Source organism: Ciconia boyciana, chromosome 7 (genome assembly GCF_034638445.1).
Source record: "Ciconia boyciana chromosome 7, ASM3463844v1, whole genome shotgun sequence".
Taxonomy (NCBI): domain Eukaryota; kingdom Metazoa; phylum Chordata; class Aves; order Ciconiiformes; family Ciconiidae; genus Ciconia; species Ciconia boyciana.
Genome location: NC_132940.1, coordinates 31 through 285,462, shown reverse-complemented (window position 1 = coordinate 285,462; position 285,432 = coordinate 31). Strand labels below are relative to the sequence as shown.

General features: G+C 43.2%; 7 protein-coding genes, 4 long non-coding RNA genes and 2 other non-coding genes across 40 annotated transcripts; 10 read left to right on the top strand and 3 right to left on the bottom strand.

The window, feature by feature from the left end:
- Positions 1-27,013: 27,013 nt before the first annotated feature.
- LHX8 (LIM homeobox 8) lies at positions 27,014-43,636 on the top strand. Of its 3 annotated transcripts, XR_012043359.1 has the most exons (9): positions 27,014-27,173; positions 27,489-27,647; positions 30,661-30,782; positions 32,240-32,460; positions 32,915-33,018; positions 36,017-36,112; positions 37,212-37,395; positions 39,405-39,492; positions 43,273-43,636. XR_012043359.1 is itself a non-coding variant. In XM_072867224.1 (8 exons), the coding sequence occupies exons 1-8, from the start codon at positions 27,093-27,095 to the stop codon at positions 39,407-39,409; spliced, it is 972 nt and encodes a 323-aa protein (XP_072723325.1). In that variant the 5' UTR covers positions 27,014-27,092; the 3' UTR covers positions 39,410-39,524. The 3 variants fall into 3 exon arrangements, 2 of the variants coding, with proteins under 2 accessions (XP_072723325.1, XP_072723324.1); XM_072867224.1 differs by lacking the exon at positions 43,273-43,636 and having other exon boundaries at positions 39,405-39,524; XM_072867223.1 differs by lacking the exons at positions 39,405-39,492; positions 43,273-43,636 and adding an exon at positions 38,155-38,669.
- LOC140654170 (uncharacterized) lies at positions 31,846-45,468 on the bottom strand. Its single transcript, XR_012043361.1, has 3 exons — positions 45,358-45,468; positions 44,613-44,737; positions 31,846-32,438 (listed from the first exon to the last, which is right to left on the bottom strand). It is a non-coding gene; the product is annotated as an uncharacterized lncRNA (long non-coding RNA).
- A 13,175-nt stretch (positions 45,469-58,643) lies between these two features.
- Positions 58,644-160,800, bottom strand: SLC44A5 (solute carrier family 44 member 5). Its single transcript, XM_072867403.1, has 22 exons — positions 160,688-160,800; positions 106,751-106,799; positions 97,893-97,966; positions 90,342-90,426; positions 86,683-86,767; positions 83,735-83,863; positions 82,879-82,939; positions 81,151-81,274; positions 79,861-79,944; positions 77,142-77,254; positions 76,582-76,713; positions 73,431-73,530; positions 70,611-70,703; positions 69,573-69,660; positions 68,076-68,338; positions 66,911-67,005; positions 66,415-66,518; positions 64,989-65,062; positions 63,067-63,137; positions 61,564-61,652; positions 60,832-60,916; positions 58,644-58,810 (listed from the first exon to the last, which is right to left on the bottom strand). The coding sequence occupies exons 1-22, from the start codon at positions 160,722-160,724 to the stop codon at positions 58,701-58,703; spliced, it is 2,145 nt and encodes a 714-aa protein (XP_072723504.1). The 5' UTR covers positions 160,725-160,800; the 3' UTR covers positions 58,644-58,700.
- Positions 160,801-172,593: 11,793 nt separating this feature from the next.
- ACADM (acyl-CoA dehydrogenase medium chain) lies at positions 172,594-188,160 on the top strand. Of its 7 annotated transcripts, none has more exons than XM_072866864.1 (13): positions 172,594-172,665; positions 174,666-174,859; positions 176,385-176,484; positions 177,280-177,377; positions 177,488-177,557; positions 179,917-180,017; positions 180,104-180,184; positions 181,030-181,160; positions 182,361-182,469; positions 183,331-183,471; positions 183,551-183,646; positions 184,348-184,596; positions 187,730-188,160. In XM_072866864.1, exons 2-13 carry the CDS (start codon positions 174,680-174,682, stop codon positions 187,799-187,801), a joined length of 1,428 nt encoding a protein of 475 aa, XP_072722965.1. In that variant the 5' UTR covers positions 172,594-172,665; positions 174,666-174,679; the 3' UTR covers positions 187,802-188,160. The 7 variants fall into 7 exon arrangements, with proteins under 7 accessions (XP_072722965.1, XP_072722966.1, XP_072722969.1 ...); XM_072866869.1 differs by lacking the exon at positions 172,594-172,665 and adding an exon at positions 172,871-173,106; XM_072866865.1 differs by lacking the exon at positions 174,666-174,859 and having other exon boundaries at positions 172,604-172,665; positions 187,730-188,159.
- A 1,876-nt stretch (positions 188,161-190,036) lies between these two features.
- Positions 190,037-205,869, top strand: RABGGTB (Rab geranylgeranyltransferase subunit beta). 3 transcript variants are annotated; one of them, XM_072866874.1, is made up of 10 exons: positions 190,037-190,175; positions 190,796-190,903; positions 192,057-192,254; positions 194,704-194,809; positions 196,293-196,345; positions 196,465-196,575; positions 198,581-198,706; positions 199,506-199,655; positions 202,455-202,613; positions 204,036-205,869. In XM_072866874.1, the coding sequence occupies exons 1-9, from the start codon at positions 190,173-190,175 to the stop codon at positions 202,593-202,595; spliced, it is 996 nt and encodes a 331-aa protein (XP_072722975.1). In that variant the 5' UTR covers positions 190,037-190,172; the 3' UTR covers positions 202,596-202,613; positions 204,036-205,869. The 3 variants fall into 3 exon arrangements, with proteins under 3 accessions (XP_072722975.1, XP_072722973.1, XP_072722972.1); XM_072866872.1 differs by having other exon boundaries at positions 190,121-190,175; positions 190,796-190,907; XM_072866871.1 differs by lacking the exon at positions 204,036-205,869 and having other exon boundaries at positions 190,121-190,175; positions 202,455-203,480.
- Positions 191,066-191,148, top strand: LOC140655042 (small nucleolar RNA SNORD45). Its single transcript, XR_012043618.1, has one exon. It is a non-coding gene; the product is annotated as a small nucleolar RNA SNORD45 (small nucleolar RNA).
- Positions 193,233-193,317, top strand: LOC140655043 (small nucleolar RNA SNORD45). Its single transcript, XR_012043619.1, has one exon. It is a non-coding gene; the product is annotated as a small nucleolar RNA SNORD45 (small nucleolar RNA).
- A 165-nt stretch (positions 205,870-206,034) lies between the features above and the next one.
- Positions 206,035-237,961, top strand: MSH4 (mutS homolog 4). The gene is made up of 20 exons (XM_072866863.1): positions 206,035-206,478; positions 208,719-208,883; positions 213,011-213,174; positions 215,869-215,979; positions 217,052-217,167; positions 217,810-217,983; positions 220,440-220,612; positions 221,413-221,480; positions 223,672-223,746; positions 224,170-224,234; positions 224,790-224,959; positions 227,644-227,780; positions 228,225-228,328; positions 229,165-229,289; positions 231,061-231,261; positions 232,498-232,616; positions 233,172-233,300; positions 234,817-234,991; positions 236,704-236,792; positions 237,131-237,961. The coding sequence occupies exons 1-20, from the start codon at positions 206,193-206,195 to the stop codon at positions 237,314-237,316; spliced, it is 2,832 nt and encodes a 943-aa protein (XP_072722964.1). The 5' UTR covers positions 206,035-206,192; the 3' UTR covers positions 237,317-237,961.
- Positions 237,962-244,088: 6,127 nt separating this feature from the next.
- LOC140654001 (N-alpha-acetyltransferase 20) lies at positions 244,089-251,139 on the top strand. 6 transcript variants are annotated; one of them, XR_012043317.1, is made up of 8 exons: positions 244,118-244,287; positions 244,522-244,546; positions 244,651-244,741; positions 245,962-246,097; positions 247,108-247,253; positions 247,915-247,982; positions 248,681-248,768; positions 250,905-251,139. XR_012043317.1 is itself a non-coding variant. In XM_072866884.1 (7 exons), the coding sequence occupies exons 1-6, from the start codon at positions 244,235-244,237 to the stop codon at positions 248,764-248,766; spliced, it is 537 nt and encodes a 178-aa protein (XP_072722985.1). In that variant the 5' UTR covers positions 244,122-244,234; the 3' UTR covers positions 248,767-248,768; positions 248,970-249,397. The 6 variants fall into 6 exon arrangements, 4 of the variants coding, with proteins under 4 accessions (XP_072722988.1, XP_072722986.1, XP_072722985.1 ...); XR_012043316.1 differs by lacking the exon at positions 250,905-251,139 and adding an exon at positions 248,970-249,397; XM_072866884.1 differs by lacking the exons at positions 247,915-247,982; positions 250,905-251,139 and adding an exon at positions 248,970-249,397 and having other exon boundaries at positions 244,122-244,287.
- LOC140654002 (uncharacterized) lies at positions 249,378-251,854 on the bottom strand. The gene is made up of 3 exons (XR_012043318.1): positions 251,551-251,854; positions 251,129-251,444; positions 249,378-249,504 (listed from the first exon to the last, which is right to left on the bottom strand). It is a non-coding gene; the product is annotated as an uncharacterized lncRNA (long non-coding RNA).
- LOC140653999 (uncharacterized) lies at positions 251,375-261,215 on the top strand. 9 transcript variants are annotated; one of them, XM_072866877.1, is made up of 8 exons: positions 254,989-255,372; positions 256,451-256,625; positions 257,279-257,352; positions 257,957-258,078; positions 259,270-259,368; positions 259,745-259,885; positions 259,983-260,245; positions 260,926-261,215. In XM_072866877.1, exons 4-8 carry the CDS (start codon positions 257,995-257,997, stop codon positions 261,002-261,004), a joined length of 666 nt encoding a protein of 221 aa, XP_072722978.1. In that variant the 5' UTR covers positions 254,989-255,372; positions 256,451-256,625; positions 257,279-257,352; positions 257,957-257,994; the 3' UTR covers positions 261,005-261,215. The 9 variants fall into 9 exon arrangements, 8 of the variants coding, with proteins under 8 accessions (XP_072722982.1, XP_072722978.1, XP_072722979.1 ...); XM_072866878.1 differs by lacking the exon at positions 256,451-256,625; XM_072866876.1 differs by lacking the exon at positions 254,989-255,372 and having other exon boundaries at positions 255,513-256,625.
- Positions 261,216-265,241: 4,026 nt separating this feature from the next.
- LOC140654337 (uncharacterized) lies at positions 265,242-270,443 on the top strand. Its single transcript, XR_012043393.1, has 6 exons — positions 265,242-265,288; positions 266,092-266,295; positions 266,573-266,695; positions 267,085-267,237; positions 267,675-267,806; positions 270,252-270,443. It is a non-coding gene; the product is annotated as an uncharacterized lncRNA (long non-coding RNA).
- A 7,009-nt stretch (positions 270,444-277,452) lies between these two features.
- Positions 277,453-284,130, top strand: LOC140654258 (uncharacterized). 5 transcript variants are annotated; one of them, XR_012043376.1, is made up of 7 exons: positions 277,453-277,592; positions 278,404-278,730; positions 280,110-280,200; positions 281,281-281,455; positions 282,087-282,160; positions 282,767-282,888; positions 284,078-284,130. It is a non-coding gene; the product is annotated as an uncharacterized lncRNA (long non-coding RNA). The 5 variants fall into 5 exon arrangements; XR_012043377.1 differs by lacking the exon at positions 282,087-282,160 and having other exon boundaries at positions 281,281-281,472; positions 284,078-284,128; XR_012043378.1 differs by lacking the exon at positions 281,281-281,455 and having other exon boundaries at positions 284,078-284,120.
- Positions 284,131-285,432: the final 1,302 nt, after the last annotated feature.

Genomic DNA, 285,432 nt, shown 5'->3' with positions numbered 1-285,432 from the left:
GTCTGAAGAAGATTTTGTAGTGAGAGATTCAGCAGAGCTCAAGCCTCAGCAGTCTAGTATTAACACTAAAAGTCTGTCTTCAAATACTGTTACTATCCTCAATTTCTTAAAACTTGTGGAATTTATTGTGTCCTTAAATGCAGTAATGGAAAGAACATTTTCCTGTGTAAATAGATTTGGACAGAGTGCAGAAAACTGCTGAATATAGATTTTTCTAGGACTGGGCTTAAGGTTAAAGCCGAAGTCAAAAAATATGTACAAAAACTTTCTTATTTGATTCAAAACAGCCAAGACATATGAAAACAGAATCCAATAGTCTGAACAATAACAATAATAATGAAATAGAGTTGTATATTTGAAGACAGTGGAAATATACACTGGAGGGAAAAATACATGTCACACTAGGGGACTGCTGTTTACCTAAAACGTTCCTTCAAACAGAGAATTTTCCTTTGTTTTTCATGTGGTCTATTACTTTCATCCAAGAAAGATAGATGAACTAACCAAGTGCCAGAGCTAGCAGTGCTGTTTCAGTTCTCCCGGACACACAGCACGGCCCAGGCAAGCCACCTCGAGAAGGGGGATGCGGAGCTGCAGGGAGCTGCAGGTAAGAAATACTGAAGGGCAGGGTGGTGGCTGGCGGCACGTGCTTTCCCTACACTTCTCAAACTCCTCCCCAGACTGCTACTTGCAACAATTTCCCTAAGAAGCCATTTTCTATACCAAGGAAACACCACTGCGATTACTCATTTAAGGAAAACAATCTGCCTTTTTGTTGAGGAACCATAAAAATAAGTACAATGAGAAGAAACAATAAGCAGTCATGGACCACGTCTGACGCAGAGCCCTAATCCGTCACAGCCACCTGATTTTTAGCTGTCTCCTACTTCCAGCCGTTCCTCACCATGGCCTCTCAGGCTCTCAGCCGGCAGCGCTGGGAGCTGGTGCCTTTACTAAGGGTGCAGCGATGCCAGGAGGTGCTCTGAGCGTGGCACCAGACTGAGCCCCAGCCAAAGCAGTGACCGCGCGGTTCCTCTGCCGGGCTCAGCGCACCAGCCTGGCCGTGGCACGGCCGCCGCAGGGCCCAGCTCTGCCCAGGAGGCACATGCAGACAAAGGGGTGCATGCACCGCCCCATCCTCGGGGAGAACCTCTGTGCGCAGCAGGGTCAGGATCCCTCCCCACCTGGACAGGCTGGCACCATACCATGACCGAGCCTGCTGTGGGCTCGGCCAGGCGAGGGGTGGGACGTGGCCATCGGGAAAGGGAAGGGATGCAGAAGTTTTAGTTTTGGATTAGGGGAGACCTTTGCCACCACCAGTTAGCCCCATGCTCCCAGTTACTCCTGCATTAGTTAGTATTTGGACTGCCTGGCTAATTGTGGCATGCGAACAGCAGGCTGCACAGATGTCAGATGTCACGCTCTATCTGATGAAGAGGTCTCTGCCTCCGGCTGTTTATATATGACCTACCAGAATTTCCTGCTGCATGATGAAATAATTAGGGGGCCCTCATGCAGGGAATAATGTTGTGAGTAGGTTGCAAAGGCATTACACATACAAAAAGAAAATCCTAAGCATTTTCCTTATCTGTGATATAATCTTCCAAGACTCCTTATATACATTCAACTTGCTTGTATTATTTCTTTTAAAGTTCTTCATGCAGATGCTAAATGAAGGCTTCAGAAAGTTTAGCAGTGTGCTTTCCTTTATGCTCAGATTACATAGTGGGAATAGTGGCATAAGAAAACAGGAAAAAAGGGAGATTTATTTGTTTGTTTTAAATCAAGATTGCTTTTTGCCTCTTAAGGTAGCAACCTCTAAACTGCGGATAGTTTAATAGAAGTTGATCCTGTCATCAGAAAGAGTCTCATTTTTGTGGGTCTTCTTTTGTCTAATCTGTTTTAATTTGCAACTGGTTTTATACATGAAGAGAATGTCCATATGCCCACGGACACTCCATGTACTGATTGGTCTCAGCCCTCTCCCCTCCCAGCTCACTACACTAGAAAACCAACTGGACCACATCCTTGGTTTCAGTCTGGAACAGCTTACCCATGACTATCAAACTTTCAGGTAAAACTTAGAAACCTGAGGTTTCTCTGATGTCGCATGTCCTGAATATATCCAAGGCAGGTGAACTGGGTAATTCTGCTGGCTGGCAGGGGTGGAGAAGCCAGCCCAGGCGGGAGCTTGGCAGGGAGCTCTGTTCAGAAACACCCTCAAAGTGGAGACCCACCCAGCCGCTCGCTCACACCAGGGCTATGCCCAGAGCCCCAGCCCCTGCTCTGCGCCCCTGAGGTCGGTTCGCCAGGAAAGCTGCAGGCAGTGAGCATGGCCTGCCGGGCATGCTGGGCCCTCTGAGAAACCCCCTGGTGTTTCACAAACCGAGTTTCAATGAGGCTGGCAAATCTGAGGCGAGAGTTGGAAGCCATCTTACAGGAAACAGTTCGTTGCATCTTCTGCATTGGGGAACTGGTTTCCTAGGCTGGAAAATGAGGAGAGTTTGAGACTGCTGGGACTCTTCAGTCTAGAGAAGAGAGGGCTCAGGGGGTCTTATCCATGTGTATAAATACCTGATGGGAGGGGAGGAAGAAGAGGCAGCCCACTGACAGGACAAGAGGCAATGGGCACAAGCTGAAACACAGGAAGCTCCATCTGAGCATAAGGAAACACTTTTTTACTGTGAGGGTGGTCAAACACTGGCAGACGTTGCCCAGAGAGGCTGTGGACTCTCCATCTGCAGAGATATTCAAAACTCAACTGGACACAGTCCTGGGCAGCCCAGTGCAGCTGAGCCTGCTTAAGCAGGGGGGCTGCTCTAGGGGATCTCCAGAGGCCGCTCCCAACCATAGCTATCCTATGATTCTGTGAAAATAGTAATGAGATTGTTTGCTAGCGTGAAAAAACTCTGATGTGCCTGGAAAGTCTTTCTGGAAGCCCATTTAATTTGCACTTATTCTATTACTTACAGTAATACTTACAGTGCAGTGAAAAACATTATGCTATATTCTTTCAGTTTGGAGACAGACACAGTTACAGTTGTTACCCTTCCCTGCCATTCTTACTGCTCACATGACTTCACGGGCTGCTGTCAGCCTCAGGACATTCCCTCTGTCTTTGTCAGAGTGATTACCTGCTTGGATAGATATTTTGTTTAGAAATGTAAATATTTTCTTTCTGTTTTTTCTGTTTCCAAAGCACATTACCATTACTCTACTAAGGGAGGCTTAGAAATGGCATTCTCGTTGTTTTTGAGAATACAACAATATTAGATAAATCCTGTAGTTCAGATTAAGAAAATAAATGAAAATAAATTTTCAGATTGGGTGTGTAACTCATAGCCAGCTAGCCTGGATTTTGACTCACTCATCTGGAGGGAGCATGGATTAGTCATAAACATATCATTAAATAATAAGAAAGCTTTCCAGGCAGTTAATCAAAATGGGGTATTCTCACAGAAATGCAGTAGTAAGCAAGGATAAGCTGAAGAAATACCTAGACAGGATGAATGAATAAGTCAAACGTTTTTCTAAATTTCTCTTCTCATGAATCATAAAATAATTTTGGTTGGAAGAAATCTTAGAAGGCAATCTGGCAACCTTTGCTCAAAGCAGGGACACTTTGGAAGTAGATCAGGTTTGAATGTCTCCAAGGATGGCAGCAGATGAAGCCCCCACATCATTTACCTTCACTTCTTAATCTCTCCAACAAAGCTACTGTGTGAACCTCTGTAGCCTACATTACGCAAAATGTCAGTAACAAACAAAAAAAGAGGTAAACGCACCTTCTCATTAGCAACTGTGTATTAGCTGCTAACCAGCCAGACCCTACTGGAGGAAACCAGTGGGTGCAAATCGAGAACGGTTTAGTCTCTCAGCAAGGTGCAACTGGTATTTTTGGATCAGATCACTACACATCTTTTTGCTTCTGGCATCCTGACTTCCCATTAACTCTTCTTCTCAACTTTGACCTTTGATGCATCATTGCACTGGTCTTGGATGGGCTGGAGCTAATTTTCTTCATGGTAGCTTGCATGGGGCTATGTTTTGGATTTGTGATGAAAACAGTGTTGATAACACACTGATGTTTTAGCTATTGCTGAGCACCATCAAGGCCTCTTCTGCTCCTCACCCTGCCCTGCCAGCGAGCAGGCTGGGGGTGCACAAGAAGCTGGGAGGGGACACAGCCGGGACAGCTGACCCCGACTGACCAAAGGGCTGTCCCACACCGTATGGTGTTGTGCTCAGCAATAACAGCTGGGGGAAGAAGAAGGAAGAGGGGGACGTTTGGAGTGATGGCGTTTGTCTTCCCAAGTCACCGTTACACGTGATGGAGCCCTGCTGTCCTGGAGACGGCTGAACACCGGCCTGCCCATGGGAAGGAGTGAAGGAATTCCTTGTTTTGTTTTGCTTTGCTTGCATACGCAGCTTTGCTTTCCCTATTAAACTGTCTTTATCTCAGCCCACGCGTTTTCACACTTTCACCCTTCCAATTCTCTCCCCCATCCCACTGTGGGGGAGTGAGCGAGCGGCTGGGGGGGGCTTGGCTGCCTGCTGGGTTAAATCACAACAATCATGATGGACCCCAGAGCAGAACAAACTGGGCTGAACCATATTAATTTCTTTGCTTCTTACACAGCCTCAGATAATGCACCCAGACATACTAAAATTCATTTCAAAGACTTACCTCCACAGATCTTCCAAATTGCTCAAAGAGCTGCCATAAGTGTATCACATTTCCAGACTTCACTTAATGCAAACGACCTCAACTGATTTGAAACAGGATAACAGGTGACCAGAGTATGAAGGTGACCAAAGAAGAGTTTTTAGTGTAGTGACCATCTATATTTTCATGGTTAGGAAAGCTGGATCCACACTTTTATTAGAGCGCAGCATGGAAAAGAAATTCACGTTTCCCAAAGATCAAGAAGTATGTATGTCACTGTTCCACAGATATGGAATACAAATCTATTTCTAAATTATCATTGCCTTCCTATGACTATTTAGCATCTCAGCCATCTTGCTTTCCTGGTCTCCATTTCTAAATGGATCCTGTCTTTCACTAACCAAAAGTTCAAGCACAATAAACAGACATTTCTTCGAGTGTATGCTGTCCCTACAGGTTTCAGTTCACATTAACACTTCCTAAGTTAGGTTTGTATATAGTGCTGTATACAGTACTACCAAGGAAGTCAATCTCAAAGGTTGGAATAAAACTTAACATTTCCTTGATCTTAGTCCTCCATTAGGCTCGCTATTTAATAGCTTCTTTAGTTATATCAAAAAGATACAGCCTCACTTGCTCACCACCATTAGAAGCATACAAGAATTCAACATCAGCTAAGGCTTTGGGTGGGGAGAACAGCTGGTGGAGTAGGGGTGCATCTCACATCAAGAGCAACAGAATTCTGCCCTCTGAATAAGAAAGAACTGTATTCCAGCGTGCTGATATCACAGAGCAGCCACTGCCAGCTCAATTTAAGTTCCTTATTCTCAGTGTACCAGTGCACCTTCAAGAAAGAATAAAGAGACCACAAGACAAGAAAATTTCTCTTGCTCATGTATTTGAAGACTACAACCATAACAGACATCAAGCCGCCTGTCATCAAGGCCAGGACCCCCTCGACAGCAGCCATTCCTTTCTGTAAGGGAAAATCAGCAATGATATGTGATGATGGAAGGCATTGCCTTCCTCAAGGACCAATTTAGCACAGCAGGGGAAAAGTAGCTAAGGCAATATGCATCTCAAAGCAGGAGAAAAATTAAAGGCAGGAAGAGGAAGAATGGATTTGGAAGGGAGAGTAAGGGATGAAAGTAGCAGTAGTAACCATGGGAAGGATAACCATGATAAGGACAGTGGATAAAGAAGAGTGAATGCAGTCCTTGCAGTTCATTAGTGGAGAGGATATCCGGACTGAGAAAAAACTGGGACACCATAAGCAGAGCTGCAGCCTGGAGAAGTGTGAGTTCACTGGAATAGCTGCTGCTTTGTTTAACTTCTTTCTACCGAAAGGTAAAAAGCCTGTCAGAAGCCCACAGCTGCACATCGGGTACCATGCAGTAGGATTACAGTGCTGCTGCTCTTGCCGCGGGCCCAGACTTCAGCACTCGCCTCTGACTACTGCACCAGGGTGAATAAGCAGGAGCTGCTTCTGCCCCAGCATGCCTGTTCCTCCCGACCCAACCCAGACGAGCAACTGAAAGGATGTCTCCCTGGCTGTCCCTCTGCCTTCCTGACCCGGTGCTTGGCATGGCCCCTTCCACACAGTGCCACCCCTTTCTTGCCTAGCCAGAGTTCAGCGTGATTGTCCTGAGCTAATGAGACAGCATCCTCACGCCACGCTACCTGTGTGCGCTACAGCAAGACGTGCTGCTGGGATAGCGCCGTGCTAGCAGACCCTGATCCTGTAGGACCTTAGGCAAGTCATTAATCTCCCTCCCTCTGTTTCTGCCTCTGTTAAATTTTACTGACTTACTTCACATAGCTGAGAAGAAAAATTGTTAAATTAGAAGCATATTAAAAGTTGTGGGAAATTCCCTTCACAGCTGGCTGCTGACAGAGCTGTAGAACTGTCTCCAAAACAATTTACAGGCCCTAGAAGTACCTGATAGTTGGATAAAGTATTTGTTGAATCACCCTTATCTTTTGACCTTTTATCTTTTCACGACATAAAGTCACAACTTCTGCCTAAATGTGCATGTTAAACCAAAACCCAGTAGTGGAAGTGTAAAGAAACAAGTCCTTACGCAAACTAAATATGATCATTGAAAGCTGATGTGTGGAATATAAATTTTTCACCTGCAGCGCTCAGTCCTTCAAACCAAAGATTCCATTAACGAAAACTCAGGGCTCTTTTTCAAGGTGGTTATGGATTTAAGCAGTGCATTTGAAAATATTCTTCCACCCATTCAGTAGGTGAGGGACGCCAGCCGATTCCCAGGCCCACTCAGACTGCTTCTGAAACCAGCAGGTGCCTCCCACACAGCACCAGCTTCATGAAAACAGACCGGTAACTGCTGACTGCGGAGAGTGGGCCAGGCGGCAGCAGTCCAGCCTTGCAGATCCACCGCCAGGAGAAGGCGTCCCGGGGCCCGGCTCGCAGCAGCGCTGACAGGCTGTCCCCCGGCTGCTGGGTCTCGTGACGGTGAACCCCCCGGCCGTTTCCAGACAGCCTGTTGTGATGCTGGAGCCCTGCGAAACAGCCCTTTCAGGGACAGCATCTCCTTCCAAATGGTACTGCAGTTGTGTCCTCTTTGGGTCAGAGACCGGCCGTTTTGCCTGTTTGCGTACCTCCTGACCTTTAGCTCCCACCACAGAGTAAATGTGTAATAATAACAGACTTTTTAACCACTAATAATAGATACCCCGTACAAAGATAGAGAAAATAGAGATAAATATGGTTTTACAGGTTCACAGGAAATTTTTTCTTGGTGGTCCACTTGATCACGTATATTTGAAGGATAACGCTGAAACGTTCTGAGTGTGAAAAGGACTGTAGTCTAGGGGAAACTTGAACTCCCTTGCTGCCTGCCCCCATGATTTCTGTGATTGATTATATATATCCTCATCTTAGTTTTAAGTTATTCTTCATCTATTTCATTTGCAACATTTCTTAGCCTTTTCCTGATAATCATTTTATTCCCTCGTCTTCCTTTCATTTGGCAACAGCTGAGCTGGCAGCAAGCCCAAAACACGGTAAATGACAAATCACTACCAGATGAAGCTGTGAGTTTTACATAGAGCATTTCCTCCAGCCACAGAATACTTTGAGGCCCAATAAAATTACCAAACTGACTGAGAATTACACCAAGATCAAGCTTTACATGAAGGGCTCCCAGTTACAGAAAACCATACTAATTCTCCAAGCTGTGAATCAAGTAAGTGGGTTAATGAAGCCCCAGAAAAGCTGTAGAATCAGAAGCAGCGATAGCAATGCAAATCCAGAGCAGATCCCCCAGTCACGGTTTAATACTTGCTGCCTCACCTAGAGAGACAGCAGCCATGGAGAGAAATGCTCCCCAAGCAGCAGCAATCCCTCTTCTATCCGCCCTCATCCACGTTAAAGCTAGGGAGCTGTGCCAGGTTACCTCCCTGCAGATGGGGCTCGGGGAGGGTGGTGCTTTTCCAACGCAGCCACGGAAAGCTTCCCAGCAGTCCAGCACTTTGGGACAGAGCAGAAAGCAATACCAGAACTTACTGCTGCCAACAACCGTGGTAAAGCCTCCTCTGCAGCGTGCGTCCCCCCAGAGGGTGAAAGGGAAGTGGGATGAAGGTATGATCGGGGAGAAAGACGTTTCTCCTGGGTACCCTCCAAGCAGGACAATGTTGCCTTTTTCCTGGGAGTCCTCCCTGCAGTCTCTGTGAACCCAGCATTGAAGCCACAAGGCAAGAAATGTGAATGTTTTCCTGAACCTTGTTTCACCCTCCCAGGGCTGGTGCCACAGGATGTCACCTTTTGTTACCCAAAATTATCAGACAAGACTTGAGACATTCTGTCTTGCAAAAAGGCTTCCCCAGTTTTTGCTAGGTAGACATTTTTAATCAAGGCTGTGGCATTTACAGTGCCCATTTACAGGAGCTCAAGCGTAGAGTTATATTTCTTTATCTAGTTGTACAAACAGAGGTCTGCGTGTCTCTGTGTAGCAATTCTACAGGAGATACAGAATGATAAAGTGGATGTAAGCTGAAACCGTTCTGTCACATAACGTAGGCTAAACAATGCCTGGCTGTGGACATAACCAAAAGATATAAAGTGAAGCCAGCAGAGGCCTAAACAGAGAAAACACTCCTGAGGTATACCCTTCTGGAATTTTCAAGATGAATGAATCAGCCGTGCAATGAATGCTTAAAAGTAAAGTCAGAGGGAAAGGAAAAGACTCAATAACAAAGTGGTGTTTGGCTATAGTTCTGTGTACCCAGATGCCACACAACTTGTTTTTCATAATCACTGGAAAACCACTCCCTTAGGAGGGGTGTTGTTTCATTTTGTGGGAAAGTTTGTAAGATATTGAACAGTTATGTATACAAACACAGAACACACAGGACATATCGGGCTTACTTAGCTGCTTCCAATTTCAACCCTCATTCACCAAAGACTTAATTCAGCTTTCACAGAGTATGGTTAGGACAATTCGTCGCCACCAAACAAGCTAGTACACATTTAGGCTTGTCTGACTCCAAGGTGCTATGGGACTGAGCACTGCTGGGGTTATCCAGGCTGCGCACGTGACGGACGAGTCTGGGGGTGGCAAATTCCCACACCTCCCCATCGCTGGTGCTGCTGGACCCCTCCACCTGGATGCCAAAGGACCCACAGCATGCTGCTGCACCCCAGAGCACCAAAGCCGAGTGTTTGACAGGCGGAGGAGCAGTGCTCTGCCTGCTGTAAAAACTACATGAACGAGGTCATGTGTAGTCATTCTTGGAAGAGTCAGATCTGAGTGTTTTATGAACAATCCCATATACCTTTTTTCTTTCAAAAAGGCCAAAAGCCTGGGTTAGTCTCACAAGCCTGCCACGAGGCAGCTCACCTCCATCGGACAGGATACCGAGGATGACGATGTTCAGGCACGGAGTCCACACGTGACTGGATCTCCGCAATCCACCAGCCCGCGGGGCAGGCCGCAGGGACGCAGCCCAGTCCCGGACCCAGCCCCGCCGCAGGGCAGCAGCCCTCGCCCAGCGCGCCGCCGAGCTGCGGTGCGCTCCCCAGGCACGCGCTGCACAGAGCGAGGGGGGACAGGGACGGCCTCGCACCCCGCGCCTCCTGTGCCCAGCTCTGCCTAGCGCCCGGGGGCCCGGCCAGGGCCATCAGGGGAGTCTGGCGGTGGAGGTCGGCAGCAGGACAAAGGCCAGGGCCAGCCGGGTTTGGGCGCTAGCTGGTGAGCGGGAAATCAAACCATAACAGCCTGAATCTGGCACTTTGCTAAGTTGTTGATTTACTACCACTGGAGTGACCGTTCTTTTCCAACATGTTTTTCTTTCTTTAAACATCTTTGAAGTTAAGCATCGCCTGAGAAATAATTGCACTGCATCCCTTCAGCCTTCTCAGTTTGCAGACCCACACCCCTCCTCAGTGGGCCACAGGCCAGCCCCGGCCACCCAGGGCTGGGCAGGAGGGATGCTGGGGACCCCCTGCAGGCTCCCTCCACAGGCTCCCACGGGGCGGCCCCCCACGTGCACCCATGGCACCCAGCTGTAATAACCACGGCAGCGTCCGCAGCCTCCAAGCGCACGGGACAGGGGACCGCAGCGCTGAAATTGCAGCGAGCTGGTAGGTGGAGGTGAGGGAAACTTCAAAGGGTCAAGTCCAGACAATACTTTCCTGTCTCGGGGAGCTGCACGCAGCCCGGGAGAGGAGAGCAGGGGGAGGCCTGTCAACCTTCATTGGCCACAGGTAATGGTACAGGGTAATTTCTTCTGATAATGTCACCGGAAGAGGAAATCCTGCAGACTAAACTCATTAAGGTCTGAGGGGAACATGGTGAGGGGCTCTTTCTGCAGGAAGGAGGACCGTAGGCTGAGTTTGTCTGAGTGGGGGGGCACCTCTCATGGCACACAGACTGAAAGCTCCCGGGGCTTCCCGCTGTGGTATATCTTAGTTCTTAAAGCCCAACTTCTCACTGTCAAGTCAAGACTCATCTCTCCTTTGAAAAAGTGCCCCCCCAAAAAAAACAACAAAACAAAAGAAGGTGGCAGATTGATGCTCAAGAGCCAGTAATTTGGAGGCATTTGAACAACTTTCCTTCATTGGCAGTCTTGTATCAAGCAAGCAAATAAATAAGACATTACATTGCCATCAGTGCTTGTTCCAGAGGTCGTTAAATGTAATGCAGATATTTCCATTGGCTTTGGATCAAGACCAGTAATGCCTTAAAGTTGAGGCTTTCCAAGCACTCTATGGGTGGAATAGTCCTCAACAGCTCTTCACCAAAGGGCGGCATCATTTGCCAAAAATTAACATTGTTATTCATGCAAGGCACCTGAGGCATATACAGATTTAGCACCCAGCTCTCCCCTCCATCATGCATCTGGAGATCTGGAGCAAGTCCCCTGTGGCATGGGCAGGAGGGGGCACCAGGACACGGGGCTGCCCATCGGATGAGCAGCCTGTGCCCCCCGGGCACCGGTGGCATTGCTGGCCCTGCGACCCCCAGCCGCTTCGACCCTGATAAACCGCACACGCCACAGTGCTCAATGATTTGTCCCACACCTGCTCTCTGCCTTCTAGGCTGCTGCTGCTGCAGTTGCTTTTCTGCACGTTGGTAACAGATTTGGAGAAAATGTGCAAGTTCCTCCTCTTCTGAGTCCATAGCACAGCAGCAAAGCTTAGCCCACTCTACTCGATAGAAAAATGCCCTTGATTTCAGAAACAACGCAGCCGGATCCCTGGTATTTTATAGGAAAATATTTTGATGGTACAACAGCTGAAATTAGATAAAGCTAGGATGACTGGCATTTAATCTGCCAATCCTTCCAGAAGTGGTTAACTTGAAAATATAAGACAAAATTTTCTAAGTGCCTGTCTCCACTTTGGCAGTGCGGGTGGTAGCCCAGCTGGCACCCAGCTCTGACTCGGCCTTCTGCCGAGGCGGCGATTTACTGGGGACAGCATCTTGGCCGCAGCTCCTCTCCTGCATCAGCAAAGCCATCCCACCCTTTCCTCCACAACACAGCTGGATCCCACCCGTGTTTAGAGAAAGACTCATGCGTGCAACTTGATACAGGCAAAATTCAGCTAACTGGTTAAAGAAATTGGGCCTCATCTCAAAACAGAAAACAATTATGACTTTACACCAGCACCAGTTGGAAAATCTCTGATGGACACACTTACCCCAGAAAACACCAGATTGTCAGAAGTGAAACAATTTGGGGAAAAATATGTCACTTTTGAGAAATGTTAGTTTTAAAATAAACATGAAGAGAAAGCATTTCCAGCAAAACAAAACATTACATTTCTACCTAATTTTTTTCATTTTTTGAAACAAATGTTGTCCAATAAACTGCAAAATATAAGATCAACATTTCAATAGTGTTTTGATTTTGTTAATCAGACTCTTCAGGTTGTTTTTTTTTTTCAGGATTTGAGATCACAGGAAATGTAGAAGAAAAAAAAATCTGTTCTAGAACAAAAGGCTGAAATCATATAAACTTCACTACAGAATTAAAAGTTCTGTACCTGCACTGTTGCACTTTGAAGCATTTACCCATATTAATGGATTATACTCTTTCAGTCAGCATATCTAAAATATCAGCATAACCATTCCTTTGCAGACAAATATATGTATTTCATCTGTGTACATGCATACTTCCACAAGAAACTTAAAATCTGCAGAGAGAAGACCAATCTTCTGGTTATTATTCAGACTGAAGGCCGTGGGCACTTTGACAGAGTAAGGATCACAGGATTGTTGCATGAACAGTGCTGCAATGTGATTTTTTAAACACAGAACTTCTACACTTCTCACCACTAAATACGCAAGTAGCTTTTGCATCCAAAAATGTAAGTAACACGTTATATGAACTAAACCATTTGTCTAAGGTGGCCTTTCTTAGAAATGAAAGGCAAAGTTAAGAGGAGTATGAACTATCTGAAAATGCAGTAAACTGAATCACTGTGACTCCAATCTGAGAGGGATAGTTTAACTCAAAACTGGTCTGCTGTGTACAGAGTAAGTCAAAAAGCTTCAAAATATCCCAGAGGCTAAGTTCCACCTAGCCAAGTAAAACAGGCATAATTTCTCTGCAAAACAGGTATATACACACACTGGAGAAGCAGCATATAGAGAGATCTATACTGCAGCGTTAGACACCCCATTTCTCTTTGTGAAAGGAGCCAGTCCATGGGCCACGCTCTGGCTCACTGCTGCCTTACACACACAAGTAGCCCAGGAAAAAGCAGCGTGCAAGCACATGGTGCTCGTGCCCCTCCACGAGAGCCGGCACCCTGAGCCCCAGCCGCCTCCAGATCCCCTCGCAGCCCGCCCCGGCACCGGCGGCGAGGAGCGGCCGCCCAGCACGGCTCCCCGCAGGCAGAGGCGCTGGGCTCGCCGGCACGCAGGCAGGACAGCGCGCAGCACCCTGACACCCCGACAGCAACACGTCTTGGGTATTAGAGCTCATTTTCCATTCAAAACTCTGGAACTGGATATCGTGCTAAACCTCCCATCACCAAATACCCACATATGAGGCAAGCGACTGAGACGGCAGAAACCACCATTGGAGGCACCGCAAGCTATTTACGCAGGGACCTGTTAGTTTAGATAACGTCCTGTGCCGATGGCAGTGGGCCCAGGCCTGTGCCTATCGAAGTCAATAGATTCATTGTCTTCACCCTGAGCAGGGTAAGCCTAATGTGAGGCCTGCCTGGGTCTAAATTACTTTTCTTCAGATGCGCATTGCAGATTGTTGAACTCTTACATGAGGCACAGAGACACTGCTGCTGGAATCCGCAGTTTCAGATTGCAGGGCAGAGCACTGAATAGGCAGTGAAAAACTATGAAACCTACTCTTAGATGCATGTGTGTTTACATAATCTGTCCCCCAGACTGTTTATTAGTATTGCGAACTGTGCGCATATAACCTTAAAATAACCCCTTCCTCCGGTATCCCATTTGCAGAGGAAGATATTACACCCCTTAACTGGATCCATTACTCTTCCAATGCTTCCCTAAAATAACTGTTTTGATTTGGGAATTTAAATGGAAGGAAGCATACGTATGTAGGCCAGACCATATTTAAAGCATCACTTCTGTTCACTCAGCTGGTCTAAGTCTGTCTCCTTCTTCGTTCCTGATCATGGTCTCTAAAGCACTTTGCATCAGATCCACAAGCTTGTGCTTTTGCCTGGATATTACCTCACATCTAAAACAACAGAAAGAGGGCCGTGAACAGGCAAATCCTGCACCACTATGGCCCATGGGCTCTCAGCATAGGAGGGCAGTGCTTCAGAGGATCCTGGAAAAGATGAGAGCTCTTCTTTCCGCTGGACCAAGACGAACAGAGCCTCCTTGTACATCTTAATGTGTACCTTGCTAAGACTAACACAAACCCTAATGAATACACTTTGTGGGAGCATCTGATCTCAACTGATCTTCAAAATAATGACTTTTCTGTTGCCAGTGTGTAACTGTTCTCTGAAAGTGAGGCAGAAGGAATTACCTGCCTCATCCCCTGTGACAAAATGAGAGATGTTGTGGTCAGTGAAACCATGAAGATGCACTTGCAGAGCAAGCTGCCCTACAGTAACTATTCTTATTATCAAGATGCAACTGGTGCTTACACACAGTGGATAAAAACAAGTCCATTTGCCAAATCAAACTGGTGAAAACATACCTGGTTCTAATTTTCACTTATAGTAAAAACAGTCTAATTACCATAGCATCTCTACAAACCCTGAAAGACAGCAGAGCTAGAAAGAAGGGATGCTCCTGTTGCACTGAGCAGAACTTCTTTAGTGATATGAACTGCAGAAAAAGCAGGATCCAGGAATATATGTAATGTTATTTCTTAAGACTGATCCTGGGAATAAATTCTATTTCTCTTACATACCTACTTTAAACCATATTTTTTCCACTCAAATAAAAATGTTATTGTATTTGAGGTCTTAATCATATCATTAGTAACAACAACAAATTAAAATTAATTAATCCCATTCTGATTATTTTGCTTGCAGTGTTAAGTAAGTACATAGAACACAATTAAGTCATTTTAAGTCCTCTCTTTAAATCCTAATCATGAATTGCTACATCCAGATAAAAACAAAACAAAATGAAGCTTTTTATTTGGTGTGAGCTGAGAGAGGTATAGAGCACACAGTCCCCACTGACCCCAAAGTAAATACTTTCACTGCTTGTTAGGATTTCTGGTTAGGAACTTGCTTAGCTATACCAGGACTGTGCACAGATGATTACATAGGACCTGCTGTTTGCAATACGTAGTGCAAGGAAACTATAACTACAACATACAATATACAGAAAGACATTAGCCTAAGGGTAAGAAAAGTCTGACACGTTAAAAAAAAAGAAAGATAGAAATGCTTTGTTTACCTGTGCTGACATCTCCCTCTTGTTCGGTACTTCTGCAGGAAGTACCTGCAGAACCTTGGACACTTCTGCAGGGCACCCCACTCCAAGGCAGCCTGCTTTGTTCGTTGTTAAGCACCCACGCAGAGCCCAGACTTACTCCTCTAGCGAAGGCATTGCACGTGCCCAGGTAACAATCAGACACCGGGCCCACAGACCCTATTTGAGGAGGGTCTCAAAACACTCGCTGAGGAGACACCAGCAAAAGACAAACGTGCGTACTGCTGTGTGCAGAGCAGTAGCAGTGCAGCGGGGCCAGGTTTGGGTTTCAGCTTTTCTGGTGTTGAGTATAGCACTGCAGTGAGGGGTGCCTACTTGTGAAGAGCTGGAGCTTGCTGCCGTACTGGAGGGCACTGCAGCAGCGCGGGAAGGACAGGGCTGCAGTGCGAGCAGCCATGCAAGAGAGATAAGCCCCCCCCAGCCGCTCGCTCACTCCCCCACAGTGGGACGGGGGAGAGAATCAGAAGGGTCAAAGTGAGAAAACTCGTGGGCTGAGATAAAGACAGTTTAATGGGGAAAGCAAAAGCCGCACACACAAGCAAAGCAAAACAAAACAAGGAATTCCTTCACTCCTTCCCATGGGCAGGCCGGTGTTCAGCCGTCTCCAGGACAGCAGGGCTCCATCACGCGTAACGGTGACTTGGGAAGACAAAACACCCTAACTCCAAACGCCCCCCCCTTCCTTCTTCTTCCCCCAGCTTTCTATGCTGAGCATGACGCCATATGGTGTGGAATAGCCCTTTGGTCAGTTGGGGGTCAGCTGTCCCAGCCGTGTCCTCTCCCAACTTCTTGTGCCCCCCCAGTCTCCTCGCTGGTGGGGTGGGGTGAGAGGCAGAAAAGGCCTCGACTCTGTGTCAGCACTGCTCAGCAGGAAGGAAAACATCCCTGTGTTACCAACACTGTTTCCAGCACAAATCCAAAACGCAGCCCCATACTAGCTGCTATGGAAAAAATTAACTCTACCCCAGCCAAAACCAGCACAAATGGTCACGCCTGAGCTGCAGGTGATGTGACAGTACCGGACGGCTGAGCCTTGCCATGTTTCTTCCCATCACACACCATATCACAGGCACGTGACAACTAGAGGTTGGAGGGTTATTAATCCTTGTTAGGTCTTCCAAATTAGCCCACCTCTGCACACACAGAGGACACTGTAGCTACCTGCCCACTGATGTACCCAAGTCCCACCTATGCCTGTTGCCATGGGGTAAGTCCTGGCCTAGAAGTCGTAAACCTGCCACAGAGCAGAAAAGAAATGTCGCATGAAGCAGAGGATTTGTTGGATGGTCCAGCTCCTCTCCCACCACCTTGTTGCAGTTCATGGGTCTCCTCTCAGCTCACTTTTCTCCAAGTGGTGCCCAGACTTCTCCTCCTGCGTGGATGGACAAGCCTCTCACCCTGAGCAGGCACACGTGAGCCCGCACTACAGGGCTGCTCCTGGGGCCTGACGAGAGCTGGAGCCTTCAGCTGCATGCAGTGCACATCAGAAGTCCAAGAAAGGGGATCTGCCACATAGCTGCTGATCTTCAGCCAGCCTGATACCTGAGCACAAATGTTGCTCCACTGGGATGCACCAGAGATGCAGCCAACGTTAACCTCAAGTTCTTCAGATGGCCAACGACAGCATAAATGAAGAAACTTTGCAGGGAGAGCTCTTAACTATACACAGGGCAGCAGGCAGTGAGGAAGCTACCTCGTCTGTCAGTTTGGCAAGTGTATCAGTGAACTCTGTGTCCACTCAAGAAGTGTTGTCATAGACCAGACCAGTCACCATCTTACTGCAGGGATGAGTCCTAGCTAGTGCCTCTGCCTGTTCCAGAAGACTTCTTTGTGGTTAGACAGGCACTGCACATTTGATCATTTCATGTATCTGCTGCACCAATCATCATTCTAAACCTACTTTCATTATTCATTCATTATCGGAAGGAGTCCTTCATTATAACAACTTCTTTGGTCTTTAGATGTAATAGCTGTCTGGTCAGACTCTATTCTTGTCTCTATCATCTAGTCATACGTATCATAGCTGAATAGTACATTCATAGCTTCTACCACTGAGTAGAATCCACATGTTCTCCTCTTGTCCCTCTGCAGAGATTTAGCTGCCTGAGGTACTTGCTATGGGATCCTGCATATCCCGTTTAACACCGACATTCAGACATAAAGCAGCATCGTATGTCCTGGCCTGTTCCTCCGTGAGAACTTGGGGCATGATCAGCCACCAGTATGAAAATCCCTCCAAAACACTGGCATGAACTGCAGACAGACCAGATGGAATGCAGCAAAGACAGGATAAATGTCATTTCCATTTCTGAACTCTCTCTGATTTTGTCTTACAAGAAAACGCAGTTTCCCAAAATAACAGTGCAAAGTAGATGTGGAAAGCATAGCAAAATTCACTGCAGAGTATAAACAGCAAAACAAGACAGAGAGGGGCCACGTCTCCCACTCTGCTTACAGCCTTGTAGGAGGCAAAACCAAACAGACCTTGACGACAGCACAGCTACTGCTGTGGCAGGCACAAGGCAGGCAGGCACAAGGTAGTCATCTTTCCGCTTGCCAAAATCATGGACTCCAGCCCGACTGGGCTCCATATACTGGGAGCCTTTCAGCGGTTAGGAGCCGGGCAATACGAAGGCTGCAGTTCTGTGGCCCTCTGGCATGGCGTGCTGAGCACGGGCCCACCGGGTTCTTCATTCTGTAAACCTGCCTCTCAATGCCATCAGGGGCAGGTTGCCGACGATCTAAATATTTGAGTGTTTGTAACACAGCAGTAGAATAGCGTCGATATTATAGCCTGTATAACCCTGATGGCAAGTCAGTGCTCCACTGAATTCTAAGTTTTCTTTCATCCCATTAGTCCCTCTCTCCCTGAGAGTCAGATAAATAATTTTTCTCCTGCTCAAGCACCAGCATTCAGATGGTTCTAAGGAACAGCAAAACATTAGATGGTGAAGTGCTGCTTTATGTAAAGCTTTTTCCAGGTAACCAGCCAGAGCTGACTCATTTTTGAATGTTTGCTTGCACAGATTAAAACAAACAGTTGCCTTTAAAATCTCCAGTGATTCCCTCTGTCACTCTCTTCTCCTTCTTGCAATCCCAAGCTGAAGCAATGAACAGAGGACTATCATTAGATCACCAGTAAAAAAATTCATCTTCCGCCAGACTTTTGTTGTGGACTACAGAGAGTATTGAGAGTTTCATACAGAGAGTATGGTGGCTCTTGGGCCCCGCAAAGGAGACAAGCAGCTTCGTGTACAGCGGCGAGGTGAACAAGACTACTCCTATATGTGCAACCAGTAAATTTTAGGTACTGTTTAATGTGCTGCTTAAGTAATCAATCTCTTCTGTTACTTTTTTCTTTTTTTTTTACGTATGTTCAGTGAAACGCTTCCTTGCTGCCCTTTAAAAGCAGCGACACAATAGCCGGGGGTGCTGCTGACCACAGTAGGAACAGGACTGGATCCAGATCCCCAACAGTTTTAGCCGAGGTACCACAGCACAATGCTTTGTCCTAAAGCCACAATGTGCTCACAGATCAAATCCTGACCAGTGTGTTTTCATGTGTGAACAGATTAGATAATCTCAGAAAACTGCTCGGAAGGAGCAGGTGGCCGAAGGGAGTTGTGTTACACTTACATGGCATTTCCTTTATCTTGTCCCCTGCCCAGAAGTACTGGACTGCTTTCAAGCACTAAACTCAACAAAAGCCAATGTCTGGGCAGAAACACACGCTGTTGAGGCACTTCAGTCTCCTCTAGAGCAACATCACTCTGGCACCAAGTGAAATTTCCCCACTTAGTTCTATGAGTGTCAGTCAAGAGTTAATGTAGCCGTATCAGTGTAAAAATGATAACACGAAGAGGAGTAAGATCCCTTATTTCTACTTAAAACACTACACTGAACACCTGCAGCCTCTGCGCTTTCAAAATAAATGTATTTTATTTCAGACAATTGCAGTAGCACTTTGTACACACCAGACACAAAATTGTAAGTCTTGATTCCCTACTTGTAGACACATGCAAACATTTTGGCAATCGTAACCTGTGGGTAGCAAACCGGGATCTTGTTTCTGGAGGTTCGCTGTGCTTTTCAGAGCTGGTAGGAATGAATCACCCTTTTCCATGAGCTCCCTTCCCAACTGGTCCACTTAGTAAACAAAACATCTCTAGCTAGGTAGTCCCAAATGTTTTTAACAGCCGTTTTCATTTTAATACACATGCTGAGCATTGTATCAACATGTGAAGTCATAAATCAGCTGAGGAAGGCTTTGAAAGCTTTCATCTTGAAATAGAGTGAATCTGCCCTTCAATTCACATCGCAAAGAACAGTCCTTCGTGCCGATACGCCAAAAGGACGTCCCACCACTGAGTGTGCAATGAGGTACTCGTTGTAACATGCTCTGAGAAGTGTCAGTACCTTAATCATCCAGCAACCAAAGTCACTCAAATCTCTGTTACAGCCAAAATTTTCAACAGTGACTAGTGGTTAGGGAGACAGAAGTATTAAGGTGTCAGAGGTAGTACACCTCCTCAATTCCTGATTTTCACCAAGCTAAGCACCACTTGAGAAGAAGTCCCCTGAACGTGTCTGCAGCTGAGCTCTGAAAAACTGAAATCCAGCCACTTGGAAATCCCTGAATAAATTTCAAGCAAAAGCAAGCACATTTCAGAGGCTACGGTGTGCTCAGTGCACGGTACCTGTGTGAGAAGACAGGACTGAGGACCGCATCGTGCACCCTGCTTTCCAGAGCGTGGCCTTGGACATCAGGAAGAGGCGGGATTCGATCCCAAGGTAGCGAATATGATTTTTCTCCGAAAAGCATTTGCTCTGCTGCGGGGAGGGGAGTTTTCACTCGTCAAAAGCGCTGACTCCCTATGCCTGCCCCAGGCTGCGTCGTGCTTGGCATCAGAGGCAGGGCTCCGTCACGGAGCGCGTCCCGTGGAAGCCGCAGGCCGCTGCCGCTCCGCAGCTCGGCTCCTGCAGGCGTGCGGCGCTGGCCCCGTCCGCCGCCCGTCCTCTGCCCTCGCCCCCGGACCAGCGCCGGCGCTAACGCCTGCCCTCGGGGTACGGCCAGCGCGGCGGCAGGCGAGCCGCCCGCCTCTCGAAAGGGGCGCGGGACGCTGCCGGGCGGCCCGGGCCGGAGCCGGCTGCAGCCCCGGCTCTGCCGCGCCGGGGCCCGTGCCTGCTCGGCCCGGCCCGGCCCGGCCCGGCCCCGGCGGGGGCGTCCCCCAGCGCAGCCCCCAGCGCCGGGGCCGCCTCTGCGGCGGGCGCAGCGGCGGCGGTCGCTGGGGCTCGCCTCGGCCGCCTCCCTCCCCGCGCCTCTCCGGGCCGCCTCCGTCCTTCCAGCGCCGCTTCCCCGGCGGCACTCGCGGCCACCGCGGCCGCACAGGGGCTGGCCTCTGTCCCTCGTCCCGCCCCGCTTCACGGGGCGGCCGGCAGCCCCAAGGTGTCCGGGGGGAGCGTTGCCGCGGCGCCCCGCGCTGCCCTCCCGGGGCGGGCAGCGGCGGGGGCTCCCGGGGGGGCGTGCGGGAACGGGGGGGGGGGACAGTGCGGGGAGCCGGGAGCGGGGGCAGTGCGGAGCGGGGGCGCAGTGCGGGGCCCGGCGGGGGCCGGGAGGGGCTCGGCGCGGGTCGGCTCACGGCGCCGGCGGACTGCGCGGCGCGGAGGGTGCGCGCAGCACCGCGGACACGCTGACCGCGCCCCCACCGGGGCCGGACTCCGGCCCTACGAGAAGTGTGACAGCAAGAAACGGGCTCCTCGGGGGGTGCCGGGAGGGTTTAGGGTTTCCGCAACACCTGCCCGGGGGCCCGGCGCAGACGCCCCTCCCGGGCCTCGCTGCGTCCTGCGGGGCGAGCTGCGAAGAGCCGTCGGCGGGCCTGGCCCCGGTGGGACGGGGAGCGGAGCAGCGGGGGAGCCCGCGGCGGGGCAGAGATCGCTGCCCCGGGCAAGCCCTCCTCCTGCCGCAGCCCCTCGGATGCTTCGCAAAAGTCCGTCCAGGGCGGGGTTCCCTGCGGTACCCACCCCCCCGCAGGGGTGCGCGGGGAAGGAAGGGCCCCTGTCCTCATCGGCGACGGCCGAAGGAGCTGCAAATCTTTCGAGCTACTGCGGCTCCGGCGGGCCCCCTCCTCCCCCGGCACACGCGTTTCCATTTGACGACCCAGGTCTCCTGCCAGAGTCGTGTTTATCCATCGCATAAACAAAAGTGAAAGGAATTAAGCGGGCAGATACGATAGCTCCGGGGAACCTCTCGGGCCCTCCAGCATGGAGTTACCATGCTCACAGAAAACAGGACATCCTTACAACTGAAAACACGCAGCGAGCTTTGTAGCTGTGTATTTATAAACAACCGCCGATGGTTTCCGTTTTGGTTTTGCCCTCCAGTACGTTAAGGGCAAACTGCTCTTTTCCCTAATTTGATCGCTGCTTTAATTTCCTCTGTCCCCAGCACTTTCCCTAACTGAATGACAGCGTGACACAATTAGCACAGACGCTTAAAAAGTCAACTTCTAGATAAAGCATTCGCCGCGGTTTCAGGAACGCATAGGTGCAATGCTTAATTCGAACACGCAGAGGTTTCATCCAGATAGTCTGTTCATCGTGCAGGGACCAAGAGGTGAAATAAGCAGATCTGAGTAAATGAAGCAAAATTATTGCAGTTACACACTGGGGTGCCGAAATGACTCCCTGCACTTCCTCCTGCAGTGCAAGGGCCAGTGCTCTAAAAAGATGCAGGGCTGCATCCACTAACTCCCTCTGTGCCCTCTGCCTCCCCACCCCTCCAGCCCCCAGGTTTTTTCCTGTGGAAAGGAAAAAAAAAAAAAAAAAATTGCATCAAGTTCTGGATGTTGGTGAGGGAACCACTGGCTCAGGAATCCAATTAGGAAACAGAAACTTTTCCTTTTGACTGATCTGGTCATTCACAATGAAGCAACGCAGAGCTCCACACTGGAACAGCCATGAGCAAAAGCCACACGTGTGCAGCGTTGGAGGATCCTGGACCCACAAAGCGGAGACAGACAGCCTGGCCCACGAAAAGTGCATTGCACTGGTTTGGCAAACAAGCAATTGGTAAGAGACTGGGTTCGTTTGCTTCTCATTAAACCAGCCCAGAACTAAGAATTCAGGGCTAGTCCAAACCCTGCAGCTTTTACCAGTGGCTGCAGCCAGTGGGGATGCAAACTCACAGAGAGCAAGCCCGAGAGCGCTGGCTCGATTTCCTTGCCTGTCTTCCACAGCCCACAGAGGCCCCCGCAGCCCAGGACGCTGTAGTCTACAGATGGAAAACCTCCGGATACTGGCAGGTGTGCAAATACCAAAGTACGTGTAAGAAGATGGCCGAGACAAGAGAGGGGAACTTGCATGGAAGTGAACTTCGTCCCACAATAGCTGTCAGGCTCTGCTCTCCCATCCGTCTCTCCTGCCAGACAGCTGCTGGCGAAGGAGGCGAGCACAAGGCCCCGCCGCTGCACAGGGAGCAAGCTGCGGGGAGTGGGGCAGCCGGCCCGCGGGCCCCCCTCCCGCCTCGCCCGAGCCCCCCTCGGGAGCACGGACAGGCGCGGAGGCCCATAAGCGAACGGGGAGGCGAGCCGGCGAGCCGAGGGCACGCAGCCGCTCACGGGACACAGAAGCGCGTTTCCACCCAGGCGGGGCCCGAACCCCGCGGGGCAGAGAGCGGGAAGGGCAGGCGGGGACCCGGCGGATCCCGCAGCGGGGCCGCCCGGGGTGGGCGCCCGGGAGAGCCGCGAGGCCGCCGGGGCGGGCGGGGCCGCGCGGGGCCGGGGCCGGGGCCGCGGCCGCGCGTCCCCGCTGCCCCGACAGCCGGGCGAAGCCAAGCGCCGCGGGCCGAACGCCCGTCCCGCCGGTCCCGCCGGCCTCCCCCGCCGAGGACGCGGCCTTGGCGGAGGCGCGGCCAGCGCGGAGGGGGCTCGCCGGCCGCCGTCGTCCTCGGGCGGAGCCGGGCAGGGCACGGCGCTGCGGGAGCCGCCGGTGCCGGGCGCAGGGCTGCGTCGCCTGCGCAGCGACCGCGGCCGTGCCCGACGGGGCTAGCCGGGGGTGGGCGGCCCGGCTGGCCGCGGCCCTGGCCTCAGTGCCCGTTTCTCATAAGCTGACCGCCATGCCTGTCTTCATTTCTCAGCAGACCGTGTTTTAACGGCAGAACCAGTTTCGCCAGAGCAGCCTCCAGAGAGAAACATCCAGCCGCACGCACTTGCGCTACGGTGCAGTCTTTGATTAAGCGGTCTATATGCCAACACCCTCCCGTTAAGACAACCCTAATTCTCCGCGTTCGGTATTTTCTTCGTGCTGTGCCTTACCGTCAAATATTTAACCATCTCTCCTATGTGCGACTGATTAGCGCTCCCACCCACGCACCTCCTCGCATTGCTTGTCAGAGAGAGGAATCGGACCCAGACGCAGTCCCCCCGCCGGAGCGTCCCGCGGGAGTCCCCCGCTCCGCTCCGCTCTCAGCCTCGACAGGACCAGGCCGCGGCCGCCCGGCCCGGCCCGGCTCGGCTCGGCCCGGCCCGGCCCGGCAGGTTCCCCCGCCCTCCCGCCTCCCCCTGCCGAGCGCCCGCCGGCGGACCCCCGCCGCGGGGCCCTTCCGCAGGGCCCGGCGCCCCCGGCGCGGAGCCCGCGGGGCGAGGAGCGGCGGGATTAAAGCAGCATCCGAGCCGTGCACCCCTCCGGCGTGCACGGAGACAGCGGCAGGGGGACGAGGGCGCGCAGAAATCGGAAATTCCCTGCGCGTCTGCGCGTTTCCATCTCATCAAAAAACGGTGCTGGGAATACGCACTGAAGTGCCGAGGGCGTGTGACTGAAACGATGACATGTAGCCTGGACTCTGGAGAGAGAGGCGATACAAGCGCACAGGCGACGCACGGGTGCAGCCCGGATACATGAGCCCGTGCACGTTCCGCGCCCACCCTGCACACCCTGTAGCGCTCCTGACCTCTCCTCGGAAATAACGCCTCTCCCATAGGCTCGGCCAAAACGCTCACCTCTCGCGAAGCGCCCCCGGCCCCCGCAATAACCAGGCTCTGCTACGCGGCTGGCTCCGCGCCGGGTCTCGGGCCGCCCCGTCCTCCCGCGCCTCCCGCGCCCCGGGGGCCGCCGACCCAGCCCACGGCTCCGCGCAGCCCTCGGGCAGGCCCGGGGCAAGCCCCGCCAAGCCCCGTCCCCCCGCGGCGTGCCCCCGCTCCGCCGCCGCAGACCCTCGCCCCGCGCGGGCGCTCCCCCGAGCCTCGGGCGGGCGGCCGCGGGGCCTCCGCCGCGGGGCCTCCGCCGCCGGGAGCGCACGGCCGCGGGGCGGGCGCGGCCGGACGCCCAGAGGCCACCCCGCTGCCGCGGTCCGCGCCCAGGCAGACAGCGGAGGGGCCCGCGGGGGGGCGCGGGGGGCGGTGGCGGGGCGCCAGCGACCGAGGGAGCGGGGCGGCGGGGGTCCGCCTGTCCCCGGCCATCAGCGCGCCCGCGGCGGCCCCCTGCGCCCGCTCGTCGCCTGGCGGAGCCGGGCGCCGAAACGAGGGAGGGGGGCGGCGAAGCCTCCCGGACGCTGCTTTTCCGCCAGCACCCGCTTTATGAATTACTGATGCACGCTCGCTATCGCCGTGGGGAGCAACGCGCGGATCGACCTTGTTGGCTCCCGCTGCGCTATTTTTCAGAGAGAAAAGGTGTATGCACGCAGAAAGGGAGTTATTTTATAGAAACCTAATACGCAGCCCTCCGTGAAGCGCGCACGAACACCCCGAACTAACTCGTTGACAGCGCAGGAAAGGGACCGACGAGCAACGAACTCGACGCTGCTCCCGGCCGTGCAACGGTCTCGGCGCACCCCGGGCTTACCCAAGGGCTCTGCTCACGGCGGGTCTGGCCCCGTTTCCCCCGCGGCACACCCCTCTGGAGGCCCGCACCAGGTGCTCGTTTTCCGTCGTGCCGCCCAGGACAGACGGTAGCTCTAACGTCGTACGCGCTGGTCACGGACGGGGAGCTCCGCGCGGAGAGCAGGAGAGGGAGTCCCGGCGGGCTCCGTGCTGGATGCGGCTCCGGGCTGCGCTCTCCGCGGGGCGCGGACGCGCGCCCCTCCCCGCCGCAGCCCACGGGGCCGCGCCCACGCGTGGCCCTGGGCACTCGCCGCCCGAGCGCTCGGCCGGTGCCGGCCCGTGCCACCCCACCGCGGACGGGGAGCAGAGACCCGAGGGGAAACGCCGCGGCGCGGTCCCCGGGCCGGGAGCGCGGGGCCCCGCGGCGAGGGGCGGCTGCCCCGGGGCGCAGCGCCGCGCTCTGCGGGGCGGCAGCCCGCCGCCTCCCGGGGCGGGTGGCCCCGCAGGAAGCGCGCAGCCGGGCCCGGGGTCTGCAGGACCTCGCCCCGCGGGGCCGCCTCGGCCGCGCTCCGCCGGCGCGGGCCGTCGAGGGAGAGGGGCCGGGCCGGGCCGAGGACGGCGCGGGCAGCCCCGGGGAGTCGCCCGAAAGCCGCCTCCAGGCCGGCGGGGGCGGGCCGGGGCGTTCGGGGGCCGGCGGTGTCCCGCGTCCGCCCGCCGCCGCGGGGCCGCCCGGGGCTCCGGCCGCCGCCCCGCTCTGCCCGCCGCGCCGCGGCTGGGCCGGCTGTCGGCCGCGCCGCCCTGAGCCTCGTCGCGGCCAGAAAAACAACGCAACCGCTACTTGCCCCGCTGTGGCAGCGGCTGTCAGGGACGCGGGGACTAGATTTAAGCGAGATTCTGCCCGGGGTGGGCCGGTTTTAGCGCTGGGCAAACGAGTGACTGGCGGGGGAGGTCCCGGATTTACCGGGGCTCGGCACCGCCGCTCCTTCGGTTACGGTCCGGCAGAATCGGTTCCTGGGATTTGAAAGAACGATCACAATTTTTAGAGAAGAGTAGGGGAGAGAATATGGGGGTTCTCCTTTAGAGAAGGGGAGAAGAATACGGGGCTCCTCCTTTCATACAGCTTCTCGAAAGCAGAATTCCCTGATACCAAACTTATCGTATTTCTAAGCGTAGGGGCAATTCTCTCAGTTCGCTTTACTGCGGCTCTGCAACATGTCTTGCATCTATCGTCAGGCGGAGCTGAAACAAAGAGAGGGGGGAAAGATGGAAACATAACGACACGTTTAATTAAAAACACCTGGCTAGTTACATACGTGCAGAGAAGCAGACACCCGTTATTCACCTCACCTGCGATGGACAAGCTGTTGCCTTATTCTCCCGAAATGTCCCGAGAACGCCAGCGGTATTTGCTTTGAGGGAACTCTGCGGGCAAGGTTTGTAATCGTGGAAAAAGCGTGCCAGCAACCTCCGGCCCCCCGCCGCTGCAAGAACGTTCTCGTTTGCCGGGGAGCTCCTAGCACCCTCTGTCCATGGCGCGACCGAAGACGCCGATGCTAATTAGCAACATCCGCGCTCTTTCAGGCTTCATTTCAGGACCGGAGTACCGCTACGGCCTTCGGGCAGCTCAGATGCTCCTGCTTTAGCCTAATGAGAAAGGTTTTATCATGGCACCTCGGAGGCGCGAGCAAGAGTAGAAGCGGCAAGGCAGGTTTAGGAGCTGTGAGTCTAAGCTACGGGAACGCGCCGGGGCTTGGGGTTTCCGCAGGACGGAAAGCCCTTTCCCGTTCACGCGTACTCTGGCTTTCCGTCGCGCTGGCCTTCTCGCCGCTACGGCGATGTAACTGGAATCTTTGTTTAGACTGGGGCGGCGGGGGGAAGCGGTGTCAAGCGATGAGGACGAACGGGGGGGGGTCCTCTGGGTTTTTTCGTTGCCGTTTTTTGTTGTCGTTGGTCCCCCCCCCGCACGAAGCCCGGCGCGGGCTCGCTGGCGGAGGCAGCGGCCCCGCCACGCTCGGAAGGCGGGTTTTGCGCAGGAGGTGAGGCCAGCGAGGCAGGTCCCCGCGCGGCGGGGCCCACCCCCTTGAAAACAAAACTTTTTTCCTGCAGGCGCTGAGCGCAGAGACCTGGCGCGGGGTCCCCGGAGCCGCCTCGCCGCGCCCCCGCCGCGGAGCTGGCATGCGGTAGGGCAGTGCCATGTATTGGAAGAGCGACCCGATGTTCGTCTGCAGGCTGGAGGACAAGGACCTTCCCGCGCTCGGCGGCCCCTCGGAGAAGGTGCGCGGGGCGGCGAGCGGGCGGCGGCCGGCGGGGAGGGGGCGAGCGCGGCGCCGGTGCCGCTGCCCGGCGCGGGCGGCGGCCGCTGCGGTGGCCGTGCGGCGCCGCCGCTGCCCGCCCGAGTCCGGCGGCCCCGGGCGCGGCCCTTCCGCTCGGCCCCGCGCAGGAACGCCGGCTCCCGCCGCGGCCGTGCCCGGCGGGGTCCCGCAGGTGCCGGCAGACCGCCGGGCCGGGCCGGCGCCGAGCTCCCCGCCGCTCCCGGGCGAGGCCGGCGGGGCCGGGCGCTGACCGCGCTCTCCGTGCGCTCCCCCGCAGGCGAGCCCCGCAGCGGGCGACGAGGACTCCTGCTCTTCCTCCGCCGCCCTGTCGCCCTCCTCCTCGCCGCGGTCCATGGCCTCGGGCTCCGGCTGCGCCCCCAGCAAGTGCGTGTGCAGCAGCTGCGGCCTGGAGATCGTGGACAAGTACCTGCTGAAGGTAAGAGCGCCCGGCCCGCCGCCTCGGGGGGCTCCCCGGCCTCGGGCGCGGGGCCGCCGGCGTCTCCCCACCGACGTGGCGGGGCGGTGTCGGCCGCGGGACCGGCTCCCTCCGCGCCGCGGCCGCGGGGCCCGGCCCGCTCGCACGGCGCCGGCCGCCCCGGCGCCGCCCGGCCCGCCGCCGCCCGGCGGAGAGCCCGGCGAGCCCCGCGGAGCCGGGCTCAGCGGGCTCCGAGGAAGCTCGCCCCCGCCCGACGCGCCTCCCCGGACCGCTCTCCCGCGCCGCGGCTGCCCGAGCTGTCGGCGGCGGTGCCGCCGCCGTGGCTGGCTCCCCGTCCGCCCCGAGCGGCGTGCCCGTCGGCTTGCGAGCGGCGTTGCTGCGGGAGCGGGAGCGTGTGAAGGCATGAAGTTAGCTGCGTGCCTGTCTGTGAGGCCCGGGCCTTGGAGGAAAACGGAGTCGCTGCTTACGGTTTGGGGAACGCTTTTCTGCGCTGGGATTGTCGGTCCTTGCCGTGCTGTAGGAGAGAGCGGGGGAGAAAACTAATGGTTCCGAACGTGGATAACTTCCCTGCCGTGCTTTACGCTCCTGGGTAAGCGGCAGCAGCGTGACCCGTTTGTTATTAGCCAAAATAAATCTTCTAGTGCGATGTCGTGCATCTCAAAGCAAAAAGTGCCTCTTGAGAAACGTGGAAAGGAGTTATTCCTGTAAAAGGTGGCCTGGTAACGTCTGTGAAGGAAACAAGCTGTGTGATTGCGGACTAGTTTTGCTAGCCTTAGCATTCAGGACTGAGTAAGATCATTTAAAAACAAACAAACCCATGTGACTAAACATAAAGTGTCGGTGTGGTTGGGAGGGGGGCTATTTTCCTTCTGTGTTACAGCCATTAAAATTATCCTGGATCGGACTTTTGCCCTCTCTCCTTTCAAAAGTGAGATTAGACAATCGTGCTAGAAGTCACTTGATGCCATTAGATGCAGCCTTAAATAAGGCCGTTGTATATCCTGCAAAGTGAAAGTCGGTAACACCGCTGAAAACATCTCAGTGTCGTTATTGGATCATTGGCTTGGATCTCGGTTGGGGTGAGGAGGTTGGCGGAATGTGTATGCTGGGTTGGCAGTCATTTAAAATCGGGTAGGTGCGGGTGTGGGGCAGCTGCTGTATACCTTTTGCTCTGGTAGATCCCAGCCACCTTTGCAACAGGCTGGGCTCGCACGTGAAGAGTGCAGTAGGACTGGGAGCAGGGCTAACTCGAAATTGGTTCCAGTCCCAGTAACTCTAGTGACGTTTTGGTATCTCGTTTACTGGTCACTGCCGTCTCCTGTCTGAACAACTGAAGTGGCTTGGAGCAGAAGACCTCTAAGTGATTTACCCTTAAGTTTAAATTAGCTGTTACTGCTTCCTGCACAGGCAGAGAGAGACAGGAATCCGTGCTGGTAACCTGGTACCTTGCTGATCATCAGCAGTATGTCTTCCAGCTTCAGCCCTGTAAATCGATAAGTAAGAACGTATCAAAGCTACTGATGTCCTGTTCCAAGGAAGAGCGCTAGCCGCCGAAGAACAGGCGGCGAGATGAGCTTTGCGTGGCTGGGATGTCAGCTCCCGCTTTGCGGAGCTGTGCGCCAGCAGCCTGGCTGCGCGCGGGCTCCGCTCGCCGGGGCTCCCGCGGTGGGCCCGCACGGGGGTCGCCTGGGGAGCCTTCGCGCGGGGGGCTGCTGGGCAGGCTGGGTCTGGCCCGAGCGCTGCTGCCTTGTGTCTGCCCGCAGTGCGGCTGTTTTCAGCAGTACTCGGGAGGATCCGTTTGGTGACAGCCGTTATCAACAGTTTCACATTATGTTGTGGTGCAAATTTGTCAGTGTATGGGAAGATGGCTGCCAACAAGGATGGAGTTGGGAGAGCGTTGGGCAACTGCAAACTGCGACGTTATAACCTGCAGAGTGACTGAAACGGGTGATTCCAGCGCGAGTGTTGGAGTCAGTACCGCGCTTTCTCTGTGGTTTGTCTGGCAGTGTTCTGATGAAAGGCACATCCTAGATTATCTCAAATCTGTTGCTTTGCCATAGGCGTGGGCTGTTTGGTATGAGATGAGAAATTGGCTCAGAAAATTTAAATAAATAAATAAATCTAAACTTAGTCATTGTTTGGTTTACAGAATTCCTCCTATGCAGCATGGGATTATCCAGAGGGTTATTACTTAATTTTTATGGTCACTGGGAGTCTTGGGTTTTCAAATTAAGTTATTTAGCTGATGTGCGATGCACAATGTCTGCACAACAAAGAATTCTCTTTATAGGAGAGAAGAAATTAAAATAGTTGCACTCAATTTATTTGCCCAAAAATTATATGTGAGTTTTCAAAACTGCTGATTTCTGCTGCTTTCCATGACTATGTCTAGTTTCACCATGGATATTACATGTTAAAGAATTGTTGAATTTGCTATTAGAGCAACTGCTGATATTTTGAAACTCGCACTCTGTTCACTAACTCTGCTTTAACAGAAACCTGGCAAATGGAAGATGTGATTCATGGTGTGGTTTTATTTGACAGACTTCCCCCCCCCCCCAATACTCGGCATTTTAAAATTTCAAATCACTTTGCGAAGTTTGTTCTTTGTTAGGCAGGACTTTTTGCAGACTGGGAAATAAAAGTACGTAAGTTAGCTGCCTTCCCGAGGTCATGTGAGGCCAAAACTTGCTCTGTTACTCTAATGCTATGAGAACAGAACTGGGCACAAAATACCTACGTGGAACTTGAATCTCTTGCTTCCTCTTCTGGTGCTTTTAATTACAAAACCATGAAAGCTTATCCTGAAGACTTCCATCAAATTAATTAACCCTTAATATGCATGCAGTTCTATAGGAAAAATGTTTTGCCTCGAAGATAAATTTTCCGTGAATCATGGTACATGGAATTTTTGGCCTTGTCTGTATGGATGTAAGAAATAGTTTTTGTAGATAGGAAATGTACTATTGGTAGCATAAACGTTGAGGGATATCTTTCTTTTATGTTGTTGCAGGTAAACGACCTCTGCTGGCATGTGCGCTGCCTCTCGTGCAGCGTCTGCAGGACGTCTCTAGGAAGGCACACCAGCTGTTACATCAAAGATAAAGATATCTTCTGCAAACTCGATTACTTCAGGTATATCATGCAGGAATATGGTTTCATTAGATAACATGTTACGCTTGCTTGTTACTTAAGCCGCAACTAAAATGCACATTTAGGCTCTTCAGTTTTTACTTGCTAGGTTTATTTTCAGTAGTTAAACTGACGTTTCTTGCAGAGGGACTTGGGAAACCCCAGCTCTGTCTAATGTAACTACCTACTAAGTCTCCCCCTCTGCCCCTCTGTTGTTATGCACAGCTACTGCATTTATACAATAGCTTACTTCTGTATGGGGGGGAAGTAAGCCAGAGTCCCTGCCACCATAAGGTTGTGCAAAGAACCATCCTTAGGTAATGCTGATTGAGATACAAGGTAGGGCTGAAATGATACTCTGTTGGGACTAGCACTCCACTGGTATGAGACTTAGGGTATCACATGGAACTGCAAAACCAACCCAGAATAAATCCTGCGATCTTTAAAAGAAGCTTTCAGCAGTGGTCAGTTGATTTAGAACGTGAAGCATTCTTCAACGTTAAAGTCTGATCCTGTAAGGAAGAATATTATTTATTTGTGCTGACATCGAAAGTACTCATGATACAAAATCTCTGGTCCAGAAAGTAGCAAAAAATTTTGCTGTTAATTTTGGAATGATTGCTAGTACTTCCCCAGACCAAACTATTTATGGGATTCTCACCTGTGTAGTGAATGGATTATGTCCAGCTAGTCACTTTTGGCACTGAAAGAGAGGGAGGGGGCAGGCTGAATGCTGTGAACTTCTGGAAAAACAAAGCTTTGTGGGACTTAAAAAAAAAAAAACAACTTACGACTCTGCAAAGATTTTTCAGGACAAATTCTTATCTACATAATCAACATATCTTGGTGGCTAGTTTTCTCTTCAAAGAGAAAAATTCTACCGTAGTAATGTGAATACTTGCAGATATTTGAATTTCTTTTAAAATCATAATGTGATGGCAATTAAGGAAATAACTATGAAGATACAGGTTTTCCCCCTTCTGCTGAAAGGAACTGAATGATTAGTGAAGGTTGGTGTAGCTAAGTATAATATTCAGACTACCACTAGAGTAATGTGAAATGTATTTGAATAATTGGGAGAATTTTGAACACAAAGTCTGCTGTTTCCAGCTCCCACTCACAGCTTTTTAAAGAGTAATTATCTTTATGAAAGGAAAGATGAAGAGTTGTGAATTCATGTAGGAGTTAAGATGTTTCAATTTCACTCTTTGCCTTATGAAAATGTTAACTTCTGTAGTTCAGTAGTGGTCTTGCCTTAAGCTAGCAGATGCAAACTTGCTGATTTTGTTGCAATAAAACCAGAGTTATGCTGTCCCCTCATCCCTTGTGGTCAGCCCGCTTGCTGCAGGTCTCTGCTGCGCTGCTGCATCCGGATCGCCTCTAACCCTCCCGGAGTTACCCTTTTGGCGGAGATGGTTAGTGTCCGTGCCTTCACCCTCCTCTTGCCTTTGTTTTTGCAGGCGGTACGGCACCCGCTGTTCCCGCTGCGGGAGGCACATTCATTCTACCGACTGGGTCCGAAGGGCTAAAGGAAATGTATACCACTTGGCATGCTTTGCATGCTTCTCCTGCAAAAGACAGCTTTCTACTGGAGAGGAGTTTGCTTTGGTTGAAGAGAAAGTCCTTTGTAGAGTACATTACGACTGCATGTTGGACAATCTGAAAAGAGAAGTTGAAAATGGTAACGTACTGCTTTTGTTAAGAACTATGTTTGTGGTTTAGTTTTAATTACATTGTTGGGTTTTACTTCGTCTTCCTTATTAAGAGTTAATTACCTAGCTTTACTAAGGCTGGAAGCACAGGTTCTTGAATTAAAATAATGTGCAAATTATTGGATGTTTTAATCTTTAAGTTTGTATAACTTGTTTTCTATCCTAAGGAAAAGAAAGCAAGAGCATATCTAGTTGATAAAATATCATGCTGGATCTATTCCTTCCCTCACTTGCAAGGGAGTCAGTTGGTGTGTAATGGGTAATGGTGCCAGATCAATTTAACTTTGAACAGAATATGGCTTTTCTAAAGTTGAAATTCAGCTGGCCAAGTACTGTTGGTGATTGTTGGAGGACAGTCTGACTTACAATTAATGTCGTTTTGAATGTTTAGCAGACAGTGTTGTTTTCTTTTTAATGCTTCAGGTAATGGGATTAGTGTGGAAGGAGCATTGCTAACAGAACAAGATGTTAATCATCCAAAACCAGCAAAAAGAGCTCGGACCAGCTTCACAGCAGATCAACTGCAGGTAGAGGCAGTGCTAGAAACTTGCATAGTTCAGGTTTATGCAGGACAGAGGTGCTGAACCGATAGGAAATCGGATGCATATGTGGGGGGAAAGAAGAAGCTTGCATGCTTTAAACTCTTTCATAAACTATCAAGACACAGCATGTTTCTGGAATTGTTTGTTAGCTTCAGCAGTTTTATATGAAATAGTTACTCTTCAAGCTTTTTATTTCCCTGGGGGCAGCCAGTAATTCTGCAGAGTGGAAACAAAAAGGTGGTTCTATTTTGATTGCTCGATGAAATCTATTTAATCAGGCATTTACATCGCTACACATAATAAAGACAAAATATTTTTAGCATTATGTAATGTGAAGAGTTGTACTAAGGATGGGTACTGTATATGACTTCAAGACATTAACAGGATGGAAGTTTGAATTCTGTTGTAGTGCACAATGAGGGCTGCAAAAGATTGTGTTCTCAAAGCGGGTAAGTATTGTGGGTTCCTGTTTATATTCACGTGAACACAGGTTGACTCCCGTCAATGACCGTGTTCTTGTTTTGCTTTGGTTTATAGAGAAGATGGGGAATAGATGCATATTTATTTCTTGATTGCCCTTTTTCCTCCTAGGACAGTTCTCCTCAATACTTGCTTCTTAGATCATATGTTACAGTCTTGGCTATACTTCTGTATGCCAGGAAGAAAGACTGTCAACAGGGACTCATCTTTACTTTCCTTCCTTCTCTTCTTCTCCCAGCCCTTCCAAAATGCTTCACATGCTGATTTCCTCAAAGTGTCTTTGAGCTTTGCCTGTTAAAAATATACTAAAGTTGTTACAGTCTTGGTGTCATATTTCAGGACCTAGCTTCAGTATTTAATGCTGCATGTTTTGGGGGGGGGGGGGAAACAACGCTTTTTTCATAGAGCTGGGTGGAGTGAAATACAGGGAATGTGCATTTGAAGTACTTGGCAGCAATTCTTGTACTGTCCAATTTGTTCTTGAACGTGTGTTATTGAAGTATGTTTTTTCCAATGTCCTTTTATACTAGCTCAGCCACTAGTTCTATTCCTTTCCACGGTCAGGGCTAAGGGAAGTGGGAGCTAGGAACTCTGGAAGTACCAAGTCAAAACCCCTCCCGTAGGGTCAAGCCTGCCCCGAAGAGGGAGGGAGGGGGATTGCCTGCATCTGCTCTGCTTTCAAGGCTTCTTCTCTTGTTGCTACCTTGGCAAGATTTAGCTCTGGACTGCCTCATATTTGAGTTGTTTCACCATCTGGATCACCATTTCGCTTAAATTAGCTTTCTAGGGAAAAATACCATGACTAGGGCCAGCTCCCCGTGAGAGAGGGGTAGTGGTGAGACCAGATTCAGAGGTTTCAACCTGTAGTGGGAAGGAAGCTGTGGCTTTCTACCTAATCCTGGCTACGCATCCCTAGTTTCAGTTTATAACATGTCTTTGAGTTTCTGGTCACGGATGGCCACTACACCGTTTGTTTTCTACTGTCTCAGACTGAGTTCTGTTTTGTTGGCCTGTCCTCTCGTTGTGGTGAAAGCAGTTGAAAAAACCTAAAGTTGAGGTGTAATAACGTGTGAGGCATTTAAGCAGTGCTGTATAATATGGCGTGTGGCTGGTCAAAGCTTGGTTTGCTATTTCAGCTGTGACTGGAGACAGAATGTGGTGTTAATACAAAACAAGTATGTTAGCAATAGTTTGACAAGGGCACAGGGCAAGGGCTCTGGACATCAAGCTTGAAATTCTGCAGAAGGGAACTTTCTTTTCCAGCAGTAGCTGAATGGGAGATAGGCCCAGCCATCAGAGCAGGAACTGTATTCAGGGCTTCTTCCTGTTTGCTATCAGTGAAACTTCCATGTTCCCCTCTTTTCCTGTTTTAAAGAAATTGTAACTTACTTCAGCAGGTGTCTGAGATCTTAGGGCCTCTCGTTGTTTAATGACACTTGCTATCTGCTCAGTGCATCTGTCTCTGTACCTGTCCTTGATGCTGGTATAAGACTTCCAGCAAGAGAAGCATCAGCGGGATAAGTGACTGTCAGTGGCAGTGTGTAGTAACACACCTCGTGAAGTACTTGTACAAAAGCATGTCCGTGCTTTTTGATGTCTTTGTATGAAACAGTAGGAAAGTAAATAATTTCAACGTTTCTGAATGTGGAGAGAAGTAGTCTGAATCTTCAAAGATGAAGCCAGGCAAAATTTGCAGACCATCAAGGGACAAAATCCAGAAATGAGAAACTGCAGTTTACTAAGTTGCTGAAGACACCCTGCAGAAATCCATGAAGCCTTACTTCCTTAAATAAGGTAAACTCTTACAGGCTCTAAAACTGTTCAGGATGCAGGCCAAGTTGACATCTACTTCCTCAAAAAAAAGTAATTCGTATCCTAATGACAAGTGTTCACTTCAGTTTTCTGTAAAAAGATGAGTGTAACCAAACAATTGCGTAGCGCAGGTCAGCCAAGGTGGAGTCTCTGTGTTCCTCGGGTCAGCTAAAGGTGAAGGAGGCACAAAGTGCTTCCCAGTTGCCTGCATCCTCCCTGCAGCTGAAGAGGGTTAAGCCGCATGTAATGCAAGATGCAGATAGTGATTGACAGGTTCAGAGGTGGATCAGCGTCCATTCCTTCCTTACGCTGTGCGCTGTGGTCTGCTGCTATAGGTGTTTTCTTTGTCTAGCACACTCGAATTGCTTTGCAGAGAATTTTTTCCCACAGTCCTTTTAATGCAATCATAACAGAGCACCTCCTCCATTTTTTACTACTGCCGAGCAGAATTCATTTCTTTCATTTCTGGTAAATGTCTCAGTTCAGTTAAGCATAATAAGGGGCTTGTATTTTGGCTTTGGGGGATTTTTTGTTTTTTTTCCTTAATGTATCGGGGACTGTCTGGGGACTAGTGATTACAACAGTTTCCTAAAACCAGGCAAGGAGTAGGACGGCGGTCTGAGAGGAGTCTCTAATGCTGCTCTCGGGACTGCATGCAAAAAACCTGCACCCTCTTCTCTTGCCTTTTCAGGTTATGCAAGCACAGTTTGCTCAGGACAACAATCCAGATGCACAAACGCTTCAGAAACTGGCAGAAAGAACAGGCTTGAGCAGGCGTGTTATACAGGTGGCTGTGCTAAGTTACTTGACTAACAAAGTCTGGTACTCATCCATTGGAAAAGCTTAACGACAATTTTCTCTATGTAGTTATTCTGAGGTGGAAAAAGATCTAATCTGGCAGTTTTAACATAACTTCAGACAACATCCTTAGTCAGGAATTGGTCTAGAACAAACATGTTAATTTGGAAAACTTGCTGTATTCCTCTTGCAGTTTGTGTGGAGGATTAATAATCTTCCAGGAAGAAACTTCTCAGCCTAAATAGCATAGAAATTGGCACTCTTCTAAATATAAATTTCTGACTTCAGTAGCCTGTTCTTAAGACCTGCACTTCTTTTTGAAAACGGCTTGTGGTATGACACATGAGGAGTAAGTGAGTATCTAGTGATCTGTTCTGGAGAGCAGAGTTAAAATACATACCTGTGCCATCCAAAAGTGAGAGAAACACAAACTTAGAATCTTTGCTTGAAGGTGCCTCTCAGCAAACGTTTATACCCATGCTCTTTTTATACATAAATGTGAATTTTTATATAATATAAATTATACATTTATATGTTCATATAAATAAAAATAAGTTTGCAGTTCCCTTGGCTCATTCTAGCCTGGAAGATTGCCAGAGCGTTTCTACAGAAATGAGGTATCTGGCAGCTGTGATCAAGCCTTAAAAAAGTGGAAGCTTGCACGCTTCTCAGTGTGAAAAGGAAAACAGGTATCCTGTGAAAACCCCGCTTTGCTGTCAGTAGCGTGCGGGCATGGAGACGGCCGTGTCCCGTCCGTGCCTGGGGCAGCGGTCTGCGCAGCGGTGCGGGGCTGGGGATGCTGTTGCTCGGCCTGGCGGGACGCCTGCCCTGGGAGCTGTGCAGCCCCTCGCTGTGCCGGTCCTTTGGGCTGCTGGTCACTGCAGAAGCTTTCTTGACTTGCCCACGCTTGTTTGAGGCACCGTGTAGGCTTAAAATGACTACTTTGTCATTTGGACTGTCAGGGTTATGTTAAAGGCTCAACTAACTAACTGAATTCAGCTGAAGTTAGAACTCTGAGGTTTTTATTATGCTAATGTTGAAACAGAATGCAATCTATCAACATGATGTAAATTTTCCCCCCTTTTCAGGTGTGGTTTCAAAATTGCAGAGCGCGCCATAAGAAACATGTTAGTCCTAATCATTCATCTACTGCTCCTGTCACCGCAGTTCAGCCCTCCAGGCTGTCTCCACCCATGTTAGAAGAAATGGCATATTCTGCGTACGTACCCCAGGATGGGACTATGCTAACTGCTCTACACAGCTATATGGATGGTAGGTATAACAACTTTGCATATCCAAGTAAAATCATTATTGACTGTAGCAAGAACAGTTTACCAAGTACGGATTAAAGAAACTTAATAGACTTTTAATTTGTAGTATTCTTTATAGACTATCTTAATACTGTACTTGCTATCTACGCCTCATTAAGAAGTGTGCTTCTTCAAGCAGTAGCCCCTCACTGTAAGAGCGTAGCTGAAGATCTGGGTATGAAGACCACTTTTTGTGCTTCCTCCAAACTACGAATACTAGTAATAAGAAATCAAACACTTTTTTAAATGCCCATGCCACGTTTTTAAGGATATGTAATTTTAATGAAAACCGTTTACCGCCCACTCCCTGACTCTTACCCCAAGGAATCTAGGTATGCCCAATGCAGCAACTTCCCTGAAACTTCAGCTTCCCTCACAGTAACACATGGTGGGGGAGCCTGGTGGTCAAAAGAATGTTTCAGTCATTGTGTGTCTTAAGACCCAGCAAGTCAACAGCTTTGGCTCATATTTGTGATTAGGAGAGACTGTGAAGGTTGGGGAGAACTAGGCTCTGAGCTGCACCCGTGGCCTGAGCTTGTTTTTCTCCAAAGCGGTGGTGTAAGGTGGGCTGTGGGTGGAGGAGTGTGAATGCTGGGCTAGGGAAAACCAGAGCATGCTGCAGTGGTTGGGGCCAGCAAACTGTTGTTACCCAGTGGGATTTACTAGCTTATCTCTTTCTACCTCCGATGAAGTTGACCAGTAAATATTTCTGTTTTTGTAGCTCATTCACCTACAGCTCTTGGACTCCAGCCTTTGCTACCCCATTCAATGACACAACTGCCAATAAGTCACACCTAATTCCTTTCTGTCAGGGATATAAACTATTAAGGATGTAACCTTAAGTCATTTATTGTGTATTGAAAATATCATTGGAAAGATATTAATGTTAACTTTTTATTTAACACCTAAAGCATTTTCAAGATCATTTTTGCTGCCCAGGTATGTAAGTATATTTAGCCTGCAAGACACTTTTATGGATTCTGCATAAATAACTATTACATTGTTTACAAGCCTTATTAAACACTTTTTTGTATTGTCTGGAAGTAGTCCACTCTAGTTGTGTGTGTTAATTTATTTGTCATCAAAAGAGCACTTTGCCTAAAAGAAAGGACTGACAATTGTGCAAAATGTTTACAATTCTTTGTGAAATTGTAGTTTATCATTAGTTTGTATCTGTAAGTTATTGCTGAAAGTATTACCTGTATTTGAGTTGTATACAGCCTATATGTTAAAGCTTATTTCTGTGAGTTTACAAAAATAAATTTTGGTTGCAAATATTTTCAAAATGAACTGAATAAAGTTTCTGCTGTAGCATGCTAAGCAAAAATGTTGCTGTGTTTATGGCTGAACTGTGATTGTTTGTGAAGCGCTTAACTTGAATCCTCAATTTTAAGAGAAGGTCCCTGGTATACTTATGTACACTCCACCAAGCTCAGGAGTGTTCCTATCTGTCTCAATTGACTTTAAAAATCCTTTAATGGTCTTGAAACACCCCAAATAGCTGGTACTTTAAGTATATGCAAAACAGCACTGCTCCTGAGGGTGAGGGTGCACACCTGCAGGGTGAGGGAAATGGTGGATATAAAGGATGGATTTTTAACTGTGATTTAAGCCAGCAAGTGGAGAGCCTAAACTCACATCTGCTTTAACATTTCAAATTTTTACTACTTCAGCTTCTCTTTTTTTTTCAGTGGTTTTATCTTGCAATTTTGTTAAGCAGGGTGGTAACTAACATGTAATACGTAAACAGAGTCTCCATTTTTTTTAAAGTAAAATCTAGTTCAGTATTTTAACTGACGTGTATCAAACTGCATATGAGCAGAGACTGGAATTCAGTCAAATGCACAAAAGTCTACTGTGTTTTAAACTGTTAATGTGCTAAGACTTAATTGCAAAGCATGTTTGATACACTGATTTGATGGACAAAGGCTAGTGCATGCTATCAATTCAACTGATTTTTTGTCTTCACAGACTAGTTTCCTTCAAGGACTTAAGACGGGTAGATCCCATCTGCACACCTAAACTTTACTTGCATCAGAAGGAAATCGTACTCTTGAAGGTGTGTGTGTTGGTCCATGTGCTTTTTTTCTCTCCCAACTATGAGTTAGTGTCTCTACTCTGAAATTTCTTGACTGTCCTGGTCAAACCATTTCAATGTGGAAAAGGTAGTATTCTCCCTGCCACCACGTAAATATGATGGCTTTTGAGAGCGTAACTTCAACAGCAAGCTCTGAATTATTCAAGTTCTGTAAATTAAATGTTGGCACTGTTTTAAGTGCTACTCACGGATGTCTGAGCTAACCTGAGTAGCAAAAGCAATCTGCCTGCACTGGCACAGTGGTTTGTCTGGGCTAATATTATCCTGCCACACTTTTTTCACAAACAACGCTAAAGATATGAGGTGGTGTGGAACCTGACTGACTTTACATTTTATTCTAGCATATGTAACTTCTTAGTGAAATACTCTGACTTTACGTTTTATTCTAACATAGATAACTTCTTAGCGAAATAGTCCGGGTGGCCAACTGAATTCAGTGTGGTGTTTTCAGTACCTAAGCTAGCTCCATGTGTCTGCGGGACAAAACTCCATGCGTAGCAGCAGGCAAACTGGTTTTTGTTCATTTGTTGGGTCTGGTATGCAAGTAGGACAACCTTACTGCTGAAGTTTTACCAGTTAAACACTAAATAATGATAATTTAGATCTTAACATAACTTGGCAATTTAAAATACTATTCAGTTGTCTTGTTTTAAAATGCAACTTGACTTGCATCAAGTCCCTTTAAAGAAAAGTAATTATTCACTCTAATTTGAAGGACTCTAAGCAGCTTCAGGTTGCCTGAAACAAAGTAAGTCTAAGCTTATTTATGAAACACCCCTTCTGTTTAGTTCCAAAGTCAGTGCAGGATTAAAGTAAATGGGGAGCAATTTTCCCATTTCCCTATGAAAATAGGAAGCAGGAGGATTAATCTTTACTACTGTGAATGCTTGAGCAGCTATTTGTAAGTGCAGCTGGGAAAACATAGAGTTGAAAATAGGACGCTCCAGCAGAGGCTCTGGACTTTTGAGTCTTCCCTTTGAGAATGTCAGATGGGTGCTGCTGGCCCCCTTCAGCTGTCTGCAGCTGGGGTTGGGCTGTGTGGGGCTGACGAAGCACAGGGAAAACTGAGGACAGTTCTAGTCTGCTGCTCTCAACTGAAATTGTTCCTGTAGCCTGACTTGCAAGTTTGAATGCTTCTCTTTTTCTACTGGTTGTGTGCTGGCTTGCACTTGTGTCTTTGCTGCTGAACAGTTCTGCCCCTGGAGCCATCCTTATTGCTTCTTGCTGTTTAAGAGAGTAACTTGGATTTTGCCATGCTGAGGAAATTCATGGGGTCTCTTTACAGGAAGAGAACGCAGCTATAGCTACAGCAGGAACATGTAGTATGCTGAGCCAGTGCCTCTTAGACTGCACAGGTTCAATTTAAAACTGAAATGTTGTACAAAATCAGCGTATGAAATAAACTGGTCTTCCCATCTTGCTTAGAAGTGACCTATCTGGAACAGAGAACAATACAGAGCTCTACCTAGTGCTCTGCTATGTGGATGCTTTTGCAGAGAACTGTATTTGTAATACATTCTCTCTGATCCTAAAGTCTTAGCCTGCAAGGTAGGATGATCATATGGCACTTGCTAATAGTTTCAATGCAATGTATCTTAAGAAATTAAAAATGGAGCTAATGATGCAAAACATATTTTGCATCAAGAGGTTCTCGGAGGAAGAAATACCACTAAAAAAGTTAGTTGCGTCTCAGAAGTACTGTGAGAAGACTGGCTAGTGACTTCCACTCCTTTTCCCCTTCCTTCCCTGACCTGTCTAACCAATGCAATGTGGGGCTGGTCACATATTACTGTGTGCTGGAACAAGTAACTACACTGCAAAATAAAACTTAAAATGTATTTATATTCAACCTGCTGTAGGAAGAGGGAGAAGTAAAGATGAAAAATATCCTCCTAGTGCAAACTTCATGGAATCTCTCAAGGATGTCTGTTTATTAGAAGTTGATAGTATTTCAGCTTGCAGAGTAAAGAAATGGTCTATTGCTACAGCATCTTCAAGATCTTTTAGAAATATTCCAAACTCTGCAATTAAACAAAATACTGGAATCTAGATGTTTTGAAGTTCTGGCTGCTCACTGGAAATACGGGTTTGTGTTCATATAAAGATAAATCTGAAAAGTACTCGGGCATTCTCTAGTCTGCTTTTCACCCCAAGGCACAATGAAATAGCTACTGCTAGTGGAGATGTTTGACTAATCTGTTCTTAAATGTCTCCAATAGTAGAAATCCTTACAGATTCCACAGGAAATCTGGCACTTTCTTAGGAAAAAAAAAAATTCCAACGAAAGAAAATCCATAGTATTTTCCTCCCTGCCAAACACATCGGATTCATTGAGTTTTTCATACCAAGTCAAGTTTTCTAATTGTTTCCGTGCTGTTTTCTTTGTCCATCATCTTGAAGGATGAAACTGAGTTTTAGCCAAGCCCTTACTGATGCTCAGCAGGAGGATTAGGGCACATAAGTTGCTCATTGCTGTGTGTCCCAGGATGATGACTGCTTTTCTTCTAATAACACTACCCTCCACATTCTGTTTGTGGTCTTGTCTCCTGTTTACCATTCTCCATTGATTATTGCAACCTAGGTAAGCAGCTTCTATTTTGCCATACTGAATTTCACGCCGCTTCTTTCTTACTATTTCTCAAAGTTTTCAAAATAATTTTGAATTCCAGTTCCGAGCTCCTCAGTACTGCCTCTTTTGTATTGTCAAAAATTCACTAAGAATCTCTTTATTCTGTCACCCAGGTAATTAACTAAAATACTGACTAGAACCTGATCCTTCAGTAATTCCATTTTTCAAACACGAGAATGTATTGTCTGAACTGCTTACAACTAATTTTCCAACTTTTCTATCCTGGGTTATTTCCCTATCGTGCTTATGTCAGACTGTGACACGTACAACTTCTTGACTGTGCGCACAGGTGTCACCCTTGCCAAAAGGAAGCTGAGCTGATTTGACAGTCTCACTGTTTGATTTCTTGTTATTGCTGGTGTGGTTAAGGTTTTAAAATTCTTGAATAAAATAGACTGAAATGAAACCGCATTATTGCATTCCCTGGCTTTCCTCTGCCCATTTCCTGGGCTCTAGGCACTGAATCAATTCTTCTTTCTCCTGGTATCTCTCAAAAATAAGAGTTAATGGTTTGGAGAGGTTGCTATCTGGCTCAGCTGTCCTGGGACAAAATGCAGCAGGCCCAAGCTACCCAAAACCATTTAGTTTGAAATAATCTAGAGAGCTTGCTTTTGTTGGCCTTGGTACTAACTATGCCAGTGACTTGTTCATACATCCTTTTATATTTGTTTGGTTGGGGTTTTTTGGTCAAAACTGATACAGGTGGAGGTCTAGTTTGGCCTTCTGGTATTCACTGCCTATAGTTTGGACTCTGAGTAACAGATCTGAGTAACAGCCATACTCTTGATTAGATTTATTAATAAATGTACACAATGCTGTTTTCTTTACCCTTGCTGACATTTGCTAATGCTGCCTGATTTTGTGAGTTGGCTTTTTGGCTCGAAGTTCATGTTTTTTATATTTGCATTATAGTAACCATAACTACTTTCTGCATCCTTTCTACAATTACATCTGAAGTTGAAGAGTTGCTTAAAGTTTAGGCAAATAGATCTTATTGCACTTCCGCCTTTCCTTTATTCATTCATTTTTTGTAAGTATAGATAACTGTTGTGAATAGTTTCCATTTCTGAAGAAACTGATGATTCTTGTCTTCTCTTCCTGACATTTTACAGCTCAGCTCTGGATTTGTGGTATGCCTTCTTGAACCCCTATGTTTTCATCTTGCAATGCACTACGCCTTAGGACGTGCAAAGTTAGTGATGATATAAGGATGGGTAGTCAAACAGATGTATGAGGAATAATGTCTTCATAAAAGACACTGTTTCCAGAAATATTTTGACACATGCATCTGTGCTTTTGTCTCCCTTTTCCTTGTCTTTTGTTAAATTACATTGCACTTAAAAATCATTACTGATTCAAAAGTCACAGTAGTCTCTGAAAATTGATTCTCTCCTTAATTCGGAATGACAGCTGGTTTATGATGGAAGTGTGTATTATTAAAGTAGAAGTTGTAAGCCTTCTGCTTTTTGTACAAACGCACGTGTGACCTGCTGTAACAGCTGAGGCGATCATGCCCGTTCTCTGCTGTGCTAGCAACATGAACACCAAGCCAGAAATTCCGGTGGCCCTGCGCAGGGCTAGGAGACGTGCTGCCCATAGCCCAAACCCTGGCTAAGGGTCTGCTCAGTTCTGTACTGCTGATTTCACCCGTGGCTTTCATCATTACAGTTAACATACATTTAAACTCCAAATATCCAGCTACTCCATACGTACTCCCTAGACAACTACTTGGGAAAAATGTGTGCACCTGCAGCAGAAAAGAATTTTGCAAGTTCAAAAATTTAACTTCTGTCAATTTAGTTCTGTGTATTACTGCTGTTGCTAGTTAACTTTTAACTCCTGCTCATTCTAGAATTAAAAATTAAGCAACTAGACTTGTCATACAAGTCACTAACAGCATGATAACCAAGCTTTTTCAAAAAATGAAAACAATTGATCATTAGTTTAAATGAAGAGCAGAAAAAAAACCCTGAACTGGTTTAGTTAATTTCTGAAAATCCACAGCTTAGTTACATGTGGATGAGTCTCCAGAATAGTGACATCTAGGGACAGAGAAAGATAGCACAAGATTAATAACGAAAGAAACACAAACTACCTCTAAGCTGTTAATGAACTGATTTACACTGAAGTATATGTTTGCACATTTTAACTGTCCTATTTCCTTTTAAAATAAAATGAACAGTTACTGAAAACAGACCAATCTATTAACTCTCTCTTTCATGGGGTGGGTAGAACATGCGAGAACAAGGTGCTGTAGTGGGTATCCGCTGCACTACTGTGTACTTTTAACTGGCTTTAATACACAGCAATGGAATGCAATTCTAGCAGTAATGTTAGGGAGTGACCTTCTGTTGTACTATGTAGCTATCCTGGTTTCAAGCAGAATAGTTTTTCCTTTAAGTTATAAGAGGATGCCTCTGCAGTTATAGGTAAGGTTGTAACTAAGGCTCACCCCATTAAGAAATGCTGAGTCCAGAACATGTTCTGAGCAGGGTACTGTTCACGCAGGCTCTCTGTTCCTGGAGGTTAAAAGCAACGGGACTGCTGCAGGTACTCCGTGTGTGCTTTCATCAACCACTTAAATTTGAAAAAGCAGGTATGTTTGGGATTATGTCACTTAAAACAATATAATCTCAAACTCTGGAGGTCTACATTTGTTATAAGACTACCACTTGAAAATTGTTTACAGATTTTTCCAGTAAGGCTGGTAGTAATAACTGCAATACAAGTGTAACAGCTATTTTTCTCTCCTGTGGGGAAAAGCATTATTGTAGGCTGATATGCTGTATAAACTGAAGTTAAAGGAAAAGACTTATTGAGTCATTCTGAGCTCTTCCATGCATGCTAAAACAACTCCCCATCAAATGGTTTCTGCATTCTATTTTAAAGAAATTACACATCATGAGTAGTCTCCAAGAGAAAAATAATTCTTATCTGCATTCATCCTCTATCCTGGCATCCATCGTTATCCCTAGCTGGCTCATCATCAACACTCAGCCTTTCTCATTCTCTTTAAGGATGGTGTTTTTATATTCTATACTTGATCCTGATTTAGACAAACTCTCAGAATCAAATGGCTTTAAATCTGATCTTCTATGAAATAGATGCCAGGGAAGAAGGAAAAAAAAAAAATCAAAACCTCTTAGCAGAGGAGCTTTTCCAGTGTGTGAAATCTTCCTGGGGTATACCAGACTTACCTGTTACAACTGCACCCTCTCCTATGGCACGCTCTCCTTCACGTTTCCCTTCGCCAGCAACCCTTGAGAAGAGCAAAATAAGTATTTGCAAGGAAGCAGCTGAAATAAATATATTTCTTCATCCCTGAAAATCAGCAGTTTCAGCCAACGTTTCTGTTAACAAAATATAACGTGGTTGATCATGGTAGCAATGGTCTGCAAAAGTTGCATATTTACAATTTGTTTTGACCTCCCCCCCCTTTCTATTTTCTTGGTACTGAGGGCAGCAACTTCTGCGTTGCTTGCATTTATCCCAAGTTATACAGAACTCTATTAAATGCAGTTCTGATATTTGACAGACTCCCCAAGATATTTGTGTCTTATGGAGTTGGATCAACAATAAAAAGACTAAACTGAAAAATCACTGCACATATGAAAAAGTATTTAAAACATTGAAGTACAAGTAGCACTTTTTTCTGTTTTGTTTATTTGAAAGCTATCCAAATCTTTGATGATTTAGACCATCTTCTGTTTTGACACAGTATGGCTCTAGTTGGTGAAACCTTGAATAGAATACAAGTTAAGCCATAAACAAAATACTTTACATGGCATGTGACAAAGTAAACTCCTTTGACTTCTGTTTTCTGATACAGGACTAGCAGAGTTTGATCCCTGCTTATTTGTAAGTGTAGAAAGTGGTACATTGCTTGCTCTCAGTTTCTGGAAGAGCGTTTTGACCCAAACATTTATTTGCAATTTCTATTTTCAATTAGTTTCAAAATCTGCACTTCAATAAGAAGAGATCCTTCTAAGGCAAGCAGAGCAACTGAACTTGTTTATCACTATGTCCTCTGACCAACTTGCAGCAGAGGAGACCGCTTTGATATTTTTAGATAACTGAAATTTCAAAGATAGATAGATAGATGCATGATGACGCATCTATCTATCTGCAATGATAGAGTCTGTTGATACAACCCGACATGGTTGTACTGTAAGCAACAGTCCAGCCCTAGTGACTCTTCTCTTGGTGTGGATGAATGCCAGCAGTAATGCAGAATGACACCCTTCAGCTTTAGCCTCTGGACAGGTCTCTTGCAAAAAGATTCTTCTGTAGTCGATTTGGCTTTTTCAGTATCTTTGTCTAAATGTAACTCTTACATTTTCACTACATTCGCTGGTTATGACAAACATGCCCTAAATACCTTGCTTCTGGACTGCCAAGAATTTGCTCTCATGTAGCAAGCCGAAACACCAAGGCTGCAGTCACGCAGAAGGACTTCTCAAGAGCTGATGGTTCCGTCTCCTCACTGAGCTGTTCTGCCACCAGCCAGCAGTTGTGGGACACTTACTACTCTGCTAGGACAGAACAGGCCGTCTTGGATAAAGCATGTAGCTTGCATTAGATTTTCCAAAGTAGAAGTAAAGCTAAAAGGCAGCTAATTTTGTATCGCATTGCATTGCTGTGCAGCATTCAGCCCTTTTACTGTTGGAAAAGTATTACGGTAACCTAGAATGAGGTGATTACAGAATATACAAATCCCAGCTTTTTCAGCACTAAAAATGCAAACTTTCCTGGATGAAGGTGTTATTTAATATTGTTGCTCCATAGCTAATGCCTTAGTGTACCTAAGAAGAAAAGAATTCATCTTCTCCTATGCAGATAGAATAAAGTGTAAGGCAACAAAGGCATGATCATGTTGATAGATACCACAGGTAGTTTCACATTGTTCGGTTGTTTCTTAGATCAGTTAGAATGCCTGTGCAGTCACCTTTCCTCTTCACCTGGACGTGGTTTTTTTTCTAGGGCTGTATTTTGCTAGTTCAGCAGGGAGATTAAGAAGATATGTGGCATCTTTGCTGTTTGAGAAAAGCGTTGAATATACCTCCTGGCACTTTGCTTAGTTCTCCCATGCTGCTTAAGGGCCTTGTTGCAAAACCACAGAACTCCAAGATACCAGACAGAGCACTCAGAAAAAGGAAGTAACTCTCTTTCTGAACTCAGGCTTAGAAGCTCAGGGCTTAATTCTTTGTTCTAAGCGGCAATAATGCCCATACAGTTTCTAAGCATTTTACAAATATGGCTCTGTATGTAAGGACATCATCCAGAAATGCAACACATCTCTTCCCCAAAGATGCATAAAGGAGATCACGTATTTGTTAAACTGCCTGGGAGTCCAGCCCGGCCACGCAGCTTCCGTGGAGTAATAAGGGTGGTAAAGGTCAGAGGTTTCAAATGTAAACTTGCCCTAGAACCAAAAATCCACTCTTTGTCTATTCAGAACATCTTGGATTTGAGGGATAAGTTGTCTGGCAGTTACGCTTTTCTTGTAGTAGTTTACGTCTGTGAGGTGTACCCTCTATTTTCCAAATATACTCCCCTGAGATGACAAACATGACAGTGGCTTTAGAATCAGCACTGACTCCTGACCTGCTGACTTGCTGTCATCAAATGAGGTTACGCAACGTAAGTCTTCTGAGGTCTGACATCTCTCTTCTCACCAGGCTGCTGGTGCAATACGATACCTTCACGCAGACTATTGATCCCTCCTTCGTTGTTAAAAACTGGGTAAATCAGTTTGATGAGGACACCTACAGTCAGTCTATTAATATTAAAGGTACTTCCAGCATGAGAGAATTGCAGCTTATTTCAGGAGTAGGATCAGGGCTAGGGGGGGAAAAAAAATCTCTAAGCTATGTCTGGCACTACTACAGCCTAGTCTTAAATCAGTTCACCTGGGCTTTTTCAGTAAGTATTCTGGTCTACCATTTTGAAAGGCTTGAACTCAGCAAAGAAAGCAGTGAAAAAACAAATCTGTACAGAGAAACGTTTGAGAGTAGATTTTGATAAAGTGGCTCAAAACAGAACAAAACCAGTAAGGAAACACTACTACTTCTGCAAGAGGGCCCCCCCCCCCAAATCACACAAAATCTAATTTAAAAACTGAGCTATAAAGAACATACCTCTTCCTCATCCCATTCGGTTTCTCTCTCATTTTATATTAAAGGAAATGTGCATAAGATTTTGGTGACTTCTGCCTGTGCAAAAAAGCAACTTCTGGGAACATGCTTTTGAAGCATCCAATAGAACAAGAACAAAGATTTTGCTTCTTTATGTCATGCTACCTGCTCCAGCACAGCTACACTCCCATGGTGACTGCTTTTATGTCGATATAGAATGTTCTTTTGTGGGGGCGGTTATTCATGCAAATATTAAGATGACAAAAAGCCGTCCAAACATGTCACTGTTATAAGAGGGCATTTACATCCTCAGAAGGGACTGTACCAGAATGTACTGGCACACAGGTATTGAACAGGGGAAAATCTGTCAGGGGAAAAAAAGTTAGGGCATAGCTCAGACCAGTTTATTCTTTAGACAAATGTTTTTAAAACATTGTGTGTGTGTGTGTGTGTGTCTGTGTGTGCATTTGGTTGGTCGGTTTGTTTTCATTTTGTTTGTGCTTAAAGTGTGCTCGCTTCATATGCTACCTATAGCTGTGAAGCCCTTAGGTTAAGAAAAAGAATAATGAAGTAAGCATTTACTCCTTTGGTTGAAACAGTTCACTGAAGTGTGATGTAAGACATGAGCTTTACAGTATTTAATCATTACCAGGATTAGCAGCACTGCGTTTTACAGGTGGAGTAACCAAAACCAAAGTCAGACGTTCGACTCTCCATCCATCACTTGTCTCCCTTCCAGTGCTCATCTTTTCTCTTCTACTCCCTCCGATTTCTTTTTTCCCCACACAAACAACCATACAGCAAATCAACAGTAGTCCTGGGAAAAGACCTCACAACTTCCTTTTCTGCCTGCAGATTGCACATTCCTCTCTTCACACAACTCTCCCTGGAGTTCTTCCCCACCCCTCTCATAAAGAGCTTTTCCCTGTTGGGCATGCACATGACTATGCATCAGCTCTCTTTTGGACATTGCTGTCTTGTGGTTTTTTGGGGGGGGTTATGTGTGGTTTTTTTTCTTAAAGCCCTCCCACATCTCAACAGGAACCAATCCCCCCCCAGAATGGTATCTTGTAACAGCTGCCATCACAAACTGCACCAATATTCTTTCCCAAGTTGACCTCATGGGAGAAAGCTGTCTCCTGCTCCAAACCTCCTACGAACAAAGTTTATTACTGAAATATGTGAAACCTAGAACAAGTAACAGTACACCAGTATATAAAAAAGTTACACATTTTCTTATTTTAAAATTAAGCCATTGCATTTGAAAGACAGCTACTCCATTAAAAAAAGTCACACAGGAAATGTTTGATTTTTTTTTCATGTGAGTTAGCAGGTCATCCAAGAAAGCTAACCATAAAAATATTATTTAAATAGGATGTAAACTGTAATTCAGGACATAAACTGAATGCAGGAACAACTAACAGCCACCTTTTTTACTATTTTCAGAAATAATCAGCAGAAATACTAGCATTCTATATTAATCCTATAACATGGATACACGCACTTACCCAAAATACAATTTTAAGACAAAAAAAAAATTGCTTATGTATGTTATGCATAGTTAAATTCATAGAAATGTCACCTTTCAATATAGATTTTGATCTTCAGTGTCTCTGCAGGAATTTGTACAGACATCCTGGTAGTGGACTGAAATGCTAAGCCATAATCCACAGGGTATGTTCAAACATGCTTGTCGTGACATCAGTTCAGAAAGAGCTGCCACTGCTGGACACCAAGAGACACTAATATTAAACTCACAAAGATAATGTCTACTTTTTTAAGCTCCAGTGACCCAGAACCGCTACAGCTGAGTATTGTACTATGATTTGTTAAACTGTTCTGGACCACTGTTAGTGTTCTCACAAAATAACCCACTTGTGAGCTTAATCATACCAATATGATGATATGCTATTTAAGTACTTAGTATTTCTGCAAGAAACTGGAACTGCATAAACTAAAAAAAAAAAGTAAAATAAAAACAAACTACAAACCCCCCCCCACTTTTGACATTATCATTTGGAGCAAATTAAGCACGCAACCTTCTCCTGAGACTACGTCGATTCTTTTCCAAACTTGGGCTCTTTCAGACTGCAAAATTAAAATAAATCGCCTGCAGAGCCCAGCCAAACCAACAGAAATGAGAACTTGGGACCTGATGAAATGAAAGTTGATTCAAGACAGGAAATTGAGTTGGTCAGATGTGTTGAAAATGATGGCAACCAGAAACTACATTATGAAGCTCTGTATAAAACAATCCCTTCCTTTCCCTCTCCAAGCCATCTGCAGATGTGTGGATTTGCAAAGTAGCATGCCAGTTCTGAGAAGAAAATGGACCACTGGCAACGTTCATCTGCAAAGCCAAACTGCAAGGATGTCACAGGTGGCACACATCAAACACTGGCCAAGACAAAAGCAGAAACGTCCTCATCCCGTATTTATGACCAGGATCTGTTTCATGACAACAGGTCATTACGTTACCATTTCCTTCTTCAGCAGGCATTTCAGGCCACACCGCTGCTGACTGCACCGCTCTTCTGTCCCAGCGCAGCTGCAGCACAGTTATCACTAACGGGGCCGGAGCAGACAGTCAGGAGCCTCCTCTCCCCTCTCCCTGTGCGGCAGGCCCTGATGCCAGGAGGGAGAGCTCCCCGAGTAAGGTGCACAAAAGCTAGGTGCTTCCCGCAACAAACCTATCGGCTAAAAACGAGTAGCCATGCTGCATCCTGTCAAGTGGCGACACAGGTGTCATTGATCCGCACCCCAGGCCTGCAGGGGAGACCTGCACGGTGTGACGTTCCCCTTGGGTAACGGGCAACCTGAAAGAGCAAACCCTGCAAAAGCAGGAGCCCTAGAAAAGGCTGGAGATCAGACTGCTGGTACACAAGAGAAAACTCAGGCTCAGTTTTGAATTCATCTGGATGTGGATTAAAGTTTCTATGGCATGCAGCCAGTGCTAGATTTAAATGTAGTACGAATGGCAAGAAAACCATGTGAGATATAAAACACATCGGCCTGAAAACACATTTAAAAGGAGGCAAGAAAGCAATTTTGTTAGTAAGCCTGAAATTTTCTGAAGGAGGACAATATAACTAATAGCTGCAGTCAGTTCCAACAGACCATGTGTGTTAACAGGAGATACTGATGTAGTTTAAAAAAAAATAAATCCAGATTTAATTAAAAGAACTATGTACATATGAGACACATAGTAAAGGTCCTCTGTGCTCCAAAATCCCCCTACAATAACTTTGATATTAAAAATGTATCTTCCAGCATCTGGGTACACTATGATAGATTCTGCAGGGCTATACATGATCACCTGAATTCAGACATTGATATTGTGCTTTAACATACACAGTGCCTTACTGATGTTGTTGTTTATTGCCATGGTCAGAACTGAGTTTTACAATGACGTGTTACAGAACAAAAAGAATGCAGTCTTTGCTTGTCAAATTTGGGCCTGATCAAATGTTAAAAAAAAAAAAAAAGAGGGGGGAGTATGCTTTCATGAAGATGTACTGTAAAACACCTGTGACTTCCAGCTCTTCCAAGCAGCTGTTCTCTGCCAGGCTTGCACCTCTTTCTGTGCTGCACGGCCTCGGTCAGCCTAGCTGCTAAACTGGGCTCAGGGAACACCAGTATCCCTCTGAAGATCACTTTTACAGTTCACCTCTCACTGTTTAGTTTGGACTGAAATTGCCCACATCTAAACCTTCTCGGCTGAGCCATTCTCCTCTCTGTACGCATTTGCCTTGCCACAGCTTCATGTTTCCAGCAGCTGCCGTCCACCCCAAGGCACAGCCAGCTCATGGCTCCCGCCCAGCAGAGCTGCGCTCTACAAGCACCGCTGCTCACGGGCACGAGGGCCGCTGACCGATGCCATGGCTGACTGGAGAACACAAACCCACCAACCTCCCCACCAAAACTGACAGCATTTAACACTCTCTAAGAAATAGTATCCTATGGTGTAAGCCTAATACACCGATCATTCTCCCTTAGATGCTATATGCTGCAACTCTGAATGTAAAGCTTCTGTGTACTGTGAGCGTGAATGCATCTATTTGCTATTCAGTCACCGAACCCCAAACCTACAGCCACAGTTTCTCCACTGAAGCATTTCTAGCTAACGTCTCCCACTGCAGTTGCCACTCTGCCAGAGACGACAGCGGTGCCCGGCCGGCCACGTCAGCAGCAGAGCTGTCTGGGCTAAACCGAAAGCCTTGTCTCGAGGTTTCATCGCAGGGATCGCCGAATGCCAGAAGCATCCTCAAACAAGGCTTCCCACATATGGAACGGCTTACAGCGCATACCTTAGATATTAACCTCGAGCCCAAATTCTCCCTGTCCTCCCTCCAAACAACTGCGCCAGTGCTGCCTCTGCTGAAATCCATCCTCAGCTCCGAACAGCTTCTGCATTGCTTTGAGTTGGTTTTGGTTTATCCCCCGCCATCCAGAAAGACGTGCAGCAGGCAGAGGGCCGGGCCGCGGCCCCGGCGGGACCCCGGCCCGCGGCAGCCCCGCAGCCGCGCAGGCTGAGCCCCCCGCGGCGGCCGCGAGGGGTTTGGTGGCCTCGCACGAAGACAGGAGAAAAACACGACTCGCAGCGAGCCTCCTAAGGGCAGAAAGCGGTTTCTGCTGAATTACCACGCACGAATTTGGCTGACTTGAAATACACCTTGTCTGCTATAAGAAGATCTCAAACCAAACAGGCTCAGCCAAAACCCGTGTTTTAGCGTTACGTGGTTCAAAACATTTAAATAAAGACGTAACCAACAGCCCTCAAGCCTTACAAATAAAACCGAGAATTTCCTGCCGTTACGCAGTGGTAGCACGTGGCCTCCCCACGCCGCAGGATCCCGTCTCGGGCCCCACCCGGAGCCGCCAAGCGCAGACCGGAGCCGCCGCTGCGCAGCGCGCCCGTCCCGCCGCCGCCTCTGCTCGGGCCTCCGCTCCGCTCGCGCGCCCCGCCCCGCCCCGCCCCGCCTGCACGGCCCCGCCCCACCGCCGCCACCGCCCCGCCCGCGGCACGCGCTCGCCCCGCCCCGCCCCGCCCGTACGGCCCGTCCCGCCCTCTACAGACCTGCCTGGCCCCGCCCTGCCCGCCCCTACAGACCCGCCCCCCGCCCGCGCGGCCCGCCCCCTACGGGCCCGCCCCGCCCCTTACACACCTGCCCCGCCGCACGGCCCGCCCCCTACAGACCCGCCCCGCCCCGCCCGCGCGGCCCGCCCCGCCCTTTACACGCCTACCCCGCCCCGCCCCGCGCCGCACGGCCCGCCCCCCACGGACCCGCCCCGCCCCGCCCGCGCGGCCCGCCCCGCCCCCTGCGGCCCTGCCCCGCCCCGCCGCCCCCGCCTCAACCCGCCCTCCCCAGCGCAGCCGCCCGCGCCCCTCCGCGCCGCGCTCCGCTCCTCTGCCGGCAGCGGCGGCGGGTCGAGCCCCGGGGCCGCGCGGAGGAGGCCGGGTGCGGGGGCTCCGTGCGGCGGCAGGCGGGGCGCGCTCGGCACGAAGAGGCGTACTCGCTTTGTATCCAAGTCTTTATTAGCGCCATCCCCAAGAGCTGTAAAACAGTGAAGTAACAACAAAATTAAATATTAACCACTTCAGTTATCAAAGATACCTAAACAACGCGTTCCTATTTCTGCATAGCAGAAGCAAACAGGTTTTAGAGCTCAAACTGTCATGCTCATGTTAATTTGGTTTTGGCAAGATAATAATATAACCGTAATAATCACATCATCGTCATGAAGCAGTAACTTCCCACTTCTTAAAGAGCCTTTTTGTGATGTCACAACCCATTATTTGGGACAAATACACGTGGACTTTCTGTAGCGTAGAGTAACAGACAATTTTAATATTGGTAGCACTAGTGTTACTTAAACATGAAGAAACAGTTATCTTTCGAATTTGATTACAGCGCAGTACAAATTACGTATTACCTCAAAAATCATCGCCTGTATCAAAAGTTAAAAAATTTAGAATAATTTATAAAACACTTCCAGAATAGCAAATTATCAGTCTTGAAATGGAGAATGAACTTTATGCTTATGAACACGCGGACAGACGAATGACAGTAACGTACTGTGTATGTGCTAGCTTTTCCCCTCCTGTTTTAAGTAGTGAGAGCCCAGCTCTCCCCGCAGTTACACAGGTACAAGACGTACGACCATTGCCACTGAAAGCAGAACAGGCCCTACTCAGAAGTTCACTACACCATAAATTAAAGCTATAAAAAAATCTACCGTGCCTTGCATTGTTTTTATTTGATTATTTGCAACACCACAACTGTCACGTGTTTCCTCCCAGACCACACAGTCTACTTTCATGATCTGACAACAGCAACAGGGAAATCGCATGTGCTGCATTACGCAGTTCAAATACGTCTGACAGCTTTTCTACAATCCTTTTTACATCAGTTAATTTGAAATAAAGAGAGTATTGTTTTTCCTGTCTCGCCTTTTCTGTTTTGTAGTCTACGTGGTGTGAATAAACTTCAAACTATAAGCCAGGTAAAATAATGGCCAGTAAGGCACTTGTCAGAGAGGACACGGCTGTCCAGGCTGAGCAATGGGCCAAAGGGAGACATTCCACGTTACCAAAACCAGTCAAGTCTATTCTTCATAACCACTTCTCTGACAACCCATTTTTAGAAGAATACTCACTGACTGTCCCAGAATCAGCTTGACATTGCGGCCACCAAAATCTCTTTCCTGTTCTACAGCAGAACATGCAACAGTAAAATATCTCATACTTTTCAGTACTAATGTTTAGAAGACTATTCAGCATCCTTGCAACACCCAAGAATCAGCTGCTGAATAATACTTGGAAAAAAAAAAACCCTCAGCACAAGAAACGATCCCATCTTTCTTGTTTCTTTGTTTTGTTCCTGGGGTCACTTTTTTTCTTTTTTCTTTTTTTTTTTTTTTTTTTACAAAATTTGAAGGCTTGACATGAAAACTTTGGTCTAAAACATGTAGATGAAAGCCATCTGTTAATATGTCATAGGGCGACACAATGAATCCAACCGGAACTAAACCAAACATGATTGCATGGATATGATCGCGTGTGTTTTCTATGTCTCTTGGCTTCTACATTCTGCTTGTTCGAGATCGTCAAGAGAGCTCTTCCTACTTGTCTAAAAGGTCTTTCTGCAGAGCCACCCTGCCTCTCCAGAGCTTCTCCCAGGAGAGGAGGCGCCCGGCCGAGGGCCGGGCAGGACCACCGCCTGCCGAGCCCTTCGCCCGCGGCAGCACGACGGCTCCCGCCGGGTTTTCAGTTCTAACCGCTCCTCCTCCACTGCACTGCAAGCACAGAACCACCACCGGCCTGCTGTCACTGACCCCGCGGGCTCAGGAGCAAAGCATGATGACGTATTTTACCATGTTATAGATAGCCACGTGTTCCACTCTCTAAAGTGAAGAATGGAGTTTTAAATTTTATACTAAATCAAGCAACAAAGTAAATGTCCAAATCCATAAACGTCGCTACTAGTACCTCCTCTGTGGTGTAAGTCTGAAGACTCTGGCCCACAGGATTAGTTAGGAACCACTACAATAAGTTAGTCTTAAAATATTTTAAGTGATTCTTTCCCAAGTAAATACTTGCATTTATTTCTACTTAATTCATTAATAGCAATTTATTTTTAAAAAGCCAATTTTAATATTAAATCATTATGATTTATTTATTCAATTTATTGATTACAAAATCTACATGGTATTGCTTTGTATTTTCACAGTTCTCGTAACTATATCATTAAGAAAATGGCTTTTAAATTTTCTTCTCAGAAATGATGATCACTTACATTCTAAATAATTTCACAAAATAGTGAGTGGAGCAAATTTATACATATATATATTTTTACTGTATATAAATAATAATACAATTTAAAACTTTCACTTTTAGAAATTCCTTTAGTAAATGCATAGGTTTGTTACAAAAGTCTTCTAATCAAATAACTGTATACTATTTCTATTATGTTTTATTCCTAGTAAACTCTATGGTTACATTCATATGATAAAAAAAGCACGCTGTATTCAGAAATACGCTTTTTCAGTTGAGCTCCCAGTAAGACACTCAAGTTCAGTAGAAATATAGATTACTTAATGCAGTTTCTTTAGCTGCAAACTAATCACACAGTAGTGTTAAAAAAAAAAAAAGAAAAGCTTTAGCACATGGACTGTAATCAGACCAGCAGCTTTTTTAATCACAGAATGGTGACACACACCCCAAAAAGTTACTGACTTAATTCTCAGGAGAGATTAGAATAATGGGGGGGTGTATATTCAATGCCACGCACGTAAGGAGAAAGGAATGATGACAACGATGAAAAACTTCATCAGTCAAGAGTCTGATTTTTTCTGAAGGTAGGTTTCTCAGCCCTTTCTGAAAGTCAGGGTTTACTCCAGGGTATCTCAAGAGGAGTTATCAAAAACTGAAGGTGCCCACAGTCAGTAGTTACGTTTGAAACTGTACGCCTTTCTTTTACATTATTTGAGTCCTAACCTGAACCACTCATTTCTGCTTCAGGGGAAAGGGCTACAGTGCCCACTGGACCACAGAGACTGCGTACGAGTATCCTGTCACCTGCACCGCAGTTCACAGCATTTCAAGATCCTACCACGCCCACGACTGCAAGTATGTTGGGTGGTAATCACTTGTGGGTCAACATGACCCCAGACCTGTTGCATGAAGGACAGTATTTCTGCCTAAAAGGGCAGAAGTCACAGATGACTGTGACTACAGTCATCACAAACTGGAGCCATAAGTTAGAGAGCAAAATCACTTTGGGATGTGGATCGTCAGCAGATTTTCCCCAGAAACTTGCATTCAAATCATCTGGAAAAGAATTTGCCTTTCTCTTTGTGACACCAACGGACTCCTGGGGCTAGAAAACTTTCCAGGCGTTGAACTCCTGTAACAGATCTGGCAGAGGTATGGCACATGCCACTCCTGGAAAGCGGATAGTAATGGAAAACCTTATTCAGTACGGTGGAATCCATGAAAACTAGTGGCAGACCTCAGTATGGTTGGGTCCTGGGGCATCCATGAGACTGATAAATTAAAACCTTGTCAGCTCAGCTCATGGCAGTAACAGACTCGAGAAGTACTCCAGTATAAGACCTTTCCCATGAGCAGAGCTGTTACTAACCTCAGTGACAGTTCTACTAACGGGAGGGTCATAAAACTGAACAGAATGTTAATGTGCTTTCTACCAACAGATTTTGTACTAATGACCGGGCAAGTTTAATAATCAAATAATTGAAAAGCAAACTAAATCTTTTGGAGCATCTTTCAGTAGCTAAATAATTCATCCTGTATCATGAGAAGACTCGAATTCAATGTCTTAATACCTTATTGTGTGAGCCACTGAGAGCACACCTGGCTCTCAGCACCCGCACAGTCATTGCAATGTCTCGTTAAGAAGCCCTTCGGAGCTAGGCAGAGGCAATGGAATTCCTTGTGCACATACATGGCCAAGACTTTCTTCCAAGGAAAAGATGACTGCATTTGGTTTTCCTTTCAGTGAAGCTCAACTTCCTCGTAATGTAGAACACAATCAGAGACTCGTTAGAGATAGGGGGATATTAACGTAAGTGCATCTCTCTTAGACATCAGCTAAAAATGATACATTCACCATCTTGTACCACATGAAACCTCATTTGTATGAACCTCAAATCACTTCAAGTGCAGTGGGACCTTCTCTCTGTTATATCATCTTTTAAGCACAGCTCACAGAAAACTTCACTTTAAGCAGTATCAACTATAGTCTTCTCTGACTACCTTCTTTGGGACCTGCAGGGTACCATCATTTCTTAAAAGACGCAGTTGTGGATGTGATTAAAATATCACTACATTTTTCAGTGTAGGGAATCATTAATGCATGTATAATCACAGTTTAAATAGCTGTGAACCAGCTTGTACAGAAAAATACAATCATAGCACCATATTTACAAATGTAGTACCATCTCCTGGTTAACTAGAGAGTCTCGAACTATCTTTTTATGGCTAATTAGGTTATATGGTAGTGCTTTCAAAAAATTGCCTGAATTTCTTTTACAAATATACACTTATAAAAAGAAACGTTATCAAAACTGCTGTCGTCTAAGGCAGCAACTTGTGTTACAAAAGTTATTAAAACATCATTATAGACTTAAAAAAGCTTCAAATTTACATTTTCCTTTTCATAGGCACTCTATAAACTAAAACGTGGCCTTGTTTTCACAGCTGTTAGTTTAAGCATTTAAACTAGTCAAATGTTACCAATGTTGCTCATTTTTTTTAGATATAAGCAAAAGGAAAAAAGAATCACCCATTAACCAGAAGCATCATTTACAGTTTTTACTTTTGCCTACTTTATACATGTTTTGCTTAAAAGTGACACTGTTTTGACGTTGAGGTTTAGTGTATGTTATCACACTGCCTTCTTAGGGCTTAGTTCCTTCTTCCCTAGAATTCGGTGAAGGCTAGCTGACATGAAGTAGGGTTTTGCTGTAGATCCATCATTTCTTTCCAGGTCTTCACCTGAAGTTACACAGCAAAAGCAGCCAAAAGAGAAAACAGCAGTACAACCAGAGAGAGAGAGAGAGAGAGAGAGAGATGAAGAAAGGAGAGAGCAAAAGACCCAACATGAAAAAAAATCTCAATAAAGGCAATTTCACTGTATTGTTAAGTTGATGAAGGACACTATAAAATTTCCATTTTTCTCAAACCAGAAGAGGTTTTACACAAAGCAGAGACACAAACATCTAGCCATTTTTAAATGACAGTAATATATCCTTTTTATTCTCTAGTTCTTTGGTTTGGCAGTATAGGTGGAAATTTTCAGAAACACTCATGCCTCCACCGAAGCCTGGCATTTTGACTACTCCTTGCTAGAAAATTTGTCCTAAAGAGAGCTGTGGATTTAAGCACTTTTTAAAACTGAACCCTTTTTCACAGCCTAAAATAAAGGTCTTTTGAAAACCTGATGCCACAAGTGCACAATATTTTATATGATCTCCTACTGTCCGTTACTGCATGGGAAGCAAAACAGAATATGAATTTAAAATAATGAGGCAGACATATTACTTTTCTTCCCACAGAAGGTCATGACTAAATCACTGGTGTGGGTTCAGCCCAGTGTTTATGCCATGCAGTAGTCACAGACCAGTGAACAATTTCACACTGATGGGCAATCTGGAGGGATTGTGCAGTGAAGCAGTCATTGCAACTGCAACCCTGCAGAGGCAGACAGCTGTATCTGCAAAGCCAGAAAGAGAGCACTAGTTGTAAGGGATGGCCAAGAGGTCAGAGGAAGCAAATCTTCATATATCGCCATGGCAGTATATACCATGTGTCTTTGGAATAAATTAAAAAGAAAATCTGTTAATTTTTTAGTGCACCAACAAACTTTCTAAATTTTATTAGTTTGATCAATTTCCATTTCATTATAAAGAATAGTAATCATTTATTCATTTATTTATTTATGGTTTAGCTTTTTTCTTGGAGTGTTATTAGTGCTATGTCTGCCTGTCATCCTGTTTGTTTAGAACCAAAGTCCATAACTCGAGATAAGTAGGACCTAGCTCTCAACTAGACATCAGTTTTCAGTTTTCTGACTGATTTTGTTCCTGTGATTTCCAGAATCGCTGCTAACCTTAGTTCCTAGGGAAGCAGGATTAAGAAGGTGAGTGTTTAAAGGAAAGAAAGAATTTATGCTATGGTAAGAGGAGAATCAGTATTACTATGTTTATCTTGCCTCAGTGATCCACTGTGCATATGATAGATCAAGCCTACGACTATTTCAATATTCCCTTAGTATTACCAAATAATTCACCAACTGCAAGAACAATCACTGCCATGTAACTTCTACTTGGACCTACCAGAATTATTTTCATTATAGAAAAATTGTGTCTTTATTTCTTTAATTCAGTAAATCTAGCAAATGGAATGTATTTTGTAATGTGTACATCCTCTTCTTATAATCATGTCCTAATTTGAGACCAACAGATTTCTTTTGTGATCTTAGTATTCTCTGACTGGACCCATTGAACAGTAGTCCCTTTGAGAGTGCCCATGATTGCTTGCCTTTGGTGGGGTCCAAGGGACAGATAGTTTTTTAAATGGTATTTCACACAAATTTGAAGGTAATTCAGCATAATACTTTGTTCGGGGCTATTAAGTTGAAAACAAAGGACCACCTATATACCAAAGAATAACTGTTATTAACAAGAGGTTTGAGTGAATCACGGCCGTACAGGGCTCTTTACAAAGCACCCAGAAGCAAACTGTTAATGAAAGTTAAGAAACATCTGAAAAACAAAAGCCAGATATCCCCATGAGCCATATAGCTACCTTCCATCACTTAAACTAATTACATTTGAATACTAAAACACTTCTGCACTGAAGAATGCATCAAGGAGCCAGTCTGAAAAGCAGAAGCAGTTCGTTTTTCACCCAGTCTGCTAGCATGTCACCAGAATTCTGTAAGGAACGGATAAGGTGGTTTTCTACTCCTCTTCCCGTGACCTGCAGGTATTAGTGAAAGAAAACGTAGTACTTACAAAAGCAGAGGAAAAGCGTGTCGACACACATTGCATAGACGCTGAAGAATCCGTGTGCAACTAGGTAGGAGCCAATAATGACCGTCTACAAAAAACAAACCACAATAAAACACAAATTTAGTTTGGCACCAATGTGGCAGTGTTAACATAAGTCAGAAGCGTAGTCTGCTAAGCAAATTTGGGAGGACTTAATGGCAGCTCTGTAATTCTACTGAAGGTTACTACTGCTGTGGAAAGGGATAATGGGATCAAGAGACTGTATCCTAACATGCAGAAGCCACTAGTTTTCCAGCTGCCAAACTGGAGCCATTTCAACCCCCAAAGAGAATATATGCCAAGAATATTCTGAACTCCTTCAAGATTTTTCTAAAGAACCACTCCACCTGGAGATGTTCCGGAGTCTAGGGGGGCTACAAAAGGAGAAAGAGATGCACCACAAGTCCCTTCCATTAGATGCCACACTGTCATCGGTGCCTCACCACCAGCCTTTGGTGTCTGGGAAGTCTGAGCAAAGCAGATGTGAAACCCAATTCTTCTGAAGGTGCAGAGTCACTGCAGTGCCACTTCTGCCTGAAGGATCCAGAGGACCTGAGTGTAGCAGATCAGTCCTCGCTTCAGTGGATAGTATTCCACTGAGAGGATGACAACAGGACCCGTTACCAGACCATGCCCTGAGTAGTCTGAGCACCTCAAACTGCCCTCAGTGTTCAGGAGGTTAGATGGTTGCCTTACCAACAATGGTACCCAGTAGTAATTTAACGTTGGTGCTTCCTGCGCAAAGACTGGTATTCTCTGTGTGAAGAAAAAGAACGCAAGAACACCTGCGAGAAGCAGAGAAGATTAGTGATTCCTATGCTAACTCTGGTTTCCTAACACCTAAAGAATGGATGAGACAAAACAAACAGACAACAGATCCAAGGTTGGTTTAAATAAGAGTTTGTAAACAGTAAATTCCTCAGTACTAGTTATCTGCTGGATCTGTATTCTGACAGGAGAGATATGTAAATGAATCAATTCCCATAAAAATATTCATGGGCCCAGAAAGACTGTAATGAATTGTTTTGTTTCATCATTCTACGGGATTTAATAGCAAAATTAATAAATAATGATAAACAAGACTGACACGGGATAACAAAGAGCAGTGGGTAGATCTTTTCTAAAATAAAAAAAGAGTGAGCAAAATTCTGCTGCTTTAAATTTTATTGCTTGAATAAATACTTAAGTATTTCAGATTAAAAGGAGAAATGGCAGTGCTAGTGATAAGCACGACAGTAAGTTTAGAACAGACCAATGCATCTACAACAGAAATTGCCCAAAGAATTTATTCTCGAAGAGGATAAAAACATGAATTAATTTCAGTATTTCATGGCTTATATTTCAGAGAATATGTTTCAAATCAAATTTGCTACCCCAGTTTGAAAGTCATTCTACAGTAATGACAAAATATTTTAGATCTGTTCTTGGTACTAATTTTCAACTTTTGATTAAAATATAATTTATTAGCAATCTTTTAAAGTATACAGAATACAAAATATGGTTATTAGTAAAATAATGTTTTGAAACTGCTGTGACAATTTAGAAAAACCATAAGGGAATACTGCCAACTTGAATTTCTGAAAGTGCTTAATTTAAAAATAAAATCACTTTTCTGTCACAGACAAACATGAATAATATATTTTGATATTTACTGATAACTAATAAAACCCCATAAGGAGGTTAGAAATATTCTATTTCTTTTACTATAGCTTATAGCTATAATGGGCTTGAATACAGCAGAGCTTCAGGCCCATCTCCGGCAGACCTGCACCCCCTCCTCTTGTATGCATGCTGTCTGCTACGAGCTGAATCTCATTTGCAATTTGTTCAGTTCTTCTGAAAGGAGAACCGATTGTGGCTGACTTATTGGATGTGAATTTGGTTTGATCCAGCTGTGATGCTTTGGCTGCAGAAGTCCTTGTGCCAGCAACACATGCAAGTATGGAAAAGATGCTGTCAATAAAACACTGGAGGGGGTGGGGGGAAGGGGGAAAATTTTTTTTAGTTCCTAAAACTAAACATTTTTTAGTTTATATTTTAGTTCCATCTTGCAAATCCTAGAAACACAGGGACAGCTTCCCAAATAGTCAGACCAATGAGAACCTCCAGCTGTTAACTAAGCATATACGAATACGGCAGGCATACTTGTAGGTATCAGAAAACAGAACACACCATTTGGAAAAAAATCGATTCGCTTACCTACACCACCAGCAACAAGAATTTTCCCCAGGAATAAAAGAAAGTCTGTAACTTTGTCCAGGACTGCAACTCTGTTCAGCAAAGGACAAATGATACATAATCATCACAAACCAGACATTTGTATACTTTCTCCTTAAATCTATGGATAATTGACAAAACATGACCAAGCAGCTGTCTTTTGCTGATTTCACAGGCTGACAACACAATGCAGAAACACAACACTGAGGTGGGCTCTGTTACAGCCTAACCCCATGAGGCAAAAAAGCACTGAGCCTCTTGTTGAGTTAGGCCTTAATGCAGCAATACTGCTACAGCACTTGAAGACTGTTTATTGCTCTTGCTGGTTAAAAAAAAACAAACCAAACCATCAAAATATTTTTATTTCAGCCTTTCTACTAGGGTCACAGCTAAGCCAGCCCAGAAGAGGCAAAGTACACACCAAAACAAAAAGCAATGTTTGTGCAGATTGCTGGTAGGTCTTCTTTTCACTTGGTCCTATCTGGCCACATTTCATGACCCCGTATCATGCCAAACCTACTATTTTAAGGTATCATGGTACAACACTGAAGGCGGGAGGCCTCAAAGCAGAGAGACAATCACAGATGAACGAATGCAGGTAGACAGAAAAATTGGCAGTAAATCTGCAGCCCTCATTGAAAGCAACAGCAGGGAGTTTCTGCTCGAAATCCTGTCAGCCTGTCTTATCAGAAACTGCAAGTAAATAATGGGATGGAAAATGAGCTTTGTATCATCAGCCTGTTGACAGCACTGAATGCTGTCATTATGGATATGGTAACATCCAGCACTGACTACCATGAAAGATAAACGTTAAGAAATATTAAAGAGAACAAATCATCATTAACCTGTCAGAATTCAGAATTAGCAAAATACACAAGATAAAAAAATCTCCGTTTCAAACAATAAAATTATATGCCTGGCTTTTAGTTATTGCTCTTACTGATAAAGAGCAAAAGCACAAAGGACAGTGAGGTGATGTTCTGAAAGGAAATGAAGGCAGCTTCTCTTTGCTATTGCACAGGCACTACACGGTGTGGACACCACTGTGCCGATGTTAACGCAGGGTAACAGTGAACGCACTCCATTCTCCCATCATCAATCCTTTTCTCTTCTTTCTTAAGCATCGTTTCCATTTTCCTGCCTTTCAGCCTCCCCCTCCACTCCTCTCTTCCTCCCAGTCCTTCACTTCACAATTTAAACCACCTAACCAGTTTTACTGTGTCTCTTGCTCTGTAATTAGATTGTCTACATGGCCTGCTCCTAAGTTATTCTCCCATTATTTTTTGATCTCGCAGTATTACAGGAAGAGCCAGGAGCAATGAAGAAAAGTCCTGATGAGAGCAGGGAGTTTGGCAGGAGGCTTGGTAGTGGGGAAAAGGGCCAGGGGAGTTCCCAGCACCAGGGGAGATCTGGTTATGGTAAAGATACTAGTTTTGAAAGCGAAGTACTCTCTCTTCTTTACTTCCACTCTCTGACACCCCATAAGCTTTCTGGATTAATCTGAAGACTTAGGTCTTTCTGCTTTCCTTTTCACAGACAGTGAGTGGACCACAGCTCAAGAAACACACACATGGCAGACGACGAGCACCCCATTCCTGTAGATCTATAGATCTCCTCTCAGGGGCTCTACTGTTCCCTTGGAGGCACTACTACAATCTACTGGGTGCTTATGAATTTAAAAGAGCAATCACAACAAAACTGTTAGATTATATCCACTCTGCATGGGTTACTGTGCTGGACAGCCTGCTGTTACACAGCGAGTGTTAGAAGTGAGGGCCATGTCTGAGGACAGAAGCAGCTTACAATAGTATTTGGAGGAGATGTGGGAGAGGAAAGAAGGGTGTCTTCAGAGCACAATAGCAGGAAATCCTGGCATTTCCAAGGACTGGGAGATAGCCCCTTACCTCACCACATTCCGCATGAGCAAAAAGAATGCTTCCTTTGCCGAGGTGCAGAAGTTTTTACCATATATGGCAATCTGCAAAATAACAGTAGCTGTTAAGTATTTTAAATAATTGGGATACCTCCTTGTATGCCAGAATCTTACCGCGTGTAATGCATAGTTCTCTCTAATATGTGGCCTTGAAAGTCAGATGAACATAAAGCACTTCCCCAGTCACCTGCTACCTCTCAATGCTTCCCACCGCGTTGGGACAGAATATTATCCATCTTTCCCCTTCAAATCACCTGGTGATGAGCATGCCACCCCTTGTGATCTTGCAGGCAGTAGACTCAGTACTTAGTTTGCCAAGTAGAGCAAATAAGGTACTTGCTGAGGGGTTCTTCTCACTTTGCTAGCTACCTACACTAGATTTATAGTCATTGGGAAGGAACAGGCACTTGTAGAGCAGAAATGAGTTGATCCCTGTAGGTATCTCCTTGGACCTGACGCTGCTCTCACTTAAGAAATCAGCAATACCAGTATCAAGGTCAGTGGGTTTACATCAGCATAAACTAAAGCAGCTGAAGTTATTCAGGAACAAACCCACTTCTTCCTGGAACAGTGTCCACAAGGGTAAGATATACTAGAACAGCTCTTAGTGCAGTCAGTTTACCAACTGTAAACAAGATAGTCAGAAAGAATACTTCCTCTTCAAGACGGCATTAATTTGAAACATCCATTGCATGAACATGTGTTATAATGGACCCATTACAGCCACCTCCTTTGAGATAACAAGTCTGTGACTGTACTATTCAATCACTGAAATTGCTTCACGTCAGAACATCCTAGGCTGAAATCTGTGTGTGTTTATTTAGGTGAAGATTTTTGGAATTTATTTTCCAAAAGGAAAATAAAGGAATTTATTTCCTTTTGGAAGCTAAGGAGGGTTATTTTAGAGTAATATCACCACTGCTGCTAGTAGAATTACTATTAAAATATACTTTTATTAAAACTACTATTAAAATATACTTTTAACTGCCAGCAGGAAATACAGATACCACATGCCTTCTGACCTCCTTATTCAAACACTGCCTCCAAACAGAAGTGTCATCAACACGCAACATGAAACAAGCTAATATTCCTGTTGAAATCAGGATTTAAATTGCTGAATCAGAGGGGGAATTAACCAGTTATGCCATCCCTTCCCACTTACTTTGGGGGGTGAGGGGGATGGACAAGGACAGGCATGAAAAGAGGCTGAGTTTAGAAGAAGAAAAAAAAAAGATCTTACTTTTTCATGGTAGCACCACATGCATTTCCTGAAAACTCCCATAAATCCCATTATTTATTCAGCAGATTCTAGTACTGCTGGCTGTTGACCAACTAGTAGTGGCTAGGGTATTTTAGTGTCCCAGATAGGGGAGACCACAAGCAGAGACAGCACATACCATGATGTAGGCATTTCTGTTTATAAATTTTAAGAATTTTTCCAAACACCAGAAACAGCATTTGAGGCAGCAGAGTAGAAATCTAGTGAAGGAGTTCTGTGTACCTGAAAAAAAGGAGGGAGTACATCATACATAGAACTCATGAACAGTCTTCAGAACATAGAAAGCTATTCAGAAGAAAATCTTAAATTGTGACAAAAGCAGAAACATTATTTCTTTTCTTCTAGGTACGGACTCTCTTTCTCAACCAAATTTAGCTCACTAGCTTTCAATTAGATCAGATCCACATCCTGCAGGAATTTTGCATTAAGTTCCCAAGGACATAGACTCAATTTGAGTAAATCAGCACAAATTCACTGGCTTCAAATGGAACTAAAATGGCTAAAAATAATGTGGAATGAATCTCTTTTCATTGCTGAAAAAACATCTTGGGAAAGTAAGGAAGTCATTTACCAAAGGAGATTTTAATAACCTAGAGCAGATCCATAAATCTCACCTTTCAGTTTGTGATCCAAGTACTCCAGTATTACTCTAATAAGCTGGACAATGGCAAGAATTAAGGCTCCAAATGCCAGCGAACCTGTATGGTATCTAAAACAAAATAAATGACTGTTATGTTGCACATATGTGTATATGTACAATTATATATGTATGTGCGTGTGTGTGTGTGTATATATCAATAAAATTCTAAGTCCGTAAAGAGGAAGGTCCCTTAGCAACCTTCATCCTGATCCGCCAGAGAGGGGAACAGGAGGAAGCCATTGGTGCTGTTGGTGTTTGTGTGAGTGCTGAGTCCGTCTGTCGATCTGTGCAGCCAGCTGTGTATATACGTGTTGTATACATGTGCGCCTACTGGGAATACCTGCTCAGCCTTGCAATTGGTTGGGCCTGGGGGCATGGAGCTGCAGCAGCCTTGCCACTATTGGACTACAGGATTCAGCCTTCCCCAACAACTATGTTTTCCTGATTGTACTGGGTTTGGATGGAGTAGAGTCAGTTTTCTTCATGGTAGCTTGCATGGGGCTATGTTTTGGATTTGTGATGAAAACAGTGTTGATAACACACTGATGTTTTAGCTATTGCTGAGCACCATCAAGGCCTCTTCTGCTCCTCACCCTGCCCTGCCAGCGAGCAGGCTGGGGGTGCACAAGAAGCTGGGAGGGGACACAGCCGGGACAGCTGACCCCGACTGACCAAAGGGCTGTCCCACACCGTATGGTGTTGTGCTCAGCAATAACAGCTGGGGGAAGAAGAAGGAAGAGGGGGACGTTTGGAGTGATGGCGTTTGTCTTCCCAAGTCACCGTTACACGTGATGGAGCCCTGCTGTCCTGGAGACGGCTGAACACCGGCCTGCCCATGGGAAGGAGTGAAGGAATTCCTTGTTTTGTTTTGCTTTGCTTGCATACGCAGCTTTGCTTTCCCTATTAAACTGTCTTTATCTCAGCCCACGCGTTTTTGCACTTTCACCCTTCCGATTCTCTCCCCCATCCCACTGTGGGGGAGTGAGCGAGCGGCTGGGGGGGGCTTGGCTGCCTGCTGGGATTAAGCCACAACGCTGAATAATCATTTTCATTTGATATTCTAAGTCTGGCTTCCTTAGATGTAAAAACAGCACTTGTTGGATACATGACAAGGCTCACATCCAGTTCCACAGTCTTACCGTATTGCTCGTCCAAATGAAGAGAAGAGCGGCCACAGTGGAATATCAGCTGGTTTTCGAGAGGCCCAGTAATAAGAGGCAAAGGCACCAGCAAGGGTACACTGACCCAGTGCAATTGCAAAGTTCACCAGCCAGAGAAAGACAAAGGCATTGGCTAACTGGAAGATGAAGATGTACCTATGGTACAGGCTTTCTCCTCCATAAAAAGCAAAAGTACACTGAGCACCTGGACACAATTTAGTCACATTGGTTGTGTTAAAAGTCTGTATAGGAAGAAAAATAAACAACACAATGATAAGCAATGATTCTGTGTACACAGGCTCTGAAGTTTAGCAGCTTAATACAAACAACACCATTCTGCTTGATGTTTCATTAGCTCATTCAACACTGCACTCCAATATTATGTAACCTGTTTACATATTTAAGGATTCATATTAATGTCTTATGCAGGTGCTTAACTTTAAACTACGCAGTTAGCAAACAGGGCTGTTCACCACATGCCTGAAACCTACATAAATGGAATCTGAATTTCAGAAATCTACTTTTAAGATACATAAATGCTTCAGTTTCATTAAAGAAAACCTGCTCACATTAAAAAAAATTATTTATTTGAAAACCAGAGGCCAAATCTGCAGGTTGGGTAAATCACCACAGTTGAATTGAAATCAACTGAGCTATGCCATTTTATAGAAGCTGTGGATGTGGTCAGAATACCTATCTCAGAGTATTAAAGCAGGAGTAGTCTTTAGATTGAATTACTTTTCCCTATTTCTATCATTCTTTTCATGTATTTGCTCAGTTTGGGCATGAAATAAAACCAGTCAATTTCTAATCCCTTTCTTTTTTAGTGTTCAGACATCAGCACGGTGGGGAATTGTTTGGGATATACATAACCACAGCAGTACATTGAAATTTAAACACCTGAAAATAACCCTGATATAACATTTGATAAATATTTCTAGTTTTAAAAAAAAATTTAAATTCAACCTCATAGTCAACTCAAAACATTTGGCTCAAGACAAAACAACAAAAAAAAGACAAATATTTTTGGAGCTTCATAAAGGTCATTGCTGTGCCAAAAGAACCCAAATATTTAGCTAAGCCTCTGCTTCAAAACATGGCTAGTCCTTGGGCAAGTTTGAGGCACAGCTTTCAAAGTCTTCCATTGCCTTTTGAGGACCATGAAATAGAATCCTCATGAATTCAAGAACACCTTTCCAAATAAACTTGTATTTCTGTGTCTTCCTTTCTCACCCTGTAAATTAGAACAGTTAATATTTACCTGCCTCACAGGACAGTTTAGCAGAAAAATCAGTTTATGTCTGTAAATTGCTTTGAACAAAGAAGCGTGACCTGAATACTAAGTACTATTTTCAGATTTAACATGAGGAATCATTACTTAAAATATGCACATTGTCTACTAGCATTGCATTTAATAGTGATTAAGAAATGCCATTAGGATAGCTCTCACTATAGGCAAATATTTGTTACACTTACCTCTGGGTCACAAGTCAGGTTTGCATACTTGCACAGTGTTTGATTAGCCATTACTTTATACACAGGCTCTCCTGATGTAGCCAGAAAACTGAATGAAATATTTTAAGGAGGAATCACAGAACTGTAGGCTTTGAGCAAGTTAGGATCCTGCAGTGGGTAACCACTAGCTCTAAAGAACTTGTGCAGATAACAGAAAAACTGCTCTTGCTATGCAGAGATGTATATGAAGGGTTGATAGACAAGACTGAGTACTCTCACTCATTAGAGAACTACGGCAAACTCCATCCCAGACCTGTAATAACCCCTGACCAGAATGGGCAAGGGGAATAACCTTGAAAGTTGACTCAGTCTCTCCTGCACATCTACCTTTGACAAGGCAGATTATGCAGTAGTTCTTTGACAGTTTGTATTTTGGTCGAAGTAGACTCAGAGCATAAGGATAAATCAACATTGTCCTGAACAGCAACAACTGACCCTCTTTGCATGTGAAAGAACAATTTGTTTTCAAAAACCAATTTCCCCCTTTCTGATACCTTGCCAAACCCTTGCTGTTCTGGGAACAAACAGACAGTGGTTGCTGTTATGCAATTTAGAGAGGACTCAGTGCACTGTATGTTCTCTCATTCCTTTCCTGTGCTTTGCTGAAGAAAACACACCTGGAGCCCACCCCACCCCAGCTAAGTAACCATTAACATCAGGCCTATAGAGCATGCAGCACATTAAAGGCCATATTCACTCTTTGCTGAGGGCCCTTTTTTACCCCTTAAAGTCAACCTTATGTAGTACACAACGCCTTGTATGATCCCCCTGCTTTGGCATGAATTTTAGTCCAGTTCTTTTTAATGCAAGTAAATTCACTGTCCGATTTGTACATCACATGCAAACGTGCAGTGAGGAAGAGTGCATCAATGCAGCAAATGCTAAGTGACCAAATAGCCCTCTTAATGTTGGTTTGGTTAAGGTGAAATAGCAGAGAATTATCTGGTCTCGCAGACCAGAAGACTGTTCCTCCAGAGAGGTGCACAGACAGAAGGATACACAGCTGTCACAGCCCAGTAGGAAATACAAATTGCAATGAGTATGAAGGTGACGATCGGGTAGAACAAAGTAGACATTATATAGCCAATAGCCCTATGAAAGAAACAAAACATATCAGTGAGCTACAACAATTTAAGAAACAAGCTTTTTATCAGTCCTCTTCTAGCATCATCCTTTTTACTTTGAGCTACTTGTTGATAGTGGTAGCGTAATCTAGTGCTGGGATCTCAGCATACTGCAGGTTCTTTCTTCCAATGTCTTCACATCTTCACCTTGTCATTTCTACCACTCCACTTTTATCAGCAGCACTACAGTCGACTTTATCAATTTGCCACGTTCAAGCCTGTCTTCTACTTTCTCCTTCTCCATTACTGCTTCACAGATCCAGCTCTTTGCAGGTCACAAACCCATTTCAATCACATCTCCTTGCTGACTGCTGCAGACATTACCCTTTATTTCCTTGTCCCACTCTGCTTCAGCTCCTACACACCTGAAATTACCTCTTGCTACTTTGTATTTGAGGACCCTGCTCCCAGCCCCTTTCCTGCCTTAAGTACTAACTATTTTGGGGCAGGGGCATTCAACTTCTCTTCATAATGCCAGGACTATGTGACTTTCCTTGCACCTGCCATAAATGAGCGGTGCTCGCCTTTGGCTGTTGACAGGCAGAAAGAATAATGGTCTTTCACCGCTGACGGCTTAGAGAGCTCCTTTTAACATCGACGCTGATGTTTTAGAGGCTGACATTCTACTGACACTTCTTGTGGCCAGAATGCAACTAGTGAGCAGGAACTTGAGCATGCCAGTTCCTCCTCTGCCAGGGACTGCTTCTCTGGAAGAGCGTGAGTTGATACAGCCCCTCTGGGTAAACTCGCTGCAGCTATCTCAGAGGCGAAGACCTCCAGCTGGGTATCTATCTCACTGGATGTGATTTCAGAGAGCATGTGTTTTGTTCACTGAAGCTTACAGGTTGGTTCTCTTTACACTCCTGTCATCTACCTCTTCCCATTACTCTAAATTTTCTTTCCAGTGACCCTGTAAGCTTATCACAAGCCTTTTTGTCTCTTATTATTTGCTATAGTATTTCTCCTATGACTTGTGGCACTTCTGATGCTATTTGTTTTACAGGAGGCGGTTTCCAGAATGTAAGAGACAAATTTACTCAGTTCCTGCTGCTAAACTAGTAAACGCTGGGGGGAACGCAAGGGAACTGTCATGTGCAATCCAGAGGCTGAGAGCAACACATCAATTTCTGTCTGTCTAGAGATGTACAAGTCCATTAAGAGCCGCACAGGAGGACACAGCCTTACGCTGTCTGAGAAATAATCACTACATATTAGCAGTGTTCAGCAGTTAATGGCAGGCCTCTTAGTTACCACTAAGACCATGGACAGTTACTCCAACAAACTGAGTAATAACTGTTAATTGTTCCTAACTATGGATTTCAAGTCCATTATTAGCATTATAATTGTAATGTTTTTGAAAGAGTAGTTAAAACGTATTGAAAAATGTAATTTGATTTCCAGTCATTAGCAGCTTATTTTTCATCTTCCCAAATACAGGGCATGGTCTGTTAGGTTTACAGTAATTACATACAGTGTTTCACCTCATGCATTATGCATGAGAGTAAAAACATCACCCTCAAGTGACCTTCCCATGCTGCTGAAAAACTACAGAATGTTATTAGTTCTCAGCAGGAAGTTTATGAACTTTCTGAAATCCTCCTGCCTGTCAAGGTTGTGAACAAAAGTGTTGCAGAGTATTAAAAGTGTTCCTGGATTTTAATGAACAGGAATTAAAGAGTATAATTTAGTGCTGCCAAAATTAATTGCTATGCTCTAATTGCACAGTAGTGTAAGACAGGAAAGAGGTACCTTGCTGAATGCAGAACTTCAATATTCTTTAATCCCATTACAAAAATCCCAATCCTGATTCCTGAGAACCACAATGTCAACAGAGACGGCAGAAAACTACAAGCAAGTGCACACAGATAAACTCAGAGCCAACTCTATGTGCTCTAACAACAGAGCTCTGCTTCCAAGGCCTAGGAGACCTTAGCCTATTTGCAATGAAATCCAAGGGCCTGATGTTTTAAGTCCATTTCTCCTTTGTTACATTCCCTTTTTTTAAAAAAAAATAACTAAGTGTTGGCACTGTGTAAAACAGGAACCACTGTGAACAAAGTCTATGCAGATTTCAGGAAACACAAAATGAAGAGGTCTCCTAGGCCTTCAACTCTCATATCCTGCTCTGCTTTCTTCTTTACTCAGAGCTGAAAATAAGTATCTCGGACTGCGCCATATTACAACATCTGGTCATGGAAGTCTCCTTTTCTCTCTGCAGATTTATGCATGTCCACACAACAGTTTCATTGGAGCCAGAATAATCCGGTCTTTCCTAAATAAAAGTCACAGCCAAAGCAACACCAATCCTCTACCACTAGTGTGTCGCTCCGGAGACAATCCAATGACAGAGCAAAGTTGGCAGCTATAGGTCCCAGGCTCCTATTAACAGTGAGCATTTCTGCTGATCCACCTTCCTGCTCTGAGGATACGTGGTACCACTAACAGTATATGTACTCTTAAGGCAAGGAGCTGAGAGATAAGAAATGTCTAACTGCAGAAGAGAAAGCTCTTATAAGCACAACCTCATTCACAGAGAACTGCCATTCCTTATACTACCTGTTCGGCTCAACAAATCCGGTGTCGTACTTTAACTCCCAGCTTTCTGCCCTTGGTAGTGCAAGATGAAGCTCAAGAAGACCGTACCCTAGAGATCATTTAATAAAATTCAAAATATATTAAAATCAGACAAACATACCTACTACCTTCCTTCAACAGTGCAATAGCAATCCGGATCCGATTCCTTAGGAAGATCAGCATCAGTATGATTATGACCTCAACAACACAAAGTATTATCACTGTGAACAAACAAACAAACAAAGTTAGATTTATCAAGAATCGAACCAATATGCTGCCTCTGTAAATTGGTTTTTTTCCTTGTATTTTACACTATTCTTCATGAACTCCCTAAAATTCTCTGCTAGAGCAGTTCTCTCTTTCTCTCACTGCACCTGCCAATCTTCAATCCCATTTCATAGCTTTGTAAGTTCCAGCGTAGGGAAATTCTACAAGCAGAGAGTTAGTCAGAATGCGTAGGACATTAGCACTTATAATTTTAGAAGAAAAATGGAACATATAATTCTCAAAGATAATAATTTACTTAAATGTGACTGTAGTATTTGGCCTTAGATACAGTTCACCCTTAACAAATTCTACTTTTCATAAACAAGCATTTTGCATGTTTATACTCTGCTAATTTGTAGTATTTAGTTAAATAAATAAAAAGGAGATGAAGAGTCAACTTTTTCATGAAGAGTGCATTTTTCTGATATATATTATTCTAACATTTAGATGTCCTTAAATCAATAGGTTTGTTTGAGTATTAACCTGGCATGAGCTCCTTTCACCTCATTTGAGTACAAAAAAAGAAGAGGCTCAGATAGGACAGTTTTGGACAAATTATTTTCACCTTCCAGTTGTGCTGCTGGAATCATACAAACTTGCTCTGAGGTCAGAGAGCTGAGAGCACCATGTCCCAGAACATCTCCTCTCTTAGTTATGAGCAGTGTTTGAATCATAACCCAGATCTGGTTTAAAGAGTCTGCTTCAGTCTGATTTCTCTTTGTGTCAGTTTAAAACCTACTTCTGCAGTAGAAAGTAAAAAATTCTCTGCACTTCATCTAGAGAATACAGAGTCTTTAATGCCTGAGCACATGTCCTCTGACTCTGAGACATATCCAGTAATTCTGGGTGCGTGAGACGGTTAGACAACATTTAAACTAGCCCAGCAGTTGTGGATGGTCACACACAGCAGGACCTGTCTCCTCCAGCTGAAACTAAGAAGTTTTGTGGAGGGAAAGGAAGACAGAAGGGATAATATCCCTAAGCCTTGGCTTGTCTGGAGGTTTGCAAAGGGACATGGGAATTGGCTTCAGGTCCCACAGCTTAGACATAGTCTCAGAATCCAGATCCAGACAGTCACAGATGATGTTAAATTGCGATCCCAAATATTATCAGTATCCCTAGCCATCAGAACTGCAGGTGGCAAGTGACCACTGTGGTGCTCAGAGCCACCAACTTTGTTCAGAACAAAGTTTTTGTTACGCACATTTCAGCACCTATTTTTGATATGGTTCCCCATGAAGGAATACATAATCAGGTTTCTTTAAAGTTGGTCTCATTCCAGTTCAGCTCTGTTAAGTTAATGTAGCTTATCCCAAACATTGTGAAAAAGGAAACCAATGTCAGTACATGAGTTCTAGACTAGGACTAAGAGGACCTATGTTTTCTTCAAGGATATTTAACTGCTTTGCTGGATGACTTTGGAAAAGTAATTTAATTCCTGAGTACCTCAATTTACTAATCTGAAAGTGACACTGACCTCTAGATAAACTATACATTGGCTGCTGAGAATCAGGAAAAGGAAGAGCTTGGAGAGTTAGAAGGGAAAACATAATAAAGTCCTAATATTCTCTAGGGATAGCATACTAAAAAGCTCTGCCTCAACAATATGTAGAAGATGCCTCATGAGCTCAATGATCCAACATAGAGTTAAATGAAGACACAAAGCAGAGAAAGGAGATTTAAGCAGTAAACTACTGCTCTATTAATTTGTGCTGGTTTCGGCTGGGATAGTTAATTTTCTTTATAGTAGCCAGTATGGGGCTATGTTTTGGATTTGTGCTGAAAACAATGTTGATAATACAGGGATGTCTTGGTTGCTAAGTAGTGCTTATACTAAATCAAGGACTTTTCAGCTTCCCATGCTCTGCCAGGTGCAGAAGAAGTTGGGAGGGGACACAGCCAGGACAGCTGACCCCAACTGCCCAAAGGGCTATTCCATACCATATGGCATCATGCCCAGTATATAAAGCCAGGGGGAGGAAGGAAGAGGGGGACGTTTGGAGTGATGGCGTTTGTCTTCCCAAGTCACCGTTACGCATGATGGAGCCCTGCTGTCCTGGAGACGGCTGAACACCGGCCTGCCCATGGGAAGGAGTGAAGGAATTCCTTGTTTTGCTTTGCTCGTGTCGGCTTTTGCTTTCCCTATTAAACTGTCTTTATCTCAACCCACGAGTTTTCTCACTTTTACCCTTCCGATTCTCTCCCCCCTCCCACTGGGGGGGAGTGAGCGAGCGGTTGTGTGGTTAAACCACTGGCTGGAGTTAAAGCACGACGAGCTACCAATAGGAAGAGGCAGTGTTGTAGGTTATGCCCCATTCATCATCAGTTAGTGTCTGTGTGCCTTCTAATAGGGCAGTAACAGCAGTGCAAGTAATACTTGACAGGTATTTGTTCTCTCTTCTGCCCCTCCTTCGCTGGGGAGGGATGTGTATGCTGCAGGCTACAGTTCCAGTAGGATTTTGTTTTAAATACACTGCCCTTGTAAGAGAAGGCAATGAAGCACTTTTGAAAGTAAAGGTGATGAAATTTGCGGTGGTTCATCCCACAGTCTTAGATCAGCCTCCAAGAAAATTCAGTGACCTGAATGCAAACAGTTCTACAAAGATGTGTAGAGTTATTAATCTCATTTCTGGGGCCCTCAAAGAGGGAGACTAAACAGATTGGGAGTGAAAAATGCTCCTCCTTATGCAACTTCATCAGGACTAACTTAGTTATTGCCTTCTACTTCCCCATGACGAAGACTGAACACACAGGAAGCAGAATGCTAATATCACAAGCATTTTTCACTCTCATCACTAGTGCAATTGCATTATCTCCCCTTACAAATATACTAGTCTCCTTGAAAAAAGAGTAGATTTTTGCACAATACAAAGAAAGAGAATTCTGCTTATTTCTCTGGGCGACATATATAGAGGAGGAGATTTAACAAGGCAGAAACTGTAGCAAGACAGTGATTGATTCTCCTGAACATCCATTAACAGATACCAAGTTTAAAGGGCACTTACTAAATGCTAACCATGTTTGCCTCAGTTGCAGGTACACTCTGAAGTCTGTCTGGAATCCAATATCGTAAACAGTGAGGTCAGATCCAGGTATTCCTTTAAGATGATCATACTCCCAGTAACAATGCCAGATGCCTTTTAAAAAACAATCAGTATAAAATGAGTCTTTCTGAAGAGTGCAAAGACAAGGTTTTTAAAAAAATCTTTTACAAGCCAAGTGTTTTGTCCTCAGCATGTCAGGTAAGCAAAAACTAAAAATGCATTATTGTGAGACTAGTCAATTATAACATCACATATATAGAAAAGAAATATCAGTACAAGTGAATACAGACTAAGCATACTGTGGGTAGATAATTCAGGTTACTACATCTGGTGCTAAGTATCAGCACAGCTGGATCCTTACTAAATTTCGCTGCCATTTAAGCCCTTCTCACTTAACTGCGTCTAAAACTAGGCATTAATTCTCCCAATTGTACCATTTAATTGATGTAATTACCGATTTTCCTTGCCCAAGCTTAAGCAAGAAGGAAAAATAGCCGCAGAGGCTAGAAGATTACACCTACCATAACCTATAATTCCAATCACACCAAAGATGAAAATCCAGAAGAGAACCCCAGCCGTGAACCTCAATAACACAAGGAAGAGCAGACTCACAATCATTGCAATGAACAGCCCACTACAAAGACAAGAAACAGAAACACAGGGAAAACAAGTGTGAGAATCTTCACTTTCTTGCATGCCTGTTACTCCAAATGAGGGTCACTTCATCTCACATAAGAGAATTATTTGTAAAAATGTATTTCAAAATCTTCCTTATGAAATACATCCTCATGGCTATTATCTGCTATTAGAAACAAATAGCTTATATATGATGATCTCACAGGGCAGAGCCAGAAATGTTTGTACACACTAGGTTCTCAGGTTGGCTGAATGGGACTCGTACAATGCCTTCTTGGTCATTTACACCAGCTGAACAACTCACTGCCTTTTTCAGGCCATGGTCTAGTCTACAGTACAGAAAGTTAAACTGGAGGAACACCTATGTGTGAGGAGGTTGCTGTTTTATGTCCTCCATTAAAAATCCCTACTTGCAAAGAAACGGTGTTAGTAAAGTAACATCCTAGGAGCTTTTCTAGAAAAAAAGAATTAAATTTAGGAGGAAAACCAGTGACTCTTTCTACCCATCAGAAGAGGACATGATCAGGGCATTGTGATGCATAAAAAGAAACTGTTAAGAGCTATCAAAGGGGCCCCTAGGAAAGACATCTAGAGAGTGTCTTCTCTTTATCAAGTCTGTGGTAAGGAAATACTTGTTTTCATTTCACTCTCAGAAAGCAAGTCAAAAAGGAAAAATGACTGCAAAAGGCCTTTTTACTCAGTGAGGCCTTCTAATGCAATGTGAATAAAGCAATGTGAATAATAATCCCATCCAACAAACATCCAGCTCAGATGCTTCACAGAACATTTCATTTCTCAGAAGTTTTAGCAGGTGTTACATCGGAATTTTGTATTAGTACAGACTCAAAAAAATTTAAAACCTCTTCTTGCCTGTGCTCAGTAACTTCTCTTCTGAATATTCCCAGCTTATTTAGCCAGTTACCAAATATAAAAAACGGGTCAGCCTGATCATAAACATTTAAAACCAGATGTCTTGGGCAGATTAAGCCAGATAGGCAGAGGGACAAGAAAAAGAACATCAGCTTATTTAGTTAAACTTTTGTAAGCTGGTCTTAAGTCCTAGCCCTTTAAAGGCTTCCTAGATGATGTATTTTCCCTTTTGGAATGGCTTGTTTGAAATCCAGAATGTATTCCTCAAAAATAGTTGTAGTTTTGGAGCTTATGACTCTCTTCTTGAAAGCAGTAAGTTACCTTTATCTAAAGTTATCTTTAGTTATACACGAGTCTTAGTAATGCCAAAACTGAGTACATGGTAACAACTGTCCTCAACAGACTGGTTCCCTTAAAGGCTTGAAAGGCCTTGAAGGCTCCCAACTGAGGCTTGAAAACAGCAGTTCTTTTTGGATATGCTAAAAAGACTAGAGCAATTCCATATTCAATTTTTAATCCAGACTCCTTTCACTATTAGGCCTTCATTGTCATCACCCAAACTCTGGCACTTAAATATGGTTGTCCAGAAATCGTTTGATGTATGCTATCATTTGGTGAAAAGTGTGAAGGAAATTCTATCCAACTACTTTAAAAGTCACAACAATTCCTTATAAAAATATATTTGAAATGTGGAAACTGGCTTCAGTATTTAGAATTTATGTTCAAAAAATGGTCAATTCTCTCTCCATATCTCTTCAGTGATTATCTCCTTTGAAAGAATCTGCACCATAAGCCTGATTTCAATAAGAGGTCTAGAGAGAACCGAGCTCGCTGACTACCAGGGAGTTTCTTGCCACTGACTATTGTGAGCACAGTATTAGACTATGAGAAAGCTGTCCTCCCACCAGTGACTGAACACCTTTAAAAGCTGACAACTTATGTTTCTGAACTGACTAATTCTCCATATTATTACGTAAAGTTTATGTATTTATTGTTGTGGATTTGCATTCAGGCTTGAATAATGTATGCTTAATATGTGCATGTCATAGGCTCTCACCTGGCAAAGACTTCTGCTCCTGTTTAAACTGAGCAACACCCTGGTCCATCAAAAACAATATTAATGGGCTAGGAACGCACATATACTTACATATTTGCTTCGGCAAATACTTTACTTCTTTTGTTTCAGTGCTGCATTTTTACTAATTGGTGATTAGTGAGTATTAATTGCAAGATAAAGTTAATACTGTTCAATGCTTTTTGTTCTTGATGTTGCTTTGCCTGCTGCATTGGATTTATGGATTTATATTGGATTTATGGATTATAATGGATTTAACTATATATTGCTAGTATGAATTCAGAAATTATGTGTTTTATATATATACTAATGACACTTAGCAACTGCAATTGGTTTGAAAGTCTCTTAAGATTTTTCAGTTTTGGAATTACCACGCAGGTGGGTCCTGCAACAGAAGACAGCACCTCCTGTTTTTCTGCCTGGCAGGATATTAAAAAGCTACTCCAGATCACCTGACTCTCTATGTATGTATGCTGTGCTATTCTTACCTCATGTACAGAACCATAACAACATTATTACCATGTGATGAAAGGAAATTACAGTTGTTCCTTGAGTTTAAAAGTAGGATTGGTAACAAACACATACATGATCTATTTTTTAATTCCTTGCGTGCTCCAAAGTGAGTTCGGAAAAATTAAAAATACCCATGAAAATCTTACATTAAAATCCAATACCAAGAAATGGCATAGTCTTCAAAAATTTTCATTCCAACTGATCTTGCATCCAGGACATTATTGATGCCGCTGAGAAAAGACAAACCAAAGAAAAGGTTGCTTTAGGTAGAAAAGCAGAATTTATTTAAACAACAAATAGGTTCAGTGAAAGAATTTGAAATATCTTTGCTAGCGATAAGAGTATATCACTATCCTTCAGCTCCAGTTCTGTAACCAAGCCAACATCAGTCACAGTTATGCCAAAGAAAAAACCTGTGTAAAAATGTGTATACAGCTCCTGAAAAAGCTTTATTAAAAAAGCTTTATAAGTACTATCGCCAGATATAATTGCTTATTATGTCACAAGAAAAGTGTATACTATTAAGACCTGTAATGTACCAAGAGCCAAACAGTTGTGACTCCAGAGCTGCTAATAGCAGAGAAGCAGAAAACAGCTCAGTGAAGGAAAAGGTTGACTTTATAGAACTGTTTTCCTATCCTGCAAAGTGCTTGCCTATATTAATGTTTTCCTAAGAAGAAATGAAGGATCTTCTTATCAAAGAACAGAGAATGTAGTTGTAGATGCCAGAAGAAGGGAACTTAATAAGGTGCAGGTGTTATCAGTGTTGGTAAGGTGCTAGAATGTGGTAGCCTTGGATCAAGAGGTAAGGAAAGGTATCCCTGTGCTCCAGACAGGCTGAGGACTGACAGCAGCTGGAAAAGTGAGGCTATTGCAGCCATTTTCTCTCATCGTGGTTGATGCCCGGGATTGGAGATGCTTGCTGTCCATCTGCAAGGGAGCTGTTGTCATGCATCAGAGCCCAGTACATTGCTTTTTGACCTTTAGGCATGTACTCAAAACAGGAGCACTCTGACGAGGTGAGATGCCCAAAGTACTAGGACAGTCCATGTTAGTGGAAAGGCCATCATAGGAAGGAATAGCTGAGGCCATTACTGGCTGGCCTGAGTCCTGCAGCACGAGGATTTCATTTTGAACCTCCTTTAGCTTTCTTTAATACTAATTTTTGCTAGGAAAAACAACAAGAATGATTTAAAAACTGACAGTCACTCTGAGACAATCAGACTAAAACTTTTGGCTCCTTGCTCATTTCTGCATACCACAGTGTTGGTTTTCCTTACTGGAACTTTGCAAGTGCCCAGGCACAGAGAGACCATTCACTAGCAAGTCTTCCCTCAGCCACTTGCTACAATGGATTCTGATTATTTTTTCAATTCCTAAATTATTTCACAATCTCAGAATCCAACAAACGAGCACTTAAGAAGGGTAAAACCTACTTTGCAGCTTCCCTGAGATCAGTTACATTTCTTGTTTTCCCTCTTCCATCTTTGAACGTAGTCTGATTTGCCACGGTTAGCACACCATTCTTCGTGGAGAAGTCTGGGAAGCATCTCTTAAGAACTATTCAAAATATCAAAACAAAGCATGCATATTACATTTCATGTCAAGCTCGCTTTTATTGCTTGTCTTTTGTAACATATTTAAATCATTTCAAATTCACAGTCAATTGTTTTTCAACTGATTATCTAACAATATGTTGACTTTGACAAATCTTGGGAGAGCCATTATATTAAAGATTATGATTTTTATGCTCTGGGGCTTTTTGTCCAAGCTCAGGCATGGTGTGCTCATAGCTTTCAACTGGAGATTCTAGGTGCTACCAAATAAGATCAGCAGTATCTGGAGCAGCTTAAGAATTTGTAATAAATGCGGAACTTACTCTCTGTCAGTATCTGGGCAGCTTCTCAAATGTGTCATTTCATGGTAATAATCAAACCAGCCCCCAGGGACAGCCCCCAGGGACATGACTGGTCACAAATGGTTCTAGCACCCAAAACAATACATAACAGCAAGTGTCAGTTCCTCATATGCCAGATGCGCTGCAGCACCAGCCACTATCACTAGATATTCTTGGAGAGGAAGCAATGGAAAAAAGACAGAAACTATTGGTTAGGCAGAGGGAGGAGGAGATTATAAAACAGAAAGAAAAGGAGAGATGTTTACATACTCATTTATGTTGCCCTGCTCTTTGCTGCAAAAAGTCCTGGTTTTCATTCCAAAGGGAAGAGCAGGTCAGTCCTCCTACACAGCTGTACTTTAACTTTGCTTTCCTTATCAGGTTCCAACAAATACTGATGCCAGGGTTCGATATTCAGTCTAGAATATCTATCCTACCAATTATTCTGAGGAAACAATTAAGTAACATGTCTCTTTTCCTCCCTCTGAAAGCTTTGCGCCTTGTTGTAATCTAAAAGAAGATAATAGCTTCTTTGCAAATTATTTTCTGTCTTTTGGGTCAGTACATCAGTTTTCATACAAATTCTTAATATTTTTTTTTTAATTTAATCCATATTTTCTCTTTTGGATAACTTGTCCCTGGTTTACATGATGTCTATTTTAAAGCATGGAAAAATAAACAGCAATTTCTTATTTGCATGAGCTTCTGGGTCAGTGACAGATATTCTTGGTATTACACTTCCGCAGGTGAGATGAGCTCTGAGACCTGTGGTTATCTACTCAGAGATACCTGCTGGCCGTAGTGACAAAAACATTTTTGGCCCCTTAATTCCTCTGTATGCCCTGCATAGCCAGCACTGAAACTGAAAAGCGAGCTGCATTGTAACTGGGCTCAAGTATCATCTGAACTTCAACAGCTGACCATATGATCCTTCCTATATTTGTGGCATTTTCTTGATGCCAATGGGGTTGCTTGCTCACATGTTGTGGAAGGCAAAATTTGAGCTGTAAAGTTTTTGTTATCAGTGATGATTCAAGAGCAAGAAAGAGCTCAGCTTGACCCGATCACACACTGAATGTTCATGGATGGCAGTTAGAAAATAGTAAGTCTTTGTACTTTCAAACTGTTTAAAATTTAATGGAAGTCACTGTCAGATAACAGACAGCTCCTAGTGACCTTGCCACAAAACACTTTTCAGACTGGAGTTGTGCTTTAGTGTGAACGCTTATAATCTGCTAAGATGTACATAAGAAGTAGAATCACTCACAAGGCCTGCTTGGAATGATCATCGAAGGACAATCTTCATCACGTAGGACTTGAGCAACAGACTAAAAAGGGGAAAAATAAGAATGCTGAATACATAGCAGAATAGCTACGTGGTTTTCGTTTCTCACCCGGTCTGAGAAAATGCCCCAAACTGGGCTTTGTAGCCTCCTCCCCGAACTTGACTGGTGGAGCTGCAAGGTACATTCATGATGTAAGTGGGAATCCAAACTGTCATTGTGATTTAGGAAAAGACTATTCTTCTTTCCTTTTCTAGTGACAAAAAAGAAAAGACCTGTTCACTTTGGATCAGCATCTAAGCCAGAAGTGACCGGGCAATTGTTCCTTGCCTCCCCTTTGCCTTTTCTCCTAGAGTAAGAATTTAACACAATTCATATAGCTGAATTGCAAGGTATCTTGGGAGAAACAACAGAGGGGAGAAACAACACAGTACATTTGAGTGCAAAATCAGTAACATGAAGGATAGATTAATTTTCCTAGCTAAATTACTAAATAGCTATAATTTACTCAGGAGCCTTAAGAATTTGTTTGAGATACTCTGCTCTACTGCTGTAGAGTACCTAAGTACTAAAGGATACTGCTTGCCACAGTACTGCAACTACATGGGTAGCTGCAGATATTCTTTTAAGCAAACAGTAATCATTTAAAGGGTGGGCGATTTGGTGTGCATACAAGACCTTCACCCCTGATTAAATCACTGTCAAACCATATATATGGGACAACTCCTTATATGGTGAAATCAGAATAATTCAAAGCTTTGATGTAGCTCAGTAAAATCATGCATATTACATATTGCTTAAAGAAAAAATGTATTCCATCACCTACTGATACATACGTACCTTGCGAGGATTGTTAAAACCGGGTTTGCAGAACTGCCTGAAGTAATTCCACTGATCTGGTTTATATCTGTAGGAAGCCTGAACATCAATGTAGGTTGCAAACCTGTCTGGGCACTTTGAGACACAAAGCTGCAAAAAAAGAAAAAAATGAGTAAAAATACACTGGGGGTAGAGAAGGGTAAGGAAAGTCAGTGCAATTAAAAAGCAAGAAAAAGGCCACCTATAAAAGTGCACTGTTTTATCGAATTGCCTTCAGTAACGTTTACTGCAGTATTTAGAAAGGGACATGTCTTCCTTTTGATTCCCTAGATGAATACTTCTAAAATTCTTTGATAGAATACACTTTCAAAGTCTCTCCTCATATCTGGCATATCAAGCCACTCTCTGTATCTTCTTAGGTTCTACACATTCTGGTAGATATGCAGAGCTTTTAGTCTGTTGAAAAAAAATTGGTTTTTTTTGAACACCAGGAAAAAATCTGTTGGGTCCTCCTCTACTTCCATCAGCAACAGTGTATATGAGCAAGGTGGTGCAGTATCTACTTTCACAGGATACACGTAATTTCTATTACATTTATAAGGAGAACTTTATTAAAAAAAAAGTCTCATTGCAGCTAAAATTGTTCCACCCTTCTACACAGTCTCTTCAGTCAAATACATCTCCACAGATACCATTCAAGTCAAGTTAGGTGTAAATCACTCAAAGGTGACTTTTTACTACAGACTAATGATGAATCTCCCCTAGTTACAAAGCAAGAGGGGTGCACACACCAGGAATGAAATTCACACCACTCAAGGTACAGCCGTTATAAACCAGATTTATGTCAGAAATCAAGTGAGGACTCGGGTTTTATGAATGCATCCACTCAGAAGTTATGATTCAGATTTACGTAATGGAGAAGCAGACGCCCCAAAACACAGACTCTGAAGGCTCTGCTGGTCACTGTAATCATGCAAGTGTGTAGTCGTTCTGACTCCTCAGTGTTCCTAAATATTGTGAGGTAGTTTGAAGTCCATCTTTTTAGCAAGTTTCAGCCTTTTCTAGAAGGCTGTTCTCTGTTTCCAAAGCTGTGCTATCCAAACACCCCTTGCAAAGCTCTGCTATCCAAGTACCAGAGAGACATCATGCACAAAACTGTATTTCATCTCAAGGGCATTCTGCCATACATGACTCACCTAAAGGAATTTTGGGAAAAGATCTTGTATTAATCCTTAGAACAGGGCAGATGCTGCAAGAGGGTCTTTCTAGATGAGTACTACAGTCCTATGGACTACCCACAGGCCAAGGAACAAAGAAAGAAGAGTTTTGTCCTTGCTGGGACAGCAGGTGACTAGCAAGTATGCACTTTACTGTAACCTCAGTTTCCCATCTATGAAACAGGCAATGAAATATGCTGTCTATGGATCCAGTGAACTGTAACAACAGTTTGCAAATCCACAGTCTTACTCAAGAACTGAAGCTCTTCCCATGCCAGTTCTTGGGTTTTTTTTCTCCTGCTATTTCATATGAATGGGCCAGGAATGAAAGACCCTGTCTGCAGTTCAAAAGAGGAATTATCAAACAAATGTTGCTTCAGCATTTTCACAAAAGACCAGAGAATTAACCATCTGCAGTAGCAAACAGCATTCAAAAACATTCTCAGTTTTGGAGATGTTATATGTTTGAAAATAAACAGAATAACTACTCTGCTCCCCCAAACTCTCCTTCAACAAGTATTTCACCTTACTTGATTCATGACCACTGCCAACTTGACCACAGCACCAGTCAAATCCCACACAATGACCTCAGTATTTCTGAACAGGCTGAATTGTTCCAGTAACAGAGTCTAAAGACTGCAGGGTAACAGTGTCGGTGTCTGCATGTGGACAGATGGGGATTCCTGAAGCAAATCTGCTGCTGATAGAGAAAGTTTCCATTCTGACAGCAACTGGTCAGTGTTAAGAGGGTTCTTGCTCTTCCTTGCTGGAGATTTCCATCTCTTCAGCTGTGTCAAATAGTCCATACGGTCACACTAACTGATAGGCCAGAAACATCTATCAAGGATAGGGATCAGGAGTAAGGGCAAGCTGGAATGGGAAACATTTTAAAATGATAGTCAAATAAATAGACAATTAACATTTGTAATCAGTAAATTGGTTACCACATAACAACCCTCATCCAAATTAATACTGGACTTCACTGAATGTTGTCAAGGTGGCTGAGACCATACTGTCACCTGCAGTTTAATTACACAGTACAATTTCTTTGGCAGCAAAGTTGCATCAGAGCAGTCCTGCACCTAACTCCTCTGACCTACCCCATGCCATAAGTTGTTGCCTCATAAGATGAACTGACATAACTGGTTGTGCAATTGTTCAACAAACCAGGTCAGTAAAATGGTCTCAAGTAAAAAAGATCAGGAGGATAATTTTAACCCACACAAGTTCAGTGACTGGATTTATTTCACAGCTTCAAAAGAAGTTGCAGCACAGCTAAGGGAGTACAAATTGTGGCATAAGGCAAGAACAAGCTTTCACGCTCTTCACTTTTGAAAGTGCCACAGGCTCTAACCACACTCAGATACTCCTGTCACTGGGGATATGCACATTTTCTTGAACACGTCTAGTTTGGAAAACCCTAGATGTCAATCAAAATTATTTTCTGCATGCACTGATTACTAGTGGATAGCCGCCTGTGATGAATTCATAAGGAACAAATTGCTGTATTCAACTAAACAGACTTTTTTTTGTCAACTCTTATCCAAAATACACAATCTTGTGCATTTCTATTTATTTTTTTTGATCACCACAGGCTACAGAGACCATGTGCTACAGGTCACCTATAAAACAATCATATTATATTTTGAAGGATATGAACTGCAATTTTTAAATCCAAACAAATGTATGTCTAGTTCTTAAGCACCATGACTAAGAGGCAGGGAAAATATTTAATCTCTGTATTTCACTCACCTGTGTTGTAGGGCACTGTAGGTTTATTAACACAACGGGGCTGGCACATTTCAGAATGTTAAAGTAAAACAAAATGGTCTTGTTCCTACAGAAGTGGATATAAGATAATTAATGCTATAAATATGGGTGCTTATACATCCTACCATTCAAAAATTTACAGCATACATCGATATTTAAATTCTATTATTGTGAATGGTCATATTGCAAACACAAGACAAAAAAACAAATCCCAAGCAGACTCTGAATGCTCTGTACCAAGACATCTCTGAAACCAGAAGTATTTGCTCTAAAGAATGCTAATTTTGACAAGTTTTTTCCACAGCAAGGTTTTAAGCTGAAACAACCCTAGGTGCTGTTACAGGTATCTGTAGTCCTGCCTCTAAGAAGTGAGGTCTGTAAAGGACTCCTGCAAGAACACTGTGGTCCCTTTGCTTACACTGAACATATTGTGTATGTACGGCATGCAAAATTACCATCAGCAAATAGTACACTGTAAAAGCTGCCTAGTTTTTGTTGATCAGAAGGTGGCACTAAAATCAATCAAAAGCTTTTTATGGTTGGAAACTGAAAGCAGCTGGCCAGGAAACAGAATGATAATAGCATCTGCTAATAACACTGATAAACCTCCTTTGATATAAATAAGGGACAGTCTGAGGGGTTTGCACCCCAGAATCCACACACTTGACAGCTTCTGGAACTTGGGACCTTGAGGTAGCTGTCACCTCAGTTTGGATTTGTTGAAAACTGACTACCCCGAGATCTCTGGATTTAAACACCTGGGTTTTGAAGACAGCAAAATATGCTGTTAATCCTTGCTATGTCAGAAAATTGTCAGACAGCTCTAGTGAAGATGGTATGGCAGTAGTTCTGCCCTTTCTACATGAGACTTCAAAGTCAGCTAGCCATGCCAGGACTATACAGTGTCCCTATAAGAAATAATGGTGCATATGTCCCGCTATGGCCTATGATGTGCAAGAGAACACAGTAAGCGGTGTTTGAGCCACCACTGACCCCCAGTGTGGCAATGCAGCACAGAAGGAGCTCTGCCTTGGAGCAGGATGGCAGTATTAACAGCCAAGTGTGCTTGGGCTAACAAGGCTGCCCCTCTTCTATCTGCGGACTTGGCACAAGTCCTGCTCCCGCATCTCTCCATTGTATCCCCCAGTCCAAGACATATCCTCTGATCTTCCACCAGCATGTGGCTCCCACCAATTGCTGAAGATGGCTATGCCTTCAAAGCCATTATATAGCATCACTGCACATTCAAGCTCCCTTTAAAACTGGGATTAGCTCAGCTGCCTGACATTTTACAAGGTTCAATTGTTTTCACTGAGGTTATGTTCTGCTATGCACTGTTTAACAAAACATGCATCCTGGCAAAAACAATTCACTATCATTAGTTGTTATTTCTTCAAATCAATAGAATAAAATTTTGGACTGAAATGTCACCGTTCTTCAATAGTTTCTTGACAGTATTTATAATCTGTGAGCTGCTCAAAGCCATTAATGAAATCTTTTTTCTTTTTTTTATGTCTTAGCCCACTTGATATTGACAGCAGAAAAGAAAGTTTAAACATATACGTAACAGAAGAAAACAGCCACCGAGAACTAGGTCTGTATTCTTCATAATGAAATTCTGTTGTATTCTGTGATTATGCTGTGCTCTTTAGAAGGCAAAACAAGCTTAGAGATTACATGGAGATTAATGGATGGATTACAGGGAGACACAAAGAGGCCTAAGAGAGACTCGCATGACAACACAAGGTAGAATTAATTTGACTGCATGGATTTCACTGGAGTTCAAATGGGTTTTTGCATGAGGTGTGAGTGTTGGCTTGGTTTTTAGCTTGTCTTTTCTACTTCCTCAGTGAGATTGCTGGGAATGCTTGTTCCAAGCACAAGATTCAAAACACAGAGACTGTGATCACTGTCCAAGGAAAAAGTCTCAGACTAAGCCCTTGGGGACTTTGGAAAACCATAGTCCTCAGTTAGCCTTTCATACTGCTTACTTTCAGGGCATCTGAAAAATCTGACAATGGTGTCAATGAAGGCCCGACCAGCACTTCCCACACCTCCGCTTTTAGGGACTAGAGGGACTTGTTCAGAGGGGCCTCCTGGCCTACTGCCATAAACACTCTTGCTTTTCCAGTAGGTTGTATTATGTCTCTTTTGGCTTATATTTTTATAAGAAACTCCTCAATGTAGCAAATAAGTGCCAAAATGCAGTCTCAGTAGCTGTATTATTCTCCACCAATCATACATATGGAAGGACATTTGTGAATACAAACTGGAAATCACATTGTAAGAAATAACTAAAGGGAAGACTTCAGTAACAAAGAGAAAGAGGGAATGGGAGTGGATGATAAGAATCAGAGAGAAGCATCTGGCTACACGCCACGTAGTGCATAGATGCTGTGTGTCTGGGACTCCCAAATCCATTTGCCCACTGCTTCCTACAGACCAGAGAGGGAACAAGGACAAATTGGGGGCAAGGTGGGGGGGGAGCAGAAAAGGGGTGCAGTGAGGGGAACACACACAACACTACAACTTTTTCTCCTAGTTTTTAATCTTCAGGAGTTAGACTCTCCAACAACTTCTGTGAAGAATCTTAGTCAGAGGGTAGAAAAGGTCTTCTTACACTATCTAGTCTGTTTCCTCTGTAAAAAAAACGAGAGGATATAAAGTCCTAGCTCTACCTCTGTTCCACTCCTTATCTCCTGCTCCTCCTCTTCTGAACTGCCCTTTGGACAGTGGCTTCCTCAGTTTTTTCCCCGAAAACTGAATGGGAAAAGAAAGAAGCAGCAAAGAGCTGTTATCAAACACTAGCTTCTGTTTTGCTTCCTGCATAGCATCCAGCTTCTTGACAGTGACAAGGGCATAAAGAGTGCCGAATACTTTTTTAAAGGGAGAAGGTGAGGGAAAAAGCAAACTATTTTTTTAAATTCTGTTTCATAAAACACTTAGGTTTTCAGAGAAAACATTGCTGCGATGTCTTTCTTTCCTGAGCAGCTATTTTCATGTAGAAGTACTCTGTTGATATCAACTAATTAATTTAACTCTCACAATTCAAAATTTAAAAAGACTGGGAAACTGAGACAAGTAAATAGAGCTGTTTGGCTGATATCCCCAAGGAAGGTATGGTTACAGCTGCCTGTCTCCCAGACCACTCAGCCTCCTCCCTGCTGGCACTGGATAAGCACCAGAAAAAGCCAAGAGCTTTTTCTTATGGTCTTTTCTGTTATTTGGTACATGTTGAGAAAAACTGAGAACCAGGCTACAATGCTTTAGGACTACTCTTATCTCAAGGTGGGCAGAAGAATTACTCAATGGGTTATTAACTATCCAAACTTTGGCAGTTAGAAGCTGTGCCAGCTAGTCACTTTCTATGCAATTAGTGATGCAATCTTTAAGTTATATTGATACTTTACCAAAAATATTCTCTGAATGATGAAAACAACTGCATTATAGTAATAATTTGGGTCTAGATTTGCACTGAGCAACTAATCTGTTTCTGAACTTTATTTGGAATAAATACAGTAACGGTGTCGCTGTCTCTTCAGCTTCCCACAAGAACCCCTAGCAGACAGAGCGATTTGAAACCTCACATCTTATTCATAGTGCATGAGTAATAAAGGTATGTGAATGGACTTAGTACTCACTCATTGAGGGTATCTTTCTGACCACAGAACTGCCCATAGCTGTCAGTTGGATAAATCACTTTCCTGGGGTCACCGTGCACCCAAGCTGCAAATATACACATACGTTTTTAACATTTTAGTCAAGTGTACACAGTTAATAGTTGAAACTGACTGGTATGAAAATGTATCACCTCTAATCTTTGTTGATCACCACTGAAGAGTATTGATTTGTAGATTTCCTAATGAAAAACTAAAATATAAAACAAACTAAACGGAACTAAGATATGGATGAGCCAGTAAGAAAGCAAACCAGTTCACTTTTTACCTTCAGGGCACATATATCTGGGTTGTATCCAAAATATGATGTATCCAAAAATAATGGTTATTAAAAGGGGAAAGAAGAGGAGCTAACTATGTAGACAAATGTGAGTGTTCACAGACAACCACAATGGCATTGAAATTAATGGGATTACCTGTGTGTGTGACAGAAATACACAGCGTGTGACTGAATCTAATGGACTCCATTTGCGCTAAGAATGGAAACAAACTTCCACTTTGTAAATGAAAACCTTTCCTGACCTCTCACTTGGCAATTGTCTCATTTTTCAGTTATTAGGTCTGCACCTGGCAACTTATATATTATATGCTAGCATGAACCATAGTACTGAATGGGAAGAGAGGTTTATACTGAACTTTTAAACTTCTTTTCTCCACTTTGAAGCAGGATTTCTTCTCCAAGCCATTTCCACCTGCACCATTATTTCCCTTTGAGGATCAAGTACACACCAGCTACCACTGTTAGTATCATTATTTCTAAGCTGCAGTGTGCAGACCTAAGCTTCCTTCATGACTAGCCAATGACTAGCCTTTGAACTGCTCTGACTACTAACTGCTGATTTGACCCTAAAAAATTGAAATTTCATTTATTTTTAAGTATCATCTGAAAGTAAGATATAATGCCAGAATATAATTCCATATCGCTACCCTGAGCTGACACCCTAAAATCAGGTTGATAGAGAACTGTTAGAAAAGACCACTGATCTCCTCCCAAACATTTCCTTGTGCTTGTATATGTGGAAAAGATTACAGGTATTACAAAGATTTTACTTCCAACCTTCCCCCTCTTGCACTATATACTGAATGTCAGGAGCCCACTTAGCATACATTTTAGGCTTTGATCTATGCAAACCACCTTGAACTTGCTTCTCTGTAATTACCCCATTTTCTCTCAACTTTGTGACATTATATTTAGTCATTTGTGAAACTGCCATTTTCCTCAAGGTCACTTTGGTAAGAATAACAGCGCTTAACAATAATCATATGTGCAGTAGAGACAGAACCTATTTAAGATCTCAGAGCAGCAGAATGCAAATTTATTGAAATGTTCGGGACAGATGCACAACATATCTTCAATGACTTGCAAAGAGTTAGAGAGAATCTGTAAAGCTACCTTTCACCTGGAATGCTTTTAGGTTACCAAAGTGAATCTGCTAGTTCTTTTTAACCTATGTTAGTTTTCCTGTGTTTTGGAGCTTGTAAATTAACCTGCTGCTTGGTATCAAACACTTTCTGAACTCAGATTCTGAATTCAGATTAACTGCATTTCAGAATAACTGTGGTGTTCTGATGCTCAGAGAAAGCTAAAGTGCTTCACCAGTGTTAAACCCCACTTACTTTTTCATTTGTTAGCCCCTACTCACTTATTTCAGTAGCACTACTTAATAGGAACATTTAGGAGATATCAACTCTCTCTTAGGAATTCCTGTAGTCAGTTGATAACTCATATGCGTACAGAAAGCAGACACCTCTCTGGTGATTGCAATGAGTCTGTAGGTTATGCCACGTACACTTTCTTCCATCATGACTCTGACAAAAGGGAGTTTTTCTTTCTACTTTAATATGACCTTGCTGTTCATACACGTGAAAGCCTGGTCCCAAATGGATCAAGCTCCTATACAGACCTGAAAGACCTTTCAGGCCTTACTTGTATGATGTTAGGTGACTCTCATACATCGGTGTTTTCCCAGCCCCAAAATTAGTTTTTTTAAATTAGTTTGGCATATTATTAAAGGGACTCATTTTTTGCATTTGACTGTATTTTTTCTTTAACACCAGCAAAACAGGAAGCAGTAGAGATGAGCCTCACCATGCCAGATTCAAAGCACTGATGAGAATTTTGTAGCAAGACTTATCTCTGCTTCATATAGATAATTTGGAAGTAGTCACTACTGCCAACAATATCCCTTTCCTAAGTAGCATATTAAACCTGGAATTATTTTTCACTCCTCAGACAAACTTGGGAGAAAGGAGATAAACACTGCAACATAATGTTGGTTGGGGTTTTTTTGCTATCTCAGTCTTATTAAGGATCTTTCCATAAGAAGGGCCCATGTGACCCAGACATACCTCCTTCAGCCTGTTCAGGTGGACTAACACAGCCAACAAGAATAAAGCTCAGCTCATCAAATGGACAGAGCAGTGTATTCTCCTCACATTCTTTTTAGTTCTAATACAAAGTCTGCTGAACTATTTCAAAAGGCTCCCTTGGTTTCACTGGGTTTCTATCAATCCCTGGTCTCAAATTTAATCACTCATCTTTTCCAGTGTGCTTCTCAATTATTAGTAGGGATTAGCAGAGTATAAACAATGGAACACACTGCTCACTTCTGAATAGAATTTCTGTTTGGACTATACCTGTTTTGCCATTATCAAATTGTCTAAAACTACTCCTGCTTGGCAGTAGTTGTCCTGTGTGCCTAAGGCTTCAGTCACGTTTTTAATAAAGCAGTATTAAAAAGAATCTGCTTTTAAAAAATAGTTTTAGCACACTTTGTGAAATTCCACCACTGGGATCAGCTGCTGGGTGGATGGAGCAAGATGCCTCTCAGCTAAATTCCAAAGTGAAACAAACAATAATTGGGTCTGATTTACAACATATACATTTAGCATTTAATTAACTCTGCAGCAGAAAGAGAAGGGAAATGACCAACAGAAGAGAAAATACACAGCTTCTTTCATTGCCTGTGCCAGGGCTAACCATCAAGATTAATGAACTTAATCCTCTGTCACCTTCTTTGCAATCTTAGAGCAACGACAGTGAAAGAAGCCATGTGACAAATACACAATTTTTCTGGCCTAGTCAGTGAAGAATAAGTACCTAATTCAACAGTTCTCACTGAGTGAAGAAGGTTACTGTAAAAACTAGCCTGACAGAGCAGCACCATGTTTTGCATGTTGTGCTGCACTATTGGTGACTCGCTATCAAGCACTAAATGGAAAGGAATCCAGTCACATAAAATTTTTATTCCAGCATGTTCTGATGCTCATAAGGCTGCGGTCTGAGTGCTGGCACAAACATCTGGGCTAAAAAGGAAACTAAAGAACAGCTGAACCATATTACACAGTTGACTCGGCCCTCAGAGCAGCAATGTGACATCCTATGACACCAGTATAGCATTTTCGGGAGGCCTGCAGTTATGTCAGTCCTTTTATTGATGTGGAGCCAACGCACATGGACAGTATCAAAAATAGCTAATGTCTGTCACTAAATGTCTATCAGATGCATTTTTTCTGTGCTCTGTGGGCTATGTCAGTGGTTGTAAAGGCTGGAAAGCACCCTGTCAAGGAGAAAATGTGATGAGAACAACAGCATCCTGCGATACTGAAAAATGAACTGCAAATCTGTTTATACTGCCTGTTTCATTCCCTCTACTGTGCATTTTTGAAAGGGCAGTCTTTTGTATCATTATTTTGCTTCCCTTAAAGGTATATTTTTAATGTTTTAATGTATGGAGAAACTGACCTGCCAAATTGTTCTTGTAGCTTTTTAACACAAGCAATTTACTAATGTATTGAAACAGGTAATAGAACACATGATACAGAATTTGTAAATCCATGTTGACAACACTGGTATTGTATAAGCATCCCTTGGAGCGATACAACAAGAGTTATTACTTTGAATTAACCTGTCCTTTGGAATGTGAGGCTCTTTTCCAAGATAACTTATTTGTTGCCTTTTATGTGTCTTTTCTGAATTAAAATAATCTTAAATTAAGAGGCTAAACATTTGTAAAGTATCACCCGGATAAGCCCAGTGTCTCTGAAATAAACATGAAGAGTTAAGTTGGTTTGATAGGCAGGAAAAGCACACGGAATGTTAAATTAGCACTATTAGTTCATCTGTAAAGTTAAAAGAATTATAAGAAAGTAAATCATAGAATAACTATTTCTATTCAGTACAGTTACTCAACAGCAGCCATCACTGAAGCAGAACTAAGAAAGGCTAGCATCAAAATCATTTGGTTTCATCTTTCAAGGAGAATTATTACCTTTTACTCAGACTACATTTCAGCCCCCCTGAAACATAAAAAATTCTACCCCACTGTTACACCGGCACACATATAGCTGAAGCCTATGTGAGCTATACATACAATACTGAGGGCAAAATTTGACTCAAATTTTCAGTCATAGCATTTGTGTGATGAACCTGCATTTATTGCTTACTTCTCAAGCCAAATTAAACAGGGATCCAGAGCAGTATTCACACACATTCAAGAAATTGAGGAAATCTACTTTTTTTTTTTCCCCCTACGATAAAGCATAATTCGTGACTAAGGATTGATTTATAATCTATTTTCTCTTAATGTGAACTTCTTTGACTCTCATGTATTTTGTACAGGGCTGGCCCCTGGAACTGTGCCACAGCTGATCTCATCTTTTACTTAGAAATAAATCAGAGTGAAAAGAATAGCTGAAGCACAGTACAAGGAAAGATGAAAAGCAGGGACCACGTGGATCTGGAGCTGGAGCTGAACTAAATGTTTCTAGATTGAAAATTCAAATCTTCTCTGTAAGAAAGGTAGAAAACGTCACCAGTTACAAATTTGGTATCTGGTTCCAGGAATAGGTCCTAGTTCTAACCAATATTTCATAAGGTTTGCAAGAGAAGGCTGTTCAGACGCCTTGTGTCCAGTAGGAAACCGCTGCACGTGCAGAGCAGGGAACACGACCAATTCATTGTCTCACATCACAGTAGCTACATCTTCTGAGATTACAGACATGAAGAAGCGAGGAACTGGCCGGTCCTCTTCTGCTGCTATCTACTTCTGCAACATCTAGCATAGGGGGTTCTTTGGAAACCGCACGTACAAAGCGGACATAAAGTTCTAGCCAAAAAATTAAGGAGATTTATATAATGTTGGAAAGAGAGTGAAGATCTGGCAGCACAAGAATTCTGTACAGCTAGAAACTGCCAATGCTCTCCTTTCCCTTTGTCCAGGTAGCAGCACTTCAGAATACTGCCTGCCTGCATAGGGGCAGGTCACCAGTCACCAGAGCATTTGTACGCTCAAGAAAACAACAAATGTTCCTCTGATCTGAGTCCAGCTTCTTCAGTTCTGACTTTGCATTTGAGCAGTGTCAGAAGGAGAGAGCAGAACATCAGTGAAGAATCAGTCAATCAGGTAGGAAGAGGACAACAGCACAGGCATTAGGGGGATGTCCTTCAGACACAGCATACTCCCAGCACCAAGTGGGAGGCATGGCAGGTCTGCAACAGCTGTCCACAGTCCAGCAGCTACTGTTGCTTCTTAGGACTAATAATTTACCTCCTTTTCTTCAGTCTATTCCAGAACAGGCTTAGTAAGCAGAGGTATATATTGCATGTATATTGTGGTAAGTCCCTCTCCAATCTTCTGTAACTGGGAGTCGCATACTATTTCTGCTCCAAATACTTTCACAAGTCAAATCAACATTAGTGTTGATTTGGATTTAAGCAAAGTGGGAACAATTCAATTAGGCCATGAGGGCAAGAAGATGCTTCATTCCACAGCAAAGGAAAGGGCCCACAGGATCCAAACAGTAGCCAGAACTGTGATGAGAGAGTACATGCACGATTTTGCCTATGCAGAATCCAGTAGTGGCTACAAAACAGAGATCCTGGCCTTGTCTCCACACAGATGCCACTGATGTTAACTTAAGCATCACAGTCACAGACACTGACCTTGTGAAAAAATTGTCAAAGGACTGCATTTTACGTCAGTCTGAAGCTGACTGTACAACCATGCCATGCAGTACAGTTAGGGAGTCTCTTCCCAGATCCAGTCCCAAAGAGAATCCTATAGCTGCTGTCATCTCTAGAAGTATGGCATAAAATCAAGTGCAGCTTGAACAGCTTCTGAATTCACTTTTTGTTCTGCCCACTTTTCTTACATTCACAGATCTCAAGTTATCATTCATTTTTGGGAAACAGAGGGTCAAAGAGATTAGATAAGAAAAAACAAAGAGTTTTGAAAAGAAATAATTTCTTCCACCTGCAAGCATCATCAGCCATCTGTTACCCTGGTGTTTGCTTCCTAGTGTGGGCTTCGCACTTCCTTGCAAAGGTCCTCCATGCCTCTCTCACTTGCTGGTATATACCATCTGCTTCCTCACTTCTCAGTCTTCCTGAGGACGTAAACGTTCATGACGGGGCATGAAGCGCAGGTGAATAAGGGAAAGAAAAAATACACACAGAGAATTCCCAGTGCTTGAGAGAGAGAACGGACTTTTCAGAATGTGTTCAGTGCTCAGCTGCTACAGGCAAGGTGAGAGGAGACAGCTCAGCACTGTGGCTTGGAGGACATTATGCTCCCATACAATTTAGTGGGAGAATAGAGCATTCTCTCAGACAGTTATTGGAATCACCTAGGCTAAAGCAGTCTTGCTTACAGTCATCTTTCCATGCTACGGACAGCAGCTTTTCACAGAATGGTTGGGGTTCAAAGGGGCCTCTGGAGGTCAGCTTGTTCAAAACCCCCGCTCAGGCAGGGTCACCTAGAACAGGTTGCCCAGGACCACATCCAGAAAGCTTTTGAATATCCCAAGGACGGAGCCTGCACAACCTTTTCTCTCTACAGAACAGAAAATGGTATTGCAGAATTATGAAGAAAAATAATGGCTTTTCTTCTATGTAAGGCAGGGCCACAACAATCTTTTACAAGCAAATTGAAAGAGCTCAGACAGACATGCAGACACACAGTAAGTACACTTGTACACCACCATTTGTCCTTTCACACACAGGCATTCATACAATTCTCTCACACAAACAAAATAAAATGGTTATTATTAATGAATATCCTGATGTGCAAACAACTCTGGGTCCCACAATAAATGAAGTAATTTCTCTTAACTTCTGCTTTTACTGCTCACATAGGTTCTTTCAGTAACATTTTACAGAACAAAAAGCCTCTTAAAACCAAAGTGTTTAACTTTTGCTGTGAGATTAATGACAAATGAAAGTGATTTTTTCCACCAGTTACTGCACGGTAGCAAAATTATCAAACCATGTCATTTTTACTTGAACACACTTAATTTAGAGTTTTTCATCAGTAAACACATGGTTTTGAACTTCTCCCTAATTACAATAGACACTGAATGTTAATTTATTATTTGCTTCGAGGCAAGGCATTCCTTATTGATTGGAAAGCTTTACATAGATATAAGCAAAAGGGACATCTCAGTTAAGAATTCTAACATTCACAAAGTTGCTTCCCTTGTGTATGAGAAAGCACTACTATACCTGCATTTACTTACCCACAATTCCTAATGCAATGTAACCCAGAATGACAACTATGAAGATCACACAGCAAATAATGTCTGTACAGTGCCTAGGGACAGAAAGAAACACTTTTTAAAAACAAGGTGTCTAATATGACCCTGTGAAAACACTGAGTGCCACAGGGTACTTTAACATCTGAATAATAAGATGTCTGCATCTACACTTTGTACAAGTCTTACTCACAAAATCACGTTTGAGGTGTAAGGCCCTGCTTTCGCAGCAAGACCAGCAAATAAAAGTGTATGCCTTTTGCATTGTAGACAGCAATAAAAACATATTGAGGAGGAGGTTTAAATATTCTTAAAACAAATAATACCTCACAACATTGAATCCATGAGATCACTTATGGTATAAGCTACTACAGGTATCAAAAGCTGGTATCAAATATTGCAAATAATGTGATGGAAGAAAGATTCAGCACAACTTATCTGTATTATAAATAGCTTACGAATGGAAAAATAACAGCACAAAATGAAAAAAAAGCCTATATGCAACTACCCCTGATCTCTGCACAGCTGCTTCTGACTCAGCTGCTTGACCTCATTTAATGCAACCAAAATATGCTCTACGGAGAGGACAAAAAAACCCCAACATACTGTGGAGAGCCATCCCTTCTTTGACAGACAAGCAATCAAAGAACAGCACTCTCCAGTCTGAAAAGTGAGCCAGTGAGTAAACTGTGAGTATTCCATTAAATCACCGTCTTCTACTTATTAGTCCGCATATTAAGTTCATGCAGGCAGAGGAGTGGAGATGTGGACCACTAGACTAATTTTTCTCCAGTGTCTGACCTTGACCAGAGCAGTTCCAGGAGTGTAATTAACATGAAGTGCAACACTCCCAAGCGAGCAGGAGAAGGTCAGTGCGCACTCGTGGAGACCATCGCCTCCGAGGGCTCCGGCTGGGGTCAGCAGTTCTTTCCTTCACAAGCCAACCTCACAAGCCCTTGTTTCTAAAGATGCATGGAAGCAAAATAGTTACCGTCTCACAGGCCTTTGCGGGCCTTGCTGCTTAAGAAACATTTGCAACTAATGGTCTCGCCAGGACTTAATTAACAAAGGAGTGAATTACTCGTAGAAGCGTGTGCTGCTTAGAGCCTCCTTATCTGAAGGATTTCAATCACTGTTGTTATTTACCATGTCTGGCTTACCTGACACAGTTTTGGTGAAGAACAGGTTGTATAACCTAAAGGTGTATGAACTGTAACCGCCCCATTTGGGCAGGGTTCACGTCCGCAGAGCCTGTCCGTGCTGCTCCGGGCTGTCCCCACAGCTGCAGTAACAAACTGCTGCTGTTCTGACCTGATCCAAATCCTGTTCCGCTCTTCTGTGACAGATGGGTGAGCAGCAATCACCCGGGAAAGCTAATGGGTGCTTCAAGTTAAAGTAAAGGACTACCTTCATAAAATGAGCGATGTTCATCTCTGCTTGCGAGTCCATGCAAGGAGCCAAGTTGGATGCAAGCTGAATCGTGCCAATAAAAGAAAACTTCGAATCCAAACTCCAACTGACACACAGTCGTTTTTAGCATCTACCATTCTTTCCGTTTTCCAATCTATGTTTTCCCTTACAGACAGACGTTACTCTTTAGCATAAAGGAGATAAAGACGGAAGATCTTTTAAACAGTTGGAGAACTTGAAAAGTGTTTCCAGGTGTGGAAAAGGAATTAAAAATCCTGTACATTTCTTTAGAGAGAGACACAGTTTTAACATCGCACTGAAATAAATTTTTAGTGAGGCCAAGGTGGTACAGGATTCAAGGTCAATTTGACATTAATCTAAGAAAGGACAGCTGCTTAAAGTAGAAGAAGCGATGCTAAAACAATGCTGCTCATTTCCCCAGCCTCTGTTCAGAAGCAGTTCTGACGCTGCTCAAGCTTGGCTCTCACTCCATCAGAGCTGTTTTTAAGAGTTACAATATTTAATTCAAGATGTCTCAGGAGAAATATGGCACCATAATAAATACTTTAATTACAACTCCTATAGTCTCAAAAAACTCTTCCAGTCCAATTCTCACAGGTCTCATTTTACGATACCTAAATGCAATTAAAGGTTACACCCATTTGTGCTAAAGTTTCCTTTTAAAGTTTTGCAGAGCCACCATGAACGAGTACCATAAACACTTTACCAGAATGCAGGATTTTCTGTTCTCTGTAATACACAAACTTCTGTACAGTACCCAGTAAAACTAACTGTTGCCAAGTATTGCTGTATTGCTATTTTAAAAATATGTAAGTAGTACATAAATCCTCTTTTGGGTGGCATCAGAAAATTTTGAAACAGTTCCTGCAGACTAATTGTTGTTCATAGAAAATAATTGCTTATTTTACTAGATACTACGGAGAAACCCTGGCTCCATTTAACAACATTGGCAGCGCAAGTAGCTCATTTTCAGTGAGATCACAATATTGCCTCATAAATACAAGGCTCCATAGGAGAGGAAAAAAAATATAACACATCTTAAATGAATAAATTAAAATAACTCTGTAAAGATACAAGGTTATACTGTGGAGATTCTGGGAGTTTTCAAAGTCGCAGGAACTGGAACGATAGGAATTGCCTCTTCCTAAACAGGAGATATTGGAAGCCCATGCTTATTACTGAAACCTAATCAGAAATTATCCAACCATCCTTTGACTGAAAACAGATTTGATACAATTTTTTTCAAACTAAGAAGGCAATCTGTTATGGCAAATCTGCTTTTTCAGTTTGTTTCAGGCTAATGAGGCAGAGCAAAATCACTCAAGAGACTGAACTGTTAAACTGAACCCTAAGGAAGATGGATTAATGGAAATATGATTACAAGAATAGGAACTGAGAACACTGCTTATCATACGGGCTCTATAATTTTTCTTACAGATAGCACTATCATACTTTTATGTAATAATTATGTGCAAACATTCAAAGATTAATGAGAAAAAGCACTTTACATTTCTTATGGTATAGATGACGGAAACATTAAAAATGCTTTTGCTAATAGCCAGTATTGGAAATTTTGATGGGTTTTGGTACTTTTTAGATAACCAAGTTCCATAACCTGAACCAAAACCACAGTGAGTCTATGCATTTGAACACAGGAGTTTCCATAGAGATAAATTTCTGATAAAACCATCAGATTCATAATTTTCAGGTGACGTAATAAAAGACCTTCATTTGGTTAAGTGCACAGTTCAGGCTCCCACATCACATTTTACTGCTTACTGCTGTCATTTAGCTTAATTTATGGAGCCTGATTTGCTTTCCACTGTCTCTCAGAAACATACTGGCTTCTTGGCTTCTCTGGGTGCGTTACATGTGGCAGCGCATGCAAACAATACCTCGTGTATGTGTAATGGCATCCTAGCAAATAAATGAATGCAAAGATCAAATCATCCGCACAGAGTATTAGTGCATAAAAGCCATTTATTCACTGACAGTTCATGCACTTAATCATTAATGACTGAGTAGAATCTCCCTCTGTTTGGCAGTTTCATGCCCAATCTGTCACAAGTGCAATTTCACTCAAGATGCTGCACTAGCAAGAAACTATGACGTTTATTAGTTAAACAGCACTAGCAGTATATTAGCACCTATGAATAGTCTTGAGCCCGGCACTGTGCAACCACAGAGCAAAACGAGGCTCAGGATGCTCACAGTGTGAGTTTCAGGTTACCCCTCTCAACTCTGCTGACACGTTAAGGTTACCACTAATGTCCTCACTTCTGAGTTCCTCCTCCCTGCTTGACTAACAGCTTGTGTTTTGAGACTTCCCTAAATCACGTTGTGTCAAGGTGATGTTATACCATGCCGTACAATGCCATGAATAGCTCTGAAGACCCCTTTCTTCACTGGGGCTGAACTGAGAAGCAAGATCTGCTGTACAAATGGGTATTTCTGTCAGCACAGTGACACTGAGAGCATCATCCTGCACAGCTGAATAAATGTGCAAGGCACCCATAAACTAAATTTTTGCAGAGAAAGTTCCTTTCAAAATCCCCCATGAATTGCCACTTCTACTGTGGAGGCCAAAACTGCACAGAAAAAAGATATTTGTACAAGTTTTCACCACAAGCTGTTTTCCATCGACTTAAATTCTGCATTTTCTTAAAGAGTATGACTGATCTGCACTGACCTGCATGGATTTACTAAGTTGATATGTAATGTTGATAAGTCTTAGTTACAGGCATCATGCTTAAGGAAGTATTGTTTCGTTCTGGAAAAATCTGCAAATGAGCAACATCTGTAGACACCGTATGCCCTAAACCAGAAACATGAAACAAGAACACAAAGAAAAAAGTAGGCTTCCCCACTCATATTAGCCAGTGCACGGTATGTTCTGTTGATATACACAACAACAACATATAATAAAACATATATGGACCAATAAAATACCAGTAGCAAGAAAAAGAATTTTATATTCTACCAACATTTACCTATGGTAGACTCTTAGTGTAGTCTAAATAACAACTTTAGCAGGCTATTTAGTTTAAAAAGCACAAAGGATAATTTAAATGTCAAAATCGTTTATTATTTCAATATTGACCACAGTATCAAGTGATGTGCCATGTAGATATCTATGAGTGACACATTTATATTTGTGAGAAGGTGAACTTTGTATTGCTAGTTAAGGTTAGGAGTTTTTATTAGTTTTTTTCAAACTCTTAAAGAAGATAGCTAAATGGTTATGGAAATTTACTGATACTCTATTTGCGTGAGAACCCATTAACTACATTTTCTAATCGCAGAGGAAAAGGTGATCTTTGTCTTAACAAGAACACTGAATTTCTAGAAAGATGTTGAACAATTAAAGATAGTCCAGGAGGTGTCAGGAGTTTTTAAAACACACCAAGAAAAAAAATCTACAATGTGTCTAACCAGCAAGAGGAATATGAGAAAAACCCAAGAAACTACACAGAGGAGGGAGAAAAATAACAAAGGGCAAGTTAAGGCAAACTCCGTGAAACTGGAGATAAGTCAGAAGTGTGATTTACTAATTTGATTTTGCCAAAGCAGTTTAGAAAAATATGCTATGATTGTATTGACTGTATAAATTCCCTTACTGGGATTTAGAGAAAATCTAAATGGAGGAAGACAGTTCACTTATACCCAAAGTAGTATAATTGCATTAAGACAAAGGAGAAGCTTGTTTTCCCACCTGTATGATGGTACCTGACTGATTTATCCACAAACATGTTTAAGATATCTTATGATGATGTTGGTGGAAGAAATGCTTTTTTATTCTTAAAGAAGCATAACACGTTCTATCTAAATTCCTTATGAGTCCTTAACGTCACAAGCCTTCCCCACAACATTCCCCTTCATTTGGCATTGGCATGAAATACTGAGACCATTCAACAGAGCCCCCCTCTCACGTGACAAATCTGCCTGAAGTCCAGTATGAGACACCATTTCAATGCCAATGAAATGGCACGGAGATAGAGAGAGAGGCAGACAGCTCTAGGGCTGTGACACTAGACAAGTGTTCGTACATTCGGAAACTGAGAGGTGCCCAGCTTACTCCATTCCTAGCAGTGAAGCTCTGGGGGCAGGGAAGGATGGCTTGGAGGAAATTTCTGCCTTTGAGGAATCAGCGATAGCTTAGACTTAAAATATGATGTGCTAGATTTTGTCTCATTAATTCAGTTAAACTGATCATCAGATCTGGTGTGAGGAAGGTATACATCTCCAGCTCAGACTGACAGGGAACACCAGGAGTTTCTATTTTCCTCTAGAAAGTTGTCTACCAAAACTCCTGCTACACCATTTTGAGCTGAGAAATTGCAGAGCTACTGCTTCAACCTGTAAGCTTACTCACTCGGTGGATACAATACATAAAACCTTACAAGTATTTTCTGGTAGTAATACACATAGATGAACACTTAATAACATCCCTAAACTATCACTTAAATTCATTCCTATACACAGTGCACACAAAGTCTCACCGGCAGTATTATAAAGATACTTCTCAAATTAGGATCTACTCCCTAAACAAACATTTCCATTTATTTCTAAAATTATTAGCTTTCAGAAAGGAAAAGAAGAAATGCATCTTGTGTAGACAAGAACAGTGTGTGTGTTCGAGTGAGAGTACCACAAGACTGCAGTGTTCCTCTCTGTCATGAATTTTCTGCTGAGCAAGATAAAATTGATAAATAACTTGTGGTTCTCTAATTTATTCTTCTCACTAAGGATAGTAAATGCTAGTTTAGAACTTACTCTCTGTGTTACACTTCATCTGGAAAAACACGAATTGGCCGTGACTTCTTAGATGCTTTCTGAGCAATTTCACTCTACTTGTAAACTACTGAACCTTCTAAGAGGTAACAGACATGCTTTCACCTGCAGCACTGACTATTAAGTGAAGTGAAGTCAAACCAGATTGTTCTGGCAGGAGGCTTTATAACAAAGAAGTATGTTTCAGAACTACTTTTAGGTTAGATACAATCCACTTTTTCAATGCGTATTTCCACTGTACACTACCGCTTCTATGGAGAACAGAGGCAGACAGTCTTGAACGGCGCAGAATAAGAATGGAAAAAACTGAAAGGACTGCAGTATGTAGTCATACCAATGAAAGACATCATCTTTATAACATCATTTTGGATTTTCATGAGTTGGTTGGCTCAGAGTCAATCAACACAGCCATTGCATTTTAATCCTTTTAAATAAAAAGATGTTTGCATGAAATATACCAAACTCCACACACAACCCCCTTGAGAATGATGGTACTAGCAAAGCACTATACACACTGCCTGGTTGAACACTCCCTTTACCCACCATTGTTCAACACTTTAACCACTGGCAACAGCTCTGTTCTGTTAAAAAAAAAAGTTCAGACAACTGAATCTCCTTGCAAAGGATCCATCTGACAAAAATTGTGGGCGTAATCCATTCTTTAATGACATTAATATATCATTATTAAGACGTGGCATTCTGTTTCTCAGTTTTTCAGCCTTTTAGTGGTTTGGGGGATAGCTTAGCTCTCAACAACTTCAAAACATCATTTCTATTCTACAGCACCTCCAAAAATGCATAAGCTTCAGCAGTCACGATGATGGGATGTGACCTTTTCCAGCTGTCTCTGCACCTTTCAATGCAGACATGTACAATTTGCAGCCTATCTCCCTAGAAACCCATCCTCTCCATTTTTCAAAAATGGAGACAAACTTCTTCCCTGACCAATGAAAACTGACAATGAAATCAAAAGCAGGACAAATTACTTTATCAGCAGAAAGCAAAGATAGGTGTTTCCCCACCCACACTGTGCACAGAGTTATGCCAGTTATGGCAAGGCGTACAAAGAGCTCTGTCCCCACCCACATATTCATTACTAGCACTCATTTGTCTGGATAAAATGTATGCTTTCAGCTTCCTAGCATCTCTTCTCCTACAGAAAAGTGGGAAGCCCCAAAGTCAGAAACAAATTCAGGGAAGATGCCCATTTTCCTCCTGTTGAACTCTTTGGAATATCTTCTGAGAAGGCATTTTGTTCATAGGAACTAGATAGTCTTTATTTGCTTGAAAGACTGTGGTTTCTTAATCATTTAATCTTAGTAACTGGAAAAATGAATTTTAAAAACCCAGTTCATTCATTGTCTTTAAAAAAATTTAATAATAAACTATTTCAAGGGCATGTCTATAGAGTACTGCAGAGTGCTGCACTGATGACCCCAAAAGGTCAGGCAAGTCATCTGGGTATCTTGCAGAAATGGTAGGTTGAATCTAAATCCAAGTGCACCTCACTGCAAAGTATGCTCAATAAGCATCACTGCAGCTATCACTGCCTTATGGTCTACCATACAATGAAGCCATACCCTTAATGTTTAGAGAACTGATCTTTTTTATATTGTTTCCAACAGTACGATCTGACCAAGCATTATAAAATGCACTGAACATATGTGGTATAGTAGTGTTGCATTGTATTCATCTGGTCATGTTTTTAAGAAGCTGCTGTGGAATGTACAATTAGAATAGCACATATATATACCTGGAATAGCAGAAGCTGTCACAGCAACTACACAGATGTAACGGCAAGCCACAGTGCAAAAACAGTTTTTACTAACTGCACCACGCAGTAACAGTAAAAACAAGAGAAGTCCTCCTGGCATACCATCACCAGAGTTTCACCACTCCTCATGCACATGAGGGAAAGGCAACAGTAATGGACTGCTCAAAAATACCATTAAATTGCAATATTCTGGGATCCAACTCTGCAGTCCACAGCGCCATAAGTAGTCTCATTCACTTCAGAGACACCCTTCACGCATGTAAAAACTGTTCACTCAAGTAAGGGTTTCGGGGCTGAGTCACTCCGGCAGCCAGCCACATCACTGACGGGACTTTACTGCTGTCACTGTTCAAGCACTGCCTATTTTCTGCCAGGGATTTACCCTGCTGGCCAGCCACAGTACAAATGTAATGGTGTACACCCTGGCCACACTCTGGAGAGAACTAAATAAATCCCTTGATGAGGTGACTGTGGGAGCAGGAAAACCAGCTGCAAACTGAAGAATAGCATGTGCCAGGGTTCCAGTCCTGTGCTGTATGGAAACAAGACAGACTGCATCACATGGCCGTGGCACCCCAGAACATAACACCACCTGAAATGGTCCTACTTATATCAGCACAAGGTAAGACAGCAGGTACTAGACAATTTGAGGCATACAGAATTGGCATTCAAATTGAAAGAATTTAAGAGCACACAGTTAAATATTCCCCAGTAACCATACATCCTCAAGGGTGGTAAGGAATGTCTTCTGAATTTAAAAGAATTGCAGAATCAAATTCACAAGTTTTGTTATCCCCTGTTCACTGCAAAACCAAAATAATTAAATAGAATGAGTTAAGATATTTACCTGTTATGAATAGGTCCTCTGAACTTTGGGTCAAATTTCCTTGGTTCACCTGCATTTAAAATGAAACAGTATAAAAATATGTCCTTATTTAAAATAAAATCTGCAGAGAGGGGGGTGTTAACAGCAGTCTTTGAAGAACATCTTCCATATATTCCTATTTAATCAGTTCTGTTAAAATCATTTCATGCAGGCAATATCAGTAATTCACCAATACAATTACCTAGTTTTTGTAGATGACATCAAAGCTTTTTTATTCTAGCTTAAAAACTTTGAGGGCCTCACATTTACCACACGATAAATTACCTTTCATGTACATCCTATCACCACACCTATGTACAGTGTTCACAGTAGGAAGTTGCCGATATTTGAGAGCCAAGGATTACGTCTCACAGTCACATGCTAAGTGTGTTTCACAGCAAGTGAGTGAACCTACCTCTCTGGAGCTACAGGCTAAGCCCTTCCGATTTTTCTCTAAAAGAACAGTTTGGAGTCATGTCTGTACTTAATGTTATACTTACGGTCTTGCAGAGTTATTCCTACTTCCCACTGCTTTGGTTACAGGACTTTACAGACACAGAGTTACAGGTTTGCCCTTTCTGCATTGGGCTTATCAGATGACAAAGCATGGCTGGAGACTGCAGAAATTCCCTGCTGACCTTGCTCTGCACTACCCTGCACAGACAGTGTAACTGCACTAGAAAGTCAGAGATGAGGAAGAGCACTGCAAAGCAGGCAGAAGAGCACGTGTTTCAAATATCTTCTCTAACTCTCAAGTGGATGCACCCACCACATACCCCAGTGAAGGAAGCAGAGCAGGTTTTAAAGTTAAAGTTGGTTATGCATACATCCCAGAACATCGTTGTTGTTTTATGTGAATCTCAGAACGACTAGAAGGTCAAGTCAGGTCCCTCCTAGAAACAGGCAATAATATCTGGCCAGAGTTTATAGATGGAAGGAGTCAAACGTGATACATTTGTTTCACATGGCTATCCTGGTTAGCATAGTTCCAATTGATTCACTCTACACATAAGCAAACTGTATTAAGAAACTGCCAAATACTAACCCACCCATCTGTGCTTCAGATGTGGACTTGAGGAAGATGAATTGCAGTATCATTTCACTTGGGAAAGAGTAACAAAAATTTATGGCAGAATTTCAATTTTCAAGTTTCAAGCTACTGTATGAAGAGAAAGAAGCAGTCCTTCATTCAACAGACCAGGATTTGGATTTTTCCTTTTGAAGCTAGCTATTCAGCTTTATGTGATTTTTTTTAAGCTCAGTAATTACGGAGATTTACTAAACCAAACTTTGTGCAACGAAAAATTACTTCTTCATTCAAATGTCAATGCTACAATACAAATTACTGTTTCAGAGTGCTTTCTCACTGCCTTAAGGATCTTCTCTTCTGAATATACCTGGTATTAGAGTGTTACCAGCCTAAGCTTTCCTTGCCCACAGAAAAAATACTTATTTTCTTCAATTAGAGAAGAAATCAGCAACTTCTCAAAAGCAGAATTTACTTATTAACTAAATGCCAGACTTTGTTCTTGGTTTATATCAGAAAAACCTTATCAAAATACACACAGATCAGTACAATAAACACAGCAGATAATAAAATTCTATTTGTCCTTCACCTGAGGCGTTCAGGTCCACCTTACCAAGCTCCTAAAACACACATATTTTAACACATAAGAGACTAGGAAAGCTAAAACTTTGGAGGAGTGATGTGTGACAGCAATGCTGGGGAGCAGATGATGTAAGTTATGCTGTTACACAGGTATACAGGAACCCACCATGGTCCAGAAAGCAAGTGTACCATACACAATACCTAATGCTGGGCCAAAACCTGTATTTTTAAGAACCTTTTTGTACAGCAGTTTCTAGAAAATGAGTATTTCTACAAAATAATTTATCTCCAGAACAATTCAGAATCTGTAACATTACTCCCCATTGACAAGTTCTGGCCATAAGGCATACTGAAGTGAGCCTTTGTACATTGCTCATACAGGACCCAAGTTTAGCATGTAAGAACAGCCACACCAGATCACAAGAAAGATCTAACAAGGGGCCATAGTGAATACCTGAAGAGAAATGCAAAATCAAGGCAAACATAGTGGTATTTCCCTAAAATTGAGATGACAGAGATTTGCAACTGCACTTTTCTGAACCAAAGGTAGTGACTTTATATTTAATAGTTGTGGGTGGATTTCCTTCTCATTCATTTCATAAACCTCTATTTAACTTGCATACATTTTAACAATCTGCAATGCCCTACATCACGGAGTACTACAGGTTAATGAAACATTGAACCACTACCTCCTTTTGTCTGTTTTAAGCTTGCCATCAGTCAGCTCATACCTGTATGGCAGCGTGGCATGCTACTAATAACTTTACAGGTTATTATATTCCTCTTTACTTGTCTATCTTCAAGAGTCCTGGTCTGTTCAATTGTTTCTCGTACATAAGCCATTCCATACTTCTGGTCATGCTTATATTCCTTTTCTGTACCTTTTTCAGTGCTACTATCTATCTCTGGAAAGGCAAGGGCCAGAACTGCACAGGATATTCACCACAAATATTTATACAATCATATAATGACTTTTTCTATTTCATCTCAGTCCATTCCTAATAATTCTTTCTTACAGTCTACTTGCTTTTGGGGGCAAACACTTTCACTGAATCATCCATTAAGACCCCAAGTTCTCACTCTTGAATATCAGTAGTTAGCTCCATCCCACTACTGCAGGCAACTATTCTCCAAAGCTATTCAATATTTTCCTTAACAATTTGAACAATGAAGTAGAATGAACACTTTGAAACTGTGCAGGTGGCAAGTGTTAAAATACTTCTGGAGACAGAATCAAAGGGATTTTGATAAACAATTTAACAATTCAAAGTGATTTTCGTAAACTGACGAAAGTTACAAAGACAAACTTCATTCACAAATCCATACAGAATAATTGCTTTCAACAACACTGACAAGAAGAACCCTAAAGGATTACGGCAGACTACAAACAGAGAATGAGTCAGTAAAGCGGTGTCTTTGCAAAAAAAAGGCACAACTTATTCAAGAAGTGTAAGCATGACTGGTGAAGTCACTGTTCCTTGTGCTTGGGAGGCCTCAGCTGAAAAACTGTTTCTAGATCATGGCACTAGAATTTCAGAAGATACAGACAAACTGGAGAGAATAGAAGGACTGATTAAAAAGAAGACACTAAGAGGTCTACAAAAAGCAGTAGATGAATGCAAACTTCAATGACTGTGATTAAGGGAAGGAGCACAAAACAACAGTCTTCAAATACCATATAAAAATGACAGTGATAAGTTCTCTCTATCAGAGAGAAGCTAACTTCATTTACAGCAAAGATGGCTTAGATTAGGTATTAGGAAACCTTTCAGAACACATGGGCAGTTATACACTGGATACTTCTGAATTTCCCTCACCCTAAGCTTTTAAGAATGGATTAGACAAATACCTGTTGGGAAGAGAATAGGAAAATGTACCATGTCTCAGCACAGAGACAGCCAAATGGATCTCCTGACGTCCATCTAGCCCCACATTGCTGTAATTGTCTGGTTACAGCCAGCTAAGACCTAGCATGCCCTAAATGTATTTTAACGTGCTTGTTCATTTTTTTCTCACACGTTATGCATTGTTTACTTTCCAGATAGAAAGGACTGATTTCTGATCTCCTTGGTATGGCAACAAACTAGACTTTCAAAAACACAATAGACTTCCAGCAGGGCAGCTACACACTTATATTTTGCTCATAGATGTTTCTCCAGTCAATCTATGTTGTACTGAGAAAGCTTGTTGAGAGGGGCAATCTCCTGAGCTTCCAGAATGTCTCCATTAAGCAGAATGGTTTTAGAATGTAACCAGTTGGGGAAGATGTAATGTGTTTCCGCAAGTGTGCTCCTTTCCATAATAAGATCGTTATTAACAGTGTCCATCATTGTAAATAGCTCAAGTTTTGTTATTTATGTCATACCTGTGTGCTTCTGAAATGGAACAAACAAAATGCGTATCAAAAGATACATGTATTTATGGAGCATATTCAAGTGTAGTAGGTGAACTCCACAATACTGCTACAATGAAAACTAATATCCACTAATTAACAGGCAAGAAAATAAAAACAGACAAAGCACTCCAGAAAACGAGCTCTGATTCAAATGGAGACTTTCATGTCCATCAGGCAAGCAGGATGCTGTGAGACAGTAACAGTCATTAACAGCAGTAAAATCACTGCAGTACTGCAAACTTCTTCCAAGAACGGTTCCTCGCCGCCAGCAGTCAGTATGCTTATCATGGCACGGTGCAGTGCAACACTGCTCAAACTGTCTGCCTCTGTCACTTAGCTCTTGATATAAATCCATTACAGAATATGGCAGTTCACGTAAGAAAAGGCAACTATATTCTAAGTTAAAAATACACTAAAATGCACTGACAGAAGTAGTCTGCAGCATCACTGGAATATTCCTTACCAAAACATATGGCGCAGCAACTGTGATCATAGTTTCATGGAACAATAGAAAAAAGAAAAATGCTGTTTGTTTCATTCTCATTTTTCCAAATCACATATCAAATGCCCTACTTCGTTACTAACCATTCTTCAAAAATTGAGAAGACTCTTTGGGGGTGAGGTGGGAATTATTTATGTTATTAGTATTTACATAGCTCCTGGTAAAAGCAAACTAATTCCTTAGCTATAAAAGCCCAAACATATTTAGAAAGCAAATTCCAAGCTTTAGGAGTTTGGTAGGCATAAGGAAAAAAGCAGTGGTGTGGGATAATGACTGTCATTTTTTTGCTAGGATTAAAAACTGAGACGATATTCACTCTTTGCAGGTGAAACAGATCTATTTCACAGGCTGCTTTATAATAGGAAACTTTTGTACATTGAATTACAATATCATTACAAGAAATATTTCACAAGATATTTCATTTATCAATTCTGACTCCAAACAGCATATGAATTTAATTGTTGCACTTTATTACTGCAATAATTTAAAAAGAACAAATCTAAATTACTTATCTAAAATAAAAATCGACAATATATATGTAAAATTTACCTTTGATCTGCAATTTAAATAAACTTGCAAATGTCATGCTGGAAAAAAATTAGGATATTGCTAATAATTTAGGAAGTTATGGAAAACCATCTGGGGCTGGATCCAAGCCTGTAAAAGTCAACTGAAATAACCCAGCTGAAATAAATGAGATTTAGATCAGGTGTTGATGAATTACCATAAGAAAGCAGGTAAATTACCGTGTTTTCCATAGTAGTTTTCGTCATCTCTATCCATGTTACTGTACCTGGATCACTTTAGCAAGCTGTGTGAGACATTAACTGTGGACTCCTGTGTTGCTAGCACACTTTCCCCAGCAAGCACAGATACACAAAAATACCATTTAAATAGATTTTAAAATAAAGCTGAGTGTCACGGACTTCTCCAATCAGAATGGAAACTCACAAAGTAGGCAGGCCTTTCTGTGAATAGAAAGATATCACTCAGTGCCTTGCCCACCTACTCCAAGCCAGTCTGATAGTATGAATGAAGAGGAATGACTCTTATCAGCTTGTATTAACCTACAATGTATAAGCAGAAAGGGAAATGTCTGCACCTGAACACCATTTATAAAATAATCTTATGGAAGTGAGTCCAACCAAAAAAATTACTGATTATTTGCTAACTGAGGATAAGGTATCACACTGTCAGTAATTATTGTGCTTTTGTAGCCTTTTTGTGCTACTGTGAGAGAAAATAGTCTTTACATGTCACAGCTGGCCAGTCTTTCTTCCTCTATACATGTGACTAGCTCCCCCAAAGTACAAGTCATGCAAGTAGGAAAAACAAGATTTACTCTGACACGTTCAAGTCTAAAATGTAAACTGCCTGCTGTGTATCAAATTTTCATTCTTGTCAAGTGGAACATTTATCTGTAGCAGTAGTCATAATTTACGACATTATTTTCTAATAAAATGTCATTTCGTATTTCTGCATAGCACGAAAGTGCAGAACAGAAGAGTTAGCACTAGAAAGTCTTAGCATTGTTAGTTTGATACTGGAATGCCTATATAGTGAAAGGAAGTACAGGGCATTGTATTTAGTGTGTGAATCTGAAAGACTGAAGCCATTTAAAAAAAAAACAAAACAAGCTAGCAACCTCTCCTTTTAGCCACAAAGGAACAGAATCCCTGTGTGGTGATCCTGACCAGTATGAAATTTCCATTCTCTGTGCAATACGATTAAAACACCAATTGTAGAATTCTGTATGAGAAACACATACACTTGTATATGCTTTCCTACAATAATTTTACAGACAGGACTGAACTACATGCAGGAACAAGAAAAATAATGTTTTTAAGTCAATCCTGTCACTGTGTAGTACACAACGACAAAGCAGAATGATCTCATATTATAGTTCACAAATGATGCCTGTGATACGAAGTCACAGCCCATTTTGTTGTTACACAACTTAACAGCAATGTTCTAATGTTTACCGAGTGAGATATTTACTATAACCAGTATCAGTAAACAAAGGTAAAAATAATATGATGAGGATGTAGGTTGATCTTTTGTCAAATATTAACCATTGACTGAACACTCATACTTAACTACCTCCCAAGACTTCCTGCTATCCTTAGACAAATACCAAAAAAAAGCAAAGCAAGTGACCGTGCTTCTGCTGTGCTCCTACTCAAGTTTGCACCTTTGTCAAAGGCTGCTTCAATAAATCTCATTACAGTACAGTAGCAGAAGGTCCTGAACAGACAGTGCTGAACGCAGATGTACACTAACTAACATGGCATTTGGCCAGCACCGTCTTACCCAACTCTAATAAAATGCTATTTCTACTTTAATAACTGTTGGTTTCTTCAGGTTTCTTCCTTGGTGTTTGGTCAACAATTACATGTGCCTGTGGCTAGAATAGGTGTGGCTTTTTAAGAGAATAATATTTTTATTAGAAAGGCATTGGAGCAGTACGTGTATGTGCTGCTTCCCTCTACTGGCGTAAATAGGTATGTTCAAGTAATTAAAAGTATTCCTATAATATGCCTCTGCAGCAGTAATGCCTCCTTCAGGGCAAGTGTACACAATCTGCTAATTCAATGCTCAAAGATACAAGTCCACAAGCCAACAAATGAGGCTGCTAATAAATGCTCGGGATGTATTAGGACTGAATGAGATTCATCCCAGTTGATGTTTCTCTAAAAAACCATATGAAGATTTTGATGCTTCTGCCCTTCTATTCTGGGTAGGAGTAGGAAAAAACTAAGTAACACAAGTTCTTGCACAATTAGTCTATCCCTTTCAGAAGCAGAAACTTCTTGAACATATATGAAAGCCTAACCTTCGCAAAGTTTACCGTCTAATTTTGCAAAGAATCCAAATAAATGTTTGAGACGTACTACTGTTTAGTAGCAGTCAATTTAATTTTACTTAATTTTTTTTAGGCAATCTTAAGCTACGTTGTAAGCCACATGTAATGTTCCTTATGCAGAAACAGCCTAATGATCCTAGTAATATAAAATAATACATTATTACTGTAGGACACAAATGTGTAAAAGCAGAATATTAAGTCAAAAGGTTGACATTAGTATAAAAACAGGTCTTCCAATAAGTCTTGTAGCTGGTTTAAGGGATACAGGGTTTTTTTTCCACTTTGAAAGATTCAGGTATAACTTGTTTGTTATGAGATCATACACTGGTACACACATAAATTTCAATTATAATAAAAGCACACTTATGATTCCTCTCTTGTGTAATAAATCATACTAAATGGTAGCCACCTTTGAAATATCTTTTATCGTGACAGTATGAGTCTTTCTGTTTGTTGCTCCTTCAGCCAGAAAGGCTAATTAGGGGATGAATACAACTCACCCTGAATTCCATTTTTAAATCCCAAAGACGACAAACTTTTCTGACTTTGGGCTGTGGGATTTTTTTTTAATTTCCTATTAGTCCTTCATGCAGGCAGATGTTTTTTTCCAGAAGAACAATTATATGTGTTCATCTTTTAAAAGCTGAGAATTCAGCATAAAAGTCTCAGTGAATGGATGCCACACATTGAAATTTAGTTAGCGATATCACTGCATTACATAATTGTACTAGAGTTTTAATGTCTTGATCCTGTATTAAATCACAGGCTAGATTATGTATGCCATGCTTGTTGGAAACCTTGCATGGCAGGAGAGATCCCCTTGGTTGTTTCTTCATGTGCCCACACATGCATATGAGCTCTGTACCTTCAGCATTACAAATTAATAAAGTAAATATCCAAAAACAAAGTAAAATATTTGCCTTTGCATTTGAAACATTAATTTAGATTGAACAAAATGGTACAAGTAGAAGCTATTGGGGACAATAAAATAACTTAAGAAATGGCAACATTAGGTGATTAAAGTCAGGGCTAAAGAGGGACTCTGGGTTCTTACAGTGGAATCCACAGCTTTATGTCTCTTAGGCCATCTAACAACAGCAAAATAGAAGTTATCAAAACAAGATAGTAGCATCCAGCATGCTGAGGCAGGGATGATTAACTTGACAGCAGAAAAACACTGAATAAATAAGTGCATCTTCAGCTCAGTTCTCTTCAGGTACTTGGGTACGTAATTCCGGGCCAAATTCACAGTCCAGCATCCTTCCCTGGAGTTTCTATCAAAAATCCAAACAAGGCATTCGTTCCTTAAAAACACAGATGCCAGAAGAGATGATGGTGCCTGTCTCCCACTAAACAAATAGACTGCTCCAACCCAAGATGCAAGAGATCTAAATTCAGACCCACACTGCAGAGCAGTAGGCTGAAAGACATTCCCTTATGCGTGAACAGAAAGGTACTGCATGCAGCTCTAAGAGTTACTGTCAGAAAGAACACAATTATGTATACATTCGGGTAGCTCACAGTGGATCAACCAAGAATCCTGTCCCTACTCCAGTAGTTAATATGTAACATACAGCCAGACCAGTAAGTTTTTTCTTTCGAATATGGAAAAGTAATTTCTCCTTCCTTTAAATGTTTTAACCAAAAATTTCTTATTATGCTACTACACAGAAGTTAGCTTTTTTCTGCCAGATGCCAAAAGTACTCTCATCAGTCATCTGATTAGAAATTCCCAGCATGCAAAGCTTCAAAAAGATCTAACTGGTGGCTTGGATTGCATTGGTAATAGTAATACAAGAGGAAAGTTATTAACAGTAATGAAAAATCATTTGCTCTATCATATGACAATCATCCAGATTTCAAAGCAAAACATTTTGAAACAGGTTTTTGATCAACTCACAAAACAGGAACTGCAGTAACAAATAGCAACCAGAACAGGCAAATTTTTATTAATGTACGGTGCAATAAATTCTCCAATAAGCTACACACGCAAGGGAACAATTCTTCATGGTGCTATATACTTGCTACTGCATTACACTAGTGTGAATTCATTCCCTCTCTGAAATTTTCAGAAAGATTAACACATGGGAAAAAACGTTGTGGTTCAACAGCAGAACAAATGACACTAACTGAAATGCTCTTCTACATTCTCTAACCACTCCCACACAATTCTTCCAATTCATTTCCACATCCACACATTCCTTTCCTCCTGTAGTTCTCCATCAGCTTTCCACTACATTCCCTGTTTTTCTGGAAAGGCAAAAGCATATGCAGTGGGTGTTTTGGAATGACATTGTGAACACTGGCTGAGCACTATCTCAGGTTATTTGTCCGTGGACAGAGCCACCACTCAGAATGTTCAAGGGGCTAACTAGGGAGGCAATGGTCACGCAGGGCACACTCATGAACTAGGCAAAGTGTTGAAACCCAAATGATTTTTGAATCCAGTACTGCCTTTACACCACTGATACTGGCTCATGACTTGCAAAAAATTGGGGGGTGAAGAGGGAAGAGGAGGTGGCAGATGAGACAAACAGGTCATCTCATCACCTAAGTGTCCTTTTCTTTACACAGTTGCAGGGACACAAATCTTCACATGCAAGTCACAGTCTTCCATCCACATTCAGTCTGAGTTTCAAAAACAACTGCCACTGACTACAGTGGTACAGTGCATTCAGCACTGCTCACAAACCACGTATCACCTCCACAAGTCTTACTGAAGGACATGATAAAAGAAGAGGGGAAAAAAAACCAACACAGTGAAAGACAAGGGTTTAAGGAGGTTTCAAGAAGACCAAAGTACTACGTACTTCTGCGCCATTTTTACCCATCACACAGACTCCTTTGCGTCCCAAGCAGTCCAGGCCATAAGCACTACATATGTACATACCACAAAGAGAATTGCCTGGGAATCCTGAGGTCAGTGACAGTCCAATGGAGAAGGGTGACCATTTTTTCCACCACAGTAAGAAAATGAAGCACTAAATTAGGCTCTAAGAATCCAAAACTTTAAAATTAATGTTATTGCACTGTCCTAATTAGTCATGTATCTGAAGAAGCATGATGTTCTCCATGTCATAGCCACAAGACAAAGTGAATGACAACACATCATACACCCAGCTGACTATCAGTTTGCCCAAGAATTGTGCAATGTTTTTTCCTGAGGTGGTGCCTGAACACGTTGTCCATGTTCACTTAAGATCAGACAAAACATCAAAATCTGTTTGACCAGCATGATATGATCAAATTTCAAAGGTCAACACCTAACATTCTTCTGACACTAGTGATAACATAGGCTATTAGGCAGATTTTGAAAGATACCAGTTGTCAAACAACTACCCACAGAAAGGGGACTGAAAATGTATACAGTTAATATCCTACAACTTAATTGATTGCTAAACTGCAATTCTGCCATGCGATCAAGAATACTTATAGCTAATGGAGGTTTTACATTTCTCTAAACATCAAACAGTAAGTTTGCCAGCAGTTTGGATCACCTACACAGCTTCATTAAGGCTTCCATTTCAATGTTCTTATTAGCTGTTCCCCCAAATTCTTCTTTAGAGATGAAATAATGTCTGTTCTTTTGTCTCCCAGCTTCCATTTCTTATTCTTGGTCTGGGACTACTGCAGCCACAAGTTCCATGGAAGTTCCAAGCAAAGACACAGCTACCAAAATGCTTCCGAAATGGAGCAAAGTGTGTGGGAAGAGTACTTCTCTGCAACCCCCACTATTCTGTGATGCTGTGACACATTTTGTCAAAGTGAGATTGGGCCCAGAAGACTGGGTGAACTCTAGAGAAAAGCAAGCTGTTATCATACAGTTATGTTTGATGTAACCATTTTGTTAAATATCTGCCTTTCTCAACATTTTTACTTATTAATCCAGCTAGGAAGGGTGCTTGGTCTTGAAACATACTCTCATGCTTTAGGAAAAAAAGCATCTAAAATATAGTCTTTGATAATGCTTTAACTGGAAAAAGTGATGTTTTGAAATAAGAATCAGATGCTTCTTACCAAGGATCAGAAAATGCCAGAAGTTTCCATTTCTAGGCTGCTTTACTCCAGTTGATCTAGGATTGCAGATGCTAGCCAATGATTTTTTCTCCTAGCTGAGTCTCTAGCCTCAAATGCTTTATACCATTACATATCATTGCAACCTTTTCTAGTTTATCTATGCTGTAAAATGCTGCATGCAGATACCATACCATCTGAGTCCTTTTCTAGAAATCATTAAAATAACGCTTTCATAACCTCAGAAGGAGGGTATTATCTATCAGCATTTACCATTAAAAATTAAACCACTGCACTGTTTCTACTGGGAAAGGAAGTACAATTATGCACATTTTTCATATACAAAAATGTCAGGTGGAGGAAACAAAAGCTGGATTATTCTGGACTTTTGTGTACCTCATCTATTTGTCACTATTTTATTTGTATAAATGCATTCAATAACTTTGCAAGCAAGGGGACAGTCAGACCCACAACCTTCTGAATAAACCAGTGTCTAATTCACAAAAGCCATCTTGAAATTGCAGTAATCAGAGCCTTAACAGCAATGCATAGTTTTGAAGATCTGTCCTCCTCTGTATACCAGGCCTTTTCTAATGGCTGCTGATTTAAACTAAGAATGGCCAATGGTTGCCTGGTTTTGGTTAGCTGAATTTGTCTAGTGAGCTAACATTCTCTGTGAAAATTAGACATCAAAAATCCTAACGTAACACATTGTTAAAATGTCCAACATAAAATGTACATAGGTATGATGTGTCTCATGTTGTTCCATAATTCCAAATGTAACTAATATTTAATTTTTCAGTCATGATTACTTATCCAGTTCTCAGAGGGCAAAACAGTAAGATAAGGTTCTATCCTTTCTTTTTTCTCCTTTTTTTTAACATTTTAAAATGCAGCTTGTGTCTTGAAAACAACATTTCAGACATCCAAATTTTGTAGACAGTTAACTCCATTTTATCTCCCTTTTTTGGCTCTTTGTGTCTTGGAGACTCCATTCCTGGTGCGTACTGCCCTGTTCCTGGTGTAATACACGTGTACTACTCTTCCATTTCAGCAGCCCTCTGGCAACGTGCCTGTTGAGCACGTTCAGCAACTGGTGAGTTCACCTTTACAACTAGGACTCCACTTTTAGGAGGAACTGTATTCCTGCAGGTGAACACAGGAATTTTAAAATAATCTTCTGGTTTTTTGGACAACAACAACAAAAACCCCATCACTGTTACTACAAACTAAATGAGCCTGATACTGAAATCAAAGGGAAGGCATAAAATAAGCAAGATAACCTTCAGCTCTAGAACAAGTTGTAATTTACTGTTAAGGGGAAATTAGACTATTAATACTCCTCTACAATACAATTTTAGGACTAACAAATTTATTCCGCTAAATATTTAGCACTCTAGTGGACTCTGACCTTTAATAATTACTATAATTTTCTGTGAGACGGAAGCTTGGTCCTATGCAATTAATTACTTCAAAATGGAGACAATTCATAGATTTTCACAGACATTCCTTTAATAACTAAGATCAAATAGTGATTTAAAATTGGCTCTTATTGCCTTTTTTTTTTTTATACTAACAAGTATCCACTAGAAAACAACTATTACAGTCTATACAGTACCTTCAAGTTACAACTTATTTAGCAAAGTCAAAATTTCTTTTAGATGTCAATGGAGTACTGGAAGTAGCATTACAAATTATGTTTTCCCTTCTATTCGAGTAGAATTATTTGAATAAGAACTTTGTAGTGTCCATCAGTTCAAAACGACAGAAATGACATGAGGGTACTCCTTGGTGTAATCTACTGACAGAAGTATACACATGAAGTTCCGCTTCTTTGAACAACATTAAGAAATTACAATAATTTCTAAAAATTGCAAGCCAGACATCCTGATTCACTCAACAAACTACTGTCTCTCAACCTTTGCTTTTCAATAGAATATACAAATATTCACTCTCACAGTCCTTTATTCTGGGGGAAAAGGGGACACAAATCTATAAAGCACATTCTTACAAAGTAGCACAAAGTCTCTGGAAAAATTGTCTCCAGTAATTTAATGCATGGCTTTTGGAAACTCCAGCCTCAGCCCTCCAGGCGGTGAGAATCTGGCCTGGAAGCTGCACCCACCCACGATTAGCTGCTTACGTGAGAAAACAGAAGAACATCCAGAAAATCTCCCTGCATAGCATGGGCAATTAGTAAAATTTTACTCAGTCTCCTTAACAAGTCTTCGGATGTCATTATCGTATTGATTACCTTTCTTGGTAAACTTTTGCAACACATTTTCTGGGGTTCCCCCCACCCCACCCCCGCATTCTGTATCTGAAATAAAACCATTCTTTTTCTTAAAAGGGGGCTGAAACACTGGAAACAGAGCAATGCGTTTTCTGCCCTCCTTCAGGCCTATGCCTTAGGCGTGCCATTTTGGACCACATGACTAAGAGCGGTGCAAGTGCCACGGCCCTGCAAGCACTCTGCCTCGCCCGCAGGCTTGGCGGCCTGGCCTCAGCATGGCGCGGCTGAGGGCTGCCCTCCCTTCGCTGCCTCTGGACGAGGCTCCGGGGCAGCACTGCAGCGAGGCCTCAGCCGGGGCCGGTCCCCCTTCCCGCGGGAGCCCGGCCCGAGCCACAGCTCCCGCTGCCTCGCAGCCATGCCTGCACGGGCACCCAGCCCAGGCGGAGAGGCACCCAGCCCAGGCGGAGAGCCGCCCGGCCCAGGCGGAGAGCCGCCCGGCCAGTGAGCCATGCGCCGGCCGCCTGGCTGGCCGCGCACCCTGTGCTCACCGCCGGCCTGCCCCGAGATCATGGAGCTGTTTTACCCTGCTCGCCCTACCAGACCTGGCCCTCGCCCTGGCCCGCCGAGCCCTGTCACCGGCCTGGCGCTAGCCCTGCCTCCTCGCCACAGACTTGCCGACGGCCGGGGCTCGCTCCCGGTCCCCTGGCCGGCCCGGCCGGCCCTGCCTGGGCGCCACGGGACAGGCCCCGGCCCGCCAGGCCCTGCCCTGCTAGCCGAGCCAGGGGGCTGGCTGCCCGGCCCCCCCAGGCAAACCCTGCCCTGACAGCAGGATGATTACATAAAGAATGACTAACTAACCTTGCTGAAAGAACAACATATCAGAACTTCAAGCGCATTTAACATTAGTAAAACATTTTCTCTTAAAAGAATACTCTCGACAATGATTTGAAGGGTTGTTTTACCCAAACATTGCTGAAATACCAATAGATCGTGTATGCAGAGCAATATCTGGTAAATTACACTACATTAGTCTGGCCAATTTAACGTATCACAAGTATGTTGATAGTTGAAAGCATTTCCAAAAGCTAGAAAATGTTTTATTTTCCCTTTACAAAGGGCGTTTTTTGAACTATGCACACACAGTTTCGTGTGAAAGTCTAACTGCCCAATTGCATGACTAGTTTTTGCACTTGGCTACTAGTACCTGGTATGCTATTTGAATGCAAAAATAATTGGTTATGCTTTAGACTGATTACAGTGTTAGGCAAACAATAGATTTGTCCAGAAATGAGTGACTCACAGATAAGATTAAAAAGCCTTATCATTAGACACTTGCTAATTCACTGGCTATTCTCTGTATAGATACACACACCTTGCAGAGATATTCTTTTTAAAAAAAAAAAAAAGGAATGATATAAAGAAAACTATTCAGATGGAGATCTGGTGACTCATGACTATTGCTGCTTTAACAGAGGTTAAAATTTATGTCTCTATGACACTGTACAAAAGATGCATTATTATGAATGCCTGCCTTTCTGAAAGCAGTCTATGTACAGCACACTGTCTGGTATAATGAACAAAGCACCAGCTCTCCATGGTTGTTTTTGCACCATTAGATATGCAGTTACAAGGGGAGTTTGTAAGATTATGTTAATTAGATCCAGTATTTTAATAGGCAGCCACATTTTCATTTATTTTGCCTTCATTTCTGAGACTACTGCCATTTACTGTAGGATGTGCTCTGCAGCCTTACCGGTGTTAACAATGGCTCTGTGTATCTGGAACAGTGAATATATTCACGAAATGGTAACACAGGAAGATTTAATTTAAGAATTTATTTGAGCAAATAAATCCCTTACAGTTGCTTAGAAATGGTCCGAAGTGACCCTTTGTTCCAAGTTTTTTCTGCTTATTAATAAAAAACAGGCTTCCACTATATTCTCTATTTTGTCTTTATAAAAAATCCTCTGGAATCAAAAGCTGGAGTTTAAACAAAGCCAAATGTGTTCTTAGACAAAAGAAGGGGACTGTGACTACTGATGTTTTCTGTCTCTGTAGACCCCTAAAGGCACAACATGTTATGCCAAGTTGGTCTGCATCCATTGCGCCAGGTTCTATTCCTAGGTAATAAGACTGTTAATAATTAAGTAATCCAACATTAGTCAAAGGTTTTAGCTCCTAAAAGGAACTTGTCAGCGTTTCCAACATACACAATTAATGAGATATTGTCATACTGACGCAGAAAATAATGTCTCCATACATCTAATTATTAGGTGCTACACTAAAAAAAAACCTATTTGAATGGTGATCTGCAAATTGAATGATTTTGAATGTAAGAGGATTAAGTCTGAAAACCTTCACATTAGCTAGATATCTGAAAAAACTGACTCTTTAACCTGTACACAGGCTAACTGGCAATGCTATTCTGCAGACACACATCCCCAGTCCTCTATACAGAGCATTATGAGAACAGTCCTTCTATGAAACGACCTGTTCCTGCAGAAGCACGTGTCAAGTTACTCTCTAAAGCACACAGAGCTGGCTCAGATTCCCCCCTCCATTTCAGTAGCGAAATATGTGATGTGATCAAGGTATAAGACTCAGTTTATTATGACAGGTTTGCAGACTTCCCAGTTTGTGATGCAATTAGGAACACGTTTGCTATTGCTGTTGGTATACCAATTTAGAACCAAAACAGCTGAAGAATATAATCCTGGATGTAAATTCACGGAGACAATGGCATGAATAGCAGTCCTGAATGCTCGGTCTAGACTGAAATGATTATAGGAGTAAAACCCATATATAAGAATCATTAGATGTGGATCAGCCATAAGGTATGTAGAATTAGTGAAGAGGTGATTACAAAAGATAAAACCTGTAGAAACATGTCTACAATGCTTTCTACAGTGTAAACAACATGCTGTTCAAAAGAAAGGCTACCCAATGCTAACCCAGCGCAATGTCTACTTCCATTACAGGAATGCTAGCATGGGCCTTAATAGCATCTTAAGAAGAGAACGTTCAGGATCCAAAAGCCGGGCAGTTTGTCAAATGTAAATACTGGTTCAGACCCTCACTGTTATCTAAGAGGGAAGAGGTACTCTTACAGGCTTTGTAGCAACTTCAGACTACTACTCACACTTTATTCCAGCTCCTGCAGGGGGGGGAAGAAAATCACAGCCCACTGTGGATGTGAATATTTAACATGAATGTTTAACACATGAATAATATTTAACAGACTGACAAGTAACTTGTGTAGAAGAAACATCTCAAAGACAAATCAAAACCAGACCAAAGTAGGAGGTAAAATATGATTTGGGGAGATTCTCAGAATACATATTAATCTTAGCAACACAGAGAAAGTTTTTCAAGAGAGCTGCAAAAACAGAAGAGAAGATGGAAGCCATAAAAATAAGGATTTGTTTTACTCTGCTGAAAGATCAGAAAAGTCTTTCCCAGCCTCAGAAGTGAAACATGCCTCACCTCCTTACAAAAAGTCACAGAGAAAAGAGCATTTTACAGTCCCAGGCTCAGCTTTATGCACTGCAGATGTCCCTTAACATTTTAAGAACAACAGTAAGCAATAAAATCATAATGTATATAAGAACTTGCTGACTGGAACTTCTGGTACTATTTTCTCAGCTTAAAATGCTTAATATTAGGCCCAAATGCCTAAAAGCTAGTGTCTAGTTTAATCTCCAACGTAGTCCTATAAACCGATATCTTATATTTGGTAAACATTTATAATTGCGTAGATTATAACTGGAAACTAGAGTTCCTGCTCTTATAAAACACTATCAGGACAAAGTTCTAACATCCTGTGAAAACTCTGAAATCCTAGGAATTAGAAGCAAAGTAAATCCTGAAAATTGAGCCTTTAGCGTTACATTTTTGTTGCTGAATCCACTGCAAGGTTTTTTTCTATTAGGGGTATCTGGCTCTGAAAAGTATAGTCAAGAAATATTATAATAATAAATAATAACTAATAAATTATTACTGTTGTTGCTGTTATATGTCCCAATAAAAACTGTATTGAAAGTGGCACACGTTAACACCCAGGTTACTTACACTTTTCTCAGCCATGTATGAAGTCAGTTGCTATTACACAGATACCAAAAAGATGTACTGAAGTACAGTCTGTCTTTGATTCTTGCCAAATGCTGCAAAGCACATAAGCCTAACATTCAGCCATGAAGGTGCTGCTAACATGCTTTGCTACATTGAAGTTTATAGCAGTAAGACAGGTTGCTGTGGTTAGTAACTCTGTTACTGGTGCCATGAAGAATTCTACCCTGTCTTTCCCAGCCATACACTGATAGAATGCACTCAGGACACATTTACTTGCAGACAGGGCAGGTCCCAGCACTCTTTTCATGGCTGTTAGGTACCATGCTTAAATTAGAATTGAGCTTACAGAATGCATTACCCTAGTACATTAATCTAACCTCTTGAGACCTTGAGGGAATTGCACACCAACATAAATTTCATGGTCTGCAGTCTGAATTTGCCTTCTACAGTGAACCACCACACTGTAGTATTCATTCTGATGAGCCTCTGGTTGATACGAACAAAAGGTATTGCAAAACTAAACTGTCAGTGTGGGAAGGGAAGATTTCACAGTGCATGCTTATACCCTACTTTTTCCTTAGGATTCTGTTAATCCACTAATCTCTTTAAAAAAGGAAAGTGAGGAGAAAGACACTGTATCCGTACTATACTACATATAAATGTGAAATACATGAACTTATTATCAGCACTCACCAAATATTCCAAATCTCTGGAGAAGCTAAAAAAAAATACTATTAACTAGTAATTTTGCAATGATTGTATTTTACCTACAATTTGTTTCAATGTGTGTCTGTGAGCATACACATATATAGATTTAAAATGGTAATTGGAAGGATTTTCTTCACTGTGACTCTGAAATGCAAGACTTTAACACTCCAGGGTGACATGTACCCATGTGTTACTGCATGATAACACTTGCATCACCTATACTTAGCTAGCATACCACACACTTCCTTTCTAGTTCAGCAGAAATGACTGTTCTGTTAAGACAGCAATCCCTTAGTCATAGGCAGATCTCCATGGAATTCCTCTGGCTAAAGTATAAGCAGAACATGTGCAAGGATTCATAATTTATATTCCAGTAATCTGTGACCTCCAATGTTCCAGGGCCTGTAATCCTTTTCCTTCTGTACCGTATGTCCTTCAATCCTCACCTTCCTAGTTCACATGCCCTTAAATAATCCTCCATCCTGAGTCCCAAATTCTTCTCCCTTCTCTTCCTAATCACATTTTTGTTGCCATTCTACTGTGCCGTATGTGCAACAGGGCTGCTCATGGACGACAGGTTTTCATTCTGCTCAACCTTAGACATAAAAATGTTTTATACATCTAGTATTCACAGACCTCACAGTAAGCAGGCTGTAATTTAGTCTTAGTTATGGTGGTGTTCTCAAACCATTCAAATCACACTCTTTTGCTTTAGGATGCCACTTGACTGAATTACTGTTTGAATTTGTTTTGTTATCATTTTACTCCCAATTAATATCAACCATTTTTCCACTCATTCTAGATGACGTGGATCAAGCTAGAAAAAAAAATGCTGTCTTGAAGAAAACACTCAGAATCAAAGCATTAGAAAAATTCATTATTTGCCAGAATATCGAAACTTAAAACCTTAAAAAAACCTGTATCATTTTCCAAGGGATGCAGCTCCATCATCCCAACTCTAACTAGCCAGTTGTTCCGCTTTGGCTAATTACCAGAAATCTGTAAAGTACAGATAGCTTATTCAAACTGTTCTGCTAGTCCAGTTCCAGATTATATTCCCCCAAAAATATTCTAGTCTTTATGTGTCTGATCCGTGTCTGCTTTTAAAACCCTTGAGTTTCATTTTCATTCAATCTTGTCTCTCCTGAAAATCCATAATAGTTGTGGTATAATAGCCCAGAGAGCTAAAGATTTAAAAGATGTGTAACTTTTCGGATAACTATTCCTTTAATTAAACTGGTTGAGAGAGATGGAAAAACAGAAAAGGTACCCGGGCATTTCATCAGGCCACTAGTGAAAGTAACTACAAGTCTACAACATTAACTGGTTTAATTTCACCAAAAATATCATGTGGAGATCTTGGTTCTTTCAACAGTTAACACAGCTTCCACTCACAGATTTCTTTTGAACCTTTAGATTTTACTCCTGAAACTTTCACTACTTAAAGTTAAAAATTTAATTGCTAGTTGTACTGATCTTTACAAACTACCTGTACGTTATAAATTAAACAACCATTATATCAGTTGAATCAGGAGTATGAATTTCAAAAACGGCCATCAGTAATATACAGGGAAGGATATGGGAGCAAGAACAAGAGATTATATAGATTGTTAAAGAATACATTTCTTTCAGGATATTTTGTTTCAATTTACATCAAATCTGCAAAATGTCAGTGGGATAGTGTCATACAAAAGTATTTTTAAAAATCATCCTGTAACAGTCCATTGCACATCATGAAACGAAGAAAAACATTGCAGTATAATAAACAATGTTATTAAGGACAGCATTTCAGAAGGTCCAATTGGTTAAGTAAAAAACCCCCAAAACCAAAAAACTCATACAAAATTTTATATGGCTTAAACAAAAAACGTAGATCAAAAAATCTGGACACGCTCCTCTTCTCAACAAAAGTAACACGAGTTTGTAACTGATTTCAGCTGGATTAGGACATTTTGTAATCAAGCATATATGTAAAACTTGGGCAAATCCTAACAGAATTGCTGTAAATTCTATTACTGCTTTAAAATGCAAACATATGAAAGAACTGAAAATTACAATGTCTTTGGGCATTTTAATAACAGCTTGTTTAATGAAGAGAGGTGGTCTGAAATCAAAAGGCTACCTAAAAAGGTACATGTAGACCAATCAAATAAAGGGACCACCAAATACTAAATTTGCTTGCTATATCTTAGAATGCATAGTACTAATTAAATATCTCAGTGAGCAGTAGCATGAGCCTAATCTCCTCTGAAGTGGTGTCCTTTACACTGTACCACCCTCCATTAAAACAAAAGCAGCTCTTCATGTCCCCTAAGATATTTTTCCAGTCAAGAGACATTCTGTTTGGCAGCCTAGCAGAGAAAATAACTGGAAAGAGTGAAATCAACATCCAAACAATACTGTAAATTAGGTAAGGTAACCTTAACTAACAGAGAGCTATTCTGTAGAAATAACCCTATGCTGGCAGAGCGATTAATAAAAGGACATGTCAGAAAAGGACTGTTTATGTTATAAGAAGGAAAAAAATTACTCATTTTGGTATACATTCCTTTCCTGCGTATAATTCAGCATTATGAATTTGAAAGTTGCAATTAGAAAGCCAATGGTTTATTCTATACTTTCATTTTCAAAAGCTTTTGGGATCACCCTAATTCTAGCAGGGAAATTCTTGTTGAGTTCCATGGACGTTAGGCCAAAGGCGAGCTCCTTAAGAAAGCGCAAAGACTTTAACAAATATTCAACACCACACCTCAGTGAAATAAAGGTGGAAATTATCAATTAAACTTAATCAGTTCTGTTTACATTTCTGTCTAAAGGTTGAGGAGAACATTTCCAATAATCTTCTGAACCTCTACTTTCTTTCCTCCCTCTGTTGTCATAAACACGTATGACATTTTAAGAATCTTGGTGTTCAGCAAGACCTGTTATAACGAAAGGGAATTCTGAGAGTAGTCGGACCAGCACAGAGACTTAATTCTGTTTTAGAAACAAGACTTCTGAAGACACAATGGAGAGATAAAGCAAAAACTTCACTAAAGCTGAGTGGCACCTGAAAGAACAGCACCAAAGTCTCAGCACACGTACGCCCACTATGCCTGCTGCTGAAATCTACACGCGAGGCAGACCTCTCATGGAGGAAGAGGAAAGCAGATTTTCGCTGGTAAAAGGCAGGGGGTTACGACGACTGAAACAGTCAAAGACTGGTCTAAGCCTTTAACGAGTTTTCAAGATTTAATTAACTTTTCATTAGATTAAACTCTGTTGTTTTTGCACTAAACCAGTTTTTTGTGGGTAGAACAAATCTAAGGACCCCTAATATTTAATTTTGACAGAAACTTCCAATCAGATGTGAAGGTGACAGAAATGAAACGTCTATTGCAAAACAACGTAAATGCCATGCTGCAGGCCCTGTAACATAAACATTGCTTATTCGAATCTGAAACCATGATCTTTTGGTGTCTACTACAGTCTGAGGCTACTGAAAAAAAATCGCCTCAGAGCAACTCCAGAATCAGTATCCCAATAAAAATGCAGTTATGTAAGCTTCCGAATTCCTCTTCATGTTCCAACCCTTTGCCACTCTTTCTATCAACTTTATTTCCATTATTAGGCATGTTAACACTTTTGTTTCAACTAGCACATAACCAAGTTTTGAGATTATATCAAAAGTTTGAGAGGACCTTCATACTCAGCGATTTGCTTCCATTTCTAATTTTACAGTGGTATCAGCAATATTCTAGTCTAAATAAAATGGTATAAATCCAGAATATCTCACTAACTTCACTTGACTTTAGGCTACAGTTTTTAATTTATTTAGCTCAGATCAGATTTGTGTCCTGACTTGCTTAATTTGTTCCATGCAGCTCCCACAGGCTTCATTAGGCTTGCGTGATATCACACCAACAGACTGTAAATTCTTTTCTCAGGAGAAACACTAATCACAGACTTGCTCAGTTTTTGTGTTTAAAAAGTGTATTGTCTAAAATGGAAGTGGGCTTACTGCCCCTTTGTGTGATTAACACCAAACTCTATTTTTATTGGTATTATACAGACTGTTTACCAGCTCAAAGAAGGGTACAAAGCAAAAACCAGATGTTACAAAAACACAGTAACGCATGTTTTAAAAACTAATGTAAAATCACTGACAGTTATAACTAGTGCTTCAGTAAAATGAGAATGTTACAACAGCTACTGCCCTCTTTGGACAACATTTCTGTTGCCTACTAAGCTACGACACATTATTATAGAACGGTCTCAAAACTGAAATTAAGTTGGAGGTCCTAATGCATGAAGCATTGCATAAACCTGGAATTAAAACACTTCTTGTCTCTAGGAACCTGGTACAATATTTTGAAACACTGTGTTTCATTTCCACTAAGACCTTTTTTTTTAATATGCAACATTGAAGAACTGGTTCCAGCTAAGCCCTTTTAAGTTACAGAAGATAGAAAAGAATGTTTATAGTCCATCAAGACACTAACACTATAGGTTTCTTTGAAAACAGCAAAGAAAGTCCTTGGTATTCCAAATAGCTGATAAGCCATTTTGTATTATTAACAAGTACAATCTTGTTCATAATAAACAAACAAGAAAATTATAATGCTGCTGGTATTGATTAAAATACCATTTATTGGTGCTAACACTACAAGGAAAAGGAGGATAGTATGATAATCTGACGTCCCTTCAGATGCTGGGAACCCCAAGTTTCACAGCATTGGACATAGACCTCAAACCAGAGCACGGCATGCTGTCATCTCTGGAGAAGCTCATCAGCATTTTCGTCTGCAGAGGTCTTACGGGATTTTCTTGAAAGAAGACAACTCTATTCATCATTTGTATCGTCAAACAAAAGGATGTTCACATGAGAACATGCTGCCTCCCTTTAAGATAAAGCCAAGGCCATGCAGGTGGTGTCAAGGTGGCCACGGCTGGTGCCGAGTGGGAGCTGCCTACAGGCTCCCTCATTACGATTAGCCGAGGGCACCCTGCAGCCGAAGGACACAGGGAGCACGTCCGGAAGGCTGAGGCCTGAAGACTAAGCTGTTCCTGCAGCATAGCACTGTGCAGCACAGCACAGTGCCTTTTCAGGTTAACTTTTGTGGATTACTAACTCCTTGATGTACAGTAGTCCTCCAGCTAGGATCACTACAGCTGCAAAGACTAAATAATATAAACAAATGAATTTTTATACTCATATATTTACATCATTCCTGTAGTTTCATAGCCAGCACTTTTTAAAAGAAAAGTCGTGGTGGAACTTAAGGATCAAAAACTTAGGGTTATCCATTTAACAGGAGCAATAGAAACAGCTGTAACAAAGACACTCTCTGCCATTGAGACCCGGTGTTGCAACCACAACTTGAGTGCCAAGGACGGGGTTACAGTTTCAAGCTTTAGCCTCTCTGAAGCACTAGCTGGAATTAGCATAGCTCTAAACTTCCCACAATGAATACCAGCATACATCACCAGAGCATTTGGACTTTAAAGGTATAGATATTAGTCTTCTCATGACTATGGATATATTTACTAACACATTTTATTAATGTCAACACTGTTTATATGTGCATTTACTACGTAGTCTACAATAACATTTGCAGATCTTTTATAACTTGCTCAGTTAAAAGGACAGATTTCTCTATCGGTTCCACAGGAAAGGGCCCATGTCAGTCTTTCCTGTAAGTTGAATGAGACTTGAACTCATCTGAAATAATGCTTCAGAAACTTCATCTCTCTCTACTGCTTCTAAATTCTATCTTCTGTTTTTTAAAAAAAGATGGACTTCTTAAAGAGTAACTTAAATTTGTGTTGCAATCGCTACACACAGCAGCAATTCCAAGAAAAGCTACAAACATTTGCACTGAAAATAGCAAAAGTCTTGAGTTTATCTAATGTTTTAAGCAGCAGACCTTATGCTAGAGAAAAAGGTGCCAAAGATAAGAATCAGAAGCTTTCTGACCGGCCTTTTACTATTTTCTGAAAGATTTTCTCCACTGTAGTAATCCAGTATAGGCTGACCTAAGGTGAAGGGACAGGTCTATAAACTGAATTAGGGGCCTAAAAAAAGAAACTAGGTAGACTTGAGGGATCCTGCTACAAGCAGACCACTACACGGACAGGAATGTCAAACTTGTGAGATCATGGTCAGTCAAGGGGAAAACAGGACTGGTAGACAGGTACACTTGCTTGCTGGGGGAGGCTTGGTTTTCAGGCTGTGAGAGTACCGACTTTATATTGAACACCTCTCAGCCAAAAAAAAAAAAAATTCTACTGCTGAGACTTCAACCCAGGCCTCTCCTCACTCCAATAACTTTCCTACTTGGGTTTTTTCATGCTCCTGTGAGTCTTTATTGCCATGAATCCTGCCTTGCATTCTGCTCCATGCACTGCCCCCAGAATGGAGAAACAATTACTATCCAGCCTAGACTACAATCTAATAATTCGGGCTCTTGTCTAGACTGTGCAGATTGCACCGTGACTCAAGGTGAGAGCACTTTATTCAGGACTTTCCTTGGTCTTCTAGCCAGAACATCCTCACATGGGAACAGCCTGTTGACATTTTACAGCAGTAAGCTCTTCTGAGATCTTTGCAAAACAGCTCCAAGTGGTGTAAGCTCACAATTAAATCTCATAAATTCCAAATCATGAAAACACTGCAGACATATCCTAGCTCTACTATTTCCTATCCAGCTCTAAAGTATCCCAAGCTCAGCCAAGTTGTCTTCTTTTGTTTTCCCTTCTCAGGGAAGTTTCTTGCTTCCCATTGTTTTACACCCCTCCAATTCCATTTCCCTACAGGAATATTTACTCATGCATTAGTGATAACAGCAAGACATTCAGTCTCTAAATAAGATTTAATATTCAATTTACCTAATTTTATTAGCAAGTGAGATGCTGGCAAATAGTTTTGACCATAGTAAAACAGTCATTAATTGGGCAAGTATATGCTCCTAGTTCAGGACTGTTAAAAGTTATGCTAACATCAGTCTTTCATCACTAGAGGTGTTCACAGAAAGCCGTTTCCATAAGCTGTCAGACACTAAACAGCAACAGACAGAAGGAACACGAGGAATCTGAAGGTCAGACTGATCCTATCTTCTCTAGGGTACCAACTTAACAACTTACAATTGTTACAAGCATTTGCAGCTTGTCTGGCTGGGTTCAGATAACTTGTTTGATGCCTCCCCACACTCCCAAGACAATGGACACTTTTATTAGTCTGACCTCATAGTTCAGAGAAATTGCCTCAGTTTAAACGTGTTAGAACTGTGACAGTACAACACATCTATCCTACGATGTTCTTACTTCTTTCAGAGGACAGACTACTTGTGGCTGCAGCACGCTAATTATACTTGCATTCAAAGTGTGTATCCATGGAAATGAGGGGTGACAGGACAGTCACTGGGACGTTTAACTTTACGTCTGAAATGAGGGGTTAAGAGAGTCAATGTGAGCTGCAAGTCTTACCACAAATCTTAGTTTTAAAAAAATGCATTTGCTCCTGAAGTATTAAAATAATAAATCACAGCAGACACACGCAAGGCAAATTCTAACTTGAATGAAGATCACCTTTACCTTTAAAGACTGTATTAGTTTATGGATAAGCTAAATTGTACAATCAAAAAAAAAAACCTTTTAACCTTTAGAAAACAAACAAGATCAAAAGCTGTAGCTCAATTTTTCCTCACAAGAGGAAGAGTTGAGCAGGTCAAAATTTTGTAGATTATACACAATTGATAGTTTCCAATTTCTTGTACTCCTCAGTATATCTCTTCTCTTTCAAGATTAATTAAAGCACCTGTCTGGTCAGCTTAAGAAGAGGTTGAAACTCAAGAGGTTGGTCCTATCCGCTAGCCACCCGCTCCTGTCCTCTCCCTTGTGCCAACAGTAGCATTCTTGCAGGTTCATGGTAAATAACAGCCAGGTTCTGATGAGACGGAAAACTACCTCCAAGCAAAAACATTTGGCTCACTTTCACTGCGAGCCCTCACAAACCTGTGCTAGGGCATGAGAGGAGACAGCAGCACGCAAGCATGAATAACAGCACCACAGCTGAAGCATAGCAGCCATGTAAGCAAGTCTGGAGATCAATGGATGAATTTTATGGGCTGATTATGGTAGAAACTATAGACATATTGCTACATCCATTGTGTTGCACTGAACAGATGTGCTTTAGAAACCAGTATGATTCCAACTTCTCATCGACATTGTCTTAAGGGAAAGAGACAAGTATCTTGGGCCCAGTTCTGAAACCATTTGGTCATGAAAGGAACTCTCTGAAGATAATGGTAACACCGTATTCTTTTATGCTTCCCTAGACTCTTTTGTTGTCACTGAGGCTACACATTTGCTGCCAGAGTTTTAGTAGGGCAGTGAATGTTGGTTTATACTTTCATTCAGTTTCCAGATGAATTACTGCCCCAAAAATATATTTGTGAGTTTTCCTGGTTTGTTTTGAAGACAATCAATACATACTCCCCTAAAACATTCTTCTTTTTTACTGAGACTCTGATATGCCAGAATTTGATTTCTATTTCCAAAATGCGCATGGGTTCAAACTCTAGTCAAGCACTATTTCAGTTAGAACTACAACATACAAACACAGAGAAACAAAGAGAAAACATCTGCTGTATCTGTTACTCTTATTAATACTGTCAAGTAGCTAAGAGAGGGCACTTTTTCTATGATAACTATAACTCATTGCTCTTATTTGTACTATTTTCTTCTCTGTTCATTTATTTTTTTCCTTATACACTTTTACATTCATTCACATTCAACTAATAACCACACATAACATAACATTGAGATTACAGTAAATATTGAGATCATACATTTATTTGAATATATCTTAGTTCTTTTTTACAGGTATTAAACATATGCTTTAGCAAAGTCCCCGATACCTGAGTTTATACTGCCAGTGCTCTCTACATGTCATGAAGTCCCTGGGCACATTCCTGACAGTAACTTTACTGTAAAACACAACTCTCCTAGCAGAAGACCAGTCACTGGAGAACTTATCAAGTTAAGAGTCCTGTTAAACAGCAGTCACTTCCCCAGTCACTCGTTGCTTTAGTCAGATGCCTCAGGTTATAAGAAATGGCAGATTCCAATAAAGCCATCTGTTTGTATCTGGAGTGACACTTAATAAAATAAGAATTGCTAATCAAAAAAACCCAACAATTTTTTTGTTAATATTTATATGTTACATGGGTATACATGCATCCAGGGCACAAATCAAGGAAGCCAAAGGCTGCAACAGCCCCTGCAAATATACACAGGTAATACTAAAACAACAGGATCACAAAAGTTAATAAATGGTAGCATTAATGTTACATATTCAAACTTGATCCAACCTCTTCTTTGTGTAAATGAAAGTGAGGCTCTTAGTAGTTACACCATGATATTCATATTCCGTCTATTGTAGTATTTCTTCTATCCTCTTAAGTATGGTCCAATTCAGGAAAGCATTTAAAAGTGGCCTTAATTTTAAGTATATATTTTTCTTTTAGCATACAATTAATTGCGATTACGAATTCAGGGCTTTGCACACAAACCTTGTTTGCCACATGGTGTCTTAAATCCACACTGACTTTTTAATTTCCGATTTTAATTTCCAAATTTACTTTGAAAATTGAGAAATACTGGAGAGCGCCCAGCGAGGGGCCACCAAGGTGCTGAAGGGACTGGAGCATCTCTGCTGTGAGGAGAGGCTGGGAGAGCTGGGACGGCTCAGCCTGGAGCAGAGCAGGCTCAGGGATCTCGCCCCTGTGCACAAACACCTGCAGGGAGGGTGCAGAGAGGACGGAGCCAGGCTCTTCCCAGCGGTGCCCAGGGACAGGAGCAGAGGCCCTGGGCACACACTGACCCGCAGGAGGGTCCCTCTGGACATCAGGAAACGCTTTGTCACTGTGAGGGTGACCGAGTCCCGCCAGGGAGGTGGTGGAGTCTCCATCCTTGGAGATATTCAGAACCTGTCTGGGCATGGCTCTGGGTGTCCCTGCCTGAGCAGGGCGGTCGGACCAGATGATGTCCAGAGGTCCCCTCCAACCTCAACCGGTCTGTGATTCTATGAATATTTAATTTCTCTTTTCCTTTGCTCTTTCCCCCAGCTTTTCTTGCCTCCTCTCCTTTTTTTTCTCCTTACCCGAAGTCCCTTAAACTTTTCCGTACCTTTGGTTATTTCTTTTTTTATTATTACTTTTTCATGGTTTGATTCATCATATTGCACTTTAAGATCTTGATTACTGCAACTGATTGTTCTCTTTAGCAACAATACATTATCTTTGAACAATTTCTTTTTACTTTTTAATGTTCTTTCTCTGTTCCATATCATTTGAATTTTCCCTTTTCTTTCCACACAGTCCTCAGGTGTTCACAATATTTTGACAATGTAAGACTCCTGGTAAAACTGTGCCTGTTGTCAAAGTGGTCCCTTCATTTGTGGAAACAGGACAGGCAGTCCTGAAAGGAGGGTGAGGGGAGAGACAGGTTATGCTTACCCTATGCTTAATCCATGTCTGTGTTACCAGCCTTTGAGGACACATTTACCAATTCACTTAAATGTTTCTTTTAAGCTTTCCTTTCTTTGACCTCCCTTTTCACATTACAGTGCCTTATTAAAGCACTTGGATCACTAAAACATAACCCCAAAATATTTTGCCACACTTCTAGGGACCAGATGAGACGAAACATTTCTTCAGTGGTAGCAAAATTTATCAGAAATATCCATTTGCTGAGGTGGAACATAGAAAAAAATGCAAAGAACAGGATAAAACCAGCTTGTCCAGAGGACCTTTCCAAGAAAGAGGAATCACACACACCCCCTTTGGAAGCAGTCCTGAAGATGCAGCGAATTGGTTACCAGCTAGTTCCTCTGACCCTCCAGCCAACAGCATGTTTTTCTGTCTCACCTATCATTTACCTATCACTCTGACCTTATATTCACAGCAGAAGGAAAAATTTTGAAGTATCAGCAATTTGTAGTGTTTGTCTAGAAATGCAATTTGCCTGAATCACTTTGAGGGAGGAAGTAAGTTTATACAAAGCTCAGTTTTTTATTTTAATCTCATGCAATGATTACTCTTACAGTGAATAAATATTAAATTGCAGTTAACATTATCAAAAAGCTAATAAAATTCTGCTGAATTAGCATCAAGACCAGGATAAGACTTTAGAGGAAGGCACAGTATAGTTCTTCGCTAAATAGCCCATAAAGCAGGTAATGCTATTGGAAGTAGGAAATGCAATTTAATCTGAGGAAACTACAATTATTTTAATTGCAGAAAGGTTACAGTATTTAAGCAAGTTTCTTGCAAAGTCATTATGACGTAGAATACGCTACCTTAGAGAAGGAAGTAATCAGGGTATTACTGGGTTGCGTCACTATGTTTTCTGGCTACCTGCAATTTCCCTTTCCCCCCCCCAGGAAAAGCAACACTGATCTTTTTGACTTTGTAGAACAACTAACAATATTTCCAGAACATTACCAGTTATTGCAATGAGGGTGTCTTCACCACTTGAAGAAAAAAGGCATAATTCAGAAAATAATGGAAATCCAAATAAATGCAGAGAGTTCTTGCTTTGAGTTATTTTTTTACCTCCCACTATATCCAGGTTAGCTCTTGCTGGATCTTTGTTCTTTATCTTCATGCTGGTTAAGAGGATCACTAACTGACTGTTTCCAGAATGCCCTTCCACTCTTGTATAAAAATCCCATGTTCCAAATGTCCAGAAGAAGACAAAGGGAGATGCATTAAGAGAATCCCTTCGTGGATTATAGATACTGGACAGGGATCTTCGCATCCCTCATTCCCTCTAGGTAAAAGGCATTCCAAAGCACACAGACACCAGATCCAGGACGAGGGTTTATCGGTTCCAAAGCCCATCCACCTGAGTAATGCACTCAGCCAGGTTTCAGAAAAGACACCACAATGGCTCTGAAATACCACTGTCTATCACGACCTGTGTAGCATCTGAGTAAAACTCCTTTATCCAGAGGATCACCTTTACAGCACAAAATAGTTGACACAAACTGATGAAGAGCAAGAGAGGAGGTTTTGAGCTATCTATCTCACCAGATACATTGAGTACAAAGAAAATTCATTTTTAAGGAATTTGGTGAGTGCGGACAACAGAAAGATGAGGTGGAGAAATTACCAGGGTCTAAACTGTAGTGATTTCTTGTGTAGCCTCAGAGACAGATATACCCCTTGGAAAGTTAACCAGGCTCAGCAATAACTTTAGATGGAATTATCTGATCATTCCTAGACTTACTTGAGTCTGGTTCACTAGAACTCTGTTTTTACTGAAAGTGTAAGTTAAACTAAACAGTTAGATAGTGATGCCATTAAATTTAGCCCTCTCGCTCTAACAAACACTCTCTCAGTCAAGTGAAGAGCTGACAGAAGCAATTCTCTGACTATACAGCTGTCCATGTTTTGAGAATTAACTAAAGGAACTTATCTGAGTAATTTATTAATTAACTGGTTAGGAAAGAAAAATTAAAGAATGCTTAATATCTTAGTGTCATATTAAAAATTATTTAGGATATTAAAAAATTCTTCAGCCATCAATCCTAAAGTATCCAATGAAGTAAAATTTCTACATACTGGGACAGACATCCACAGATTCTTTTTTTTAAATACTTTAAAGATCACACTTCTATTTAAAAATCATTGTGTTATCTGCTGCTACTTCAACACGAGCAAGATCTTTAACTGAGAAAGAAGCAGATGAATAGTACCTAGCTCTCATACAGTGCTTTCATCTACAAAATGTTATAATTTTCTGTGATTTATAATTGGTGAAACTAATGGACTCAAGAAGAGCAACTTGCCAAAGGTCATCCAGAAGACCAGTGGCAATAGCAAGGTTAGAATAAAGATTCCCCAAGTCACAGTCAAGCTTTATATCAGGCTACATAGCTGAGGAGATACCAGAGCTCCGAGCAGAAACAAGAGTGTGTCCAGTCTGGTTCAATATGCATCATTTCCTAATACTACTTCACCCTCTATAAGATGACTGGAGTTGTCACAGCGTTGTTACTCAGTCATTGCTAGAAGAGGACCAAATGTCAGATTAAACACAAGGTAGTTCATTAGGTAATGAGGTAGTTGGTGAGACAAGTCCACCACTACTCCAGTACTTCCACATGCTTCTACACTGGCTTTTAGAAAATCACATTAAGCCTACCAGCAGCCATCACAAGTTTAACAGGTCTGACAGTCTGTGATGTGGGGTCAAATACACATCCACCCTCCTATGCTCTGTACTAGTATAGTTGTATTTATACAGACCATGTCTACACAGCAGCTTCCATCATGGGTTATTAAAGTGCTCTCAAACTTTCACAATAGAAACAAGAGCTACAGGTTTTTGTTTAAAAACACTGAGTTGTAAACACCTGTAAACAAGAAACTTGAAGCTATTTAACCCAATTCTACAGCAGTCCAAGGCAACTCATGTCAGAGTTGCCAAAGTTGCCAAGCTGGCCAAAAACTAAACTCTTTTTTATTTTGTCCTTGGGATAGTTAGTTTTCAGCAGTCTGAGCCCAAGCTCCCACAGAAGAGAGAGGAAAGGAGTACACACAATGGGTCCAAATGGAACTGCAAGAAGGCCTAGACTTGACTTAGGATACTATTATACTGCATCCAAAGGGAAGTGTTACCCCATCAGATATGATAGAATCACAGAATCATAGAATCATTTAGGTTCGAAAAGACCTTTGAGATCATCGAGTCCAACCATACTAGCTATTTCACTCAGACTTACTGCCAAGTCACTGTATGAAAGCATAACGATCAAGAAAAACGCGATTCCCACTGTTACTTTAAAAGAAAGTTAAGTTGCATAAATAAAACATGATATCACAGCTATTTCAGAGGAAAAGGTTATTGTTTTAATATCCAGTTCAGGTCAATGCTCAATAGTACATATACTGTTTTACAACAATACAAAACAAAACTGGTAAGAACCTTTAAAAATCTATAGAATTACAGATGCAAGAAAATTATTGTTATTTTTGAATGCGGTTATGAAAGTTAACTAGGTTTTAAAGCTTCAGATATTTTTTTTTTTTTAATAGCAGACAAACTGAGGAAGACGCTTATCATTTATAGTCACCATAGACTTACTTCAGGTTAATAGTAGCCTTTAATAATGCGTATTTTGAATTTACTTGCAAGAAAACCTGATGTCTGTAACTCAAGTAAGACTGCAAATTTTCACAAGCGTATGTAACTCACAGCAAATAAAATTGGTTTAAACTCAGCCATCGAAAATAAGGTATTTTCTTCCCTTGTGGGATGTCACGAGTCCATTAGTGTCAGAGTTCAATACTCTCTGACCAGGTTACTTTAGATATTCCACACTAGGAGGGTTTAATGTTTAATATCAGGTTTACTTATTTGAAGACATTTGGCATTCCATGGGTTTAGCAGAGTGATACAGCCATGTATGGAAATCACAACACAGGCACAATATAGCAAGTGCAATATACAGTTGGATCACAATACAAACATGATTCCCATTACCTGTCTCTATTATGCTCCATCATCACGATGCTGGGAAGAAATGTGTGAGTCAAAGCTAGCTCAAGCCCATGGCCCTCTTCAAAGGTCCTTTTGTTGGTTGTTCTGTTTTTATACTTTATGATGGTCTGAACCACATATATGCTTTCCCTGCCCCATGCTGGTCTGGTTAGCTCAGGAAGACATTACTATCTACTATTTATCTCAGGAAAGGCAGCTTACACAACTGTGTTACCTACTGTATATCTAAAACAAAGGCTACCCTGTAGTCCTTCTTGTGTTGAGGTGAAGTTCAGCTTTCTTTACAATAACTGCTGGTCATTCCCTTCATTATTCCCAGAGCTCATCATTCTTGCACCTCTCCTCTGAGCCTTCTCCAGTTGTGGGGGTGTGTTGATTGGTCACATGGGATTCTACACAGTCTGAATCAGAACAGCATCATCCACACAAAAGTTTAAAGTTTGATCAAGAAAGAAACACTCTAACTGTTGTTAGACACTGGAAGGTTGGTAGATTCACCAGCCTCTTCAACACCTAGAGTCTTTTCCATTAATAGATGACAACACTCACAAATTTTAACCTCTGAAAGATCTGATTTCACAAGCATTAATGGTAATGTGAATGTGTTTCTCTTGAACAATGAACATTTCGGGTCCCATTTATAGATGGTCAGACTCAACAATCAGTTGATATATGATATGTATCTTAGTAGTGAGAACATAACACCCCCACACTGCCTCCTGGGAACTGATCCCTGGATGATCCACAGCAACAACTTGGCTGAAACACACCATAGCTTTCCAAGTTAGACAAACAGGCTTTTCCATGGAAGATGGAGAACTGTGAGAAAGGAGAAATGGATTAAGTCCAGTACCTCCAGGTTGTGTAACAGCTGCTAAGTGAATACACAGTAGGTCTGACATTTCCTGGAAACACAGATTTACAACACATGCACCAAACGGAATGGGTAGAACGTGCAAAGTAAGCCTGCGCCTCCAAGAGCGTCAGCCCTCCTACACCCACATACGCACAGCATAGCACTTATGTGATTGTTCTGACAGCTGTCAATGCGGGCCTTACGTTCAGGATTTCTGAAGTGGAGCACGGAGGGCAGAAGTATCCAACTATAAGGAATCCAGAAATTTTGGACAATATCTGTAGCCCTCAAAGTCCACCTGAGTAGAACTTCTAAGTGCAAAAAGAGGCTAAGCCTGAGGAAACTAGATTTGCAGCAGCCTTCAGGAAAGGTATAATTCATGCTACCAGTAGTGAAATTTTACGTTGTGAAACAATTACAAGTGTTTATCCATTCAGATTCCCCAATCACCCTAACAAGCTCAATGTTATTGCTAAAAAACCAATCTGTGGTCTGTGCAACAGCAATGTTTCTGTTTTTGCGAGTGCTGCTCCCAGGATGGCAGGGGTTTTTTTGGTTGGTTGGTTGGTTGGTTGGAGTTTTTTTGTTTGTTTTTAAAATCTTATTGCACTTAAAATAGGACTGATCAAATGTTTTAGAATTATAATATTTTCAGCTTTCCAGACTTCCTCCCCTGCCAATGCAGCAATGGCAATATTTGCCCTCTGGCTTAGAAGATACAATACCAGATCTCTGTCTAAATTGCAATTAATGGAGCTTGATTAATTGGAACAAAAATTATTCTGGAGGGGGAAAAAAAGAAAAGAAAAGAAAGGAAAGGAAAAGAAAAGAAAAAAAAATGGGTGAACTTCAAAGCAAGTAGAAATGGAAACACCTCATCAGGTAGGCAAGGAAGACAGGAATGAGGATGATGCAGTAGGATACGTGGAAGAACCAACTGTAATGTTAAGTGTAGGAGAGTTTACAAGACCGATCAGGTGTCCAAGAACAACAGCAGGCTTATCCATATGTCCTTCACTAAAGACAAGACTACCACAAGTTATATTTAGTAGGCAACCTAAGGGCATTAAGTTAAAATTGGACTTTAGTTATCTTGATAGCTGAGAAATGGAATAAACTCCTCCAAAAATCAATTTCTGAATTAAAATTTTTAGTCTAAAGCATAGCAATTTTGTAACTAAGAATGGTATGAATTGAAAGGAAGAAAGATCAAATCCAAGCATGTTTTCAAGATACGATTCTTTGCAAGCCATAGTATGACTTGATCATAACCATCAGCAATAATTTCATCAGCATTTTCCAACTGAACAGTACATTCCCATCAACTGAATCCAAATAAGTCAAATTATAACCCTAGTAATCTGTGTATAAGTGAGAATTTGACAGCTCTAATATGTTACTACTTGGTTTTGACTTCTGGATAATACACTAAGGAAATAATTCCTGAATGCTTACAAAGAAACACAGCAAACTCCATATGATTTCTTGACAGAACCACATAGATAATGAGCATGTACTGGCAAAATGCAGTTTAAGATGATAATACATGTATATCATCTTGAATGTTTTAGGAAATGCAATAATGAACTTGCTTGAAGAAAAAAAAATATTACCTGAACCACAACCATGTATTTTCCTATTATTAATGGACAAAATGAAGGATAACAAACAGTTTTCCTCTTTGAGCACCTTCCACGTGAGATCTCAATCACTAAACCTAATCAAAGCTTCTATAAAAATTGAGAAGATTAGTAGAGATTAAACGTGACAAGTTGGGAATACTAGGACACAGAAGACTGACTTTCTAAGATCACATGCCAGAAGGCTGCTACAAGTTACTATTCTATTCTGTTCTAAGGATGGAAGTCAATGCTTTTCAATCCCAGGCTTTTTTAGACATACCAATAATTATCCTCCGTCCCTCTTCCTGCTTCACTATAGACTAAAAAAAAAGTAAAAAACTGTTAGAGTTGTGGATTACTGCACTCAGAAATCTGGAAATATTAAAGTGAAGTCAGTTTGCCAGTGACCTCTATAGTCTTGTGACACATTTTTAGCTATGTGTTTGCCGATTATTTTATGTCAAGACATGGTCCCCATCTTCCTTACTATGATTTTGATACCTACCCTGATAAGCCCTACTTTAGTTGTTATCCAGCTTGCGCTGGAACACTGAAGCAATTATGTGTTTTCACAATACGCATAAAGGCCATCATTCAGACTTAAAGAAGAAAAAAGATGGCATTTTCTTTACCTCCATGCTTGGATCCCCCCCCCCTTTGAATACTTCCCACTCAGTAGAGAATTCAAGCAAAAATCTGTCCCACAGTTCACATTCCATCCTACTCGTACTACCAGTGTTAGAAGTGTTTCAGTTGTTTTGCACAGTGCATCACCAGAAATAAGTACATCAAGCCAAACAGAGTTCTGATCATTAGGTATTAAGACCTATTATTTCTGGGATACTCTGATACTTCGTCAGAGTTGTATCCATACAATTACATTTACAATTGCTTTGAGTGTATTACTTGTTCAAGAAAAGTGACTGGAAAAATGGTCCTGAAGTGTAAGCTTCTTTTCACATATTCTACAAGTTTCCTGTCTTGAGCAACACACGAGTCATTAAAGGCTAACTGATGAAAACAAGAGGTTCCTTTATCAGCCATTAAATATTTCTTGATCTTTTTCTAATGTGATAGTCCATGACAACATTCATCACACTCAGTGCTTTCAGAGGATGATTTTCTCATAGCCAAAATGTTCATTTTATTACAGATACAGCATTTTAACTCACCAGAAGATTTGGAAAAGATTTACAAATAACTTTCAGCTGTATAGAAAATCTGCTGCAATGTGCTTTCTACCTAGTCCTATGAAAGCCGCAAAACAAACAAAATCACCTCCAACAACTTGCTGATCAATGTTTATCACTACTGAGGTTTTGCCAAAAGAAAATGGCAGTTTTCCCTGCAGGGAAAAATCATACATTACAGAGAACTCACAGCTGGAAGTCAAGTTCATCCTGATAGAAATCTTGTATTCTAAATATGATTATATTTTGGCCACCTGCAATTACTTTCAAAAAAAAAAAGTTCTGATGGTGACATACAATGCAAATGCAACACAGAAGAAAATATCAAATTCCTTGCCTTTCACTCACTTTTACTTTGCTGTAGGTCACATCTGTAGTGTCGAAACCAGTAGTGAGGGTGGGGAGGAAAATTCACAAAATTCCTCTAAAACAGAGGAAAACAATGAAGGAGCAGGCGATAAACTAAAACTGTAGTTTCAAGCAAAAGTGTTATTTTGTAACAAAAAGACAAATAGTTAGACCATAGAGAGACAAACAGACAATGATGAAAGACAAAGCAGACACTCCAGATGCAAGGTGCGCAGGAGTCACAGATGATGTCAAAATAGATGCCTGTAATGACAACAGCTATAGTACAAGAATTTGTCATCTATGCTAATAATTTGCACAAACTTTCTTTAACCTTGCAGGAATGCAACCTCACAATTACTTAGAAGCATCTGCACTAGTAACATTAGCAGCATTTGGTTGAGACATTGTCTCTCAAATGGTCAGGAGGAAGCTGAAAGTAACCCCAATGGAACTTGCCACTGCTTTGGTAATGCAAGTAAAGCAGCAAAGACAACTTAACATGTAGTTGTCATTAAATGTAAATGTAGCACAAAAAAGTGTAAGTACATAATTGAATCTTCTAATCAAATATTTAGCTTTCATCCATCTTTGAAAAAGGAAAGGTGAGGACACAGGTGAAAAGCAAACCAATCCCGATTGTAAGAGGACATCATGTACACCACAGTATCCTGCAGTGACAGAGCGAGGGAAAGCAGAGACACATATGGCTTTGCCCTTTATTACACTAATCACGACTGATATCTAAGTTAAACTGCACTAGCATCAGGAAGACGTGTTTTAAGATATTGCCCAGCTCTCCTAAGGGTCTGCAAGTGCTCATCAGGTTTGTATGCGAGGATGAGCAGACAGGGCAGGACAGTGCAAACATGCTTGAAAAGGCCAAAAAAGTACAGCTACCACAGACTACAGTCCTACCCTTTCCTCCAGCGCTCTAGAAACGCTCAAGGGCTCGCACAGTAGGAACAGAAACCACCTCCTCTTTCAGTTTCCCTTATTATGCAGGCTAGAAGCAGAATTTTAGCCGTAAACAAGAGAAAAACTGAATCTTTTAAAATACATAGCAGCCTATATTAAGGACCACTGCCATTAGGTTGCCTTTATTTAGCTGGACAACTATGACTTACTCATTATTTTACAGGTAAATTCAATACTTAATAGCAAATTCACTGCCGGATGCCTTCTAAAGATGGTAATTACAAAGCTTTGGTACTGGCATATAACTATGATACTTTGCCCTTAAATATGAGAGAAAATGGTTAAAGACAACATAGTTTAGTGCAAGGTACAGACTGTTAGGACTAGTCAAATCTAATGGGTTTTCATTCCCACACTGAGTGTAATACTATCATTAACTGATCCTGCTAACTGAACTGACCCAACAGCTTAAAACAAGCCAAAAAACAGGTGACAAAAAACACATTAACTGACCCTCCGCATTCCCATCTTCCACACCCCTATAAACTAGGGCAGCATGATAAAGTTTGACAGTTACACATCTTTGAGATATTTTGGTTTCATTTGAAAATTCTGTCCACAAAGTCAAATTCATCACTAGCTTCACTTTCTGTTAAGAGAACATCACCACCAGGTTCTTGTGGATTTTGGAGGATTCCTCCTCCCTGTTCCTCCCTTCTTTCCATACTATGGGCCTTGGCCCAGACCCTGCAAATACTCAAGCACTTGACTACTGTGAGCAGTCTTAATGATCATAGAATCACAGAATATCTCAAGTTGGAAGGGACCCATAAGGACCATCGAGTCCAACTCCCGGCTCCTCGCAGGACTACCTAAAACTAAACCGTACGACTAACAGCATCATCCAAACACTCCTTGAACTCTGACAGGCACTAGTGCCGTGACCACTTCCCTGGGGAGCCTGTTCTGGGGACCGACCACCCTCTCAGTGAAGAACCTTTTCCTAATGTCCAATTCTGAACTTTCCCCGACGCAGCTTCATTCCATTCCCTCGTGTCCTATCGCTGGTCCCCAGAGAGAGGAGATCAGCACCTCCCCTTCTGCTGCCCCCCTTGAGGAAGCTGGAGACTGCAATGAGGCCACCCCTCAGTGATGAGGCCACCTCTCAGCCTTCTCTTCTCCAAGCTGAACAAGCCAAGTGATCTCAGCCGCTCCTCATCAGTCTTGCCCTCAAGACCCTTCGCCATCTTGGTCACCCTCCTCTGGACACACTCTAATAGCCTGATGTCCTTCTTGTATTGCGGCGCCCAAAACTGCACACAGTACTCGAGGTGGGGCCGCACCACTGCGGTGTGGAGTGGGACAATCGCCTCCCTCAGCCGGCTCACTATGCTGTGCTTCATGCACCCCAGGACACGGTTGGCCCTTTGGGCTGCCAGGGCACACTGTTGGCTCATATTCAACTCGCCATCAACCCAAACCCCCAGATCTCTTTCTGCGGGGCTGCTCTCCAGCCTCTCGTCCCCCAGTTTGTATGTATAACCAGGATTACCCCGTCCCAGGTGGAGAACCCAGCACTTGCTCTTGTTAAATGTCATACGGTTGGGGATTGCCCAGCTCTCTAGCCTATCCAGATCTCTCCACTTGCTTGACTTCCCACACTTTGGAATTGCCTGCTCCTGCACTCTTAAGAGACGGCTCTTAAAAAAGTAACCAGCACCCATGGACCCCAACGCATTCCAAGGCAGATTCCCAGGGGACCTTACTAACTAGCTCCTTCAGCAGCCCCAGCTCTGCTCTTCCCATGGCCAGGGCCAGTTTTGCTGGCAGTTTTTCTCCTGTTGCCAACTATTTGAGACTCAACTGCTTCATGGTCACTGTGACCAAGACAGCCACCAATCGCCACTTGGCCCACGAGTCCCTCTCTGTTTACAAGCAACAGACCTAGGAGGGCACCTTTCCTAGTCGGCTCCCTTAGTACTTGCACCAAGAAGTTATCTGCAACGTGCTTCAGGAATTTCCTGGACTTGTTTGCATCCGCTATATGATGTTCCCAGTTGACATCTGGGAAGTTAAAATCACCCATAAGGACAAGGGCAGCTGATCCAGAGATATCCCTTAATTCCTTGTAGAATAATTCATCAGTGAATGATAGAATCATAGAACTTTGCTACTGAAGGTGCTAACAGCTAAATGGTACAGACAATTGCATGCCAGCACTTGAGCCTGCACCCTTGCATATTTACTTTACTAGTATAGAGTCAGCCACAGAGGCTTTATTCATAAAGCTTGATTATTTTGGGGGGGTTTGTTGGGTGTTGGTTTTTTTTTTTTAGTTTTTACTAAAATCTCCAAACATGAAGGATTTTTACACAGACCAGGTGTGGCCACTCAAAAGTTGTTTTGCTTTGAATTGGGTGCATGCTGTTAACCTCCCAGATAGCTGCCAGGTCCAGCTCAGTGTGCCAGAAGCAGAAAAATTCTACTGTTACCAGAGATCTCCTGCGTTACTGATGTGCAAAACAGTGTATTTCTGATTATTCTCAACCCATGCGCTTACACGCGTTGCGAGATAGACAAGAAAGGCAGGAGAGACCACGAACTAGCTCCAGCGTGTCTGCTAGCCCTTATCCTAGCTCAACTCCAGCATCACCCTAGATTGTTCAGTGAGTCCGCTGAGGTTTCCTAACACTCATGTTTACACCTTGACATTGTACGAAGTACTAGGATGTTCTAACACTGTCAGAGAGAAAGTATTAACTCCACTTTGATACTTGCATGGATCTAAGTTCCCATCTTGACTTGCAAATACAGCTATGTTATGAGCGGTTGCTAGCATCAACAAACGGAAGTCATTCTGCGGGGAGAAAAGAAACACTTCCCCAAATTGCTCCTTGACTGTGTCGTCCTTTCTTACTATATTTTCCCTACACCTTTGAGTGAGACAGAGGATAAATAAACAACATTCATAGGTTTTCTCATACACCTTTTTCTGGCGGTGGTTACAGTGCACATAGCAGGGAAAAGTCTTGGAAAACAGCTCTTGGCAGCTGGGGGGTTTATTTCCTTCTGCTTGCAAAGCCACATTTTCAGGTGTACTATACAACTTCATTGATAGTTTATGGCTCAGAATTCTAGGGGCTTTGTTTGTTTATTTGTTTACTATCCCCAGCTACAGATTCACTTGTTTTGGGGTTGGTTTTGTTTTGTTAAGAAACCTTCATTGATTTCTCTTCCTGTTTTGTTTTTCAGTATCCCAAACCACTCATTCACTACCTATAGATTTTGTGATTCCCTTAGTTGAACGAGAAACCTTTCATTACAAAGGGATCAGAAGAAAAAGCCAGCAGCTTCCAGTAGCTGAGCTCTTTTTATTATTTTCTCTACAATTGCAAAATAAGCTTCAAGACAGTTGCTGAGATGGATGTTCTCCCTCAGACTGGAGGACTGGAGTCCCAAAATGGTGGCCAGCCTCAAGCTTGTGGCAAGACGCTGGACTAGTGTTACATTCCTCTTGCCACAACACTCAGTCATTTGTGAAGAGCCCATCAGCATAAATTAGCAAGGGTCTACTCAGCATGAACTCCATAAATAGAAATACCATGTATGCACATATTATGTTACTTGCTTTCCAAATGAAATTATGTATTCATGGCTATAATAATTCTGTTATTGATGTTCTGTCTAGGTGTAGTAGGGACCTGGACAGATGCCAGAAAAATGCTAACAAGGAAATATGTATGTATGTACATATTATATATATTTTTTCCTAAATACATATATATATATATATATAAGCACTTCATTATCTCACAAATCCCACGCAAACCTTTAAATTACTTATGGGGGTAAATATTACACAAGTTCAAGAGCATTGGTCACATGCATATAGCACTTATTATCATTTCCCTGTTTATAGCAGTTGTCTAGATGCTAGCACAGATATTGCATTGTACTGAAACCAACAAAAAGGAGTATTCACAGATACAGCTCATTGCCTTTTGTCAGACAGAGCAAAGCAACAGCATAGGAGCTATTTATCATTCTGCTGGGGGGAAAAAAATCTAAAAATAAATACTGTATTTTGCTACACTGTTAGTCAGCTGTTTTTTAGCAACCTGATCACGTCCAAGAAATTATAACCCTTGTAGAAAAACCTAAGTGATGAAAAAACCAATTAGTTTTACTGTAACATCCAGTAAAAATAATCTTAAATAATAAGTACCAGAGCTATAATTCATCGTATTCATTTATTTCAAAGTACACTGATTATGAAGGACACTAATTCAGCTACCAGATTTCATGGCACAGCAGCTTGTACAAGTCTAGATGCTCCGCATGCAATTGGCCCACCAGGATTCTGTTAACCTGAAAAATATACTTATTTTCTTCTATATATTATCAGCTGTGCAGAAGAGATAATTAAGCAGAATCCTGGCACACTCGTATTAGAGCTCCTCTTTCTGGTGACACATGCTCCTAGGGCAGAAACAGGTTCCCACCCTTATCAAATCAGAAGCACACGCTACACCGTGTATTTTAACGGATTATCTCCTGGTTAAGAAACAGGTACCAGCATGGGACTTCCTGCTGGAGAAGTAACCCACCAAACATCTTTTGAGAACCTTAGTCATTGGCCCTCTTTAGGAAGAGGATCTCTTTAGGCCAAACTTCCTTGTCTCAGCAGCTGTCAGAGGTCAATCAAAGGCACGGTTTCAGGTTTTAGTACAATAAAGAGCTTTGACTTCAAAGCGACTGCTCAACAGAGTACACTCAAGGAGTATGGTCACTTGCTGCAGCTGTCTTCAGCACAATCTAGGAGGGAAGGATTGATTTCACTTATGTGGATCGAGGTTGGAAATGTGCAAATACTGCTGTGTGGCCTTTTCTTAGTTAGAAGGAACAGTCAGGAGCATCCCATTCCTGCCCGTAAAAATTCCCCATAATTTGTATGGGCATGTGGACAGCACTGCATTTCTACATCAGCAGTAGGCTGCATGGGATTATTCCACAAGCTAGAGAGATTTCCTCCTGGCTACTTTTATTTATGGGTGCTTATAGCAGCCCAGCTGCTGTGAAATGCCAGAGCAGATTAATGCGATATGAAAAAAAAAAACCCAAACCCTGGTGTTTCATATGGATTGCAGCTCTATTATTCAGAAGGACAGGTATAAAGGTATTTATATCTATACCTGGATAGAGGTAAATTCCAGAGACTGGAATTCCAGGATCATAAAAGCTTGGTACCAGCAAATTCAGACTGAACAATATGGAGGGGGAAAAAAGGCAAAAACATTAAGACAAAGTTTAAGTTGCATAGGTCTTTTGTTGAAAATTATACTCAGTTACTGTTGGGACCTGTTGCCTAAGAAAACTTAGATATCTAAGGCATCCATCTAACTCGAAAGGCTGCCAGGCATTTATTTCCTGTTATCCTAGCAAAAGTAAAACACGGGTTTACAATAAACCTATTTTTTCCCAGTAATTACTTATTAGGCTTGTCACTGCTTTCCCACCCCCCTCATGGAGTTTACGCCCTCTGTATCACACCACCTGAATGAGATTCCATTAGTTCACCTAAGTCAGCATAGACCAATGAGTACTATGAACTAGATGTCCTGTCTTGGCTACTGTTTTCTCTGTCCAGGAGGAAAGAAGGAATGAATTTTTAAGCAATGAATATTGACTCAGGGCCAAATGCTGTCTACTGTGTCTGAACTTGACCAGCAGCTGCTACAAACAATGCAAAAGGTAACAGGGATAGAGGCATCCCACACAGACACTGCTTTTTATTGGGGCTTCTGGATCTCAAACTTGCTGAGACTCGACCACCTCCCAAATAGGTGATCAGAGAAAATAAAGTTGGAAGGAACTTTGAAAGGTTATTCTGTGTGTCTTCTTCCAGGATTTTCTTGGGTACTTCTTCAGTGCTTCCTCAAGCTATGACTGAAACACCTTCTTCAAAGTCCCAAAGGAATCAGTACGACTTCAGCAGAAAAAGAGTACATGCAAAAACCTAAATGTCCAGGCTTGGGTATATGTTGTACAATGTGCAGCCATTATGTTTTGCCTAGCCTTCACTGTAACAAAACAAGGTTGTTAACAAGTTTGGGGATGTGTTTATCGTCATTCTATTAAACAAAGCAGAGTCATATTTCATCAAACACACCTTGTTCCTAACCTCACAGGAAAGCTCTTATGTTTATGTACTTTAATAGTTCTAAGTCAACTTAATTTATGTTATCCTGCTAGATGTTTCTATACTATTGTATTAGGCTAATAGCCATTAAGGAGACACCATCTCCTTGACACAGTACCCAGATGCTAGGGAAAATTATATACTCACACTAGCAGATTTTGTAAATCTGACTGTCTCTGAGCCAGGTACTAGCAATAGGAAAAACCAATAGTAAACACAGTTAAGCAACTGTGAATGTTATGTGTTCTTGCACTTCAGGAGCGAATGCACAACAAGCAAGTTTTTTCACATCCAAGTGAAGACCCATTACTGAATTTAATAAATCACCTCCAGGTTTGTTTTTGTTTGGTTTAACTGTAACAGCAATTTTTCTTCTGACCAGGTGATTATGGCTAATTTGTTTTATTTTTGCTTATCATGGTATGGTATGACCATGTTTTTACAGATAATAGTAACAACTAATTAGTCTGTGCAGAATGAGATATTTATGACTCTAACATATGGATGCAGTGTGGAGACATACAGGCCTGGTATGACAGGAGAGACCTTGAGAAGTGGAGACACAAGATTGGATAGTAATATAGTGTACAGGCATGGGATGACAAAAAGATGGGGCATAGGCTTAGCACTGGAGACCTCATGACTACAAATAGCTCACAATGGACTGTTAAGAAATACAGTGCTGGAGCTGGAAAATGATGGTTTTCAAGGATAACAAAAGAGAACAAAGAGTAAGTATTTAATATAAGTAAAACACACCACATATAGTAAGTTCGGACATAGTTTGAAGTTGTAGGCCAATGAAGAGCAAGGTATAAAAGTATGTTAGCAAACATATAAAAAGGTCCCCAAGTGGATCCTAGAGTGAGGAAGAAAAAACCATCAATATCGACGTGACGTTCCTCCTGGCAAGGGACTCCAGACACTGGCAACTCACAGTAACACACCCACACACACCCACCCAGCACCAGACTGAAGCCAGCGACCTTCGGACCTGGAGGAGCAGCTGAAGGACGGAAGGATGAACCTTCCATCGCTACTCCACGTCCTAAGGTCGGTGGCTGCAGCCTGGTGCAGGGGGGGAGGGTGTTACTGTAACACATGGAAGGATGAACCTTCCATCACTAGGAAAAAGGAAAAGGGGATAGAAACTAAGAAGTATTAATATAACAATTTTAACTCTATTTAACTGTAACTATTATTGAGACTTTTTTCTGTACAGTAGTACTCTTTCTGTAATAGCTAGATTTGAACTAATAAAAAATCATTGGATTAGACTGTTAAGATTTTAATTATTCCAATAGAATTCTTGGCTTTATATATAAGGTGTGTTTCCCCTTTGCCCACAAACAAGATTTTTAGCTTAGCACAGATGCTAAATTCTCTTATTACAGCCCAACTGCAGTATAAGACACCAAACTTTTCTTGATTTCCTGTCCCTTCCCTCACCTCTAATGAACCAAATAATTACGAAAACTGTCTCAGCTTCACTGGTGTAGATTCTGAGAAACTCTGACAAATTTGCTACAACAGAGTTGAGATTACACTCTAGCTCAGGAATTTTAAGCATGAAAATAGCTATGTTGATACTGTATTTTATTATTTCAATGACAGATTATGAAAAACAACATGTCAAAGAGAAGCTACACAGAAAAACCAAACAGCACTATAAATGCATCTACCACTTTGGAGGGGCATCTTTAAGATTGTCTCCTAAATGCCAAAGGTCTGCGGAGGTTGGTGAAAAAAACCTTATTTTTAATCAGACTGATGCTGGTAAGAAATAACTCCATGTGTCTGTAAATACCTACCTTCTTTCCCAAGTATAGAACTGCACTCTTCCAGTCCAAACCTACAAGGTGGCCAGGGATTCCATGTAGAAACAGGACTTGGGACAGACAGCCCTAGGACACAGCTCAGGCAGGAACCAAAGGCACCAGCCTGAGCTTAAATGAAACCCTTGGTCAGAGGATGTGGGTGGAAGCCCCAGGTGAGACTGGTCAGGGCAACGATGACCTATTCATGCTCTCAGCGCCCTGATGCAGAGAAATATCAATGGATTCCTAAACAGAAGGATTCACTAACTCTGACAAAACTACCAAGTTATGGTAAGTGTACTAATTCTAACTGCAACAGTGATGCTTCATGTTTCTGGGCAATGTCTCCTTTTCCAGAGCACATAGCCCAGGGAAATAAGAACACTAAAGGCTTTAAAAATTCCATACACATATGTAAAGCTTTGTTTTGATAACACAGGGAGTTCCACTAAAAGCAGTGGGTTTGAGCTTTATCTCCTCCTGCATGACAACTCCATTACACACTCACAATTTCCTGGAGTTTGTATCATGTAGAAACTGCTCCAATCCATCTCACAGAGGACTGTGCAAAGGTTAGATTTAATTTTATTACATCATTGTTAAATTGTATGGTAGCAGAGAGAATTTCCCCTCAACTCTGTATTAATATCCTGCTTGTTAAAAGACATAACAAAGTTTATTTAGTCATAAAGAAGCCTAGCTTGTTAAACTATTTCTTTCTGGGTAATGTTCAGTGACAGTCATACCACTCAGCAATAAATAATCAACTGAATAGTGTATAACTATGCATAACAGTTAAGTTAATCTCCTTACTTAAAGATGTTCTGATTGCATCATTCTTGTTCATGGCTGAGCAATACCTTACTCCCAAGAATGGCTCAGCTTAAGTCACTAAGCTGAAAGAAGTACAATACTCACTCTCAAAAGGATGCTAAATTGGAGCCTGGATGCTTTCATATGCTCTAGAATCTTAATTGGACCAGAAACTGTAGTAATTAATTTGGCTCAAGAAATACTAAGAAGTACTAGACCACTAGATGAGCAATTTGTATTGACTAAATCCTACTGGTTTTATTGCCTGTTCACTTACTGACCTAACCATTTCTGGTATGCAGTACTTTTCATATTTTAAGAAGATACATTGAATTCAACTCAGCTACTTATATTAATAAAGTAAGCACTTATTGTTGTATCAAAGGAGATGTTTGTAAATTTAACTGAGCTATTGTTTGCATCGTCAATAATCTGTTGAAGACCTCTTGCAAAAACTTAGAATACACCTAGCTTTGTAAATCCAAGTCTTCCCATAAAAGTCTCCATGATAATCCAAATGAGGAAAAGATGTTTAAACGGTTTCCAAGATCAGCATAATGTAGGAATCCCATGAAGGTTTCAGTATCACCGAAGTACCAAAGTACAGATGCTTCTGAAATACCACAATTGCACAAAAAACTAAGAACGTCCAGTTATCTTTGTAATCAGGGTTTTACCATAATACACTGTTCAGAAAGTCTCTATTCTACTGGGTAAATACTCTAGTTTTTTTTTTTTAAATACCCATTAATAGAGATAGTCACCATAGTCCAATAAAAATAGTATCTGTCTTTAACACTGTCTAGATAGATATTTATATCATATCCTATTGCAGTCAATAATGTGCATTTAAAGTCTTCAAACTATGGATTATGAAAAAGTGTATTTAAACAGTTCTGAAATGCATATTTACATAATCGACTGTAATTTTTCTAGAAAGCTATTGCAAACCTTTGTGTTCACTCTCACACAGTTCTATAGGGATCTTTATTTTTTCTCTAATATTGTAACTTAATATGCATAAGAAAAAGTTAGGATTATCAGTTGTGTGCTTCCTGAAGTTTTGGGGCACAACTTTCTGTTGATTTCTTTAGACATAAATTTGACTTAAAATCTTGTAATGACAAAAAAGGTAAAATGAAACAAATTTGTACTGCATTTCTAATTGTTTTTTGATACCATACTGATTGTTCAGTGAATTATGATTATACTTTATGTCTTATCTATTCCAAGAAAACAAACTCATTATAAGAACATTCAACATGATCATGAACTTTGTGACTACAAGTAATAAATATGTCATACAGCTCAGAGTATGCAGACACATCTCCACATTAGACACCTGATTTAGAGCCCAATTCTGCTGGGAAGAAACGTTCCTCATACTTTGAGATATCAGAAAGGTAGCTCACATACACAAAGTGTGATGGTCTTGTATGTGTCCCCTACTGCATTCACTTTATGTTTATGAAGTCAAGAGAGAAACAGCAGCCACATAAATGGCCTAAAATTGCTTTGTCACTTCACCTCAACCAAAGTACATACCTTCATTTTTTTCAACGAGTCACCCTTTTGCAAGTATTGTAAGTATTGTGTTTATTAAACCTACTTTTCAATAAATCTACAATGTGATTGCATAAACCTTCTCTGTGTGTTATGTTTATACTTTCCAACAACTTATGATTCCATCATCAACTTCCATTTAATCTGCTAGAAGAGTGGATATGTGTTGACAATTTTACATTTTGTGAAAATCAGCAGGAGGCAGAGAAAGACTACCCTGTACATACCTTGAGGCATGAAAAGTTAAGCAAACACCGTATTAGACTGCAGAGAATCAAAGATGGGGGGAGGGCAAGTTACAGTTTAAATGTCCCCAAAACTTGATTGACTTTAACAACAAAGTCAGTCACAAGACACGAGCATAGGAAACCTGGCTTCCTCAGTTCTGGCACTCATGGAATTTACTTATTTAATGGAAAAATTTGGAACAGATAAACAAATTCAATTTAATAATCTACTGTTCAGAATCTCATCACAATTTAAAATCAACACACCACCTTCTCCTTCATGTAATTACTACCCAGGCAAACTAGAGGGTTGGTATAAGAATTTTAGTCATCTAAACAACTTGGGACAATAGGTGCTTGCTACGAATACAAAAGCCGTGTACAGATCATAGAATGGTTTGGGTTGGAAGGGATCTTTGAAGATCATCTAGTCCAACACCTCTGCCACAGGCAGGGACATCTTTCACTAGATCAGGTTGCTCAAAGCCACATCCAACCTGACCTTGAACACTTCCAGTGATGGGGCATCCACAACTTCTCCGGGAAACCTGTTCCAGCATCTCATCACCCTCATCGTAAAAACTTTCTTCCTTATGTCCAACCTAAATCTACCCTCTTTCAGTTTAAAACCATTGCCCCTTGTCCTGTCACTACAAGCCCTGGTAAAAAGAAGTCTTTCTCCATCTTTCTTATAAACAAACACTCTTTATATATTGAAAGGCCACAATAATGTCTCCCGGGAGCCTTCTCTTCTGCAGGCTGAACAACCCCAATTCTCTCAGCCTTTCTTCACAGGAGAGGTGTTCCAGACCTCTGACAAGTTCTGTGGCCGTCCTCTGGACCCGCTCCAACAGGTCCATGTCTTTCTTGTGCTGAGGGCTCCAGAGCTGAACGCAGTACTGCAGGTGGGGTCTGACCACAGCAGAGTAGAGGGGGAGAATCACCTCTCTCGACCTGCTGGCCACGTTTCTTTTGATGCAGCCCAGGATACGGTCAGCTTTCTGGGCTGAGAGCACACATTGCTGGGTCATGTCCAATTTTTCACCCACCGGTACCCCCAAGTCCTTCTCTGCAGGGCTGCTCTCAAACCATTCATCTACCAGCCTGTACTGATACTGGGGATTACCCTGACCTAGGTGCAGGGCCTTGCACTTGGCCTTGTTGGACTTCAAGAGGTTCACACAGGTCCACTCCTCAAGCCTGTCATGGTCCCTCTGGATGGCATCCCTTCCCTCTAGCGAATCAACTGCACTCCTCAGCCTGTTGTTGTCTGCAAACCTGGTGAGGGTGCACTCGATCCCACTATCTATTGTTGTTGATGAAGATATTAAATAGCATTGGTCCCAAAACAGACACCACTCGTTACTGATTTCTACTTGGATATGGAGCCATTGACTGTAACTCTTGGGACAAGGATGTTGTGGAGGACATTGCCACAGGACCAGGCAAAAGATGAAGCAGCATGCTAAGAGAGAAAGTTCTCACTCAAAGAGACCTATCTGCAGTAATAAACAATAGGAAACATATTACAAAGTGCTGCTTTTAAAATTCTCACTCTGTTTTTCTCCCCAGCCCCCTAAATTTATTCCAAGTGAATTGTTTTATCTAAACTAGAATGATAGCAAAACCAGACATTGCTGAAGCTCTGTACCTAGGTTCAGCAGATCTGCTCAAAGAGTAAATTATTTATCCCACCTAAAATATGCAAAGCCTAGATAAAGTGGACCAAATTTATGTCAGAGGAATACAGGTTTAAACCATGTGAATCTGAGTTTCACCTACTTCTAACGCTTCTGAGTATATTCAAATGTGAATAAAGTGTTAAATCAAGTTTCAGCTTTAACATGAATGTCAGCCACTGGTAAGAAAGTTGAACCTCAGGAGGTGAAATGAATTACATAACACGATACACAAGGATTTACCAGCAGGAGCTAAGGCAGCTTTATCTGCAGCAGTGTCACAGCCAATAGCTTCCACATCGTATGATGCTGCTACGGCTAAATAGCCCATTTTACTTAGATTGAGGGTGTCCTTCCTGCATGGTACGTATGTGTAACTGGATGAAATTAAGAAAGGGAAATGCAGGCCAAGCTACAAGAAATAACATATCTTGATAGAAAGTTTCATAGTTCATCAAAAGGTCTTCCAAGGGAAACAGAAGAACCTCCCCCACTTAGGAAAATAAACAAATAGAATTCTTTTTAGTAAAAAACTGACATGATCACTTCACAACAGTTACTAGGAATCCCAATTACAGACTCAAGTTTTGGTTGCACCCACTACTGGCAAAAGAAATCATAGGAAAGTAGTTCTTCCTAGAGAGGATCTAAATATGCAGATATAAAAAAGTAAGCTAGCTAAATTTGAGTTGAAAGTAATTAAATTTGGCACTTCATTTACTTCCTCTCAGTGATGTTTCTTAAAATAGTGATAAAAGCTTTCTTTAAAGACAACCTCATCATCCATTTGGACTTCAGTGATTTGCAAGCTAACAACTGAACTACAGTTCACCACTATAGGAAATTACTTACGGTACAGTCACTGCTAAGAGCCTGATTCTGCAATGAAGTCAAAAAGAATTTTACCATTGATTTCCACAGTCACATGACAGCCCTTAATAGTGCAGTTACATGAAAGAAAATACTACTTTGGTTAAAAAACAAAGATCGCACAACCTCAAAAATCAGCTGTAATGAGAAAAGGAAATAATTAGTAATTTGCCTCCTTAGCTTCAGTGGCAACCTTCCTGTTGGGAAAGAACTTTGTTTTTTCTCATTTGGAAGTCCTCTGCTAGAGAGAGGCCTCAATAAAGTCAATGTCATTGTTCTTGACAAATCCTTTGTATTTAACCCATTTTAAGGAAAAACTGGATGCAATTCCTGGAGCCAGCTTACACAATGAAGCTTCACAATGAAGACTAAACTTAAGGAACCACTACGAAGCTTGTTTTCAAAGATGAACTTACCATCCTTCTCACACATGCATGCAGACAGACAATGCAGCTGAAAGTGAGAGAGCTTAAGACGAACAGGCCTCAAAATGCCTATGGGCTTATCAAAACCTTTTACAGAGCCATATTCACACTACCAGTCAACCATTCTGTCTGGAACCTTGGGCTTCCAGCAGTTAGTCTAACTCTAATAACCAGCCATCTGATACCTATTACCTCAAAGAGAAATCTGAGATAGTTAAAAAACTGTTCACAGAGCCTAATGTCAGCTGTCAACCATGGGCTTGACTCATCTCTTCTAAGGAATCGGATTGATGACACAAGTCAAAAGACCAAAAATTTTGAGAAGAATTTGCCTTTGTCATTTATAAATGCTGAAACTCTGAGGAATCCTTGAGATTCCAAGGGGAGAGGTTTAGGACGCCTATACCTCTGAAAAATAAACCTGTGGGCTAATAAATAAACAGTTACTGGCAGAGACAACACAGTCAGGAGAATAACTATTACAGCAACCTAATTTAAAAGGAAAACCATAGCCTATATGCTGAATTTGGAAATGCTGCACTTTCCTTTTGTAAGTCTTTAACATTATGTGATCTAACAGGGAAAACAAATCTAAATTCAAACCTTGCTTCCCAATACAAGACTAGAGCAATTACTCAAGATTTCTGCAAATGTGGTAACACAATACACACTATCACTAACCAAATCCACATATGCAAATGAGATAAAAGGAAGTAAACACACTGATGACAGGAAACAGCTAAAATAGCAACAATTCTAGTCAGAATAATTCTTCAGAACTACAAGTTGATCACACATACATTGCCCTCCTCCCTCAAGTTGAATAACTAAAGGATCACCCTTTCTTACCCGAGTAACATGCTTTGAAAAATGAAGTTAAAAAATGATTGTATTATGACAACACCACAGGCAGTTCTTCCTGTCGTGAGTCTCTTACCAGAGTGTTCTTGCTTACAAACGGCAAGTGAGGAAGCATACATAGCACTTATTGAACTCTATTCAAAAGGTATTTTCCCTTCCTGAATACTGTATTCCTGCTCTTCTTTCAGAAGAATATTTCCATGCCCACCTTTCTGCCATCAGTGCTGAATATCTATGGTCCTAGACCTACTCCCTCTGCAGTAACCTGCAAAACCATTTGAATTCCAGAGGAGTAGGAACAGGTTCTCTCAGAAGTTAAATAACTACAGACTCACCTATTCAGATGTCACCTTTGAAAGACTCTAATTTCTTTCTGGCTTGTTTTCCCTCCCTAAAGGCTTTTTTTCCTTTTCCTTTCTGGGAGGAAGCCAAGCTGTGAATTTTCCTTTAGCCACATCAAGGTTCAGACCATAGAGGCTAATTATAAAATACAGTTTTCCGAGTTGTAAACATGTCACACAGCATGCCTGTGATATCAAGGCAAAGGCTGCTTTACCAAGCCATTTTTGCCCATTTGTATAACTCAGCCAATTACAGGCAGCCTTTAGGACTCACAGAAAAGAAGCCTTGTTTCTAAGGGGGTTTGCTCATTCTGCAGGTTTGTTTTGCCATGGAAATCTCGCGCACATTGGAAGAGGAAATCGGTTTTGCAGCGACACCTTCAAACAGGCTAAGAAGCTTTGCAAACCCCGTGCTCCCTGTCGCAAATATATTAGCTTCCAAGGAGCAATTACAGCAGAGCTCGAGCACCGAGATGAAGTTCTGCCCCCAGTGACCTTCCCGGCGCGCGGGCTGGCAGGATCCAGTCAGGGAGCGGAGCTCGCGTAGTCCGGGTACCCCGGCTACGGCTGTGGAGCTCCCGGTCCCTACGCCCAAAACACCAGCACCCCGCAGGTACCGCCAGCACAGCGGGCTCCCGCCTCCCGGCCCCGGTACCACGGCCCCACCGCGGCCCGCGGGTAAGCAGCCCCCAGCCCCACACACCGGTCCCGCGCGCCCAACGGCCGGCGCGGCCTGGCCCGGCCCGGCCCGGCCCGGCCCGACGCGCCCAACGGCCGGCCCTCCCCGCCGCCGCGCACCTGCTGCCCGGCGGCCTTCCTTCCCGCCCGCCCGCGCCGGCCCCCGGGCCCGGGCCCCGGGCACGCACCGCAGCCCTCTCCTCCCCAGAGCGCGGACAAAGCGGCCACAACGCACCTGCTCCCGGGGAGGCGGAGGTGGAGGAGGTTCTCACCGCCCCCATCTCTGCGCCCACCGGCTCCCCCCCCGCACCCGACCGTCCCGCCTTCTTCGGGCCGGGCGAGCCGCAGCACAAGCAGAGAGGTGCCCCAGCGTCTTTGGGGGCTCCCTCCTGCACGGGGGGGCCCTACGCCCACCCCGCCCCCAGCATCGGCCCAGGGAAACAAACTCTGGCTGCTGCTGCACGCAGGCTGGATCCGCAATGTAAACAGGCCGGAGTCGGGCACGGGCGCCGGCTGCCTCCGCCCGCTAGCACCGGCGCCCGCCCTGCCTTGCTCCCGCGCCCGGGCGCTCACCGTAGAGAGGCGTGGAGGCTTCTCCCTTCCTCGCCATCGTCGCCCGGTGCCCTCCGCGCCGGCACAGCCAGGGGCCCGGCGCCTCCGCCCGCCGCTCAGCGCGCTCTTTGTTGCCGTGAAGGCATGAGAGGCGGCAGCGGCCGGGCAGCGTCCCGCTCCGCTCCGCCGCGGCCGCCCGGAGCACCGCCCGAGCCCCGCGCTGACCCTCCCGTCCCGTCGGCTCCGCGGCCGACGCCTGCGCCGAGCCCGCGGGGGCGGTGCCCGAGCCGCGCGGGGGGGCCGCGGGCAGAGGGGCGCGCCGGGGGCAGGCGCAGGGGCGGCAGGACGGCCCGCAGCCGGCAGCCGGTCCGCACGGCCCCGCCGCGGCGCCGCTGCCCCCCCCCTCGGGACGCGCCTCGCTAACTTCTCCGGGGCCCGGCTCCCGGCGACAACTTCGGCAGCCGGTGGCAGCGGGCGCCGTACCTGGTGGGGTCCGCGGCGGCGAGGGCTCCATCCTCTGCCCCCGCCGCCAGGCGCTGCCTGGGAGCAGCGCCCTGCCGCGGAGCGCCGGTCGTTCCCCCGCGAAACGCGACTGCCACAGCCGGATCGGCTCCGGCTCCGGCTCCGGCTCCGGCTCCGGCTCCGGCTCCGGGGCGGCGGGCGCCCGTGCCGCTGTCAGGGTGGGAAGGCTCCCCCTTTCCGTGCCCGTGCCCTGAGCCTAGAGGTTTCGCCGCGGGTGGGAAGCAGGCAGCCGGTGCTGGAGCCGCTTACTGCCCGCCCGGGACCCGCCGGCCCCGGGAGCGACCTTGGAAAGCGCCTCCCGCCGCGGCCCCCGGCGGAGCTGTCCGGGCCGCCCGTGCTGAGCTCTCCGGGCAGGGCCGGGCCGGGCCGGGCCGGGCCGCCCCACGGGGAGCAGCCTCTACCCAGGCGAGGAAAGGGGACGAGCTCAGTGGGGCTGCTGAGAAGTCGAAGCGCTCTGGTATGCGCCCGGAGAGCTGGGCTCCTGTCTCCTTCTGAGCGGGAGGAATTTTAACACCGCAGTTTCGGGTCTGGGTGGGGGCATTTTCATGATTCAGTCAAGCAGCAGGCTCAGTCCTGACAAATATAGATTGCTGGTCATAAACTTGCCTTTAGTTGCCATCCACCTCCCTTTGTTTTATCTGAATGGGGCAAGGGCCACTTAAAGAGCAATTAGTCTGATTGCTGAGATTCTTTTTCAGTCAGCCCAAATCATCACTACAGCAAAAGGACGCTATATTCAGATGTCACATTGCTATTTATCTGTTAGTCTGTTGTTAGGGAAACAACACTAAGTCCAACACACAGAACATTTTGTATTGAAAAAATTTGGAAATAACCCTATGTAATTCTTGACAGAAGTGCACCTGTAGGCCATCATTTACATTTTTACACGAGCAATTTGAGGAAAAGGTACTTTCCAAGGCTTGCAAATAAAGGTACCCTTTCAAAAACGGGCTTAAGACCCTCAAAAGCACACGATTATTTTATTTATGAGTAAATTAATATGCATAGATCACGGAAGTTGTTACTATGCTTGTCTTGAAACATAAACCAATCATATATGCGTTAGAGGCAGTGAGGGCACATCAGGTCTTGTAGAGCTAGCTGCCTTGGCTAGTTTTAAGAAAACTAAATCAGGCATATGTAGCACCTTATCCATCCTCCCAGAGGTCTCAGTTTAGGCCAATTGCTCTAATAATTACTGAATTTCACATATGCAGTTTTGTCTGCTAGTAGTGGAAGTACTGGGGGAAGTTATTTCCCCCTCTGCATTAAAATGTGAGGATTTATCTGTCCTTCTAACTTTTAAAATTAGTAGCTACTTCCTCCAGTTACCCTATTTTATCAGGATACTACCTAGGTGGAGGTTTATGCATTCTGTGCACCACTGGTGGTCTGCAAAGTTAATGAGAGTTCTTTCTTAAACCTAGTCCACCTATCCTTTTAAGCCACTTACCTGGTCTAGCTACCCAAGATGCCTGTCTGTGTTCCAGGAAATGGATCCCAAGGGTTAAACACCCGATGTGGAAAAGGGATGACACACTTTGCTGCCTAAGAAGAAATCCTTATTTCATCTCAGTGTTGATGACTGGGATAACAATTCAGACAATATCACCTACAGAAAGAAGAGCTTCTTGTGTCAGAGATTGAGTCAAACGTGAGAAAAGCTGCGTAGGACAGCTTTGTAAGAAGCAAGGTGGTGGGGTAACATCTTCTGGCTCATTCTGATAAGGCACGGCAACCTGAAGGGAGCAGGGCATGACAGGATTTGCTAGTCAGAGCTGAAGTAGCATTCTCAGAGAAGCTTCAGTATTATTCTACAGCTCAGTGTTATTCTGTTCCCTCTGTGCAGAGGGGTGTATCTACATATAGCCTACTTTCAAGAATGGACACTGGCATCTCAACAAACTACACAATGAGAAACATAGGTAATGGAGTTTGTATAGCCAGTCCTACAAAAAAATGCATAAAATATATTCTATATGTACCATATATTACATATAGTATATATAATATACAGCATGCACAATATATTATATATTGTGTGTATATATATAATTGTGCGTATATAATATTATACACACTATATAATATTTATATTATGTATTATGTATTGTATTTAACATATGTTATATTTAACATAGATGCTATATATAGCATGTTACATATGTTATATATAACAGAACATATATATATATATATATGTTGGGCTATGGCTAACAACCAGACATAAGCTTTTACTTACACAGCACTTCCAAGCTCTGGCAAAAAAAAAAACTCACATGCATGCTAGCAAAGTTTTTTCTTTCTTTTCATTAGGGTTTATAGACCAATATAAAATTAGGGTTCTTATGATTTTTTTAAACAATAAAATCATATATAATATTAAGAAGTTAGTGTAGAATCCTGCAGGAGAAGAAGTAACTTTTTACTGGGTTCTGACTATCAGAACCAAGGAATAACTTAAAAATACACTTAAAAAAGAGAAAACCTGCTAAAAATAATTAAAAAGGTTAGAATAGTGCTAAAAACTACATGAGTTAGAGTTTTTCAGGTAAATAGAAGGCTATGTAAAGACATCACTTTGAGACATAGCAGATCATCTCTATATATTCCTGTTTCTCAGAAGGGCCTGAGAAATGGCAAAAGGAAGCCAGCGTGTCTAGACAGAATGAAAAAGGCAGTTGCTACAAACAAGGAGGAATCTTTTGATAAAGTTGTGTTCAAATGAGTAAATTATAAAGGATCACAAAATTTGGCAGGTTAAATGTGAAAGCACAATAAGGCAGGCCAAAAAAGAGTTGGAGCATTGATTTGCAAAAAGTGTAGACACTAAAAATAATCCAGTTTTTAAAGACCAAGAGCAGAAAGAGAATATGCAGGGCCAATACAATATTTTTCTTAAGCCTCCTATGCATATATAGACTTGAAGGTGATAAACATTTTGGAAATTTTTGAAAATACTTCTGATGAAAATCCAGAAAACTGCAGACTGATAAACCTCGCTACTGCAGATTGCAAATAGTGGAAACTACAATAATGCAGACAGATTTGGAATATACGACATATTGGGAAGTATGATTTTTGTAAAGAGCAGTCAGGGCTCACAGAACTACTGGAGACCTCCTAAGGAGTCAGCAGGCATGAAGATGAGGGAATACAGCTGATCTTCAGGTTACTTGGATTTCTGAAAACATTTCACAAGGTACCTCATCAAAAAGTCTTAAATAAATTAAGCCACCACAGAGGGAAAAGGAGAAGTCTTTTTATGGCTAAAAAACGTTGAGGGATGCTAGGAGTGGCTGTCACCTCTTGCAGCTCCAGCCCAGGACCCCTCTTGCCCAGCCACTGGAGCCCAGGCTGGCGCTGGGGGACCTGGGGTCTCTGCCCAGGCAGTGGGACGTGGCTACCACCTTCCCATTGGCAGGTTCAGCCAGTCGTGAAGCTGAGCACGTGTCCTAGAGACACACACACAGACACACGCAGGACACTGACTCGGCCGGTCACACGCACTGCCACAGATGAGGCACTGCCTTCAACAGCACCGACACACAGGACCCCCATTTAACACAACCACAGGCTGCCACATCCCCTCCTCCTCTTGGGCTGACACAGACAAAAGGTCACTAGTGCAGGCACACACACGAGACTCTCTGGATGCATAAGCACACGCACATCCGCGGCCCCTCTGTCCACCCAGTACCTCTGCCCGCATCCCAGCCCTCTTACCTGCCTCAGGGGCCGCCTACTTGCTGGCTGGTGCACCTTGATGCTTTCTGCAAACACATAGCACTCACACTCATCCCACAGGCACTCCACACTCACAGGTCACCCTGGATAACAGTACAGATCCTTCCCTGCCTGGACCCAGCACCTCCTACTCACCGGCGAGTCCAGCTTGAAGTTTGGCAGCAAATGAGACATGCACGCGCACTTTGGGGAAGATACCGGCACTTGCCACCTGCAGCAGCCAGCATCAGGCAGATGAGCTGTGACCTGCAGTCCTGCTCCAGCTGCTGGCGCTGAGCTCCTCACTCACCTCACCCACACTGGTCCCTCCCAGTAGCAGGTTTTCAGAACAGACGCTGTTCCCGCCTCAGCAGCCGGCAGCCGAGACCTCCACCCGCTCCAGTAGCTGACACGGAGACCTCAGTGGCTCCAGGAGCTGGCATCACAGGGTGGGGGCACCCACATTCCCAGTCTGACTCCATTTGCTGGTAACAAATCCACCCACACAGGACCCTCAGTAGCTGGCACTTCATCCTTACAACACACATACGCATGGGATAGATAGATTACAAAGAGAGATAGTTAAGAAAAGATTTAATAAGAAGATAGGATTTAATAAGAAGACTGTGGTGATCAGGTGTGGGGCTCAGTCGGACAAGTGTACGACTGCCCTCCTTTACATGTGACTGGTCCGTTGTATACCCCGTTCTGTCTATTCCTCCTTTGTTCCTCCAGATGCCCTTGCCCTGCGCATTCCTTCATCAGTTTGCATAGCTCCACAGATCCCTTTCCAACATTCTGGACCCTCAGGTTTGCATCCTTATCAGCTGCAAAGTCCCAGTTTGCCTGCAGTTTATTGAGAGCCAGTTTGTTTCTTGTCTTTGTTGCTGTTACGTTTGCCTGTCAAGTTTGCCCCCGTATTTTCTTTATGGCTTCCCACTTTTTCTTGGCACTCCATTTGACAAGCCCTTTGATCAGATAATCTTACCGAAAGAAACATTCCCTCATCAATTAGCGTGACTGACTGGGTTAGTGTCTTATCGCTGCCTCCCTTACCATTTGTCAGTCAGGTCTGTGTCTCTTTATGTTCTTGTTTATGGCTTCCTCCTTTTCTTGTTCTCCCTTTTTGCACTGAAAAGGTTCTTGACTGGATACCCTTAAAGGAGCAGGCACTTTCCTTCCACATACCCTTACAAAAAATATTTTTAAAAATTTTAAGACTAAACAAAAACTTGTTACAGTGGTGGGGTCACCCATGGAATCTCAAAGACTTATGCGTTGGGGCCTTTGCCGTTCCAGGTACTCATCAATGATTTGAAAAAGGAGAGGAACACTGAAGTGGAAAATTTTGCTGCCGATAGTAAGTTATTTATGGGACTGAAAGAATTTCAGATAGAAATGCTCAGGGTAGATAAATGTTAAATGATACAGACAAGGGGTGCAGAGAAATAATTATATACAAAGATGAGCTTTGAGTTTTCCATTACATCCCAGGAATCATATTTTTTTATCATAGATAACATATGAAAAATTTCATTTCAGTGTGCAGAGGTAGTCAAAAGAGAGTACCAGAAAATAACAGAAAAAGAGAACAGAGCAGAACTTATCTTCTCATCTTTATACAAGAACATGAGCCACTTTACGATTCTGACTATTTCGCCACAAAACCAAGACATTGTAGAAAGTACCCAAAGAAGATTATTCAGCTTGGAAAAGAAATAGCTAAGGGGACATCAAGACATTTTTCTCTTAAATCATTGACACAAAGAGGATGACCAGGGACTGCCAGTTCACTGCCTCTTCCAATTCAAGCAGTAGGGACAACAAATGAAGTGAGCAGATGTCAGGTTGAAAACAAGCAAACCAAAGTGGTTCTTCATAGTGTAAGAAACTAAGCTGTGGTTCCCACACATTCAAAAAGCAACTGGTCAAGTTAATGGAAGAGACATCCCTGAAGCGTTATTAAATACAAAGGCGTCACCTCCAGCTCAGGAAACTTCTAAATTGGAAAATTTTTGGAGGGTAGAAAAAAAATTTGAAAAAAAATCAGTACATTATTGGTAAATGCTCTGTTCTTGAACCCTTCCCTAAGCATTCTTTGTTGCAACTGCCATAAACAGGATACTATACTAGATGGACCTTTGATCTGGCCTAGTGCAAGACTTATTACTTTTGTGGCAAAATGAATTTGAGCTATCAGTGTTGCAGAGGGCCTCGTCGTTTGTCACATGAATGTTAGATGAAAATCTCAACCTTCACCTTCTAGTGCCCATATTCTCACTCCCATTATTCTTCTTCCAGGATCTCCAACACAAGAGTTCTCTTTCTTTACTTTTCCACTGCACATGCCTCAATAGGGCTATAATCTCAGCTAGTCTTTCCGAACTCTACCTTATGCAATTCAACAACAGCAACAGCTGTGATCATTATTGAATTCTGTCTTGCGGGCCCAAGTTCTGTCAGCTGTTATGGAAATTGAACCCTTGTGAATTTACTTTGTGTTTTGTCATTTGCTGCACTTGCTAAAAATAATTATACAGGTTTTACTATAATACTAATGTCTACATTGTATCTTACATCAATACCCATTTACATGGTTAAGTTCTTGTACACTATTAAATGTTACCATTGGTATGGTCTTGCACAGCCACAGCTGATATTTTAATAATACAAATATTTATTAAAATCCAGCTTACAAAGGTCTGTCTGCAGCGTCCCTACTGTCACTGTGCCATTAAAACTCTGCTTATGTGGAACTTCCCGTTAAATTAGCGGGGTTTTGCCAGAGCCACACACACCTGACAAAACACTTTTTCTACGACTTTACTGTTCTGCTATCTAACCTACAAGTGTTAAATACGTTTGAGAGATGTGTTAATTGCAACTGGGCATTTATTAATATATGATTCTGGAAGGAGAAATGTACCAAACAACACAGCTTGAAGATTTTTTTAGCTGCTAAAGTGCCTGCTGCAGCATATTTCAATATGATGATTAAAATTGATTTTGTGCTAAAATGTCCTAGATGCTTCCTGTACACATAGATAGGCCTTACCTCACTCTATTTGTTTTAATGATTAACTTGTTTATATTTCACACAAGTGAAAGCCATGGTTGTCTAAGTAAGTACTTGTTTCTTAAAGTAGTTAGTCCTGAGAAATTCTAAAGTGAATTTCATCATACTTCGAAAAAAATCAGGACAGGTGATCTTTACTCTAAGGCATGGTTCAGATGTTATCTTCTGAGCTTTCCACTGACCTTCTGTGTCTTCAAAAAGTCATACAGGCCAAAATTATTACAAGATGCAACTGAATGTTTTTTATTTGTTCTCAAGCTCTGTATATCTATCCCTTCTTTTTCTTTATAGTTCATGTTAGATAGTCACATAAATGTAACTCAGTATGGTTTTATGACATGAAGGAAAAAAATATTTTAAATGTTTACCTACAGTAGTCTAATTAAAAGCCTCCAAGACTTTGAGCAGATATGGCTTTGTAATTAAAAAAGACTGAAAATTTGAAACCAAGTAATGTTTGTGATACCCAGGAATCAAACAAGCTAAAAATATACTTGAAAATATTTTAATTCAAGCATCACATTATCTTCATTTTTAGATAATTCAAAGGTTCCCATATAGGTTTTTTCCTTTCTTTCCCCCAAAATAAATTTATTGCTTTAAAGACCATGAAAAAGCTACCAAAAAACCCCAAGACAAACGACAAAAATTACATAATCTTGCAACAGAAGTTTAGGGAAAAAATGTTTGGTTTAAGACGCTTTAAGTTACTATTGTAGCAGGGATCAAAGAAAAACAAAAAATATTTAATCATTTTTCTAAGAAGAAGTTGCTATGCTTGTTGCATTGCACTACATTGAAAATTTGTAGATTCTGAATTCAGGACCTACGCTCTAAATTTTACATGTTCGTTGACTGCAGTAGCTTCAGTAACTTGCATTACATAAATCACTGTGGAAAATTAAAGTTGCTCTCCATTTCTAAAATGAAGTTCATTAGCAAATGCTAAAATACAGTTTGTTGTTAACAATTAAAAAAGTAAACTGCAAAACATTTATAACTACTACTAAAAAAATAACACTTCAGCCTAGAATACAGATGCTAACTTTAAGGAATGAGCTGTATTGTGTAATGTAATATTCTTATTGTGTTTACTTACTTATTTATACATTTCAGCAATAAGCATCATGTATTACTGTGGTCAGTATAAAAGAGAGTATTCTAGGTTAATAATGCAGTAAACTGTGCATTGTACAATTTTTACTGTAGTAAAAGTGATTAGAAGAATAATAAGTAAGAAATATGACAGAGTAGTAAGGGTTTGAGAAGACAAAAAGGAAAGACAGATGCCGTATTTCTTGCTTCTGTGAGAACACTAAAAATGCTAGGTACACCTAACAGAAAGTTCTACCTATCGTCACTCCTTATAAGGTGTGACAATAATTTTGAACCTCAAAGTTCAAGTGGTTCAGGCTTTGACAGATAACCTTGCCATCTTTCATGTCCCTCTCTTCCCAAATACTTAGTAGACACGGACCACTGGGTGGAGGTCACTTGTGCTTTGAATTTTCCCCTCCAGACTGGCTTGGTAAAAACTCTGTTGACAAGACATTGTCAAAAAATTTCTCATTCATCTACCCAAGAAGGAGATGTGAAGAGCGGTAGTGAGAAAATGATTCGAGGGAGTGGAGAAAGGCGAGCAAGGGTATAGCTGCATAACCGCAAGCTGCATTAACTAGTGACCTTAATCAAGAGTTGGTTCTAGTACCTTACCCCAGTTGCTCCTGTCATTTAGCAGAAATCTCCTTGAATACCTTTGTCTTGGCTCCATGCACTCTTTCCTTCCTTTTTCTGGAACTACTTCTGTTCTTTAACCTCTACAACACTGCAGGAGATCACATATATTTAGCAGCTTTATAATACAGAAGCTTGCTTCCAGAAAGTACATAGACACCCGTCTTCAGAGGCAAGTAGCAAATTTCACATGCAAAGGTGCTGCTAGTGTAAGGCAAACCTGGAGAAGAGCAAATGTTAAGGTGTGTTCCTGACTCAATTTCCTCAACTGGACAGTTTCAGACAACTGCCTTCTCAGGCTGTGTCTACATGAACTGTTTAGTTCAGGTACGGAGTGTAGTTTTCAGGTGAATCTCCCAATTGTCCCCACTTACTGTGCCTTATTTGATTCATAGAGGCAATTTCAAAGCACATGAACTGAATTTTGGATGAAACTAACCGGAAGACATGATCTAGCAGTGCATCTAATGTGCTCCAAGCACTTACTATGGGGTATTCCGCCTAGCCGAAAGCAAAAACCCTCCAAAATGCTTATCAGGTCTTGAATCCAACCATTTCATTCTATAAACCCAACAGTACTGGTCCACATTACTTCCTAATGTCAACATTCCCTCAGTGCACTGATTTATTCAGTCTCTCAGCCTTACGGATGTCCTCAACCCCATTCCAAGCTGTCTCTTCACCTCAGTGCAAAAAAGAGCTTATTTACTTGCTGAAGGGTTATGGATCCTAACCTCGAAGGCACCTAGAAATAATGTCTCAACTCTGAGCACCATTGTATAGAAAGCCCTTCCTCCAGCTAGTAAATATGCTTAGTGTATAACATCCTTACAGGTGTCCAGGCACCTGACTCAGTCAGCTGCAGTTCTTGTTACCTATGAGAGTGTACATTACCTATGACATCAGCTTTTGGTACAGATTCTGAACCCATCTGAACCCATCTACCCATCTTTACAGTTTTGTTGTATGTGTAATCCTAGCTAGAATACGCATAGTAAAATCCATGCTGCATATCTAAAATTAAAGTTTTAAAACATTAAAATTAGATTAATATATTTCCTCATATATCATCACAACAAGGGCTGTTGTGATGGAATACAGAGATACCATATCTACACAAACCATACAAATAATAGATAAGTAATATATGGATAGAAAATGGACTGCTCGGTAATTAAACTTCCACACCATATTCCGAAACATGACCTATGGAACAGAACCCTATATAAAATGGAACACAAGATGCAGACTTGAGTGCTGATATTTAAAAGCCCTACGGCCACACAATCCAGTGGTATGGTGTACTTGAAACTAGATTTAGAACAGGAAGAACATACAAAAATCTTAATTAAATACTTAAGTAACATAAAGTTATAAATTATGCTTATGCCTGTTACTCATCTACTCTTAAAGTACAGGAAAAAAAATCCACTGATATTGGAGTGAAAAAGCACTAAGTCAAAGGTGCTTACATTCAGTAAACACCTGCAGTCATGCCAGTAAAAAGCCTATACAACATTACCATCAGCTTCTTTTTAATCAGTTGATATATATGCCAAAAAATAACTCTTACATGGCTAGCTTCCTATTGAAGTGTTTCCTTGCTATTAAGTACAAAATCAGTACTCTCAACTGTCAGAAACAAAACGAGCAATTAAGAACGAAACATACCCAGGCAATAATGGTGCTGAAAATATTTGGGACACCTTACTTTGAATTGTTATGCAAAATAAAATGTTATCCAAAATCCAGCTTCCAGAACAGTGCTTTAAGTTTTGGTAATTCTGTTAAAATTGCATATCAAAAGAAGTCATTCATAGATAAATCGAAGTAGCTGTTTGTCTTGAAAGAGTTATTTGAATAAAACCCTAAATAACACTGCTTTATGACACTGGAGAAATAATATTCAAGAGTGTATTTTATGCACTGCAGACACTTCACAAAATCAATGCTTTTGCTTTAACCTACAGCCAGAATTGAGAGCATTTATAAGCACATTTTACATAACTATCAACACAGCACACATCGCTATGGTATCTCAAATTAAGAATGATACTAAAGTTCACATTTGTACGAAAATCAAATGTTAAAAGCCTAGCTATGCCAATAGATTGTGTTCTTTTGTAGCTGTGAGTCTGGAAGTTCTTGGAAAGAGAGCAAGCCCAGGCACGGGCTGTGCGCTGCGCACAGAGCGGAGCATGGTGGCCGGCGAGAGCCCCCACAGCTGGGGTCGAGCAAGGCCCAGACGCCCGTCCCCGTCGCGGCCCCGGGCCTGGTACACTTCCGAAACACGAGTCTGGGATTCCCTGAGGAGCAACAACACACTAGAAGAGGTCACAGGGACTTTTCTGCTAACAGGGAAAAGACGCAGGAGGTTGGAAACAGCCCAGGAGGCTCGCTATGCGAAAAGCAAATCGGCTAAGCCTTAGGCAAACTGCCTTTTCCGCAGTGCACGGTCCGCTGTGCGGGCTGCCCGGCAGGGGAAGGGCCGAAGACCGCAGCCTGCCCCGAGCGGCCCCGAGCTTTCCCTCGCTTTGGTGCAGCAAGCGCTGAACGACATAACCCAACCCCCCTTCAGCCGGACGGGGGGGGCGACGACCACGCCCGGAGCCCGCCTGGCCAGCCCGACCCCACAGCGCGGCGGGCCGCTCGCCCCGGCCTCGCCGCACGCCCCCGCAGACCTCCGCCTGAGCCCGGACAGCCGCAGGACCAGGCTGCCCGCACAGCAGCAGCGCGGCCTTCGCCGAAGGCGCCGGCCACGCCGGGCCCCGGGCCCCGGGCCCGGGCCCACCCCCGTCCCCTCGGCGCCCGGCGGGGCGGGCGGCCCGCGCGGCCCCGCCCCCCGCTGCCCCCGTGCCCCGCCCCACCCCCGCCCCGCCGGGAGCCGGCGCGGCCGCCCGGTAGCCACGCCAAGATGGCTGCCTTGAGGGCCACTCGGGTGAGCGGCCGGGCCGGGCCGGGCCGGGCGGCGGCAGCGGCAGGGCAGGGCGCGGCGCGGCGCGACGCGACGCGACGCGACGCGAGCGCTCGGGAGACATGAGGGACGGGACGGGACGGGACGGGACGGACGGGACGGGACGGGACGGGACAGGACGGACGGGGCGAGGCGCGGCGCGGCCGGCGAGCGGAGGCTAGGCGGGCGGCAGGCGCTCTGCTGGCGGGGAAGGGCCGCAGGGCGAGGCAGCGCTGCAGGGCGAAGGGCCGGAAGCTGCGGCGGCCGCGGGGCCGCGGAGCGCGGGCGGCTGCCGCGGGGCAAGCCCGGCTCCCGCCGCTGTGACCGCCCGCTCCTGGCCGGGACAGCTGGAAGGCCAGAGGGCAAGGCCGTGCGGGGCTGAAATCCACTCGCTGTTCTGTGCTTCCTGTCTCCGCGTTATTATCCGTGAGTTTATGGCCTTAGTCTTAATGGTCTGACTGGTGTTGCTGTCTGTTATTCTTCAGCTCAGTCGTTGCACAGCCTTGGGGCTCTTCATGTGCCAAGGGCTGTGCTGCAAAGTCTTTGGAAAAATCCTGTGTAGGTCTGGCAGCTCCTGCTTCCTACTTAACCAAACAGTGGAGGCGGCTTCAGAACATCAGGGCTTATAGTTCAGGGTACTTTATACAATGCATTTCTATAAGCATGCCTCGCTGTGCTACTTATGCTAATGTTTTTAAATATGTATGTATATATTTTAATATATGTATGTATTTAATGATGTATAATAGTTGTTTTTCTTAAGTATTAACGTTCTGCTATATTGAACCACCAATACCCTCCTAGCTTCAACCTAGAAAGTAAAAATTATTCAAAACTCAGTTAGTACCTTGTTTAGCATTTACACAGGCCTTTTTCTGGCTTCCCCATTTCCAGAGTCATTCACAAGTCTGAATTAGTCAAAGGGCCCTTCGTCAGAGCTTCCTGGCAGCAGTGTTATTTTGCCCCAAAGTGATGCAGCTTGGCCACGTGTCCAAAGTGTTGCTGTGACAGTGTCAGTGAGGGAAGAAGTCTCCATCTGAAGCCAGTTGGTGTTCTATAGATCAAAAGTAATGCTTTAGGCAAGGGAAGCCGCCTGTTAGTTAATGCCTACCATAGGGCATTGGTGTTTCAAGTTCAGCCTCCTGACGTGTTACCCCAGCTACAAACTGCTCTTAACTCTTTCCTTTTTTGTCCTGAGTTATGCGAGGGAGAATCAAGGTTAGTGACTTCAGCTCATTGTTGTCCTATCTTTTTCTGTAACGTGCAGCTTTTCGAACAGTTCTGTGGTTCTTTTGACATTAAGGTAATAAAGATTGCATTGCTCACATGTGTATCCTTGTCATACCCTTTTCCTGACAGCATATTATTCCAGCGTTAGTCTTGCCACTTTAAGGATCGTATTTCTGATTGCAGTGGAGCTTATGCAGTAGTGCAAGGCAATGCAGTAGGAGTTGCATCTGCACATCACTTAGCAGTAGCTTGTCGCTGGATCTAATTGTTCCTCTGAGTCAAGCAATAGGAAAGTTGACAGGGTATAGGCAGACAGTCATCCAGATTCTTACATGTAGCAAACCATGATCCTTTGTCACTTGATCGCTCATGCAGCTCCCAGGTATGAATCCCATGTATCCATTCATATTTCTGTTTGTGAGGGGAATGTTGAGTTTTTACAGAGCAACCTTCAGTGTTGACCTTGCATACTACTCTGGTACAAAAACCACAGTAGACATAAGTTCTCTAGTATAAATTTGACAGCTTCTTTCATATAAGGTATGACTTTTAGCATTAGTTTGAATTCAGTACTTTTTCTAGCATAGACAAAACTTCTTGGTGGCAAAGCTATGTATGACTTATCAAGGGCTGTTCCTTAAAAAAAAAAAAAAAAAAAAAGGAAAATAATTATTACAATCATCTGGCTCTCTTTCAACCTCATCTTGTCTTTTTCCAGATAAAATAAGGTAAAATTAGGTCTTTCTTGATCACAGAATCACAGAATCGTATGGGTTGGAAAAGACCTTTAAGATCATCGAGTCCAACCGTAAACCTAACACTACCAAGCCCACCACTACACCACGTCCCTCAGCACCTCATCCAAACGGCTTTTCAATACCTCCAGGGATGGGGACTCAACCCCTTCCCGGGGCAGCCTGTTCCAGTGCTGGACAACCCTTTCAGTGAAGTAAAATTTCCTAATATCCAGGGTGTTTGTTGGTATTGTTTGTTTGTTTTGTTTTTCTACATAACAGTGGTAGCAGTAACACAAAACTTAGCAAGATACCATTTTGCAATGTCTATGGCTTGTGAAAACTTGAAATGAGTGGTACATTGCCTACCGGCAAATGCAATCCTGAGCTATTAATAAACTGACTTAACAGTTCAGTGTTCAATTATGTCACAGCCTCCGCCTCTTCTGTGCCTAGCAGTGGTCTTTCTGCATTTTTTCACCTTTCAACTTTATAGATGTTTTCAGTATCCTCTGGAAATAGTTTTTTCACGGTGTTGACACCTATTATTGCCTGTGTTCATGCTTCTTGTGGTGTGACTTTGTAACCATCTCTGCATAGCATTTTAAGAGCAGTTATCTACCGCAACTTTATTTTGAAGCTACTTGTTGCCTCCCCAGCTGTGCAACTTTCTGTAATGTCCTTGTCTTTTAGAGTTTCCAGTAAAATTTCTGTGATATTTTTGCACTATTATGATTAATTCAGTTTTTTTAACGTTACAAAATAAGTGACTGGTCTGATCACGCTTTTCTTTTTTCTTTCTACATTTTCACATAAGAAAATCAAGAACAAGCCTTTTCTTAGTGTTTAGGCTAATTTGTTTTCTCACAGTATTGATTTGGGTCTTTCTAGAAATTTACCCAATTAAATATATTTCACTTTTTTTCCAAACATTTCAGAGATTCATAACTATTGAAGGATGAAAGAGAGTAAAACAACCTTTTAAAATCGAATTCAGACATGTTTTTGCACAGTATTAAGGCATTCTGAAAATAGCTGCAACAATAATATTTGTGGGCACTACACCTAAAAAAGCAAAGAAAGCACTTACAATGAAAAAGAATAAATTTGTGATAAGTATTAGGAAGAAAAATAAACTTCAGATAGTCTGCTGAGTTCTATCCTATTTGGAGTGTAATAATAATAATTACTAAGTGTCCACGGCAGCAGCTTATTAAAAGAAAGCAGACGTGAGTCTGGGACATTATCAAAATATTTTGATAGGTATTGGTTAATAGGTAGACTGTTTTTAAAGTGTTGCTAAATCTGCCTGTACGTAGACATTGGATAGACAGAATATTCACTAGCGGGCAAGAAAGTCAGGTTTGGGGTGTGTGCGTATAAATGAAAGAAATATATATTGCTATGTCTCTGTGAACATAAATTTTAATTATGCCTAATTATTTTAAAATACTCAATTGCGCAATACTTAAAAGTGGATATGGCGGTTCACTCATGCTCCGTGCTGTTAAAGCCTGGGATTCCTGGTATAGCTGTCAGTTCATGTGAGCGCTGCTTGCCACAGGAACAAAATGTAAGGCAGCCAAGAATTCTTTTATCGCTGTAGTGATTGTATTATACTTGATGTGATATTGTTTCTAAAGAGGGATTCTACATTTAAAGTTGTGCTGCAGTCAGGCTATTGGCTTTAGGAGACTTGAGCTGTAGAGATCTTACACCTCATGTTCTTTTTCTCTTTAGCAAATGCTTCAAACCATTGCAGGGCATGGATGGAGGTCGCATTCTAGTAAGCCTGCTCAAAACTTACATATAGGCAAACCTGGAGCTGGCTTTAGCTTTGGTAAGTATTACAGTTTTTGAAAGAAATATAGCAATTAAGGGCAAATTTCAGAGTTTAAAAAAAAAAATTCCATATTGCAGTTCAACATGAATTTAAAATGAAGGTGTTTATTCTAAATAGATTTATCTTCTTATTAAAAAAAAGTTTGAAAACCAATATTACTTTCTTCCTCAGCTCGGGCAAGTCAGGTATGTGTGTAGTGTTTATAAGATTTTCTTCTTTTTTTAACTCATGTCTATCTTAAGCTTTTTTTTTATTGCCAAAGTGTCTTAGCTTTGAATAATTATCTCACATTGCTGTTAAAGTAACTAAATGTAGTCATAGTTGAACTTGGTTTTAAGGAAATGTTATAAAGAAACTCATCCTCATCTTGCAAATAAAGCAAATTTAGTGGGTCAGCAGCTAGATGTTTGAAACTGAATAGCCAGGATCTTCGGACGACATCTGCCTCTTTCTCTTCTACCATTTAATTAGCACAGCATTCTTCTTGTTTCTTTTTATACGTTTAATACATTTTATGTTACACAGTCCCCTCTACGCCTTTTTTAATATTTTGTGGATAATTTTGTCAGAAGTAAGTAAGTGCATTGTAGGTGTTGATGAGAGAACAGTGGAGGTGTTTTCCCAGGAGGAGGAGAAAGCTGAGCTTTTTTGCTTCCTGGAGAGGCCCAGGAAGTGGTGGTTTGGGTTGCCCTGGAAGGACACTCTTGATTTCCCTTTTCTCATAGTCTAACAAATGACAAAATTAAAGATAGTAGAGAATTTGTGACCTTTTTTTTTTTTTTTTTTTAATAGAACTTACTGATGAACAGAAAGAGTTTCAAGCTACTGCTCGTAAATTTGCTGTGGAGGAAATTATTCCTGTTGCTGCACAATATGACAAAACTGGAGAGGTAAATCTACCATAGTGTAAGGGAAAAAATAGACTTTTATCTTAACCTGCATAAAATTTTAAATGTTGATTGTGATGAATCAGAAGGTGATTTTTCCCTGTCTATTTCAGTATCCTCTTCCACTTATAAAACGAGCTTGGGAACTTGGTCTTATGAATTCACACATACCAGAGAGCTGTGGTAAGTAAACATTCTTTTTAGTCTGTAAAATGAAACAAAAAAAAGGCATTAGATGAGATTTATATGTGTAATTATGGATTCTGTATAAAATAAACAGTTGCATACTTGAATAATCTAAATTTAATCAGTAGGCAGGTTGACACATACAAGTGTCACTAGGTGTGGATGTAATCAGGAGACAAATTAGACAGATTATGGTTTAGTAATTTATGACCAGACTTTCCTACTGTGATTACAACTGCCTTATATTCCCCTGGTGCACTGTGTCAGCTGATTAGGCAGAGAAATTAGAAGGTCATATTTTGTTCTAGTCTCTGACACAGGCTGGAGCAATTTAAGCGTTTATTCCAGAAGGACAGTTTTTCAGTTTAGATTAGCTATAGTACAGCAGTGCTTTGGCAGTGTTTAGGTATATGAGTAACCGTAGAAAAAAAATGTTAAATTACTTTATTTTTTGCATTTATATTACCTGAAAAAGAAGTTAGGGAAGTGTCCATAGCAGACCCTTTTTTTGGAAGACTAATCAGAGGGTATGTCTTGTATTGAAAATTTAATAAACGAGGTTAAAGAACAAAGAGACGAAAGGAGGTATTGTGAGGACCAGATTTATTCATCCACAAATTCTAGAGAAACTAAAGGCTGAAATAGCTGGACTACTGCAGTGTATAATCACTTGGTTATTAAATGAAAAATTACAAGTGGCAAATTGGACACCATTGCTTTAAAAGGTCTCCAAGGGAGAAGTGAGAAAATACATACTAGTAAGCCTGATACGCCATGTAAATTAAGAGCAAGTAAGATGAAGTACAGAAATAGTGGGCACAGAAAAACATGATATGCTAGAGAAGGGTTTTTGTGAAAGGAAGTCACACCTCATAAAATAATTGGGGTTCTCTGAAGTAGGGAATAAGTGTGTGAAGAAGGGATGCCTGGTTGATGCAGAATGCTTGAACTTCCAAAATGACTTTTAAAAATAATCAGGTTTCATAGTGGAAAAATTAGCAGCATAGCCTTGCTGGGTCTTGTGCTATTTGGAATATCTATAAATAAACTGGAAAAGGAGGTCAATACTGAGGTGAGAGAGTTTCCTGGTAATACTAAGTTATTCAGTGTAGAAAAGATGAAGCTGGTGCAAAGAGCTGCAGGAGAAGGTCATGACACTGAGTGACTGTTAAAATGGCAAACGCAATTCAAAAAAGGAAGTGTGATACACGTGAAGGGAAAGAAGCAATCCGAACTTCACAGAGAAACGGTATCTTCTGAACTAGTTACTGCCTCTCAAAAAAGAGGTTTTTGGGTTTATAATATATAGTTCTGTGAACGTCAGCATAATGCTCAGAAGTGGTCAAAACCATAAAATTTAAGGTCAGAAGGGACATTTCAGGGAAAAAAGCAGAAGACGTAATTATGCTGCTGCCTAAATCCGAATTGCACTTGCCTCTAATTCATTATGTAGTCAGATCCTTCTGTCTCAAAAGAGTATTGTGGAAATGGAAAAGGTTCCTAAAAGGATGACAGAGATTATAAAAGATGTATCTTCTGTGTGAGAGGTAGCTTCTGTATGAGAAATGACTAAAATGTCTGTGTCATGGAGAGTGTGAAAAGGGATTGATAGTTCACTGTCCCTTTCAATATAACTAGAAGGCATCAGATTAAGTCAGCGGATGGCAGGTTCAAAATAAATGAAAGGAGATGGTTCCACATGCAGTGTGTAGTTAATTTGTGAAACTTATTGCCCCTGGATGATATTGATGTTAAAATTTTACACGGATTCAAAAAGAGACTGGGCAAATTCACGTAAGAAATGTCTGTCAAGGGTTAGCATAACAAAGATACCAAAGAGAGGTATCTCTGCGGCTGAGGAAGTCACCTGAAGGCTCGGGAAAGTATTTTTGAGGAAGTATAGTTGTATTGTTACTGTATTTGTATGTACTTCCCAAAGTGTTGGCTACTGTCAGAGACAGGTTACTGAGTTGGTTGTCTGGCTAATATGGATACTTTCTCCCCCCCCCAAGTGCTGTGGTAGCTCAGGAGACCTTTCTCTGCTTCCTAAGAACTCTTAATTCTCAAATGTAAAGTAGTCAAAAAATTCAAGTGGTACATTCTTGCCACTCTGTGCAACTTGTCCCACATTAATCACACAATAACCCTGGAACTGTGATGTGTAATTTTCAAATAACCTGTTACTGACAAAGTTCTGACAAAACTTGATTTAAAAAGCTTGCATGAGAATGTCTAATCAAACATGGTACACGATCAAATGTATGTGGGGGAATATGTTTTTGTTAATTAATTTGTGTAAATCACTAATTTGTTACAATTGAACCCCATTTTAGTCAATGAAATATTTCAACTGTAGGTGGTCTTGGTCTTGGCAGTTTTGAAGCATGCCTTATTACAGAAGAGTTAGCTTATGGATGTACAGGGGTTCAAACTGCCATTGAAGCAAATTCCCTAGGGGTAAGTTCTGTGTTTTCGTACGTTCCTTAAACTAGAATCTGTGCACTTTAAAAAGATGGATTAATGGTCTAAATGTTTTCTTTCAGCAAATGCCAGTAATCATTGCAGGAAACGAGCAGCAGCAGAAAAAATACTTGGGAAGAATGACAGAGGAACCAATGATGTGTGTAAGTATAACTGCTACACTGTAGAATGTTCCTAAACCATATTAATCAGTATTACACCATGTCTTTTTTGGTGTCTTTCTCCTTTTTTCCCTCCTGCTTCTTTTTTTCTTTTTCCAGAAAACACCGACATGTACTCACAACTTGGCCCATTTTGGTTTGTAGATAAACATTTTCTGAAAGTCAGGGAATAGCTAATGAGATACATTCAGTAAGCAAATAGAAGACATTACTTGGAAAATTGTCCCCATCCTAAGTCGCTTTCCAAAAATGAATACCTTTTATTTCCCTTTCAAGAGAGGGTGTAGGCGTTTTAAGAAAAATACGAGGTTTGTATAAGGAGAAACTCAACTTGAATGGGAATTAAACTCTATTTGTGATCTTGAATATTGTATAAGCAGTACTTGTTACATAGAAAGAAGTAAAGATTCATGTGCAATGCATTAAAATCCAAACAACTAAGCCTCATAAAATGAAGGACGCAGTAAACATAAAATGTTATTTTCAGATTTCAAAGATCCTCAGCTTTCACATCAGAGTTTGTGAAGCCTGAGGAAGTAATGACTTAAGAGCTACAGAATGGTTCTGTTTGATTAAAAGACAATTTTATGCATTATTATGGGTTTATAAAGAAAATTAACCCATATATGTTTGGATTCTTGCTCAGACAGCTGTTATGGGTTTTTTTGGGTTGTTGTTTGGTTTGGTGTTTTTTTTTTTTATTTAATGTTTTGCAGTTCACGTAAACCTTTTACAGATCAGTTTGATGCACGTAGCCTGCAATAATTTATGGTTGCCTAAAAATAGAACTTTTATTCCTCAAGATTTTGCATTTTATTTTCTTTTAGGCTTACTGTGTAACAGAGCCTGGAGCAGGCTCTGATGTGGCTGGTATAAAAACAAAGGCTGAGAAGAAAGGAGATGAATATGTTATTAACGGTCAGAAGATGTGGATCACGAACGGTGGGAAAGCAAACTGGTGTGTTAACTGTTAAGTCATGTTATATTTTCTGTTATTATATATTTTCTACTGTTATGTTACGTAGTGGCTTCCCCCCGCCCCCAAAGTTAAATTCTTTAAAGATCTGTTATAAATTGGAATGTTCATTGTGTTTCAACACACTACACTTTAATCTCTGACCAGTTTATCAGGATAGGATACAAGAATGCCATCTGTGCAAAGCCTAAAAAGGAAAATGAGCGATGACATGACAACTCCTCACTCAAGAAGGCCTCTTGAATCTTGCTGCTATCAAACAAAATTAATTCTGCTTTTTCTTCAGGGCAGGAGAGCAACAGTATCATTTAACTTGCGAAGTACGCAAGAGGCTCGTATTACTAGCTACCTTGCTTTGTAGTTGTGGTGACTGAGACCAGTTGCTTTTGATTCTGCTAGAAACGCCTCTCACTTCTAGCGAAGCTAGAAACTCTCTGGGATTGTGGTGTTACATTTTATTTTCTAAAGGGAAGACATTTTCCAGCTGTCAAAGAATCCAGATATTGCCGTGCTGTCTATGGAGCGTGCTTTAGAATATAAACCTCTTTCATCATGTCTCACACTGATTCGCAACACACAAATTCTCCTTAATTAAAGTGGAAGATCTTTACACATTTATCCAAAAGCTGAATTGTCTAGTTATTTATTTCCTTGATCAAGGCAGGTCCATCAAAGACAATCTACCAGATATCTTTTGACATTACTGAATACCATAGATGTGATTTACAACTGTTTAATTTCTAAGAGAAACACTTATTTACAACTTACACTTAGAAAAATAAAATTAAGATCTTTGAAATCAGGTGATAACATAACATTTTGCATGCAAGAATGTATTTCCTAAGCATTAATTTTTATGTTTGTGCTGTGAATAGGTTTCTTTTGTACTATTCATGAAGCCGATAATATTATAAAGACTTGCACTACATGGAAAAGGTGGAGAACCTTTGCATGTTGACCTGAAGTAATTTTATTAAATGTTATAAAATCTTGAATCTTTGAAACTTCATCTCTCTTGCTCCCTTTCAGTTTATTTTTGGGAGGGGTGAGAAAAAAGGGTTGTTAACTTACAGATAGAATTTATTATGTGGTAGAAATGTACATTAAAAGATCTAAGATGTTAGCTAAAAAAGTTGTTAACTGTGAGGATCAACTGCAACCCCCTTCTTTGTTTTACACTAGGTATTTTTTGCTAGCTCGTACTGATCCAGATCCAAAAGCTCCTGCAAGCAAAGCCTTTACTGGATTCATTGTGGAAGCAGATAGCCCTGGAATCCAAATTGGAAGAAAGGTGAAGACTGTATCTCATATTTGACAAGCCAGGAATTATTGTTCAATTCTGAACCAATAATGCAACAAATTACCATTAAAGAAAAAAGATTGTTACGCAACTGAACATTTTCGTATGCTCATGTACAATGATCTTTTCATTTTCACAACAAACAGAAACTATTCATAAGACATACTTAATTATAATTCTATTAATTCAGGTAACCAATTATTTAGAATGGCCTAAAGTAAGATGACTTTGAACAGCTGCAAAAGAATATTTGAGAACTATTTTATTGACCAGTGCCAATAAATGAGAAGTAGTATGCCTTGAAAGGATAAGAAGCAAGTTGGACAATTTTATCCATAAATATGCACACAGTGAGCTTTAATTTTGGCTACTGCTGGTCGAGGAAGAGGCCTTGGAGACACTGGTGCTAGTTCTCTCTTTAAAAAAAAAAAAAGGTACTGTTTTTAGTAGTAGCCAAAACTGGATGTTGAACATTAGGAAAGGAATCCGAAAACTTGAAAAGCTCATTTATTTATTTACTTGTAGTACACCTGTACTGCTTGCATATTAGATTCTTTACTTTTTCCACTCCCATCTCAAAGGATATGGTTGAACTAGAGAAAGACAACAAGACTGATTACAGCTACAGAACTGATTTCATATAAGGGAAAGTAAACTGCCCAGCTTAAACAAATTAAGGGCATGCTGGTCTGCAAGTGCAAAACTAGTATTTGTCGTGTATATGGTAATTTTTAGATGAAGTGTTTTGGGGAAAAAAGCATACTTTATGCTTTGAGTAAACTAAAGAATGAAAACATATTGTACCTTCGAATAATCCAATTCAGTGGCACCTCTGTAAATTTCCCTTTTCAGGAAATGAATATGGGTCAACGTTGCTCAGATACAAGAGGTATTGTCTTTGAAGATGTGAGAGTCCCAAAAGAAAATGTATTAATAGCTGAGGGAGCTGGATTTAAAATCGCAATGGGAGCTTTTGATAAGACCAGACCCCCTGTAAGTATCAGAAATAACTTATTTATAAGATATAGTAGGATTTTCTGATTTTTTTTATTCTGTGCTGTATTCAATTCAGGTAGCCGCTGGTGCTGTTGGATTAGCAAAAAGAGCACTTGATGAAGCTACTAGATACGCTTTGGAGAGAAAAACCTTTGGGAAAGCAATTGTTGAAGTAAGTGGGGGGGTGGGGGTTAGGGAGAATATAAATAAAAGCTATGTTTTCACACCAGATGTACTACTACTGATTTTTCAAGGTGATTCCTTGATTTCTTTGATTCCTTAATTTTTATATTATATGTCTGCCATTTTTGGGTTTCCAAGTATATAGGTCAGCACCATTTAAGCAAACTTAGCTATGTGGTAACTTCAAGAATTTTTCTATAATTTATCAATGATAATAGTAAAAGCAGAAAGAAAACTCTGCCCAAAAAACCTGAAACTTCTGTACTATCAGGACATAATTAAGTTCTTCAGTGCTCATAAACATGGATTGTCATGAAAGGAAAAAACCTGAAGTATGTGAAACAAGATGCACAGTATTAATATGAATAGAATACATTGCCAATCACACCGCTTACCAGTTTTAAAGAAATATGAATAAAGAGCAAGGTAAATACCAATCTCATAAATAGTAAAGAAGAACTTCATAATTCAGTATTTCATCTCTATGACTAAATGGATTTGAGAATTAAAAACTTAAAAGTCTAATTCAACATACAGTTATGAGAGCCTGATCCATATTCTGTAGAACTCCTCTAGTACAATTTGCTGAGTTTGTTGAAGAGATCACTGTATTAAGAAGATTATCTTTTTCTCGGATGTCATAGATTTTTAAGCGGGCAATGTTAACCTAGTTTATTTCATCATTCATAGCACCAAGCAGTGTCTTTCTTGCTTGCTGAAATGGCAATGAAGGTGGAACTCGCTAGGATGGCTTACCAGAGAGCTGCATGGGAAGTTGATGCTGGTCGCAGGAATACCTACTATGCTTCCATTGCAAAGGCATTTGCTGGTGACATCGCAAACCAAGTAGCTACAGATGCAGTACAGATATTTGGAGGAAATGGATTTAATACTGAATATCCTGTAGAAAAACTAATGAGGGATGCTAAAATCTACCAGGTAAGTAAAAGAGAGAATGTGATCTTTATAGTAATGCATAGATTTTATGTAAAATAAACTAATTCTTATATACTTATTTCAAATCATGATGTACACATAAAAAAATATTTTTTTTAGAATGAAAGCAATAATCCTTCGATTTTAAAAAAAGAGTCATTCAAATCAGGCAAATTCTTGCATACAAAAGTCATTGCACTGGACCAAGAACTCAACCCACATAAGAGAAATAAATTATGTTCCCCCCCCCCAGTGTGGTAACTCTCTGAAATTCTTGGACTCTTAATTTTGAAGCTTTTGATCTCTTAGAAAAAAACACTGTAGAAAAAAATGATCAAAATACCGATGCTTGCTTTGGTATTCTGTAAGTAGAGATGGTTTATGTATAATGCTGTTCTTGAAAACTTTCAGTGATGGAAATCCTCTGACCTTCCATATGTATCCTAGACTGGTGCCTGCCTATAGTTTAGCTTTCCTCTCAGCCTGAACACTAAAGCAGCTTCTTCACCTTTTTCCTCATAAGTTGTGGGGTTGTTTGGTTGGTTGTGGTTTTTTTTTTTTTCTTTCTTTCTGTTTCCAGCCTCTTCATCGTTTGTTGCTGTGCTCTAAACCTTCTGTTTGAAACTTTGGTATCATAAGCTGGGTAGAATACTATGGTTGAGATATCACCAGTATTGAGTATCATGGAATGATTATCTGGCATGTGTCGTATTAACAGAAGTGTAACACAACCTGGAGCGATTAGCCTTTTTTTTTTTTTTTTTTAACAACAAAACCTGCTCATATTTACTCACGTTTAGCCCTTAGTCACCTGTAATCCCACTTTTTTTTTCCTGCAGTGTTACTGCCAAGAAATTATTCCATGTCATGTCATAATTCTTCTATTAGCATATACTATGCTACAGTTTTTTATTCACCGAGAATATTTTAATTGTGTTCAGCAAAACTAGTAATCTTTATCTTTTCATCTCTTTATGACATTAATAGTGACTAGGTAAAACATATCAAAATAGATGATATCAAGAAATGCATGTGGACCATGACCTGTAATGTTAGCTAGCTATAACAGCTGTCATTCTTAAGATTCTAGGTAGTTAATATTTCTCTTACAGCTGACTTGAAAATGAAAAGTATTATTCTCACTAGCCAAGAATTTATTTTTCTCACCACTATTTTGGAATGTAAAGGTTCTTAGAACTAATTGCACTCCTGTGAGTGAGGAAATGAATGATTAATGCAGCTTTATTATGATTGGGCTTTTTTCCTGTCAGGTTGCATGCTTTTGTAGAGAAAGATTGTGTGAAGGTTAGAACTTTATTTGAAAGCTGAGATTGATTTTACAGGATCCCAGTTATTTAGATTTTCCATTACACTGATCTATAACAAATGCATGGCTAAGTAGACTTTTTTAGATTGTTCAGATTAATCAGATTTAGTATTACATTTTTGGTGTTTTTCTGTTCCACTTCATCCCCAAAAGAATTCAGGAAAGGCTTTTGTCTTTACAATTATTTTGTCCATGTCTCTTGATTATACCTTGCACTTCACTGTGCTTTACTGTATTGCTGCCCAATTCCAGATGGTTTTGGCCATATGTTTCATGTACAAAAACTTTGTTTTCCAACTTTTCTTCCATATACTTGATCTTTTTCAGTATCACACAATTCTAATACTGTGTTTACTGGTAACATTTTCACATGTCCTTACTCTGCTCTAGGTTTGTCTGGCTACAAATCTAGGCTACTCTGGTAGAAACTCTTACAGTTTCCTTCCTCAAATTTGGAAAAGTTCCCTTCTTTAATTGCCAATGATTCTTGAAACTATTTCCATCAGCTTATAAACCAACACCTTTCTTGTAATTACTTAAGAAGATTGTAAGTTTTGATGTCTTTACACTCGAGTTCCATGGCTGTCTTCATCAGCAAGTAATTTAGTGCAATAGGAGCAGATGGCAGGAATAGCTGCTGAGGCCCCTACAACTACACTATAAGCAGTTTGGGAAGGCTGAGTTCATGGCAAGCCTGCTTGGTCCCTTGGGCTGTATGTCCCCGATATGCATGTAATTGTAAGGGTCCAGTTGTAGGCTTGGACCATTATGTCTTCATTAGGGACTGGTGGGTATTTGGTATATAGGGAAAGCAGAGCTTCCATTTCAGTTTGCTCCTGAAGGCACGTAGTATTCACAAAACACAATCTGCTCTGTCAACTGGATCAACATGGGGTAAGCAGCAGCAGTCAGATAATTCACTTTGGGAATAAACAGTTTCTTCTGAACCAAAAAAACTAATGTGAACGCAGGTTATAGCATCTTTATTTTCAAAAAGCTTTGTGAGGTTCTTGGGAAGATTATTCCTATAAGTGAATGAGAAAGTGACTTCGTATGAATTTGAGCAATTTGCCAAAGCAAGTTCTGGCAGAACTGGGAGCTGAAACACTTAAAACCCCTAAACTACGTTGCTTCAGCCCTCATGTTACACTGCAGTATACCTGCAGAGCATATGGCCTCCTTCGGCATTAGAGCTTCATATATGCTTTGTTGTCTATCTTTGACTTTGCTGCCAGCAAACAAATGGAACAGAGGGATGATGCAGACTGTTTGTAGAAGAAAATGCAAGAATACATTATTAAAAAAACAAAACAAAAAACCAAACAAAACTGTACAGGAGACAGTACTAGTTAACAAGAAGCAATGGAAATAAATGGATCAAAGAGAATATTTGGTATGACCTTGAAAGGCTAGTCAAAGAAAATACAACACTTTCAGCACAAGTCACCTCCTCCTCTCCACCTATTGTTTTAAATCCTACTTTGTAAAACCTAAATTATGTATTTTCTTCCTCAGACAAGAAATTTTCCTCGTCCTTCTTCACCCACCGTGTCTGTTTATTTTCATGAGAACCTTACTGAGTTTAGATAAGAGCACCTGAGAGAACAAGACTGTCTCTCAATATCCTGTATGTGATTTATTCCATTTAGCCCACTGTAGTTACAGTGCCACACTGGAATTTTCTGTTTTCTCTGTCTTTCTGCACATCCTCATCCACACTGGATTAGTGTTGTGAAGGTTTAAAAGTGTAGATCTGTTAAAACCTTTTAAAAAATCATCAGCTAACTTTATTGCAATTTTTCTTTTCAGATTTATGAGGGAACTGCTCAGATTCAAAGGATGATCATAGCTCGTGAACATGTTGGCAAATTTAAGGCTTAAAGAAATGTATACAGTGTGTCTGGTGCTGCTGTAGTGTTCTGTGTTCTCATGGAAGAGGATTTTAGTCCATTTCTCAATAGAATCAAAAAGGCACGGAGAAAAAAAAAACACCTTTCCTTCAAAATATTTTTCTTCTTTACATTATTAAGGACTAATTCTGTTCTCCCTGGCCAGTCCCTCACTTCATTCCTGACTAAAAAAGCTGGTGTTTTCTAAACATTCTGAATGCCAGAGTGATTGGTTGTTCAAATACAAAATGGGCAAGAAATGAGAACCTTACAACGCAATGTTTTCTCACTATAAAATTAGATGATCAGAATGTTATTTCTGACAGTCATTGCTGCATTCTAATAAATTTTTTTAAGAGAAGTGTGGTTAGTTTTTATTCATTTTGCTTGTCACATCACTTAAATTGTATTTTGGGTAAGTTGTCCAGTGTCTGCAATACGTTAATAGCTGTACTCCAGTTCCTACTACAGTACTGCCCCCAGCAGCTGAATAGCCTTTCCCGTTCGGCAGTATGAAGGCCTGCATTGCTATTGTCTGCCTGTGTGTCTGTTCTGAGGATGTAGATACTTTCCACTAGTTAACAATATTGGCTTGAGAGAATGTGGCCTTTTGCACTGTTACACTCACTTGAGCAAGTAAATGTTCATTTAGGATGATTCACTTCAAGTGAAAGTGTAGCTTTTCCTTAAGAATGACTTATGAGATCGTGTTTATTTCAAATCCAGTATATTTAAACCTATTATTCCTTTCCATCAGTGTATATACTTATGTGTGCAGCAAGAGCAGCTGAGAAGAAGGAATTGTTGCAAGATTTTTTTTTTTTTTTTTTTTAACCTTGAGTAGACCCTTGTTGGCATTGCTGGCAGAATGACATTCCCTAGACTTCTTGAACAATTTCCTCAGCACTGGTGAGGCCATACCTGCAGTACTGCATCCAGTTGTAGGCTCCCCAGTGCAAGAAAGGTACGGACTTAACTGGAGGGAGTCCAGCACAGGGCCACAAAGATAATTAAGCATCTGTCATGTGAGGAGAGGCTGGGACTCTTTAGCCTGGACAAGAGAAGGCTCAGGGATAATCTTATGTATGTGCGTAAATACCTGATGGGATGTAATGAAGAGGAGGGAGCCAGCCTCTCAGTACTGCCCACTGACAGGGCAAGAGGCAATGGGCACAAATGAAAACACATGAAATTGCACTGGAACACTAGAGAACACTTTTTTTTATTGTGAGGGGTGTCGTACACTGGTTGTGGAGTCTCCATCTGTGGAGATATTCAAAACTCAACTAGACACGGTCCTGGACAACCTGCTCTAGCTGACCCTGCTTGGGCAGGTGGGTTGCACTCGATGATCTCAAGAGGTCCTTTCAAACCTCAACAATTCTGTGAATTCATTTGCAATTTCTCACCAAAATGTCCTTGCCTCACTGTGGTCTTTCATCCATCATCTGAATTTAGTACTGGATGGTACAACTACTGTCATTGGGTATCAGTTTTGCAATGCTTATTTCTCAGGTAGGCCACCTGGGACATTAGTTCTTTAAGTGTTTAATCACTATAACTCACCAACTTACCTGCAGAAGACCAATAATGCAACATCCTTGGTAAGTATTTGACATGTAAAAAATAGACCTTATTTTTTAACTGTTCTACGCCAGCCAGCATGATACATAATATTTCTTGTATCAAATCAATGGTGTTCCTGCCTGGTATGGTTCTGTGGGGGACATGTGCCAGCATCAGGTGTTGGTAATCAATAGCACGATCATCCTAGACAGTTTTAATTAGGAAGCAAAAGGGGGTTTTTTTAACTAAAGGACAGTTATCCTTACTTGCTCTGTGACTGAATTCTTGGATTTGCTTTTCCATACAACTGCGGTAACAGAAACTGAAGCTGTTTCTAAATGTTGTCCTGTTCCGTGTGATGCAAGAAAGCGCACAGTTGGAGTTAGTATACTTTAAATTTACTCCCTCACCTGTTTTAAGATAACCTTTAGTTGTGGCAAGCCTGAACGTCTTCGTATATGCACAAGGCTCGAGGGGGGCCCACCCAGGGTTCCCGGGCGCCGTGCAGCACGGCCTCGGGGACGGCCGCCGCCCCGCCGCGCCCAGCCTGGGGAGAGGCGCGGAACTGAACGACCCTCCCCGCCCCGGAGGGCCGCGGCTCCTCGTGGGCACGGCACGGCACGGCAGGGCCCACAGGCGGTACCGGTCTGGGCCGCTCGGCGGGCTCCTACCTCGCACCCACCGCGGTCTCGGGCCGGGCCGGCAGATGCCGGCGGGCAGCGGTAGCGGGGCCCCGCTGGGCGGCACTTCCTGCTCCGCCCCGCAGCACAGCGCTCCTTCCGGTGCAGGCGGCGAACATGGTGGGTATCGGTCGCCGCGCCGGGGAAAGGGCCCGGTCCGGCGGGCCGACAGAGCCCGCGCCTTCGCGGCAACGCGCAGGTCTCGCAGCCGCGCAGCTCTGCTCAACGGGCCGGGAGGCCGGTGCGGGCTAGTGGCTGGGGCGGCCGTAGTGGCCGGGGCGGCCCTTGTGGTGACGCCGGTGGCGCTCGCCACTCCGGTGCCGGAGTGGACCCGGGAGCGCGCCCGCCGCCCGGGCCGGGCCTGGCCATGGCGGGACGGCGAGGTGAGGCCGGGCGGCAGCCCGGGGCTGTGGGGCCTCGGGGTCTGCGTCCGGCCGGGGCCTGTGCGGTGAGGGGCGCGGCGGCGTCCTTCTTCCGGTGTTTCCGTTTGTTTCTGGCGAACGGGTGCTTTTTCTCAGCTTTATTGAAAGATTTTGTTCTCGGCCTTTCCCTGGGAAGGACTTAGCCAGGCTGAAAAGTGAATATGTGAGATACGAAATCTGTCCCGTGTTCAAAACAGGCCCAGCGATGCCCGTTTCCAGACAATCGGTTCCTGCTGGTAGTGTGGACTGAGTTATACCTAAGTACTAAAACTTGTTGAACCGACGATGCAACTGACGTTTTGTCGGTACTTTTTACAGGGGACACCGCAAAAGGATGTTATAATAAAACCTGATGCCCCAAGCACATTACTTTCGGAGAAACATGCGGACTATATAGCTTCGTATGGAACAAAGAAAGATGATTATGTATGTATGTATTTATTTTAGTACAGCTGTGGTTTTATTAACAGTAATAATAACCCTTATTTACTTGCTCAGAGTTAAGGGTTAGAAGCGTGCTCACAAGGTAATTGTTTCTTGCCCTGCAACTCAAAGTATAAAAGAAAGATGTCCCCGTAAATTTCCCTAGGTCTGTGATGAGTTTTGGCATGTATTATCTGAGTATAAATTTGAAGATTATCAGTTTAGCTCTATAATTGCTCTGAGACCTGGGAAATGAACTACTTGTTGCTCCTTCATCTACAAGAATGCACAAGGAGTACAGCTGCGTTTACACGTTGCTCTTTTGATGGGATGACACACTGAATCCCACCACAGCACTGCTTCGTGCTTGCTAGGTGTGATAAACACCTTAACTAGCATCAGTTTTGTAGTCATAGGTTATCATCAGTTTTGTAGTCATAGGTTATCATCAGTTTTGTAGTCATAGGTTATCAGGTGTAGCCCACTACAATAGGATTGCAGTTCCAGCAGGTGAAAAATGTCAATAACTGCTTATGTCTGAAGGAGAGAAAACTTGCAGTTATCTTTACTGTCCACGAAAGAACTCTAAGCACTATTGCTTATGGTTGTTGTTCTTGTGCTTAAAAAGTACTGCATGTAGAAAATAACGTTTATGGGTAGTGTAGGTGATGTAAGCGATGTAAGAGAATTCAATATGAGATTTCACTTCCTAGTGCAGCTTTAGATTGTGGCAGTTTTGGCACTTGGAAGTAAGTTTCATTAAATGTTAGACTTGTTATTTTTGAGACTAGTTGGGGTGCTAATTTGGTAGTTTGGATGCAAGATAATAACTGGTGGTCTGAAGTGAATTGGTGCCTAACTACTTGTATGTGTTTAATTTGACATTGAGCTTGATACTTCTGAACTAGAAAATACAGGGGAGGACGGGAATGTAGTGTGTATATATATACCTGCATGTGTCTATATGTATGCATGTGTATATACACACATGCATGATGTACAGAATATTTGGGAGGGGCTGATACTAGTAAGTTGTTAATGGGATGGAGGATGGTTGACATATTACAAACTTTGTAAATGTTAACTAATGTGTTTTCATTGCTATATGTTGATGATGTGCTTATCTGATTAAGAACTAAAATAATGCACTACTTAGGAATACTGTATGTCGGAGTATTTGAGGATGAGTGGTGTTTACTGGGGGCTGACAGCAATGGATCTCATGGGGCAGCTGCACCGAATGAACAAAGAAGAAATTCTGTCATTCATCAAATCATGTCAGCATGAATGTGGTGGAATAAGTGCCAGCATAGGTCATGATCCTCATCTTCTGTATACCCTCAGTGCTGTCCAGGTAAATGTAACAGGGTAATTTTAGAAAAAAACATTTGTATTTAATGGTTTTCATGATTGCACATTTATAAACCAGGTACTGTTGGATGCCAATGGCAAAAACTATTTCAGTACCTTATTAAAAAAAAATCTAGTGGACAAAACTTGTGGATTTAGCTGTATCATTTCCTAAAAAATTATCAGATTGGGGAACATTGTGCTTTTAATGATCATTTAATGGTGACTGCATTATTGATAAATTTTGTAACAGTCTTCTTGAAATACTTCATAGCTACAGGTTTTACTGGAGTTTTTTGTAGATAACTTTGGATTTTATAAATTCTTCTTAGTGTACATTGAAGTGAGAGAGATGTATACCCAGAATAAGAGTAAAGTTTTGGATTTTATTTTTTAATGTATGTATTACTATATATTATGATTGCCATATACTGTAACATTAATAAATAATTATGTAATATTTGTATAAACTATATATTTATGTAATATGTATAATTGTGTAGCGTGTTTACACTTTAGTACTGTACAAAAGAAACATTGTAGTAGCCAGTTCTTGTTGTGTTCCTCAAATGTGCTTTTTTTGTGTATAACCTAAAAGTGACACCAGTCTGTTGAGCATTTTATTTATTTATTTGGTATGTATTCTTCCCCGAGAAAAAGTAATTCTCAATCTTATTTTTTCACCATAACTATCTCCGTGTTAGATTGAATTTCTCACTCTCTTGTGCCTTTTGTTTGTTTGTTTGTTTTTGTTCTCCTCATGCAAACTGTTGTGAAAAAAAAAATACTGAAAAGGCTCAAATGCTTCTGAACAATTGCTTGACTACTTGCATAATGTATCTCTAGTCCAATCTTATGGAAGAAATATTTAAATGGTGTTAGAAATAAATAAGATAGCATCCTGTTTTAGGAAGAAAGTGTGTTGGTTTTCAGGTGTTGGACTTGAAACCCTTCGGTAGGACAGAAGAATGCTGTTTTCTTGGGTCAGTGATGAGCGTTGGCATGTATTATCTGCTCTAAAGTTGATACTTATCACCACTTTATCTGTAGAATTACTCTGAGAACCAGGAAACTAAAGTTTCTTTAGGCTATGATGTTTGAGCTTTTCCCAACTGTCCAGTCAAACTCCTTTCACAAATTCTAATCCAGTATAAGGAGAAGGGATACAATTTGAGGTTGTTTACCTTTATATATTAGAGATACTAGTTCTTAAATACATGATGTTACTAGGAGATATTTTCATGTTAACTGAATGCAGCTCTAGATGTGCGAAGCTGAAAAGTGTTAGCAAGTGCTGATGTAAAATTTTTTGAGTAAACTTAACCAGCATCTTAATGATCATGCATGTTCTTAGTGAATAAACACCATTTAGTCCTGTCTACGTATCCAGAATGTTTAAAGGGTCATGTCACATCTTCCTTTGATCACGATTAATAGTAATGTGTTCAGATTTGCTTTTTAAAGAGCATGCTATGATTACATATTTTCTGTTGGAGTTATATGTTCTTTTTTGCATTTCCGTAAGACTTAAATTTTGTCCAACAATTGAAAGATTCCAGCTAACTCTATGTGTTCAAAGTCATAGTTGTTGGTATTTTTCAGGATTGGCACTATAATATTGCTTCGTTTCCACTGTTCTTTCTGTTATGCTATTTATAATAAATTCTTAATTACTCTCTTTACAGATTATGCAAGTTATGAGTAAAAACATGAAGCCAGCTGGGGCTCAGAAACAGTATTGTTTCATGTGAAAACAGAAACAGTTTTCACATGACATTGTGTCATACGGATTTACTGGCTCAAATCAGTGCTAGCTCAGAAAACTTTGTATTCCTTACTATGACCTTTATTTTTCTTCCAGAATATATTGACTCTACAGTTTGTGTCTAATCGTATTGTTCATACTTTTTCATAAATTATTGCAGTTTGGTTCTACTCGTTATATTTAAAAATTGAATGTAAACAAAAATCTTACAATTCGAAACTAATCATTGTTGACAGGCTTGGACTGTAAGCGGTATTAGTAACTAGCTGCTTAACTTACGCTTGCACATATCCAAGTAGCAGCAGTGCACAAACTACAAATTCGTAAGTCTAGGATGTCATTATCCCATTGCAAAATTAACCATAATCAAATCTCTGTTCTCTATCGTGCTAACATAAAAACAAATAAACCTGTTTATGCTTTTGAAAGGAGAGCTGGAAGTTGGAAAGTAACAAAGCATGAAAGAGTGCAGCTTGAATTACCTATATTTTCATTTCAGAATTTCTTAAAGATTTTAGACAGGGATAGATGAACTTCAGTGAATGAAATTTTATTTTAATAAACCTTACCAAATAGTATTCACAGTCAGTTAATTAGTCTTTTATAAATCTAGGAATTTTTTTTTAAGAAATAAATTTTTAAATTTTTTGCCTCTCTTTGATTGTTACTGTATCTTTTTTTTTTCCAGATTCTTATCTTATATGATAGTCTTCATGTTGTTGACGTAAATAAAATTGTTGAATATATACAGAACTTGCAAAAAGAAGATGGGTCATTTGCTGGAGACAAATGGGGTAATTTTTAGATCTTTAAAATTTAGTGACTAGGTTGACATGTGTAAGTCTGTGAACTTAAGTTTCCTTGGGTGGTCTTTTTGCTTATGTATTTTATGTGAACACTTATATTTTCTGAGTTATGAAAAGGAGGTTTTGTGAAGGACAGAGTTGTGTTTCATTCCTTTCATAAATATTCTAAACTTCAGTTCCATTCTTATATTAAAAATAAATTGTCCAGCTGCTAAAGGAGAAAAGCTTTGGGCATTTGTAACTTGACAGTACTTAGATACTAGATATACTTTTCCATAAGGAATGTCTTATGCTTGCTATTTAATGGCAGTCGGTTATGACCTTTATCCATGTTGGCTGTGAAAGGATCTTTCACTATATGGGAATGAGAAAAACTGGTTTTGTACTCATGAACTTCTGTTAATACTTATTTTGTTTCTGCTCATAAATTCTTTATGAACAAAGATGGTATTTTTAAGCTGTAGCATATTTAGTCACTCTAAAAATACTTCTCCTCATGGAACGCTTAAATTTTAATAAAATTATTGCATATCACTCATTGTTCTGGTAAAATTCAGCAATCAAGCTCATGGCAGTATATGTACGCTACTGTAAAGGTAGCTGTTATGCTGTGTGTTAAAATGGTTCATAGTTTGCTGCATCCTTTTTGTTAAAGTATTGAAACAAACGTACTGAATGCACAATGGATTTGTGTTATTTCTGAAAGGCAGTTACAGCGCAACTGAAGGAGTGTGATACCTGATGTAGTACAGAGCAGCACGTGTTTGTTTTATATGTTTCAGCTTGTGGATTTCTTAAGAAGAAAAGTGTTGCACCAGTTTGACCAAAAAAAATGAATGTTTGCGGCTGGGTTCAATTTTAAATTTTGACTTCAAGTGTTAATTGCTCAGAGTTTGTGCTAGGAGAGTTATATCGGTATGGACTTGCCAAGCAGTCATTCTGCTGTAGGTGTCGCATTTTTGGTTTAGCTTCCAGGTATAAGTATGCAAAAGAAAACTTGCAACTTTCATCAGTCTTCCTCTAAAACCAAAAATGGCTTCTACTTCTGCCTGGATTTAAGGCAGATGAAGAGTTGTGTCTTGAGTATTTTTGAGTCCACGTGCTCTACTAGATAATTGCAGAGCATACAGATAAACTCTAAAATTTTATAGTTATTTGTAAATTACCGCTAGGTGAATTGATTTGGATATATATCTGACTGTACACCAGCTCAAAATTAGTTGTTCGCTTTTATGTGCAGTAAACATACAGATGAGTTGCGTTGTAATGTACGCTTTCTAAATTACTGAGGAAGTAATCCATGGGCTGGAAAACGAAACAGTACGGGACCAGTTTTTGGCTGATTTTTGTTGTTCAATGTAAAACCTAGTATTTTAACATTTTGTTCTGTATTTTGAGTGGTGATTTAAAAGTATTTTTGTTGTTGTTAATAAAAATACTCTTATTTCATTCCCTACCCCCCACATTCTAGGAGAAATAGATACAAGGTTCTCCTTCTGTGCTGCAGCAACTCTTGCACTTCTGGTAAGTCCTAAGTCATTACTTGCACAAGTACAGAATCTTCTTTTTGGTACTGCTGAAGTTTCTGTAGTTAATGAGCTTGATGGAATATAAAGTGCATTAGTTCCTTTTCTGACTTGCAGGGAAAGCTGGATGCTATTGATGTGGGGAAGGCAGTAGAATTCGTTTTATCCTGTATGAACTTTGATGGAGGATTTGGTTGTAGACCAGGTTCTGAATCACATGCAGGACAGGTGAGTTTTTCTTTGTATGGGAAAGTTTTAAATTAGCAAGCATCACATACTGCCTATAAATGTTTCTTTACATCTATCAGTGATGTCAATTGATGTGCCTTTCTGGTTTCCCAAATGCCTGATTCTAGTACCTTAGTTAAAATAAATGTACAAATAGGTAGATAAATCTGAGAAGATGAGTAGAGACTCTGGAGGTTATAGTCTGGGCAGAAAAAAAAAATCACAAGGGAACAACTTTTAGGACTGTATTTCACATAGTGATGTTGGAATAGTTAGCATGAGGATTTTTAGAGAATTTGAAATGGGTATTAATGGAGACATTGGACAAGATCTATCACTGTGTCTGCCACAAATCGTGATGAAACATAGAGGTCATTTGTATAATATGTTTGATATTTATCAGCTGATGAACTCAAAAATGAGACGTGAACCTTCTCAAGGGGAGGCTTGCTTAATTTTTTGAGGAAAGTCAGTTTTAAGATGAGAGGCCTACCTCAGGCATGGGAATATTTATAACGTTTTGTTGTAGGCGCTAAAGAGTGTTTTACTAGTGACAGTGAATTCTGAAAAATGCTTAGTAAAATCTAGTTGAGAAGAGAATGCAGTAGTATAATTGGAACAAATTAAGGGATCTCTCAAGGAAGAGAACCTCAATGACTTCTTCCAGCAGAAAGCTTACATAAAAACTACCTTTCCTATTTTTATTTTTTTCATGGACCCTTCCATGAAATTGTACTTACCCCAAATTTATGACTAGAAATCAATTTTTAATAAAATATTTTAATGCTGTTGCAATCACCTGTTTATTTTGCATAATTATGGTGAGCAATGCCATAGCCAGGATTAACCTCAGCACATGAAAATACTAGAGGTATTTTGTTGAGGAAAAAGCGTTGGGTTTTTTTCTCCTCCCCCCCGCCCCCCCTTCTTTTTTTATATTAGGAAAAAAGAATTTAACCTGGTGCATGTTCCTTATCTTACGAATTTTATCTACAGTAGCATTGCCCATACAGTCTAAATGGCTGGACCATGTTCTCCTGTTCAAGGAATTCAGATTAAGTAGCTGAACCCACTCTGTTTGCAGCTGGCGTTTCCTGGGAGGGTTAGATCTGTTGTGCATATTCACATACTCCTTAAAGGGCAACTCCTTTGCCTGCACAGTAGTTCAAAAGTTTTCTGGGAATATCACATTTATTTTGCTGTGTACTTGGATAGGCACATCCCTGTTGATGTGTGCTTTTTTTGGCTTTTTGTTGTCTTTTTGGGGGTGCGTTTTATTAGGAAAAGGCCATTATGAGCAGGCTTCAGTTGATATTGTGGTTTCTTGCAGTTTGTGCTTGGCTCCTTTCTTAGTGACCGCATGAAATGTGACCGGAGTATGCTCTTGCACTGTAAAAGTTATTTCCTAGGAAAAAATAAACAGGGATTAATCAATGCACATATATTAGATGGCACATTGAAAGTAAGCCTGATGTGACTAGATGTATGTGGGATTGCCAGAATAGTTAAACGATCAGGTTTAACTTATTTCTGCTAGAGAATTCATTTGGTCTTTAGTTTGCTCTCCACAAGCGTTAGGGTAAGAGGCACATACAGGAACAAACCATTGGCTGGATGCAAAATTTTCATAAAGGCCGTATCCAGCCTGCAGAAGTCAGTTTGAGTGCTCTGGCTTGAGAGACTGTGTTTTTGAAATAAAATTGTATGGCTCTGCCTCATCTTTTAGGATCTTTTTCCAAACCTTGCATTAGTGTCTTATATTAGTAAAATCTTACTGTTGTATAATTACATTGTGTAACTGGTACTTTTATGCAAAAGCAACTCTAACGATAACATACTTTTCTAATGGAAAAGTAAAACTCATTTGAAACTAAAAGTTGAAATGTGTGCTTATTTTGTATTGTGTTTGCATGAGTGTATTCCTACTTTGAGATCTTCCTGCATTTAGTCTGCTAAACTATACTTAGTTTTTAAATACACAAAAAATTTATGTCTGTAATTTTAGATCTATTGTTGCACAGGATTTCTGGCTATAACAGACCAGTTGCATCAAATAAATGTTGACTTGCTGGGTTGGTGGCTTTGTGAACGTCAGTTGCCTTCTGGAGGTCTCAACGGACGACCAGAGAAGGTATTAGGTGTCTTATTTTGTTTGTTCAAACCTCAATAGAGATTACTTTTTCTAAAGCTGAAGTACTTCTGGAAAATGTCATGACTTCTATGAAATATTTAGTAAACTTTTCAAAGAAGTCAGGCCTTCATTTTGATTCTTCATTTTGTCACTAACACTTGTCATGCAGTCCTTAGCTATGCTTAGTTTGAGTCCTCAGTTTAGGAAAGTACACATACTGAAGTGTGTCTTGCTGACCACCTGAACCGGTATCCTGTTAAATCAGGGCTTGAATATTTTCTGACGTTGGGAATGATCTCTTCTGTAGGATTTGTACAAAAATTACTGTTTTACTGGATGTAAATCCTGGGTGTAATAGTGTTCCACATCACCCTAGGAAATTGTGTAACCTAGAATAATCTCCACTGGAAAATAGATAACCAACCAACAGAATTTCTTTCAAAAAAATGAAACTAGTTGATAGGAAGTTCTTTGTACTTCTGAAAAAGGTGCTATGTTTTTTTTAGCCTCTCCCACAGAAGGTGAAGGCTGTTTCAAAATCACGTTCTTGTGGTTTTGTCTCTTGAAGAAGGGAAGAGGTTTGAAAAAGAGACTTTCCCTTCCTGAAAAAGGGGAGTCCTCTGAAAAGAGACTGCATCCAGGAACTTTCTTCTCTTTTACCCCAAAGAAACTCTTTATGTGTTGTTTCTCTGCAAAAGTATTATGACAGCATACCTAGTAATTTGCAGAATCACCAATAAAATTTGCAATGTCATGTTTAAAACAAAATCAAATAATAATCTGCTTCTCTGTTTGGCAGTTACCTGATGTATGTTACTCATGGTGGGTGCTAGCATCTTTGAAGATGATTGGAAGGTTACATTGGATTGACAGAGAGAAACTGCGCTGCTTTATTTTGGCTTGCCAGGATGAGGAGACTGGAGGATTTGCTGACAGACCAGGAGATATGGTAAATAATCCTTTACTAAATAAAATATACTTAACTTACTTTTTCAGTTGAAATTTTCAATTTTCTCATTTGAGTGTACCTCAACTCGTGATCCAGGTGTAAGCGTTTTGCAGAGCCTGCAGTTTACTTTGAAGGAAAGAATAGGGTAGAGTTGCTTTTGAAGGCTTACTGGGAGACCACGTATTTTATATTGCACTTGCACTGTAGTATCCCCCATTGAAGTCAGTTGCCATTCCTTACAAATTCTGGTTTGGTTCCCGTAACACGGACCATACAAATCGTTTCTCACGAGACCACTTGGAAGATCTCTGTAAAAATACTGTGTTTGGTGGAGGGTTTTTTGGGATATGTGGGTTTTCTGGGGGTTAGTTTTGTTTTGTAAAATAATATGCAAGCTAGAGTCCAGCACAGGCTAAGTAGTCTTCAACTCTCTTGGTGGCTTTGTCTGATCTAAATGCGTCATAAGTTTTTATTAAGAATCCTTATACGCTAACTTTCATTCTATGCCAGCCCAGACACTGAATAAATCCTGTCACTGGCATTTGTCTAGATTAGGGAGGAAGAAACTTTTGTGATACCGTTATGAAGAGGCTGATGGTATGGATTTTCTGCTTGGTTGAGAGTGCAATTATGGTTTAGCTGGTCTGTTCTCTCTGGTTTCAAGCAGAAATAATTGAGATTGTCCAGGTAAAATGGCAAATAAAGTTTGTGTCTTTGAAGGGTGCTGGACAGATAAAATTAAAAGTATTACGAGACCTCAGTGCAATTCCTGTAGAACACTTGGCTACTTATTTGTCAACGGTCGGGGGAAGTCTTAGCTGTTTTTATTGTAGCTGACCATGTCTTCTCCTTTCTCCACAAATGCATGAAAAACTGAAGTAGCTTTCTATTTCTTTCCAAGCCGATACATTATTCCCATGTGGGGGAGGGGGAGAAATCTCTTTACTCTGGTCTGTCATTTGGAACGTATTTTGGTGTTCTTAAAATGGGAAGGTTTTTGTTTTTCTAAGGAGCTCACAGAAAGACTTTTTCCCTTTTCAGAATTCTCCAAGAAAAGCCTAACACTTAAAGTCTTAATGCTTTTCTGGCTTCGAGGTTAAACTTGAGTTATTTCTGTCTTGCTAGAAGAGCAACTTTGCAGAGCCTTTCCTCTGTATCTAATGCAGGCACCTTCGGGAGAGTTTTTGCATATTATGTTAGAGGTCATTTCATATTATTTTTACCTGTCATCTGTGATTAAGGTGGGCACTGCCATAGAAATGTTGATGCCTACAGTTTTTGTTTCGTTCCTGCAGAAACTCATTCCTCACAGACCCTGTTGGGTTTTGGGGGGGGGGTTGTTTGTTGGTTTGGTTGGTTTGTTTTGGGGTTTTGGGGTTTTTTTTTGGTGATTGGGGGGGGTGGGGAGGGGGGTTTGGTTGTGGCTTGTTTTTTTTTAATTCCTTTTAGTCTTTTGATTTGACACTGTGATTGAATTTCAGGTTTTGAACCACTTGACAATAAGACAGCTCTGTCATCTTTTTTTAAGTTCCAATTGCTAGTTCTTGATAACTTAACTTAGTAGCTGTGCTTATTAGCTCTTAGTTGTAATTCAGCAGATTTTTCCCTTTCTATCTGCTTTAAAGAAAATTGCAGAAAGGAGCAGATAACATAGCAGTAGATACATCTTCTGGGAATCTGGGTTTCCTTGAACATACATACTGTTCATCAAGAGGTTGAATCTGTAACTTCATTTGCACGCTTCCCATTGGGGACTGTCTCCCCTTCTGGACCTGTCCATCTGTACAAGGAAAGTCTGTCTTGCCATTCGTAAAGTGTACTGTTTATCATTATTTTGCTACGTACTTATTTATTTTACCCCTCCTCTAATGGCCACATACTCATTCTGGGAAGGAGCAAGTAAACATATGTCTGAGCTTTGACCACACCTGTAATGTGGTTGCCAAACCACTGGGGAGCAAGACTTGCTATGCTAGTGTAGTTTGAACCTTCTAGGCTGTCATCAATGGTTGGAGATCCTCTATATGGCTATAACATGGTAATTCAGCTTGGTTTACTGCAGTATAGAACCTTTGCGATAAGATCAGAAGTTCCACTAATGCAAACAGGATGTATGCTGCACTAGACAGCCCAGGTACTTTTAGATAGGATTTTGCAGAATGGCTAATTAGCTCCACTGACAGGATGCTTATGTCATGAGACTTTATTGCAGATATGTGGTGATACATGCTTGTAGGGAAGGTTCATACAGTGAAGGAATACTTGGATACCAAATGACTGCTCCTGTCTCTTCTGGGTTTTTTTTCTTCCTTGTATTTTTTCCTTGACTTTTCTAGCACAGTAGGTTGCTGCTCCCCTCTCAAGATTTTACAGCCCAGCTCTGTATTCAGAGTCCGTTAAAGAGCATTATAATGTTGCTGAAGAGCAAACGGGGAATTTATGGAAGTGGTACTTGTAGATGATCAAATTTACTTTTAAAATTTTTATTATCTTTTTTCTGCTACCCTATGACATTGTGTGCTAATGGAGACACGTGAGTGCTTCCTGCCAGATTCGGAGTTGAAAATCATCTTAGCAGCAGACAATCGACAAGCATCTCTGAGTAAATCATAGTATTGTAAATGCATGCTGTGGAAATTGTCTTGCCTGTCAGCACAAATGAAAATTTGTTCAGTTGCGTTGTCTTCTCCAGCCATGGAGATTTGCAGTTCTCTTGCTAGCAAACAAAAGCTTTATTCCATACAAATGAAAAGCTGATTGTCTTTTGGAAATGGACATAAACTTTCTTTCTTCTCCCAGGTGGATCCATTTCACACCTTATTTGGAATTGCTGGACTATCTTTATTAGGAGAAGAACAAATTAAGGCTGTCAATCCTGTCTTTTGTATGCCAGAAGATGTCCTTCGAAGAATAAATGTACAGCCTGAGCTTGTGAGCTAAACCTCGTAGAGACAAAAGGTTGATATGCCCAGTTGCTTTGGTTTTACTAAGTAATCTCATCTCTGAAACTGTTAGCATATTCTTCTTTGAGATGTGTTTACATTACGAACAGTAAAGCAATAGCTTTACTGTGGGCTTTGTCACTTTGTAAACTGTATCAGAACAGGCTGGTTCTAATAATCTGAGTGTAACATGTTCTTTGGTTGTATGTAAGAGATGTGGAAACATTTCTAATCTGTATCTAAATATGTGGGCCTTTGCAATTTTTTTTTAAATATTCAAGCCTTTGCAATTTTTTTTTTAAATATTCAAGTCAAAGCAATAGTGTGAATGCTTGATTTTTGTATTCCTGTGGTGTCAACCATGCTAGCATCTGTCTTTACACAAGCATGTTTTGATGGTGGATCACACAAAGCACTTTAAAAGAATACAAAAAAACCCACCAAACCCAACAAAACCCTACTTAAGCCATGCACTTAATGCCACACACTTGTGTATTTAATTCTTCCTGTTCAAGTTTGCCATCATTTTTATATACTGAGAAACAAGCTTTTTCTTCTGATAGTAACTGATACCAGTAAAAACAAAAATTATGGTTCCATTAAGTATATAAATGTCTTCATTTATTGATGAGTCCCTTAGATAAAATTTTGCTGATGTTTGAAATAGAGCATACCTTGAGTATGTACAGTGAAGCTTGCTAACATTAAGCATTCTAGAGAAGGTCTCTATAGGACAGTGACTTGTAACTGAATATAGACTTGATCCTAAATTTGTTGCTGGGTTGAAATCCTGCTTTTGTAGCTTTTAAGACAATAATTGCCAACACTTGATTATGGTGTAATTGAAAATAAAACTAGCTGTGGAAAATACTTGTTCTCTGAAGGATGAAGCCCTAAAATTGCCTCTTAATTTACTTTCCACACACCCTGGCTGAGAGTGAATGGTATTCCAGTTGAAATACACAGTAAAATGTAATCGTGAAGGGGAGGAAGCCTTTGATAATCTCTGTACTTACGCTTAAGGGACGTCTAAAGTTGTTTCAAACACAGTTTTAAAAGCCAGCTGGTTAGTTTTATCCAGCCTATTTGTGTTAGTAGAGAGTAAGATAGAACTGGACAAAGCAACTTTTTGGTAGACCTTTACTTGTAGAGAATTCCAAAGAGAGAATGTGGATTTGAATGCTCTAATATTTCTAATGAATTTTTTAAGCCTTCTCTACAGCCTTATCTAAAGATAAGGTAAAAACCCTACTCTTTTTAGCTGTCCAGTTGCCTGATGAATTATTTGGTCAAAGCCTGGAATTAATTTATTTTTCAAGGTTTGGAAAAAAGTTACAGTAGGCTTTGTGTTGAGTATGAGGGAATGAGAGCTCTAATCAGGTTTTATCTAACTGTAAAATTTAACAGAAAATTATAAAATAAATTTTTCTCTTTCCAGGTTACCTTTGCAAGTGCCGCTTCTTTTCATCTAAGGAAACACTGTTTGGTACATAGGAATTTGCCATTTTTTCCATGTTGTGTAGACAAAATAGAATCCTCTTCAGAATTTCTGGTCTAGTATAGACTGAGACACCCTGGGAATTAATATGTGGGTAATACTGCATAACAGTGTAGGACATTTCACTGTAGGTTGACGTCCTATTAATATTATTGGAGTTTTTCTCTGAAAAAGGTCTGGTCAACTTCATTTCCTAAGTCTGCTGTGATTTGTAAAGATCTTATAAGATTATAGGTTAAAAAAGGGGTGCGTGTGTGCAGAAATGAAAAACTTCTTAAGAATATGCTTCCATTCTTTACATCAGTTTTAAAAAATATTGTATTTGTAGAAAGAGAGTCATCACAATTTTCACAAAATCACATTTTCCGTTCAATGTACTGTGAAAAAAATCAGTTGCCTAGTGTCTCTTATGTCAAGACTTATGTCATTTTGGTGCAGAATACATTGTTACTGTCTACCTCTACTTTGTTAAAAGTACTGATAAGATTTTTTTCTGAGCTTATTTAGTTAGAAACTTTGCAGTAATTAATCTCCCGTTCTCAGTCTTCCGTGACAGATCCTTTATTAAAGGCTTTCAGAAATCTGTACTTTCATAACTTTTTTTTCCCATGGAAATCTCTATATGGAAAGATCCTGACATTATCTTAGTACTTGATCTTAAGTGCTGTAGTGTAGCTAACATTCCCAGCAATAAACTTTGCAAGATGCTGTATGAGAGTTTGCAAAAGAATAATGAATAATTCAGGTACATAAAATTGTGTCTGTAGATATGTTTATTAAAAGAAAATCTGTGTGTGCGTGTGTAAATCAACAGCCATTCTGTTACCTTCTAAGAACGTGGTCAAGTCCAGAGGTACGTGCTTTATTCCAAAGATGCTTCCTTTCAGTTTTGTTGAGACAGCTTGGTTAGGTGAATTCAGCCTTATGGTTTGTGACCATAAGGAAGGAAGGTGGAAGATGGACATTCCTTTTGTTTCTGCTTTTCTTGCCATACACTTGGATTGCTGTCAGAGAAGAGAAGGTCTAACACCAGCTTCAGGAGTCTGAATGCGTACGGAAAGTTCAATGTAGGACTTGAAATTCAGGACAGTGGCAATAACTGGAGTCGGCACCTGCTGTCTTCCATCCTTTGCTCTGCAGTGAAACTGAAGTTTCTGACGCTCAAATTTTTAAAGCTGTCTGATGCTCAGTGCTGAGGGCGCACGTGCCTGTTGTGAAGGAGCAGGCGGGGGCAATGCCTTTCAGGGGTCAGCTGAGGAGCTGCACCTGATAGAATTTCTACTGGGAAGCTGAGCAGCCATCAAACTACACCTGTCCGCAACCAGTTATGGCCTAGTAAAGGCTGGCTTCTGTTTGGAGGGGTTTTTTAATGCAGGTGTATCAAGTTCCAGAGACAAAATGTTGTCTAGTCAAAATATTAATTGAAATGGTTTTAATGGCGTGTATTACATGCTAATATACAAAGCAGTGTTATAGTGTTCTAAAGCATGCACAGAAGCACATATATCTAAGACAATTCTAGATGTAAACAAGCTTTATGGTTTTTATTGTGATCTTTTGGTATCTTAACTCTTGAGCAGGGGGAAAACATCTGTGAAGCTCCTGCTAAAACAGTCTCTGAATGTTGAAGCATGAATGTGGGACAAATAATGTTTTTACTCCTGTTTTAAAGAGCATAGCAGACCATTTCTTTGCGTTCCTGCGTCACCCTTTCATTGTCTGTAATTGCATATTTATAATGAAACTTGTCGCATGCCCCGCAACTATATTTACTGTTGTGTCATTTATAGCTGTATTAGTAACTGCAGCTTTACAGTTTTTTTTCTTTAACAACAGAACCCCATTTCGGCACGGGGGGGGTGGGGATGCGGCCCTCTGGCGCCGTCTCGGCGCCGGGCGGGGGGAGCAGAGCAGGGCCGCTCGCCGCCATCTCGTCGCGGGGCAAGCAGGCTGCCGGGCGTAGGTCTTGAGCAGTCGCGGTGTGGGACTTGTGCGCATGCGCGGGAGGGCCGCCGTTGCCGCCATTTTGCGAGGAGGCGGTGCTGGCGGCTTGGCTGTTGTGGAGCCTCAGGCGGTGCCCGTCTGGCCGAGTTGGCGATGTTAAAAGAAAGGAGTAAGGCGAACACGTGTGGGCGGGCGGCCGCCTCAGCCGCCTCGGAGTCCTATACGGGCCGCGGCTCTTCCACGTCGGGGTTGGGCCGGCGAGTGGACCAGACGCCCCGCTATACCTTTGGGCTGCTGCAGACGCCGCGCAGCACGACGGACAGCACCGGCGACTTCTCCAGCGGCGGGGTGAGGCCGGGTAGCTCTAGCGGGGAAGGCCTCGCTCCCAGCCGGGCTGGCAGCGGCAGCAGGGTGAAGCCGCCGGTTCCCGGAAGAGGAGGTGCGGTGCGGTGCGGTGTTGCTGTGATCTCTGTGCGGGTCTTTATTCCTTTCTGTTATCCTCCTGCCCTCTTTGCTTGCGTCGGGTAGCGAAAGAGCCGTTACAAGCGGTACTTACACCGTGAAGGGGGCAGCGGCATCTCTTGGTCTTAGTGACCTCTTTTTTTCGTTCAGCCCGTCAGAACAATGGTAGTCGTTCCTCACATTTCTTTAAACAAGTCTTTATTATTTTCTTTACATAAATTTTTTAGATAGCAATATCAGAGTTCCGTGCTGGGGTCAATAAACTGGTTTGAATTGCAACACAATATTTCCTTTACTAGAAACCTGAACCACGTTCAGTTGGTTATGGGTTTTGGGTTTGGGTTTGTTTTTTTCGTTTGTTTGGTTGAGTTTGGGGTTTTTTTGTTGGTTTGGTTTGGTTTTTTGGCCTGGCCTTTGAGATAGTTTTAAGTGTTGTTATCCTTGATGCGTTGGAAGAATGTTGTGGTCCTACAATGCAACACTAGCATTTGCCATCCTTTACGTAAAGCTACTGTTAACACCAGTCTCCTGGCTCCCCCTGAGGACGAGACCCCTCAACAGCTCCTGCATACTGAACGTGTGTGCATCAACCAGTTCGTAAGACTTGCTCCTACTATCGAAGTCTGTATCTTGGCAGGTAGAAAAAAATGGTTCAATTTGTATTTTTTTCGGTGGAAAAACTAAAAAAAGAATTTGAAATTCTTTTAACAGTTGCTGAAATGCATTCTGAAGTACATACATCTCCATTGCACATAAATTGGGAAGAAAGTAAGATGATTTTGGGTAATGTACGTGATCAGTCATGAATCCCCAAAAAACCCCAAACAACAAACAAACAAAACTTAGAATGCTAATTTGAGGGGGGCATAACTTAATTGTTAAGTGTTGGTTTTAAAAAATATCTGTAGATGGTTTGGTTCATCTGGTCTTTAAAATGACTTTTTTCCCCATGTTATGCCAGATTCAGTACATGCTAAGATAATTGCAAAGTCTCTTCTGCCAAACTTCTGAGTGAACTTATGCCAAAATCTAAGTGAATGCGATTTTAAAAAATCATCTATACATGTTTCAATGCTGATTTGTCCACTCTTTAAAAAAAAATTACAGTCTGAACTAATAATGTTTTTTTTTCCAGCTGTCACAGTTTTGTAAGATTTAAAAAAACCAAACAAACAAACCCGAAAAACCTGGTACTGTAAATATTTTTGTACCAACGAGGAGAAAATGTCATGCAGTTAATGGGTCATCTGAGAACAATACTGAAGTATTTTGTCTTGTAGATCAATTTTCAGTGTAATAGAAGGAACAGAAACGTTTGGGTTTGCATGTCTCTCAATACTGGGAATTTTGTACGTTTTAAGTGGAAAAACTCCGTTTATATTTTAATTCATTTTTTATCTTAAGAAGCAGTTATCCAAGTTAGATTAAGGATGTGATGTTGTTTTTAGTCATCTCTAGAGTACTGAAAATAAGTAAAATACTTTGAATAATTTCTTGAAACTAAAGAATGGTCTGAGAAAAAGAGATTTTGCAGGACTTAAAAATGTAGATAAATCTTAAGATACATGTGTAAAAGAAACTGCAGATAACAATCATGTCCTAGATTATTGTATGATTTCTGAGAGTTGAACCCCATAAATTCAAAGGGAGATCATTCTCAAGTGGAGGAGTTTTTGAGCATGGTTCTTTGTTTTTTTTTTTATTGTGCTTTTTTTTTAAAAGAATGCTCCGCTTAAAAAAAAAATCATAAATATGTGTGCAGTTTCAGATACGGATTTTAAAAATGATGGGCAAATGCAAGGTAGAGCTGACTTATAGCATTCTTTCATAAATCTAGAATTCACTAGAATATGAAATTATGCATTGTAAAGTGACTTCTGTTGTATTATTTCAGTCCAACAATGTAAACAAAGGTTCTTATTGGTGCTGCAAGCAATGTCATTATGGAAAATAACCATATCGATACAAGCTTGTTTTCAAAACAGACTGATTTTTATTTTGTTTATACTTGTACTACTTTGGAGAGCTTTTATAGAATGACTTTAAAGGTTATTGCTTGGATATCTCTCTTTTTAGTAAGGAAAATACAAGTTTTCTAAGCTGTATATTTATATATTGCTTTCTGAATAAAAACTGATTCAATTTTTTTTTTTTTTCAGTTAAATGATACACAATTAAATGTGTCTGTTTTCAAAAGTTAATTTCCCTCCCCCTCAGAATCATATTTTGGGGACAAAAGTTCTTGCGTAGAAAATTCTAGCACGTTGAATCTCACGAGGAGTTCTTCTGTGCGAGGCCTGAATAGCACATGTATAGGAAAAACACCCCTCTCTTCTAGTAGATCTGTTTGCAGAAGCCATACCCCTCTTATGGGATATTCAGGTAAGAGTAACGGCTCTTAAAGGAAATAGTCCTACTTACATTTCTAACATTATTTTATTAAACATACTTTATTTTTTAATGTGGTACAGTAAGATACTGAAATAAAAATGCACCCATAGGGAAAAATACTACTTTAGATACTGAGTAGATGTTTTGGTGTTGCAACCTCTTGTCACTTACTTTGCATTCATGTGTAAATTATCAATATAGTTAGAATTCAGACTTTTTTTAAATTGTCCAAAATTGAATTATTTTTGTGGACATGTTGGTTTATGTGGTGACTGAACTGAAGAAGCCAAATTTATGCATATTTCTAACCAGGGTTTCTGTTTAGGCTTGTAATGCATTGTACATCACATATCATGATGTCATTCTCAAGTTTCTTGATGCAAGTTATGCATTTTGTGTTGGCATCTTCAGAGGCGTAGAACACTAGTTCTTCAGAAGAACACTTACACAGTAGGTCATTGGGTGTATGTTTTGCAGTGCTTCTTATGAACGAAGTTGTGTTACAGGATAATGATGCCTTGTGCCATGTTATGTGTATCTGTGCTCTGGTAGTGCAGAAGTAATGGGATTCAAAGTTAGTTCTTTCATAGTCTGACTAATCATTATCAGTTCAGTCTTTAGTGTTCTTAAAGTTATTTAATGGTAATTCTCTGAAGCAATTAAATTATTTAAAAATTGATTAAAAAAAAAATAAATCTATTCCTGGTAAGAAGACAAATAGGCTCTCCACTTGCTACTGAATTGAACTATTGTTTTGCAAAATGTAAATAACATGAAGTTTGTAATTTCCTACAGCTGTTGTCATTCACAGTTTTCTTTGTGACTACCCCAGGAATGGGGGAATGAGAGTAGCTATGATGTTGAAACCCACAGAGCAGATTTCTCTAGACTCTATGCAACTTAACAATTAAACAAACCCATATTTTCAGTTTCCTTGATTTTACTTGTGTGTTGTTTAGCCTGGAGAAAAGGAGGCTGGGGGAGACCTTATCGTTCTCTACAACTACCTGAAAGGAGGTCTTGGTCTCTTCTCCCAAGTAACAAGTGATAGGATGAGAGGAAATGGCCTCAAGTTGTGCCATGGGAGGTTTAGGTTGGCTATTAGGAAAAATTTCTTCACCAAAAGGGTGGTCAAGCACTGGAACTAGCTGCCCAGGGAAGTGGTGGAGTCCCCATCCCTGGAGGTATTGAAAAGCCATGTGGATGTGGTGCTTAGGGACATGGTTTAGTGGTGGACTTGGCAGTGCTAGGTTAATGGTTGGACTCGATGATCTTAAAGGTCTTTTTCAACCTAAATGATTTTATGATTCTATGTTTGTGTTTGTACATCTATGTATTTGTTTATGCTTGCTGTATTGTATGTGACATTCCTTGATCAGTCTTTCATTGATCTGTATTGAAGACAGCATATCCAGAATATCACATTCTGAAGAACATTGGTTGGTCACTGTATATTTTTTAGTGTGACAAACTGAAAAACTAATCATCTTCCAAATAAAATTTGTGCAGTTACCATACCTGATCTAAAATACTTATTATCTTCCCCTTTAAGTTGCTTTTAAAAGAAGAGTTAATATTGTGATCAGCTGCTGCTGATGGGCCGGGGTTGTTCTGAGTAGAAGATTCAGACTAACAATTACATTTTCAGCAGGCCTCAGGTGAAACTTCATGTGAATGCTGACATCTTGTGGCCTGCAGAACATAGGTAGAATAAATGAAGGTTCAGACTCGGTTGTGTGCAGCATTGAAGATTTTGCTCAGGTGGTAGCCAGTTGCAGTTCAAACAGCCTTTTAATCTTAAGTTCTTCGATAAACTCTTATTCTGATCTTGCCCTTCCAGATTCCTGGTAGGATTAGTTTTGATTCTTGGGGTGCAAATTGAGCTTACTCAGAAGAAAATGGCAGGTTTGGTGTATTATGCCTTCTCAGCAGGATCGTTCTGTTTTGAGAATACTCTTACTCCATTCCTATTTGAGAGCAAATTCTGTGAAGAACAAGGGAAGGTAGTGGTGGAAAAGAATGTAAATAATTGCTACAAAGCAGGTAGAGTTTATTGGTGTTTCAGATCAGTAAATATGTCTGTGCCAGCAAAATCCAATACTGTTTAGATGTTTTTGAAAGTGTAAATGGGGCATGCCTTGTATATGCAAGTATTTTTCTTATTTTGAATACTTTAGACTTAATGGTTATTTAATAATGACGTCTCTTCTGAACATTTAAGTGAATTCAAGAAGGATTAAGTGAAGAATCTGCTCAATTCAGCTGTTGTAAGGTTTAGTTTGGCTTTCAGCTGAAAGTTGAGAAGATGGAGATCATGAAGGGTTTTTCCAGTTTGTCTGAAGTTATACCAAAGTGTATGTAGCAGCTGCTTTTCATAGGGTGGTAATTACTTCAGTATTGCTCAGTAAGTTACACATTTGCTCACTTGAATAGCACAGTCTCACAATCTTTGGTCGCAGATTTCCAAACAAAAAGTCATTAGTAGCTTCCCCAGTAGAATTTGGAAGAATGTAACACCATTTTGCAAACATGAAACAAAAATTAGCTGAGATACTAAAAGAAGCGCTGTAGACATATTTTTGGTCTTTCATAGATTAAAAGTTCAGTACACCGAATTAAAATGGCATCACCCCGTTAGTTAAATGTCATATTTAGGAAGTACTGTAACTTAGCACTTATGAGCAGTGTTGCTTAAATAGTGGAGCATAATTTGGTGTGTGGGGACTCTATTACTCTTGGTTAAGACATACTGTTGCACAGATCTGTGATGGCAGGCACCCAGAGGGAAGCTGGGGAGAAGTGGGAGGGTCAGCTCATTTTGTCCAACTTCTTATCCCCCCAGTTCTGACGGCAGATGATACCTCATCTCTGAGACTATCCTTCTTATTGGCTCAGCTTACGTTTTAGGCACCAAAACAGTAGTGCTAGAAGAGAGTTGGTTTTTAACTCTCTGCTATTTAAAGTTCAGTACTGTATGAAGTGGTGTGGGAGGAATGAGATGAAGGAATGTGTCGAAATTTGTCTCTGGTCAACTATACTGCAGCAAACCATAGGAACACAAAATAGCGGCAATTTTGAAATTAGCTATTTGGATCGGAATGACATGAGATTAGGAATTATACCTAAAGGTATAAAACATCAGGTTTATTGTAGGCCTGTAGTACAATCCCGAAGTAGATTTGCTATGTTATGTTGGGCAAATTGCTAGAGCAGCTGGGTTGGTGGGTTTATCTACATGGGAAAAGAAAGAGACTAGATAAGAAAATGAGGTTTAGGGTCTTCAGAAAGGAAGACATTAGGTGCTAAGGAGCTGTAATCTTAATTTTCACACTTAATCTTTGTAAGGGGTGTCTCAGAGAGGTAGCTGGATATTTGAAGAAGGAGATGAGATTAGTTGAGTTTGTGATGGTATTTGGGAAAACTTAAGCCAAACCAATTTTAAGATACTAAAAATGTGTTTTAAAAAAACCCACCAAAATGAAAATCAAGTTATTGGGTCTGAAGCATACAGTAGATGTATATATTTTAGAATAGTTTAATATTAAAGTTTAGCGTAAAATCAGATGAAACATATATGTCTCTATATATCAAAGACATTTGTTTCCCCTAACTTGACGAGATCTGAGCCACCTCAATCAGAGTTGTGCTTTTAGCGGAATATTAACTTACAGTATCTCTCTGCAATTAACACGTGATTTTAACTAGCGGTAATAGCTATGCATTGTTTTGCATTTAAAATGGCAAATGTTTAATAATAGCCATGCCTTTTGGCATGTACTAAATATCTTGTTTGTTTAGTACAGAGACAGTGACTCAGAAACTGTGTTTTCACTTGCTACAGAAATGCGATTAGTTCTGACAATCTTAAATGAATGTATTCAATTAGTCTTTTAATGTAAGAGTATGATGTTCATACTTCGGAACGTGTGCCTTGTCTGTGTGGTATGGCAAGTAAGGAGTTCAACAACCAGGATTTTGAATTTTTAACTAAGTTTGGTAGATTGAAAGGGCTTTCGTGGATATGGAATGTAAACACATATTTCACTTGGAATGTCAAAGTATGATTCTGTGAATGTAAAGTAGTGGCTCGTAACTGAATATATGCAACTGTTTTACAGTTACATCCTCATCTGCAGTCTCTGCTCATACTGTTGCATCGGTTATTGTAGCTGTAGTAGAAGGAAGAGGCCTCGCCAGAGGTGAAGTAGGAATGGCCAGTATTGACTTAAAAAATCCTGAGGTGATACTATCACAATTTGCAGACAATACAACTTACGCCAAGGTATTGTTGCATACTTAACTGCTGTGTGCCTTACAGGCTAATTATTGTGACTTTCTTTCTTAAAAAAGCTTACGACTAATGGGAACTTAAATTTTTAGTTTGTAGAAGAAATTTCTCAAAAGTGAAAGTAAGAAGTTCTAGAAAATGTGCAATATTGAAAGGACTGCAATTTTCTTTACTGTGTCTCAGATTTTAGATAAAGAGGAAAGAATGTTTTGCAAAAGAAAAATAGCCTTTCTGCAAAAAATAGTGTGTTTGAACTGTGTGGGAGAGAGATGCTTTGTTTTGAAGAGCACTGGGCAATACATGGTAGTAGAACTTGTCAATATTTTTCGTCAGGCAAAACAACTTTGAGAGCAGAACTGCATAAATGTGTGTGTGGGCGGGGGGGGTAGGGTAGCTGTAGGGCTGGCTTTGTATGGTTGCATAAATATTCCTTCTCAGTTAGGTCGAAATGAAATTCACTCAATTTACGGCCAAGTGTTCTGCCTACCAGCACTGCATGCTCTACATTAATTTGGAGAGTAATCTCTCTGGTTTATGCAACACCAGCATTAATGAAACATCTTATTTAATCGTTTTGTTGTAGTTAAGCGTGCTAGAAAATAACGTGGCTTGTAGCATCTTTACAATATTCAAAGAAATAAAAACTAAATTTAATTAGGAGAATAAGTAGATAGGACTCAGAATATAAACAGCTATCAAATCTATTTACTAAAATATATGTTGTATAATGTCTTTTTTTAAAAATTATTAGTGCTTTTAAAGCTTATCCTGGTCTTAACACACATAAGTACTTATTGAACCTGGCAGCTACAGAAATACTTCTGTAATACACGGTAATAAAAATCAAAATGAGATGTGCACCTTGAAAATGTGGGTGCATGAGAAAATGTAGACATTCACGTGATGATGTGGCAACTTAAATAACAATTCACTTAAAGGTTTGAAAGTGAAAAATTGATTTGCTTGTACCTGGAAAAAAAAAGTCCCGCATAATCAAAAGAATGATAAGACTAGAATTCTGCAAGGAAACTTCAGTAAACAATTTCCATAAAAAGAATCTAATTTTAATGGTTTCATAAAGAGTACATTTACTTCTAAGAGTCAAAGGCTTTCTTTTTAGCAAGCAGTAGCTGTGTTTATAGTCTAGAGTCTCCCCTGTTTTACTGTGACAGGGCTAAGAACTGTACTACTGTCCCATGAAATTTATCTTTCACAAATTGAGAAGTATTTTAGCTGCCCAAATTCCTACCCCACCCCTTTACTTCTGGTTTTGTTTTGAATTTAATGATAAAATACAGTTACTTCTCTTAAGCCTTTCATACTTTGTCTTTACATTCTGATAACATGAGAGACTTCTGTTACTCAGGCTTGTAACTTGATAACTTTACGTCTTCTGTAACCGCCTGTCAAGTCATGGCCAGATTGCTCAGTATTTCCCTCCCTTACCATTCTAAAAGATGGCATTTTTATCTGTACGCGTATCTTCGTAATTTCCCGTTTAGATTACCGAGTTCTCTATTCTGTGGGCATACCCGATACTGTATTGACCATCCACTCAAAAAAAAAAAGAGAGAGCTGCTAGTATACAACTACTTTTTCCCAAATGCACTAAATGGCCTAGTTTCTTCTCTTGATGTCTTACTGTCTATCTGCTGATCAGCTGTTTTCTTACAGTGTCACTATCTGTGTTTTGCTAGTGATTGATATCAAGCTTATTGTATTTTCTTGTGCACCCTTTTATTTTTTAATATTCTGTAAATTAATTCAGTAAAGTTTTCTTGTATTCTTTAAGTTCCCCAAGTTTTCTTTTACTGTGATGCCTCTGAAAAAAACTTCCTAATAATTATCAGATATGACAGGCAGCGACAGCTCTCCCTCCCACCCCCCAATACCCTTAGATGATTTGTGTATTTTTTTATGCTTGTTCACCTTTCCATTGTTATTTATCCCTTCTTTCATGTCATAACTTCTAAGTGCTTAAAATATAGTATGTTTTTTCATGTTTCTCCCTTGAGAATTTGTGGATGATGATATAAACGGAATAGAAATGCATAATGATGTTTGTCCTTTCTTATACAATAAACAAATAGAAAAGCATATAGTGTACTTTACATCCCTACAGCAGGTGTGTATAACATAATCAAAGCAAATCTGGTTTAAATATGCGCATTTTGAGACATACTGAAAAAGGTAAGACTGAGATAAATGTTATAAGAGGAGGTTAGAACAAAGTCTAAAACAAGTCTCAATCAAAAGATTATTAATATTCAGACCTGTTGCATTTCTTCATCTTTCAGAGCACCATTAACTTTTCAGCTGCAAGCCCAGAAAGCTGCCATCTGTTGAGAATAAGTCTTTCTCCCATCATAGCCATGAAATACAGTTTTGGATATTTATCTCTTGCTTTGATGATAAGCATGTGTGTTTAAATATTAGGGGATAGATACCTCTTTTTTTTTTTAATTTAAATTTAGTTTCATGTATATTTATATATCTGTATCTATAGATACAGATAAATTTGACTTGGTGTAGAAGTTAGCAGAAAGTTTGATCTTTATTTACAAGACTGGAACTGTCATTTTAAAATATAAGGATTCTGTAATTCTTTATTGCTGGTTCATTATCATGTAGAAATATTTTTGATTATATATGGATTTTTATTGAATTATTTTGAATTTTTTTGTTCAGGTTATTACTAAACTGAAGATTTTAACACCACTAGAAATAATAATGTCAAACACTGCTTGTGATGCAGGGAACACAACAAAATTGTTCAGTCTGATAACAGAACATTTCAAGGTGAGCTCTTAAATTTCATTCCATATTTTAGAGTTCTTGTTGATCACTTTTATATGATTGTTGATTTGAGAGTTTTCCACTACTTCTAAAACCTTAAATGCAGTCAGATTTTGTGTTTTCTATGATTTTTGGGCCTACTTTTACCATGGTAAAGAATAATCTAACTGCAGCTCCAATGCTGCAAGTTCTGATCCTGACAATTATAGAGATAGGTATATTACTGATTAAAGCCGAAAGTTTTGAATTTGTGGCATTGAGGTAATTTGAGCAATACTGAACCTGGGGAAGATTCAGAGATGAAAAAAAATCAAGCATTTTCCTTTGCTCCTTCTTTGTTCTCTCAACCTGATAAATAGATGGGCCTAATGTATCACAGAATAGGAAAAAGCACTGGCAGGGCAAAAGAGGGTGAGATGAACGAGTGTATGTAATTTATGAGTATTAAAGCCTCAGAACTTTTAAAAAACTGTATTAATTACTACTTGAATTGCTTCCATGTCTACACTGCTGATGGCTGCTTCATGAGTCTTCTACTTTCTGACTTCTCTCCTCTTTTTCTTGCATAAATCACTCGCACATTGCACACTTTCAGTTATGTTGACCTGCGTATTTTTATTTGCTCTTTACCATTGAAGGTTTGACAATGATCCCTTGGGCTTAAACGTTGGCAAGGGAAAACTACAGTTTGAATGTGAGCATCAATGCTAGCATGAAAATAACTCTTCCCGAAAAGTTGTTAATTTTAACCAAATCCAGGTTAAATTCAAAATTTGCAGTAGCTAGTTCTTGAGAGGAAAAGCAATATCCATGAAGGAGGCTATGTTAATTTGCTCAAAACAGTAGTATGAGCCTTTTTATATGTACTCGCTACCAGAGAGAAGGAAAGATGAGTGATAGTAGTGTGGCTTGCTTGTGCTGATAAGCTAGAATGAATACTTCTACAAAGACAGATTGCTGAATCAGTTGATAGATTTTATTGGAAACACATATCACTAGAAAAATAGAAAAGTCTGTTTGATGAAAAATTCTCTGTAACTTTTTAAACTATTTGCTTTTCCCCCCATCTTCACAGAATGTGACTTTTACAACTGTCCAAAGAAAATACTTCAATGAAACAAAGGGTTTGGAATACATAGAACAATTGTGTGCATCTGAATTCAGCACCATTTTCATGGAGGTTCAATCAAAGTATGTTTGAATAAGGAAAAAGCATACTGTGTCCATATAAGTTTTTAACAGCTTTTTACATACTTAGTACACAAGTGTGTTGCTTGTTGCAAAAGTTAGAAAATCATAACAGAGCTGTTCTTTTATTTTGCCCTCCAGTGTTTCTGATATATCTAGAAACTTAAATAGAAAGCCCATTACAGATTTTTTTTCTTGTTGTTTTCACAGATTTCCACTTTCTCCTTTTCATTCTTTCCTTAAAGATACAACTGAATAGCTATGATTGCCTTTCTTTCTGGCCTCAGCAAATGTTTCCCTTGTACCAACAATTTTAAGTAGTGATACTTGGTGACCTGGGTCTTAATTTCAGGTCACTTGTAACTACTGAAATACGTATGTTCACAATACCGGCTATATAGTGTGGGGTGTCAAGCATACAGAGACTCAAACATTCATGAATGTTTAATTTACATGCATATATGTGCACTATTACATGGGTTAGTGCATACTTAAAACATACTGCTTTTTCAGTGCTACTACAACGCTACCAATCCCAGTAGCTGTCAGGCAGAAGTGTGAATGTGATTTCTGTAGTGCACTGCTTGGTTTTGTGGTATTTAAGTAGCACTATTCAACATTCATTAAAGATTGTTTCTTTCCAAGGTACTACTGTCTTGCAGCTGCTGCAGCTTTGCTAAAATATGTTGAATTTATTCAAAATTCAGTTTATGCTCCTAAATCACTCAAAGTGCGTTTCCAGGGGAGTGAGAAAACAGCTATGATAGATTCCTCATCGGCGCAAAATCTTGAACTAGTAATTAATAACAGAGATTCTCGGTAAGAATATTTGAGTTTACAAATTACACTTTTATAAAGTTGTATTTCACCAAGTTTCCTTGACGTTTGTGTCAAAGAGCTGACCGTTATTTTTATTTCTGTATGACAGAACTTATATACCATTCAGAGCTTTTAAAAAATATTTGGACAGTGAAATGCATTACAATTCAGCACGAAATTTCTAGCATAGGAAATCCTACAAGTGACTTGCGGGAAGAGATGATACATAGTCATCTTTACATTGATGTCTATATTTTATTAAAACTTATAAATTATGTTGATGCAAAATTTCACAGATTGTGAAATGAAAGAGGCAACATTTCCACAAGAAGTTGCTTATGTTGGATTAAAATGCCTAGGTTTTATTGATTTTACACAAGATAAACACTCCAGGCTTGAAAAGTTGTTTTGTTTTCCTTTAGCTCTAAGGAATAGTGGCAAAGAAAGTAATTTCTATAACGATGATCACGTGCAATGTGGTACTTGATTGCATGGTAGTTCTCCACGATGAGAACAATGCTTGGAGCACTTCCTTCATCAGGAGTTACTTGTCTTCTAGGTAGAAGCAGCTGCAAGGCTTACTTTCTCAACTGTTATGCTTCTGGTTAGAAAGAGAAAGAGTTGGAACTTGCACTTTGCTGCCTGCCAAGTTCTGAGATTCACCTCTGTTTAGAAGTCCACTCATCACCCTGATAGAAAAAGGGGAGCCTGGAGATTCCTCACTCTCCCAGTATTACTCGTAAAAGCTTTCCACTTGGAGAGGTGTCATAGAATGGCTTGGATTGGAATGGACGTTTAAAGATCAGCTAGTTCCAATTTCCCTGCTGTGGGCAGGGACATCTTTGACTAGATCAGTCATCCTTACCCTTCTGCTGCTGCTCTTTTTTCTTTTCTCTTTTTATACATTTTTGTGGGGATCGCAGAGTACACAGATCTGTTTTTCAGAAGCGGGAGGTAACTACAGTTTCTTTCTGTTCATCTGTCATGCTCTGCCCCCAGTTCCTTCTTGTTTGCTCCGTTGCTTCATATGTAACTGCAGGAGCCGGCCACTCTAAGATTGGTACCCTTGGAGCGATATTTCTCTGAAAGCTGCTCCTAATTCCACAGATGGTTTTGAGAGGAAGGAGGTCGTAGGAGGAACTGAGCAACAGTAAACTGCTTTAAGGCTCTCGCTCTCTCTCTCTCTCTCGCGCTCGCTCTCTCTCTCTCTCACTCTCTCACACACTCATATTATTGCTGCAGAATTTTGGCTGACCCAGTGGCAAGTTTGAATCAAGCCACACATAGCTATTTCCATTACATAGCTCTTACTCCTAAAGGCTGGTTAGATGTCTTTGTATCAGATGTTAACAGGTGAAAGTTAATAGTACAGGCACACACCAGAAACACCTAAATCAAGTTCTTGTGCCGGTATTAATTCTGGAGGGGCTTGTCTCTCTTCATTTACTGTATAGGGAGCCCTCAGTTGCTTAAAGGTAGGCAGTGTGGGTACTATCCCAAATGTAGAGTTCCCCTTAAGTGTTGTCATGAGTTGCATCTTATGGTAAATACGTCCTTACTAAAACTGGTTTTGAATTTCCCTCTTTTTTAATTCTCTTGACTATTGCTTTGTTCTTTTATACCACGGTATCTCAGGAGTTTCTGTACTATGTATCTATCTTTATGCTGTTTGTTTTGTATACTTGTATGAGATTTCTTCCTACTCAAGTTCTGTTTTCAATCAATATGTTGATATGGCCCCAGTGTTTTCATTGGCCTTCTTTCAAGCCAACAGCATTGAAGGTTTCAGGTTTCTAAAACTGGTTAGGTATGTACTAGATGTAAATACTATAGGCTGTTTATTTTAAATAGGTACAATCAGCCCTTAAGTGTGAGACCCTGGGATGTGTAACATGTAAAAGCCATGAATGTGAAAATGATATTTATAAATAATAAGCATGTTATTCAGCTCCTGTATTGACTGTAAGTCAGTTCTTTAAAAAAATTAAATCAAAGCTTATTTCTCTGTTAGACTCCTAAGTATTTTAAATCATTTTCAGAAATGTATTTTAATGAAAATGTTCTGATTAGTATTTGACCTCAGATTATAATTTGTCTCCTTTTGTAGGGTTAGTTAGTTTGTTTTTAATTAGTTCAATTGAGAAGAAAAATGTGAACTACATCACTGCAGTAGGAATGGAATACCACTACAAAAAATGAGGAAAATACTGAGTACAAATGTATTTCTATACTTTGGAAAATGATATAATGAAGGCTCATATTATATTAAATTACATTAAATTACCTGACTTCCTAAACTGCTGTAGTTCATATAATATACATGGCAAATAGGGAGGTGCTAAGCATCCCAAAAGCATGCCTCAAATTTGTAGGATACTCTTACCTGAAAACGTCACTTGACATTTACCGTCTTTATTTTTGTGAGCATATTCTTCCCATGTATTTTGTTTTCAAAGGAATGGTCACACGCTTTTTGGTGTCCTAAATTACACTAAAACTCCAGGTGGAAGTCGAAGGCTTAGATCCAATATCCTGGAGCCACTAGTTGATGCTGAAACGATTAACATGAGACTGGACTGTGTTCAGGAATTACTCCAGGATGAGGAGCTCTTTTTTGGTCTTCAAGCAGGTAGTAGTTTATTTTTTAATACATAGTATTATATTTCTTTTTAGACATTTTTTCTAATCTATGAAAGTATGCAGTGTGACTCAATATGTTTGAAAAGTTGTTTTTTTTAATTATTTGTCAGGTGACACATATAGTGGACACAATTTTTTGAAGTAATCTTTATTATGATAGTCATATTTTTCTCAAGTATTTTGCTAAGACAAGTGAGTTTCTCTGATAAAGTGGATAGAAGTCAGTGAGACAATAGCTTTTTTGAAGACTTTGAGTTTGTCTCTCTACCTCTATGGCTAGATATGCACTATGTTGGAAGTGTACAAGTATATGTAGTGTATACATTAAAAACAAATAAAGACATTGCTGATGTAATACTTGTTGTGTATGCATATTTTTTTCCGTTGCTTCATAAAACATAGTGGTCCACACAAATTAAAAAAAAATACAATACCAGAGTATGAGTTAGTCCACCTGAAGTTGGATCATGTAATCTTAACCTTTACCGCAAGAGAAATATGATTCAATCTAACAAAGAATATTGCTGAATTGGTATATGTCCACCTATACAATAATCGCTGCATGCTTAGGTATAGTAAGTATAGTTATGACACAATAATTTAGATGGCAGTTTTTTTAACCTGGTTTATTTTTCCCTGGTAAATAATTTGTGAAGATGGAATGAAAGAAAAAGATTAGCATAAGTATCGCTAAGCAATCGTGTCACTAAGCAATCGTGTGCATTTTTAAAAAATAGATTTTATTACAATTTCAGTTCAATTTCTGATCTGTTTACTTTTGTTTTACAGTTATCTCAAAATTCCTGGATACAGAACAACTACTTTCAGTTTTGGTACAAATTCCAAAGCAGGATACAGTAGGTTTCAAAACATGCCTTAGATGATCAGTTATCTGGCTATAACATGCAATTTATAAATGTGATATCTATAAATATGCATGATACGATAAGAAAAAAACTGCACCTTAAAAAGACATGAAATAATGTTATTGGAGATTGAGAGTATATCTTATTTTACAGCAGATTCTCATAGGAGAATGTTAGAAAAATTTGGGTTTGCTTCAATATCACATTCATCTTAATTTATGCAAATTGACTTCCAAAAATGTTTACTTTTTCATCACTCTCCACCTTTATTCTTCATAAGTGTACATCGTATTTGACAGTACTAGGATGAGAGAGGAATTTTCTTCACATCAGCATAAAAGAAAAAAGCATATAACAGAAATTTACTCTCTTATTTTTGGAGGTTAATACAATTTTTGATAGTCTAAAGAAAATTAAGCATCTTTCCTACTAGAAATCAAATAATTTCTTAGTTTTCATGTAATACAAATCAGTAGAAATTAGTCTTTATTGCCTGAAAAAATATTTTGAAAAAAGTTCTTAGGAAGCACTCTGACTTTGCTCAGCTGTGCTTAAATACAGATAAACTGTATTTTATATTGTATTGATAAGGAAATACAGATTTCCTTAAAAGACCCTCTTGTGTCAATCATGAAGGATCCTTAGAAGTTGGATCAACATCCAACTTTTGGTGGAAATGAGGACCACCTGCTCTGGATTACTTGGTCACCTGTCTGAAGTACAAATTCAGTAGATTCTGTGCCAGATGAAGTTCCAGGTGTGACAGACTGATTCCTTGTCTCACAGGGAGAAGGTACCAGTATTTGTGGTGTAAATGAATTTCCAGGAAATAAAAAAGTTAAACTAGGGCTGATCCACTGACATAGCACTTAAATCTGTAGGACTTTAAGTCTCTAGCACAAAACCAAAGTCAACCGCTTCTGTGAATTGTCATGCTTTACATATCAGAGGGACTGTGGACACATTCATTTCAGATGCAGTAAAGGATAGGCTTGCATTTTAGTCATTAATGAATCGTGAAGAAGTAACATTATATAGGAGGGCTATCAACTATGGTTGTAGTCGTTCATTTTCTCCCTTTGACCCTAAAGTGCAGCATGTACAAAGATCCACTTTTAACACCAGTTAAGTTAAAGTTCCTATAGAACTATTTTCGCAAGGGCACGTTCTATTATGAAATACCAACTCTTCACATATGACCATATCTCTCCTTTTGATGTCCAATTCCGTCATGGGACTTAGACCTCATATTTATTTGCAGATTATGATTCTTCCGTTCATACATGTAGCATTGTTTAGTCATATCTTTTACAGAAAACAACTATATAGAAGGTAAGATAAGGCAAGAGATGCCCTCTACACAAGAGTAAAGAGTTGTTATATATGAATGAGAAGATTTCACATGGGGTCATACTTCTGTGTTCATGTTGAAAACTGACACTAGATTTTCTTCAGAACCAAACAATGTGCTTATCTGTGGTGGTTTCTTAAAATCTTCTCACACAGTGCATATGTATTGCGTATGCTATGCAGTACATATGCTATGCCCTAATATCAGCAGCAAAATTCTTTATCATAAATGTTAATGGGGCATACAGAACAAGCTAGAATGTGGATGTGGACAAAACGTTTTTAAGAGCAGTCATTATTGTAAACAAAATTTTTAAACATTTATTGGATTTTTTTTTTTATTACATGGACAGGTGTTTAAGGATATAAATATATTAACCAAAGATAAGTCAACCAAGTTGGGTTATGTTATGTTTAACAGCATTTATGAAAAGGGCTATGCTTCTTAATTACGATGCATAGTGTATTTGCTTTGAAAGAGTCTACAAGCTATGTAGAGCTTGTATAGAGCTATGTATACGTAGAAGACTAAAAGAAGTTTTCACGGCTTGGGTTAGCAGAGTGTTCTCAGAGTCAATCATCAGTGCAGACATATGAAAATATGAGCTACTGATGGGCAAACTATCACAGTAGGCAATGTAAAATTTAGGTAAACCTTTTTTTATGCAGTTATGCATCAAGTTGACAGAGTGAGCTTATAAAGTATTTTAGCAATTTTCATTGAAAGTATAAACCTGTTACAGTTAACAGCATGAGTTCTGCTAGTTCTTAAGTACTTTTTTAAACAGGCAGACATACAAACACTTCCAATATTTGTAAACTTTTTCAACAGGTTAAAACCGCTGAATCGAAAATAACTAATTTAATCTATCTGAAGCATACTCTAGAACTCGTGGAGCCGCTAAAAGTAAGCTGTCTCTGTCTTTTTTTTTTAATAAAGTACAGACCGTTTTGTCCTTATTTTTATACAGTGCAGTTTGTTAAATTTCATAGAATATAGAATAGAATATCTGAAGTTGGCAGGGACTGATAAGGATCATTGAGTCAAAAAATATATATATATTTTGCAGAACACAATACTGACAACATAGTCTGTTGATTTTAAGCCAATTGAAAATATGCATTTGAGTCTAATACTCTTAAGAACTGGATTTCTACCATTACCTGAATAATTGATTTTATAACAAACATTTAACTGAAACTCCTGTTCAGATTCCGTAAGCTGCTTATGCAACTGCTAATAAGCCTCAGTGGATCTAAGAACTTTCAGTCCTTTAAAAGGGCTACAAAAAGAAGTAACTGTTCATGTCCGTATTTTAATCTTCAACAGGCTGCTTTAAGAAGCTGTAACACACCACTCCTAAAGGCTTACTACAATTCTCTTGACGATACAAGGTATTTATCGTAATACTTTAGCTAGTATGTTAGAAACTCATCTTTCTTAAGAATGTCTGTAAGATTAAAGATCTTGCATCTTTGCTTATTTGTAGTTACAGGTATAGCTCAATTCTTTTGCCTAAAGGCTGATCTTAATTGTCAAAAATTCTAATTTTCAACTAACTAGCAAACAAGTACAGGGGGAAGAAAGCAAACCAGAAAGCTAGCTATGACACTGCAATTGCTGATGAACTGCACTCCATTAGAAATAATTCTGAAAAGGCAGCAATAGTGGTTTCCTACAGTCCCCATAATAATGCAAAAATCAACTGTTGCCTCTATATTTGAGAAATAATTTGTGTCTCCAAAAGATCTGAGTGATATCTTTGGTCAGACTTGGGTATAGTCATATTTCATTCTGAGGCGAAAATAGACATGAAATTTAGCATTTGGATTTAACAGTAGATAACTTGCTTCAGTTATGTGTAATACTCTTATTTGTAGTTTTGGAACAATATTGCAAAGAATTGTAAAGTATTATGTAACTAATTAGCAATACAACTAATATTGCAGATTTGGAATTATACTTGAAAAGATTACAACTGTAATTAATGACGATACAAGGTACACAAAAGGATGTCTGAGTATGAGGACCCAGAAATGCTATGCTGTTAAGCCTAACATCAATGAATTCCTTGACATAGCTCGTAGAACATACACAGAAATTGTTGATGACATAGCAGGTATTTCTAAACCAGGATATTTATTTATTTGGAGTTCAAAGTACATTGCACCTGGCATGTAGAAGCCATGTAATCATATGTATTATAACCTTCTCATATGTAAAAAGTATTTAGTATTAGTATAAACTGATTGTCATTGATAAGTAACTGAAGCACTTTTGAGATACATATTGAGATTCTCCTTTTGTAGATAAAAACTCAGTTTTATTTTAATGAAGTTGAACAATTATATTGATTCCTATATTTAAAACTCTTCCTTATCCTCTAAAAGTACAAAAAAGTTAAAGTAACAGAATTATTCCAATTAAAACATTCTGCATAAAACATGTAAGTCTTTGTTTTAGCTTCTTGAATTAAAATGTCAGAGTTCTTTGTTCTTTATATTTTAAGCAGTCTTGATCTATCTGTGGGCTGCTTTTTAGCCAAGATATTAAGAGTTGGAAAATACGAACAAAAGGATTTTTAGCATAATGTCTGTTACTGTGCTTTAGTAACCTTCCTATTTATCATTAAGTCAAAATAGAAGAAAAAAAATTACTTTCTGGAATGAATTTCCTTTTTTTAGTATAAAATGTTGATTTCTAGCTAAAGGACCATCTTCTTAATTTACTATATAATTGGAAACTTAAAAGAGCATCAGAAACTTTAGTATCTGTCATATCTTGTGAGCTTCCTGTTTCCTTCTAGTCTTACATTCTACGTCATACACAGTGAAAAGTACAGATGCTATTGTTTTTTATTTCCTAAACCTTCCAAAATTTGGTAGCTGCTAGGATTCTAGAATGTGTGAACAGGTGTGTTCCCCTCGCCTGTTTTCCCTGTAGCCCACATGCTTGCAGAAGGGAATTTTTTTCTCTTTTCCTCTTTACTGGATTAAACTCATAAGTGACTCCAAGGCTGAAATACTGTTGTCGTGTACCTGGACTTCTCTAAGGCCCTTGATACGGTCCTCCGTAATATCCTTGTTGCTCAGTTGGAGACAGATGGGTTTGACAGATGGACTAAGGAATGAGAGGTGGATATGAGATGGATGGCCACATCCAAAGAGTTGCAGTCAATGGCTCAATGTCCAAGTGGAAACCAGTAATGAGTGGTGTCCCTCAAGGGTCCATACTAGGACCAGTACTATTTAATATCCTCATCAATCACAGAGATAGTGGGATCGAGTGCACCCTCACCAGGTTTGCAGACAACAACAGGCTGAGGAGTGCAGTTGATTCGCTAGAGGGAAGGGATGCCATCCAGAGGGACCATGACAGGCTTGAGGAACGGGCCTGTGCGAACCCCCTGAAGTCCAACAAGGCCAAGTGCAAGGCCCTGCATCTAGGTCAGGGCAGCACCCAGTATCAATATAGGCTGGGGGATGAATGGATTGCAGAGAAGGTCTTGGGGATACTGGTGGACAAAAAATTGGACATGAGCCAGCAATGTGCGCTCATAGCCCAGAAAGCCAGTTGTATCCTGGCATACATAAAAAGAAGCGTGGCCAGCAGGTCGAAGGAATTGATTCTTCCCCTCTCTTCTGCTCTGGTGAGACCCCACCTGGAGTACTGCATCCAGCTCTGGGGTCCCCAGCACAAGAAAGACATGGACCTGTTGGAGCGGGTCCAGAGGACGGCCACAGAACTTGTCAGAGGTCTGGAACACCTCTCCTGTGAAGAAAGGCTGAGAAAGTTGGGGTTGTTCAGCCTGCAGAAGAGAAGGCTCCAGGGGAGCCTTTCAATATGTAAAGGGGGCTTGTAAGAAGGAGGGAGAAAGACTTTTTTTTTACCAGGGCCTGTAGTTACAGGACAAGAGGCAATGGTTTTAAACTGAAAGAGGGTACGTTTAGGTTGGATATAAGGAAGAAAGTTTTTATGATGAGGGTGATGAGATGCTGGAACGGGTTTCCCAGGGAAGTTGTGGATGCCCCATCACTGGAAGTGTTCAAGGTCAGGTTGGACCCTTCCAACCCAAAAGTTGCCTTCCAACCCAAACCATTCTATGATTCTATACCCAGAATGTCCTAAGTTGCTAGTCTACATTGTGAATGGTTGAAACATGAGAGTGGGCAAGCTTAGAGCAATGAGCAGCGGGGAAACACCACTAAGTAGCTCCATCCTTTCTTCTGGCAGGAGTACCACACTATTACCCTCTTTGCAGTATTCAGAATTCCCATGATTTAACAGTGTGTATTCTTCTATCATCTAACAGTTTCCCACATACAGTATCTTTTCAGCTAGGAACGAGATGGATTTAAGGGGGGGATTACAAATGTAAAACATTACCCTCAGTCTGGGGAAAGCAGATGGCTTAGAATCATGAACTGGTTAAAAACTGAGAGTGCCTAGTCTACAGTTCATACTCTGTCTACTGATTAGACACTGACGCTAAGTGCTTGAGCAAACTTTCCTTTCTATGGTTAGGCGCACCTGGGAGTTGATCAAATGCACGAATTTATCTGATTTTCCACTAGAATTTTTTGCCAATAGCTTTATGCAGCTAGATTTGTTACATAAATATGTTACTTAAATAACTCCCTGGAGACCCACCTCTAAGGCCTTTTGTCATGTCACTTACCTGACACATTCAGTGCCTATAAATCCCATTAACAGTGTGCATCTTTGTACCAACACAAACATGTATGTGTGTGTATGCACATGAATGTATGTAATTTGGATCACATCTTTATTTGTGGTATGTAGGTATGATAACACAACTTGCAGAAAAGTACAACCTACCAATGAAAACAAGTTTCAGCTCTGCTCGTGGATTTTTTATCCAGATGAATGTTGATTGTTCAACATTACCCAATGGCCAACTTCCTTCTGAATTTACAAAGGTATCTGTACTAGATATGTTCATAATATGTTTGTATACTTAATGTATATAAAATGTATGATAAATTAATACAATACACATTAGAGAGTAATTTAAGCAACAATTAAAATAATTTCAGTGAAAATATCTAGAAGTAAATGAAGATATAATGGGTATGTTTTTATAACTGCCATATTTCTTGTTAATATAGTCAGAAATGTACAATTACATGCAATTATGTTGTGTGTAAATGTAAAGTTGTATATCTTGCTGATAACTGCATTCTCTTATATGGGTTTTTCATAAAAATTTATATGGGAAAAATTAAACCAGGCATTGTTTTTTCCAGTCGTGTCCGTCCCGTGTGTCCCTCCCCGCCCCGTATTGTTCCCAGTTTGCTTTTTAGAAACTATTTTTGTTTCTGATAATATGGCAAGATCTTATTGTTGGTTTGAATTCCCTCTAGATCACTAAAATGAAAAACACATATAGCTTCACTTCAGCAGATTTAATAAAAATGAATGAAAGGTGTCAGGAGTCCCTGAGAGAAATATATCACATGACCTACTTGTAAGACCATTTAAAACTATTTGATATTTGCTAACTTCATTTATTTTGTCCAATTAACAGCTAATTACACGTTTTCTTAAAACTATCTTTCTGTTAAGTTATGGCTACTTACAGAAATAATCCGAAGCGACACCAATCAAGTGTACTTCCTGAGACAAAAAAAACCCCCCACAAAGTGTGTATTGTATTAAACGTGATTACAAATATGTAGGTATTTATTAATAAGGGTGGCCATGATATTTATTAAATTTTTATGGGTGAATTAACTACACAAAATGACACAATTAATGCATTAGTTTTGTAATGCAGAATTGTCACTTTTAATCAGTTCCTTGCATTTACAGTAGAACTGTCTATTTCTGTATTTTGTCCTTGCTGCATATCATGTTGCTCTGCTGTCTATTTCAGAAGACTTACTATGTGTAATGTTGCATGTCAATTTTATGGAAATTCTTTCTATAAACCATGTGGGGTTTTTTAGTAACATGAAGGCCTAAAGGAATTAGTTGCATTTGACGTGTTAATAAAACACAGTTGATTCCATAGCTATATTTTTAGTTCATTCTCTTTGTGAAGCTTTCTTATGAGCTGTTAGTATTTGAGCTGTGCATCTTGTGTCTGATAGCAGAATTTGATCCAAGATGACAGTATAAGATCTTAATTTGCTTCAAAGAAATTTATAGATTTGCTTGCATCTGGCAGAGATGATTGCATTCTATGAGTAACCTCCCATCCTAATGTATGCAGTATGAACATTATTAACTTGCTTTATTTCTCTAAGTTGTCTAAAGTGACAGCATGTACTGTGCAACAACTAAATCAGTGTCTTATTTCAGAATAGTGTGTAAACTACTGAACGAGGTCTATGAACACATTCATTGCCTATACAAGCTGTCTGACATTGTGTCAATGCTGGATATGCTGCTTTCATTTGCCCATGCCTGCACTCTTTCTGATTATGGTAAGTTTCTTCTTTGATTCTGTCATTGGCCAGATAAAGACCTTCCTGTTGGAGAATATCCAGGCTGTTTTGTCTGGTTCTCCAATTGCTAAGCCCATGTCATTTATTTTTCTGGGTCTCAGTAGGCTCTGAGTGTCTCTGGTCTATCCTTGCCAGTTGTGTGCCGATGTTCTTTCTGTTTCCATTCACTGAAATTACATTCTACCATTTAGCTGCTGTAAGCCTTCACAGCCGGTCTTTTCAAGATAGCCAGTTTAAACATATTCTGTTCAAAAGCACGAAGCCTGTGAACATTCTGAGTTTACATTTCTGTTCTGAAAGGGCACAAGATAATATAAGCAGATCAACATTAAGTATATACTGTAAAACAAAATATCTGGCTACCTTTGTTTATCTGTTTCAATTTGTGTAGCACTTTTAGACATTTTTGGAAGTAGAGTCTTCTAAGGAATCCAGGATCACGTGCTTACCTGCATATTGTTCATCCTGCTTCCCTAGCCCAGTTCTGCGATGTACAAATGAGCACATTGTCTTCAATTAGTGCAGACCTGAGATACTTATCTATACTTATCTATGGCTGGAAGCCATCTCGGGAGGTGTATTAGCTCATCGTTATTGATGCTGCTATGTAATTTCCAGTTCAGAGCAGGATCAGTTTACTTTGCAGTATGGACTGTGAATCTTCATGTGCTGATGATTCCAGTCGTAGCACATGAATTGATAGGTAACTGAACAGTAACCGATATGGTTGAGGCATCGCAACCTTTTCCTGCCAAATGAATCGGCGCATAAGTTTTCTTCAGCAGTAATAGTAAGACCAAAGCCACTTAGTTTCTCCCATAAATCTACACCTGCGGTTTGCACAGCCAGGCATGAATGTGTATCCATGGAAAGAAATAGACTCTCATTTGTAGCTTTCAGTCCCCTTTCCCCCTGACTCTCTCATCTAAATCATTACATGACTAAAACCTACACCAGGTAATTAAGAGTTCCCCAATGTTTAAACCTGAAAAACTGTTTTGGCACTTCTTTCTTGAAGGCTGCTCCATTTAAACAGACCACCAAATTTAACAGGGCTTCTTTGTTAGCCTGGGGTACTGCCATTGAGGTAGACAAAGAGGAGGCTTACGGACTAAGTTCAGAAAAGAACTGTATTCTGACAGAAATACATACAGATAGTCCCGGTATCAAATGGATCTGTGTAGGCATAGTATACACCCAAATAATCAATATGATAAAATATAACAAAAATAGAAGGAATGCTACTTCTTTGTTTCCGGTGCTTATATAATAAGGTACGTATGTAGTAGTAACAAAGTTCATGACCCCTGTACTTCATATGCTCATAGCAGTATAAAAATAAATTATTAAAAATATAGTAGCTATGAAACTGGCTTTCAGGTTTTCTGTTTTAATTACTTTTCAAGTGTCGCATTTTTCTCTATTACTGGGGTCCAAGCCTAGTTACTACAGAACACAAACACAGAATGTTAATTTAGAAATGAAGTGTTAGTTATGGGGTTCTTTTTGTAGTAATAAATCATGAAGACTTGCATGACAATCAGAATCTATACCTGAAATTGGCTGGTAATTCTTCCCAAATGCTGCATGTTGGACTTGCTCACTACAGGAAAGTAAAAATCGGGGAATCAGGACCACAGAGTTTGACTTCTGCTCTGCAAGAATTGCTTTATTTCAAAACACACTAGTTTAATAATGTAAAGGTTTCCATACTAACTCTGCAATTTTTTATGTCCTTTTTCTCATTTAGTTCGTCCAGAATTTACGGATACTTTAGCGATCAAGCAGGGATGGCATCCCATTCTTGAAAAGATAGCTATGGAAAAACCTGTGTCTAACAACACCTATCTGACAGAGGGTAACAATTTTGTCATTATTACAGGACCAAATATGAGTGGAAAATCAACATACCTAAAACAGATTGCTCTCTGTCAAATTATGGCACAGATTGGTGAGTAAGAGTGTACTGTGTTAGTAATCTGCTGCAGCACATTTATTCTCTTCTAGTTAAAAATATTTATGCAGTTGAGTGATTTGGCTCCTAGAATAAGATTCTATCTAAATAGTAACAGGTAAGTTTTAGTCTGTTTGTTCCTACCAGCTCTTGTGTTGCTGACAGAGGCCACTGCAAGGTTTTGGGTCTGCCATTGGAAACTTATGGGGCCCCATCTGTGTATCTGGAAGCCTCCTTAGTCTGTCTTTAGGAGAAGCACAGTTGTACGATTTAATTCTTTGGAGCACCTTAACCCAACCTAGCACCTTATGCTAGATTGATAGCGAGTGTCCTTGAAGTATGCCTGTTGGGCTACGTATGTGTTAGCCATCCAAAAGGAATAGATGAACTTGAGCATACCTCAGTTATGTAGAGAAACAGGCTTGCAGCCAAGTAGAATGAATAGATAAATAATCAGCTACTTAAAATAAAAGTAGTAATAAATACTTCAAGGTTCTATCACTAAAATTATAAAAGTAAAGCAAATATTTGTAAAGTCTAACTGAGACTCATCCCTATACTCAGGAATTACTCATGATTTTTGCCTTAAAGATAAAGGTAAGGCTGGTAGCACAGGAGAAAGACCTTAATAGGCTGACTCTAACTCTACTAAAATGAAGCTTCTTAGCATTGGAGAATAAAATTTGTCCACCATGTGTTTGTGGGTCCAGTCCCCAACAACTGCAAGTTCTTCAGGAATTGCTCTCAAAAACAGGAGTTTAATATAAATAAAGGAGACGGTAAAGTCTTTTGGCAGGTTTCCTGTTCTTTTCTATTCAATAAAACTAATAAGCCTCAAAGTCTGATGAAGGCAATATAATCTTGGTTTTGGGAAACTAAGATTCCTTGGGATTAGTAACTCAATGGCTACAGAAATGTAAATTACTCCGAGTGTTTATTCTCACTTTTGCATCCCTTTAGACTGACACACAGCTTCAGGCATATGATTTCTTAAGGCTTTACTGATAAGCTTCTTATAATTATGGTATCTATGTAATATTTTCTTATAAAGTAATGGTAAAACATAATCTTATGAAACTGTATAGACTAAGATGCATTCTCTAAAGTGCATAAAGACAAAGTGTAAAACTGATATATGTCGTGTGTCCGTCCCCCCCCCCCCCCCGATGTATTCAGGCAAATTGGCGTTTGTCACACTGATATGAGAAAACTCGTATTTTACTTGTTTTGTAGGTTCTTATGTCCCAGCAGAGTATTGTTCTTTTCGAATTGCAGAGCAAATTTTTACCAGAATAGGTATGGATGATGATATAGAAACAAATGCATCAACATTCATGAAGGAAATGAAAGAGGTATTAAACCTAGCTAATCCAGGGTCCAAGGCCCATTTTTACTGTTAAACTAATTGAAATTGTACTAGTATATTTCCACTGAAAGAGTGTACTTTGAAAAGTAGTCAAAAATTCAGCTTTCATCTGCTACCTTGATGATAAACCACAGAAATCCAGGCATGTCTTAGATAAAAAGATATCCCAATACGAGTAAAAATCAGTGCTCTGTTGGACAATAGCTTCAATGTTTTGCTATTTCTTAGACCTTAAATGATTATTTGTAGGAGCCTAAGCCCTCTCAGTTCCCTTTCCCGGACTGATAGGATTTTGAAGGAAAGTGGTATGTTCAATGGAAAAGAGAAAGAGTGCTGTAGTATGAGTCTTTGCTTGATTAGAATTGACAGCTGTTTGAAAGCTGTGAAAAGGCAAAATTTGTGGGTCTGACAAGATTTTTTTAACTTTCAGCGTTAAGTTTCATCTGAATAACACACAGTATTCCTATTAGCAGCAGTATTCCTATTAGGGTTTTTTAAAAAGGCATTTATAGGAATGATAACACATTAAATATTTTCCTAGATAACATACATCGTACAAAATGCTAATGACAAATCACTCATCATAATTGACGAACTTGGCAGAGGTACCAGCGCTGAAGAAGGTATTGGCATTTGTTATGCTGCCTGTGAATATCTGTTGAATTTAAAGGTAATTCTGTTCTGAAAAAAATTTAAACCTTATAATTATTTTGTCATACTGAAAGTAAATAGAGTATTTTCCCATAATTAAGCTTCAGTTTTGTAGAGATTTCTTGCCTAAATATGATATTTTTCATAATTGGTGAATAGTAAGAGTTACAGTGATAGAGAAGAAATGCTGACATAAACTGCGCTTCTGTTCACTGGTTGTTGTGATTTAACCCAGCAGGCAGCCAAGCCCCACCCAGCCGCTCACTCACTCCCCCACAGTGGGATGTGGGAGAGAATTGGAAGGGTGAAAGTGTGAAAACGCGTGGGCTGAGATAAAGACAGTTTAATAGATAAAGCAAAGCTGCGTGCGCAAGCAAAGCAAAGCAAGGAATTCATTCACTCCTTCCCACTGGCAGGCAGGTGTTCAGCCGTCTCCAGGAAAGCAGGGCTCCATCACGTGTAACGGGTACTTGGAAAGACAAATGCGATAATTCTGAATGTCCCTTCTTTTTCTTTCTTCTCTGCAGCTTTTATTGCTGCATCATATGGTGTGGAATAGCCCTTTGCTCAGTTGGGGTCAGCTGTCCCAGCTATGTCCCCTCCCAGCTTCTTGTGCCCCCCCCCCAGCCTGCTCGCTGGTGGGGTGGTGTGAGGAGCAGAAAAGGCCTTGACTCCGTGTAAGCACTGCTCAGCAGTACATAAAACATGGGTGTGTTATCAACACTGTTTTGGTCACAAATACAAAACATAGCACCATACAAGCTACTGTGAAGAAAATGAACGCTATCCCAGCCAAAATCAGTACAGTGGTCACCAGCTTTCCAACTTGCTTACAAGCTTGCATTTCTATCTAGAAAGAGAAGAACCCAGTCTCTTTAGTTTTGCTTAGTACAGCTTTGTATGCTTGAATGTTAAAGGTGTACTCTTTACCTGGCTGTTATCTTTCCAAAGTACAGTGGTAGTTCCACACAACTTACGAATTGGCCACAGAGCTTAGAGGCTTGTTTAGAAAAGTGGAAGATGGTTTTAGATGGGTTGGAAGTTTCACCTCTATTACTAGTTATGTGATCAACCTCAGGTGGTTGTCAGCTTTTTGAAGTAAGTCTGTAGGTGTTCAGGTTCTCATCAGAGTTTATTCAGAGTACTTCTGTGGTTTGGTTTGGAAAGCTTAGATATTTTCTGTAGCTTGTACTTTTGGCAAAACATTCCTTGAGAGTATTAAGGCAACCATTTGACAATCATTCAAACTAACCCTAGTCAAATTTGGTAAGCATCATGGATTTCCTGTTACTTCTGATATTCTTTTCCTTCTATTGAGAAAGGAGTGGGAGAATCCCCAGTTAGAAAAGATATCCTTGCCAATGGTAGAACTCATTGCTTAAAGATTTTAATCTACTTTAGTAATTTAAAGACAGCTTTTCAATGTTTTGGAGGAAAACCTGGACATCTGTGAGATCATTTAGTTCTTCTTATTTATTGTAACTTATTCCAGGATCATTTCCAAGATAAATTTTCTTTCTTGTTTCCTTATTTAGGCATATACATTGTTTGCTACACATTTCCTGGAACTGTGTCATATAGATGCTTTATATCCCAATGTGGAAAATTACCATTTTGAAGTGCAACATGTGAGAAGCAGTGCTGGAAATAAGGAGAAAATTGCTTACACTTACACACTCTCTAAAGGATGTACAGAGGAAAAGAACTATGGTAATGGATTCCACTATGACTTTAACTTAGTAAAGATTATATAAGATACTATTTCATTTATTACGCATCTAACAATATTTTTCTGCTGACAGATTTCTGCCAAGTTTGAATCTCTCTCATAGAGTAACAACTGCAGATCTGTAATATGTTCCAAATACTTGTGTGTTTTAAGTAACCATATAGTGAGATAGTAGTTTGGGGTAGTATGGAGAGCTTGCATGAAATTTCATAGTGAAAAAAAACCATTTTAGTAATGTCAGTAGCTACTTGATTCACCTCTGTTTGAATGAGATGAGCCATTCCGAGCACACAGCACTTGAGTTGATTTAATCTCTGCTTATGGAAGCAACTGAAAGTTCTGGAGAGACTTAAAGCTGTGAACGCTGAGGTTTGTGTTACGTGAAACTCTTATGTGTCTGCAATAAGTAATGATACATCAGTTAAATAGCAACTTGGCCCTTTTCGATTAGCAAAAAGGAATCAAGTTTCTTTAAAAAAGGACAGGAATTTTACTGTGTATCAGCCTAAGGCTATTTCGAGAGGTTTCACTAAAGCATCAGTGTTCTCAGGAAAGTGGGTTTACTTCTCTTCTAACTTTAGAATAAATCATACTGAAGACTGTACAGATTGACGGATTGTGGGTCAATAAAGAAATGAGCGAGTAACAATAAGGCATAACTACATGTTTTAAAGAGTTACAGAAATCTATGTTTCCAAATACTGGGTTCTGAAGTTGGATCCTTGATTTAGGTGACGTTTAATCAATAGGAAATTAGCTACGCATGACTTGTGCAAGCTAGTTGTAACTGAACGCTACAAATTATTCCAGTCAAGCTTCAATTAACTGGACTTAAAACGTTTCTTTATCAGAATTTCAGAATAAGTTTCCTTACCTTTTGGCAGCACAAGCTCAATTTCAGATGCTACAACACCACTAACTCAGAAAAATCGTATGTTTAGCGAGTATTCTCAGAGAACAGGAGACCTTCAGTAACTCGGTGTTGGTGTGTCTCGGGTTTACCTTACTTGAGCAAAGTTACATTCCAAGAAAGAGTACAAGGACTTTTCTTGACCCTTTTTTGTTTTTAACCCTACAGTATTAAAGCACCCGATGAAGCACAGAATTTCCTCAGAATAGCCAGGGACACAGGCAAAGGAAAAATTAAAAAAATCATGTTAGGGCAGAAAAAAATACTTTACATCTCTTTCTTACCCTGAGTATCTGGCAGTTTGGCTACTGGCAACAGTGTAGAAGTTGGGACATGACATCCATATCCACTGGATGTCTGGATTTAATGGAGAGCACATTTAGCACAACCTCAGTATTTTCCAGCCTGCCAAATTAAAAAACTAAACAGAGAAAGCTGTTAACAGCACTGTGCCATTTTTTTTCTTTAACCCCAATGTGTCTCATCCTGCTGAGTTTTACAGTATTACCAGCAGTAACTTCATGTGGAAGTGTATCTTCGATGTAGTGTTGCAACAAAGTAGACATTTTATTTTGTAACTCTCAAAACCATATTGTTTATTTAAAAAACAAAAATAAAAAAGAAAAAAAAAAGAAACAAAGATAAAATGTACATGAAAATTATTTTAATAAAAATTAAAACTTCATCCTTTAGAAAATAGGCAAAGTTAATTCTGGCAGGCATAGTGTGGAAGGCAGAAAAAAAATTACATAAAAAATCCTGATTTGTGTTTTATATGTTTAGGATTAAAAGCTGCAGAAGTTTCTTCCCTACCATCATCTGTAATTTTGGATGCAAAGGAAATCACAAATCATATTGCAAAACAAATTTTGGTATGTAGTAGAAAATTATAATACTGTAATTCACATTTTTTATAAGACTCAAATATATTGTCAGTTTCTGAAAGGATAAGCACTGCCTATGGTTTTATGAAAATAGATTTCATTAAAATTTGTATTTCTGCAACCAGTTATAAAAGATTATACTGAAGGTCACTGTTAGGTGACAACACAAAGCAGTCCTTAGGGTTAAGGAGTATTGGATGTAATGTTGATGTACAAACCAAGAATCGGAGATCAGAAATAAGCTGGAAAATAGCTAATATTAGTATTTTAATAATAGAACATAATTGATTTCATATTTTAATGCATGTGTATGTTTTTAAGAACAGGACAGGCAGAAAAGCACTCCTGAGATGATGAAACAGAGAGCTGTATACCATTTAGCAATGAGATTGGTTCAGACTGCCAGAAATTCTCAATTGGATCCAGACAGTTTGCGTGTATATTTGAAAGGCTTGAAGAAAAAGTATGAAGCCAGTTGTCCTGCACCCGGACAAAATGATGAGCAACAGTAATGTGTGACATAGGCTGTTGCTCTAATTTTTATGACTGCAAGATGATTCTATTTTTTTTGCATAGTGTTAGAAAACACTGCTTTTCCCATGTTTTTGAATTCTTAGTTCTTAGTCTAAATTATACTCACTACTGAAAGACCATATCCTTCATGGTTTTTTTTCCCCCAAAACATACCTGAAATAAAAGCATTTACTTTGCATGAGGAACACAGTTCTTTTTGATAATGAACTATATCCTTTTCATTATTTTAGAGACAAAAAAGTTGTATCATATTTAGTATTCTCTACATGATATATCTGGTATTACAGCTTTTACATCTGGTACTAAAGATCTTGCCTAACAAAAAGCAGTCTTTGAAACAGATGGTCCACTTATCTTGCATAGGCAAGCTTTACTTGCACTGTTGAACATGCATCCATAAATCCTGTTGTTCCCTACTCAAGGAGGGTTCTAGCACTTTCAATCATTATGCTTAACCCAAGATAACATTGGCAGTCCAGGACTGCTTCCTCTCCAGAACTGGGCAGCCAGAGCTTTTTTGTAACAGAGTAACCTCAAATTACTGTGGTATTGACACTGTTGATAAGTTTTTGTTTAGAAAGTAACGGGAAATCAATAAAAAGTTGAATATTCTTCTTCCTTGATTTTTTTTTTTTTTAGTACAACTTCATTGAGCGACTACAGCCATGTATTCCAGCCTGAAGGAATTTATCTTTCCTCATTTCCTTCTAACCAAGTTTGGCCAGGAGTTCTTATATATTTCTTTTATATATGTGTGTGTGTGTGTGTATATAACTTATTTTATATATATATATAATTTATTATACATATATCTGTAAAATGGGTAATACACAACAGTGTGATATCTAATTTATAACAAATACATTTTTATATATAGTTATAATACATATTTCCTTTTTATGTATGTACCTTTGTAAACATACCAGTGCAACAGAATAACATTTGTAGTAGGCGCGCTGTGGGTTTTTTTACCTAAGAAGGTTTTTTTATTGATTTAAGCTATTAACCACAATTCCCCTCTCTTCAGGCCTTAAATGTTGCCAATTATATCACTCATATCCATCAGTAATACCATATTGGTTGTCTACCCCAGTGACAATCGTGGCAGAAGAAAGTATTTTGTGTTCAGATTTCTTAACAAGAGGAACCAGGTGGCAAGGGATATATGTTTCAGACATTGACTGAACAGGGTGCACATCTCCCTGTTGGGGTCAGCCACCACAGCACCAGAAAGAACAGTTCTGGGGGTTCATGCCTGGGAGCCTGGGGTAGTTTGACCCCATCAGAACTGTTCCCCTCTTTTGCACACCTTATTTCAGAGCCTTCGGGTTGCTTCCAGTCGGTCTGTCAAGACTGTGTGTGTATATACTCTGCATACTGCATTCTTGAAACAGATTCTAAATAAGGAGGTTTTATTTTTTTTATTGACATCTGGATGCCAAGGAGCGGGACCGGAACACAAAAAAAATATAGATACTTTCAGACTCATTTTTGCATCACCTGTAGACAAATTGGCTTGAATTCTAGGGTCTTTGCTAGCACTGTCCAGAACTCCATGGAGGGGGGGAAAAAAAAGTACCTTCAAGGGCTGTACAGTGAGCTTTATTGCCCATCTGAGAATGCTGATTGAAGCAAAGGGGATCTCAGGAAGTTTACAGTGGGGGAATTGCAGGGAAGCAGAAAGCTCAGAGGGCAAAAGAAGGCTTGTCCTTTCCTGTCTCCTCTCCACAACTGTGTGAGTAGCAAGTCAGATTGCTGCTTTTTAAAATGCCCTTCTCTTACTCCTGCAGTTCCTCACTCAAGGTGGCAATCTTGGTGTTGAACACTAGGGAAGAGATTTTAAACTAAGCCTGGTCAACAGCTGACAGTAAAAGTCAAAAGGCATGCAACATTGTCTGATAAAGCCCTGAAATTTCAACAGACCATTCAGCTCTATGATAAGATTCCTATTTTGCATAGTCTGTAAACATCTTGTCCTAGAAAAGTATACGATACATATACTGTCTGCACTAACTTTAGCTTTTTAATGCAGACTTTCCTCAAAACCAAGGCTGCTGTCACCATATGTCTGTGAGACAAGGCTACCTGACAGAAGAAATGTTATTTGGAGTGTGAATTGAGGATCCAAAGCCAGCGCAGCAAGACAGACACTCACTTTCTAAAGTCTTTATTTCTTCCTCCACAAAATTCCTGGCAGCAGCAGGCCTGCAAAGGGACAAGGCAATTCACAAGCAGAAAAAGCAAAAATCTCATAAACCAAAAATATACTAGAATTCACTGTCACCCCTTTGGGTGTGAAAGACCAAGGCTAAATTTACTTCTGAAATTTTCTTTCCACTTGGCATACGCATTTTCAGCCCGACCTTCACTCAGCAGAGATGGCCACCCAAGACTTGACCTGCACCCTGCACAGTTTTAATACTAACAGAACTATATATTGATGTGTAATCATTTAAAAAAAAAAAAAAGCTCAGTGAATAGACCATATTGCTTTAAGCTACACTACTGGGAATTAATTTGATATATGGTAAGGACTACTGTAACCATAACCAGTTTTTGAACCAGTTTCAGTCACAGTAACAGAAGTGCCTTTAGTCTAGCACTTCAGAAATGAAGGCTTGATCTTGCAGCCTGCAGTACCGCAAAACAGTCCAAAGTCCAGTTTGGCTGGAGAGTTTGTCATAATCACAGCACTCAAGTGAACGGTTGGGCTTTTTCTCCTCTAAGGGTGTGTCATTAAATAATCCTTGTGATTCTGCAGGAAAAGAATGTCTCAAATGGGAGGCGGGTGTAACTTTTATACCCCACTTACTAACACCTCAAAGGACCAAGAACCACCAGCCTGAAAGTGGTCTATTCCTGTTCCCAGCAATTTTCATATCTGCCATCACAGCTCCACCACCATCCTGAAAAGCATAGTCTCTTCCTGCTCCCTGCAACTCTGAAATCCCACGTCACAGTTCCACCACAACTACAGACTTTGAATCCAATTCCTCCTACCAAAACCTTGTCCCTTAAATTATCACAAATCTGACACCTCAAATTGCCATGCGCTGTCTGCCTTGGCCTTGCCAGCATCTCCTGATTCCAAATTCCAGGTCAAGAGAGGCATCTTTCACTATCCTGAAACATGTACCCAAACTCCATCCGCTGCATCCCATCCAGAATTTTCAAAGGCAAAACTCAAACCCACAGTATAACCTCAAACTTTGTGCAAATCTTCCTTCAGAATCACTAGAGAGCCATCCGGGTCCCTTGCCTCATTCTCAAGAATCTCGTAAATGTTTTTTTTTTTCTGTAGCAACCTTTTACCCGTCTTTGGTTCCAGGCACAACTTGTTCTTGCATGCTTTTTATTGAGTCAAACCAGCTCTACTCAATTCCATATTTTACAGTATGCTTCCGATTCCTCTTTTTCCCTTTCCATTCCTCTGTTCACATCTACATCTTTCTTTTCCACAGCCTTTCCCTCCATCTGGTTTTCCATTCCTCTTTTCCCTTTTGAACCCTCTCTTCAGTTCACTGTCCCTCTGTCTGGCTCTTCATCCTTTGCTTTCATACCTGGTCCCTGCTGTCCCTCTGTTAGGCTCCCCATCCGTTTCTTTCTCTACCCGTCTCTCTGTCCACCTCTCTGTCTCACTCAGTTCCTCTGTCCAGTTCCCTTGCCCCGTGCCTGGCTCTCCATCCATCTTTTCTGCCCTATATCTATCTGTCCACCTCTACATCCCTCTTTTCCCTTCTTCCACTCCCTGTCCCTCTGTCTCGTCTTCCATTCGTCTTTCTGGCCCTCCATCCCTTTCTTTCTAATTCCTCTGTCAGACCCCCTGTCCATCTGTCTGGACATATGTCCTTCTCTTTTTCCAGCCCTTCATCCGTCTCCTTATACTTCTCTTTGTGTTTCTCTGTCTAACTCCGCGTCATGCTTTTTCTCTTCACGTTCCTCTGCCAAGCTTCCTGGACCTCTTTCTCACTCCAGGCTCTGTGTCCCCCCGCAGTCCCCCATCCTGCTGTCCCCCTAGGCAGGACTGCCACCCAGTGCATCTTGAATTGTGATGGTGATGCTGTCACTGAGCCACGTTTTCTGATGGATCTGTCTTCATGCAAACCGGTGTCATCAGCCTCATTCTGGTCCTCTTCCACCTGGGTGCAGCAGTAGCCTTGCGCCTCACTCTGCTTTCTGATACGCTGTTGTGTCATGGGACTTTCTAGCAAGGTCTGTTTGACTTGGGCCACTTGTGTGTGGTGACTTACGAATGGTGGCCAAAACCAAGCCTATAAACAGCAACCGTAAAGCGTTTCTGGTGTGTGTGTTCCTCTTCTGCTGCACTTCCAAGTGTAGGCCAAGCTACACGTGCAGTATAGCACAGCACAGGCCTGCAGCTTTTCAGGTGGTTATGTGGATTGCTAACTCCTCAACTGTACCTTACTTTTCTGGTCAGAATATTGGCAGTAACCTTCCCCTATGCCACCCAGCATTCAGCTCTGTGCTCAGATCTGATGTCTCGGTTTGAGGCAGTGCAGGCATGAGGCACTGAGACAGACTGTTGAGGTGGTGGGGAGGCAAGAGCTGTGAAAGTTCAGTGCAGTGCTCTAGCCTAGGGGTAGGGCAGAAGTGCAGACAGGTGCGATCAGGGTTTTTGTCCTCTCAAACACCGGAACTGAACCCTGCCCCTGAAGGAAAAAGGCGGGAGGAAGCTGACAGTTACTCAGTGACTTGTCACATGAAGAGCAGCAGCAGGAGCTGAAGAACTCACCAAACTGAGGAATACTACTCCAGTGATGACTCTGAAGGTGTCACGGGAAGGGGGAGGTACTGGCACTGGAGGCCCGTGGCAGTCACTCCCACGTGTTGTTTATGTGCCTTAACTAAACAATTGTTTTATTCTTTGCACTCATGGCTGTGGTTCCTGCAGTCTCTTTGCACTCAGTAAAAAGTGCCTGAGGACAGTGCCCAGGGGAAGAGGGTTCCCATTGTGTCTGAGGTGGTGGAGGCTGGTGCCAAGGCCTCTCAGATGCCTTTGGGTCCCTGGGGGTTCCCGGAGAATCCCAGTGCTGTTCATTGGGCTGCAGGGCATTTCCCTTGCCCTTCATTTGTAGTTTGGTGTGCCCTAGAGCCCTCCATTTGCCCTATGAATCTCTCAGTTCACATTTTGAGTTGTTCCAGACAACTCAAAATTGTCTGAGACAGTTTGTGTGCCTGCATGCCCAAGCCCTGTGTTTGTCTTACAGTGTGCCACAAAGTTTTCTGTTTAGCTTTCTCCCGTCCCAGAGTTTTCCCAGGGGTTTTTGGTGTGCTTCAAGGTCTGCTGTTTCTCTTTCCATGCATAGCAGGGCTCTCCCTTTGCCTTGTGCACCCAGAGTCTTCCATTTACCCTTGTCATCCCCTGATATTTTCTTGGTTTTCCTTTTATTGCAGCCCAAGAGCTCTGCATTTGTTCTCCTGTCCCCTTAATACTCTTCCCTTTTCCTTTTTGTGCACCCCTGCGCTCTTCCTTTAGCTTTCAGCAAGCTGCTGTCTGGATCTGGGATGCATCTCTGCTGCCCCAGCAGACCTGGTTGCCTCTTTTGGCGCTGGTGGCCACGGCCCCGTGTTTCCCGTGGGCTACTGCAGGGGTTGGGGTTGAGTGTGTTCCTCGTCGAGGATGGATTGCCCCATCTATCAGACTCCCTGGCAGTCTGAAAGCTAAGTTGAGGGGCACATGCTGTGGGTGGAGAGGGATTGCAGAGTAGGGCAAACAGGGTTTGAAGTCTGTGCCGTGGAGAGGGCTGCTCAGGACCAGTTGTGTTTAGGTGCAGACAGAGGTCAGTTGTGTACGATGTGAGTGTGTGCCAGGCAGGGCAGTTCCAGCCTGTGTGTGTGTCATGGTGTAGTTTGTGTAGTCTGTGTTCTGTAACCTGTGCCATACCTTCCATCAGGTCTTGATGCCCACCGTTGCTCTACCATCCCTTTATTAGGCCTTGACGCTCACCCCTTGCTCTTTGCGCTCAATGAGCTTGGTGTGCACCTTTGGAGGCATCCGTAGGGCCTTGACCGCATCACCTCATTGTCATAGTGCCAGTCACCGACCTCTTGTCTAGCAGTCGAAGCCAGAAGTGTGGATCTCTCTTGTGTGTTTTGCATCACAGTTGTTTCCGGATGGTCATCTTTGCAGCAGTCATCCAGGCCGCATCAGCAGCTCTTCTCTTGAGTGTTCAGTTTCCACGGGGCTCTCTTCTGGGGTTTCTTCCCTGCATCCTTACAGTCTTAGGTTTTAGTGGCTGGCTTCTTGACTATCTGTTGTCCCAGTTTTGACAGTAACTTTCTGTCACAAGCCATGGCGTTTGACTGGGTTTCCCAGGTCCGCCGTAGAGCATCTGTGCCATGCTGTTGTGGCACCATAGGACTTCTTGTCCGGCGGCATCTTCCCTCCTCCGGCAGTTGTTTGTTTTGTGCGTGGTGTTCTTGCATATTACGGTCATGTTGCGTGCAGTGTGGGTCTGTGTGTGTGCGTGGGGTGGAGCTGTCCTGCCTGGGGGTTGCCACAGGGCCGTCCTTGGGCGCTGCACAAGCTCTCCCTGTCCCCCGGAGCCAGACTCCGAGGGCCTCCCAGCACTGCAGCCCCGCCCCACCGCTCCTCGCTGCTCCGCCGCAGGCGGGCTCAGCCTTCCCAGCCGCCCGCTGCTGCTCTCGGCGCCCGCACCCAGCCGCAGCCCTCGGCCGCCTCTGCCCGCTACGGCCCCTGGGGGCGGCGCCGGGGCGCTTCGCTTCCGCTGCCGCCGTTCCGTGGCGGAAGGGGCCCTTGGGCGGCGGGAGTGCTTCCGGGCCGGCGAGAGCGCTTCCGGGACGGCAGCACCGCCACGGCCGGCAGCGGCGGCAGCAGCGGCTGCGGCGGCACCACCACCAGCACCACCAGCACCATGACGACGCTCCGCGCCTTCACCTGCGACGACCTCTTCCGCTTCAACAACATGTGAGCGCCGTCCGCCATTCTCTTCTCTTCTCTCCGCTCCTCTCCTCTCCCCGCACCCGAGCCCCGTGCTCGCCTTCCGCCATGTTCGGCCCGCGGGCGCACGCAAGGGGCTCCCCCTTCCCTCAGACGCCGCCACCCCCCTTCCCCCGCGGGAGCTCCGGGCGCCCCCTCGGTCGGCCGGCCGGCCGGCGGGCAGGGCCCGGGCCCGTGGTGAGCGTTGCTCTCCCCCCGCAGCAACCTGGACCCGCTGACGGAGACCGTATCCTTCCCCCTGCCGCCGGCCGCCGGGGAGGAGGCGCGGGGCCTAGCGCGGGCGGCAGCAGCCATGGCGGCGACAGCTCGCTCCTTAACCGAGCACCCCAGTACGGGATACCCTTCTACCTGCAGTACCTGGCACACTGGCCCGAGTATTTCATTGTCGCCGAGGCGCCCGGCGGGGAGCTGATGGGTTACAGTGAGTGTGGCGGGACTCCGTGGTGCCGGCTGCTCCGGTCTTACCGTCTCACTGCGTTGCATATTTGGGGGATTATAACGCGGGAGTTTTTCTTACTCTTTGCGTTTTCCAAATACCCAACAGGGAAGAGAAATGTTATGTATCATCTTCCCGTTTCATAAATGTCTAAGGGTATTACGTAGGACTCACAGCAGTAGCTTTTCGTTTGATGTTCCTACCGTGGCAAGGACTCTTGACTGTGGTAACGTCCACGCAGGTTTTATATGGGTGAACGTATGCGTACAAGCGTTTCTGTAATCCTGGAGTTAAGTCCCTCCACCCAGCTCTGATCTCTCGCACACTGTCAGTCATCAGCAAGTAAAAGTGCTGGGCTTGGCTTTGGCATTGTCCTGTAAGGGAAAGCGCTGGGTCGGGATGTCACTTGCTTACTTGCTGTGGAATGGTCGTGTTTTTCAGCAATTATTCCAAATAGAACAGGTTGGGTGGGGCAGGGCAGAGTAAGGGTCTTTACAGGGACCTGGGAAGTAAAGTCTTGAACGTAGAAAAGCTTAAAGCATTTGCTGGACAGGAGGTTTCTCTGTACCCACTACATCCGTTGCTTATTAGCAGTGGCTGATGTTTGTAAGAGTACCCTGTGGAAGTGTGAACATTCATTACTGAACTAAAACTGCTTTGGTTCTGTGTAGAAAGCAGAGGAACTACAAAACAACATATCCCCCCCCGCCCCCCCCTTTTTTTTTTTTGGTTAAACGTACCGTGTTTGCAGGGCCTTAGCTTTCTGTTGCCAGACTGGGCAAAGCTTCCCAAGCTCAGTTCCCCCACAGTCACCAAAAGTCTCCCATAGTTGCCAGGATGGTGAGTTAGTTTTGGGCTTCTAGCCCTCCGTTCCGCCATTGTTTTAGTCAGATCCTGAATGCCGCTCAGTTAAAGACTCACGAGAATTGCTTAACGTTTGCATTTGGAATCATGCTTCAAACAATGTATTTTCAACAAACTTTTTTCTTACACCAGTCAAGAAACTCCTGTAATACTGGAGCAAAATGACATTTTTAGTGGCTGTTGAATCTCAGAGTGATAACATCGGCATCCCTGTTTGAGCCCTTACCGCAACCATTGCAATGTTTGTTTACACGCTGCTCGGTTCTTTTGTAAAGGTGCGTAGCTGTGGGAGGTGTGTTATTGCAAAGGTGCTACTGTGCTGATGCTCTGTATGTTCGCAGTAATGGGCAAAGCGGAAGGCTCTGTGGCTAGGGAAGAATGGCATGGGCATGTTACTGCTCTCTCTGTTGCTCCGGAATTTCGACGGCTGGGTTTGGCTGCTAAATTGATGGAACTACTGGAAGAAATTTCAGAAAAGTGAGTACTCTACTTATCTTTAAATTTATCTTTTAAAGTAAATCTTTCTACAGACACCTGTCTAAGGCTTAGATATTTGATTTGCGTGAAACAGACCCAGAATTTTGCTTTAAGTAGTGTTCTCCTTTGCTGAAATTCCCCATAGGTAGAGAACAAGAAGTAAAAATGTTGCTTGGTGGTTTAAGTTCTCAGGGTTTCTGTGAAAGCTACCTTGACCAGAATGAGTAGGAAGCAGCCTGAATTCCAACAGAGATACCGTCTAAAAGGTCCTTTTCTTGACAGGAAAAGAGCTTCATGAAACGTCGGCACTGTTTGCCGCGGGGCCTCCGACATACTCGTTCAGTAATTGTGGGCTTTGTGCGATTCCCGCAGGCGCAATCTTGAACAAATTTTGTATGGCAGCCGGTATCTTGGCTTACTTTCTATCTCGTGCTTGGTTGCTTGTACCTGCTAAAAACTTAATGTTGTGTCAAATGAACCCACAGGAAAACGTCCTCAACTCGTGCTGGTAGGGCAAGCCCGCTGTAGTCGGTAAAATCGGAAAATAGCACGACGTTTTGAAAAATTTGCCTTGCGAGGACAAGGGCTGTCTCCTGGCAGGCAACTGAATTCTGTGACTGATTCCACCGCTCTGCCCTGGCATTTGAAGGAGGCAGTCCCTAAGCCAAGGCAATCTAAAATGTGGATTTTTTTTTTTTTTTAATAATTTCTTAGGGATATGAGGCTTGTGTGGGTGTTTAGCTTGTCCTGTTCTTTCTGTTCCTAATTCTGAACCCACTGACTGGTGTAAAAGAATGGTCGTGTGACAAAAATAAAAGGAAATTTGTGCCTGTACTGGATTTGCCCCTTGGTAAAGGAGTGCTTCTGCTGTTACAGTGCAAAAGATGTTCGATTAGCATACCACATCATCAGACCTGCTATTAGTCTGATTACAAGTTATGGGTTATTATTTGGAAATACATTCATCTGCTATTCCTTACTGTGGTTTTTTGGTTTTTATTTTGTCAAAGAAAGGGTGGATTTTTCGTCGATCTGTTTGTGAGAGTATCAAATCAGGTTGCGGTAAATATGTATAAGCAACTAGGCTACAGTGTGTACCGGACGGTATTAGAGTACTACTCTGCTAGCAATGGAGAGCCAGATGAAGATGCTTATGGTAAGTACTCGTTCTGCCTCAAGTCGAATAGAAGGATTCTCATGTTATGGGTTCCTGGGTTTGTTTGTATGATTTTGGTGTTTGTTTGTGTTTTTTTTATGAAACAAGTTCAGGTAGTTGTTGATGAATGGGATTTTGTATACTCCTTTAGATAGCTTTTCCTACTGAAGATTACATCAGTTACAAAACTTAATCTTGCAGTTTACGTGTTTTGTAGCATCTGTGGCAAAATAATATGAAACAAGAATAAATCAGTAAGTACAAAGACACTTATCCTGTAGGTAAGATGAAAACAAAACCACAGTTTCTTATCTAATTTTTCTTTCTGAGGAATGCTCACACCCAGCGGCTGGGCTTTTTGCTAATGTTATTGATGAAAGGAATGGCAGTGCTTTCCTCATTTCTTTCCATAACAGGGACTTGAAACTTTGTTTTTCTCAGATGTCTAACTACAGATTTACACATGTTAATGGTCAACAGTGGCAGAGAATTGGGTGGCATTTTCAGTTTAAAAGGGAAGGAACATGGAAATTCAATTATGTTAATGTTAATTCTGTTAACAAAACTGAAGTACCAGCTGCTTCCTCTTTCTAGATTTTCCTTTAAGTATCCTCCCCAAAGGGTTACATGGCCACGCTGTATCTCTTTTCTGTTCCTGCAGTACTCATTTGATATGCAGGAGTACTATGAAATACAGGAGCTATGGACAGACATCTACCATTGTTGCAGGTGCCTTAAATCATATATTTGTCCTTTTAGCCTGCCATTTCCTTTCCATTCACTTGAGTTTCGTGCAGTTTTGGTAACAGTTCTTGATTCCAATTGATAACATTGCTGCTGAACAACATTGAAGACATCAAGCTATTAGAGTGTATGCAGAGGAGGGTGACCAAGATGGTGAAAAGTCTCGAGGGCAAGACTTACAAGGTCACTTGGCTTGTTCAGCTTGGAGAAGAGAAGGCTGAGGGAGGACCTCATCATTGCAGTCTACAGCTTCCTCAAGGGGGGCAGCAGAGGGGGAGGTGCTGATCTCCTCTCTCTGAGGACCAGCGGTAGGACACAAGGGAATGGAATGAAGCTGTGTCGGGGGAAGTTCAGAATTGGACATGAGGAGAAGGTTCTTCACTGAGAGGGTGGTCGGTCCCCAGAACAGGCTCCCCAGGGAAGTGGTCAGGGCACCAAGCCTGTCAGAGTGCAAGGAGCGTCTGGATGATGCTTTTAGTCATATGGGTTAGTTTTAGGTAGTCCTGCGAGGAGCAGGGAATTGGACTCAATGATCCTTACAAGTCCCTTCCAACTCGAGATATTCTATGATTCTATAAAATATTCTTGATTAAAAATTATCTTATTGTAATAGAGAATTCACTTAATATGGCTTTGTGCAATGACTGTCTTATTATAATAGCATTTTTTTTCTTTTGCCACAGATATGAGAAAAGCTCTTTCCAGGGATACGGAGAAGAAATCAATTATACCTCTGCCTCATCCTGTGAGACCAGAAGACATTGAGTAACTGTAAGCTGTGATTCTCAGGCAACTTACTAAGAGTGTCAGGTTCCTTCTCCCCCAGCCCCCAAGAACTTACAGATGAGAAATCTTAGGCTCAATGTTTTTCCCTGTGAAATACCAAAAAGCAATACTGAGAAGCTTACTAATGCTGCTCCTGTTGGTAATGGCTGCATGCTCCTGCACTGACACCATTATTTTTCCTTTCAGATATTGGAAATTCAGAGACTATTACAATGGAATTACCTCATGTATGGTGTTTTCTTGGTTTTCTTTCAAACCAAAAATAACTGAAGTCAGTAACAGTAAAAACTCTTCAAATGCATTTATTCATGACCCATGAAAATACTGTACAATACCCAAGAAACACAGCAGGGGAAGCAATGTATTGATACTTGCATAGAAGATAAACCTGTTATACGTAATGTAGAAGTGTCTTTCCCCTCTTCATGGCACAGGCACGGGACTGAAATTATGTTCACTATTGATTTGAAAAAGCCAGAAAATCACAGCTGTCGAGACTTGCTCTCTACCACAGACCAGATTTAAGACAAATTCTGTGTTCTGGGTACACATACATATCTTAATATGTTGTTGTCCACTGAAGTAATCTGCAGTAAAGATTTCTTGTTTTCTCATGCTGCTCTTGCTCAATTTCAAGGTCAATGTAGGATTTCCAAGGAACCCGCAAAAGAGAAGTCTCTCCTTATGTTCACAGCATCTTCAAACGACCCTATATCTAACACTGAGATAATACAATTTTTTTAAATGGAGAAACATGGATAAATGTGAATTTCACTTCTGCAAATTCCAGAAATCAGAGTATTAATTGACCGTACAAGCTAGGATTAAGTAATATAAAATCTTGTGCACATAATCCATTTAGCTTCTGTAAGCATGTTTCTCCCTCCATGTTTTATCATGGGTTTTATAGTCCTGTGTACCCTGCCAAGAAACAGATGCTAAGTTAGATGAGGTACAGGCTAAGCCACTATGGTGAGCAGTTCTGTTCAAGCTGGCAGATTATTTACATTTTAATTAGTCACACTGTGTAATAAATACTGGTTTTTGTTCCCATTTTTCTTCCATCCTTACAGAAAGCTTTCTGTCCCTTTTTTCCTCTTGCTTTCTGTCCAGTGTCCTATCTCTCTTGGTCCTCTCTTGTTCTGTCTGCTCCCTATCTCTATCCTGTTCCCCATCACTATTTTGCTTTCTCTTGGTTTTTCTTTTTTTCTTTTTAAAAACTTCCCTGTGCCTTTTCTTTCACTGCCCCATTCCTCTGTCTTGTGCCATGTCCCATTTTGGAGGCCATGAAAGTGACATCAGGAGTGACAGGTTGTCAGAAGCCAGTCCTCTAGCCCATCACTGTTTTTCCATCTCTTTGTCCCAGTCTGCATCTCTCTCTGTATTACTCAATCCCTCTCCCCTGTTCTCTGTCCTATTTTTTCTCTCTCCATATGTCCCACTCCCTGTCCCCATCTTTATCCTTCCTTCCTTCTTCCTCTCCTCCTTCTCTTTTTGTCCTGCTCCCTGACCCTATTTTTCTCCATCTCGCCGTCCTTTTTTCCGTGTACCTGTCTCTTCTCCTCAATCCTTCTCTCTTTTTATTTTTATCTTTATAACCCTCTGCCCTTCTCCCCATCCCTCTTTCTCCACCTCTCTCTGCTGCTCCCTGCCCCGTCTTTCAGTCCCCGTGTCACTATCTCTCTCTGTCCTTGTCTCCCTCTTTCTCTCTCCCTCTGTCCTTGTGTCTCTACCACTCTGTCCTGCTTGCTGCCCCTTTTGCTTTTTCTGTCCCAGTGTCCTGCTCCCTGACCCTCTTTCCCTCCTCTTTCCCTTTTCTTATTTAATCCCTCTCTGTCATGCTGCCTATCCCAGTTTTTTTTTCATCTCCATCCTGCTCCCTGTCCTTATTTTTCTTTCTCTGTCCTGCTCCTACTCCCTCCTTCTGCCTCTCTTTCTCTGTCCCTGCTACTTCTTTCTCCATCTCTGTCCCGCTTCCTTCCCCCCCCCCTCGCTGCGCCTCTGTCCTTTTTCTTGTACCTGTCTTTTCTGTCATTCTCTTGCTGTCCCCATCCCCGCCTCATGCTTTCTCACTACACCCCCCCATGTCCAGCCAGCTGCCACTTTTCTCCTCTCTTCTAGTGTCCTGCACCCTGCTCCTCGTTTTTGGGAGCCTCCACCTCTGCCCAGCAGCCCATCGCTCCAGGAGCCGGTGTCCAAACGTCTGTTCCCTGCTGGACTAATGAGTGTGGTTCCGGGAATGACTTCCAAGGTGTCCCAGGGGCAGGGGGAGCATCGGGGGCCCCCAGCCCTGGAGCAGACTCGCTCCGGGGACTTGTTACATGTGTGACTGAATAAACACTTACCGTCTCCTTTGCCCTCCCCGCTGTGTTTGCACTCCCTTTGCCCCGGGCCAGGGGCTGTGAGGGAGCCCAGGGGAGGAGGTGACGCACTGCGGGGGTCGGGCGATGGCCCCCTGTTCCTGCTGGCCTCCCGCTGTGGGCCGGGGCTGGAGGAGCCCCAGGGGCGGGCGGCGAGGCCGATGGCGACGGCCCCTCCCTGTCAAGGGGTGGCTGCCGGTGGCGGGGCTGGTGCTGTCCTGCCCGGGTGGCCGCGGAGGGGCCGGTGTGAGCCAAGGGAGGAGCGGAGTGGTCGCCGAGCGTTGCCGGGCTGCGGCTGCACCTGCACCGAGCGAGAAGGTGAGCGGAGCCGGGTGCTCCTTGGCCCGCGAACGCCCCGGGCGGCGCCGAGCGCTGAGGCCGGGTGGGGGCGGGCGCTGGGAGCTCACCGAGGGGCGGGTAGCACTGGAGGGGGAACTCTGGGTCCGGTGGCAGGGCCGCACGATCGACCGGCGGGTCCCGGGAAAGCCCCGAGGAGGGCGCGGGGTCAGTGGCAGAGGCTCGGAGCGGCGGGGACTGGGGGACTGCGCCGTGTCGGAGCCGGCGGCGGGAACTGTCTGTCTGGAGCCGGAGCCGGGCGGCGGGGGCTGCCCGGCGCCGAGCTGGGGGCTCGGCAGGCCGGCGGGGTGCGGCGGCGGGGGAGGGGGGGATCGGTGTCCCCGCGGGGTCAGCGAGCAGGGAAGGCCGGCTCTCGCGGCGTGCCGGGAGCTGTAGTCCTAGGGCACGGGGCTTCCGGTCGGCCATGTTGGTTCCCGGAGCATGCCGGGAGCTGTAGTCTTCTGGCCCTCGGCTGCTGGGCGGCCGCGCTGTGTTTGCCAACGCGTGCCGGGAGGTGTAGTTTTTGCGGACTGGGCTGCAGGGCAGCCGCACTGCTGTCGGGCGCGTGCGGCGCGGCGTAGTCCTTGCTACCGCCGCGGCCCCCGCGGCGCAGTTTTGTTGCCGGCTCCGCGTAGTTTCCTGCGGGCTTCCCGCTGCGCCCGTTCCCCGAACAGCGGTGCGGCTCGGCCTCGACAGCGTATGCCTTTGGGCTCGCTGCTGCGGCCCGTCCACCAACACTCGGGACTGCCGTGCTAGCGCTGCGCATGCGCGGTGGCACGCCATACCGCGCTCGGCGCTGTGTGGGGCTCTGGACCCTCTGGCATGCGCTCGATGGCTGGCGCATGCGCCGTGCTCGGGAGCAGCGTGGCGGCGGGTGAGGGCCGGGGCCGCCGGTGAGGCGAGCGAGCCCCTTCGGCGGGTGCAGGGCTGACTCCTGGCCGCCCTGGGGTGGCAGGATGGGCAGCTTCCAAGCTTCCAGCACCTCCCCTGAAGCCTGTCCCGTAGGCCTAGGCCACCCCCGAGCCCTATCGGGAAGGCAGCGAGCTGGCCCTCGAATGCGCTGGACTATCCCTTAATGTGGGTGCGGTTAGTAGCAGTAGGGGGAAATGGCAGCCTCTCTAGAAGCCCCTGCAGAAGGAGAGGCTTCAGCCGGGGGCGATCTGCAGTAATAACGGTGGCTGCTTCTTCTTTCCCTCTCCCAGAGGCTGCGCTGAGGACACGGTCGTCCCTTCCTCCCCTGGGGCTGCCGGTGGTTTTTTGTTTTTGTCCTCCATCTCTCTGCAGGGCTTCTAAGACCTCTCTTTCTTTCGCCACCCCTCTGTGTTTCTCACAATCTTTGTCTGTCTGTCTGTCTCTCTCTCTCTTTCTCGTTGTCATTATTCTTGGCTGTTGGTCTGTCTTGCTTCCTGTCCTGTAGTTTCTTGCTATATCCCTTTGTCCTGCTCCCTGCCCATATTCATGTTCCTCTCTGTCCTCTTGACCATCCCAGGTTTTTTTCTCCCTCTCCATCCTGCTGCTGTCCTGATTGTTCTTTCTCTGCCCTGCTCCCTGTCGCTCCTTCTGTCTCTTTTCCTCTGTCCCTGCTGACTTTTTCTCCATCTCTGTCCAGATCCCTGTCCCTTTTTTTTCCTCTTGCTGTCCCTCTGCCCTGCTTCCTCTCGCTGTCTTTTCTGTCTTTCTTTCTCTGTCCCATTCCCTCTCCCATTCTTTCTAACTGTATCCCCCTGTCTAGCTGGCTGTCCCTTCTTTCCTTTCTCTCTTCTTCAGCATTTTTTCTTTCTCCATATCTCTCTCCCACTGCCCATCACAGTTGTTTTTTTCCTCCAATACTGTCCTGCTCTCTGTCCCTTTTTTCTCTCTCATTCTGTCATGCTCCCTGTGTCTATTTTTGAATTCCTCCATCTCTGTCCTGCGGCCCATCACGATTTTTTTCCCTCTTCCATCCCTTTGTCTTTCTCCCTGTCCTTGTCTCTCTTTCCCTTTTTTCTGTCTCCTGTCCTTTTTTCCTTTCTTGTTCCATCTCTCTGTCCTGCTCCCTATCCCCTCACCCCTCTCTTGTTTTCTCTGTCCTCCTTGCCTTCCCCCCCATTTCTCTGCCCTGTTCCCTCTTTGTTTTTTTGTTCTCTGTCACTCTGTTCTGCTCCCTGTCACTGTTTTTTCTCACTCCATCTCTGTCCTGCAGCCCAGTGCTGTTTTTTCCTTCTCCATCTCTCTGTCCTGCTGCCCATCCTAGGCTTTTCCCCCTCCATCTCTGTCCTGCTGCCTGTCTCTGACTTTTGCCTGTCTTTCACTTTGTCCCGCCTCCCTGTCCCTTTTCTCTCTCTCTGTATCACCTTGTCTTGCTCCCCGTCCCTGTCTTTCTCTGACAGTCTGCATCCTGCTCCTTGTCCTTGTTTTTCCCCCTCTCTATCATCCCTCATCCTTCTTCCTGTCTTTCTTTTTTCTCTTTCTATCCTTCTGCCCCAATGCTTCTTTCCCCACCTCTGTCCTGCTCCCCGCCCCGTTTTTTCTGTCTTTATTTCTCTGTCCTGCTGCCTGTCCGGTCATTTCTTGCTATACCTCCCCGTCCAGCTGGCTCTCCCTTTTTTCCTTTCTCTCCTTCTCTGTCCTGCTCCCTGGGCCTTTTTTCTCTTCCTCTGCCTCTGTCCTCTAGCCCATGGCTGTTTTTTTTCTTTTTCCTTCTTGGTCTCTTTGTACAAATCTGACCCTTTCTTGATTTCCCAGTCCCTTTGTCCTGTTCCCTGTGGTTTTTCTCTCTCTGTCTGTATGTCCTGCGCCCTGTCGCCGTCACGTTCCTCTGTTCTTCTTCCTCTCCTTTCCCCCCCACCTCTCTACCCCTCTGTCCTGCTCGCTGACCCTGCACTTTCTTGCTCCATCTCTCTGCAGGGCTCCTCGTCCCCGTTGTTCTTGATTTCTCTACCTCTCTGACCTTTTCTTTTGGCCGTTCTTTCTCTCTCGGCAACTCAGTCTTCTCCCTGGTCTTATTTTTCTCTTTGCAGTCCTCTGTCCTGCTCCCTGTCGCTGTATTAAATAGGGGCGGGGTGGGTGAGGGGCCGGGCGCGCTCTGGGGCATGTGGGATCTTCTGGCCGGAGCCTCCGCGGGCGGGTGCAGGCTCTGTTCCCTTGGGACTGGCGGGAGAAAAAGCAGCCCTGGGCCGAGCGCTCTCCTGGGGTTCGTCGGGGGGTTTTGGGGCCAAGCCCGTGTGCGAGCCGGGGGGAGTAGGGGCAGCCCCGTCTGGCTGTCAGGTTCTGCTTGTGGAGCTGGGCAGCCTCTGCCGCTCCCGGCGCAGGTCGGGCAGCGGTGGCCCGGGGGGCTCCTGCGGTGCCGGGCGGGTGCCGGTGGCCGGAGTGGCGGGGAAGGGCCGCGGCTGCGGCGGGTGGGGGTTCCTGGAGGCGGCTGGGCCCGGCTCCCCGCAGGGGTGCTTGGGGCTGCGGGGGTTTGGGGTGCGGGCCCGGCACCCCCAACCAGTGCCGGAGAAAGCGAGCCGGAAGCAGCCGTGATAAAGCGATGCCCTGCCTGTGCTGGTGCGGCCCCGCAGAGGTGTGGGGCCGGGCCCTCCGCAGTGCCCAAGCGCTCCCAAAAAGTGCACGTGTGGCCCTGGGGGTGCAGGGCTGTGGGGTGGCTCCGCTCCCCCCACCCCGCAGCATCACGCATGGGGACCGCAAAGGGGTCGGAAAGCAGAGAGGGTGAGCTGGTTTGGGGCCTGAAAATGGAGAGCAGGTCTTGTGTTCGCGGGGCTTGAAAAGAGGCTCAGGGGGCTGACTTTGGGGCTGAGAAACAGCTTGAGTCGTGCGTTTTCAGGACCTGCCAGAGGGGACGGAGCGGTATGTTTTTGGGCTGAGGAGCAGAGGTGAAGTGCTGCATTTTTGGGACTCGAGAACAGGCTGAGCAGGTAGGTTTGTGGGCTCAGAAATGGGAGCTGGTTTGGGGGCCCAAAGCAGAAGCCAGTTTGGCTGTTTGCGCAGGGCGGGGGGAAGGCGTTGGGGGCTGCGGGGGAAAGCAGAGGGTGGGCAGGGTGCACGGACCCTCCCTGGAGGGTGGGGGTCTGGTCGCGTCGGAGCCCAGAGTTCGGGAGGCTGGCGTGCCCCGGGCCAGCCTCTCGGTCTGAGGTGGTCTCTGGGGGGGGAAGGGTGCTTTTCAGGGCCCGCACGCCCTCTTGGAGCCCAGCTCTTCTTTGTACGCTGCTGAGAATAGTTCTTAAGTACTTAATCGTGCAAAGTAATGAATCGGTATTTCCACAGCGTACAGCTGTGATGTTTAATAGTCATATTCCAGTTCTGACAGCGACCGCTTTCCGACCTTGTCCAAAGCCCAGACTGTGGCAAATAGCTGGAGCTCGTAAGGAGAAGGAGCTGATATCCAGCGGAGCTTCGGTGCGGAGCCGGAGCTTCGGTTAGCCAGAGCTGTAGCGAGGAGGAGCTGGAAGGAGATGGGGTGTCCGCTGTCTGGAGCGTGCGTTAGCCAGAGGCAACGTTAGCTGAGCGGGGGTGGCCGTGAGCCGGAGCGTCTATTCGCTGGAGCATCCGTCGGCCGGACTGCGCTCCCAGCGGGGCTGCAGAGCGGCCGGGCGCAGGCCGGGCTGTCCCCAGCAAGCGTCTCTGAGCAGCAGGGAGGCGAGCGGCCCTTCTGCCAGCGGGGAGCCTGGCCTCTTCCCTCGGGGATTAAATCCACGCCCTGCGCCCCTCCCTGCGTGGAGGGCGTCTCCCGGTCCCGTTCCTGGGGGTGGGGGCGAGGTGGGGGTGCCCCGGCTCTCCTGGGGCAGCCCCGCTGCGAGGGGGCGCGGGCGAGGCGGCGGCGGGAGGCAGCGGTGTCTCCCCAGTACCTGGCAAAGGGGAGAGGGGCCGGTCGGTTGGAGCTGCCGGGGTGCACGGCCTGGCCCCACAGGGCCCCTCTGGCAGAACCCTCCCCTGTGTTTTCCCCGTCGGCTGGGTGTGACAAACAGGATCATTTTTTGCCTCCTCTTTTCCCAGTGTCACCTTCGGCGTCACGTGCAGAAAATCCCGCGTGGTCGGTCCCGCTTGCCGCTCAGGGAATCGCGCGTATGGGGCCAGGGGAGCGGGGAGAAACCTTTGCGAGTTCAGGGACGCTGCAGATGCTCCACCTGAAACCCAGAGAAAAGGCAAATCTGCTGCCAGTGCAGAAAAGGTGATGAAGACTTGCGGGTAACAGAGCATGCCTCGTTCCTGGGTTGGTCCCTTGGCAGTTCTGAAGGTTTTCCTTTCGGGTAAAAGAATGAACTTTCATCTCGGATAAATGAAGAGCTGCCTGTTACCTTCTTCAGGGTCAAGTGTTTCTCTTCTGTTTGTTCAGACTAACTTTATGGGCAAGTTGGCAAGAGCCTTTTCTTTTTATATGCACAACTACCCTGTTAGTGAACTATGGTGTCAGTCAAGTTAATTTTGGAGCACCTAGATGCCAGTAGAAATAGAATGAGTGAAATGTGATGGAAACTGACATTTCAACTTGATTTTTATTCCTTTTTTTTTTTTTTCATTAGAGTGTTGATGGCATGCTGTGCTGTGGGTCAATCCGCATTCTCTTCCGTGGAGCCTTCAGTCTAGGACTTTAAAAAAAAAAAAAAAAAAAAAAAAAAAAAAAGTTTGTCCTTCCAAAAAAGGACTAGTCATTCCTAGGCTTGAGGTGTAGACTTGGAGGGTCTCTGAAGTCCGTGATCAGGATTACAGCGTTGCTGCTCTTTGTCTTCACTTTCGTTAATTTCCCCACTGCTCGGTGGTGGTTGGGAGCCCCGAGTTGTCATTTTTTTTTTTCCGTCTCTAACACGTTTTTTTTCCCCCAAGGAGACGCTGCGTTTAAAAGGGAATGAGTGTCCTGGTTTCGTCTGGGATAGAGCTAATTTTCTTCCTAGTAGCTGGTAGAGTGCTGTGTTTTGGATTTTAGGATGAGAATAATGTTGATAACACGGTGATGTTCTAGTTGTTGCTAAGAAATGCTTCCACCGGTCAAGGACTTTTGAGCTTCCCATACTCTGCCGGGTGCACGAGAAACTGGGAGGGGACACGGCCAAAAGAGTTGATGGAAGCTGGCCAAAGGGCTATTCCGTGCCATCTGGCGTCACGCTCAGTATGGAGACTGGGGGGAGTTGGCCGGGGGATAGGGATCGCTGCTGGGGGAGTGGCTGGGCATCGGTCGGCGGGTGGTGAGGGGTTGCATCCCTTGTTTTTTCCTGGGTTTTGTTCCTCTCTTGCTCTCTTGTTGTTTTCCTTCTCATGATAATTCTTTCTTCTTCTTATTTTGTTCCAATGATTCAACTCTTCTTATCTGAGGCCACGAGTTTTCTGAGTTTTGCTCCTTGGCTTCTTTCCCCCATCCCCTGGGGGGGAGGGTGAGCCAGCTGCTGGGTGGCACTTAATTGCCGACTGGGGCTAAACCACAACAGTTAGTTTCCTCCCAAACGTGTCCGTCAATACACTCGAGTGATGATTATTAAACCCACCAAACTGGCACCTGTCTTACAGATCTGGACTCCTTCTGAACACGTATCCATCGCACGCAAATGTCATTGGGCTACAGATCATCTGCACTTCACGCTTTGACAAGACGGCGTTCTGAGACAGGGATGAGCTCTGAAAGAAAAAAGGTACAAGGTCACGGGGTTTTTGGTCTGTTTTTTTGTGGGGGGCGCGTGTGTGTGGTTTAAAAAGAAGAGTGCGACGCTGAGTGGCGGCAGCCTGCAGAGCTCTCTTGCTGCCTGAGCTCTCCTTTTCTTCTCTCTCACTCCTCTTTCATGACTGTAATTGGAATTTGGACAATGGTAGAAGAGCAGGTAAGTTACTTGCCTGTGTAGATGTGCTGGTAATCCCAGGAAGGTCAATGCTTGAAGCCGTAGTGAATAACTTGGCCGCAAGTAGAATTTCCGAAGGAAGAAAAACAACGGGAAGCAAATAGCAAGTTACCGAGCAATTTGCGTGGGTCCACCACATGGCAGTTTTATTGCCAAACGCTGCTGGGCAGTATGCTCCAAGCGGCTCTTTTTTTGGTAAACGTGAGTTTTCAGGAAGTTCAGGGTTGTGTGTGGCAAAACGTGTCCCTCTGTTTATGTATGCCGCTACGTAAACGTCCAGCGGTGGGGCTGTTGTTCCCTGCTCTCGATACTGCCACGGTAGTGCTGCGGTATTTAGACCCAAGAGAGGGCTTTAGGAAGGGAAGGAGAATGCCTGTTTCCTGTGAGGGCTACGAATGCTGACCCTTTTCTCTGCCGCTTTCCCGTGCGCGCGATGAAGCGGTGTTATTTTTCTCCCTTGTTCCTGGTCTAAATAGTTCTGAAGCTGTCGCTGCTGTGGGATTGCAAGTGGTGTTTCTAGGTTTTTGTGGGGTTCTGGTTACAGATCGCTTCTCCTGTGGCGAAGTGTCAAGATACGGTTTTCAGTGTAAAGCTTCAGAAACTGCATCCGCTGAAATCAGCGTAGGTGAAAGTGATGTTGCGCGTGCAGCTGTGCTCGCAGGGATGCTCGGCGGCTCCTCATCAAAACAGCGAGGGGCGTGTGGCCGTCCGGAGGGTTGTGCTCTGGGTCTGAGGGCGTGCCGTCTTCTTGCTGCGCTTTTTGCTGCGTCTTTTTGCTGCGCAAACCAAAGCTGCACGTGAGTCAAAAAAAGGCACGGTTGTCTAAAAAGTGCACAAACTCTAGGGGCCTGTATCATCAACTGTACCGAAGATGATGCAAAACACTTTTTCCTCTGCTCAGTTGTAGTCTTCACCAGCCTTCACCAAAAAAGGAAGCTTTAGATTCCTACCCAGCTTTATGCTAAAGGGTTTTTTTTCCTCTCTCAGCAGAATGTCAGCCGCCACCATTTCGCCGCGGTCGCCCTTTCTTCTGCCAGGAAAGCGCAAGACGGACGGAAAGGATCCGTAGTGGTCTGCAAGTCCACGGTATGTCTACGATGTGTGCCTGCGTTTTTCCTAAGGTACTCGTAGCGGGGACTTGAAAGTTAAGGTGAAGAATGTGCCAACTCTCCTCCTGTAGTTTTTCTGTGAAGTATTTCAACACAAATACTACGGATGGGAAAAGGCGTGTTCTGGAGCGTGCCTACGCAAAGCTGACTTCCCTCCGTTTCTTTTCTCTTCCCGAAAGCGTAATCTTCTGTTTCTGTGCGCTTCCTATGAAATGATACTGTGAAAATAATTTTGTACTAAAAGAGGAAAGAAACTGTTGGGAAGAGTTCAGGTGTTCAGAAGAAAGAGCCTTTGTTTTCCTGGGAAAAGCTTTCTGCTTTTTCAGTCAGTAAGGTTTTAAAATGTCTTGTAGCAGTACTTGAAAAGCCTTACTGCGATCCTAGCATCCGTACGAAAAGCCGTCAAGGTCAAAGAAGAGACGTGGCCAAAACGGGACAAATGGGCGTCGCTTCCGCGTGTTTTCCAGGCTTTCCCAAGAAGCGTTAGCAGCCTTGTAAGTACCGCCAGTGAGTCCTGATGTGGTTTTGGTGAGTTACTGCTTCGAGAAGGTCCTTTTTCCTGAAGCTACGGTGTGTAGTTTTTGACTTCAGTTGGAAAGAGATTTTCCCGACTGGCAATCCTTCTCATTCAAAGAAGTTGCATTTGATGAACTTCCCATCGGAGCGGCTGGACGTGCCAGTAGAAGTCATCAGCAGCAAGACTTTTCACTCTCTTTAAAAACACCCAGAAAAGTCAATTTCCTTCCAAGGACCCAAGCCCAGCACGTCTTCCAAAAGCTGATGGCATCGCTGGTCTTTGGTTCTCGGTTGCAACAGCCGAGATATGATGGAAAGGCGTTCCTCTGCATGCTTCGGTACAGCCAAAAGCCATTAGCAAATCTGCCGGTCCCTTTTGGTAGCCTGATGTATTGCAGCACTGGGGATTTGATTTCTGCGCCTCCTCCTCCCCCCCCAGTGAAACCGTCTGGGGGATCTCTTATCTCACTGACTTTTCTATCAAACTGGAACTTTAAACAGAATTTAAAACGGTGTCATGGACAAAGCGACTGGCACTGTTGAAACTGTAACTGCCCAATAGCTGTGGCATGCAACTTAGGAGGTGTATTTCAGCAGTGAGGTATTTGTTCTCCATGTTTCAAGAGAGAGGCAACTGAACGTTACGGGGTTTTCCCCAGTATTTTGACGGCGTGCTCTGCAGTGCTTTATTTCTGCCCCTCTTTCCATGGTGCGTTTCCCTGGCGCTTCAGTAGCGTCTCTCTTGGGCAGCGCAGCTGGGCAGATGTCACTAGGAGGGACATAGCGCACAACCCCCCCCGGTCACATAATAACCGTGCATTTTGGAGAGAGATGGTTTAACGGTATCCCAGCTGTGCAAGTTAAATGAATGCAAAAGGAAACTCAAATGCTTTTCTAGTGTGAGTCCTGTTGTTGGATGTATATAAACATACGGCCACCTTTTTAGCGTAGAGTGAATTACTGAGATGTGTTCTTTATTTTCCATGTTACTCTCTAAAGGTTTACACTTCCCTTTCAGCTTTCTTGACCGAGCCAGCAAGACGTGCAGCAGCAGCAGCGCGAGGGCTGTAGCCGTTGTGGTGGATCTGGATCCGTAAGCGTAGATTCTGATGACAGCCCGGTGAGGCTGCAGGACACCGGGCTGTCTCCCTGCAGCAGTGCTGGAAGGAAGGGATGAGACGTTTTCCGAGAGCAGCAAGAGCGTTCACTTTTAGGTGAAGAAGGTGTTGAAAATCCTACCACTTGGTCTCAATAGGGATTTGAAGCGTTGCAGTCAGTGTAGCTGTTAAAGCGTGCGCTGTATCTGGAGCGGACCTGTTTCCCTAGAATCCTGCTTTAGCTCAGCTCCTCTCCTATCCCTTATTCTGACTGAATCCCTGTACTTTCTGCTGTGGTGGTTTTTTTTCATGTGCTGAAAGGGAATGTGGGGTTTTTGTTTTTCAGCGGTCTTGCTGTAAGCGTCTGGTGGTGCTCCCTAGATCCCCCCGGCCAGGTTTCCCTGCGGGTGGTGAAGCATGGTGAGGGTCAGGGGCCAGCCCTGTGGCTGGAGGCTCCTGGCTCTGTGTGCGGTGGGTGCCCCGCAGGTGGTGGGGAGAGCCCGGGGCCGAGAGGGACCGGGGCCGTTTGTTGCCCTGGGGAGCCCGTCGCAGCGCGGGAAGGGAGGGGGAAGATGGCGGAGCAGAGGCCGAGCGAGAGACGTGGCACCGTCCTCGGGCACGCTCCCCTATGGCGTGGGGCGGCTGCCAGGCTGCGGGACAGGGGCTGGGGGGGCTGCAAGCATTTGGGGGCCTGCCCCCCCCTTTATTTTTCTAGCGGAGCTCCCCTTTTTTGGTGGGGCATGTACATCTGTAAATGGCCTGATGAAAGTAAGTGTAACCAGATGTAACCAAAATTGTTAGTTTGTTCTTTTGTAACTAAGCAACATAGAGATAGGAGCAGGTTAGACAATGCTTTAATATTGTGTTTGTACACCTATGGCTATGGCTATGCTACTATGCCCAAAGACAATTGGACAAGGAGTAGTACGGTCATGCTGCTACGTTCCCAGTACAGCCCCAGCCCATCTTGACAAAGAGTCAAGGGTGGTTAGAATAATTGGTTTGTGCTAAGGGTGCCGAATCATTGTTAGGAACCATGCACCATGAAGAAGGGGAGCAAGTTACATAAGCAAGGTGGGATTGCGCATGTCCAGAAGAAGGGGTTGACTAAAGGACGCACCTGTACGGCCACCAAGGACCACCAGAGACCCCCACGGAAGCCCCTCGGAGCTCAAGGACGCATGCGTAATGACCACGCAAGTATGATAATTAGTTCCGGGAAATAGAATGAATATGCATTATCATTCCAGGAGACTTGATGCATATGTATGTAACTGGACAATATAAGTTTCGGCTGATGTAACCTGCGGTATGCACGGTAGGTGGAGCGATCCCCCGTGCATCCGGTGCCGTAGTAAAGAATGCCTGCTTCTTAATACTACATTGGTGTGAAGGAGTTTGATTCCCGATTTCGGTGACATAAGGAGGTGGCAGTTGGGGCAGTTTCCCTTGTTTTGTTTGTCTTTTGGGTGTGACGGAGAAGAGGGGAGGCTGGGGAGTGATGATGTCTATTGGGGCACCCCGATGTCACTGGGGGGGACGATGGTGATGTGGCAGAGGAGCAGGTTGAGTGGGGGGAGGGGGGGGGTCACGGGACAGTTCACCCCCCCGAAAGGGGGGTGACAGCCCCCAAATGCCTGAGAATTGGTGGGCGAGGGATTAAATAATGAAAACCTGTAAATATGGGTGTGAGGCATTGAAGTAGAGAAAAATCTCTCCTTTTTATGTATATTGAAAAATTTTATGTATATATACGTAAAAAGATTTGACAAGAAAGCCCTCTGTCTACTCTCTTATAAGAAAGGATGGTAGAATATGAAAAAAATCTAAATCGAGGTATATAGGGTTATAAAATAGAAAAAGAACTCATATATATGACTAAAACAAGGAGTTTAAAAGTGCATAAAAAGAGGATGTAGATGAAGAAATTTTAAATGGCAACAAGGCAGAGCGAGTTCTCCCCAGCTGCAGTGCCGACTTCTGTCCACAGAGAGGCAGCAGCGAGCAGAAAAAAACCAACAACAACCCCCCCAAAACCCCAAACAACCGCTGTCGCGCATGCGCGGCTCCCCAGCTGCAGTACCGACGCTGTTCCCCTGAGCGGCAGTAGAGAGCACGGGAAAATGCGCCACCGCGCATGCGCCGGGCCGCACCAGCAGTACCGACGTTTGTCCACGGGGCGGCAGGAGCGAGCACAACGAAAGCGGCACCGCGCATGCGTGGCTCCTAGGCTGCAGTACCGCCTTTTGGTCACCGGGCAACAGCAGCGAGGACAAAACGAATGCTTCAGCGCGCATGCGCGCGTCCTCAGCCGCAGTACCGACTGTTGTCCACAGGGCGGCAGCAGCGAGGTCGGGCGAAGGCGCCACCGCGCATGCGCGGCTCCCCAGCTGCAGTACCGCGCTTTGTCCACAGGGCGGCAGGGGCGAGCACCTGAGAATGCGGCACCGCGCATGCGCGGCTCCACAGCTGCAGTACCGAGTTTTGGTCACCGGGCGGCAGCAGCGAGCACAACACAAATGCGCCACTGCGCATGCGCGGCGCCCGGGCTGCAATACCGACATTTGTCCACCGGGCTGCAGCAGCGAGCCAAAAAGACCCACCGCGCATGCGCAGATCCCCATCTGCAGTAGCGACCCTGTTCCCCTGAGCGACAGCAGCGAGCACTTTAAAATGCGCCACTGCGCAACGCGGCTCCCCACCTGCAGTACCGACTTTTGTCCACCCGGCGGCAGAGGCGAGCAGAAAAAAAGCGCCACCGCGCATGCGCGACTCCTAGCTGCAGTACCGACCTCTGTTCGCACGGCGGCAGCAGCGAGCTCGGCAAAAAATGCACCACCGCGCATGCGCAGCTCCGCAGCTGCAGTACTGCATCTCGTCCACGCGGAGGCAGCAGCGAGCAGCAAAAAAAGCACCACTGCGCATGCGCGGGTCCCCAGCTGCAATATCGACTTTTGTCCACACGGGGGCAGCAGCGAGTACCAAAAAATTGCACCACTGCGCATGCGCTGCTCCCCGGCTGCAGTACCGAGTGCTGTACACCGGGCGGCAGCAGCGAGCTCGGGAAAAATGCGCTACCGCGCATGCGCTACGCCCTAGCTGCAGTACCGATATTTGTCCACACGGTGGCAGCGGCGAGCTCGGGAAAATGCAGCACCGCGCATGCGCGGCTCCCCAGCTGCAGTACCGACCTTTGTCCACCGCGCGGCAGCAGCGAGCACACACAAAAAATATTGTGCCAGTGCGCATGCGCGGCTCCCTAGCTGCAGTACCGACTTTTGTCCACACGGTGGCAGCGGCGAGCTCGGGAAAATGCAGCACCGCGCATGGGCGGCTCCCCAGCTGCAGTACCGATCTTTGTCCACCGGGCGGCAGCAGCGAGCACAAACAAAAAATATTGTGCCAGTGCGCATGCGCGCCTCCCTAGCTGCAGTACCGACTTTTGTCCAGACGGCGGCAGCAGCGAGCTCGGGAAAATGCGCCACCGCGCCTCCCTGGCTGCAGTACTGAATTTTGTCCATCCCGCGGCAGCAGCGAGCTGGGGGGAAATGCGCCACGGCGCATGCGCGGGTGCCCGTCTGCAGTACTGCATTATGTCCGCACGGCGGCAGCAGCGAGCACGAAAATAAATTGCACCACTGCTCATGCGCGGCTCCCCATCCGCAGCACCGACATTTGTCCACACGGTGGCAGCAGCGAGCCCGGGAAAATGCACCACCGCGCATGCGCGGCTCCCCAGCTGCAGTATCGACTTTTGTCCAAACGGGGGCAGCAGCGAGTACCAATAAATGGCACCACTGCGCATGCGCGGCTCCCAGGCTGCAGTACCGACCTTTGTCCACCTGGTGGCAGCAGCGAGCTCGGGAAAATGCACCACTGCGCATGCGCGGCTCCCCAGCTGCAGTACTGCATTCTGTCCACACGGAGGCAGCAGCGAGCACCAAAAAAATTGCACCACTGCGCATGCGCGGCTCCCCAGCTGCAGTACCGACTTTTGTCCACACGGTGGCAGCGGCGAGCTCGGGAAAATGCGCCACGGCGCATGCGCGGCTCCCCAGCTGCAGTACCGACATTCATCCACTGAGCGGCAGCAGCGAGCTCGGGAAAATGCGCCATCGCGCATGCGCGGCTCCCCCCCTGAGGTACTGACGTTTGGTCGTCGGGACGGTCGGAAGCCGGAACTGCAGCTCGGCACCGCGCATGCGTGTGCGCGCACCAGCGGCTCTGCCATCCCAGAGGGGAGTCCCCGCGTCCGGCTCTGCTCTCGCACGCTGCCGGTCATCGGCAAGTAAAAGTTCTGGGCTTGGCTTTGGCATTGTCCTGTAAGGGAAAGCTCTGGGTCGGGATGTCAGTTGCTTACTTGCTGTGGAATGGTCGTGTTTTTCAGCAATCGTTCCAAATAGAACGGGTTGGGTGGGGCAGGGCAGAGTAAGGGTCTTTGCAGGCACCTGGGAAGTAAAGTCTTGAACGTAGAAAAGCTTAAAGCATTTGCTGGACAGGAGGTTTCTCTGTACCCACTACATCCGTTGCTTATTAGCAGTGGCTGATGTTTGTAAGAGTACCCTGTGGAAGTGTGAACATTCATTACTGAACTAAAACTGCTTTGGTTCTGTGTAGAAAGCAGAGGAACTACAAAACAATATATTCCCCCCCGCCCCCCCTTTTTTTTTTTTTTGGTTAAACGTACCGTGTTTGCAGGGCCTTAGCTTTCTGTTGCCAGACTGGGCAAAGCTTCCCAAGCTCTGTTCCCCCACAGTCACCAAAAGTCTCCCATAGTTGCCGGGATGGTGAGTTAGTTTTGGGCTTCTAGCCCTCTGTTCCGCCATTGTTTTAGTCAGATCCTGAATGCCGCTCAGTTCAAGACTCACGAGAATTGCTTAACGTTTGCATTTGGAATCATGCTTCAAACAATGTATTTTCAACAAAATTTTTTTTTGACACTAGTCAATGAACTCCTGTAATACTGGAGCAAAATGACATTTTTCGTGGTTGTTGAATCTCAGAGTGATAACATCGGCATCCCTGTTTGAGCCCTTACCGCAACCGTTGCAATGTTTGTTTACACGCTGCTCGGTTCTTTTGTAAAGGTGCGTAGCTGTGGGAGGTGCGTTATTCCGAAGGTGCTACGGCGCCGATGCTCTGGCTGTCGGCAGGAATGGGCAAAGCGGAAGGCTCTGTGGCTAGGGGAGAACGGCGTGGACATGCGACCGCTCTCTCTCTGTTGCTCCGGAATTTCGACGGCTGGGTTGGGCTGCTAAATCGATGGAACGACTGGAAGACATTTCAGAAAAGTGAGTACTCTACTTCCCTTTATCTTTTAAAGTCGTCGTCTTTCTACAGACACCTGTCCACGGCTTAGATATTTGATTTGCGTGAAACAGACCCGGAATTTTGCTTTAAGTAGTGTTCTGATTCGCTGACATTCCCCGTAGGCAGAGAGCAAGAATTACCAATGTTGCTTGGTGGTTGAAGATCTCAGGGTTTCTGTGAAAGCTAACTTGCCAGAATGAGTAGGAAGCAGCCTGAATTCCAACAGAGGTACCGTCTAAAAGGTCCTTTTCTTGACAGGAAAAGAGCTTCACGAAACGTCGGCGCTGTTTGCCGGGGGGCCTCCGACATACTCGTTCAGTCGTCGTGGGCTTTGTGCGATTCCCGCAGGCGCAATCTTGAAGAAATTTTGTACGGCAGCCGGTATCTTGGCTTACTTTCTATCTCGCGCTTGGTCGCTTGCGCCTGCTAAAAACTTAATGGAGTGTCAAATGAACCCACAGGAAAACGTCCTCAACTCATGCTGGTAGGGCAAGCCCGCCGTAGTTGATAAAATGGGAAAATAGCACGCTGTTTTGAAAAATTTGCCTTGCGAGGACAAGGGCTGTCTCCTGGCAGGCAAGTGAATTCTGTGACCGATTCCACCGCTCCGCCCGGGCACTTGAAGGAGGCAGTCCCTAAGGCAATGCAATCTAAAATGGGGGTCGTTTGGGTTTTTTTAATCATTTCTTAGGGATGTGAGGCTCGTGTGGGTGTTTAGCTTGTCCTGTTCTTTCTGTTCCTAATTCCGATCCCGCTGACTGGCGTCAAAGAACGGTCGTGTTGTAGTCTAACGGTGTCGTCTACCAGGAGCTGGTGGAAGGCCAGGGCTTAGGTAAAGCCGATAAGGAGGATGCAGGCTGGAAAGCGGAACGTCTAAACGAGAATTACTGTCCTTGGGAGAGAAGCACATCCTGAAGAAAGAGGTAAGCTAATTAAAATGGTTTGGGAACCATCCGAAACAACTAGTAGGAGCGTGATAAGAAGCACCCTCCCACAAACTATCCTCGTTATAATCCTAAAAGTCACACCCCTCGAGCTGGAGACCCCGGCCCGAGCAGAGAGCCCTCACCGCTCAGTGTGCGCAGCACGTTAAAGTAGCGCTGTAGCTTTAAGTTGAAATAAGAGAAATGTAGACCGATAGAAAACTGCTTTGTGTGATTACTTATGCATATGCATAGCTAGACCGTATCAATACTGTACTTGTATGACCGAACTCTGTGCTAGCTTTGCGGAGCTACCGCCTAGCGCCCATCTCTGCGCAGACATGAAATAAACATACCTCTGCCCTGTGTGTATATTGGCGTCTCGCGCACCGGGCAAGCGACCTCACGCTTGTGGGATAACGGTTTTGGCACCCCAGATGGGACCGAGCCGACAGCCTCGCCCGGTTCGTCTTGCCGCGTCCGACGGGGGAGAAGAGGCCTGAGCGGACTCCGGCGCGCACCGACCTGTCGACCGGGGACTCCTTCAGCTCCTCTCCTGCAGTCGGGCGGTGGCGACACAACGGTGCAATGCTAGTGAAAAGAGGTATTTTGGGGGGATAGGAGAAAAGGGGGGTAGGGGCAAGACCTCTCGGGAACAGGCACCCTCTGTTCTGTTCTGGGCTCTGCACAAGACGCACCAGGAAAGATACGTGGCAGTAGGATAGTTCTGTTTGTTTCTACACGCCGTCCTGTTCAACAGAGGGAGACGTCCCTCGTTCTGGTTTGTGTAGAAATGCTGGGTTTTTCGGTACCGGTATGGGCGCTGCTGCTTCCCAGGAGGCACCCCTTTGCTCTCCTCTAGGATGCATCCTGAAGCCTTGCAATAAATTTGGGGGAGATCCCACCACTAAGAATCGGCTAAAACGATATTGTAATCAATGGTGGCCACGATCTCGATTGGAAGATGGTGAAAAATGGCCTGAGGATGGATCCTTGAAATATAACGCTATATCGGAACGAATGTTGTTTTGTCGGAGAACGGAAAAATGGGATGAAATGCCTTACGTGGATATGTTTTTTTCGTTAAGACGCGATTGGGATATTAGGAAGAAAGGCGGTTTAGTGGATTCTAAACATCAGGTTGGAATATACGCGTTAAAAGAGAAAAAGGGAAAACCTCGTTGTATTGAATGGGAAAATTCGGAAGAGGATATTCAGCTGTTGGTAGCTCCTCCAAAACAGGCAGAATCTGATAGCTCAAGCGATAATGGAGTTGTGAGTGCTGTCTCTAAAAGAACAAGGGGACAGAAACCAATAGTTCAGGCTCCCCTCAGCCAGGCTCTAGGGCCTGAAGGAAGAGCGGTATCCGTACACGTACCTTTTACCGCTTCTGATTTGTTAAACTGGCAACGGGCAGTCAGATCCTATCGAAACGATCCAGAGGGAATGTATAGTACTGTTAATCACGACTCATAATCCTAACTGGGGAGATGTCCAGGCTCTCCTAGAATATTTGTTTCCCCCTGAGGAGAGGAGAACAATTTTAGAGAAGGCTAGAGAGGGACTGGTCCAACAATGTGTGTGTGTGTGGGGGGGTGCCTAATACCATTATGTACCTCCCAAAAGAGGATGCAGAGTGGGATCCAAACACAAGTGTGAGGGATTACAGAGGGTAAAGGAATATCCAAAGTTAATTGTGTACGGGATTCAACATGGAGTGCAAAAGCCTAAGAATTTCTCTCAACTATCTGAGGTAAGGCAGCGGGGTAAGGAAACCCTGTCAGCCTTCTCTGAGAGATTGTGTGAAGTTGCTCGAAAATGGACAGATCTCGATCCGGAAGATGATAGCAATTTACAGTTATTTAACACGCTGTTTGTTGGTCAAGCGGCAGCAGATATAAGAAAGAGATTACAAAAGGTAGAGGGCGAGGATGGCATGACAATCTCGCGGTTCTTGTCAGTCGCATATAAGGTACATAATAATCGGGAGGAAACAGAAGAGAAGGAGAAGCGGGGACGAGTAACGCCGCAAGCTTCTTTGTTGGCTGCCTTGACAGAAGACCGAGAAAAAGGGAGAGAAAATACACAAGGTGAATTGTGTGGGTGAGGAAGGGGCTGTAGAAATAATAGTTGAAATGGTTTTGACATTCCCCTGGGAATGAATCGGCGTGCAAATCGTAAGCGAGAGGGCCGTTGGAAAAAAGATTGTCCACGCCGTCTGAGTAATCTCGGGAAAGAGAGACAGAAGAAGCCGTTGGAGTCATGATGGAGATTGGGTTGGACTGAAGGGGGCCGGAGGAATCTATGAAAGTTTCCCCAGACGATCCTCTGGTTCCAGTCAAGCTGGGGAATGAAAGACTAGATTTTTTTAATTGATAGTGGAGCCACACATGCTGTAGTAAGTAGTTGTAGGGGACCCCTTAAGCAGAACTAAAATAAGCGTTGTTGGTGCAACAGGGAAAAAGACTTTAAGGCTGTTTTTACAAGCTATGGAATGTTCCACTGGAAATACTAAATGAACTCATGAATTCCTTTCTATGCCAGCATGCCCCCTAGCATTGCTTGGGTGGGATTTACTTGTAAACTGAATGCACAACTAAGTTCTTCTGAAGACTCTGTTCAGTTGACTCTGTTCAGCCCGCAGGGGACGTCGCCTGTTTGTGCCGGACGCCAGGCCGCAGGGGACGTCGCCTGTTTGTGCTGGAGGCCAGCCCGAATGGGACGTCGCCTGTTTGTGGCGGACGCCAGGCCGCAGGGGACGTTCCCTGTTTGTGGCGGATGCCAGCCCGAACGGGACCTCGCCTGTTTGGGGCACACCGATGGCGGGCGCTGTCGCCAAAAGGCAAAGCAGGGTCATAGCAGAGCTTTCCATTTCTGGGGATGGGCTCAGCCGTCTCCTGCACAAACTTCTGTCATGTAGCAATGGGGATGGTAGCTTTCTTTTGATTTCTTGAAGAACAAGAGGATGATGGAGCACGTTACAAGAGCATGATCATTTTCTCTTCCTTTGGCAGCACAGGCACCCAAGGCCAGGCCGCGTTAAAGGAACAGCACGAGGATATCCGTGTCGACCATCAGCAGAGGAAGGAAGCTTCTTTGGGAGGCTGAGGTGATGAAGCAGAGTCCTTAATTGTTCTGTTTGGTTTTCAGCATGGGTGCGGCGAGGGCCTGGGACATGCCAAGCATGGTCCCGGACAGGGGAGCTGTCTGTTACGTGGGAGGCTGTGAGAGCTATCATGGACACCACCGGACCGGCATCCTGTAAGGGTGCTTTCACATGTTTTCTTGTTTAGAGGCCAACCTTGGCTTTGGGCCGTAAAATAAAGTCTGTCAGGCCGGTGCCAGCTTGGCGGCAGCATCTGCCCACGGCAGCGCCAGCTCGGTGGTGGTGTCTGCCCGTGCCAGTGCCAGGTTGCTGGCTGTGTCTGGCTTGTGAGGGTTGGGGTAATTGGCCCCCTGTTCCTGATGGGCTCCAGCTGTGGCCTGGGGCAGCACAGGTGGGACCCATGAGGTGAGGATGGGGCTGGGCCCAGGGTTTAAAAAGGGCTGGGGCTGGGCCAAGGGTTTAAAAAGGGCTGAGGATGGGGCTGGCCCTGCTGTGCCGAGGGGCTCTACGTGGGGAGGGGGCTGCCTAGGCATGCCTGCCTGTGGGAGCTGGCTGAGGAGTGAAAGGAAGGGGCTTCCCCAGGCAGCTGCCTCCAGCAAGGAGCAGCCGGTCCCCGCAGCCGGGAAGGATCCCTCCCAGCCGTCCCCGACAGAGCGCACCACCAGCGTGTGGTGCCGGGAGCTCGGTGCCCCATCGGCCGCACACGTGAGCCACTGTGTCTCTGGGAAGCCTCTTGGGAGAGGAGCATCGGGGCACCTGGGCGGGCGAGGCAGCCGGCACTGTGGAGGAGGAAGGGGCAGGGGCCGAGAGAGAAGCCCCGGGGCGCTGAAGGTCTCCCGGCGGTGGCAGGAGCTGCGGTGAGTCGCGCATCCCTCGCGTGCCTCCGGGCCCCTCTCTGCCGTGCTTCTCCAGACCTCTGCCTGCCTCCTTGCCTGTACCTGCCTCTGTCTCCCTTTCAGGCTGTTTGGCTCCCCAAAGCTTTTTGCCCTTCTGCTAGCACTGCCCTCCACACCGTCACCTTCTACGTTTCCTTTCTATGCCCCTCCCTTTCCAGCTCCCCACCTGCTATTATTTCACTCTTCCCGCCCTGCCTTCTTCCGCATTGCTGGGGAAAATGGCATTTCTAGGCCTCCCTCTGCGCAGTGACCTGTCTCTCTTTTCAGTGGCTCCCTCTGCTCTGCACCCCGTCTACTTTTCCTAGTAAACTGTCCCTATTTTTCATTTTTTTACTCTCATGATTCTTCTCTTTTTGAAATTTTGTTTCTAGGTGTACTCTTATCTTGTTTTCTGTCTCTCTTTTTTTTTTTTTTTAAATTTTTTCCTGTATCCTGTTGCTTTTAAAATTTTCATTCTGTGTCTACTTTTGTCAAGATGTCTCTCCCTGTTTAATTGTTTCCTGTCTGTCCTGTACCCCGTTGCTTTTAAATGGTCTTTCCTCGTCTGTCTTTATCCGGTTTGCTGTCCTCATTTTTTAATTAGTTCTAGTCTGTGCTGTGCCCAGTTGCCTTTAAAATTTTCTTTCTATGTCTCCATCTACTTAGGTTTTTGCTATCTTTTTTTTCCTCTCTTAATGTCTTTTGAATTGAAAAAGCTTTTGAATTTTTGTTTCTGTGTTCACTTTTATGTATTTTTTCTCTCTTGTTTTCTTTTCCCTATCTGTGCTGTATATTGTGACTTGTAAAATTTTTTTCTGTCTACTGTTACCCAGACGTCTAACCCTATTTTTATATTATTTCCAGGCTTTCCTGTGTCACGTTGCTTTTGAATTTTTTTCTCTATCTCCTTGTATCCAGTTCACTGTCTTTATTTTCTCTTTCATGCTAGCCTGTGCCATAGCCTGTGTCCTGGTTTTGGCTGGGATAGAGTTAATTTTCTTCCTAGTAGCTGCTATAGTGCTGTGTTTTGGATTTTAGGATGAGAATAATATTGATAACACGCTGATGTTTTGGCTGTTGCTAAGCGGTGTTTACACCAGTCAAGGACTTTTTCAGCTTCCCGTGCTCTGGGCAGGTGCACAAGAAATGGGAGGGGGCACAGCCAGGACAGTGGATCCAAACTGACCAAAGGGCTATTCCATACCATAGGATGTCGTGCCCGGTATAGAAACTGGGGGGAGTTGGCCGGGGGGTAGCGGTCGCTGCTCGGGGACTGGCTGGGTGTCGGTCGGCGGGTGGTGAGCAGTTGTATCTTTTTTAATTTTCCCTCCCTTGGGTTTTGTTCCTCTCGCTCTCTCTTGTGGTTTTCCTCCTCATTACAATTCATTATTATTATTACTATTATTTTGTTCCGATTATTAAACTGTTCTTATCTCAACCTACCAGTTTTCTTGTGCTCTTCCAATTCTCTCCCCCATCCCACCGGGGGGGGGGGAGTGAGCGAGCGGCTGCGTGGTGCTTGGCTGCCGGCTGGGGCTAAACCACGACACCCTGTCGCTTTTTAAATGTTGTTTCTGTGTCTTTATTTAGTTTGCTGTCCCTCTATTTTATTGTTTTCTTCCTTTAAGGCCTTTGTTTTTCAGTTTTTCTCTATGCCTGCTTTTATCTAGTTTGCTCTCCCTATTTTTAAATTTTTTCTCCTCTGCCTCGTACCCTTTTGCTTTTTCAGTGTTCTTTCTGTGTCGACTTTTATCGAGCTGTCTGTCCCCGTGTTTTTAGTTCTCTCTGTCTTGTCACATACCCTGTTGCTTCTTAAATTTTCTTTCTGTCTTTTATTTTTTTCTCTTCTCTCCATTCATCCTGAGGCGTTAGAGGGTCTCCTCGGCATGCTGTTATTTCTGAAGCGTAACTTGTACCCCTCTGGCTTTGTAAGAACATCTCCTCCCTCTTCCTCAGAGCAGTCTCTTTGTCCTCTCCTCCATCTCGCTTGCCTCCAGTGGGTCGGCGTCTCCCTCGTGACCCCCGTACTCTGTTCAGATCCCCTCCCCAGTACCTTTGTGCCCTCAAGCCGCCTTCTGTCTCTCTGGCCATCTCGGCACCCCTCTGTTTCTGTCGCGACGCTTCCTGCCAGCGCCCTTGTGGTCCATGGCCATCCTTTAGTTCTGCAGCGGGCTTTGTATCTTTCTTCTTCAGAGACAACGCTTCCTCAGGCTTCCGTTTTCCCTCAGAGCACTCTTGCCTTCCCTGCGCCATGTCGGATGCCTCTGTTCGGTCCCCGGTCCCCTGAGGACATCTCTACTCTGTTCAGATCCCCTCCCGAGGACCTCATTGTGTCAGCAGTCCTTCGTTTGTCTCTTTGTCCACATTTCCCCCGACCCCCGGAGCCCCCTCGTTCCTGTCATGACGCCGCCCGAGACTGTCCTCGTGCCCCACGGCACCCTTCGAGCTCTGCAGCCCTCTCTGTGTCTCTCTCTTATTCGCACAGAACCCCTCTTCAGGCTGTTGTTGTGCCCCACAGCTCCCTTACCTTATTCACTGCCGTCTAGGATGTCTCCCTTCGGTCGCTCATCCCCTGAGGACATCGCTGGGACACCCTCTTGGGTTTTGCATTGCCTGCCAGAGCCTTCTGTCTGTCTGTCTGTCTCTCTCTCTCTCGCTCTCAGCAGCCGCCTTGTGCCGTCACCGTGCCTCCTGAGGCCGTCCTCGTGCCCCGCAGCCCTCTGTGGCTCTGTAGCACAATTTGCACCCTTCTTGCTCCCGAGAACCATTCCCGCTGACATCTTTCATCTCCAGAGCACTCATGTTGTCCTCTCTGCTAGCTAGGACACCTCTGTTCAGTCCCTGGTCCCCTGAGGACAGCTGTAGTCTGTTCAAATCCCCTCTGGACTTCTTCACCGTGTCCTCGAGCCTTCTTGTGTCTGTTCCTCTCAGAAGCCCTCTGCTACTGTCACGATGCCTCCCGAGCAGCACGCTTTTAGCTCCGTAAGCCCCCTTTGGACTCGCTTTGTTGCCATCGCACCTCTCCTAAGATCTCTGTTCCCAAAAAAGAGTGTTCTTGTTGTTTTCTATGCCGTCTAGGATGCCTGCCGAGCTCCAGGGACGAGGCCGAGCTCCTGAAACCGAGCTCCAGGGACGAGGCCGCCGCTCGGCCTAGGTCCCACAACTCAGGCTAGGTCCCGCCGCTCGGCCCTGCACCTCGGCCGCTCGGCCTCAGCCCTCACACACGCACGCGCACAAAAACAGAGAACCTTTCCCTCACAAAAATACCTAGAGATGGAGTTAAGGAGAAGACAGGAGACTCTGCTGGTCAGGCACAGGGCATGGCCAGACAATCCTACTGACCAGCAACCTATTTGCGTGCCACCAGCCCTTTTTATCCCCTTGTCCCTCTCTTTTTCCGATGCTTGTTCCTCCCCAAACTCCTCTGCTACCTCCCCTTCCCCACCTTTGGTTCCTCCAGTAAACAGACCATAGTACATCCTGTGCGGTCCCCACGTGCGTCCCACAGCCTTAGTCAGCAACCTTTCTCAGTCTGTATGGTGATCCGGAAAGCCGCTCCCGTCTACTCGTCGTGACGAGTGTCACCCCGTACCGTGGGGCTGGCGGCTCTGCCGGGACAGCTCTGGGAGGAGCCAGGGCAGGGAATCCGTTTCTCTGGCTGGGTCGCTGGGGTGCCTTACCTGGCACAGCGCCTCTGTGTGACTTGGAGTTTATGGAGACAAGCTTTTTATCACATAACCTAGCAGGGAACCGCACTTAAAAGCTTTGGGAAAATGCTCTAAAACTAGAATTGTCCAATGACCTTAGGAGTTGGGTTGGTTTGTAGGATAATCCTATCAGAGGCATCGACTTGAAGACAGCTGCTTGACCCATTTTGTTGATTTCAGTCGTATTGTTTGAAGGAAGAATGTACAGAAAGGGCCGAGGAGGTGCGACAAGGAGACAGGAAAGAGCAAGTAAGTTTTGAGAGAGGGGAAGAACCTCAGCGCTGCGAGTGACTGAAGGTGCTAAGGGCAAAGAGATTTTTGGGTTAGGTATGCGCATACGAAGGTCTGGGTGGGAATAGCGCACAAACAGTAGTAAAATACGGTTAGGGAAGCCAAGATTGCTCCTCCTTCTGGGCCCGTGCACGCGCCCTTGCTCTTGCAGACGCAGACACGCTGGAGCTGCGGGGAGGCAGGCGCGCAAGCCCGCCTGGAAGCAGGCTTTGGGCACGGGGTCCCTCGGCTGAGGCGGTGCCAGTTAGTGGGGGGAGAGCCCTGTGTGTTGGGCAGGTGAGGGGCGAGTGAGGCCGGAGCATGGCAAGGGCTGGTCCGGGCTGTTTGGTCTGGGGCAAGCGTGGACAGAGGGGACAGAGAGGAGGATCTGAAGGAATACGGGTTGTGAGCTCTTCATTCCCAACGAGGTCGCTGAGGGGGCAACCACCTACGGTACCCAAGGTACGGGCGAAGGTCTGGGGCCAGCACAAACGGTGCTGAGAGGGAGTTTCCATAGGGTCTGGTGGTGGCTGCAGGCGGCTTCCCATCACAGAATCACAGAATCGTGTAGGTTGGAAAAGACCTTTAAGATCATCGAGTCCAACCGTAAGCCTGACGCTACCAAGACCACCACTACCCCATGTCCCTAAGCAAACAGCGACACTGAGCCCCGTGGCATGCTGCGCAGCCCTTTTGGTGTGCACCAGTTTGTATTCAGCTGTGCCCTGGAGCCCTCTGAACTCCTGAATTCATATTTTAGGCTCCCCCCGAGTCCCGTGTGTCCCAAGGCCCTGTGTTCGTCATACAGCGTGCCGCAATGCTTCCTGTTTAGCTTTCCTCCCATCGCAGAGTTTTGCCAGTGCTTTTTTGGTGTGCTCTAGGGTCAGCTGTTTTCCTCTCTGTGGGGCCCAGGCCCCCTCCCCCCCCCACCTTCCTGTGCCCCCAGAGTCCTATGTTTTCCTTGTCACCTGCTGATGGCTTCCTCCCACCCCAGCATTGCACTCCAGGGCTCTCCCTTTGTTCTCGTCCCCTTTTCTCTTCCTGTGCAGCCCAGGACTCTCCCTTTGGCTTTTGGCAAGCTGCCCTCAGGAGCTGGGGCACCCCTCTGCTGTCCCAGCGACCACAGGTGTCCCCAGTGGGGCTGAGGGCAATAGCCTGTGTTCTCGGTGGGATGCAGCTCTGGGCCCAGGGCCTGGGGCTGACCAGCCTCTGGAGTGGCCAGCAGGGCTGATGGCTATGTTGCCCGTGTCCCCACACGGGCTGCAGCTGTGGGCCGGGGGCTGCTGAGCTGGGCTACTGCCATGAGTGTGGTGTTCACATCACCCCATGAGGGTAGGTCCAGGACAACAACGCCAGTGCTGAGCAATACATGCTGGGACCGGGACTGAGGCTGCGAGCACAGAACAGGTGAATGGGGCCGGGGGGGGGGGGGGCGGTCCCTGCGACCGGGAACATCCCGGGGAAGGTGACACAAAGGGGGAGGTGGGGCTGGGGCAACAGCGACCGGGTCCAGGAAGACCCGCACTAGGGCCAAGGAGCGGAGGGTGCGGCATCGGGGTCGCGGGTGGCCCAGAAGCCGAGGGGATGAGGGAAAGCTGATGCACCGGGACAGGGGGGAGGCCGCACAGGGACACGCGGGGCTGCCTGAGCGCTGGGGCTCACCGGAGGGTAGGGGTAGTGCTGGGGAAGCAGCTGGGTCGGGTCGGGGCCCTGCAAAAGGGTGGTCCCGACACAAAGGCCCCCGTCCCCGGGTGCGTGTCTGTGTGTGGGGGGGTTTCCAGGTCGTGCGGAGGGGTGCGGGGCAGCTGGGGAAGCATCGGACCCGAAGCGGAGCCGGTGGTGGTGCTGGGAATCCCGGCCCTGCGAGCCGGCCTCCGCAGGCGCGGCGGGGTCCCGCGGGTGCTGGTGAGGGGAGGAGGGCGCACGGGATGGTGTCCCCATAGGGTTAAATGGCACAGGAGGCAGCAGCCCGCAGCATGCTGGGAGCTGTAGTCCTGGGGTAGCCAGCTTGTGGTCGGGCACGTTGTTCGCAGGGCATGCCGGGAGATGTAGTCTTTCGGCAGGGAGGTTCCAGCCAGCCCCGCTGGTGTGTGCAGCACGCCGGGGTGCGTCCTCGCCCCATGCTGGCCTCCGGGTACCTGCCGGGGCCGGCAGCCGTCTGCCGGCGGGGAACGGCCTCGGGCACGTGGGGCGCGCGCGCGCGGGGGGGCGGGGGCGGGCGGCGGCGCCCGCGCTCACTGCTGCCCTCTGGCGGAGGAAACGCGGTACTGCAGGTCCGGCACCGCGCATGTGCGGTGGGGTGCCGCCGTGCTCACCGCGGCTGCCGTCCGCCGGTAACGGCAAGGCGGTGCCGCGGTGCCTGCGAAGCGCCGCCGCCGCGCTCGTTGCTGCCTCCCGGTAAGGAAACGCTGCCGCTGCCGCTGCCGCCGCACCGCGTGCACGCTGCCGGCGGGCGCTCGGCGCGGAACTGCAGCGCCGGTGCCGCCCCTGGGTCCGCGCCGCCCGCCGGGTGCTCGCTGCTGCCGGTGCCGCGGCGCGGTACTGCAGCGCCGACACCGCACAGGAGCGCAGCGGCGCTGCCGCCTCCGCCGCTGCCGCGGCGGCACGGCCGCAGCGCGGTGCCGCCGCCCGGCGTTCGGGCGCCAGCCCTGGCCCCTCCGGCGCGCCGTCGGCGGCCGGCGCATGCGCGGTGCCCGGGAGCGGCATGGCGGCGCGCTGGGCGCGGGTCTCGGCGGCGGCGGGTGTCCTGGGGCAGCGGTAAGGCGAGCGAGCCCCTTTGGCGGGCGCGGGGGTGTCTTCTGCCCGCTGGCTGCGGGACGGGAAGCCTGAAGCTGCCCGCTGCGGCAGGCTGCCGGTGTGCCGGAGGCGAGCTGGGTCAGGGCAGCCCCAGGGAGTTGCCCGAGAGCTGAGAGAAGGGAAGAGGGGAAGAAGGCGGACACCCCCCCAGGCGCAGACGCCGGGCGGCTCCCCGCTCCCAGAGCTCCCCCTGAGCCTCCCCCGGCCCCGCTTGCCCCCCCACGCGCAGCTGCCCCCAGCTCCAGCCCCTCCCCTGAAGCCTGTCCCGTAGCCCCAGGTCGCTCCCAAGCCCCGTCGTGCCGGTGGCAAGCTGGCCTTCCGCGCGTCTCGAGAAGCCCCTGCGGAAGGAAAGGCTTCAGCCGGGGGCGATCTGCGGCAATAACGGTGTCTGCTTCTTCTTTCCCTCTCCCAGAGGCTGCGCTGAGGACACGGTCGTCCCTTCCTCCCCTGGGGCTGCCGGTGACGGCACCCGCCTCAGGCTTGCGTGGATTGTCTGTGCCTGGCCTGGCTCTCCTCGCGGCGTGGGGCGAAAGGGACGGGCGGAGCGCTTGCTGGCTGTGGACAGGAGCTGCCGCGGCTGAAGCTGGAGAAAGAAGCCAGAGAAGGGTAAAGAAGAAGAAATGGAAGGCCGTCTGGCGGCTGCCTCCCGCTGCAGGCAAGAGAGAGCCTGCCTCTCCGGGTGAGGAAGGATCCCTCCTCGTAGTCCGCGGCAGGCCAGGCCGCCAGCGTGCACCGCAGGGTCTGTATGCGTCAGCCAGCGCGTGGTCTTGCTCCCTGTCCCTGTCTGACAATCTGTGTCCTGCTCCTCGTCCTTCTTTTTCCCCTCTCTCTATCGTCCGCCATCCTTCTTCCTGTCTGTCTTTTTTCTCTTTCTATCCTTCTGCCCCAGCGCTTCTTTCTCCACCTCTCTCCTGCTCCCTGTCCCTTGCTTCCTCTCCCTGACCCTCTGCCCTGTCTCCGCTTTTTCCTTTCTCTCCTTCTCTGTCCTGCTCCCTGGCCCTTTTTTCCTCTTCCTCTGCCTCTGTCCTCTAGCCCATGGCTTGCTTTTTTTCCCCTTTTTCCTTCTTGGTCTCTTTGTACAAATCTGACCCTTTCTTGCTTTCCCAGTCCCTTTGTCCTGTTCCCTGTGGTTTTTCTCTCTCTGTCTGTATGTCCTGCGCCCTGTCGCCGTCACGTTCCTCTGTTCTTCTTCCTCTCCTTTCCCCCCCACCTCTCTACCCCTCTGTCCTGCTCGCTGACCCTGCCTTTTCTTGCTCCATCTCTCTGCAGGGCTTCTCGTCCCTGTTGTGTTTGATTTCCTCTACGTCTCTGACCTTTTCTTTCGGCCTTTCATTCTCTGGCGGCACCTCAGTCTTCTCCCTTGTCTTCCTTTTCTCTTTCCAGTCCTCTGTCCTGCTCCCCATCCCTGTATGAAATAGGGCGGGTGCAGGCTCTGTTCTCTTGGGACTGGCGGGGGAAAAGCAGCGCCCGGGCCGAGCGCTCTCCTGGGGTTTGTCGGGGGGTTTTGGGGCCGAACCCGTGTGCGAGCCGGGGGGAGTAGGGGCAGCCCCATCTGGCTCTCAGGTTCTGCTTGTGGAGCTGGGCAGCCTCTGCCGCTCCCGGCGCAGGTCGGGCAGCGGTGGCCCGGGGGGCTCCTGCGGCGCCGGGCGGGTGCCGGTGGCCGGAGTGGCGGGGAAGGGCCGCGGCTGCGGCGGGTGGGGGTTCCTGGAGGCGGCTGGGCCCGGCTCCCCGCAGGGGTGCTTGGGGCTGCGGGGGTTTGGGGTGCGGGCCCGGCACCCCCAACCAGTGCCGGAGAAAGCGAGCCGGAAGCAGCCGTGATAAAGCGATGCCCTGCCTGTGCTGGTGCGGCCCCGCAGAGGTGTGGGGCCGGGCCCTCCGCAGTGCCCAAGCGCTCCCAAAAAGTGCACGTGTGGCCCTGGGGTGCAGGGCTGTGGGGTGGCTCCGCTCCCCCCACCCCGCAGCATCACGCATGGGGACCGCAAAGGGGTCGGAAAGCAGAGAGGGTGAGCTGGTTTGGGGCCTGAAAATGGAGAGCAGGTCTTGTGTTCGCGGGGCTTGAAAAGAGGCTCAGGGGGCTGACTTTGGGGCTGAGAAACAGCTTGAGTCGTGCGTTTTCAGGACCTGCCAGAGGGGACCGAGCGGTACGTTTTTGGGCTGAGGAGCAGAGGTGAAGTGCTGCATTTTTGGGACTCGAGAACAGGCTGAGCAGGTGGGTTTGTGGGCTCAGAAATGGGAGCTGGTTTGGGGGCCCAAAGCAGAAGCCAGTTTGGCTGTTTGCGCAGGGCGGGGGGAGGGCGTTGGGGGCTGCGGGGGAAAGCAGAGGGTGGGCAGGGTGCACGGACCCTCCCTGGAGGGTGGGGGTCTGGTCGCGTCGGAGCCCAGAGTTCGGGAGGCCGGCGTGCCCCGGGCCAGCCTCTCGGTCTGAGGTGGCCTCTGGGGGGGGAAGGGTGCTTTTCAGAGCCCGCACGCCCTCTTGGAGCCCAGCTCTTCTTTGTCCGCTGCTGAGAATAGTTCTTAAGTACTTAATCGTACAAACTAATGAATCTGTATTTCCACAGCGTACAGCTGTGATGTTTAATAGTAATATTTTCAAGTTCTGACAGCGACCGCTTTCTGACCTTGTCCAAAGCCCAGACTGTGGCAAATAGCTGGAGCTCGTAAGGAGAAGGAGCTGAAATCCAGCGGAGCTTCGGTGCGGAGCTGGAGCTTCGGTTAGCCAGAGCTGTAGCGAGGAGGAGCTGGAAGGAGATGGGGTGTCCGCTGTCTGGAGCGTGCGTTAGCCAGAGGCAACGTTAGCTGAGCGGGGGCGGCCATGAGCCGGAGCGTCTATTCGCTGGAGCATCCGTCGGCCGGACTGCGCTCCCAGCGGGGCTGCAGAGCGGCTGGGCGCAGGCCGGGCTGTCCCCAGCAAGCGGCTCTGAGCAGCAGGGAGGCGAGCGGCCCTTCTGCCAGCGGGGAGCCTGGCCTCTTCCCTCGGGGATTAAATCCACGCCCTGCGCCCCTCCCTGCGTGGAGGGTGTCTCCCGGTCCCGTTCCTGGGGGTGGGGGCGAGGTGGGGGTGCCCCGGCTCTCCTGGGGCAGCCCCGCTGCGAGGGGGCGCGGGCGAGGCGGCAGCGGGAGGCAGCGGTGTCTCCCCGGTACCTGGCAAAGGGGAGAGGGGCCGGTCGGTTGGAGCTGCCGGGGTGCACGGCCTGGCCCCGCAGGGCCCCTCTGGCAGAACCCTCCCCTGTGTTTTCCCCGTCGGCTGGGTGTGACAAACAGGATCATTTTTTGCCTCCTCTTTTCCCAGTGTCACCTTCGGCGTCACGTGCAGAAAATCCCGCGTGGTCGGTCCCGCTTGCCGCTCAGGGAATCGCGCGTATGGGGCCAGGGGAGCGGGGAGAAACCTTTGCGAGTTCAGGGACGCTGCAGATGCTCCACCTGAAACCCAGAGAAAAGGCAAATCTGCTGCCAGTGCAGAAAAGGTGATGAAGACTTGCAGGTAACAGAGCGTGCCTCGTTCCTGGGTTGGTCCCTTGGCAGTTCCGAAGGTTTTCCTTTCGGGTAAAAGAACGAACTTTCATCTCGGATAAATGAAGAGCTGCCTGTTACCTTCTTCAGGGTCAAGTGTTTCTCTTCTGTTTGTTCAGACTGACTTTATGGGCAAGTTGGCAAGAGCCTTTTCTTTTTATATGCACAACTACCCTGTTAGTGAACTATGGTGTCAGTAGAGTTAATTTTGGAGCACCTAGATGCCAGTAGAAATAGAATGAGTGAAATGTGATGGAAACTGACATTTCAACTTGATTTTTATTCCTTTTTTTTTTTCATTAGAGTGTTGATGGCATGCTGTGCTGTGGGTCAATCCGCATTCTCTTCCGTGGAGCCTTCAGTCTAGGAGTTTTATGTAAAAAAAGTTTGTCCTTCCAAAAAAGGACTAGTCATTCCTAGGCTTGAGGTGTAGACTTGGAGGGTCTCTGAAGTCCGTGATCAGGATTACAGTGTTGCTGCTCTTTGTCTTCACTTTTGTGAATTTCCCCACTGCTCGGTGGTGGTTGGGAGCCCCGAGTTGTCATTTTTTTTTTTCCGTCTCTAACACGTTTTTTTTCCCCCAAGGAGACGCTGCGTTTAAAAGGGAATGAGTGTCCTGGTTTCGTCTGGGATAGAGCTAATTTTCTTCCTAGTAGCTGGTATAGTGCTGTGTTTTGGATTTTAGGATGAGAATAATGTTGATAACACGGTGATGTTCTAGTTGTTGCTAAGAAATGCTTCCACTGGTCGAGGACTTTTGAGCTTCCCACGCTCTGCCTGGCGCACGAGAAACTGGGAGGGGACACGGCCAAAAGAGTTGATGGAAGCTGGCCAAAGGGCTATTCCGTGCCATCTGGCGTCACGCTCAGTATGGAGACTGGGGGGAGTTGGCCAGGGGATAGGGATCGCTGCTGGGGGAGTGGCTGGGCATCGGTCGGCGGGTGGTGAGGGGTTGCATCCCTTGTTTTTTCCTGGGTTTTGTTCCTCTCTTGCTCTCTTGTTGTTTTCCTTCTCATGATAATTCATTCTTCTTCTTATTTTGTTCCAATGATTCAACTCTTCTTATCTGAGGCCACGAGTTTTCTGAGTTTTGCTCCTTGGCTTCTTTCCCCCATCCCCCTGGGGGGGGAGGGTGAGCCAGCTGCTGGGTGGCACTTAATTGCCGACTGGGGCTAAACCACAACAGTTAGTTTCCTCCCAAACGTGTCCGTCGATACACTCGAGTGATGATTATTAAACCCACCAAAACGGCACCTGTCTTACAGATCTGGACTCCTTCTGAACACGTATCCATCGCACGCAAATGTCATTGGGCTACAGATCATCTGCACTTCACGCTTTGACAAGACGGCATGCTGAGACAGGGATGAGCTCTGAAAGAAAAAAGGTACAAGGTCACGGGGTTTTTGGTCTGTTTTTTTGTGGGGGGCGCGTGTGTGTGGTTTAAAAAGAAGAGTGCGACGTTGAGTGGCGGCAGCCTGCAGAGCTCTCTTGCTGCCTGAGCTCTCCTTTTCTTCTCTCTCACTCCTCTTTCATGACTGTAATTGGAATTTGGACAACGGTAGAAGAGCAGGGAAGTTACTTGCCTGTGTAGACATGCTGGTAATCCCAGGAAGGTAAATGCTTGAAGCCGTAGTGAATAACTTGGCCGCAAGTAGAATTTCCGAAGGAAGAAAAACAAGGGGAAGCAAATAGCAAGTTACCGAGCAATTTGCGTGGGTCCACCACATGGCAGTTTTATTGCCAAACGCTGCTGGGCAGTATGCTCCAAGCGGCTCTTTTTTTGGTAAACGTGAGTTTTCAGGAAGTTCAGGGTTGCGCGTGGCAAAACGTGTCCCTCTGTTTATGTATGCCGCTACGTAAACGTCCAGCGGTGGGGCTGTTGTTCCCTGCTCTCGATACTGCCACGGTAGTGCTGCGGTATTTAGACCCAAGAGAGGGCTTTAGGAAGGGAAGGAGAATGCCTGTTTCCTGTGAGGGCTACGAATGCTGACCCTTTTCTCTGCCGCTTTCCCGTGCGCGCGATGAAGCGGTGTTATTTTTCTCCCTTGTTCCTGGTCTAAATAGTTCTGAAGCTGTCGCTGCTGTGGGATTGCAAGTGGCGTTTCTAGGTTTTTGTGGGGTTCTAGTTACGGATCGCTTCTCCTGTGGCGAAGTGTCAAGATACGGTTTTCAGTGTAAAGCTTCAGAAACTACATCCGCTGAAATCAGCGTAGGTGAAAGTGATGTTGCGCGTGCAGCTGTGCTCGCAGGGATGCTCGGCGGCTCCTCATCAAAACAGCGAGGGGCGTGGCCGTCCGGAGGGTTGTGCTCTGGGTCCGAGGGCGTGCCGTCTTCTTGCTGCGCATTTTGCTGCGTCTTTTTGCTGCGCAAACCAAAGCTGCCCGTGAGTCAAAAAAAGGCACGGTTGTCTAAAAAGTGCCCAAGCTCTAGCGGCCTGTATCGTCAACTGTTCCGAAGATGATGCAAAACACTTTTTCCTCCGCTCAGTTGTAGTCTTCACCAGCCTTCACCAAAAAAGGAAGCTTTAGATTCCTACCCAGCTTTATGCTAAAGGGTTTTTTTTCCTCTCTCAGCAGAATGTCAGCCGCCACCATTTCGCCGCGGTCGCCCTTTCTTCTGCCAGGAAAGCGCAAGACGGACGGAAAGGATCCGTAGTGGTCTGCAAGTACACGGTACGTCTACGATGTGTGCCTGCGTTTTTCCTAAGGTACTCGTAGCGGGGACTTGAAAGTTAAGGTGAAGAATGTGCCAACTCTCCTCCTGTAGTTTTTCTGTGAAGTATTTCAACACAAATACTACAGATGGAAAAAGGCGTGTTCTGGAGCGTGCCTACGCAAAGCTGACTTCCCTCCGTTTCTTTTCTCTTCCCGAAAGCGTAATCTTCTGTTTCTGTGCGCTTCCTATGAAATGATACTGTGAAAATAATTTTGTACTAAAAGAGGAAAGAAACTGTTGGGAAGAGTTCAGGTGTTCAGAAGAAAGAGCCTTTGTTTTCCTGGGAAAAGCTTTCTGCTTTTTCAGTCAGTAAGGTTTTAAAATGTCTTGTAGCAGTACTTGAAAAGCCTTACTGCGATCCTAGCGATCCGTACGAAAAGCCGTCAAGGTCAAAGAAGAGACGTGGCCAAAAGCGGGACAAATGGGCGTCGCTTCAAGCGAGTTTTCCAGGCTTTCCCAAGAAGCGTTAGCAGCCTTGTAAGTACCGCCAGTGATGTGGTTTTGGTGAGTTACTGCTTCGAGAAGGTCCTTTTTCCTGAAGCTACGGTGTGTAATTTTTGACTTCAGTTGGAAAGAGATTTTCCCGACTGGCAATCCTTCTCATTCAAAGAAGTTGCATTTGATGAACTTCCCATCGGAGCGGCTGGACGTGCCAGTAGAAGTCATCAGCAGCAAGACTTTTCACTCTCTTTAAAAACACCCAGAAAAGTGAATTTCCTTCCAAGGACCCAAGCCCAGCACGTCTTCCAAAAGTTGACGGCATCGCTGGTCTTTGGTTCTCGGTTGCAACAGCCGAGATATGATGGAAAGGCGTTCCTCTGCATGCTTCGGTACAGCCAAAAGCCATTAGCAAATCTGCCGGTCCCTTTTGGTAGCCTGATGTATTGCAGCACTGGGGATTTGATTTCTGCGCCTCCTCCCCTCCTCCCCCCCCAGTGAAACCGTCTGGGGGATCTCTTATCTCACTGACTTTTCTATCAAACGGAAACTTTAAAGAGAATTTAAAACGGTGTCATGGACAAAGCGACTGGCACTGTTGAAACTGTAACTGCCCAATAGCTGTGGCATGCAACTTAGGAGGTGTATTTCAGCAGCGAGGTATTTGTTCTCCATGTTTCAAGAGAGAGGCAACTGAACGTTACGGGGTTTTCCCCAGTATTTTGACGGCGTGCTCGTCAGTACTTTATTTCTGCCCCTCTTTCCATGGTGCGTT

What these genes read in the sequence shown, in the direction of transcription:
- ACADM (XM_072866864.1), top strand. Translation starts at nt 174,680, where the DNA reads ATGGGTTGGAAAAGACCTTTAAGATCATCGAGTCCAACCGTAAACCTA. An exon ending in AACGGTGGGAAAGCAAACTG is followed by an intron (nt 181,161 to 182,360) that starts GTGTGTTAACTG and finishes GTTTTACACTAG; the next exon opens with GTATTTTTTGCTAGCTCGTA. An exon ending in TTGGGAAAGCAATTGTTGAA is followed by an intron (nt 183,647 to 184,347) that starts GTAAGTGGGGGG and finishes CATCATTCATAG; the next exon opens with CACCAAGCAGTGTCTTTCTT.
- LHX8 (XM_072867223.1), top strand. Translation starts at nt 27,093, where the DNA reads ATGTATTGGAAGAGCGACCCGATGTTCGTCTGCAGGCTGGAGGACAAG. An exon ending in TCGGCGGCCCCTCGGAGAAG is followed by an intron (nt 27,174 to 27,488) that starts GTGCGCGGGGCG and finishes GCTCCCCCGCAG; the next exon opens with GCGAGCCCCGCAGCGGGCGA. An exon ending in TCTACACAGCTATATGGATG is followed by an intron (nt 37,396 to 38,154) that starts GTAGGTATAACA and finishes CTGTTTTTGTAG; the next exon opens with CTCATTCACCTACAGCTCTT.
- LOC140653999 (XM_072866881.1), top strand. Translation starts at nt 257,995, where the DNA reads ATGTCATTGGGCTACAGATCATCTGCACTTCACGCTTTGACAAGACGG. An exon ending in TGAGCTCTGAAAGAAAAAAG is followed by an intron (nt 258,079 to 259,269) that starts GTACAAGGTCAC and finishes TTCCTCTCTCAG; the next exon opens with CAGAATGTCAGCCGCCACCA. An exon ending in CAAGAAGCGTTAGCAGCCTT is followed by an intron (nt 259,886 to 259,982) that starts GTAAGTACCGCC and finishes TTTTGACTTCAG; the next exon opens with TTGGAAAGAGATTTTCCCGA.
- SLC44A5 (XM_072867403.1), bottom strand. Translation starts at nt 160,724, where the DNA reads ATGGCGAGGAAGGGAGAAGCCTCCACGCCTCTCTACG. An exon ending in CATTGCATTAGGAATTGTGG is followed by an intron (nt 90,427 to 97,892) that starts GTAAGTAAATGC and finishes GTATATTTGCAG; the next exon opens with CTTGGGTGCACGGTGACCCC. An exon ending in TACAGTGCCCTACAACACAG is followed by an intron (nt 83,864 to 86,682) that starts GTGAGTGAAATA and finishes CTTTTTTTGCAG; the next exon opens with CTTTGTGTCTCAAAGTGCCC.
- LOC140654001 (XM_072866883.1), top strand. Translation starts at nt 244,235, where the DNA reads ATGACGACGCTCCGCGCCTTCACCTGCGACGACCTCTTCCGCTTCAAC. An exon ending in TGGACCCGCTGACGGAGACC is followed by an intron (nt 244,547 to 244,650) that starts GTATCCTTCCCC and finishes CGAGCACCCCAG; the next exon opens with TACGGGATACCCTTCTACCT. An exon ending in GCCAGATGAAGATGCTTATG is followed by an intron (nt 247,254 to 248,680) that starts GTAAGTACTCGT and finishes CTTTTGCCACAG; the next exon opens with ATATGAGAAAAGCTCTTTCC.
- MSH4 (XM_072866863.1), top strand. Translation starts at nt 206,193, where the DNA reads ATGTTAAAAGAAAGGAGTAAGGCGAACACGTGTGGGCGGGCGGCCGCC. An exon ending in CTTTTTTGGTCTTCAAGCAG is followed by an intron (nt 220,613 to 221,412) that starts GTAGTAGTTTAT and finishes TTTGTTTTACAG; the next exon opens with TTATCTCAAAATTCCTGGAT. An exon ending in AATTGTTGATGACATAGCAG is followed by an intron (nt 224,960 to 227,643) that starts GTATTTCTAAAC and finishes TGTGGTATGTAG; the next exon opens with GTATGATAACACAACTTGCA.
- RABGGTB (XM_072866874.1), top strand. An exon ending in GAACAAAGAAAGATGATTAT is followed by an intron (nt 190,904 to 192,056) that starts GTATGTATGTAT and finishes TGCACTACTTAG; the next exon opens with GAATACTGTATGTCGGAGTA. An exon ending in CTGAATCACATGCAGGACAG is followed by an intron (nt 196,576 to 198,580) that starts GTGAGTTTTTCT and finishes CTGTAATTTTAG; the next exon opens with ATCTATTGTTGCACAGGATT.